Source organism: Eschrichtius robustus, chromosome 18 (genome assembly GCF_028021215.1).
Source record: "Eschrichtius robustus isolate mEscRob2 chromosome 18, mEscRob2.pri, whole genome shotgun sequence".
NCBI classification, from domain to species: domain Eukaryota; kingdom Metazoa; phylum Chordata; class Mammalia; order Artiodactyla; family Eschrichtiidae; genus Eschrichtius; species Eschrichtius robustus.
Window position 1 is genome coordinate 1763330 of NC_090841.1, and position 255616 is coordinate 2018945.

Genomic DNA, 255616 nt, shown 5'->3' on the forward strand with positions numbered 1-255616 from the left:
AGTCGTGTAACACTCCGTTTCCGTGGGTGCCCTGTTGACTATGGCGGGACAGGACTGCGTGGCAGCCGGTAGTGTCCGCTGAGCACTTCTGTGCCAAGGGCTCGAACGGAATGAACACAAAGGACTGATGGAGGGACACCCCCCCCACCCACGTGGAAGAGGAATCGTAACGGAGCGCTATTTACAGAGCAGCATCAGGACAGGAGTTCAAAGTAATAGACTAACAGAGCAAGGGCTGAATGCTCACGGGGTATCACAGCTGGAATCTGAAGTTCAAATGCGGGCAGCTGTGGAAAACACAAATGAGGTGCTAGGGGGCCCGCCCTGGTGAGAGGCCTGGGGTCTTGGCAACATGATTTTAAGATAGTTCCCGAGAATTAGGCTCAGAGACCTATCATTTCACCCCCCTGGTCTAGAAGGAAGAATTAAATATTTTTTCTTATTGTATTCTAAAAAAAGTATCTGCTACTATTGAACTGTTATTTCCATGTAAAAGACAAAAAATTGGTTTGTGTGACTTTGCACAGTTGACTGACATTTGGTTTGAAGACAATTTATTCTTAAACACGTGGTACATGATAGGACAAAAGGCATGAACAGGTGGAATATTGGTTTAAAAACGGGCTCAGCCATTTATGCTTGGCTTCACAGCCTTTTTTTTGGTGGAAGTGGTGTAGTTGAGTGGAAATCAGTGAAATTTAACATGCTCAAGCAACCAAAATATCCACTGGTAAACTGCATTTCACAGAGACGAAAAGGAGGCTCAAAGACTTTAATTTGCCCCAAATCTAGTTAGCAAGTGGCTAACCGAGGTTTCAAATCCAGATCTGGTGCCCTGCGTGCTATAACCAGAGCCTGCCGGCCGGCCAGTGCCCGTCTTCTCAGCGTCTCTAAGAGAGTTGACAGGGCTCTCTCCTGCTTCCGCTCCTCCTCCTCCTCTTTATTAAACAACCGTCTTCCTCCTGAGCTTGGAACAGCTTCCAGTTGGGTTTTATAGCCAGCAAAGCAGGGGCCGTTTCATGCGTTTCTGTACAACGGGCCAAGGTTGAGCTTCACTGAAAACTATGCAGTACATTTGCAGTAAATCTACTTTTGTTTTGGAGCCACTGAAAATACTGAGGCTCACACCAAAACTGAGGAATTTGAAGATTATTATCTTTAAGAGCAAAGGCTGTCACCGTGATGATGAAATACCAGCAAATCCCCAGGCCCAGATGGGAGGGCTGGTCCCTAAGCAAGTGTTGTTTCCACTGCCCTGCCCTTGGCCACCTCCCCTCCCTTCAGCTCCTTTGAATTCGGAGCAATTGTTGAAGTCGGGCTGGCAGTGCCCTGAGAGCCATGGTGGGGGTGGGTTTCCAACCCTTACATGTTTCAGAAATAAATTTCAGAAATAAATAACATCTCTCAATCTGGCTAAGCAGGATTTTTTCATCTTTTTTGAGCCAGGAACTTTTTAACAGTCTGGGGAAGCCAGTGGACTCTTTCTCAGAATATTTTCTAAGGCATAAAATAAAATACATATGATTCCAAAGGAAACCAGTTTTATTGAAATACAGTGATCAAATATTTTAGAAATCTGGTGATATAGTAATACATGTGTCTCTTCGTTCATGCATTAAGATCGGTTGGCAGATCTAACAACTTCCCTAGTTTTAAGGCAGTGATGACCAGAAATGGTCTTTCAAGAATAACTACAAAATTGTCATGTGATGTGAAAATATCTATGACTTCTACTGGAGACAAAGGCACAGGTTCTGCTAGCCTGCCTGTATCGTGCTGCCCACATTCGTAATTCGAAGGAAATGCTAAGTAAGTTTCAGTTCAAAGTTGGAGAAGATAAAGACGTAACTTTTCCCCGTCCAAGTTCACAAGCCTCTTGAGTTCGATCCACAGACTTTTGGGATCTGTCACCCTCAGGTGAAGAGCCCTGGACGAGGGTCCCCTGCACGAAGGGCCAGCCTGGAAGGAGGCTCAATGCAGAATGAAATGTTAGCGGTGATCACAATACGTCTCACGTCATTAGACTTCCTTCCATGTGGAATGAGCTTTCTGGAGTAATCAGTAACTATTTTGCAAAATTTGGGGAAAAAGGACAAGTCCCGCTAACAAAAGAAGGCTGTAATGAAGGCTAACCAGGAATCAAAGAAAGTCTAGAAGCCATAGATGCCTGCAATGACTAATTAAGAAGGAATTCTTAAAGTACTGACGGCAAATGGCTGAACTTGTGGTCAGGCAACCACATGACATTTCCTAAACTATCCAGCTATCAAGTGATCTGTCCCCTGCTGCTACACCTGGTCTGAGTTCATGTGGTCACACACAGCCCCTCTGTTCCTTTGGGGGGTGACGGCTGCCACAGAATTTTTTTTTTTGGCTGCGTTGGGTCTTCGTTGCTGCGAGCGGGGGCTGCTCTTCGTTGCAGTGCGCGGGCTTCTCACTGCGGTGGCTTCTCTTGTTGCGGAGCACGGGCTCTAGGCGCGCGGGCTTCAGTAGTTGTGGCACGCGGGCTCAGTAGTTGTGGCTCGCGGGCTCTAGAGCGCAGGCTCAGTAGTTGTGGCGCACGGGCTTGGTTGCTCCGTGGCGTGTGGGATCTTCCCGAGCCAGGGCTCGACCCCGTGTCCCCTGCACTGGCAGGCGGGTTCTCAACCTCTGCGCCCCCAGGGGAGCCCCGGACACAGAATTTTGAAGTGGTTGGAGTGAGGTCCACCCACATCTCACCCCTGGGTCAAAATGAAAGTGAGTCTCGGACTGAATTCAGATACAAACAGGCATTTACGAGACATTGGTTAGAACACAGGCACAGAATAGTTCCTACAACCTGCTCTGGAGGCTCAAAGAAGTGCCAGCTCTCAGTCCTCTGCCCGTGAGTCCGTCAGCCCCACACCCGCAGATGCAACATTCCTGAGATGCAAAGGCTGAGCCCCCATGAGGCCCCGCCCCAGGCCCAGCCTGAGGGGCACAGGCCACGGGCCTCCACACTCCCATGCCTGCTCTGGCAGTTTGACCGATCCCTACTTAAATACCTTTAATTTCACCAACACGAGCCCATTTTTGGCATTTATCGTGCTAAGTAACAAGACACCACTTCTACCCACAAAACCCCGTTTTGGACGGCCAGGATGCTGATGAGAGAAGCCCAGGCTGTTGATGGAGTCCGGAGAGCGGAGGGCTGGTGAGAGCCCCGCCCCGAGGGTGTCCCTTCCTGAGTCAGTGCGTTGGGGGGGGGGGCCAGCTCCCAGGCGTACACAGTCTCTGCCCCAACACTTCGTCATGAAGATTTTCAACCATGCAGAAAACTCGGAAGAACTGTACAATGAACACCAACACACCAGCCTCTAATCAACGGTTCTCAGGCTGCAGCCTGCGTCGGAATCACCTCCCAGGCTTGTGAAAACACACAGGGCGGGGCCTCCCTCCACTTCTGATTCAGCAGCGGCTCTGGGCTGAAAATGTGCATTTCTAACAAGTTTCCAGGTGAGGCTACGCTGCCGGTCTGGCACAGCGCTTAGGCAACCACAGACCTTGGTGCTACCTGAAAGTTTTGCCACATTTACTTTGTTGCACGTCTGTGCACATCTGTGTCTGACCTTCCCGCCCTCCCTCTCACTTCTGCTACATTTCGGGGCAGGTGGCAGGCCTCAGCCCAGCACCCCTAAACGTGCCAACAGGACATCAACTAGACCCCAATATTCCAAAATGGATTTTTTGAAGTAAAATTTACAGTGAAATGTGGACTGTGCGGTCTTTTTAAGTTTACTGAAATATAATTTACATATAGCAAAAAAACCCCTTTTCAGTATAGGGTTCTATGAGTTTGTTTGTTTTAATTTTTTGGCCGTGCAGCTTGCGGGATCTCAGTTCCCTGACCAGGGATTGAACCCGGGCCCTCGGCAGTGAAGGCACCAAGTCCTAACCTCTAGGCCACCAGGGAACTTCCCTCTATCAGTTTAGACAAATGTCTAAGCTGGGCACCACAGTCAAGATATAGAACTTTTCCTATGATATAAAACGTTCGTTAAGCCCCTTCATAGTAACTTCGAGCCCCGGGTGGCCACTGATCTGTTTTTTGTTTTGTTTTTTAAATTTTATTGAAGTATAGTTTGATTTACAATGTTGTGTTAATTTCTGCTGTACAGCAAAGTGACTCAGTTATACATATATACATTCTTTTTGTTTGTTTTTGGGTATTTTTTGTTTTTTCGGTTGTGTTTTTGGCTGCGCCGTGCAGCATGTAGGATCTTAGTTCCCTGACTGGAAATCAAACCTGTGCCCCCTGCAGTGGAAGCGCGGCATCGTAACCACTGGACCTCCAGGGAAGTCCCTATATATGTTCTTTTTTATATTCTTTTCCATGATGGTTTATCACAGAATATTGAATATAGTTCCCTGTGCTGTACAGTGGGACCTTGTTGTTTATCCATCCTGTATATACCAGTTTGCATCTGCTGACCCCAACTTTCCAGTCCGTCCCTCCCTCCACCCCCTCCCCCTTGGCGACCACAGGTCTGTTCTCTGTGTGATTCTGTTTCTGTTTGGTAGATAAGTCCATTTGTGCCCTGATCTACCTGAGAATCGCCTTTTCCGGAAGGCCCTAGGTGCTGTACAGCCGTCTCCCCGAGCACACAGAATGGAGACTGAGCTGCCTTGTGGGTGGCTCACTCCGGTGATGGCTGAGCTGTGTTTTAGTGCTGGTAGCAGGCGGTTGGCTGCACATTCTCAGAATTAGATGTGAAGCTGATTGGCACACACGTGATATCACGCTGGCTGCACTGGAGTATTTTAAGGTGAACAATGGGGCTTCCCTGGTGGCGCAGTGGTTAAGAATCCGCCTGCCAATGCAGAGGGGGACACGGGTTCGAGCCCTGGTCCGGGAAGATCCCACATGCCACGGAGCAACTAAGCCCGCGCGCCACAACTACTGAGCCTGTGCTCTAGAGCCCGCAAGCCACAACTATGGAGCCCGTGTGCCACAACTACTGAGCCTGCATGCTACAACTACTGAAGCCCGTGCGCCTAGAGCCTGTGCTCCGCAACACGAGAAGCCACCGCAATGAGAAGCCTGTGTACCGCAATGAAGAGTAGCCCCCGCTCGCTGCAACTAGAGAAAGCCCGCATACAGCAATGCAGACACAACGCAGCCAAAAGTTAATTAATTAATTAATAATTAAAAAATCTCCTAACAGCCGCCCTCGAGAGAATGCTGTGCGCTGGACTCTGGCCTTAGCAGCGACCGGCACCTCACCTTCCCTGGGCCTTAGTCATGTTTTCTACTCTGTAGCTATCACTTCCTTAAAATGACTTCATGAAGCCTGGGTCTCTGTCCCCTCCCTCGGCCTCCTCCTAGTAACGCTTAGGACAGAGTGCGCTGTGACTCCACGGGTGGCCGGCAGGGCTGAGAATGTGAAATTATAACGTTACCCTACTCTTCGGCCAATTTCTCCTTCAGGCCAACACATTCTTCTTTTCCTTTAAAGACTTTTTTAAAATTTATTTTTTCCATTTAATTGTGTAAAATACAAATGCTGACTTGTCACACACTCACGTGGAACTCTTTCCCTCACGTTTACGACTCAACAGCTTGGTGAATCCAGAGGGACGACTATAATCACTATACAGAGCACGCTGTGTTAGTAGTTCAAGTTTATTCCAACCCATTTTTAAATACTCTGAAACATCTTCATTATGTTATCTGATGAGACAGAGCCACAAGAAAACGGAGGTGCCCCCAGTCAGTCCAGCTTCCAGCCAATCAGGCCTGTCGTGTGGAGGTTCCTGAATGTGGTGCTTTGACCACCACTCGGGAGCCGGGCCGGGCCAGCAGCTTCGAGGAGGGGCGCACAAACCGTCTTCCAAAGGGGCTGCACCATCCTGCGTTCCGCCACCAGGGACGAGAGCACCTGCTGCCCCACATGCTCGCCAGCATTGGGTGTTGTCGGTGTTCTGGATTTTGGCCCTTCTCGTAGGGGTGTAGTGCTATCTCATTGCTTTAATTTGCATTTCCCTGATGACATGATGTGGACCATCTCTTCATAGGCTTATTTGCCATCTGTATGTCTTCTTTGATGAGATGTCTGTTAAGGTCTTTGGCCCATTTTTAAAATTGGGTTGTTTGTTTTCCTACTTATTGACATCCTTTTTTACTTGTGAATTTTACTTCACGTATTTTATTGAAAAGGTCTCTAGAAAAGCACTACCCACAAAAATACAGTGCAAATCACATATGCAGTTAAAGGTTTTCTAGTTAGCCACGTTAGAAAAAATGAAAAAAAGTGAAATAGATTTTAATTATATATTTTTCTTAACCCCAAATACTATTTCAACATGTAGTCAATATTAAACATTTATTGAGATATTTACTTTCTGTTTTTTTGCACTGAGCCTTCAAAGTCTGGTGTGTATTTTAACTTACAGTATATCTATTATAATATTCAGACCAAAGGAAACCATAAACAAAACAAAAAGACAACATATGGAACGGGAGCAAATATTTGCGAATGATGCAGCCAACAAGGGATTAATTGCCAAAATATACAAACAGCTCATACATCTCAATAACCCAAAAAACAAACAATCCAATCAAAAAATGGACAAAAGATCTAAACAGACATTTCTCCAAAGAAGACATACAGATGGCCAACAGGCACGTGAAAAAATGCTCAACACTGCTAATCATTAGAGAAATGCAAATCAAAACCACAATGAGGTATCACCTCACACCAGTCAGAATGATCATCATCAAAAAGTCTACAAATAACAGATGCTGGAGAGGGTGTGGTGAAAAGGGGACCCTTCTACACTGTTGGTGTGGATGTAAGCTGGTGCAGCCACTATGGAGAACAGTATGGAGGTTCCTTAAAAAACGAAAAATAGAACTACCATATGATACAGCAATCCCACTCCTGGGCATATATCTGGAGAAAACTATAATTCGAAAAGATAGGGCTTCCCTGGTGGCGCAGAGGTTAAGAATCCGCCTGCCAATGCAGGGGACGTGGGTTTGAGCCCTGGTCCGGGAAGATCCCACATGCCACGGAGCAACTAAGCCCATGCACCACAACTACTGAGCCTGCGCTCTAGAGCCCACGAGCCACAACTACTGAAGCCTGCTCGCCTGGAGCCCGTGCTCCGCAACAAGAGAGGCCACTGCAGTGAGAGGCCTGTGCACTGCAACGAGGAGTGGCCCCCACTCGCCACAACTAGAGAAAGCCCGTGGGTAGCAGCGAAGACCCACCGTAGCCAAAAATAAATTAAAAAAAAAAAAAATGTACACCAATGTTCGTAGCAGCACTATGTCCAACAGCCAAGACATGTAAGCAACCTAAATGTCCATTGACAGATGAATGGATAAAGAAGATGTGGTACATATATATAATGGAATACTACTCAGCCATAAAAAAGAATGAAATAATGCCATTTGCAGCAACAGATGAACCTAAAGATTATCATACTATGTGAAGTCAGAGGAAGACAAGTATCATATGATATCGCTTATATGCGGAATCTAAAAAAATGATACAAATGAACTTATTTATGAAAAAGAAATAAACTCATAGACATAGAAAACAAACTTATGGTTACCAGAGGGGAAAGCGGGGAAGGGATAAATTATGAGTTTGGGATTAAAAGATACACACTACTATATATAAAACAGATAACCAACAAGGATCTACTATATAATACAGGGAACTATATTCAATATCTTATAATAACCTATAATGGAAAAGAATCTAAAAAAGAACATATATATATATATAGGTATAACTGAATCACTTTGCTGTACACCTGAAACTAATGCAACTTTGTAAATCAACTATTTCAATAAATATAAAAAAAAAAAACTAACAATATTCAGACTAGCCACTTTTTTTTCTTTTGGCCACACTGCACGGCATGTGGGATCTTAGTTCTCCGACCAGGGATCGAACCCAGGCTCCCTGCAGTGGAAGCGTGGAGTCCTAACCACTGGAGTGCCAGGGAATTCCCCAGACTATCCACATTTTAAATGTTCAAGTCACATGTGGCTAGTGGCTACCGTATAAAGGCATCCCACGTGTAGGAGCAATGGTTAACCAAGACCCCCCATGGCTGAGAGGGAAATGTGTTGAGCTGTGGATAACAACAATAATATTGTAGAGCAGATTTTGGTTTGCAGAGACTTTCCCAAACATTATCTCATGCAGTCCCTGGAGCAACCCCATGAGATAATTATTTTCACCACCGTTTTGCAGTGAGAAAATCCAGGCTCCAAGAGGTGAAAGTGGTTGAGTAGGTAATGCAGCCAGCTCGTCTCCCCCGCCACCAAGGCATCTCATCTCCACACAACCTCCTGTTAAGCAGAGACCCTACAATCTAGGCGTCACTGAGGAACACAAAGCCCCTTTCATGAAGAATGCGAGGGCTATACCTCCTCAACCATTCTGGAAAACAACACCCCAAGAAGAAATGCTCACATTAAAGTGGTCAGAGGCCAGGGTCACTCAGACTTTAATGCTCATAAGAATTTCTTGATGGGCTTATTTAAAATGAATATTCCTGGGCCCCAAACCCAGACATTCTTATTCAGCAAAGCTGAGGTGGGAACTCAAGAATCTGCATTTTAATCAAGAGCCCCAGGGTCCTGATACAGGTGGTCCTAAGGCCCATGGGTTTCCATAGATGACCTGGGAGAGTGTGCAGGACCTTGAAATAAGAGTCCTACTGGAGAATTCCCTGGCAGTCCAGTGGTTAGGACACCGTGCTTTCACCGCCGAGGTGCTGAGGTCACAGGTTCAATCCCTGGTGGGGGAACCAAGATCCTGCAAGCCGCGTGGCAAGGCCAAAAAAAAAAAAGAAAAAAAAGAGTCGTACTGAAGAACTGAAATTCTTATCAGAAGGTTGTTTGACCTCAGGCAATTCCGGAATCCCGGAGAGGCAGCAGGTTCACAAAGGAAATCTGCAGTTATCAAACACTCTGCTATAGAAGAGGATTTAATGCTAGGTTAAGATGATTGTCATGTATTGCATATAAAAGGAGGTTGTGCATTTTTCTCTAGTATATATTGATGAAATGTTTAGAAAAAGATTATCAAATAAATGTTACCACGTCATTCCACACTGGCACGTATTTATTTATATATATGTGTATCCACACAAAATGAATGAAAAACACCAAAATATTCATAGTTGTTATCACTCTACCTGACAGGGTTATGGATAATTTAAAAAATTTCTTCTTTCACTTTGATATTTTCTTCTGAATTTTGTGCAACACATGTTATTTTAATAAAAAATAAAACATTTCAGGAAATAAGTAATCATAAAGAAAGGTCTTGAAAGATCAGTCCAACTAGTAGTTACTTCTTTGTATAGGAAAAGTTTACATTTGGTAGGTTTTTAAAAGATCCATGTTTTCTCACTTGGGTGAGAAATGAATACGATTCATGTTCAGTATACTTGCACATTGAGTGTAAATGGAAAAAGGTGGATCTCTCGGGTCCTCCAAGGCCAGGAGCTGCTTAAAGGAGTTTCTGTCCGTTGGCGCCGAGCCGCTGCGGGCACTCTGCATCTCGCGCCAGGTAAGCAGAGATGGAGGAGCTGAGGCTCCAGGCTGCGGGGACCCAAGCGAGGGACAGGGCACCTCAAGTTCTTCTGACATCAAAGCCCAGGGGAGCCTGGTGCATCACAGGGCCAGGCAGATCTGAAAGCTAAGGGGCAAGACAACCCACAGCTGCCGACTTGGCACACAGGTAGCTCTACCCGCAAGCCAAGTGCTCTCTGTGTAAGATGAGAATGTCAGCGTGCGGGCATCACAGCTTCAAGGGAGACATCTGAATATGTGTGTATATTTATATTTTTACATATAAAAAAAAATATATAATGTATATTTTCTAGGAAGTGCAAGCACGTTTCTAAAGGCAGGAAAGAAGGTGCTTCCAGGCAGCCTCTCCAGTTCTGGCAAGCATGGCACAGCCTTCCGGGGGGGCACACGCTCCTCGCGGAGGGCCTGTGGGTGCCCCGCGGGGTGCGTCCTGCATTAGGTCCGGGTTTGGACCCACTTTGTGTGCTCTTGGGCAGTTCCTGAGCTGCACTGACAAGGATGCCAAGGGAAGGCGTCTTGAGCCGCCCTCGCTGGGACCCTGCCTGCGTCCTTGGGCTCCCAGCCGGGCCTCAGGGTCTCCACACCTGAAAGAAAAAGGAAGAAGAGTCATATTTACTTCGCAAGGTTTTTGTGAGCCTTCCATGCACTCATTCATGAGAAGTGCAGAGCCCTCACAGATGAGTAAAATGGAGAAAACTTTGCCAGAAATCCCAGCCCTGTGGCTGCCTAACCGCCAGTTGCTAAGAGCCGGGAGGGCCAAGCACCCGGCGCTCACACCTCCGGGCTTGTCCCCGCCGTGTCCCAGCCCACATCTCTCCTCGAAGCTCACCTGCAGGTCCTAGCATTTACTCCAGTTCCAGCTTTTCTCCCTCTTCTTGGTGTCACCCCCTCCTCCTGGGCAGGTTTCATGGGAAGGTCAGGATCTAAGATGATGGAAAGGGCTTTGATGGTCCCACGTGGCCTTCACTCCACCCGGCAGGCAGCGCAGCAGACGGAGCTGGGGGGAGACAGCAGGAGCCCCCTCTTCTTCCACAGCCAGGGGAGCAGGCCAAGTGCATGGACCTCGGGGACCACAGAAGCCTAAGGACTCAGGACAAAACAGGCGTAGAAAGAATGGGGAGGAATTGTGTGAAAATGGCTAAGCCACATCAATCACTGCAAAACTGCCAGAAAAATTCTCATTTGATGAAAAAGGAGAGTAACTATTCCTTCTGTTCCGTACAGTGGGAAGGTGCATTTCGCTCAACGGGACACAAAAATAAACTTTAAAGAAGGAAAAAGACACTGCACAGCATGAGCGAGCTGCTTCTGAAGGAGGCCCCTCCCGCCGCATCACACACGGGACCCAGAGCACTTGCGCTTGTGTAAAGTTCCATTCAGGGTGCTCGTCCTGACTGGACTCCCACGGCACCCCAGCCTCTACCACCTCCCCACCCCCTTTCCAGCACTGAGCTCCAGGCCCGGCTTCACCAGTCACGCTCCCACTGGCACCAGTCAGTGAGTGTGCTTTAGGAAGGAGGTCTGAGGGCCCTCTGCAGAGAGCGTTTGTCTGGCTTTGGGATCAGAGCAATGCCAGCCTCATAACATGAGTTGGGAAGTGTTCTACTTTCTGGAAACATTTGTGTAGAGTTGGTCTAATTTCTTCCTTAAATGGATGGAAGAATACAGCAGTGGAACCATGTAGGCCTAGAGTTTTCTATATGTAATAAGACATTCCTTCTCTTTTAAGAGGCTTTTATATCCTTCTGAGTGAGTATTCATCCACCTACTTAAACAGTGATTGAACTAGAACTGCTACATGCTTTGGGCCACATTGAAGGTCTCCAACCCAACAGTGTTAGAACCCAACTGAGTGACATGGGCTCAACTTCTGAGGCACCTTAAAAAGCTCATTGGTCTCTAGATTGTTTGTGAGCTATTTTTGTTATGTAGTCTTAACAAAAGACACAAGGATTGGCTGAAAACAGCTACAATTCAGCACTCTATAACAGTTTAAAACCCAGATACCTGGCCAAGAAGCACATGAAAAGATGCTCAACATCACTAATCACTAGGTAAATGAAAATCTAAGCCATAATAAGATATCACTTTAATAGTGGGTGACCACTATTATAACAAAACAAAATGAAATGAACGTGGGCTGTGGATCATTTGGGCATGCTCCCTCTACCTTTCTCTAGCTCACTGGCATCTCCCAGAAAAGAGCTTATACACTTGTCTGGAGCCCCAGTTTTTGCAACTGCTGCCCAGGGGACACCTCCAGATAGCCTGGCTCTGGTGGCCAGTGGGGCTCACACTTGCAGTCCCACAGGGCTGTATACATTGCATTCTTTTAAAAGCTGCTGCCTGAGGGTCTGGCTTCCAGTCAGCCTGAATCCAGGTGCTGAGACCCTCCCCTTTGGGACACTGACAGGTCTTGGCACACACCTTTTACTGGGAGCAAGTAAAAATATCATAGGCTGTTTGAGGTGCATGTAAATCAATGAACTGAGAACACACCCTCACGCCCTATACAAAAATAAACTCAACATAGCTTAAAGACTTAAATATAAGACATGACACCATAAAACTCCTAGAAGAAAACATAGGCAAAACATTCTCTTACATAAGTTGTACCAATGTTTTCTTAGGTCAGTCTGCCAACCCAATAGAAATAAAAGCAAAAATGGGACCTAATCAAACTTACAAGCTTTTGTACAGCAAAGGAAACCATAAACAAAATGAAAAGACAACCTACAGACTGGGAGAAAATATTTGCAAATGATGCGACTGACAAAGTATTAATTTCCAAGATACACAAACAGCTCATACAATTCAACAACAACAACAAAAACAAAAACAAACAACCCAGTCAAAAAATGGGCAGAAGGGCTTCTCTGGTGGCACAGTGGTTGAGAATCCTCCTGCCAATGCAGGGGACACGGGTTCGAGCCCTGGTCCGGGAAGATCACACATGCCGTGGAGCAACCAAGCCCATGTGCCACAACTACTGAGCCTGCGTGCTAGAGCCCGTGAGCCACAACTACTGAGCCCACTTGCCACAACTACTGAAGCCTGCACGCCTAGAGTCCATGCTCCACAACAAGAGAAGCCACCACAATGAGAAGCCCGTGCACCGCAAGGAAGAGTAGCCCTGCTCGCCACAACTAGAAAAAGCTCGTGTGCAGCAACAAAGACTCAACGCAGCCAAAAATAAATAAATAAATAAATAAAAAGAAAAGAAAAGAAAACCCTGCTTCATTAAAAAACAAAAACAAAAAATTTCATCTACTCAGTTTTTGCCTGTGCATTTTCTAGGCAGGCATTTAAAAAGAAAAAAAAAAAAACAATGGGCAGAAGACCTAAATAGACATTTCTCCAAAGAAGACATACAAATGGCCAACAGGCACACGAAAAGGTACTCAACATTGCTAATTATTAGAGAAATGTAAATCAAAACTACAATGAGCTGCCATCTCACACCGGTCAGAATGGCCATCATTAAAAAATCTACAGGGGCTTCCCTGGTGGCACAGTGGCTAAGAATCCGCCTGCCAATGCAGGGGACACGGGTTCAAGCCCTGGCCTGGGAAGATCCCACATGCTGCAGAGCAACTAAGCCTGTGCACCACAACTATTGAGCCTGTGCTCTAGAGCCTGCGAGCCACAACTACTGAGCCCATGTGCCACAACTACTGAAGCCTGTGCGCCTAGAGTCCATGCTCTGCAACAAGAGAAGCCACCATGAGAAGCCCGCGCACTGCAACAAAGAGCAGTCCCCTCTCACCACAACTAGAGAAAGCCTGCGCATAGCAATGAAGACCCAATGCAGCCAAAAGTAAAAATAAATAAATAAGTTAAAGAAAAATCTACAAATAACAAACGCTGGAGAGGCTGTGGAGAAAAGGGAACACTCCTGCACTGTTGGTGGGAATGTATATTGGTGTAGGCACTGTGGAAAACAGTATGGAGAACAGTATGGAGATTCCTCAAAAAGCTAAAAATAGAGTTGCCATATGATCCAGCAATCCCACTTCTGGACAAATATCTGGACAAAACTGTAATTCAAAAAGATACATGCACCGCAAGGTTCATAGCGGCACTATTTACAATAGGCAAGACACGGAAACAACCTAAATGTCCATTGACAGATGAATGGATAAAGAAGATGTGGTACATACATACAATGGAATATTACTCAGCCATAAAAAAGAATGAAATAATGCTATTTGCAGCAACATGGATAGACCTAGAGATTATCATACTAGGTGAAGTAGGTCAGAAAGAGAAAGACAAATACCATATGATATCACTTATATGTGGTATGACACATACAATGACACAAATGAACTTATCTACGAAACAGAAACAGACACACAGACATAGAGAACAGACTTGTGGTTGCCAAGGGGGAGGGGTGTGGGGGGAGGGATTGTTTGGGAGTTTGGGATTAGCAGATGCAAACTATTATATATAAAATGGATAAACAACAAGGTCCTACTGTAGAGCACAGGAAACTATATTCAATATCCTGTGATAAACCAAAATAGAAAAGAATATGAAAAAGAATGTATATATATGTATAACTGAATCACTTTGCTGTACAGCAGAAATTAATTTACACAACATTGTAAGTCAACTATGCTTGAATAAAAAAAATAATAAGCTGTTTGGACAAGCACAAGATTTGAGAGACAGCCAAGAGCTGGGGCAGGGTTGAATGACAAATTTCACCTCCAGCATCCACTGGCAGTGGCCTCATCCACTCCTTCAAGACTGGGAGAGGTAGTTGTTTTATCTACTGTACAGAAACCAACACAGAAAGTCAAGCAAAATGAAGAAACAGAGGAATATGTTCCAAATGAAAAAATAAGATAAAATCTCAGAAGGAAACTTAATGAAACAGAGATAAGTAATTTACCTGATAAAAAATTAAAACTAATGGTCATAAAGATGCTTACTGAACTGAAGAGAAGAATAGATGAACACACTGAGAATGTCAAGAGAGAGATGGAAAATATAAGAAAGTACGAAACAGAAGTAACAGAGCTGAAGAATATAATAACTGAAAAATACACTTAACGGTTCAACAGCAGACAAGATGAAGCAGTAGAAAGAATCAGTGAACATGAAGACAAGGCAGTGAAACTCAATCAGGGCAGCAAATAGAAGGAGAAAAATAACTTGTTACATACAAGGGAACCCCCATAAGACTATCAGCAGATTTTTCAGCAGAAAAAAACTTTTCAGGCCAGAAGGGAGTGTCATGATATATTCAAAGAGCTGAAAGGGGAAAAAACTTGCAACCAAGAATACTCCACCTGACAAAGTTATCATTCAGAATTGAAGGATAAAGAGTTTTCCAGAAAGCAAAAGCTCAAGGAGTTCATCACCATTAAACCAGCCTTAAAAGAAATGTTAAAGGGACTTCTTTAAGCTGGAAAGAAAGCTGTAAGACATTGAGGAAATTAAGAAAACAATCTCATTTACAATTGCATCAAAAAGAATAAAATACCTAGGAATAAATTCAACCAAGGAGGTCAAAGACCTACATACTGAAAACGATAAGACATTCAGAAAAGAAATTGAAGAAGACACAGCTAAATGGAAAAATATTCTATGCTCATGGATTAGAAGAATTAATATTGTTAAAATATCCATACTACCCAAAGCAATCCACAGATTAAAAGCAATCCCTATAAAAATTCCAATGGCATTTTTTACAGAAATAGAACAAACAATCCTAAAATTTGTATGGAACCACAAAAGAGCCTGAAGAACCAAGCAATCTTGAGAAAGAAGAATAAAGCTGGAGGCATCATGCTCCCTGATTTGCCTATCTGGGATAAATCCCACTTGGTCATACTGTATAACTTTTTATACACTGTTGGATTTGATTTGCTAACATTTGTTAAGGATTTTTGCATCTATGCTTATGAGAAATATTAGTCTGTTGTTCTTCTTTCTTGTAATGTCTTTGTCTGGTTTGGGTATTAGGGTAATGCTGGCCTTACAGAATGAGTTAAGAAGTGTTCTCTCTTCTTCTATTTTCTGGAAGAGACTGTAGAGAATTTATATACTTTCTTCCTTAAGTGTTTGGTAGAATTCACCAGTGAACCCATGTGGGCCTGGTGCTTTCTGTTTTAGAAGGTTATTAGTTACTGATCCAATTCATTATAATAGACAAAGGTCCATTCAGATCATCTATTTCTTCTTGTGAGTTTTCATAGAGATTTACTTTTTAAACATTACTTTTAATTTCTAAAAGTAAATATATACTCATAAAAAATGTGGAAAACAAAAAAAGATGGAAATCACAATTATGCATTACTTTCCAACTCAGAAGAATTTGTTAATATTTTTGAATATTTCCTCCCAGAATGTTTGTGTGTATGTGTGCATATATTTTAAAAACATAATTGAATTACTTTATTTATAACATTTTATCCTTCCTTTAAATGTAACATTCTATTACCAGCATAGTTTTAGTCATTAAGAACTCTTAATAAACATTTTCCAAATTAGAAATGTTAACTTACATCTCTGTGTTTCAGTTTTCTCATGTGTAAAATAGGTTCAATAATATACACATCTCATAGGACAGTTGTGAAAAATAAATGAGATAATGCATGCAAACATGTGTAAAGTGCCTAGCATGTAGATTGTTAAAAATGGCCATAAATTCCTCCATCCTATGTGCATGCCCTTTTGTAGTGTGTCTTAGCTATAACCGACCAGGAAGTAAACTCTACTCCACTTCCTTGATTCTTGGCATGGCTTTGTGACTTGCTTTGGCCAACAGAATGTGGCAAAAATGAAGTTGTGTAGCTAATGAGCCAAGTGCTTACTATACCTTGCAGCTTCTGGTCTGACTCTACTGGAACCCTGAGACCATGATGTGAAAGACACATGGCCCAGACAACAGCCATAGCCATCAGCTAGATAGGGAGGTGAAGTACCTTAGACCACCTAACCCCCTTCCTCCAACCTGAGCTCTCAGATAACCACAATTACATGAGGGAAACCAGGCGAGACTGGAACTGCCTAGCTGAGACCAGCCCAAATAAAATGGTTGTTACTTTAGCTTCTAGGTTTTCAGGTGGTTGTTACACAGCAATAAAAAGATAACTGATACAGTGATGATTAAATATTATTATTATTACTGCCATATAAATCTAAAAGGTGAGACTATGATACTGGGATACTTATCTAAGCACTTTAAAATGTCTTTAAGCATTTAACACATATTTTACTGTCTCATATACATAAAGCAGAGTCTTAATATTCAGGCCATGGTGGACATCAATACCACAAAGAAATCTATTCACATACATTTCCTAATCCCAAAGAACTAACAAATAAATTACTGGAGATCTTTCTTCACGTGTAACCTTTTTTTTTTTTTTTTAATATTTTTTTGGGACTTCCCTGGTGGTCCAGTGGTTAAGACTCCACGCTCCCAACGCAGGAGGCCCGGGTTTGATTCCTGGTCAGGGAACTAGATCCCGCATGCCACAACTAAAAGATCCTGCATGCCTCAATTAAGACCCAGCGTAGCCAAATAAATAAAAGAATAAATAAATATTTTTAAAAAACACCATTTCCCACATGAAAATAAAAAATAAAAATATTTTTAAAATTTTATTTTTCTTGGCTGTGCCGCTTCCCAGGCATGAAGATCCCAACCAGGGATAGATCACACGCCCTGTGCAGTGGAAGCGTGAAATCTTAACCACTGGACCATCTTAATCCCAAGATTAGTACATCTTTATTTGAATGTGCATGGTAGTGAATTGGCAGAAATGTATAATTAAGTAATTATGGCAGCAATGCTATTTTTTTCATGAAGTTTTCATGAAATCAGCTACCCTTGGGCAATAGAGGGAGTTGACGGGAAATTAGCCTCTTATTTTGTCCCCCTTGCCTCATTGCAAAATGAAACAGAATCTACAAGATGATGATGGTGATTACAATGGCTACATTTGTTGAGTGCTTAGTATATATAGCAGACACTATGCCAACTATTTTAGATGCATTTATTCCTCATAACAGGTTATTTGGTATTGTTATCCTAATATGGATCAGGAATCTGAGCTGGAGCAGTTAAGTGATTCAAGATTAACCAGCTAGCAACTGAGCTGAAGTTTAAACTTAAGATCTATCTAACTTCAAAGCCTAAGCTTTTTAACCATTAATTAAGCTTTTTAGTTGCCTTCCACAACTTGCTTCTGGTAAATACACTGTTGACACTCTGCAGGTTCTTGAAGAATAGGCTATCTGTTTAAAAATCACTTTCAGGGGGCTTCCCTGGTGGCGCAGTGGTTAAGAATCCGCCTGCCAATGCCAGGAACAAGGGTTCGAGCCCTGGTCCTGGAAGATCCCACATGCTGTGGAGCAACTAAGCCTGTGCGCCACAACTACTGAGCCTGCGCTCTAGAGCCTGCGAGCCACAACTACTGAAGCCCGCGCGCCTAGAGCCTGTGCTCCGCAACAAGAGAAGCCACCGCGATGAGAGGCCCACGTACCGCAATGAAGAGTAGCCAGCCCCTGCTCGCCACAACTAGAGAAAACCCACGTGCAGCAATGAAGACCCAACACAGCCAGAAATAAATAAAATAAAATAAATAAATTTTTATAAAAAATAATTTTCAATCTAATCATTTAAATGCTTAAAACAGGGGGTCACTTAAAAAAGTGAGAGATATTTCAACTCTCTGAAAAGCAAATGTGACCCCACATTCTGTTTCATTGGCTTAAAATGTCCTGTAAATGAGATAGTTCTGAGAACCAGGGAAGGGGTTAAAAAATGGACTCCCAAATCCCATACCTCAGAGTGTGTTGTAGTGGGAGTAGCCTTTAAAAAACGCTACCGGGGCTTCCCTGGTGGCGCAGTGGTTAAGAATCTGCCTGCCAATGCAGGGCACATGGGTTCGAGCCCTGGTCCGGGAAGATCCCACATGCCGCGGAGCAACTAAGCCCGTGCGCCACAACTACTGAGCCTGCGCTCTAGAGCCTGCGAGCTACAACTGCTGAAGCCCGTGCACCTAGAGCCCATGCTCTGCAACAAGAGAAGCCACCGCAATGAGAAACCTGCGCACTGCAACGAAGAGTAGCCCCCGCTCGCCGCAACTAGAGAAAGCCTGCGCGCAGCAACAAAGACCCAACGCAGCCAAAAATAAATAAATGAATAAATAAATAAACAAAACAAAACAAAACAAAACAAAAAAACCGCTACCAACCACCCCGAGCTGTAATGCGAAGAATGACTAGAGATGACACAGCAAGACCACTTAGGAACATCAGGACTGGTTCATGGCAGCATTGCTTGCAGTGCTAATGCCAAGCAGGCACGTATGCTCATTTGTAAAAAATACACTTTTTAGGGTAATATAAAACAACCTATCTTCTAAGTAATAATTATACTGCCTCTAGGCTTAATTCTTGTAGGAATGGTTATGGAAATGCATATATTTTTTTCTACTCTTGGTAACAAGCAGATGCTTTACTGAGAGTGTTTACATACACCTTTTTCTGAAATAGAAACCCATAAATAAATATTGTGCTTATAAATGCCATACACCTGGTCTCCCACAGATGCACATGAAGGAAAAATTTGAAAAGTTTAATAACGTCCCCAGAGAGGTTCAAATTTACAATCCACAACTTTTATCAAGAGTCAGAAAATTCTATAAAAAATATATTCTATTAAATCTTTTCCAGAAACATGTTTTGTACATATTCATGAATGCCTATTTTCCTGCCACCAGAAGCTGTCCTTAATCTCAGCATCAGAAATTGCCATGGAGCTATAGTCACTGACTAAGGAGTATTCTGTAAAACTTCACATTACATATTTCTGATTTTAATTAGGATAATTTACCTTTCTCTCAATTCGAAATGCCGGAATATGTTAAAAGAAAGAGGGAGAAAAGGAAAAGTGAAGAAAGCTTGATGACCTATTTTCACATACCTCAAATGTTCACTCTTTAAAAAAGTTTTCCGGTAAAACATATATTACATAAAATGTATGATTTTAACTAGTTTTAGGTGTACAATTCAGTAACAGTAAGTATATTCATAATGTTGTGCAACTATCACCACTGTCCTTTTCCAGAAATTTTCATTGTCCCAAACAGAAACTCTGTACCCACTAAATAATAACTCCTCAGTCCCATCTCCTGCCAGGCCCAGGTAACCTCTATTCTACTTTTTGTACCTATGAAGTTGCCAATTATAGGTGCCTCATATAAGTGGAATCATACAATATTTGCTCCTTTGTGTCTGGATTATTTCACTTGGCATAATGTTTTCAAGGTTCATCACTATGGTGGCAAGTACCAGTACTTCCTTCCTTTTTAAAAAAAAATTTATTTATTTATTTATTTTTTGCTGCCTTGGGTCTTCGTTGCTGCGCACAGGCTTTCTCTAGTTGTGGAGAATGGGGGCTACTCTTCATTTTGGTGTGCAGGCTTCTCATTGCAGTGGCTTCTCTTGTTGCAAAGCACAGGCTCTAGGCACACGGGCTTCGGTAGTTGTGGCGTGCGGGCTCAGTAGTTGTGGCACACAGTCTTAGTTACTCTGAGGCATGTGGGATCTTCCCGGACCAGGGATCGAACCTGTGTCCCCTGCATTGGCAGGCAGATTGTTAACCACTGTGCCACCAGGGAAGTCCACTTCATTCCTTTTTGAGGCTGCATAATATTCCATAGTATTTATATCCATTCATCTGTTGACACTTAGTTATTTCCACTTTTTGACTATTGTGAACAATGCTGCTATGAACATTGGTGTTCAAATAGCTGTTTCAGTCCCTGCTTTCAATTCTATTCAGTATATACCTGGAAGTGTAATACTCACTTCAGTAAATTCTGAAGAAAAAGAGAACGGATGCATACACTTAAATATTAAAACGTATGTTCAGAGCTGGACCTAGAAGGCCAAGTTGGGTGGATTGAGGGATGCCTGAAAAGCTACCTTAACTGTTCTATAATAAAACTATAGTTCCACTGACTCAAGGTATTGGGAAATTCTGTTTTGATGAGAGCTTATTATTTGGAAAGGTTCAAAATGAGAGCTTATATCTAAGAAACTAAACCTCCCCAATATCACCAATAAAAGGTTGTGAGCTTCTTCATTTCCACAGTTTCAATGTTTTCCCTTAAACTGATTGACTAGAGTGCCCTCATGTGTCTGTATTTTTATACTACAGTGGTTTTGAAAAAGATTTAATATTGGAATCAGAACTGGGGAGGAAATTTAAGTATCATCGTTTAAAAAGTTGACTGCATGCAAGGTCCCACCCCTAAGCATCTTAAAAAAAAATTTTTTTTAGTGATGTAAATCACATGCATAAAAGACAATCTAAAATGTATAGCTACAATGTAAAGAATGAGAAACCACACCCCTTTTAGTGAGAAAGAGTACATTACTAGTGCCTTAGAAACTCCCTGGATGCCCTTCATAAATTGCATGAAGCTTACTCAGAGGTAACACTGTCCTGAATTTAGTGTTTTCATCCCCTTGCTTCTCGTTATAGTTTTAACACTTGTGTTTGCTTCCCTATATAGTATTTTTTGGGGGGGGGTACGTTCCTATTTTTGAACTTTTCATAGATTGAATCTTATTGTGTTTTCTGTGACTTGCTTTTTTTATTCTACCTTTTCCGAAAGAATGTTGATTCATTTGTTCACTTTCAAGTCTTCATGGTACTCCACTTTATAAATAGTCTTGATATTCAGATTGTTTCTAGTTATTATGAATAAAGATTTTAGAACATTATTCAACATGTTGCCTGGTGCTCATGTGTAGCAGTTCCCCTAGGGTATACTAATAGGAGTGCAATACATGAGTCTTAAGGGGTGTGCATATCTAGTCTTTCCAGGTAATGCCGGTTTTTCCAAAGTGGATGAGAGTAGCCCATAATAATTCCCTTTCCTCCAAATTCTTGCCAGCACTTGGTCATCAGACTTTTACATTCCCGCCAATCTAGTAGAGTGAAATGTTATCTCATTGTGGTTTAAATGTGCATTATGATTATTCATAAGGTTGGGCATCTTTTCCATGTTTCCAAGTAATTTGTGTTTTCTCTCCTATGAAATGCCTATCACGTCTTTTCCCACTTTTCTATTGGATTGTCTTTTCCTTACTGACTCATAGGCATTCGTTTTTTCTTTAAGGTGCTATTTTTTAAAAAGAGCAAGAAATAACATTCATGGAGAAGAGTATGCACAACATGAAAGCACTGTTTAAACAATAATTTAAAATCAAACAACTGTGCAACCACCACCTAGGTCAAAAAACAGAATGTTCTCAACGCTCCAGAAGCACGTCCTCTCCCTCCCTGGTCACAGTCCCCTTCTTTGCTCAGAGGTAACTACCATTCTGACTTTTGTAGTAATTACTTCATTGATTTTCTCTTTATAACTACATCACCTGGAAATGCATCCTGAACAACATAGTTTAGTACTGCCTACTTCTGGATGTTAAAATGGATTCCCACAGTAAATATTCCTTTGTCTTTGGCTTCTTACACCCAGAACTATGTTTGCGAATTTCATGCTGTTTCATGTAGCTACTGGTTGGCCAAAAAGTTCCTTCAGTTTTTAAGCAAAAATAAAAGACACATTTTTCATTTTCACCAAGAACTTTATTGAGCAACCTATTCACCCTTTTGTTCCACTACCTTCTGCCTTTTTTCAGGCAACTTCATAATTCCATCTTCCCAAAACTTTTTATCTTTTTGAGCAAAGAACTTTTCCGGGTGCCTTTCACAGCCTTCCAGGGAATTGAAATTTTTTCCATTAAGAGAATTTTGTAAAGACCGAAATAAATGGAAATCCGAAGGTGCAATCAATGTCTGGTGAAAACGGCGGATGAATCAGAACTTCCCAGCCAAGCTGTAACAGTTTTTGCCTGGTCATCAAAGATGCATGCAGCCTTGCATTATGCTGATGAAAGAGTATGCATTTTTTGTTGACTAATTCCAGACATTTTTCTTCGAGTGCTCCTTTCAGTTGGTCTAATTGGGAGCAGTAGTTGTTGAAATTGTTTGGTTTTTCTGGAAGGAGCTCACAGTAGAGGACTCCCTTCCAATCCCACCATATGCGCGACATAACCTTCTTTGGATGAAGGCTGGCCTTTGGTGTGGTTGGTGGTGGTTCATTTCGCTTGCCCCACGATCTCTTCCATTCCACATTATTGTACAGTATCCGCTTTTCATCGCCCGTCACAATTTGTTTTAAAAACAGAATGTTTTCGTTATCTTTAAGTAGAGAATCGCATGCGGAAATATGGTCAAGAACGTGTCTTTCGCTTAACTTACGTGGAACCCAGACATCAAAGCGATTCGCATAACCCAGCTGGTGCAAAGGATTTTCAACGCTTGATCTGGATATTTTGAGTATGCTGCCTATCTACCGCATGGTATAACGTTGATTGTCCTCCATTAATGTCTCGATTTGACTGCTATCAACTTCAACTGGTCTAACCCAAGCGATGAATTTTGCAAACCACTTTTTTTTTTTTGAGAAGTTTTCTTTCTTTTTTTTTTTTTTTTAATAGATTTATTTATTTTTATTTATTTATTTTTGGCTGCGTTGGGTCTTCATTTCTGCACATGGGCTTTCTCTAGTTGCGGCGAGCGGGGGCTACTCTTCATTGTGGTGCGCAGGCTTCTCATTGCAGTGGCTTCTCTTGTTGCGGAGCACAGGCTCTAGGTGCGCGGGCTTCAGTAGTTGTGGCACGCAGGCTCAGTAGTTGTGGCTCACGGGCTCTAAAGCGCAGGCTCAGTAGTTGTGGCGCACGAGCTTAGTTGCTTTGCAGCATGGGGGATCTTCCCGGACCAGGGCTCGAACCCGTGTTCCCTGCATTGGCAGGCGGATTCTTCACCACTGCGCCACCAGGGAAGCCCTGCAAACCACTTTTGACACGTTTGATCCGTCACAGCACTGTCTGCATATGCTGCACAAATCTTTTTGTGCGTTTCAGCTACATTTTTACCTTTCTTGAAATAATAAAGCATAACATGCCGAAAATATTGCCTTTTTTCCTTCCATCTTCAACATTAAGATGGCTACACAAAAATTCACCAATTTTTATGTCTTTTTTTAAATGCATGCTGATATGACAGCTGTCACATACAATCTAACAAAACTGTTTCCAATGAAGTGAAAGACAACCAGGCACTGCTAGAGACAGCTTACCGGAAAAAACGCTTGAACTTCTTTGCCACCTCAACCGTCTGTTCATCCTGGTTGCGTATGCCACCCACTGCTGTTGGGTGGTTGTGCTGCTGCACGGTCTACCACAATTCACTGAAGTATCGTCGCCTCGGACACTTGCAGGGGTTTCCAGAGTTCGTCCTTATTAACGACACAGCCAGGAATATTCCTGTAGCGTCTCCGGGTGTCCTTGAGCCAGGTTTTCTCTAGGGTAAATACCACAGAGCGGAATTGTTAGATCGGAAGTACACGCACCTTCACCTCTGCTTCCCAACCCTCAACCGCCCAGAGTGGGCACACGGCCTACGCCGCCGCCAGCGTCAGAGGATCCCCGCGGTCCACCCACGGCGGTCAGAGCGTCTCATTTCTGCCAAGCCAGCGGGTGCAGTGTGTCTAGAATACAACCAGCCTAAGCCGGTCCCTGTGGTTTTAGCGCGTCCCCGGGTTAGCACTGCGCCCGAACGCCTTCTGCGTTGACCGGCCACCTGGCTTCCTCTGTTTTAAAGCACTTGCCCAACTCTTCTGCCCACTTCCCACCGGGATGTCTGTGCTTTTCTCCAGGAGTCCTTGGGCCTCCCGGACACTAGCTTTCCAGCCACCACACGCCTGTCGGGCGTCTCCTCCGGGCCTGCCGCTTCTTTCTCTGAGAAGTTTTTTTTTCTTTTTTTTTCACTTTAGTCAGATTTGCCAGCCTTCCCCCGTTAGGGCTTGTAGTACCACGCAACCCACCCCTTGGCCGTGAAGGCAGCCCACGGTTATTCCGAGCGCGCCCTCACCCTTACCTTCCGTAACCCGTCGTCCGCCTCCTTCAGGCAGCCCCTCCGCGCGCGAGCCCGCCCCTCAGCGCCTCGCCCGCGACGCCGGCGCCCGCCCTTTCCCAGGACGCAGCGCGCAGGCGCGCCCGCCGGGCCCCCCGCACCGCCTAGTGCGCCTGCGCCGAGAGACGCCCCGCCCCCAAGCCGGTCGTCTATAAATTCTCGAGCGTCTCCTCGCGAGAGTCTTGGTTCCTATGCTCGCTGTTGGGGTCGGAGGTCAGGGCGAGGGTCTAGCGGGCAGCAGGAGGAAGATGGCGGTGGAGTCGCGCGTTACTCAGGAGGAGATTAAGAAGGAGCCCGAGAAGCCCATCGATCGGGAGAAGGTGCGGGTCTGGAGAGGTAGAGGGGGCCCCGGGGCGGAGGGGCGGCCGGGAGGGGGCGGCCGTGCGGGGGTGGAGAGGAAGGAAGGGGCCGCGCTCGCCGCCGCCTGACTCTCGCCTCTCCCGCCCCCAGACCTGCCCGCTGTTGCTGCGCGTCTTCACCACCAACAACGGCCGCCACCACCGCATGGACGAGTTCTCCCGCGGAAACGTGCCGTCCAGCGAGCTGCAGATCTACACCTGGTGAGTCAGGGCCTGGCGTCGGGGCGGGGGTCGCTGGGGGCCCGCCTGCCGCGTTTTCAGTTCCTCCAGCGCTCGGGGCCTCTGGGCGCAACTCGCGGGAAGTCGGGGTCTCAGCTGTTGGAGAAATGGGTATTTGCTTATCTTGTGGCGCTTTTACGTCTGAGGTTGAAACTTTTGGGTTGTAAAGAATTGAGCCAATGTTGCTGTCACTGTCGTGGCTGCTTGGTACGAAAGTGACACGTAGGTCGTTCAGTGCGGTAGCCGCCCCTAAACTTGGTCGAGTTTGTGGTGCTAGAATAACATGGGGAGGGGGAGTGGTGCTGTTGGGTGATATTTGTCGTCCTCGTAGAGCGTCTGCACATAATACTAAGCCTTAGGTGTCGTAACATGGAAAAAAACAGAACCGCGTGGTTTTTGTTGTGGTGCTTAATGGAGAAGCTTTTGATGTGTGTTTCCTGAAGACCTGCCCCTGAGCGTTTCCCCCTCAAGTGTACCTTTCCTACCCCGCGTCTGACTAGGAGCATCACATACAGCAAGCTGCATGCAGCTCCTTGGTTGGACATTATCGTGGCTTTTTAGTAGCAGTAAAAGGTGTATAATTTTTAAAAATACATCTAGTATGGTAAAATATATGTGATATTTGCCATTTTGTTTATGGGTACAATTTGATGGCATTAAATATATTCACATTGTGCAACCATTACCACTATTTCCAAAACTTTTAAATTCCCCCCAACAGAAATTCTGTACCCAGTAAGCAGTAACAATGGGAATTCCTCCCTTACCCCAGTCCCTGGTAGACAATCCTCTATGTCTATATGAATTTGCCTATTCTAAGTATTTCATATAAGTGCTCTCATATCGGATTTGTCCTGTTTTGTCTGGCTTATTTCACTTATGTTTACAAGGTTCATCATGGTTTAGTATATAACAAAAAGTCATTCTTTCTTAGGGTTGAATAATATTTCATTGGAAGGATGTGCTACATTTTGTCTGTCCACTTGTCTGTTGATGAACACTTCAGGGGTTGTTTCCACCTTTCAGCGAAATTTATGTAGTATGATTCTAGTTCAATATTATTCCAGGATAAAAGTTCAGGAAGGTTGATTTAACTTATAGGGAAGAACTGTTATCAATAGATTGATGAACACCTCTGTTCAGATGTTAAAGTCTATATTTACTCCAACAAATTAGAAGTTCCTATTTGCCAGGTGCTTTGCTTAGACCCAGAGGGTATAAAGGGGGTACTGCCCCTCTAGAGTAAACACAATCTCAGAGAGACAGCAGATGAAATAAATGCTAATTAAGACTTTAGGGTGGAGATGGCAGGGTGGGATTGTTCCACAGACTCTCTCAATCAAGAAAGAAATTACAAAAATTTCCCCTTCCTAAACTGTCCTGTCCATAAACTGCAACCAAACTAGGAAAGACAACCTTATGTTATACCTCAAAATGGTGGCCAAAGACAGGATGGTTGGTGAGGGGTAGCACAGAGCCCTGCTGCCACTCCCAGAAGCAGTAATGAGGGAAGATTGGGAATTCTCAGTTTGTAGAAGTAGACTGAGGGGCCAAAGTAGGAGGCCTCAAGACAAGTCAGGGAAAAGGAGTGAGGTCCAGAGGAGCCCAGCAGAGGCTGGTTGAGTTTGCTGAGGTCCAGGGCACCGTGTGGCGCTGCGGGAACACCCACACACCACAGGAGAGATGCGTCCTGTGCTTGGGTGGTCACTAAACAGGTTACTGGAGAATTATGTAGATCACTGTAACAGGGTTCAATCAGAAAACAGACCAATAGGAGATGTAGAGAGATTTATAGCAAAGAATTGGTTCACACAGCTGTGGGGACTGCTTAGGTACCCAAGTCCCTAGTCTGTGGTGCATAACCTGTGGTGCAGGTTATGATGAAGGGCAGGCTGGAACTCTCCAGCATAAGCTGCTGAATTTCTTCAGGGAAGTCGTAGCTCTGCTCTGAAGGCCTTTTCAATTGATTGCATGAGGCTCACTCATTGATTGAAAGAGGTTTACTCAGATTATCTAGGATAATCAGCCTTAAAGTCAACTGATTATAGACTTTAATCCCATCTAAAGAACACCTTACACAACACCTACCTTAGTGTTTGAATAACTAGGGGCTGTAGCTTCTCGAAATTGACACATGAAACTGACCCTCACAGTCACCTAGCAAAGGCTTCAACCCCTAGAGCGCTCTAGCATTTGTCACCTGTGTACTCACCCTTTAGACTGCTAGTCAGAAAGCAACACTTGGCACTCCAGCTGTTGGTCTGGGGATAGTCCTCAGCAGGTGGGAAGCTTGTGGAGGACTCACACTAAGGACTGACGAAAGGTGTGAACCGAATTCCCCACGTTCATTATGAGCAAGATGACAGTATGTGGGAAATGTTGTTGGAGAGGAAGAAAGAGTCCTTTCTGGTACATATCATAAGTATACACTGTACACACCAGAGAATAATTGACACAGAATAAACATCATTAGAATGTCAGGTAAAAAAAGTTGAGATGAGTTGGAAGCAACATACAGAGATTTGAATAATGAGAGGTTGAAATAAAGCTGTGGTGGTGGAGATAGAGAAAAAAATAGGTTTGATCTGTCTTTTGGCTGTGCCACGTGGCATGTGGGATCTTAGGTTCCCGACCAGGGATTGACCCTGCATCTACTGCAGTGGAAGCGTGGAGTCTTAACCACTGGACCGCCAGGGAAGTCCAGTTTGATCTGTCTTTAGGAGGTAGAAACAACAGGATAGAGATGGGAAGAACTGAACAGTGCTTAGGTTTGTGACCTGGGCATCTAAGTGGGTGATGGTAGTTTTGAGGGTAATATGAGAGGAAGGACATGTTTTGCGGGGGACACTGTTGAGTTCTGTTATGGGCATATTGAGGAGGACTCAGCAGCAGGAGAGAACAGAAGTTGATGTGGTCATCATGGATGTTTTTGTTCTCACTGCAGTTGAAGCCATGGTTCTACTTGAGGATGATGTGGTAGAGATGGTGTAAATAGGGTGCAGAGTTAAAACTAGATGATGTCTTGGGTGTTTGATTCCCTGCTCGATGCTGTCCGTTGGAGTTCGCATCTTAACAGGTGCCTTGTATCCACGGTCATCGTATAGCACTCTGCAGGCCGTGTTGCTTCAAGTTCCAAGTCCTCCGTTTCATGTTCCCAGTTGTCAGGGAAGAAAACAATTCAGAAACTTAGACTGTTGCTTATAATACAAGATGCTTATATTTTAAAAGGTTTTTCCAGATTGTGCCATATTAGCTCAAGGGACTATATTAAATTCTGAGTTCAAATAGAAGTTGGCAGGGCAAGAATATATATTGTGAAAGGAGCCTATGCTTAGTCTTGAAAATTCCATAGGTTTCATTGGCTTTAGGAGTCCATCTATTGTAAAACTCATCAGAACATTTAATCTTAGAAAGGAGATGCTAAAATGTAGAAAAGTATGTCTTTGAAATAATGCAAAACAATTATTTTAAGAATTTGGATTAATTTGGACTAGTTATCCTTAGGTGGGTAAATCACTAGGCCAGTGACATGTTACATAGCAACAAAAAGTAGCATATGTAATTCTGAAGTCCCTTTTAGCATATTACCAGTCTGACCTTAATTCATGAAAATTTCAAACACTGAGGCTGGTGAGGGGAATATTTGGGGGCAAATAGTATTAGTAGGTGCTTTAAAATTAACTCAGTTGTAAGACCCTGACAGTTTCTAAAAATTGTAAAGTTGCAATTGAGACACATGTAATTAACTCACTGTGTGTCAGTATCCTTGGTTACATCATTGCTGATTAATCAAATGTAATGTCTTTTTTTCTAAAAAAAAATTCAGGATGGATGCAACCTTGAAAGAACTGACTAGTTTAGTAAAAGAAGTCTACCCAGAAGCCAGAAAGAAGGGCACACACTTCAATTTTGCAATTGTTTTTACAGATCTTAAAAGGCCTGGCTATCGGTAGGTAACTTTTCATTCTTAATTCCTATAATCTCTTTGATTTCAGTATGTTTTAACTGATAGGGATAATCCCTTCAACGAATCTCTTTAGTGGAGGGGGAACTACAGATTTATACATCTTAATATCTGGTTTAGATTAATGTAGTACTTACATTTTAACTGTGCTGTAAGATAATGGAGCAAGTCCGGCCCCACGGTCACTTTGTAGCACACACTGGCATTGACCAGCCACCCTTTAACAGTTGGTCTCCTTCCCTGCAGAGTAAAGGAGATTGGCAGCACCATGTCTGGGAGAAAGGGGACTGACGACTCCATGACGCTGCAGTCGCAGAAGTTCCAAATCGGAGACTATCTGGACATAGCAATCACTCCTCCAAATCGGGCACCACCTCCTTCAGGGCGCATGAGGCCATACTGAATTTTATTTACTATTTCTTGAATTTATTTTCCATTCAGTTATGTAAAATAAACTTTTGCTTTTTCCTCCTCCCCTTATTGCCATTAAGCCTTTAAACGCTAAACAAATTGTAATGCATCTATTTAGGAGTTAGATTTGGCTTTGCTGTGGTATGAATATTAATAGAAGGTCCATGTTTCACATTCTTCTGTAAAATATGAAAAGTGCTCTTAGCATTATATGTAAAACTGTATTGTTAAATATATGTTGCAGTCACTTTGAGTGTGAAAGTTAACGGGGCATGGGTTCAGGGTTTAATTTAGTATTTGGGGTTTATGCTAAGTAGTGGAGTTGGTATGTTTAAGCCCAAATGGGGCAGAACAAGAAAGCCATGAGATTGTATTAAATAGAGCAGGAGTTTGTCGCCCAGAAGGTTGTATGGAGTTGGGAAGAAGACCTTTGGGAAGGTGGGAGAGGCAGCTGAGGCGTTTTGGAACAATCTGAGCTGAGGCAAGCTGAAGAAGCTGTCTGTTTGAAGGGAGCGGCCTGCCTGAATCAAGGTGTGATGACAAGTTAGAGAAAAGGAGAATGGGTGCCACAGTGAGGCCTTTTTATGTTTTAAAAATGGTGAGAATGGGGCATTCTGAGGGCAGGAAGTAGTATAGAGGAACAAGGGTTAGAACTTAGGATAAGGATGGGAAGGTTTACCTTGAAGATCTGAAAATACAGGGAGGAATGAAAGAAGAATCTTAAGATCAAGGGAGAAGGTCAGGGATGAGGTCAAGCAGGGGATGTTCACGCACGCTGTTCAGTGCTGGGGCTGACTCGTGTCTGATTTGAGAGGCGATATGCACAGTGGTTAAAACCAGTTGGGCTGAACATTTAAATCCTGGTCACACTAACAGCAACCTTGGACAAGTTACTTGAACCTGTTTTTTTGGTTTGTTTAAAATTTGTAAAATGGAGGTAACAGCCCATAGGATTGTGAAGACTAATTAAATGTTTGCAAAGGGCTTAGAATAGTGCCTGACATGTAAGAAACAAAGTTAGCTATAAAGTAGAGTTCAGTAAGAACGGGTGCCATCTCTACCACGGCACTGTTACAGTCTCATTTTGAAGTTTATAAACAGTGTGCAGTATGTGATAAGGCCAATTACCTTTCGTCTACTGCAGTAGAAAATTTTGAAAATGTGTATTCCAAAATTTGAAAAAATGTACTAGCAAAGTAAAATTGCAGTAATTTGATCTTGTACATACAAAAGCAGCCTTTTAAATCTAATGATTATAGGATTGGGGTCCCTGGTGCAGTCAACAGGTGACAGATGCAAGCCTGGAACCCAGATCTAGGGCCTCTTCTCCGCTGAAGTTTGCCCAAACCCTTAGATTCTTTATTCATTCACATTAGATAGGCTTGAGCTTCTTAAGTCACACAGTTAACTTAAACCTAATTTTTGGAGAAGAGAAGCCATGATTACCTTCCTGTTTATGGAGAAAATACGTACTATGCAGATCAAGAAGGCAGGAACTCATTAAAGGACTCTGAAAGCCAACTTTTCACAACGGTGTGAACTCCTACAATGGGGGCTTCACCTGTAATTCCAGGCGAGTTGAAAATAAAGCGGTTTATTTGCTTGGTTCCAACGTGGATTTTTTTTTTTTTTTAGGTAAAATTGGTACATAACAATATATTAGTCTCAGGTATACCACATAATTCATTATTTGTATGCACTACAAATTGATCACCACCACAAGTCTATAGTTGCCATCTGTTACCATACAGTTGACCCCCTTTACCCTTTTGCCCACCCCTACCCCCGTCACCACTGATAACCACCAGTCTGTTCTCTGTATCTGTGAGTTTGGTTCTGTTTTGTTGGTTGGTTTCGTGTTTTGGATTCTACATCTAAGTGAGATCATGTGGTACTTGATACCTTTCTCTAATTTCACTCAGTATAATGCCCTCTAGATCCAAGTTGTTGCTAATGGAAAGATTTCCTTCTTTTTTATGGCTGAGTAATATTTCATTGCATGTATATATGTGTATGTATGTGTCTGTATGTATCTCACAACTTTCTTATCCATTCATCCACCCACGGACCCTTAAGGTTGTTTGCATACCATGGCTATTATAAATAATTCTGTAGTAAACATGGGGGTGCAGATAGCTTTTCTCCACACCCTTGCCAGCACTTATCTCTCGTCTTTTTGACAGGTGTCAGGTGTTATTTTTGTGGTTTTGATTTGCATTTCCCTGATGATTAGTGATGTTGAGCACCTTTCCATGTGTCTGTAGGCCACCTCTATGTCCCAACATGGAATTTTTCCTTTAAAGATTGCAATCTTCCACCAGAAGTACAGTTAAAGAATCCCTAGTGAATTTATCATTGAATATAATGCTAAGAATGACGAGACTTGTACTTGGTCCTTATTCACCTCTGGCTGTGACAGTACGGCGTTGAGTGAGCAGCCGAGCTGTGTCATGGTCACCGTGACGGCACGTGCTCAGCCTTCGGCGTCCTGACTGCCTCACAGGCTCTTGCAGTGTTTTCCCTTCAGAGGGTGGTATCTACAGTTTTCTCACAGCGTACAGGAGCTTGGCATTTTCAGCTATTTACTGGATCCTCGGTAGGGAGTCGATGTTAAGTTTATACTTAAATTTTCATTACCATCCTGGGCGCTGGCTCGGGATGTTTCAGATGTCAACTCTGTGTGTGTGTGTGCATGTAGGGGCAGCTGTGAAGGGGAAAGAAAGCTGTTAAACTGTTAGGCAAACTCTTGTTACTCTTATATAGAGCAGAACTCAGCCTACCTGTTTCTGTTCTATCACAAACTCCAAACTTAGCTGTTGTGAAATTGAGCAGCTTATAATTTGAGTGCGGAGCTGTGCTGGGAGCTCGGGTGTGCCTGACCTCATGTAACCTTCAGCACTGAGGTGCAGGCAGCGGCTACCATGTTCACTTCAGCGGAAGTGGAGGCCCGCTTTAAGTAACAGCTCGCAAGTGGGCTGGGAAGCTAGGGAGCCAACGATAGGTGACTTGAAACATACGTTTCCAAAAACAGTGTTGTGCTGTCCTCAGCTCACTGCCAGCTGGCTTCCGCCCGCTGCACTGGTACTGCTCTCGTGGTGAAGCTGTCCTCTGCATTGCAGACTTCTGCCAGGGGACCGTCATCCAGAGTACGTGGACCTGCTTCAGTTTTGGTACAAACCAAAACACCTGTCTTTTAAAGAAATGATATGGTCATGGTTTCCAGGTGAGGTGTGAGTGTTCTGGTGTGTATTGTATTGCTTGGATATAGGTTGTTCTCACAAATTGCTACAGTTTCTTGGAACCTGTAACGGAACAAGCTTGAAGGAAGCATATTTATTCTGGTAGGATTAATCATGAACTAGGCAACTCTTCTATGAAGACAGTCATTGATCTCTCTCCCCCACCCCCGTAATCCCTAGGAGGAATAGGCTGAAACCTAAAAAGCAATTTTAGTACTAAATAAATACTAAGATAATTTTAATGAGCAAAACCCATCAGCCTGGGAATGTCGTGAGGAGTTTACTGTATAAAGGTGTTCTAATCACACGCCTACCTCAGAACATTGTTGAGAAGAGCCAAATGAAAGGGGGCTCAGAGGAGGGGCATGGTAGAGAGGGAACGTTCAATAAACAGCTGTTTTAAAAACAAAGAAGAAAAAAGGCATTTGTAGCCCCCTCACTTCATGCCTTCGGCTGTCAGAATTTCCTGCTCCTTCCCACGCCAGCAGGCCAGCCCAGCTGCAACCAACTCCTCAGAAAATGTCCCACAGAGGATGAAATTACGGCAGTTTAAACTATGACTGAGGTGAACCACCTGAGGCATTTTCAAAACCTGCATACATTATTGGAAACTGTCAGAATTTGTAGTATTACTAGCTCCTCCCGCACTTCCAGGGAATAAAATATGGGATGAATGCCGTGGGCCTGGGGGTGCAGACAAACCTGACACACAGACCCTTCCTCAGAAAGCCTCAGACTGGTAACAAAAGGTGTAAATGCCCGATGATCAAAGGCGGATAAGAAGGTGTCATGCGAAGTTGCTGCTGAGGATGGCACGTGACCTTGTTCAGCGCCCACAGGGCTTGGATTTAGGCTCCCAGTAGATAAAGGGTGTGGCGTGAACAAAGGCACTGAAGTGGAAACAGCAGGGACACCCGGAGCACTCACCAGGAGTTTGGCCAGAGATCTGGATGAAGAGGACCATAAGATGCTTCTGCCCTCAGGTGACAAGCGGGGGCGCAGCGGGGGACGGTGGGGAGGGGACACACCCCAGAGGTGGTCAGCAAGATCTGGGCTGGGAAATGGGACGTGGAAAGAGAAGTCCAGCATTAAAGCCTCAATTTCCTCATCTGAAAAGTCGAAATGCTAGCACCTATTTGCTAAGAGTTACTTTTTAAGAATGAAATGGGTTAATGAATGTACTTAGAACCATGCCTAGCATAGTAAGACCTCAGTAAGTGTTTGATGTTATCACTAACCAATAAATATTTTAAGTTGGCAGGTACCAGTGTCATAATGAACAAGGCAAGCAGATGAGGTCCTTGTCCACACTGACCTTATGGTCCAGTGGGGCAATGGACATTAAATAAAGGTACCCTCAAATATTCTGTTACAGATTCTACAAAGTTCTATAAAGGATGAGAATAGGGTGCTGACTGGGAAGGTGGGTAAAATCTTTGATAAAATGACATTTAATCTGAGTCCTGAAGCAGATGAGGCAGGACTGTTAAGAGCTTCACGTAACGAGAAAACAAGGAGTTTATGAATCGTGCCTGAAGAACAGGGGTTGGAGCTGGCCTCCAAGCTCTCACACGTCCCCTGCTGGAGCTTCTGCGGCAGCTCCGCCTTCGGCCTCTCCCTTCGTGGCTCTGGGTGCACATCTCTGCACGTCCAGAAAGACGTGCTGCTCTTCCTAATAGTTCCCCAAAGTCCCAGAATTGGCTCTCTTGGATATGACGTGGGTCACGTGCCCAATACCAACTGGTCAGGGACTGTGCCCTGCTTGGTTGGTCTTGGAACTGGGCTGAGTTCAGGGAAAATCGGAGCGTTTTCCTTTAAGGGGGTAGGAGTGGTGGGCAGACAAAAACGTCAAGTATCTCCAGCATAAGGATGTGAGGGACAGACAGCTGAGCAGAGTGGGTGGGAGAAGCCATTTGGGCAGAGAGAGCACATGTGGAGCCCAGGGCGTGTGAAGCCCAGGGCAGGAAAGCAGGGAAGGAGAGGAAAGGCCGGCTGCCGGCTGGAGCCCAGGTTTTGAGACCAGAGGGAGGAGCAGCTGAGGGTCGAGTCACACGGGGCGGCCCTGGAGGCCATGCTGGGACCCTGGATTCATCTTGAGAGCAGTGGGAAGACACTGAAGGGTAACGTTTGAAGGTTGATAAGCCGGAAGCATCCTAGTTCTAGGGAGCAGAAACTAAGATCACAGGAGGAGAGCGGTAAGGGCCAGGGAAAGAGAAATTCTGGACAGACTGAATTGAGGGGCCATCACGAGACAGGTGGACACACCCAGCAGGCCGTCAAAAATGATTAATGGAACGTTCTTTATTTCCCATCTTCAAAAACCTGGTTTCACTCACACCCCCTCTGGCTGCAGCACCATTTCTTCTCTCCCTTCTTGAGCAGAACTCATGAAAGGAGCGTCTCGGTCCATGACCTTTGCTTCCTCACCTCCGACCTTTCCAGTCCGCTCCAGGCGTCCGTCCTGAGCACGCTGTCGGAATTAATCAGTGCTGTCAGTGACAGCAATTTTGCCAAGTCCAGTGGTAATTCTGTCTTGTCTTGGATTCTCAGCAATATTGATAGAATCGATCACTCGGCTTGAAGTATTTCCTTCCTACGTCACCAGCTTCTTCTTCGTCTCCTTTGCTAGATTTTTCTGCCTCTTTCCATCTTCTAAAATGGAACTCCAGGACTCAGCCCTGCGTGCACTTTGAATATACTCCCTCCTTCAAGCAATCTGTCCACTCCGTGGACTTAGGTACACAGAGCCATGGTAAATAGCGTATAAAAGGCTGATATAATTTGGGAGTCACCATCGTATACAAGGCTGACCAGAGCTTACCTGGAAAAATAAAACTAAGTATCTTGAATTTTACATTGTATCAATATTTAGCAAAAAATTATTACACAGTAGTTCCTAGAACAAAGAATAAATTGTTTTGTTTTGGTGACAATTTTCTGACAAAACGAAGATTCACAATGTGACTTCACAATGTGACAAGTCTTCACATTTGACTTTCGAGGCCCAACCATAAAAGAGGATAATCTTTGCTGCATCAACTTTACTTAGACCGGAAGGATCTTGGGCTCCATGGACAGGGCAGCCTGGAGCTCTCAGACAGCTCTAGAGGCACAGCGGACAGCCCAGAGACGAGCACCTGGCCAGGAGGAGTCCTGGGACCCTCCACAGAGTGTGAGGCTCAGGCTGTGGGGCCGCCGAGCTGGACGGGGACCTGGAGAGGTTGCAGCCATGTGCTGGGAAGAGGTGATTTGAAAGGATGAAACTGACAAGTAAAAATAAAACATCCGTCCTGACAGCAGGCAAGTGTCTAATTCCAAATGTCCGAGACACCTACTTCAGTATAGTTACCTAGGCCTGTAAATTCCTCTCTTCCTAAATTAATTTAAGCTGTCATTTGTAAACAACAGTGCCTTAAAAGAGCATTGTCGAAATAAAAGGTGTAAAAGACTTGGGATAGTCATGAGAGGAGACAGAAGGGCAGAGCTAGACCCAAGGAAGCCCAGGTCTAGCAACAACTGTCTAGCCCAAGAAGACTGAAGGTGGCCTTATCTGAGTAAACAAACAGTAACGTTTAAATTTCAAAAATTATTTATCCTGCTTCCTAATGTTACTTAAACCATACTCTTCCATTAGGCAGGGTAAATTTGAAATCAGTGAAATAGTAATGATCTTTCAAAACTGAGTAACTGAACTACACGTCAACAAGCCTGAGGTTAGACTAAATCAAACTTAATAAAAAGCATTTTATGACATCAGTGTCCATGCTCATCTTTAATATGAGTTGGATTTTCAAAAGGGGAAAGATGTCGGGGCACGTGAAAAACAAAGCAAGAGCAGATTTGCTTTCATCTCATTCTGTTCAGTTTCTGTAATGGAAGGATGGATCCACTACCATTTCTGTAGAAAGATACAAATAGAAAATATCAATTAGGTATAACCAATAGCCTTCAACGAAACAAATGACACGACACTGAAGCCATCTACTTTTACACTCATAATATGGTTGGGAGTAGATTCCCAGTGACACTGTAAAACATGGTAGTGTGGGAGCCTGAGATGCAGGGATCACGAATTCTGGACCAAAAGAGAGATGGGCTGTTACCTAGCTGGCAGATGTCAAGTACAGATGTTTATTACCATTCCAGTGTTCTCCTCAGATAACACATCTAGTCCCTTTAGGATGGGAACATACTCACTTTCACCAGTTTTCTCTGTTGCCAGCGTTTCGGACGTCCTGTCCTTCACACCGAGGAAGGAACACTTTGCTGGGTGGCACTTCTCTAACTGCTACCAGAGTAGCTAGGTTTGAGTTGTATTTTGATAAAATCTAAAAGAAAAGCAAGCTCCTTTCACCAAGTCATACGAACAACATAATATAAATTTGGAAGCTGTTATAAAACATTCAAGAAAAAGCCAAGGAAAATTTGAAGATCTGGGTTATTTAAAACAGTCAGAATATTTAGCAGCACAGACGTTCAGCGGCACAGAGGTGGAGATATTAGAAGTTTAACTTGGGTGTAGTGGGGATTTCTAAAGCTTCTAAATGTACTGCTGGGTTAACGGGAAGCAAGCAGCAGTGCATCCCTGAGAGCAAATCAAGCCTTTACAAAGACGTTAGGGAAATCTATATAGGAAAGAGGTGAAATAAATGCTCAAAAGAAAGATCGTCAGCTATAAAGATGATAAAAACAAGAATCTGAAATACCAACTATAATTTTTTCACAAAGAGGTAATACATTAAATGCAAGGTTTCCCTCCTTTAACACAGAAATGGAGAGAGAAGGATCACTATGGCAAACTGGAAACTGTCTATAATGCCTATAGACAGAAGATGCTCCTTCCTCCCTCAGTTTCTTGTAGTGCCAGGAAAGCAGAAAAGACAGAGAAAGAAGGATAACAAATACTTTACTGGTATCTTAGGATGAGTCCCTTCCAATGGCATTTGGGTATTTTCCCAAGTAGCTTTACCCTTCTCCATAAGCTAGGAAGGTCTCTAGAATGGTTATTAAGAATTCCATTTGCTTAAGCAATAACTCCCCAACACTGTAACTTTTATCAAGAGGGGATGCTCAAAGAATCAGGCTGGTAGTTACTTAGTAGAGTCGGTAGTTGCTATAAACCAGTAACAGACTACTGGTAAATTATGTTGTACTAAAGAATCAAATATTCTACGGGAATTCCCTGACGTTCCAGTGGTTCGGACTCGGCGCTTTCAATGCTGGGGCCTTGGTTCAATCCCTCGCCAGGGAACTAAGATCCCATCAACCTCGCGGCGGCCAAAAAAAAAAAAAAAAAAAAAAAAAAATCAGATATTCTAATGTATTTAAACAAATGTTTCTCAAACTGAGGCCCAAGACATCTCAAGTTCAAGAAACACTGATACAAGTTATTCATGATACTCCAACTCTGGAGAACTGGAAGGTAAATGACATTTCTGACTTTGCTAGAAACACCAATGGAAACAATGGTCACCATGGTGATCACATTTGAACAATGATTAGAAAATATTATAAGAATACATTTCGGAACATGAAGTTAAAGAGAAAATGCCTCATGAGGGAACAAAGGCATGATGACATCACTAGCTTGTGCTCAGCTCTGAAGAGCCTTAGCCAGGTGGTCTTAGACAGGCTTAACAGCCCAGAATTTAGATTTAGATCCAAACCAGCACATTAGCCCGATGATAAGTAACACAGTTAAATATCATTTTCAGGTCATTTCGCAGAAAACAAACAATAGCCTAGAAAAATAACCTGGCGAATATCTTCTGGAATTGTAGTTACTTCTGGAGGTGTAGGTGTTCTGAGCAGATTCTCATAAGAAGAAATCGTAGGAGAAGAGGGATCCGCAAAATTCTCAAAGCACTCGTCTGAATTTAAAACTAACGATGTACTGTCTTTCATTTCCAAGTCATTTGATGAACTATTTGTTTTTGATAATGGATAATTTGTGGATACCTATAGCATAAAAAGAAATAATTAAATTATGGTGGTATAAAGTAATATAGTAAATAAACATTGTTAGTCAATTGTTAGTTCTGTTGTGATCTCTAAGTAGGCCCCAAAATGACCCCCTCTTCCCTGACCGAGAACTAAATAAAATCAAGGACACAAAGAAATGGCATATGGAGGAAAAAGTACCATCGTCATTACTGAAGGCTGAGCAAGAGCTTCATGTGAAATCTAAATAGGCCTGTTGGCTGAACCCCAGATTTAGACGGATTCACCACCCAGACTCAGGCAACACTATCCTGGGCCAGGTAAGAGTCGTAGGAGGATGAGCTACGCCCTCACTGCTGCCAGGGAGAAAGCCCATTCGTGCCAACCCGGCCCGTCCCCCTAGGGCAGCGTCAGCAATGAGGCCAGGAACATAAGCAGTGGATTACCACAAGTCGCATGGTGCTATTTAAATTTAATTATACATTAATAAAATTAAACTGAAAATTAGCTCCTCGGATGCACCAGCTACATTTTACGTGCTCAGCAGCTAGCTACCACACTGGATAGCACAGATGACAGAACACTTCCATCACTGCTGGAAGATCCACTGGACGGCCCAATCTACCATATTGGTTGTCTTAAGTGTTCATACCAACTTTAAACAGGGCTGAGGTTCTGATTACATAGTAAATTTGTTCAATGGGAAAAATTTGGAAAAAAAGGCATAAAAATCACCCATAGATAACCACTTTTTGGTGTGTTTCTATCCATTCTTATTCCTTAAAATAAAACATATGTGTATGTGTGTATTTATATACATACACATATATATCATTTTCCATATCATTAAATATTTCTTGAAGACATTCTTTCTGTATGTTCTTATCTGTTTTTCAAAACATCCTAGTCACATGACACTGGCTGGCTCTTATGGATTTACCGTAATATATTTTGCTTCCCATTTATCATTTGACATTTAGTTTGTTCCCATATTCTGCTCTTATAAATAACGCTATTCGTCCCTCTATAACTTCATTGTTATAAATCTTTGTCCCAATGTGCCTCAGAATAAATTCTGGTTAAAGGGTATGGAAAAATTTTAAAGCTCTTGATAATTGCTGCCGAATGACCCTCCGGAAAACACTGTAAATATACTCCCAAAGGCTACAACAGTCTACGTTTTTTAAACAGACTGTTAGAGTCTGGAAATAGTGTATCGAATTCACTGGGGAAAAGATTAGCACTTTCAATTTTATGGAAGTTTACCAAAGCTGTGCTGTTCTTTGTAGAAGGGATTTTCAAACCAGGAGTGCAGAATGTAGGTGCCACGGGAGAATGTGTATGCTTGGCATCTAGAAGACATACAATGGCATGAAATACGTATTTGAAAATAAGGCTGAAATAAAGATTTTAACTTTTATATTATAATCTTTGTCAGTTTAATCTGTGCACTTTATTTTTAATAACTTAAGAAATTATAACTCTATTGTGTACTTGACAAGAAAAAACAAAACTGTCATATTCACAATCTAATTATCATTAGCGCTAGTAAAAGTTCAGCAGGGTTGCAAGATGCAAATGCAATACACAAAAATGAATAGTTCTAGTATAAGATCAACAAACAATAAAAAATATATGTGAAAAAGAATATTTTTCACAAGAGCAACAAAAAAGATAAGATACCTACATATAAATCTGTTAAAAACTGTGTAAGACCTTTATGGGAAAATCAAATTTCTGAAGAAGAAAAAGGAGGAGGAAGAGGGCAAGGAAGGCCACTTGCCCTCCAAGATACAAGGACTTCCTCTATAGCTGTAGTAGCTAAAAGCAGTGTAACACTGGCCAAGGATGGAAGAACTGGCTACTGGAACGGATGAGAGAACCTAGAAACAAGAACATGTGTATATGGACATTTGCTATCTGTAATAAAGTATGCAAGCACCCTAAAAATACCAAAGAGAAAAAGTAAACATGTTAGCAAAATGATCAAACTGGCAAAAGTTTATTAAGTCTAAGCATCAAGTGCTGAAAAAGATGGAGAAACAGGAACTCAAACACTCTTGGTGAGAATAAACCACAATAGCCACTCTACAGTGACAATTTAGCATTTTCTAGAATAAGTAAAGATGTGCATCCCCTTTGATCTAGAAATTCTACTCCAAGATGTGAGAGACATGTGTCCAAAGGACAATTTAACTAGAGCACTGCCTGTAATAGTAAACAAAAAAAAACAAACAAAAAAACCAATTTAACTATCCCTTAAGAAACAAATGAATAGGGACTTCCCTGATGGTGCAGTGGTTAAGAATCTGCCTGCCAATGCAGGGGACACAGGTTCGAGCCCTGGTCCGGGAAGATCCCACGTGCCACGGAGCAACTAAGCCCATGTGCCAGAACTACTGAGCCTGCGCTCTAGAGCCCATGAGCCACAACTACTGAGCCCGCATGCCACAACTATTTAAGCCCATGCGCCTAGAGCCTGCGCTCCACAACAAGAGAAGCCACCGCAATGAGAAGCCCGCATACCGCAACGAAGAGCAGCCCCTGCTTGCTGCAACTAGAGAAAGCCCACGCACAGCAACGAAGACCCAATGCAACCAAAAATAAATAAAATTATAAAAACAAAAAAACAACACAAAACAGAAAACCAAGGAGGCTGAAGAATAACATTCTAAAATGTATCTTACAGGAATCTGAGGAAAAAAATCGAGGAATTAGGAAAGAAGTAATATTATTAAAGAGGTAATGTCAGAGAATTTTCCAGAATTAAGGACATGAGTCCTTAGCTTGAAAAATCATGGCTTCACAGGCGAATTCTATCAAACATTTAGAGAAGAGCTAACACCTATCCTTCTCAAACTCTTCCAAAATATAGCAGAGGGAGGAACACTCCCAAACTCATTCTATGAGGCCACCATCACCCTGATACCAAAACCAGACAAAGATGTCACAAAGAAAGAAAACTACAGGCCAATATCACTGATGAACATAGATGCAAAAATCCTCAACAAAATACTAGCAAACAGAATCCAACAGCACATTAAAAGGATCATACGCCATGATCAAGTGGGGTTTATCCCAGGAATGCAAGGATTCTTCAATATATGCAAATCAATCAATGTGATACATCCTATTAACAAATTGAAGGAGGAAAACCATATGATCATCTCAATAGATGCAAAGAAAGCTTTCGACAAAATTCAACACCCATTTATGATAGAAACCCTCCAGAAAGTAGGCCTAGAGGGAACTTACCTCAACATAATAAAGGCCATATATGACAAACCCACAACCAACATCGTCCCCAATGGTGAAAAACTGAAACCATTTCCACTAAGATCAGGAACAAGACAAGGTTGCCCACTCTCACCACTATTATTCAACATAGTTTTGGAAGTTTTAGCCACAGCAATCAGAGAAGGAAAAGAAATAAAAGGAATCCAAACTGGAAAAGAAGAAGTAAAGCTGTCACTGTTTGCAGATGACATGATACTATACGTAGAGAATCCTGAAGATGCTACCAGAAAACTCCTAGAGCTAATCAATGAATTTGGTAAAGTAGCAGGATACAAAATTAATGCACAGAAATCTCTTGCATTCCTATACACTAACGACGAAAAATCTGAAAGAGAAATTAAGGAAACACTTCCATTTACCATTGCAACAAAAAGAATAAAATACCTAGGAATAAACCTACCTAAGGAGACAAAAGACCTGTATGCAGAAAATTATAAGACACTGATGAAAGAAATTAAAGATGATACAAATAGATGGAGAGATATACCATGTTCTTGGATTGGAAGAATCAACATTGTGAAAATGACTCTACTACCCAAAGCAATCTACAGATTCAATGCAATCCCTATCAAACTATCAATGGCATTTTTCACAGAACTAGAACAAACGATTTCACAATTTGTATGGAAACACAAAAGACCCCGAATAGCCAAAGCAATCTTGAGAAAGAAAAACGGAGCTGGACGAATCAGGCTCCCTGGCTTCAGACTATACTACAAAGCTGCAGTAATCAAGACAGTATGGTACTGGCACAAAAACAGAAATACAGATCAAGGTAACAGGATAGAAAGCCCAGAGATAAACCCACGCACATATGGTCACCTTATCTTTGATAAAGGAGGCAAGAATATACAATGGAGAAAAGACAGCCTCTTCAGTAAGTGGTGCTGGGAAAACTGGACAGCTACATGTAAAAGAATGAAATTAGAACACTCCCTAACACCATACACAAAAATAAACTCAAAATGGATTGAAGACCTAAATGTAGGCCAGACACTATCAAACTCTTAGAGGAAAACATAGGCAGAACACTCTATGACATAAATCACAGCAAGATCCTTTTTGACCCACCTCCTAGAAAAATGGAAATAAAAACAAAAATAGACAAATGGGACCTAATGAAACTTAAAAGCTTTTGCACAGCAAAGGAAACCATAAACAAGACGAAAAGAAAACCCTCTGAATGGGAGAAAATATTTGCAAATGAAGCAACTGACAGAGGATTAATTTCCAAAATTTACAAGCAGCACATGCAGCTCAATATCAAAAAAACAAGCAACCCAATCCAAAAATGGGCAGAAGACCTAAACAGACATTTCTCCGAAGAAGATATACAGATTGCCGACAAACACATGAAAGAATGCTCAACATCATTAATCATTAGAGAAATGCAAATCAAAACTACAATGAGATATCATCTCACACTGGTCAGAATGGCCATCATCAAAAAATCTAGAAACAATAAATGCTGGAGAGGGTGTGGAGGAAAGGGAACACTCTTGCACTGTTGGTGGGAATGTAAATTGATACTGCCACTATGGAGAACAGTATGGAGGTTCCTTAAAAAACTAAACTCAGAACTACCATATGACCCAGCAATCTCACTACTGGGCATATATATACCCTGAGAAAACCATAATTCAAAAAGAGTCATGTACCACAATGTTCATTGCAGCTCTGTTTACAATAGCCAGGACATGGAAGAAACCTAAATGTCCACTGACAGATGAATGGATAAAGAAGATGTGGCACATATATACAATGGAATATTAGTCAGCCATAAAAAGAAACGAAACTGAGTTATTTGTAGTGAGGTGGATCGACCTAGAGTCTGTCATACAGAGTAAAGTAAGTCAGAAAGAGAAAAATACCGTATGCTAACACATATATATGGAATCTAAAAAAAAAAAAAAAGACCATGAAGAACCTAGGGGCAGGACGGGAATAAAGACGCAGACCTACTAGAGAATGGACTTGAGGACATGGGGAGGGGGAAGGGTAAGCTGGGACGAAGTGAGAGAGTGGCATGGACATATATACACTACCAAATGTAAAATAGATAGCTAGTGGGAAGCAGCCGCATAGCACAGGGAGATCAGCTCGGTGTTTTGTGACCACCTAGAGGGGTGGGATAGGGAGGGTGGGAGTGAGGGAGACAGAGGGAAGAGATATGGGGATATATGTGTATGTATAGCTGATTCACTTGTTATAAAGCAGAAACTAACACACATTGTAAAGCAATTATACTCCAATAAAGATGTTAAAAAAAAAAAGAAAAATCATACTAAATTCTAAACATAATAAATAAAAATCTTATAGACTACTAGGAAAAAAAAGACAGATTTTCCACAAAAGAAAGCTAATCAGACCAATAGCACTCTGCTCACCAGCAGCAATAGATACCAGGTCACAATGGAATACTTTCTTTAAAACGTTCAAGAAAAACAAGCTGTCAATCTAGTCGTCTATATCCAGCTAAATTATCATTCAAGAATGAGCGACGACATTGTAAATCTACTATACTTCAATAAAATTTTTAAAATAAGTAAATAACATAAATGATAGCACAGGAGGAAAAAAAAAAAAAAGAATGAGTGACACAAAAAAAGGGAAATCTAAACCCAGAAGGAATGAGTGGGATAAAAGAAGCAATGGTAAACAAATTACTAAATTTTAGTAAGTAGAGACTATAAAAACTAATAATGACACTTTCGTGGCATAAAAATAGGGTCAAACTAAATACAATAGAAACTCTATTAATAAGCCTCCACTTAACCAAATTACTAATGGGTAAACGTAAGCATTCTGTTCCTTCCGTGAAATATACTGCTGATGGTATTTATTAAAGGATTTCAGTTGGTAAGCTATTCTTTAGAAAATCCATCCCACTTCAGAAGACCTAAAGATATTCTCCTTTATCATTTTCTAAAAAGTTTATAGTCCATTGGGAATTGATTTCTGAGTATGATGTGAAGGAGGTAGTGGTTCATTCTTTCTCTTTGTTTTAAAAAAAAAAAAGGCCTCTATTCAATATAATCATGGTCTTATAAGTTGAGCTCAGCTTACTATGAGTCGGTTGTATTTTTTCAAACCTGTTTATACCAGCAATATTTGTTAATTTAATAACAAGTCAGTGCAATTAGCAGAAAAAGAGAATTTTTCTGAAAACATGTCCAAAACTTTGGAAAGACCTGATAGATAAGTTACTTTAAAAAAATTTCCAATAAATTTGGTATAGGCCAGATGATTATAAATAATTATTCAGAGAAATCATAAAACTCTAGGATTTTTCATTTTATATTATGTGAAAACCAGTGTTTTCATGTTTCCTGGGACAAATATGAAAACACTACATGAAAATGATTTTAAGTTTTTGTACTATTAAAAAAACCCAAAATTTGAAATGGTAGCTGATGTATTCTGGGTGTGGTTTACGTAAGGAAGATAATGTAGAACTCTAATCAATAGGCTGAAGCTAAAGTAAAACAAAAAAAGGTATTATTGGCTCTACATCAAAAGATTGGTGAATGAATATATATGTTTTAAGTTAAAATGTTAAAAACAAACAAACAAGCTGAAAAATACTGAATACAATCAGGAAGAGTATGAAAAACATACCAGAAAATTATATTTCTCTTGTATGAAATCATGCTGAACCTGAATGGAATGGCACTTCCTATAATTCAATATTATGAACCGAGAAGATGCAGAAGGCTGTTAGAATGTCTAAGGTGACAGAACCATATTTTGGTAAAAAGATAGTCTGAAAAGAGTACAGCTGAGCAGTAACTTGATTTTCACACTTACCATTTTTCTCCAATGGCTGGGTTATGGGGCCAGGAGTGGCAAAGAAATCATTGTTGGTCACTGGTTCTGTTTCTATGGCCTCCTCACTGGCGTGATTCATAAGGAAATAAATGTCAAAAAAAAAGTTAATATTAAACTTCTGGAAAAAAATTTAATCTTACTATATATCATCAAGTCTGGACAAATATTCAGTTATGTTTTATGGAACAGTAGTCCCATGGAACAAATTGTTTTTTTGTTTTTAAATGTATATCCATGGCTCAAAAAAAGGTTAAGAACCCTTTTGTATTGACAGTTTTGACTTAGAAGTGGGTTGAAAGTCTTTAACGTAGGGACTTCCCTGGTGGTCCAGTGGTTGGGGCTCTGGGCTTCCACTGCAGGGGGCACAGGTTCGATCCCTGGTCGGGGAATTAGGATCCCACGTGCCGTGCGCCCAAAAAAAACCAAAAAAAACTTTGACTTAAAGGAAAGCTATGAGTTCAACACATTAGTTCAAATATAGGAATTGTATAGCTCATGGCTTCAAAATCATAAAGTGGAATTTTATACCAGTATACAGATAGAGATTAAGAACATTTTTTTAGACTAAGAAGACTGATCCTGCCATCTTAAGGTAGTTCTAGCCAATTACCCAGATGTCTGAAATACAGTTATAAAGAAGAATATCACTGAATACTAGAAGATGGTTCAATTAACCAACTGTCCTAGTGTAATTTACTGGATAATCTTTACTTCAAAAACACCTTCAGTATATACTAAGTTCTTATGTAAATTAGAGGCTGTTTCTGGGCTATTCTGTTCCTGCAATCGGTCCATTCTGTCCCAATTTTATACTGCTTTACTTACTGTAGCTTTATATATTTTAATAACTAGTAGGTTAAGGACCCTCATTACTGTTATTTTTCATTATTTTCTTAGTTATCCTTACTTTTTATTCTTCCAAATAATTTTAGAATAATTCTGTCAAATATCCCTTTCTACCTTAAAAAAAAAAAACCCAAGGTTTTATTGTAATTGTATGATATCCATAAATTAACTTGATATGATTGAACATCTTAATAATAGTCATTCTATTCAGGAATATGGTATATTTTTCCATCCTAATTTTCCCTTTATATAACTCAGAAATATTTAATGGTTTTATTCATATAGGTCTTTCACATACAATTGGCATGAGCATCTTACCTTTCTGTTTCAAATTTGAATGATTTTCCCCCCTGTATTTACCAACTAGTTATTAATAAAATATAGGAAAGCATATTACTTTAAATAGTTATAACTATAAAAAATATATCATCAATATATCAGCTTTCTTGAACTTTTATTATTTCTAGAAATTTTAGATGTGACTTTCTCGAGTTGCCCAGGCACAAAACATGGCCTAGAAATACATCAGAGTAATACTTATTTCTGTTTCCTATCTCATTACATTGGCCAGAACATCAAGAATGACATTAAAAAAAAATGTTTAATAATGGTAACAGATAGCTTCACTATTAAGTTAGATATTCATATTGTTTATTATGTTAATGAAGTTATCTTTCCACTTAGAGTTTGACCAAACAATTTAAATGAAGAACAGGTGTCAAATTTCATAAAATTTCTTACTGAGGAATAATAGGATAATCTATTGAGATTATCCTAGTTTTTAATTAGTTAATTAATTTTATTTTTGGCTGCATTGGGTCTTTGTTGCTGCGCACGGGCCTTCTCTAGTTGCGGCGAGCAGGGGCTACTCTTTGTTGTGGTGCATGTGCTTCTCATTGTGGTGGCTTCTCTTGTTGCAGAGCATGGGCTCTGGCGTGCAGGTTTCAGTAGTTGTGGCTCACGGGCTCAGTAGTGGTGGTGCATGAGCTTAGTTGCTCTGCGGCATGTGGGATCTTCCCGGACCAGTGCTCGAACCTGTGTCCCCTGCACTGGCAGGCGGTTCCTTAACCACTGCACCACCAGGTTAAGTCCTCTACTTTTTTTTCTTGTTGAATCATAGAAATGGTGTATTTTATGAGTTCCCAAATATTAAACTATCTTTGCATTCCTGGGATAAGCTTAACGTGGAAGTTATGCATTATAGTTTTACTATTCTGTAGAATGCAATTTATGAGTATTTTAATTGGGATTTTAACGTCTATATTCACAATTAGATTGGGCCATAGCTTCCTTTAGTGTGCTCTTTCTGTGTTTGTATCAAGGGTATATCAATCTCAAACTGAACTGCAGAGTTTTCTGTCTTATTCTAGTTTTAGAAAAATAACTTTTTTTTGAGTGTGTGTTCCAATAAAATTTTATTTACAAAAAATAGGCAGTAGGCTGGGTTTGGTCTCTGGCTATAGTTTGAAGACCCCTGAGAATGACAGTTCTTTTTAAAAATCATTATTTTCATAGTATCTCATTCTTAAGGCAGTTTATAATTTTTTATCCATTATACCCCGCTAACTCTATGTAAGCAGGATGGGTATGGTTGTATCCATTTCACTAGCGTTTGTTGAGTCTGAAGGTCCCCAGGTTAGGTGTTGGCATCTGAACTAGAACATATGTCTCCTTCTCAGAAAAAGAACTTTTATGTAAGATGGAAGGTATATGTTCTCTGAAATTATGAAAGGATTCATCTAGGAAACCATCTGTGCCCAGAGCTTTTTGGAGCTACTTCTCTGATAACTTTTCTAGTTTTCTTCTCTGATTTTTGGTCTATACAGGTTTTCTAATTCAAGTCTGTTTTGATAATTTTGTGTTGTTTTCAAAACTTTTTCATTTATCTGAATTTTCTAAATTTCCCAGTATTATACCCTATAGTATTTCTAATAGCTTGAAAAATAAAAAAATATAGCCCATAGTTCCTAATTTTGCCATCTGCATTAATGTTTAAATAAGAACCAATTCTTCAACATATCAATTTTACCCTTCTGAAAATATTTTGTAATGACATTTTATCTTTAGTGTTTACTCCCTTCACTTTTCCCCACAACTGTGGGGTTTTTTTCTGACACTTTGAGTTGAATGTTTATTTTCTTTCTTTAATAACTACAGCTCTTAAAGGTATGGATTTATATGTGGTACTGTTGTGATATGCGGTATTTTCATTTTCATTGTAACTCATTAATTACCACTTCCATACTAATCACTCCCCATCTCTTTAAGTCTAGTATGGAATTCATCACTGTGCTTCAAATTCATATTAAAATACCTAAGCTTAAGAGCACCTCAAAACCGACATGTAAGGAAACGCATCACCTTTACTGCATCCCAAGCTGCAGGTGTTCCTATTTTAGTTCCCTAGCATCACTTCAGGCAACAAAACAGAAATCTGATTTACCCAAGATCCTCTTCTCTTCCCAAGTCTCCATACCAAATCAGTCGTAAGTTTTTAATAATTTTATTTTTATTTTATCCCTTCTTCTCTATCGTACCATATACCATCTGTTTTCAGGCTCTTACCATTCCTTCTATATCTTCTAACCTGAGGAAACTAATAGCTCACACTTTACTGATGGAATTGGTGATTCAGAGAAGTTTGAAATATGAAGTATCTGAAAAATCTTTGAAGGAAAGATATTGTCTGAGACGTATTTCTTCTAGGGAAAAAAACATCAATAAATGCAAAAGATTTAGAAAGTTAGATAAAATGCTCCTTTTAAGAAAGCTGCTTACCTGTTATTCTTCACATTTTTAAGTCCCATTGTGTAATCTTCATTTAAACACATAGTATATTCAGAGATACCAAAGTGTTCTAATTTAGGAGTCACACACTCAAAATCATCCATCTTTAGTGCACATTTGGGAGTTTTTACTAGTGGCCGTTTGGAAAATGGAGTTAAAATTTTTGGCTCTTCCTTCTCGTTGTTTACTGCCTGGGGAGGGTTTGGCAGAACTTGGGATATCATGTACCGCTCAAGTCCAAAATCGGAAAGTTGTGGACTACGCGGAGGCTTCTCAGAAACAGAACTGCTTGGAGGAGCAGAATCCGACAAATCACCCTTCGCATCAGGCTTCTCAGGATTGTCACGTTTATTGGACTCTGGTTTAGAGTCAATGACTTCTTGCTCATCCACTGGGAGGAAAAATCAAGGTCATATTCTGGTCAAACATCAGACTAGAAAATGTCATATACTAAAACCACGTAAGACAGCTCCATTTGAAATGTCCCAAATCAGCAAAGGTCCTGGCTCTCTCCTTATTTTCTAAGGTTTTATTTCAATTGTCCCTTTAAATTTCTGACATGTACCGCCTCGTCCACCCATATCTCATCTAGGTGACACATTTAGAGAAGGGGAGTAAACGAAAATGTTAAAAGATGAAAAAACAATACTCACAAATAGAAGTGTCATTTCCTTACTTTCTCAGTTAATGTGATTTACCAGTCTTAACATATTATGAAACTATCTTATCATGTAATGACATTTAATTACAGTGTGGAATTAACTACAATCTAGATTTAACACAAAGTAAAATATTATTTTAGATTTCTAACTTACAGATGGCCTAAGGTAAAAAGGAAAGACTGTTACACAAATATAAATTTTTAACCTAAGTCAGTCTGGAACACCTGTATCAAAAGCCTAGTTGAGAGAAATCAGAGGAGAAATTAGTGAGACAAGTAGTTTCTCAATCTTTAATAGGTTATATCTGACTCCAGACCCCCATATGCTTAACCACTACACTGTACATTTCAGACTAAATAACTTTACTAAGAACTATACTTTTCCCACAGTCCTCTGCCATTTCCTGGGTATACCAGTGGTTAATAAGTTTGGTGTGGAACTTAGGTTGGATCCAGGATAGCACTTACCATGCCAAGAAAGAGTTCAAGAAGGAGAAATACTAGTTTTTGGTGTGAGAGACAACAGAAAGTGAAAGAGGATACCTAGATAGAAGGTAAGTGGATTTGGTCAGGATTTGGGCAGAGATTAATTTAACAAATGATAGGGCTTCAGTGAGACAGTGAGACAGCAAGGTATAAAGGTATAAAGTAGAGAACGGAATGGTGGAAGAAAATGCAGAATGACAAATATAAAATGTGTATTAAAGAAATGTAGTATGAAGTAGAGAAGGAAAATTAACCAGTAATTGGAAAGGGCTGATAGAAAGAAGAGACAGAGGAGAGGGTAAGATGAAGGAAGAGAACTAAAATGTATTTAGAATCCCCGATGGGATAGGCATTTTTATATTTAATTTTTACTCCATTTAATTTTCATATTAACTGCTCCAAGCACAAAAAAACTTTGAATATTTTTTCCTCATTTAAAAAATTAAGGTACTTAACAACATTTTGGAGAACATTCAGCTGATAGAATTTAAAGAGCCAAGATCTGAACCCACATCTTTTGATTCTAAATGCTGCCATATGTTTAAGCATTCGGAGGGAGTTAATAAAGAGATTTGTTTTAGATGATTTTGAACAGATAACATTTGGTTGCTAAATGGGAAATATTAATTGTAACAATCATACATATTTATTGAAAGAAATGGGAAATAAAATTTTCTAAAGTTTCCTGTTTGTTGCATCTTTTTTAAGAAAATACCAGGAAGGGACTTCCCTGGTGGTCCAGTGGCTAAGACTCTGTGCTCCCAGTGCAGGGGGCCCGGGTTTCCTACCTGGTCAGGAAGCTAGATCCCACATGCTGCAACTAAGACCAACGCAGCCAAATAAATAAATAAATAAATAAATAAATAAATATTAAAAAGAAAATACTTATACTTTTTTTTTTTTTTTAGGAGTCATTACAGATTGAAGGAAGTGAAGGATTGAAGGAGGTGAAGAGGTACACACTTCTTCTACGAAGATATTACTTTCCTTGTTTTGATTGGCAACCGAAATGAACTAGGATAGGATACTGTTTTTTTGTGCATGATAAGCCACGACATGTTAAATGTGAAGGATGCACCATTTAAAAAAAAGTTATAAACTTTGATTTCGTGGCTTTTGGCCCTTGGAAGAGCTGCTGATTCAGAGCTGTTTTGGCATTGTGCTTTCTGTTAATTTTGAGAAATGTTACAAGAACTACCAAAAAACCCTATTGTTGAATTTATTATAAGGCTGTCACTGATGAGTTTAACAAAATAATCACCATTATTACTACCTCTTAGGGAAGTATTAGCATCTCTAGTTCACTAGTGAGGAAAAGCAATTTAGAGAAATTATCCGAGGTCACACATGTAGTAACTGGTGGAACCAGTTTCTGAGTAACCAAAGTCAACCTGTCCACACCAAAGTCAACTGAATTCTTTCCATTATACCATGCGGATTATTTAATATACCTTCATATATATCCTCGATATATACATATTTGTTGAAGCTAATTAATGTTTTATTTATGTACAAAGACTCTCATAACAGAAATGAAGACACTGAAGCATATTGAAATTAGTTACTCACAGTTATGGGTATAACAATAACAATAGTTAACAATGGGTGATTAGCATACGAGGTACTGTTCTAAGCAAATTTTATCTCATTTAATCCTTATACAGCCTCAGAGGTAGATACTATTAAACATATCTACTTTATAGGACTTCCCTGGTGGTCCAGTGGTTAGGACTCGGTGCTTTCACTGCCGTGGTCCTGGGCTCAGTTCCTGGTCGGGGAACTAAGATACTGCAAGCCATGCGGCGCAGCCAAAAAACAAAAAAAATTCTCTCATTTATAGATGAGAAAGTGAGGTACAAAGTTAAGTAACTGGTCAAAGATTCATATAGCTAGTAAGTGGTGAAGTTAGAGATGTGAACTCAGGCAGTTTGACTCTAACTTCTAAACCATCATGCTATCCTACCTTTCATTAGAATTTTAGAACTAAAAAGGACTTTATTAATTTATATAGCCAAAAATCTCTCATTCTATGGAAGAAGAAACTGAGAACGAGAATAGTGAAATAGCATGCCTTAAGGTTGGTCTCTCAGCTGTTTACTGGCAGAGCTGACCAGAAACCAACTATCCTCAAGTCACGTAGATTTATCTTGTACCCTTCTTTCATCTAGCATTGTGTTGGTTCTCATCTAGCATTTGCAAAGGAGAGCAAGGACTGTCTTTATATTGCACCACTGATCAGCACTGCATCCAGAACACAGTGATTGCTGAATAAATGATCAAAGGACTATCACATAATGGCAGAGTCAGAACTAGAAACAATGGCCAAGCCTATAGTAGTCTTAATCATGCTGCCTTCTTTCTTTAATACTAAAACAAATGCTATAAAATGCAAGTTATTCACACCTGAATTTTCCTTGGCACGTGGATTATATCCATACTTCTGGAAAAACTCTCTTATTTTCATGATATCCATTGAGTTTTTTTTCATCAGTACTTTTGTTGCCTTTATGAAACCAATGCTTTCTTGACTTTCCAAGCTTGCTTCATCAAGAAGAATATTGACATCATCCTTTTATGAGGAAAGAAAGTACATTTTAATTTAACTTTTTGACTAAGTCTATTTAGTTTTTTTAAATTACCACATAAAAATGATAAATTAATATTGTAGGATTGATACCTTTAGAGTCCGGACTTCTGAATGAAGGTCATGTAAAACTCTCATTGGATAATCTTCAAAGTCTTCAATATGAATATTGAAAGAAAAAAGTATAACAAGGAAAAGGAGGAAAAAGAAAGAAAATGTAATTTAGTATAGTTCTTTAGAATTATAAAATCCTTGTACTTATTTATAATTTATATCCTGTCATTTGCAAAGAAAAGTGTTAAGACTTTTCTTTAAAATTTTTATTAAACTATAACATACATACAGAAAAGTATAGAAATCATAAGTATATAGTTTGATGAACTTTCAAAGTGAACATACCTACGTAATCAGCACTCAGATCAGGGACTGGAGGAAGGAAGAGGGAATGCAGTCCTACTTAGCTGTTTTTCCTTTATGGTGAGCATGTTTTGGTTCCTATTTTTAAAATCTTTGCCAGTGACAATGCTTTTGTTTTCTTCTAAAAGCTTTATTGTTTGGCCTTTTGCATTAATTAAATTAAATTAATTAATTAATTTATTTTTTGCTGCATTGGGTCTTCGTTGCTGCACGTGGGCTTTCTCTAGTTGTGGCGAGCAGGGGCTACTCTTCATTGCAGTGTGCGGGCTTCTCATTGCAGTGGCTTCTCTTGTTGTAGAGCATGGGCTCTAGGCACACGGGCTTCAGTAGTTGCGGCACGTTGGCTCAGGAGTTGCGGTGCACGGGCTTAGTTGCTCCACAGCATGTAGGATCTTCCGGGACCAGGGCTCAAACCTGGGTCCCCCGCATTGGCAGGTGGATTCTTAACCACTGCATCACCAGGGAAGTCCTGGCCTTTTGCATTTAGAGCTACAATCCATCAGGAATTGATTTTTGTGTATGGCAAGAGGTAAGGATCAAGATGCATTCTTTTTTTTCCATATGAGTGTGCAACTGACCTGGCACTGAAAAGACATCCTTTACCCACTGTACCATCACCTTTCTTATTAATCAGTTGGTCATGTACCTAACATAGAAGCAGTTTTTAAAAAGATTTCTCTTTTCTAAAACATGACTCCTTTCAAGACCATCTCCTTCCACCTGTTAAAAGTTGACCAATTTTCACATTTGTAGAGATGTGGATGGACCTAGAGACTCTCATACAGAGTGAAGTAAGTCAGAAAGAGAAAAACAACTATCGTATATTAATGCATATATGTGTAATCTAGAAAAATGGTACAGATGAACCGGTTTGCAGGGCAGAAACAGACGCAGATGTAGAGAACAAATGTATGGACACCAAGGGGGGAAAGCAGGGGTGGGTGGTGGTGGTGGTGGGATGAACTGGGAGATTGGGATTGACATATATACACTAACAGGTATAAAATGGATAACTAATAAGAACCTGCTATATTAAAAAAAAGAGTTGACCAATTTTCATTAGGAAAATGCAAATCAACAACACAATGATATTGTATTTCATACCACTAGAATGCCTATAATTAAAAAGACAGACAATAACAAATGTTGATGAGGATGTGGAGAAATTGCAACCCTCATTCATTGCTGGTGGAAATGTACAGTGGTGCACTTTGGTAAACAATTTGGTCGTTCCTCAAAAAGCTAAACACAGATTTACCATATGACCCAGCAATTCCACTTCTAAATGCATACCAAAGAGAACTGAAAACATTACGTTCACATAAAGCGTTGGCACACGAAGTGTTTACAACAGCATTACTCATAATAGCCAAAGTAGAAACGACCCAAATGTTCATCAGCTGATGAACAGATAAACAAAATGTGGTAAATCCATACAATGAAATATTATTCAGCAATAAAATGTAATGAAATACTGATACGTGCTACCATGACAGGGATGAACCTTGCAACACTTCGCTAAGTGAAATGTCAGTCACAAAAGACTACAGATTGTACAATTCCATTTATAGGAGATGTCCAGAATAGGCAGATCTAGAGAGACAGAAAGTAGATTAGCGGCCGCATAAAGCAGTGCGGCAGGTGGGAGCAAGATTCCGGGGAGTGGCTGTTAACAGTTGCCGGGGTTTGTTTTGGGGGGTTATGAAAATCTAAACTCAGTGTGATGATGGTTGCACACCTCTGTGAAGATACTGAAAACCACTGAATTGTATCCTTTAACATGGTGAATTTTATGAGATTCATAACTGTGATCATAGAAGGCGATTTTGGGGGATGTTCATTTTCTCTAATTATCACAATTCCATATTTTCCGTAATACATGCGGGCCAGGAATTGAAAAAATTATTCCAACTTTTTCTTGTAAAACGAAAAGGAAAAAAAGAATGTGTGTAACCAGGCAATAGATTGGCAAGGAGATAAATTAGCACAAGCTTTATGGAAAACTATTCAGCTATGTCTAAAAAATCCAAAACCATTAATACAGTTTTGTGTCTTCTAGCGTTATCTCAACTACGTAAACAAAGTCAAGCCAAACAAGCAACGCTAAAAGTAAGGATGGTAGAAAAGCTACTGAACTATTAATAGCTGTGTCTTCTGACAGTTAAGTTATAGCAAAGAACTACTTCTGCGTTACCTCAAATTTTTTGCCGTGCACATATATTGCTTTCACAGGCACAAGCATAAACATTTTTAAATGGCTGGAAAACTATTCATAATATAGTTAAAGGAAAATGAGTCTGCGTCTACAGGGTGCGAAATTTTAAGGCGGATTACAGTTATGACGCACAAAATAATCTCAAAATCTGCACTACTCTTGCAACAACTTCAGAAAGTCTCTAATACAAACGTTAGTGGCGGAGGATTTTGCTTTACCTATATTTTTAAAAGCAGTACTGCGTATTAGCTTTCGTTTTGGCAGTACGGTTTGTTGGGGAAAATACACGGCAACTGTTGGACCATCTGGGTGAGACCAAAGTCACTCTACATGTCAAGAACAGGGCTGAGCGGCTGCTGTTAGAAGAAACGTTTCATCTTCTCTTGGTCGTATTTTTCGTGATAAGCCCCCACTATGTGCACTTGAAAGCTCGTCGTGTGTAAACGAGCGCGTGCATCGCGAGCCCAGCCTTCCGGCTCGATTAGGGCTTTGGTTCCTAAGTGCGGCTGTTTCTCCGCCCCGCGTCCCTGGCGGGGCAGAGGCTGCGCGCAGCGCTGGGCGGGCCCGGGGGTGCCTGGGGCGAAGGGCGCCGCCGCCTCCCCCGGGAGGGCTCCTCACAGTCAGCCGCCTGTCGGTCGGCCAGCGCGCGCGCCAGCGTCCCTCACGCGGCTCACTCACCGCTGTCCTCTCCGTCCAGCGCTCGCTGCAGCCGGGCCGTCTCGCCGTCCAGGGTGACGGCCAGAGACCGCAGCTTCCCGCAGAAGCACCGGATCAGATCCATGGACGAGCCCGGCGCTCGTCCTCAGTGCCCGCGCACGTTTGAATCCCGGCGCCGGAAACGCCATTGGTTCCGCGACTCGCGCAAGGCCCTTCTCGCGAGAGCTGAAGCTTCGCGCGAGGAGACGGGTGGCGCGTCGGGAAAGCGCGCTTCCGGCTTCCAGCTTCCTGCTTCCGGCGTCGTGTGCCGGCGTGCGGAGGGTGGCTCTGACGTGCGGCTGGTGAGTGTTGGGGCGCGGGTCGGGTTGGCCTACGGGCGACGGCGGGGCTCCCCTCTCACTTCTCCCCGCGGCCGGCGCGCCGCCGACTCCCGCTTCTGTGCTCTCGGCAGGCGCCATGTTCCTGACCGCGCTCCTGCGCCGCGGCCGCATCCCCGGCCGGCAGTGGATCGGGAAGCACCGGCGGCCGCGGCCCGTGTCGGCGCAGGCGAAGCAGAACATGGTCCGCCGCCTGGAGGTCGAGGCGGAGAACCACTACTGGCTGAGCCGGCCCTTCCTCACGGTCGAGCAGGAGCGCGGCCACGCGGCGGCCCGCCGGGCGGCCGCCTTCCAGGCGCTCAAGGCGGCGCAGGTGGCCAGGTTCCCCGCGCACCGACGGCTGGAGGACCAGCTCGGCCACCTCAAGGTCACCGGGAAGTGGTCCTGACCCGCGCCACGCCGCCTGCGTCTTGCGGCGACGAGCGGGAGCATCTGGCCAGAGCCCCACGGAGCCCCGGCCAAGCCGAGCGAGTGTCTGCGACGGGGGCCCCGGGCCCGCGCTCCCCACCGCCCGCAGTGTGTCTCGGTCGGATCGCGTCTCGCTTTTCTGCCCTGAGGACGGAACCGGGCGGCGTCCGCGTCACACGGCATGCGGAACGCAACCTGCGCGCAGCCGCGATAAAGCTGCCGACCGCGCTCTGGCATCTGGGCCTCGGTGCGAGATTCCGCCGGGGGCTTTGCCGTGCATGCTCGCTGACCTTCTGCCGACAGGTCTTGCCTAAGCGGACATGAAAAAAATCTACTTTTCCAGTTAAACGCGCTCCTAAAAATAGCGGTTTCTGGTGAGATTTGCTCCTAAAGGTGGACAATTGGACAGCGTCTATTTTGGGGGACTTACCTCGGAACTAAGACCCTTTAAGCCAGGCGGCGCAGCCAAACAACAAACCAAACAGAATAGTCTCTTTAAAAAAAATCAGGTTGTCACCTCAGTATTGAAATTTAAGGATGATTTATGTATTTTGGATATGAGTCCTTTTTCAGGTATTCTTTTTCCAGTCTTCGACTTTTCATTCTTTTAACAGAATGTCTTCCAAAGAACGGAAGTTCTTAGGTTTGATGAAGGGGACAATTGAAAATTGTTTAATAAAAGCTAAATTAAAACCTGTTTGATAAAGCCGCGTGTGCTCTGGCGTAGGTAGACCACAGTGTCGTCGCACTCGGGTCGTCCCTGTGGTTGCCCGAAGGATCAGCCCCATCGCTTTCCCAAGGCAGCACTGTACCTTGCCACACCTGCCAGGTGACTAAAGTAACAGTCATCCCCTAACAACAACAGCAGCTGTTCAAATACAGGACTTTATTTATTTATTAATAAAGTAATCGTTATGATTTTTGGAAAAACAAGTTTTAAAATGTTCAGCCTTCGTGTTAATGTAGGTTAGGCCACCCAAAAGACAAAGCAAAGATAACATTAAGTCATGGTCCAGGGTTACACTTATGAGAAACAAATACAAGATTTACGGGACATGATATGTAAAAACAACCAAAGTAAACTGTATTTCAAATTTGTTTATATAAAAACATATTAAAGATCACTTTAAAATAGTGCCCACCTTTTCTGTAAATGGGCATAGACTAACCTGCAATCATGTACAAATGTGATAAACTCAACAGCTTTCTGAAGCTTTTAATACAAATACAATTCCTTGCTTCTTTATGCAACTCAGCAAAATAATAAAGTGAAGTCGTTAGAAAAATATGGACCTTGCTGAATCTATCTTGCATTTTTAATTTAAGTTGGAAAATATAGTTCAGATCGTAAGAAACTTCACATGAATTTCAGATTTACATATTAGCTGTATCTTACAGAATATGAGATATGGCCTTTATTTTGGCTGAAATGCAAAAATATGGTTAATTTCTCTTAATAGATTAGTTAAAAATACTTTTCATTGATAGCAGTGCTAGTCCTAGAACAAAATGTAAGCAAAACATATTTGTAAGTCACTTGTGTTTTCAGCGCCCCAAATATGCAGATCCTAACAGCCCTTAATATGCATCTGCTTTAAAGATGACTGAAGGGAAATCTCACATGACTGAAAAATCTGCAAATCCTACAAACAGTCAAAATCTGCTATTAATAGAAATAAATTCAAGTAAACATTGCATATTTGATTTAAACTAAGTTAAATTAACTTACGACACATTGGATCATACCCACTAAATATGTAAAAGGATCTTAAAAAATCATCCATATGCAAAGATGAAACTCTACTATGTAAGCGGTGCAAGTTCAGTGACCACTAAGCTGTAGCTGCTCTTTGGTTTGGCACAGTGACAGTGGTCAGATGCCTCAGGTACTGAATATTCAAGTAAGTTTGTACCCACGTCAAACCAAGTTTCCTGTCTCATTTGTTTTTAATGGCAATGGCAAGACCTGAAATTCAACTTTATTTTCCTTAAATATCACAACTGTTCCAAGTGTCTGAAGGAACAGAGACAGTACTAATAAATTTTGACAGGGCTTCATTTTGACCATTTCTCTGCAAAGGTTGGCAGCACTAATCAATCCCAGAGAAATACCAAAGAGGCAGCCTTTCCCTGATTCCCATACCACTGGTAGGCCCTTGCTGAACAGTCATTAATATGTACAACTAAACGAAGCCAAATATTTAGAACGTGGCAAATGTTGGCCATAAATTAATTAAACCAAAGGTAACTAAATTAAAAGGCTTTAGCTGAAAATTCCTGAAAAGGTGTTTACTATGCTATTAAGATGATGTTAACAGATACTGAAAGAACTGAAAAAGAGAGAAACACCACAAAAGCACCCAAATAGGTTAAAGGGAAAATTAAGTTTCCTCAGTTGTTGATCAGGTGCATGCAAATCCTCTGACCTAAATGTAAAAATACCCACAAGAAGTACCAGGACATTTCTGAAAGCAGTCACTTACGTTTAAACATTTACTGTTTCCTTATAATACTCAAACTGCCAAACTGATGTTTCTGGTTGGTAAATCGATATCCCTTAACTCTCATAAGTTTTCTAGAATCAAGATTATTAAGACTACAGTGTTGAAATAAAGGTAGAAGCTGTATTATAGTATTCCAAACTATATTTTCAAAGCTAACTCATTCCTCTAGTTCAAAGGGGAAAAAAATTACTTCCTTTTAACATCTAATATTAATATAGCCCATGGAATTAGACAAATCCTATAAATTATAAACCTGGAATAGTAGGCTATAAAATTTATGCTACATTAGGAGATTATAGAGCTATCCCTAGTATATGGTTTGGCGTCCAGAAGGAACTCCAAAAATATCTGTTGGACGAATGTTAAGTAAGGTATTGTGCAAAATTAGAAATTGAAGAATGTTAAAGGTCGTCCAGTCGAAATCATTCGTAATACCCCTCTCCCCAACCCTGTTTTATAGACAAGGAAACTATAACATGTTTTTACAGACGCTGGTTAAAACTGATCTCCACCCACTACTGGAAGCAATCATTTTAGCTTGTGTGTGGCTAACTAAGCAAAGTATAAAGCAGGAGTAACATCTGTATATTGTTTCTCCGCTATAGGACACTGTATTTTTCTTTAGAATTAATGCAACGATCCCTGTCACTTAGATTGGATTTCAAAAGGAAAAGGGGGATAAGTGTCTAGGCAGAAAGGGGTTGCTGTTAGGAAGTCAGATTTAAAATCCTGCATGTAAGAGTGGAATCCACCTCTCAGAGAATGGAAGTTCTGAATGACTACTCAAGTGAGAATTTCCTTCTTGAGAGCAGTGTTATGCTGAACAGTTTTACCCTAGTTCACATTGTATTTTATGTTGCTGTTTAAGCTATTATAGGATTACTGTACAAAGTTTCAAAGCAAATTTGTCATTACCTAAACTGAAATTTGAAAGTCAACTCAGCAGCAGGCAGCACTCTGAAAACATACTTAAGCAGCTTTCTGTAGCTTGTCTTTCGCTTTACTTTTCTTTTAGCCACTTCTACCCAATCCTACTGTGTCCAATATATCTATAGCACACGTAACCTTTGTTTCCCTACCTGTATAAATACCCATGAAAGTTCAACAAAAGAGTATATTAAAAGCAGAGAGAAACAAAATAATTTCTTATACTGCCACATTTTCTTTAAGCCTTGGGCACAACACTGCACATGGTTTAATTAATGCTTAGAACTAAGCCTTCAATGAATTATACAAATATGCTCCATGTTTTAAATGATTAGGTATCTAAATCCTTCTGAGTGTTATTTTATAGCCAACAATAAAAAAAAATCTTTAGTAAAAATGTTGAAAAGTATAAAACAGTAACTATAAATTAGCAAACACCAAGTTGTTTTTAAAGCAATTATTTTCTTTTTCTTACCCAGTACAAGCACTTTCAGCCACCATACTGACCTAGATGTACTTCACTTAAGACAAGTTTTCACCTTGTGTTTCTGGAGTGAAAATTTACATGGATACTAAGAAACAACTCTAATAATGTAACTCAGGTATCAAAAGAATACATACGCCATGTTAACGTGTGACCTGACAGCTCATATTATAGCATATCATAATACGTTATTATGAGTAAATGTTATTTCCAAAGTAAAATTAAGTCACTTTTGTAGCTGTAAGTCAGTGTTGAACAAATGGGCTATTTTAAGATTAAGGCATCTTCCAGCTCTGGAGTAGTGCTTCTGTGGAGCCAACAATCTGTACAAAGGTTTCCTTTTTTAAAAAATATATCTTCATTTATACTTCAATTATTTAATTCCATTGATCATCTTCTTGCATATAAAACTGAAAATATTCCGTCCATAATGTTTTTATAAACCTATAAAACCAGAAACAATTATTGTTAAAACTTGATTTTGTATTTCTGAAAACAAGATTTATTAAATAGTTCTTTGGGCTAAGGTATAAAGCTGCTAATACAACACAAAAGGAAAGAAGTACTTTAATGTTACTAATATTCTAATAATAATAAAGGTTTTTAGACGCTGTAAATAAGGGACAGATCACTGACTTTCCCTGAAGCCATTAAGTGAGCATTTTAATACAGGCAGATCCTTACACTTTTCCCTTAGTGTTAACGGGCATAATCTGAGAAGACTGCTATCAGATGTTTATGGGAATTTCAGTGAGTATTCTCAACCACCACGAGCATCAGCCATTATTCCGCCTACACGGAGAGAAGACGCCCAGAGCCAGAACCCGGGAGCCCCGTCTGAGGACCAGCTCTGGGTGGGGCTGCCAATGACACGTGATCACCGCCTGCAGCTCCTGCTGCCCTCTGCCTGCCGGGAGCCCCACCGGGGGCTGTTTCTGATACTCTCTGAGTCTTAGGCTCTGGCTGTGACTTGGACATGGCCTCCAGGTCCTTGTAAGGAACTGAATGCTAACGACAAACACCAGGCAAGGAAGCAGATGTCCCCTAGATGAGACTACAGATGAGAACAAAGCAACTGAGGTAATAAAGGTGTGTTGTCTTAAGCTGCTAAGTGTGTGATAATTTGTTAGGTAGCAATAGGTAGCCAGGAAACACTACACGTAGGTTTTCAAAAATCTAATAGCTGCGTGTGATGCTGCTGAGCCAGTGAGCTTAGCTTCTGACTTGAACGTGTACAGCTGTCTTCTCTGTTTTTAAGCAGCAGGAGAGTTCACTCCATCCCTGCGGTTCAGTGTCAGTGTTTTAGCACTGCCCTCACTGCTCCTACTGGTCCTTCGGGAAGGGCTTCTATTCCTACTTCAATCAGCCTCCTCTGGCTACTGCCTCTGGGCACACAGATAAGGCGTCACTGACCCATGTACTTGGCTACAGTAAACTGCTCTTCTGCTATATCTTCTACCCAGTGAAGAACATCAATGAACCTCTTAAGTCTTTTTTTCAGTCTCTAATCTTAGTCACTCTTCTCTGGATCAAATTTCTTCAGTAGTGGGCAAAAGTCACCTTTTTTCCTTAAACTAATTAATAAGGTACCATTCAGTGAAAAGGTTAGTTGTCCATATACCAATCCTAACAATTTTTATTAGTTTCTTCATTAATCTATCAACAGATATCCAGTAAGATCATGCTAGGAGTGGTAAGAAAAATGGGAGTTAGGCAGATGTTACCTTCCAATCTCTCCTGAACGACCTGATTTTGCTGATATAATGGAAAGAGTAAAAAAGACTGAATTGCAAATTGTTTTGAGATTATGACATGCAAATAAACTAATTTTTGGAGAAATTACCTTTATACTGTCTTACCTTGCTCTTATTCAACTGGTTAGTTATGAACAAGTGGTACTCAATTTTCTATTGCCACTGTTACATGGTTATTTGTCCCTGTAAGCACATAATTATATATGACATGACAAAAAAAGAAATATTAAGTTTCTGGCTAAATGGTAAAATTGATGATTACAGTAAAAGCAAGTATTATGTAAGCACTAAATAGGCTTCTGGTGCCAACCATTTGCCTTCTGTTAGAACCCAGAAGGAAGGAAAGCAGTGCTAAAATCTGAAAGTCTGGTTTTATGCTTATCTTTGTAAAAACGTCCATTGGCTCTAAAGATGTTCAGGAGGAATAATTTCAAGTCCACAAATGGATTTTTCCCTTGATTTTATACTGAGGGTGTAATGACCTGAATGAAGGTCTTTTTTAAAAAATTTATTTTACTTTATTTATTTTTGGCTGTGTTGGGTCTTCGTTGTGTTGCACGGGCTTCTCACTGCAGTGGCCTCTCTTGTTGCGGAGCACGGGCTCCAGGCACGTGGGCTTCAGTAGTTGTGGCATGCGGGCTCAGTAGTTGTGGCTCGCGGGCTACAGAGCACAGGCCCAGCAGCTGCAGCACATGGGCTCAGTTGCTCCACGGCATGTGGGATCCTCCCGGACCAGGGCTCGAACCCGTGTCCCCTGCACTGGCAGGCGGATTCCTAACCCCTGGGCCACCAGGGAAGTCACCTGAATGAAGGTCTTAATGAAACTAATTTAAGAGAATTTAAATGCTGCTGAAAGCCAAAATGACAATAACAGCAAACCAGAAATTGTGACAGCAAGCTTTCAAGTTTTAGGGTGTTTCCTAGAGTTAGTACCAAACCATTTTCCTACAGTGCAAGGAGAATGTTATTACTAGTATTATTAAGAACCACAGATATGTTTTAAGCTATAATGCTAGTGAGTGGCCAGACTATATTATAAACCGAGGCCTGATTCAAAGGCCCACTTCTGTCTTATCAACTGTTGTATAATGTACCACAATTCATGAAATGATTAAGAGTCATCATGGTTCAAATACATTCAGTGCACTCTTTTTATACTAAGACAAGACAGCCAAACAGGACAAGGCATTTCAAAATTATTTTGAAATAAGCAAAAGCTATGACCCCAAAGAAAAACCTTGTTTAAGCATTATCCAGAATATTAGGCCAAAAGAATTTTCTACATCTGAGGTGACAAAATACGTGGCTGGGTAACAACAAGGAAAAACAAAATTATGAACAGAAAAAAACACAGCAGCAGCCACTACACTTCCTCACTCAACCTTCGCCTCCGTGAAAGCTACCAGTAAACACTAACGGCCCACGTATAAGATATTTTATTAAATAGTTTCAAATATTTTCGTATTTTAAAATAGCACATAATGTACTTTAATTTTTCCACATTTATTAAATCTGGTGATTTTCATTTTAACCAGACAAAGCAGTGTTTTCAGATGACGAGCATTACCTGATCTGATGACACCTTCTTCAGATCCATTCTCTAGCCACTGAGGTTCACTGTCCAACAAGCGGTTTTTTGATTCACTAAGCGGTTTGATAGGAAAGGGTGGATTTGAGCCAATACTGAAAGAGAAGCAAATAATTTAGTAAATAGTCTAACGCTCAATTAATGATACTTAGTTAATAAGCAGCAAATTAGTATTCCTTCTCCTAAACATGTGAGGGCAACTCATGAGATCTCAGCACTCTGAAAAGACTCCATCTTCAAGAGAAAATGTGCCCCCAACCCCCCGCATTAAATGGCTCCTAGACCCAAGAATCTGTACTCAGCACTGCCAATGAAAACAATTAGATAAAAGAAAAACAGCTTCAGAGGCCAATCTGAAACATTTTTAACATGTTAATCAAGAGCCATAAGGTAGCACAAGGACAGGTGAGGATCTATGTCTGTGGCCAGGACAAAAAGATTACCTGTCATTTCCCAAGTTTTCTGCTTTCTACCTCTGCAGTATAGATCTAAGGGGAAAAAATGATTTAGTGATTTAGCGTAGACTTAGTTTTCTAGCTAAGAGATCCAGGGAGGGAGGGAATGGAGGAAAAAAAGCAGGAGGAAAAGGGAACTAGTATTGTCGGGGACCCCACTATGGGCAGACGCTGTGCTGGGTGCTTTCTACACACCATCGCAATCTTCACAATAACCCCCGAAGGGAGTACAAATCCTCCTCTCATAGAGCTGGCAGCTGAGGCTCAGACAGTTTAAGTAACTTATTCGAGCTCTGAGGTCCTAGGTTCTAAGGCCTATGTTCTTCCAAAATTAATCCGCTAGCTTGGAATTTATAATCCCTCCTCCCCCACAACTTATTTCTGGAGTAAGTTTCAAGTGTTTCACTTTGACAGAAGCATCTCTATCTCCTTTAAGATATCATTAAAAATGAACTATTTCTCTGAATTTATGAATCAGTGTGCTCGCCATACAAACTCTGAGAAAATATCCTCTAAGATGAAGAAGAAAAATTTTGTATTTGTATTTTTGAATCCTCATTATTTTCACGCTGCAGTTAAAATCTGTTTATCAAAATAAAATGGTGAATAGTACAATGACTAACATCTTTGAAAATATAACTGATATAAACCAACATAATCAAATCTTGAAAAAGAGTCTTCGTTTCTAGGAAGACGCAGCACAGGTAGGGTAGCTGTGCTTCCTACCCTGCCAGACGCGTCCAGTGACATGAGACTGTCCTGTTTCAACTACTAACAGCAAGCGTGCACTTTCTTACTCTCAAAAGTGTTCTGGTTTGAATGATAAAAAATATGGTTATCCTGAGCATATCAGCTATATCCACATTTTAACCCTCAGTTAAAAAAACTGAATAGAATTTCTCTTTATCTATGCTGGCTTGCTACATTACTACTGTATTTATCTATGTATAACACACACACACACACAGTTTGCTCTATAATGAATTCTGAAAAACTTAATGACAAGAAGCACACCTTCTGGTATTTTCACTGTGGTTTGAAACAGAAGCTTGTTCTGGATCCGTCCCCACAAGACGAGTCGGAAAACTGCAGCCATCACCCTGACTGCATAATGAAAAATATCAGTAATAATTTAATCATGTTCAGTTAAATCAAAGTGGTCAAGTTTAACACCTATTTTCCAGAGGCATGGTTTAAAATTATCACAACTTGTCATTTCAGAGAATGATTTCTAAGATTTCTAATTTAGAGGGATATTAGACTCCACTGAGGAAATAAGTCTTCTCCTTTTATAATTTACATATAGTTAAAAACAGTATCTTCCATAACTATTAAAATGATCATGTCTATTAAAGTTATGATAAACATACATATTCAAATATTTGGTTAACTGACCTGCTTATCACAATCATTTAAGATATCATAAACGCTCAAACTGAAATTCAAGATGTAAGTTCCACATATTTATTTATTCAACAATATTCATTAAGCGAAAATATACTGGATGTTCCGAGTACCATTTGAAGTGCTAGGGATATACCACTCAACAAAAGAAAAGAAAATCTCTGCCTTCAAGAGTTCACAACTTAAAAAAAAGTACAGCTATGCCTTCCACAGTCTAAAAACATCAAAACTGTGTACCGCAGGGAATTCCACTTCCAGCCAAGATGGATTAACCAGTACATTTGACCTCCTGTTGAACAGTATATACAACAACTCTTTTCAAAACAGGCAGCACAGAACTGTGGTGTCTGAAAGAAGAGAAACCAACCAAGGAGTTGCAGCTTCTGCCAGAACTTGAGCACCAACAGGGGGATGTGCAGAGCAAGGTGGTCTCACTGAATTAAGGTGACAGAGATGGGAGTTTCGAGAAGATGAGGAGGCTTCCTTCTATCGGACAGAGCTGAGGAAGAGGGATATGTGCAGAGAAAGGGCTACAGAAATCTGCACAGGGTTTTACTTGAGTCTTCTGATGAATACTAAGCCACACATGTGAATCTGGGAAAAGAACAACTGGGGAGTGTACGCTGAACAATTCAGAGCCTGCACAGCACTGAAAGCCATTTGCATTCGACCTGCCAGAGTAGAGAGACCTCACTAAACATGTGGATATGGCAGAGACCGCAGCAGGCTCTCACCTTTGCTGTAGGATTAAACTTGCCCTAGAGAAAGTGCTACTTTACACCCAACCAACCAAAGGTTTAAACAAGCGTCAGGAGGACTAAGCTGAAACAGAAGTCTGCCAAAACAAAATTCAGCATCTTTAAAGGGAGACAAAATTTAAACATTCAGAATTCAAAATGTCCACCATCCAATCAAAAATTACTAGCATAAAAAGCAGTAAAATGTGATCACAACTGAGAGAAAAAAAAGTCAACAGAAAAGATTTAGAAATGACCATGAACACTTGAAACAAAGACGTTAAAACAGTGATTATAAATATGTCCATGAATTAACCGGAAAAAGTAGATATAAAGAAAAAAGAAATGTAAGATATAAAAAAAGAACCAAATTGAACTTCTGGAGCTGAAAAATGTAATATCTGAAATAAGAAATTCACTGGATGAGCCTAACAGTAGACATTACAGAAGAAAAGATAAGTGAACTCACAGACATAACAATAGAAATGATCCAATTTGAAGCAAAGAGAGAAAAAAGATGGAGGGGGAGAAGGGAGGGACAACAGCAATGACCGGTGGGTTACGACATATATTTAAGAGAACCTGAAAAGCTAGTGGGGGAAGGGCACAGGAAGAGGGAAGCAGGCAGAAAAAACAATTGAAAATTATTTCAAAATTATTCAGATTGGACTTCCCTGGTGGCACAGTGGTTAAGAATCCTCCCGCCAATGCAGGGGACACAGGTTCGAGCCCTGGTCCGGGAAGATCCCACATGCCATTGAGCAACTAAGCCCGTGCGCCACAACTACTGAGCCTGCGCTCTGGAGCCTGCGAGCCACAACTACTGAGCCCATGTGCCACAACTACTGCAGCCCGTGTGCCTAGAGCCTGTGCTCCGCAACAAACAGAAGCCACTAAATGAGAAGCCCGCGCACAGCAACAAAGAGTAGCCCCTGCTCACTGCAACTAGAGAAAGCCTGCGCACAGCAACGAAGACCCAACGCAGCCAAATAAATAAATAAATGAATAAATAAATAATTCAGATCTGATGAAAACTACAAATTCATAGATCCAAGAAGCCTAATGAACTCCAAAGAGGATAAACACAAGGCAAACCATACTAAGGAACATCATCATCAGACTACTTAAAACCAGTGATAAAGATAAAATCTTAAAAGTAGCCACAGGGGAAAAAAGACATAGTAATTCACAAGCATACCTCGTTTTATTGTGTTTCATTTTACTGTGCTTTGCAGATACTGTGATTTTTATAAATTAAAGGTTTCAGGCAACCCTACATTGAGCAAGTCTATCGGTGCCGTTTTTCCAACGGCATCTGCTCACTTTGCGTCTCTGGGTCACGTATTGGCAATTCTCACGATATTTCAAACCCTCCACCAGCAAAAAGATTACGACTTGCTGAAGGCTCAGATAACGATTAGCAGTTTTTAGCAATAAAGTATTTTTAAATCAAGGTATGTACATTTTTTTTTTTTTTTTTAGACATAATGCTATTATTGAACACTTAACAGTCTATGGTTATAGACTGTTATATGCACTGGGAAACCAAAAAATTCGTATGACTCACTTTACTATGATATTTGCTTTATTGCGGTGGTCTGGAACCAAACCTGCAATAATCTCCGAGGTGTGCCTGTACAAACAGTGGAATAAAGATAAGAGAGAGGCTGATTTATTGACACAAACAACACAAGCCAGATGATAATGGAACAACATCTTTAAAGAAGGGGAAAGAAAAAACAAAGACAAAAAACCCAACTGCCAACATTGAAATTTCTGTTTAGGGAAAATAACCTTAACAAATAATAGGCTATGTTGCAACCAGTCGGAGTGGAAACACCTGAATATAAGGGACAACAGATAAAGCACACGGAAGGGACTGGCGCCCTTGAAGATGAAGCTCAGGAAAAAGGCCGCACGGAAAGTGAGCAGCCACCAGGGCGCCGCGGCGGAGCCTCCCAAGGAGCCACAGACGTGTAGCTGGGGCCCCTGCAGGGACAAGGGGAGGGAGGCGACAGAAGAAGTACTTGAAGAGACAGTGGTTAAAAGTACTTTCCAAATCTGATGAAAGTTTAAAAATTACAGATCCAAGAAGCTCAATAATCCTAAGCATGAGAATCGTGAAGAAAACGACACCAGGCACGTCATAATCAAATTGCAAGAAACTAGTGATAAACAAAATCTTAAAAGCAGCCAGAGAAAAATGTCATATTACACAAATAGTAATAAACATAATATCCACAAACTTCTCATCAGAAAAAAATGCAAGCAGCATCTACAATTCTATACCAAGCAAAATGTCTTTCAAAAATGAAGGCAATTGGGAATTCCCTGGCCGTCCAGTGGTCAGGACTCTGAACTTTCACTGCTGGGGCCTGGGTTCAAGCTCTGGTCAGGGAACTAAGATGCCATGTGGCGTGGCAAAAAAAAAAAAAAAAAAAGAAAGAATGCAAATATGTCATTTTCAGACAAAATAACAAGCAACACAGTTCCTTGTTAAGGGAAAAAAGGAAAAAAACCCACAACACTTACAAATATGGTACTTGAATTTCAAATACTTTTTCCTTCTCTATAATGACTTTTGGTATATAGATGGCCTAGGATGGCTAAGAATTTGGGAGAAAAGGAAATTATGAATCATCTTGAGCATATATTCTCATTTAAATTTAAATGCAGGTAAAAACTGCATTCTGTGTTGGGTCTTCTTTGATTTAAGACACAACAGAATACATAACCTGTCTGTACTGGAAATCTTTGAAGATACGGCTAATAAATATAAATTCTTATGATTCTGTACTTCACAAACTTATTTTCATTTTGAAAGAAAAAGAGTGATTCTTTTCTATGAATCACCTTTTTTTCTCATTCAAATATAGGCCCAAACTCTCCTTCACCCTTATAAAAAACATGAAAAATAAAATACTTCATGTAATCAAGATATTCTGAGTTTTCATTCTTAAGGCTCATAATGTCATAATATACTATATTCTCTGAATCATTTAATCAGAGAGACAGAGACTATCACAGGTTCCATAATTTCTGAGACGTGCATTTTATAAACTACCTTGAAAATATTGGAAGTAGCCAATATTTCTTTTCATCGCCAAAGACTTGTCTCCAATTTTTACTGCATCCAAGCGAGAAACCGTTTCCATCAGGTCCGTATGAAAATGTGGGTGCACGGAATGATTCTGTTACAGATATATATTACAAAAAAGAAGAGTTAACCTATTCGAAAATTATAGGAGGGAAGGAAAATACCAATTTTTTTTCCTTTTCTTTTTTTAAACTTTTTTGGGAAAAAATATAACCTCTTGAATATTTCATCACCCTTATAAAATGAAAATGTCAAAATAATTATGTGATATTAAGGAAAATCGACTGAAGAATGTTCAATACACCTTAGCCTTTTTCTTTTTCTTTTTTTTTAAAGATATTCTATCTCTTGCAACTTCACTCATTCATTATTTATCAATTTCCTACTACGTGCCTTATGGCAAAGCACCAGGTTTTGGGATCCCAAGGTAAAGTAGATGAAATTCTGACCAAAGAACCCACAGTCTAACAAAAGTCTGTCAGAATGACAGTGTGATAGAGATACATGCGAGTGTTGGGGGTGGTGGCCAAGGAAGGTGAGATATGCAGGAGGTGACGCCTGAGCTCGATCCTGAGCTATGAATAATAACAAGTGAGGAAGCTGATGGCGGCCAGAGCCTAGGATCTCTGTTTAAAGAGGGAATGCATTTCAGAATGTTTTATAAGCTATGGATAAGAAGGAGCCAGGGAGAGACGGATTGGGAAAGGTTGATGACACAGAAAAGTGAAGTAAAAACTGATGGAAGAAAGTTCTAGAAGAAATGGGATGGCCTTTAGAAAAGTTCTAAAGATTAACCATAGATACCAGAAAAGACATCGTGTCCGTAGAAGTTAGAAAGAGGGTGACAGTGATGGGTTTGAAAGTAGAAATGTTTGTGTGAGGTTATAAAGGTGAGACGATAAGAATTTACTTGTGGAGACTTCTAATTTTTCTATGAAGCATTCACAAAATAGGTAAAGGAAATTAGGGAGAATGATGAAAGTCTGGAATACCTATTGTGGGTAATAAGGTGGCAAACCTGATCAGAAACACGTGACATTACTGCCAAGTAGAGCTGAGGGCCTAAGTGAGGTCTGAGACTTTGAATCTGTAGTTGTGACCACCTCTGTGGGACTGAGACGGCCTTCACCAGCTCTCTCCAGCCCCATCGCACTGGGAGAAGAACGCATCGCTGGAATGACCTGGGTCAGGGACTGGCAAAGGCGTTATGGAAGAAGAGGCACCTAGGGGCATGTGTAATGCGAGGGTGCTGCTGGGAGCTTGAGGCCATTTATTATAGGATCTAGAACGGAAAAGGGTGAGAGACGAAACCAGAGGGAAAGAAACGTGAGAGAAAAGTGGTGGAGTGTGGAGGACTCAGTAAGCTAAAAAGGGCGTGCACTGGAGCACGGAAAGGGAGAGCTGGACGGATAAAGACTGTGGTCAGAGAATGGAAACTTCAAGGTGAAAACGTGAGGCCTCTTCAGTTTCAAGTGATGAAAGGTTCAGTGTTTGGGTACAGGAGTGACTGGCTATCAGGATCAAAGAGACCAACCAGCCTGTCTGGGGTGACAGCAGCAGTTTGAATGTATTAATAGCAACTCTGTAACATGAGAAATGATTCAAGGTAGGGAGGTGACAGCTATGAGGAAGGTGCAAGTGATGCCCCAAAGGACACCTGGAAGCAGCAGTGCAGAGCTGGGTAACACCAGGGTGTGCGGGGAGTGCTGTGTTAGGGGAAGGTTTTTCAAAGTGTGGGTTTAAACATCTTAATAGGCTGTAAAATCAATTCAGTGCTTTGAAACCAGCATTTCTTTTTAAAGAACTAGAACAGAAAATATTAGAGTCCATTGGACATAGTAGACATTAATGATGTTTTACGAAGATTTTGCTTATTCTAATTACATAATTTTATAAATGTGTGTGCATGCACTAGGTAGTGATATAAAATGATGCATTTCTTACTGTAGTCACTGGTAAAAACGTTTGAAAAAGGTTGTTTTTAAGAGAACAATGTGTTTCCCAGGAAGCACTCACCTCTCAGACACCTAGAGGGTTTGGGCGGGAAACAAGTGAAGCAGGGTGGGAACCGTGGCCAATTAAATGCTCGTGGCCACTGGAAGCAGTCAGCCACTACTGAGCTCCTACCGAATGACGCCAGGTGGGAAAATAGGGCCACCAGAGTCATCAGTTTTGAAAAGAAGAAATCTCCTTTTTCTGTGTGAAATCTCTCAGTGTCCAGCTGCTTGGGAGGTCTGAAGAGCTAGGCTTTGCATGTGGGCTGCCTTCTGTAACCTCGGGTTAAAGGTGAAGAGATGACAGGATATTCTGTGACGATGATAAATTAATTGACATAAGGAAGCTTATTCACACGGAAAAGGGATGAAGGCGTGGGAACTGGAGGAGAGCAACAGCAGAGTGAGCTGGGAAAGGCGGGGCACCGAACCCTTTACCCTGGAGGCCCATCACGTCTTACAGGACTCCACAAGACACGAGATTAAAGGGGTCCGAATGTAAGAGCACCTGAGAATCTCCCTGCAATGTCTGCATCTTTCTATGTTAAAATACGTCCACCTCTCCTTTAGACAGCAGGGAGTGTTTAACTTTCTTTCAAAACACTGCGACAGATCCCTGTTTTGTTAGCCAATACCTCAATATTCCAGTTATGGCTGGTGTTGCTGCTTACATGCCAATGGTGTAGTCTGAGCAATGCCACACCACTGTTGTTTAAGAAGCATGTGTCCAATTGCTGGAATACCTTACTGAATTCTTCCCCAATATTTTCATTTTAAAAAAATGAGCAAAAACGGGACGTAAGTGCTAACATTAGTGATACAACAAAGGCAGGAAACAGCTTTTATTAAAATTTATAAAATATAGTCAGTTCTCTACTTTTATATACAACACACTACTGAAAAAATATACAAAAGTCAATCTTACTTCCTCAACCTTCTCAAAATTATGAACCTTTAGATTTATCAAACAGCCATTGTTCCTATCCAGTCCAAGTTAATTTTAATACAGAATTATTTTATCTTTATCATCTTTTGTCCTTCTCTAGACTTCATGTTCATTTGTGGCCATTTTCCTAAATAATTATGCTTTATTTTAACCTACTTACCTATGGTTGTTCTGTTTTTTCCAACTAGCCAGCAGTGGTAGCTGAGAAGTGACAACACGCTGATGAAGAACATCGTCGACACAAAGAAAAGAAAAAGTATGTGGAATTTTGCACGTGTATCTGAGAGCTCATTCTGAGGAAAGAAGAAATAGTCAGAATAGTCAACCTCCAAAATATACTCTCACAAATTTGGTTCTTCCTGAAGATTGTTGAATTTGCCAAAAAATTGCCAGACATGAGAAGTAATAAAATAAATTAGATAATATATCCAAAAGCAACATTTCCCAAAGCAGAGAACTGGTATTATCAGAGGGGCTTGCTTACATAACATGTCAGAAAGAGTCACTTTAAAAACCGCTCTTAAATTTTAGCAATAGTTTCAGTAATAAAATAAAAAGATGGACGTTTTTCTTTTGTACTTTATACGTATATTCAAGCTTTCCCCAACATCCAGGATACACGAGGGTTTTCTCCATCTACGCTACTATTTGCTTGTTTTAATTATATAACCAGAAACTAATTGTGATAAATTTATTTTTGGACTTCCCTAGTCTCTATCTTCGGAACACTGCACACAGCCATCCCTTCAGCTGCTTCCATTCCTACCTTTTTAATCCTTGCTCCTTTCCTACAGAGCCTGTTTTGGTAATTACCGATTTTGGTATGTCAATTTGCCACAAGGCATTAGTGAACGAAAACAGCTTCTGTTACCCATTCTAATGGCTAGATTCATTTCAACAGAAGCAAAGCGTTAACCCAGAAGAAGTCAGTCTCTAGCAAGAGGATTAGAAGGAAGCCTTTAAGCATTCGCTCTCACGACAAAGCCGCACAGCCAACCACAGCCTCACAGAACAAGAGCTGCTCCTGCTTGATTGAAACACTGTTTACAGGCTAAGAGGAAGGTTTTTAGCATTAGGTGATTCTGACATCTATCTTCTCCTCTTCCAGAGTAACCGCAATACCTTTTAAATACATCAAGTGATTCTTCTATCTCCCCATCTTGTGTAACAAATGAGTACTATACATACTCACTATCAATGTCACAAAAAAGATGGCAAGACTGTCATGGCAATGATGTATTTTACCTTTGGACAACTCTCTGTAAATTTCCTGCGGCAAAGCTTGTACAAATAGAGACAATGCATTAAGAAACCACTTTTTATACAAAATTATCCTGCGCACTATTGTCATAAACCTTTCACGTTTGGAAGGACCACTAAGACGTGGCTCTCTAAAGGTCATCAACGACGTTTTCTCAAAAACCGCAAAAGACAAGAACATTCTGCCCTCCAAGCACGTTTAGGGTACACTTTACACACCTTTCCACAAAGTTTTTAAAACAGAGATTTGTATCTAGGAAAGCATAAAATTGATTTTTTTACCAAACAGCTTTTTAAAAACTTCTGATGACTAGTTTCTAAAAACTAGATCTAATAATTTCTCACCTGCCTCACTGGTACTGCAGTAGCCTTCCAAGGGGTGCCATCTCCTCCCCTCCAGTCTACTTTCCACACAGCAGCCAGAGGGACCCTTTATAAGGCCGATGGCGCTACCCCCTGCTCCCCACTCCACGGCCCTTGCAATGCCCGCAGAGACCCTGCATCCCCGGCCGCCTCCTGGACCCCCTGTTCCCCTGCTCATCTACTCCAGCCTTGCCAGCTGCCTGGCATGGTGCCGCTCCTTCTGGGCCTTTACTCTAGAGGTCAGATGTCTCCTCTGTTTGAAACACTCTTCTCTCAGGTATCCACTAAGTCCCGTCAAGTCTTCGCTCAGCTTTACCTTCTTACTGAGGCCTACAACGATCACTCTTAAAAAAAATTCAGATGTAATTGACATATAATGTTATTTTAGTTTCAGGAGATCAGCATAATGATTCCATACATGTCTATACGGCAAAATGATCACAAGAAGTCTAGTTCACATCCACCACCACACAGACTCACAAAAACTTTTTTCTTGTGAGGAGATCTTTCAAGACCTAACTCTTAGACACTTTCAAATATACTTATTAGCCATAGTCACCATGTTGTACATTACAGCCCCAGGCTTATTCTGCCACCTTCTCCCACTTCACCCATCCCCCACCCCACACCTCTGACAACCACCAAAATGTTCTTTGTATCTATGGGTTTTTTTTTATTCCACATAAAAGTTAGATAATATGGTATTTGTCTTTCTCTGTCTGACTTTATTCCCTTATTATAATGCCCTCAAGGTCCATCTGAGTTGTCAAAAACGGCAAGATTTCCTTCTTGTTCTATGGCAGAATTTATACCATTTATGCAACGGTATAAATTCCGTTGCATATTTATACCACAATTTCTTCATCCGCCAATGTAAACTTAAGAGTGTTTTCATGTCTTGGCCGTTATAAACAATGCTGCAATGAACATAGGGATGCAGATATCTTTTTGAGTTAGTGTTTTCCTTTCCTTTGGATATACTCCCAGCAGTGGAATTTCTGGATTGTATAATAGTTCTAATTTTAATTTTTTGAGGACTCTCCGTACCATTCTCCATAATGGCCGCGCTAATTTACACTCCCACCAGCAGCACACAAGGGCTCCCTTTTCTCCACATCCTTGCCAAAACTTGTTATTTCTTGTCTTTTTGGTAATAGCCATTCTAAAAGGTGTGAGGTGGTATCTTGCTGTGGTTTTGAGTTGCATTTCCCTGATGATCAGTGATGTTGAGTATCTTTTCATGTTTCTGTTGGCCATCTGCATGTCTTCATTGGAAAAATGTCTATTCAGATCTTCTGACCATTTTTTAATCTGATTGTTTTGTTTTTGCTATTAAGTTGTATGAGTTCTTTATATATTTTGAATATTACTCCTTATCAGATACATAATCTGCAAATATTTTCTTCCATTCAGTAGGCTGCCTTTTCATTTTGTTAATGATTTCCTTTTCTGTGCAGAAGCTTCTAGTGTGACATGGTCCCACTTGTTTAGTTTTGCTTTTGTGGCTTTTGCATTTGATGTCAAATCCAAAAAATCATTGCCAAGGCTGAAGTCAAGGAGCTTACCACCTGTATTTTCTTCAAGGAGATTTTATGATTTCAGGTCTCATGTTCAAGTCTTTAATCCATTTGGAATTGATTTTTGCCTGTGATGTAGGACTGAGGTTCAGTTCCATTCTTTTGCATGTGGCTACCCAGGTTTCCCAACACCATTTACTGAAGAGGCTGTCCTTTCCCCATTGTATCTTCTTGGCTCCTTGTCATAAATTAACTGACCGTATGTGCATGGCTTGATTTCTGTGCTCTCTTATTCTATTCCACTGATCTATGTGTCTGTTTTTATGCCAATAACATACTGTTTTGATTACTACAGATGTGTAATATAATTTGAAATCAGGAAGTGAGATGTCTCTAGCTTTGTTCTTTTTCTTCAAGACTGTTTTGGTTATTTGGCTCTTTTGTGGTTCTATACACATTTTAGGATTGTTCTATTTCTGTGAAAAATGGCATTGGAATTTTGATGGGGATTGCACTGACTCTGTAAATTGCTTTGGGTAGTATGGACGTTTTAAACAATATGCATTCTTCCAACCCATAATCACAGATTATTTTTCCATTTATTTGTGTCTTCTTCATTTGCTGTCATCAATGTCTCATACTTTCCAGTGTAGAGATCTTTCATATCCTTGTTTAGAGTTATTCCTAGGTATTTTATTCTTTTTGATGCAATTGTAAATAGGACTGTTTTCTTAACTTCCCTTTCTGACACTTTGTTATTAGTGTATAGAGATGCAACAGATTTTTGTATATTGATTTCGTAACCTGCAACTTCACTGAATTTATTAGTTCTAACAGTTTTTTTGTAGACTCTATGATTTTCTAATATGTCACTTGAAAATAGAGACAGTTTAACTTCTTCCTTTCCTATCTGGATGCATTTTATTTCTTTTACTTGCCTAACTGTCCCGGCTGGCTAAGACTTTCGATACTATGTTGAATAAAAGTGGCGAGAATAGGCAACCTTGTCTTGTTCCCTGATATTAGAGGAAAAGCTTTCAGCTTTTCACCACTGAGTATGATGTTAGCTGTAGGCTTGTCAATATATGGCCTTTATTAAGCTGAGGTGCGTTCCCTCTATACCCATTTTGTTGACAGTTTTTATCATAAATGGATGCTGAATTTTGACAAATGCTTTTTCTGCATCTATTCAGATGATCATGTAATTTTTATCCTTCATTCTGTTTGTGTGGTGTATCACATTGACTGATATGCAGATGTTGAACCATCCTTGTTGCATCCCTGGAATAAATCCCACTTGATCATAGTGTATGGTCCTTTTAATGTATTGTTGAATTTGGTTTGCTAGTATTTTGTTGAGGATTTTTAAATCTATGTTCATCAGGGATACCGGCTTGTAATTTTCTTGTGGTGACCTTGTCTGGTTTTACTATTGGGGTAACACTGACCTCATAAAATGAGTCTGGAAGTGTTCCCTCTTCCATTTTTGGGAAGTCTGAGAAGGACAGATGTTAACTCTTCACCTGTGAAGCCACCTGGTCTGGGACTTTTGTTTGTTGGGAGGTTTTTGATTACTTATTCAATCTCCTTACTATTAATCAGTCTGTTCAGATTTTCTATTTCTTCATGATTCAGTCTTGGTAGGTTGTATGTTTCTAGGAATTTATCCATTTTTTCTAGGTTATCCAATTATTTGGCATATAATTGTTCATAGAAATCTCTTTGATCCTTTGTATTTATCAGTTGTAATGTCTCCTCTTTTTTTTTTTTTTTTTTAATATTTATTTTTGGCTGTGTTGGATCTTTGTTGCTGTGCACGGGCTTTCTCTAGGTTCTCTAGTTGCACCACCAGGGAAGCCCTAAGAGCTGGTTTCTTGTAAAGATAAACAGAATAGACAGGCCTTTCCCTTGTCTCACCAAGAAAAAAATAGAGGACTCAAAATCAGAAATGAAAGAGGAGGACTTCCCTGGTGGCACAGTGGTTAAGAATCTGCCTGCCAATGCAGGGCACATGGGTTCGATCCCTGGTCCGTGAAGATCCCACATACCGTGGAGCAACTAAGCCCGTGCGCTGCAACTACTGAGCCTATGCTCTAGAGCCCACAAGCCACAACTACTGAGCCCGTGAGCCACAACTACTGAGCCCGCGTGCCACAACTACTGAAGTCCGCGTGCCACAACTACTGAAGCCCGCACACCTAGAGCCCATGCTCCACACAAGAGAAGCCACCACAATGAGAAGCCTGTGCACCACAAGGAGGAGTAGCCCCCATTCACCACAACTAGAGAAAGCCCGCGTGCAGCAACAAAGGCCCAACTCAGCCAAAAATAAACAAAACAAAAAACCAAAAACACAGCTCTTAGTTTCACTCATCTTTTCTACTATCTTTTTAGTTTCTGTTCCATTTATTTTCACTCTGATCTTTACTTCCTTCCTTTTAGGGCTTTTTCTTAAATTTTATTTTTGGCCGCTCTGCACGGCATGTGGGATCTGAGTTCCCCAGTCAGGGATCGAACTCAAGCCCCCTGCAGTGGAAGCACGGAGTCTTAACCACTGGACCACCAGGGAAGTCCCTAACTTCAGGCTTTGTTCTTTTTCTAGTTCCTTGAAGTGTAAAGTTAGGTTACTTGAGATCTTTCTTACTTCCTGTTAACACAGGTTTATCTCTATGAACTTCCCTCTTAGAACTGCTTCTGCTGCATCCCATACGTTTTGTTATGTTGTATTTCCATTTTCATTTGTCTCAAGATATTTTTTGATTCCTTCTTTCATCCATTGGTTGTTCAGTTGCATGTTTAATCTAAACATATTTGTGAATTTTCGTTTTTTTTCTTGGAATTGATTTCTAGTTTCATATCACTGTAATTAGAAAAGATGCTTGCTATGATTTCAATATTCTTAAATTTGCAAGACTTGTTTTGTGACCTAACACGTAACCTATCATGGAGGACGTTCCATGTGCACTTGAGAAAAACGTGTATGCTGTTGCTTTTCGATGAAGTGTTCTGTATAAATTTGTTAAGTCCATTTGGACTAAAGTGTCATTTAAGTCCAATGTTTCTTTATTTCATTTCTGTCTAGATGATTCATCCATTGATGAAAGTGGGGTATTAAAGTCCCTTACTATTATTGTCTTGCTGTCTATTTCTCCCTTTACTTCTGTTAATATCTGCTTTATATATTTAGGTGCTCCTTTGTTGGGTGCATAAATGTTCTTTTTTTTTTTTTTCTTCCCCTGTGCCGTGTGGCATGTGGGATCTTGGTTTCCTGACCAGGGATCGAACCCACATCCCCTGCATTGGAAGCGTGGAGTCTTAACCACTGGAACGCCAGAGAAATCCCGCATAAATATTCTTATCTCAGATATCCACTAACTTCCTTCAAGTCTTGTTCAAATTTAATCTTCTTATGGAGGTCTGCCATTATCACTCTCTCTTTTTTTTATAAATTCACGTTCTTTTATTTATTTATTTATTTATTTATTTATGACTGTGTTGGGTCTTCGTTTCTGTGCGAGGGCTTTCTCTAGTTGTGGCAAGTGGGGACCACTCTTCATCGCGGTGCGCAGGCCTCTCACCATCGCGGCCTCTCTTGTTGCGGAGCACAGGCTCCAGACGCACAGGCTCAGTAATTGTGGCTCACGGGCCCAGTTGCTCCGTGGCATGTGGGATCTTCCCAGACCAGGGCTCGAACCCATGTCCCCTGCATTGGCAGGCAGATTCTCAACCACTGCGCCACCCCCTGGGAAGCCCAATTATCACTCTCTTTAGTGCTATAACCTGCGCCCGTCACACCTCCCTCCCCACACACTTGCGAAATCCCTTACTCTGCTCTACTTGTTGTTCACAGCATTTACTTTCTAATATACAATATAATTTACTTATTTATTATGTTTATTATTTGTTTCCCCTTTCTCAAAAGTACATTCTACAAAGACGGATCCTCTTTGCCTCTTCTGTATATTGATATATCCCAAGTGCCTAGAACATAGGTGCCTGGCACATAGTAATTGTTGAAGAACAGAGAAAAAAGTAGACTTAAGTTTATTAGTCTTTCCTTACTCATGATGAATCTCAAAAAAATTTTTTTTTAATTTATTTATTATTATTTTTGGCTGCGTTGGGTCTTTGTTGCTGCGCGCGGGCTTTCTCTAGTTGCGGCGAGCAGGGGCTACTCTTTGTTGTGGTGCGCAGGCTTCTCAATGCAGTGACTTCTCTTATTGCGGAGCACGGGCTCTAGGCACGCGGGCTTCAGTAGTTGTGGCTTGGGGGCTCTAGAGCGCAGGCTCAGTAGTTGTGGCACACGGGCTTAGTTGCTCTGCAGCATGTGGGATCTTCCCAGACCAGGGCTCGAACCTGTGTCCCCTGCATTGGCAGGTGGATGCTTAACCAATGCGCCACCAGGGAAGCCCTCAAAAAGTTTTAAAATATTTATTTTTTAATTAATAAATCATTACATGCAAACATAAGTTTCTGATAAAGAAATGGGAAATTCTAAAATTTGGACTTCCTTCATCTGGCACAGATTCATCTTCATTTGTTATTTAAAAAAAATTTTTGGCCATGCTGCACAGCTTGCAGGATCTTAGTTCCCAAACCAGGGATTGAACCCTGGGCCACAGCAGTGAAAGCAGCGGTCCTAACCACTGGACCACCAGGGAATTCCCTCATCTTCATTTAAATAGGACCACTGAGTATGGTGAAGTAGGTTGTAAACTGAACAAAGCTGCCCAACTAGGGGAACAACAGAGGCTAAAATTCATTAGGCTGATTGACTCAAGTATCTGGATGTTGGAAGAGAAAGATCTAAATTAAAATTTTGGCTTCCTATACTATTAAGTATGTGACCTTGTTAGTTACCTAACTTTTCCAACCTCAGTTTCCAACTCTGAAAACTGGAATAATAATAGCTCCTTCTGCATTCATTATATTTTCTTCCTTTCTGTATTCTTGATGCTCTGGCATCTGAAGCCTTGCTGACTGGGGAGAGAGTGCCTCTCCCAGGGCCATCCAATTCTTACAGAGATAGCAAGGAATGTACCTCTCATATACAAACTAATCAATCCAGAGCCCATACTCCAAAACACCTCCTTTCTCTGGCTCTCACACTCCAGGGGGCAATACTACCCTGCCCTAATCACACCAGACAACCAGGAACAGCCTGTATCCTCAGAGAGCACTGAAATTATTCAAACTAGCTAACCCTAAGTGCATTTACACCCTGCCTCACCATGCTTTCCCATGGGCCCTGTGCCTTCTGCTTCCTGAGCAACTCTGGTGCTTCCCTGTGTGGCCCTGCACGGGGTGGCATGAACCCTCCCTTGGAACTGTGAGTAACACACTATCTTTTCAATGGTTATCATCTCCTCATCTGTCAGCTTCACCATACCTGAAGAATAATAAAACCTACATTTTACAGTACCTTCATAGGGACTTCCCTGGTGGCGCAGTGGTTACGAATCGGCCTACCAATGCAGGGGACACGGGTTCGAGCCCTGGTCCGGGAAGATCCCACATGCCACGGAGCAACTAAACCTGTGCGCCACAACTACTGAGCCTGCGCTCTAGAGCCCGCGAGCCACAACTACTGAGCCCGCGAGCCACAACTACTGAGCCCACATGCCTAGAGCCCATGCTGTGCAACAAAGAGAAGCCACCGCAATGAGAAACCCGCACGCCGCAACAAAGACCCAATGCAGCCAAAAATAAATAAATAAAATAAAATAAAATAAAATACCTTCATAGGGTTTTTAGGAAGAGTAAATACAAAAGTACCTTTAACCACAATAACCCCCACCTTCAAAATCAAAGATTTAAATGGAGGGAGGAAAAAAAAACCACAATAAGAATGCCAGAAGAAAAGCTGGGTAAATATCTGTATAAATTTACAGTGAACAGAATAAAGCCAGAAATCATAATTTTAAAGTACTGCTTTAAAAATATAAAATTTTGATTTAGTAAAAACAAAAGCAAACAGGGTTACAAGACATCGATCAAAATTGTGGAAAAACATTTGCAACCCACAACAGAAAAAGGATTAATATCTCCAGAGACAGGAAACAGATTAGTGGTTACCTGGGGCTGGGGATTTCACTTTTATTACTGTAAAACTGCAGTAAGTCTCATCATCTGAAGTAAAAGTAATTACTTCCCTAAAACTGACAGTATGGTTGGAAACAGTTTGGATTACTAAAAGAAGCTCACTATATCCTATTTAATATTCATTTATTTACAAACGTGTATATATGAAGGTAAATTTTAACTCCATCTGTCTTCTGAGCCATTATAAACTCTAACTAGTAAAATTAAGTATGTCTACTTATAATAAAGAATGAAGGAATTATTTATGAAACAGCATCTTAAAAAGTCCTTAATACATGTTTTAAGATAGAAAAAAAGACTTACCGTCCAAAATTTTATAAAGTACTGTAAAACTGTTGTAGCCACGAAAAGGCAATATAATAGAGAGTACAATAAAAATAGCAGGAAGAATTTGTAATTAGAAAATCCCACACAGTTATTCACCCTAGAAGAATAAAGAAAATCACACTGTAAAAATAAGACAAACTCACAGAAACAAAAACTAGAATGGTGTTTGCCAGGGGCTGAGGGGAGGGGAGTGGGGAGTGTTTAATGGGTACAGAGTTTCAGTTTTGCAAGATGAAAAAGTTCTGGACACTGGTTGCAAAACAGTGTGAACGTACTTAACACTGCTGAACTGTACACTTAAAAGTGGCTAAGATGGCAAATTTAATGTTTTTTTTACCATAATAATAACAAATAGGACAGATGAAAAAACTTAAAATCACTATAACTAGAAAATGGGTCATTTGGGAAGTAGGGAGCAGTGTCTTAATTATGGATGTGTGTTTTAAATAAATTCTGTAAGGAATTTGGGATTTCAATGTTAATTCTTAGTAGACAATTACTTGGGTTAATAACATCAGAATATATTTTTAAAGGAAAACATGTAGCAGAAACATAAAACTAGGTCAATCTTGATATCTATGAGTAATTAAACTGACCTTCAACGTTTAGGAATGCTGAGGTAACCACTCCAAATGCTCCCCTCCCACCTCTCCCCCCCACGTCATTTCCTCTGGGTTTTATACGTACCAAGGACAGTGATGGTCCATCTTAAGGATACACCTAAGAAAACAAATGAACATAAGAAAATCCATGTAGAAAAATCTCCCTGATTCTAATTTCTGATATACATATATATATATTTTTTGTTTACTTAAAATTTTCCCTTTAGCAATACATCTTAGAAAAACCAACCCAGTAGACATTAGGTTAGAGACAATTTCTGTTACTTCCACAAATACTTTTGTAGGTAAGAAGTAATGACTTTTCACACTGAGAATTCAGCTGACTTGGATGGACCACATCAAATAACACTTTAATATACAGATATGGTGCATATAGCACCTGGTACATTAGCTAGATCTAGTTCACAAAGTCAGCTGAGGAAAGTAAAATGAAAGTTATTTTACACATGTGCAAGTGATAAAACTTTAGAAGCAAATATTGTTAAAATATTAACACTGATGGGCTTGTAGGTGGTTATTTTTTTCCGCAGATCTTATACAACTCTATCCCATGTATAAGAACCACTGTAGTTTTATAATCAGAAAAAAAAAACCCCAAATTTGCCTCCCCACCAGTATACGTAATGTATATTTGCACAAAGTTAGACAATGGATCATTTCAAGTAATACAACAAATGAGTAAACTGATACCCAAAAGGTTAAATGACTTGTCTCACTCAAGTTCAAGGACTCACTGGAATTCCCATACTAGGGGTCCTTCTTTCAACACACTACCTTCTCACAAGAGCATAAGGGATAAAATCTTTGAAATTTTGGGGGGAACAACTTCAGAGGTGGTAACTGAAAGTAATAATGGGACTTCTCTGGTGGTCCAGTGGTTAAGACTCCATGCTCCCAATGCAGGGGACCAGGGTTCGATCCCTAGTCAGGGAACTAGATCCTGCATGCCATTACCAAAGATGCTGCGTGCTGCAACTAAGAGCAGGTGCAGCCAAATAAATACATAAATAAATATTAAAAAAAGAAAGTAATATTTTTGTGGTTTGTTAGGCTTTAATACCAACATTAAGAATAAAAACAAGAAAAGTGTCATGATGGTCTTTTTAATCCAGGAATTAAAGTTATCTTCCTCAAGGGGGTGGGTATTACTTACTTGGTCATCAATATTACGTTAAGCATATGCACAAGAAGTACACATACTTAAAGAAAATTCTAACAACTGGTACAGGAATTGTTATCAAAGATTACTTCAAAGTATATTCTAGCTTATATACATACTTATGTTAGCTCTGCATACAGAGCAAATAATGGGAGAGGATGCAGTATTTTTGCTAAGTTCCTTCACTCTCTGTTCTCCCATCTCCAGTTCCAGTACTGGGGTTAAATGAAAGCCAAAGAGAAACACTTACATGTCACATGCTGAGCAGTGATGTGCACGGTCAGGCTTAATCAGCTGACATCTCTCACAATATCTGACGGCTACATTTAAGAATTAAAAGGAAGTTGTTGAAGAATGTATGTTTAGAGTTGAGTTAATTTGACTATAAAATTTGCTTTCATTTCTTACAAACAACTCTAGGAAACTGACAACTAATAATTTTAAAATAATACCAAAGTTCATTGGAGAGCTTATGAAATCCAAATGTCAAGAGGCAGAAGGGAACCTCAGAAATGTAGCTGGCCCAGCAATGTTCAGATGAATAAGGAGATCCAAGGAAATAAGGAACTGGTATAAAGTCAAACATGTAGCTTAGCGGCAAAAGTCAGATACACTAAGACCTAAATCAAGTATTGTCTCCTACTGTACCACGATGTCTGTAGTAAAATATCAAAACGTTCTCAATTATCTCCCACCCCATCCCAGATAAATAGCAAAACTGCAAACATACTATTGCAAAAGAACTCTAAACTTCTTCCCACTAAATTCTAATATATACAGTTTGTATCTTCATTCATTCAGAACATAATGAGCACCTACTAGGGGCCAGATGTTGCTCTCGGCATAAATCCCCGCCTTCACGGAACTTACACTCTAGTGGAAAAGACGGGGAGTAATAAGCAAGGCAAGGTAACAAAAGAAGTAGTATATTAGTGATAGGTGCTGACAGGAAAAATAAAGCAGGGAAGGGGAGTTGGGATACTGTAATTTTAGAGTCATTTGAGAAAACTGAAACTGAAAGAAGGGAGCCGGTCAGTCACACAGATCTGTGGGAAAAGAGGAATCTGAGGAGAGGGAACAGGCCTCGGGTGGGAGGGTGCTCAGCGTGCAGGAACAGTGAGGGGCCGCTGTGCCTGGAGCAGAGAGGAAAGGAGGAGGGCACGAGGCAGGGTCGGAGAGGCTGGGTCAGGCAAGGCTTGTTCTCCCCACTCCGCTCAAGTACTCTGAGAGAAGAGTAAAAAGCCAAGTGGAGGGGACTTCCTGGCGGTCCAGTGGTTAGGACTCTGTGCTCCCAACGCAGGGGTGCGGGTTCAATCCCCGGTCGGGGAACGAGGATCCTGCATGCCACACAGCACAGGCAAAAACAAAAAGCCAACTGAACGAAGAGCTCCACCAGAATCTGCAGAACATTCAGAACCTGAGGTTCTGGTTTTTGAAATCTAAGTAAGTGACAAAATAGTTCTTTGAGATTTATGAGGGAGATGTCCCACGACTTCACAAATCAATAATTCTTTAAAACCATTATTTTGGATGAATAGAGAAAAACAAAATTACAGTGAGATGCTAACCTTTCTCCGTATCACGGCCTCCAAAGCAAACAAATGCTTCTTGGCAACAAGACAAATTACTATGGGTCTTTCACTAGAGCTGAAACTTTCACAGATTTAGAGCATTTGACTAATAAGTACTCTACGGGATCTACTGTAAGTGCGGTGGACTTCTTTTGGGGGTATCCGCCTGGTCTGTAGGCCACTCTCTTTCCAGGAAATGATTTCAGACCCCTCTTCTACCTGGACTGTGTGAAGCCACCCACCTCCCCCTTCTGGTCCACGCTCTCGCCTACGAATCAGGGCTGAGGGGCAGTGAGCTGTATCTCAGGGGGTGGAAGTGAGTAACACGCGATGGCCACGCTTCGCCACGTGGATGGGGTAAGAAAGGGAAAATCACTTTAAGGGCAACAGTGTAGAAAGGGAGCAGATGCCAGGGGGCAGCAGGGACAGCTGCAGGAGCCCCTGTGGCTCCCGGTTCTCAGCTCCAGTTTCTTCCTTGCAGTCCTGCCCTCGGGGCACAGGAAACACCCACCACTTTCTTACACCATCCCGTGTGTTATGCTAGTTTCTTTTGCGGGGAAGGGGGAGTTAAAAAGCTTAAGCTGTTGTCCGTTACTTGTGATCATTAGGGCTAACAAACATAGTAACAGCACAGAAGACAGGTTCAAATAAAAATTTAAATTAAACATACCCTCTAAAAAGTAGATGGACCACGTCACGTGTTAGTGTTTTTGGAAAAGAATTTGGCCGTATCTATAAAAGCGTAAGGCATGCACACTCTCTGCCCGGGATCTCTGCCGCTAGAAAATTTATTCTATAGACACGCTCTCACCACAACATGGTTTCAATAACAAAACACTAGGAGTAACAAATTATGAAGATAGTTAAGCATTTTATGATACACTACGTAGACTTTAACAAGAATTCTCCATACAAAATAGACACATATCCTAAACTGGAAAAGTGCAAACATATTAAGTGGAAAAAAGCAAACTGCAGAATAGTTTGATATGCAGCATGTTTCATATCTCTGAGGGGGAGAAGAATATATGTATTTTTCTCTTTACACATCCCAATACAATGTATCCACCTTCAGACTTGAATTAACATATATAAGGGAGACACAAAGTGTTATTTTGAAGCAGTGTTAGAAGTTACACCTGCTAGAAGGCAGCTACCCAGGTAACCAAATCTGTACTGCTTAATACCTATCCACTCTCATTGTTAAAATGTTAATTGATTGTATATAAGTTTTGCAATATTCTGTTATATATAAAAAATTTCTGCAAGGATATACAAGAAGGGTGGCAACCTCTGCGGAGTAGTGCCAGGGTGAGGGGCAGACACTTCTCATTTGGTATCCTTAAAAAATTGTTTTTAAATCATGTTCCTGTATTACTTTTATAATTTAAACCAAACTTCAAGATGAAAGGAATTTATACAAATATCCACTTATTAAATGAATAAGCTATACCTTACTGAGGGCCTTCTGTAGTACCCTGGCTAGACTGGACACTAGGGAAGTGAAACCATGCAAGGTAGAAAAAGCAGAGCAGGTATAAAGGACCTGAGAGGTCTCCTAACTCAACCTCTCATTTTTTAGGTTAGAAACACCCCAAAACCTACAGAGAAAAGAAGTAGTTTGCCCAGATCATCTCCCTCTCTGTCTCTCTCTCTGAGTGGTCAGATCGGGGACCAGAAGCCCAGGGTCTTATTTTCCTTTCCCTCTACACTTCCTCCACTCAAAATTCTGCCACTGCTCTGAGATGAGCTGACACTAAACAGACTTCTCAAGAAGCCTTTTTAAGGGTCTTGATGACTGAGTAGATGGAAGAACTGAAGTAAAAGCAGCAGTCAAAGAAAACTGGTTTCTAGGAGGGATGGCGAGAAGTATGATGCTGCCAGTGACAGAAACAAGCTCGATGGGGGCGGGTGGAGGGAGGGGGGTTAGGTTGTTTTTCTTTCGTTCGTTCATTCATTCAACAAATATTCAGTCTCTACCCTGTGACAAACACTGCTTTGTGCTGAGAGTATAAAGTTGAACCAGACAGACTTCCCTCCTGCCCCCACGGTGTTAGGTTTTGCTTGACTTGAATTGGGGTAACAGGTCACTCAGGTACAGCTATCCTTCGGAAGGTGGAGATACGAGAATGGAGCTCTAGCGGGCGCACATGCCAAGGGGAGTGCCAAAGCCCCGACAAGGGTCTCCAAGGGCCCTGGGGGAGGGCAAGGCAGCCTCGTCCCTCTGAAGGCGCAGCCGCAGTCCACCCCCCTCTGCCTGACAACAGGGAAGGGTTTGGGCAGCAAGCGCAGGCTCGTGTGACAACATCCCTCAATCTGCTAGTTCACAGTGAGAAAAGGTAACTCAGTCTGAAAACTATTAAAGAAAACAAATCGTTTGAGACACAGTGAACCAACGATCATAATATCGTGGTGTCAGAATTCCATGGTTAAAAACAGCTGAAGGAACAGTACAAAAAGAATTGGGACGAGGCACGCTTGTAAAGTGGGGTTAAAAAAATGTAGGAGGAAGAATAAACATTCAAAGATGCAAGAACAACTAGAATGGAAAAGCACAAAGAAGAAAGTTTTTCAAGCAGTCAGAATGACAAGAAGCCACCGAACTTGGTTAGGAAGAATGAGAGCCAGCTGCCTGGAATCTGCTGGGAAGGAAAAGAGGCCCAGGGTACAGACGACTTACGAGGGGACCTACAGTCAAAGGGAAGAGAAAATAGAATGGTAGTTGGAACACGTCAGAACCAAATTTTTGTTGTTGTTTTTAAGAGGAGATACACTTTGAAGTACACCTGAAAGCAGAGGGAAGAAATGGGTTGGAAATTATTACGTGAAGAAGCAAGATTTTTAGGAGCAAACTGTGGGAGAAGGGAAGAAAAAGGTCAGCAATCTTTATGCAAGTTTAATAAAGGACAAGAATGCAGACCCCAAGAAGGAAGCGAGGTCCTGAGGGCCAGCCAAGTGTGTGCAGGTGCAGGGCAGCCCCCGAGCCTGGAAGCAGCTGGGACTCTGCCGCCATGTTTCATACGGGTTCTCTCCTACTTACTAGCTTGTGACCTTGGGTCAGTAACTCACTTTCTGAAAGCCTCAATTTCCTCTTTCGTAAATACAAATAATATCAAGCGTAAAGGACTATTGTGCAAATCAAAAAAAAAATCTGGAACATACCAAATTCCCAGTAAAGCAGTTATTATTGTTACAATAATATTATTATTTTTGATAAAACATAAAGTGAGCCTCTAGGATGGGAAAGATTAGCGAAGGGGAGAAAACTAGGGAGATCTTTCAAGTGTATAAGCAGCCATTACGGAGAACACCCAGGAACAGATTCACCCCACAAACGCCTCCTGGGGGCCTGGGGGTGACGCACTGCTGTGTTAGGGCCATGGACGGAGATCCCAGGGCCAGAGCCTCAGGCCAGAGTCAAGGCGTGAGGAGCACAGACAACCAGCAGACAGTGAACTGAGATCTACAAGGTAAGAATGTGAGAAGTTCAGAGAAGATTTTAAAAATCTCTTCTTGTTTAAGTGAACAGAAATGGTTGAAGAGAGTTGGACAGTGAATTAAAACTTTAAAGTAGATTTAGGGAGGAGAAAATAATCATTCTAGGAAGAGAAAAAGACATAAAAATAAAAGGTGGGGAAGGACAGAGTTTTAGCAGAGTTGACACAGGGAAATGGAGCAGGAGAAAGCTAAAGAGAGGCATTGGTTGTATCCAGACTGCGGAGGGCGGAGGTTTAGAAAGACTCATTTTGTTTCCTTAATAGATGAGATGTCCACGGGGTTCAAAAAAGCACAAAAGGAGCACAGTGACAGTCCCCATGCCCCTCCATGAAGGCAGCTCCACCACTTTCACTAATCTCTGCTCTAAGAAAGATCCACTTTCTATAACATGTGGTTCTGTAATTTCATTTTTTAAAAAATGCATGGTATTATTTCTGTAATAAGAAAAAAAGAAGAAAAACCCCCAATATTCTTTGGGATTCTAAGCAGTAGAAATGCAGTATAAAATGGTGCTCAAGGGCAGGGACTCTGTCTGCAGTCAGAAGATAAGGTGTAAATCCCAGACCTTGCCACTTGGGGACTTCAGGGCCCTCCCTGTGTCTCACTTCTTCATCTCTAATGTGGGGATAAGTGCTGCACTGTCTCAGAGGGGCATAAGTAATCACCATAAAGTGCTCAGCAAAATTCTGGTGCACTATTCAACAGACGAAGGGTATTTTTCAGAGTAGTGGAAAGCCATTAAAATTAATGAAAAGTAATAAAGCTTTAAGGGTAAAGATTTTACATTAGCAGCTTTTAACTCTTTGGGGCATAGGTACTGCTCTGAAAATCAAAAGAATAGGCTACTTCAAAAAGTACCCAAAATTTTGTGTTTAATCTCACGGTTTCATTAATTCTCTGAAATCCTGGGACTTTGGGTTAAAAACACCTAGGGAACTTCCTGGCGGTCCGGTGGTTAGGACTCTGCGCTTCCACTGCAGGGCACACGGGTTCACTCGCCTGTCAGGGAATTAAGATCCCGCATGCCCCGCAGTGCGGCCAAAAAAAAAAAAATCTCATCTACATAACTGCAGCTACTAACAACTGTTGTAAACTAGACATTTTATAATTGAATATAAAAAGGGATTACTTTAAATTAGCTCTCGGACTTCCCTGGTGGCGCAGTGGTTAAGAATCTGCCTGCCATTGCAGGGGACACAGCTTCGAGCCCTGGTCAGGGAAGATCCCACATACCACGGAGCAACTAAGCCTGTGTGCCACAACTACTGAGCCTGCGCTCTAAAGCCTGCAAGCCACAGTTACTGAGCCCACTCGCCACAACTACTGAAGCCCACATGCTGCAACTACTGAAGCCGGCGCGCGTAGAGCCCATGCTCCGCAACAAGAGAAGCCACCGTAATGAGAAGCCCGCACACGGCAACGAAGAGTAACCCCTGCTCGCCGCAACTAGAGAAAGCCCGTGGGCAGCAATGAAGACCCAACGCAGCCAAAAATAAATAAACGTTAAAAATAAATAAATAAATAAATAAGCTCTCATTTACTGAAAATTTATTATTGTACACTGAGAGCTATACTAAGTGCTTGTCTCATTTATGTATACTTCCAGAGATTTAGAGACTATTATTCTCATTTTAAAATGAGGAAACCAGGGCTTAGAAAGTTTAAGTGACTCTCATTGCACTAGCAATGGAAAAGCTGGGGTCTGATCTGAAATCCATGTTTTCATTCTATACGGTAATATATTGCGTTATGCAAAGGGATAGTATAGGCATACCTCGTTTTATTGTGCTTCACAGATACTGCGTTTTTTTTTTTTTTTTTTTTACAAATTGAAGGTCTGTGGCAACCCTGCATCGAGCAAGTCTACTGGTGCCATTTTCCCAGCAGCATTTGCTCACTTTGTGTCTCTGTGTCACATTCTGGTAATTCTCAAAATATTTCAAGCTTCATTATTATTTTATTTGTTATGATGATCTGTGATCAGTGATCTTTGATATTACTGCTATGATTTGTTGAAGGCTCAGATGATGGTTAGCATTTTTTAGCAATAAGGTATTTTTAAATTAAGGTATGTATGTGTTTTTCTGACGTAATGCTACTGCACACTCAACGGGCTACAGCACGGTGTAAACATAGCGGTTACATGCACCGGGAAACCAAAAAGTTCATGTGACTTGCTTTATTGTGATATTCACCTCATTGCACTGGTCTGGAACCGAACCTACAATATCTCCAAAGTGTGCCTATATGAAATGCATGAAAAATTTAAATGTCGGTCAAATATCCCCTCCTAAAATCTTGCACAAATTTTATATTTTCTTAAGTCAGAATGTGTACATAATTACACAAAGGTAAAGCTCCTTTTATTTCCCCTCAGAGTTGAGAAGCATAGGGGTTCTATAGGCAGAGCACCTTTTCACATACTACCTGTATGACTACCTGTATGACCTTCAACAAGTTACTTAACCTGTCTCCGTTCCCTCGTCTGTAAAATGGAGAGAGCAGTGTCTCCCTCACAGGCTGGTGTGAAGTTTAAATGAGTCTGTATGTGTAAAGAACTTGGGTCAGAATAACTGTTAGCTATCACCATTATCTGGTATTTGCATGAATTAGTGAGATGTATAATACATAATTTAAAACAATTTCCTGTACTTAAATGACCAGTCTGGCCGCTCACAGGTCCATCCCTATCAGTAAGGCTCTGCCCCTGAGAAAAGGAGGCTGCTGCAGTCACAAACGTCAAGAGGGCCAGTGGAACAGACACCGCTTCGGAACCAGACAAACCTGACTTCAAATTCAGGCTCTCTGAATACTAGCTTTATAACCTTGAACAAGCTTCTTCCCCTTGATGTCTTTTATTTCTCCCCATTCTAAGTTAGCACATTCTTGATTTTTTAAAAAATTACTCAGTGATGACACAAAATATTCAAATGTAAACCAGGATTTCCAAATGATGGTTTACTAAAAATTATACATGAAATTTTTACCCATGAAGATTGAGTTGGGAAAAAAAAAGAAATGCAGAAAAAAGAGATCCACATTAAAGTGAGCCCCTTAAAAAATCTATTATCAGGGGACTTCCCTGGTGGCGCAGTGGTTAAGAATCCACCTGCCAATGCAGGGGACAATGGTTTGAGCCCTGGTCCAGGAAGATCCCACATGCCGCGGAGCAGCTAAGCCCCGTGAGCCACCAACTACTGAGCCCACGTGCCTAGAGCCTATGCTCCACAACAAGAGAAGCCACCGCAATGAGAAGCCTGTGCACCGCAACAAAGAGTAGCCCCCGCGCGCATCAACGAAGACCCAATGCAGCCATGAATAAATAAATTCATTTAAAAAATCTGTATCGACATATGTACATACCTGTTATCTGAAATACCATGTAAGATACACAACACACGAAAATCCTGTTCCCACAGATGCTATTTGTGGCAACCACAATATCCACTTAATAGTCAAATCATGCAAATATATCTTGGCAAAAATTACCATATTTTAAAAATTCTTTGGGAAGAAAAGCTGAAGATTTGTTTTTCTTACTCTTTGAAGCTGATGTGGTATAGATAGGTAAGTCCCTTGCTGCTCTTCTCAAAATTTCTTGCTGTCTTTCTTGGCTGAATTCCTTTTCGTAACGTTCCTTTTCAGAATTGGACAAGCAGAACTATAAAAGGAGAAATAACTATTAATTCTTTTTAATCCCATGACTACTAACTACCAGGCTCAGAAAAACAAAGTTTTATCCAGAACAGAAAAAAACAAAAATATTTCCTTCTATAAAGGCAAAACCTGTCTTCAAATTTGTTTAGGAAGCTAAATCAAGCACATTTTAACAAAACCACATACCTCTGACAGATTGAGAAATATTTGCCCTCCATACTAATGATGGCAAAGAACATGAACTAAGTATTTTTTGCATTTTTGTTTTTTACAGAGAAGATTAACTTTCCCCATCAAAAAGGGCTTAATATATGTTTTCTGTTAGTAAAAATTCTGGTGTTTGAAAGTTAGTGTCAAGAGATATGGAAGGATGTCCAAAGAGTCACTTGCTTTGCGTAACAGGCTAAATCACAGGCATGGGGCCCTACTATTTTCTGGCCAAATTTCTCAATGAGGACAACAAGTCCTTCTTTTACTACTTAGTTTTTGCTTTTAAAAAGCTAATCAATCAGGGTGTGCCTTCTCCAGAATTATTAAGGATTGCCAAGGTAAGCACCATCTCCTTTTCTCAAGGAGAACCCTTCCTTTATAGAGTTGTTTCCAGTTTCCACTTCTGAAGTTCTAATTCCCGTGTGTGGGCGGCCTCCAGCCTATTTCTTTAAATAGCATTTTCCTACAAAGGACTTGTTCAGTTGCTCTTCTTTTCATGTCATCCCAGCATCTCAAGGACCTCAGTTTTATGCCTCTATTTTATGTAACCAGGAGTTTTTTTTCAGTTTCTATTGGTCTTTATTTCACAGATTTTTTTAAAAAACAAAAAAACGGCCCTAGACATGCCCTTGATCATAGTTCATACTATAACAATACTGTTCCTCAATTTTTATTTACTTACAGGGTTTTGCTTGAAAAGGTCTAAGGAGTCATAACTAAAACTTTATCTTTTAAAATTTGAGTATTTTGGTCTACCTGCGAACTCAAGTACCAAGCCTTCCACGCTCTCAATGCCTCATTGTCAATAACGGCACTGCCTTCTTGATGCAGCCTCTTCTGTTACAAACGGGGCGATAGTGCGGCACAGGCAGGATTAAGAGCTCTGGGGTGAGGAAACTGTGATCCCAAGCAGCTCAGGGAATTTTCTAAGGCTGCAGAGTTACTGGCAGAGCTGATATAAAAACACAAGTCTCTTGAGTTCTACGCTAGTATGTTTCCCTCTGTGTTGCTAATGTGAAATACGTGTTCTTTCTTTTTACAGACTTGTTACTCTAACCTGACCAAAACACGATGGCTTAAGAAGTAGAAGAGTCCATTTAGATTACCTAGCCTAGCTCCCACAACTAAATCTTGATGGCACACAAGAAATCCCCAATTTACTTATAAAGGACAAGAAGTAACATGGACATGTGAACAGGACAGAAAAAAATCAGAAAAAATTACACACAATCTTAAAGTTGAGACTCTGGAGGTCACTTATCTAAACTCCCAGGCAGGCTGGAATCTTCAGACATTTCTGAGATCCACCCCCTCGAATACTTTCAGGTACAAAAATACTTTCCTACTTTGTAAGACGGCCCATTCTCTTTTAAGAGAACTGTAACTTGCTAGAAAGTTCTTCCCTGACATGATACATCTCTGAAACATTCAAAACAGAGAATAAAAATCATATGGTATAACGTTAAATATATATTTGGAAAAAAAGATGCTCTAATCAAATTTTACAGTTTCCTTGTAAAATCTGAACAGAATTTTCCTGGGCTGAACTACTTCTAGCCAGGCCTCAAAATCATTACTTTTCCATGAGAACTATGGTTATAAATTATGAAAACCAAATGAAAATCTCAAGAGACACCAGGATTTTAGATAAGGAATGGAACAAAACTTAAAATGAACTAGAGTTCTGAAATTATTACTGTCTATTTTTCATTAAATACTACTGAACAGAATTCAAACTATGAAATGCCATTATCTTAAACTTAGTGTTCAAATGGTTCAATTTAAGTATCTGTTACACACCAATTAAGAGCTTGGCACTGTCCCAGGTACCAGGGCTCCAAAGATGAATAAAAAATACAGCCTTGGCATTCAAAAACACATTCTTATAGTTCAGTCCGAATGTTAACCATGTAAACAAAGAATTACAAATTACTAATCAGCAATTCTTTGCAAGGTGTGATCAAAGCTCCCTCGGGAGGGGTGGGGGCTGTCAATGAAAGTTTCTTGGAAGAAGTCGTACCTAAATGGGGTTTAGAAAGATAAACAGGAATCGTCCAGGAAGACAAAGCAGGAAAGAAAATTTTGGCAAACGAAGCGGCATATGGAAAACACAAAGAGGTGAAAATAGTATATTCAGGGCAACACACTACTTGAATACAGAGTTCCAGGAAGAAGCAATGGACATGAAGTAAGACTTCAGCTCGTGAACGGTCTGTGTACCAGGCAAATGACCAGCCCACTGGCAACCTCTGCAGGAATGCCAGAGAAGCGACGGAACCATATTTTCTTTTTAGAGAGATGACACTTAGCGATGGAAGATGCCTACCAGCTTTTCTTATGCTGTTTCCTCCTTACCATTCGTTCATTCAAGTATTTAGCAATCTATTATATACTAGGTCTGATTCTAGGCAATGAAGATACAGCAGTGAGTAACAAAGAGCCTTCCTTCAAAAAGCTTATCCTTTAGTGGAAGAGATAACTTATAAAGGTCTCAGCTTTAATACCACATCTTCAGAGATTTCTTTGATCACACTATCTAAAATAGCTTTTTTCCTAATAGCTTTTACTGTTATGCTCTGCCACATCATCGCTTTCTTTTTCTAAATGTATCACGATTTATAACATTTTATGTTTGTCTCGTTCTTTTTATTCCCAGAGCCCACCAGTCTGACAAAGAGCAGATGCTCAGTAAATACTTGCTGCCTGAAAGAATGAAAAAAAAAATGCCTACCTTTATAACTTAACTTCCCTAAAAATGTATAGTTTTTGCTTTTTAGACCCAACCAATCCCCCTAGATCCAAGCCCGAAGTGTTGCTCAAGCCTCTACATTTAGAGTCCTTTTAATGCGGTCATGAACACCTATCTCACAACTATGCAATTTCTTATCAAGAGCTACTCAGGCAGCCCAGAGTAAGCTTATTCAGAAAGATAATCTTACATTCCTGTTCCTGGTTGTCACTGCAGCCTAGCTTAGCTGGCCCTTCATGATTGAATAATCAATCCCTTCAATACTTACTGATGCCCACTATGTGCCAGATAGTGGGAGAGGGATATAGTGGAGAACATGATAGAAATGATCCCTGCCCTTAAACACCCGACGACTTAATAAGGTGATGCATACAGGTAAGCAGGCAATTACAATACTAGATGATGAGGTCCGTGACAGGGAAGGCAGATCGTGCCACAGAAGGGCCACTGGACACAGGCTGTCAGTCACACTTACAGTTACACTTACAGGAACAGGGGAGCACGAGGGATGGAGTGGACGTAAAGGCTTAGTCAAGCACTGGGCTAAATGCTAAATGGGTACAACACTGCAAATACAGCAACCAAAAAAGAAAAAAATAACTTAGATGGCACTTATGTGCTAGGCATTCTTTTAAGCACTTTCCCTATAGCATTAATTATATATTATTATAAATACCATCAATCACATGTACGTATGATTAATTTATTTAACCCATACAACAATCCAATAAGGTGCATACGACTACCAGCCTCACTTTACAGAGGACGTACCTGAGGTACAGACAGCTAAGGGGCGTGTCCAACGTCACGCGGCTAGAAACGCAGAGGCATGAGGCAGACGAGGCGGTCTGGAGCTGGGGGCTGAGTTCTGAACCTCTGTACTATCCTGCTTCTCAAAAGTATTACCAATTGTTTTTGTTATTATATTTTTTATTTCCTGTAACAAAAACTATTTACTTTCACACATGCTATGTTTCCAACAGCCATCACTACTAGTAATTGATTAGATAAAATTAGGTCCTTTTCAACTTAAGAGATTAAGATATGGGTGGCAATTTGTAATATAACTTTAAGGGCTGACTAATTATTAGCAAATGTTTGAAGAATATATTTGAAGAAACAGTAAGCGTGATGAGTGGTTTACATTATCCCTTAAAACAAAAGCCCCCAGTGGAAACAATGGGCAATGAGAGTTTGGCGTTACCCACTACTGCTGAATGTATGTGCAGCACCCAGCAATTCTCCTCCTGGGCATCTGCCCCTAAGAACTATGCATGTACGTACATGTGCTAGAATGTTGATGGCAGTCCTATGTGTAGCAGCCTGAGACTGCAAGCTGCCCAACGGCCCATGTCCATCAACAGTAGACCAGATAAGTAAACTGTGTTATATAACACAGCAGAGGAGGGAGCCACAAGTGTATACAACATGGATGAATGGCACACGAAGAGAACGTTAACGAAAGAAGCCAGACACGCAAGCACACGTCCTGTGTGACTCCATCCACGTGAAGTGCAGACCAGGCAGAGCCAGTGGACGCTACTGGGTGGGTAGGGGTCGGGGGAGCGGGAGAGCGGTGTCTCGTCAGCAGTGACTGGGGGGCATGTGAGGAGGCTCACGGGAAACCGGTCATGTTCTGCCTCTGGAACTGGGTGCTGGTTACTCACGTGTCCAGTTCATGAAAATTCGTCAAGTGTACATTTATGGCATGTAGAGTTTTCTGCATATATGTTCTATAAAAAGTTAAATGGAAGCTGGTATCTTTAAACATACATCTATAATTTTTAATGGCTTTTGATGAATTTAATACAAAGGGAAACAATAACATTATTACCATCATCTAATATTTGAGTGCTAACCATATGGCAGGTCCTGTGTTAAAAGCTTTACGTAAATGAATCTCACTTAATCCTCACAGGCACCCTACAGAGACGGGCATGACTGTTAGCTCCACTTTCCAAACAGAAAACTAAGCCTTGGATTCATTAAATAATGTGTTAGAGCAGAAAATCAAACTCAGGCAGTCCTAACTCTAGAGTATATATTCTTATCTATCTAGCTATTCTAAACTTTAGGTGAAGAGAATTCAGTCAGCTATATCAAGGCAAAAGAGACATAGTGGTCTTCGGCTTTACTCCACATAAATGTGCACTCATATTATTTCCAAGTGGAACCTCCAAGTAGAAAAAACACCAGCCACACTAGGTGTGACAAGCCACAGCATAGACAATTTGTTTCCCACAATCAAAACACTTTATTTAGTTGCAGCTTATTTGTTCAGGCCTGAGAAAAAATAAATGTTGAGAGTTTCTAAAAATAAACTCTACTTTCCTAACTCAATTCTGTCCCTTAAGATTATTCACTCCAGTGACATAAAGTACCTCTTTAATTTAAGAAAGCGTAGCAGGGCAGAAGAATATTAGCACAGCTAAACCTTAGCGCCATCACCCATCTTTTACGATGCTACGTCAGTGGGCTATATCTGAGGGATACGCTGATGACTCACACTCACAATGCAGAGTTACCAAGCAATTTATGAATGAAAACAGAACAAATGCATTATGTAATAAAGTTTTAACAAAGGCAACACAGGGAAAATAATTCCATAATTAGTGAAAGCATTTGGTAATTTACCAACATTAAATTTACCTCTTTGGAGGGGGAAGCGGGAGACGTGAAAATTGTCATCCAATAGGACCATACAAACATAACAATGAAAAGATGGAAAGCCACAAGGTAAACAACGGCCTTTCCTGGTAAATAAAAACAAATAACATTTCATTGAATCCAGGTGAAAACAGGAAAAAGCATTATATATTAAAACACAATATTTAGGGTCAGGAGGCTCGATCCAATAAAAAATTTAATTAAAATGTACTAAAAACATCAAATATATACACTCCTTCATCTGCATGACGTTAACATTACAGATATGAAAAAACATTCTATTCCTGCATTTAAGGGTTATTGGCCTGGTTTATAAGTAAAGACTGTATTCTGAGATGAGATTTGATTTCATTAAGTTGCTGAAGATTTAAGCTGAAATCTTATGAGCACCTCCTTCAAAAGCACTTCCTAAAAGTTAGATTTTAAATGACTTAAAAATTATTATTTAATGTTCACTATGAACATTAAATCCAAGAAACTATATACTGAAAATAAACAACTCACTTCCTGGACTGTCAGGAAAGGTATCCTAAATTCCATTGTCCTTTTCAACACAAGGTAATGAAAAAATTTTAGCCACTCTGAATTTCTGCCATAACTGTTTCCTAAGTGGATTAGTGTAACATTCCAACATCTTTATCTCCAAATATTCACTCACTGATATAACTAAAAACTTTCTGTTGTGTTCTGTGGTTTTTCTATCTGTAAGAAGTGGAACTGGTTTCCATTAAGAAGCCAGAACTAGTTACCAAGTGCTTAAACTCTTTTTCAGTTTGGAATGCAGCACCACAAACTCACTGAAGAAAACAAAGCACAGATGAGCATAAAAGTCTGAGATTCTACTCATTTTTAAAGTTCGGATCCAATATTACTTTTTCCAAAAGCCTCCTCCATTACTTTCAGAATTTATTATCCCTTCATACTATCTCCCCAAATAATTTACTCAGACTTCAGTTAAAGCACTTAATGTGTTTCCTTTAGGTTAGCTGCTTAATACTGATGAGTTAATAAATGCAAAACACTTAGAACAGTGTCTGACACATAATAAATCCTCAATAAATACTGGCTATTATTATCATTGCTGTCCAAGTATAGCAGTTCCTTCTTCTCAAAAACTGGTTCTTTTTGTGCATTCCCTATTTCAGTGTTACCCAAGTATATAGACTGATAGAAGTTTTCACTGGTCTGCAGTTAAATGAGAAACATTAAGAACAATGTGAAGTTTTTATAAAGCTAACATGTATTCAATTTGAGGTACTGTCCTTCTTTTGGTCTGAGGTTACTTTTCCTTATGTTTTTGGTTTTTAAAAAATGTTTTCACATAAAATAACGATACAAAATTGACAACTTGCTGGACCCCAGCATTTTCTTCTGCAATTATACTGGTCCATGCCTGGTCTAACAGAACAGAACCCTGAGACACACAGATGACTGATGCAGGAAGCCAGGGCTCGATGACCCTCACAACGCATGGCTGGCTAATCAGCACGGAGCGCGTACTTCAACTTCTAGCTCCTAAAATCTCCTTCAAAGTAAACTTCTCATTCTTTTCACTGCTAGTGCAACAGTTCTTAAATTGTTGCTCATGTCGTTTGGGTCACTGCACAAGCCAAGGGGCGCCCCTGCCTTCCAGTCTCTTGCTTCCAATCCATCTCAGTGGCCAGCGTAAAATATGTGGCTCACCGTTTCTTATCGCCGTTGGCTATGAAATTCCTGGGAAATAGCTCCATCTACATGACTAATGAATGCATTCTAAAACTCTGGAACTTCCTAGTAACCATATTTATTTTAACTATAGCTACTCAAATCAGCCCTTCTACCTACTGAAAGTCTACTAGAAGACATATAACGTTACCTTATTTCTAGCCCTCACAATGGTCTCGTAGGTATTCTTTCAGTTTACAAATGTGAAATCGAAGGCTCAGAGAATTTAATATTTTGCCCAGTGTTACTTACTTACTAAATGATAAAGCCAGAATTCAAACCCATATATGCTTGATAAAAACCCAAGGTCTTTCTCACTGTGTCATATCTAAACTAATTTTCCTCCGCTTTTTAAATTATTATCTTAGTGGTCACATCCTACTTCAGAGATAACATCTGGTGCCAAGATGAAGCCCTAACCACAACTTCCTTCTATTCTCAAATATGCTTTCTTTTCACTTTCACAAAAACCGATTGTCATCCTCATTGCAAATTGTGGTTTCGCAAAATCTGCATTCTCTATTATTCCAGCTCCCTCTAGGCTAAACCCCATGGTCTAACCAATGGATTCAATAGCATCCCTTCATTTGTTTCTCCTTTGGAAAAACAGGCTGGGGCTGAGTCTCCTGTTACACCAACACTGAAACCATTTATCAAGTCTGCAATTTTATCTTCACCTAGCTCATTTCACTTTTTTATATCATTGCCTTGCCCCCATATTCAATCAAGTTTGTCAATCCTCATCTACATATTATTGCATAGCTTGGTTACTTTAACTTTAAACTTCTTAATCATTGAGTTACTTACAACTAAGGCTAGAATATAGAACAATATACTTTAACATTTTTTAAACATTTAATATTTTTTTAGAATATTTTTGCTCTCCATAAGAACAAAAACACATGGTTTTTGCCTTAAAAAATCTTAACCTTCAGTTAAAGAAAGAAAAGATAAAATAAATCTCTTAGTATATTGCCTGGAATATAGTAAGCACTTAATAGATGGTAGTTATCAAATTATAAATAATAACAGGAAATATTGTTTTTAAATAAGTTCAAATTAGTGTGATTACTAATAATCCCATATATATGCTATAAACTATTGGTTAGAAGTAATACTTAAAGTAAAAGCTTAACTCATCAAATTGAATCAAAGTTCAAAGAAAAACTGAACCTATAAATCAGAAAGTCTGACTCAAAAATCACCTGTAACTGAATTAAGAAACAAGCAAATAAGCAAACAAAAAACTTTACTGAAAGACTCTCTGAAAGACATGGGGAAAATAGCCCCAAGACATAATGATCCAAGTTAAAAGTTCTTTTATAAGAACTTCAGAAATTCTCTGCTTTCTATATCTGTGCTTTCAACACACAGGAAACAGTTTTGATTTTAAGCAAGAAAAACAAGCCTACCAAGGTTGAGTCTATATTTATTCTGTTACTGAGAAATTAGATCCAAAGTCAACTTGAGATTTACATGCTTAATGCCTTCTATTTTCAACAATAAGAATATTTATTAATAATTTCTAGGGACTTCCCTTGCGGTCCAGTGGATAGGACTCAGCTCTTCCTCTGCAGGGGGCACGGGTTCGATCCCTGGTCTGGGAACTAAGATCCTGCAAACTACGCAGCTCGGTCAAAAAAACAACCACCACAAAAAAAAAGTTTCTAACTATTCAACTGTTTTAGAAACCCTCTGGATTTTCATATCTCAAATCAAATTTTATTTTTGAAATTTGATCTCAAAGGACTTAAAATTTTCTTTTATCTCAATAAAATTTTGAGTAATGATTTTTCTCTCTAGACACTGTCTCTTTGACTAGTCATTAAAACTTTAATTCCATTTCAAAATGAACTAGTAATACAATTTACAAATTCAGAGTCTGGTTACTTAATTAAATGACTATGAGTAGTAAAGTACTATTTGAAACAAACGCATAAACAAGAGAACCACCAATAAAATTTAGACATCATGAAACAACACCTCCTCCTCAAACTTAGCTAGAACTGAAATTAAAAATCTTTGAACTGCTACTATAAAGAGTTCTGAAGAATATACAAGGCAAAAATATGTATATAAATACATCAAAGAAGTTTGGGTACTAGATGCCTTACAAAATAACAGCAACTTCAATTTACATAAATAACACAAATGAGAATATACTGAATGTATAAAAATAAATCTAATAACACATCTCCTTTTAATCACTTAAGCTTTAAGAATATATATTTTCTTTCTGGAAACCAAAACACACACAGTCATCACTAAATAACAAGTATATGGGTTGTAATTAAGATACCATAAGTAGTCTACTTAACTTGAGAGTAAAAGTTAAAAGTGCCTTACCGTTCTCTCCATTTCCAGAAAGTGTAACTAGAATAGAAGAAAACACAGTGAATATATTTTAAACACTTGTATATAAACTTTATTTCAGGTTGACTATTCACCTTAATATCATTTTCATAAACATAAAATTTAGTTGTAAAATGTAAACAATAATGCAAATTCAGAACTGCACACTCAAAAACCATGGAAACACTAAAATTCAAATTATTCTTTATCATAAACTTTGCAATCAGATTAAAATTTTTCTTCAGACCTTTGTTAATTTTAAGCGTATCAATATGATTATAGTTATGATGTTTTCTTTAGCTCTTTTCTTAATGCTACCTACAGAATGAGTGGAACTCTCCTCTATGGCACTCATATGGCACTTAATTAAGTTGTCTGTGATGTAATTTACCAAACTTTTTGTAAAAGCTACACACAAAACACATTGTTATTTTTCTACAGAAAAAAAAAAAAAAAAAGAGGAACTTATCCTGTAATTTTTAGAGCACTTTTCTTCCTAGTTTGAAACCCTGGGAACTGCTCCTTATTCCTCCGCTCTGGATAGTCCAATAGCCTCTGGGTCCTGTTGATTCTACTACCTAAGTCTCTTCACATCCGCCTCCCCCTCCCATTTCTCCCATTGCCTTGTTTTAGGACCTTCTCAAATGCGATAGCTTAAAGCAACTCTACTTGCAGTTGAACAACATCCTCACCACCAGCAAATCGACACCCACCAGTCGCTTACAGAAAAAAGTCCACAATCTTCAGAGGAGCAAACACTATAGGCCCTCTGTGATCTACAATCTGTCCGCCTCTCCAGTCTCTTGTCATTTGCCCATACCCACGGTCTAATTATCCTGAAAAAAACTCCAGTTTCCTAAATACATCAGGCTGTTTCACACACTGTTGCTTCCCCTATTCATCCTTCAAGACCCGGTGTATACACTCCCTCCTTGGCAAAGCCTTCCTGAGTCCCACTCTAGGCAGAGCGGGTCACTCCTTTATTTCAACGCTGCTCACCCCTCCATCTCTACCATACCACCTCATTTTTCGCAATTACTTGTTGACATGTCTGTCTCACCCTGCTGGACTGCATTAGTGTGGGATCATGTCTTAGAACAATAACAACCCTAACAGTTATCATTAGTTCCCTCTTACAGATAAATAAACTAAGACTCAAAATAATTAAAGGACATCCCTGAGGTCACAGAGCTAGTACATGCAGTGTAGATAAGATGTGAACTCAAGGGCTTCCCTGGTGGTGCAGTGGTTAAGAATCCGCCTGCCAATGCAGGGGACACGGGTTCAAGCCCTGGTCCAGGAAGATCCCACATGCCGTGGAGCAGCTAAGCCTGGGCACCACAACTATTGAGCCCTCGCGCCACAACTACTGAAGCCCGCGCGCCTAGAGCCTGTGCTCTGCAACAAGAGAAGCCACCGCAATGAGAAGCCCGTGCACCGCAACGAAGAGTAGCCCCCGCTCGCCGCAACTAGAGAAAGCCCGCGCGCAGCAACGAAGACCCAACACAGCCAAAAATAAATAAATAAAATTAATTAAAAAAAAAAAATCTGAACTCAAGTGTATTTGGACTTGTATTCTTTCCTGGAGTGTGTTTCATTTTATTCAGTGTTTTAGTTCCAAAGCCTGGCATACAGCAACAATGCTTAAGAAATGTTTATTAATTCAATATCCATTTTTGACTAAAATCTCTTGATAAAATAGGAGTATCTGGATACTTCCTTAGTAAACTAAAATATATCTATCTCAATCCCCAAACCAACATAATTTAATGAGAAAACACAATGAAGTATTCCCACTAAAGTCAGGAACATAGCAAGCAGGTTCATGATCATTACTTTTTTTTTTTTTTTTTTTTCCAAACATTGTTTCAGAGAGGCATAGGGTTTTCCAGCCCATCTTAGGTCATTCAGGTATGGTCTGGGGTAGTTAAACCCTGGGCTGGTCCCCTCTGGCCTCACAAAGCATTTCCCCTTTATGCTAGTGTACGCTACTAAAAATATAATTTTCATTAGGTGCCATATATGAAATGATTGGGAAGCGCTACAGTAGCCACACAATTATAAAAGAGAAATAAATTAATTGTATAGAAATTGAAAAGAAGACATATGTATCACTACTTGTAGATTATATGACTACCTTCTTTTACAGTCAAAGAAAACCAACTGCAAAACTATTATAAGTAAGAGGTGATAGCGTACAAAAACTGATATACAGAAATCAGTAGATTCCCAATATACACGTAATCACTATGTAGAAGTTATAATAAAAGAAAGTTCTATTTACAAAGCCACCTAAAAAAATAATGTTCCTAGGAGTAAATGTAAGAATTGAGCAAGATCTATACAAAAAGAAACATTTTGATGTTTCTGAGGGACACCAATAAAATCTGAACAAGTGGAAAGGCTTATATTCTTACACAGAAGAGACATCATTAAAATGGCAATTCTCTTGAGGTTATTCTTATAAATTTAGTGTCATCTCAATAAAAGTGCTTTTATTTTTTAAGTAGTCAGATTCCAAAGTTCATTTGTGGAAAAATAAACTTACATGATGAAGTAGGAAAATTTTGAAAGAGATGAATAATGAAGTAGCACTAGTCAAGTCAAATCCTAGAGCACAGTATTTTAAAAATATTACAAATGCCCCAATTATTAAAACAGTTGTACTGGCTTATGAATAAATAGATCACTGGAACAGAACAGAAAGCTCCCAAATGGAACCAAATGCATATAAGAATTCACTATATGATAAACATGGGATTTCAAATCAGTGTGGACAGAGCCAATAAATAGCATCAGAACAAATGGGTAGCCATGTTGAAAAAAGATACCATTGAGATTCGCAACACAGGTCAGGATAAATCCCAAATGTATCAAAGATTTAAATGCAAAAAATAAAAACAAAATCATGCATGTACTACATGAAACAAGGGAAATTTTAAAATATATACACTTTTGGAGCTGAGTAGATATTTCAGAGTATGACACAGAACACAGAAGCCATAGGAAAATACTGATATATTTGACTGCATAAAAGTAAAAACAAATGCTCGAAAAAAATCACTACAAGACAACAAGAAACTAGGAAAAAATACTCACAATTCTTACTATGGACTAAAAACTAATTTCTCTGTTTAAAGAGTACCTACAAATCAGTAAGAGTTTCTTTTTAAACAACCCACTTTTTCACAGAAAAGGAAATACAAACATCTCAAACATAAAAAAGATGGTCAACCTCATTCATAACAGAAATCCAAAGTAAAACTACATGAAGATACCATTTTTAGTAATCACATTAGTAAAGATCAAAAGTTGATAACATACTGTGTGATCACACTTGTCAGAGCAGAGTTCTGATTTAAATTGCATCTGGCTAACAGTTTCTGGTGGCTGCCTCTTCCAACTTCCCACTAGGACAACACGCAACTACAGGAAACAACAAAACTGTTCCATACCAAAAACAAAGCTAGACAAACCAAGAATGACCAGAACTACTTCGTCAAGAGGACTTTCCTGACCACAGGAGTGGGGTAAATAAATCTCCTTAGCATACATTCCCACAGCACTATATAATTCCCTTATCATAACACTCCTGACACTGGTATGTAATTACTAGTTTCTAATCTGTAGTTCCTTCCAGATTTTTCTTGGAGGAAGGGACGCGACTGAGTCACCAACGCCTGGCACAGGGCGGAGTGGAACCAGCCCCCAGGATCTGTTAGCTGCCCCTCCGACTACACAGACAAAGGACAGTTAGGGACAACGAACGCTGAGCTGTCTGCAGAGCCTCTGGCCTCACAGAGGGATATTCCATTTTCTGAGGATCCCAATATAGTTTTAAAAGTTCTTTTGATGATAAAGCCAGAACTATAAAAAACATTACACATACTAATAGTTACATGTGCCTTGTAAAGGTATAATGAATGTCCTTTTTTCAATCATGTCAGTGACCATGTATAATCTCATTTGCAGATAATATTAATCTAAATTTAAGTTTCTATGTGAACCTGAGAGCTGGCCACATGCTCTTCTCCACTTAACTGCCCCCTTTTCTCACCTACTCCCCACTAATTGAGATTGAAAATCCCAGATACTCTCACTTTACCACCATCCTTTGCATCTACTGTGGCCATGTGATACAGTTCTGGCTAATGGATACATCTTCGGAAAAGGAAAAGTTATGGTGGAAAAAACTTTTTCTTCCTTGACAAGTGAGAAGCATGTGAGGAGAAAGCCATTATAACTGCCTTCATCCTGTTTTTGCTTTGCATACTTACAGTGTAAGGATGTGCTGACAATCTGTAATTGCCAACGTTCAACCTTGAGGGAAGAATATTTGCTGGATACAGGATTCTGGGTTGACAGTTCTTTTCATTTAACACTTGAAAAATGCCATAGCACTTCCTTTTGGCCTCCACAGTTTCTGATGAAAAACCTGCTGTTGTTCTAATTTTCCCCCATAGGTAAGGTAAACTTTTGTCCCTGTTTTCAAGATTTTATCTGTCTTTAGTTTTCACAAGTTTGGTTATGATGTGTCTTGGCATGGATTTCTTTATCTTGTTTAGCATTCACTCAGCTTCTAGAACCTGTAGGTTTACGTCTTTTGTCACATTTGCAAAAATTTAAGCTATTATTCCTTCAAGTACTTTTTCAGCCACACTCTCATTCTTCTCTCCTTCTGGAACTCTGATGACACACAGTTTAGATTTTTTTTTTTTTAATAGTTTCACAAGTCCCTGATGATCTATTCATCTTTATTTCTCAGTTTAATTTCTTCTGTTGTTCACCCTGGGTAATTTTTATTCCATCTTTAAGTTCACTGAATGTTTACTCTGCCCTCTCCATTCTGCTACTGAGCAGACTTTTATGAGTTTTTTAATTTGGCTATTGTATTTTTCAGTTCTAAAATTTCCAGTTCTAAAGATGGCTCTTCTCTATATCTTTGTCAACCGAAGGTCACACAGACTTTCTCATATGTTCACTTCTATAAGGTTTATAGGTTTTACATTTAGGTCTGTAATAGATTTTAAATGCTGATTTTAAAAATATATGGTATGAAGTGAGGATTGAGGTTAATTTTTTTGCCTAGAGATGGACAATAGTTCCAATATCGTTAGCCAACAAAACTATACTTTCTCTACTGAGTTACCTTGGATCGTCTTATGAAAATTAATCAGCTATATTTGTAAGGGTTTATTTCTGAAGTCTCTATTCTGCCCCATTGATCTATATAGTCCACTCCCACTCTAACACCACCCTGACTTGATTCCAAGCAGCTTTAGAAAATCCTGAAATCAGACAGTATGACTCCTCCAGCTTCTTTTTCAAAAGTGTTTTGGCTATTTTAGGTCCTTTGCATTTCCATATAAATTTTAAGCTCATCTTATTGATTAAAAAAAAAAAAAAAAGCCTGCTGGGATTTTTGGCTGGTATTGTATTGACTCTATAGATCACTTTAGAAAGAACTGATATCTTTATAATATTGTCTTCCATTCCATGATCACAGCATATCTCTTCACTTTAGATTTTACCTGATCAATACACAAACCTTGCACATATTTTGTTAGATTTATCCCTTTTATTTAATTTTTTGATCCAATTATAAATCAGCATTTTAAAAATTGAGGTATAGTTGATTTACAATATTGTATGTTTCAGGTGTACAACATAGTGATTCACAATTTTTAAAAATTATACTCCATTTATAGTTACTATAAAACATTGGCTATATTCCCTGTGCTGTACAATATATCCTTGTAGCTTATTTATTTTATACATAGTCATTTGTACCTCTTAATCCTCCATCAGTTGTTACCCCTCCTTCCTTCCCTCTCCCCACTGGTAACCTCTAGTTTGTTCTCCTATATCTCCGAGTCTGTTTCTTTTTTGTTATACTGACTAGTTTTTTTTTTTCTTTTAGATTCCCCATATAAGGGATAACATTTAGTATCTTCCTCTGACTTATTTCACTAAGCATAATATCTTCCAGTTCCATCCATGTCGTTGCAAATAGCAAAATTTCATTATTTTTCACGATGAAGTGGTATTCCATTGTAATATATATACCTCATCTTCTTTATCTATTCATCTGTTGATGGACACTTAAGTTGCTTCCATATCTTGGCTATTGTAAGTAATACTGCTATGAACACTGGGGTGCATGTATCTTTCCAAATTAGTGTTTTCATTTACTTAGAATATATACCCAGGAGTAGAACTGCTGGATCATATGGTAGCTCTATTTTTAATTTTTGAGGACCCTCCATACTGTTTTCCACAGTGTCTGCACCAATTTCCATTCCCACCAACAGTGTACAGGGGCTCCCTTTTCTCCACATCCTTGCCGACATTTGTCATTTGTGGTTTTTTTGATGATAGACATTCTGACAAGTGTGAGGTGATATCTCACTGTGGTTTTGATTTGCACTTCTCTGATGATTAGCAATGTTGAGAATCTTTTCATGTGCCAGATGTTGGCCATCTGTATGTCTTCTTTGGAAAATTGTCTATTCAGGTCTTCTGCCCATTTTTTAATCAGGTTTTTTTTTGATGTTGAGTTGTATGAGCTATTTATATATTTTAGATATTAACTCCTTTATTGGTCATATCATTTGCAAATATTTCCTGCCATGCAGTAGCTTGTCTCTTCATTTTATCGATGGTTTCCATTGCTGTGCAAAATCTTGTAAGTTTAATTAGTCCCCCTCCTTCCTTTTTTTTGGCCACACCTCGCAGCATGCAGGATCTTAGTTCCCTGACCAGGGATCTAACCTGTGCCCACTGCAGTGGAAGTGCAGAGTCTTAACCACTGGACCGCCAGGAAAGCCCCCTAATTAGGTCCCATTTGTTTACGTTTGCTTTTATTTTCTTTGCCTTAGGAGATAGATCCAAAAAAATACTGCCACAATTTATGTCAAAGAGTGTTCTGCCTATGTTTTCTTCTAGGAGTTTTATGGTTTGAGGTCTTACATTTAGGTCTTTCATCCATTTTGAGTTTATCTTTGTACATGGTGCAAGAAAATGTTTTAATTTCATTCTTTCGCATGTAGCTGTCCAGTTTTTATAGCACCACTTTTGAAGAGACTGTCTTTTCCCCATTATATATTCTTGCCTCATTTGTCATTGGTTAATTAACAATAAGTGAGTGGGTTTATTTCTGGGCTCTCTATCCTGTTCTGTTGATCTATGTGTCTGTTTTTGTGCCAGGACCATAGTTTTGGTTACCGTAGCTTTGTAGTATAGTCTGAAGTCAGGGAGCGTGATTCCTCCAGCTCTGTTCTTTCTCAAGATTGTTTTGGCTATTTGGGGTCTTTTGTGTCTCCACACAAATTTTAAACTTATTTGTTCCAGTCCTATGAAAAATGCCCTTGGTATTTTGATAGGGATTGCATTGAATCCGTAGATTGCCTTGGGTAGTATGGTCAGTTTAACAATACTAATTCTTTCAATCCATGAAAATAATACATCTTTCCATCTGTTTGTGTCATCTTCAATTTCTTTCATCAGTATCTCATAGTTTTCTGAGTACAGATCTTTTACCTTCTTAGGTAGGTTTATTCCTAGGTTTTTTGTGTTTTTTTTAATGCGATGGTAAATGCAAGTTTCCTTAATTTCTCTGTTAGTTTGTTGTTACTATATAGAAATGCAACATATTTCTGATATTTGTTTTGTATCCTGCAACTTTACCAGATTCATCGATGAGCTTTAGTAGTTTTTTTGCTGGGGTCTTTAGGATTTTCTATGTATAGTACCATGTAGTCTGAAAACAGTGACAGTTTTACTTTCCGGTTTGGGTGCCTTTTATTTCTTTTTCTTCTCTGACCGCTGTGGCTAGAACTTCCAATACGATGTTTAACAAAAATGGTGAGAGTGGCATTCTTGTCTTGTTCCTGACCTTAGAGGAATGATTTCAGCTTTTCATTGTTGCGTATGATATTAGCTGTGGGATTATCATATATGGCCTTTATTATGTTGAGGTATGTTCCCTCTGTACCCACTTTCTGGAGAGTTTTTATCATAAATGGATGTTGAATTTTGTCAAAAGCTTTTTTTGCATCTGTGGAGATGATCATATGGTTTTTATTCTTCAATTTGTTAATATCATGTATCACACTGATTGATTTGTGGATACTGATCTATCCTTGCATCCCTGGAATAAATCCCACTTGATCATGGTAAATGATCCTTTTAATGTATTGTTGAATTTGACTTGCTAATACTTTGTTGAGGATTTCTGCATCTATGTCCATCAGTGATACTGGCCTGTGATTTTCCTTTTTTGTGGTATCTTTGTCTGGTTTTGGTATCAGGGTGATACTGGCCCCACAGAATGAGTTCAGAAGCACTCCATCCTCTGCAGTTTTTTAGAATAGTCTGAGAAGGATAGGTGTTACGTCTTCTCAAATTTGGTAGAATTCACCTGTGAGGCCATCTGGTCATGGACATTTGTTTGTTGGGGATTTCTTTTATTACTGATTCAATTTCATTACTGGTAATTGGCCTGTTCATATTTTCTATTTCTTCTTGGTTCAGCCTTGGGAGACTGTACACGTCTAGTAATCTGTCTACTTCTTCTAGGTTATCCACTTTATTGGCATATTGTTGTTCGTAATAATCTGCTATGATCTCTTGTATTTCTGTGGTGTCAGTTTTAACTTCCTTTTAAATTTCTGATTTTATTTATTCAGGCCCTCTCTTTTTTTCTTATGAGTCTGACTAAAGGTTTATCAATTTTTAAAACGATTTTCAAAGAACCAGCTCTTTGTTTCATTGATCTGTTCTATTTTCTTAAGTCTCTATTTCATTTATTTCTGCTCTGATTTTTGACTTCTTTCCTTTTACTAACTTTGGGTTTTGTTCTTGTTTTTCTCATCCTTTCTCGTAAGGTTAAGTTGCTTATTTGAGATTTTTCTTGTTTCCTGAGGTAGGCTTTTATCACTATAAACTTCCCTCTTACAACTGCTGTTGCTGCATCCCATAGATTTTGGATCACTGTGTTCTTGTTTTCACTTGTCTCCATATTTCTTTTTATTTCTTCAGTGATCCATTGGTTGCTCAGTAGCATATTTTCTAGCCTCCACTTGTTTGTGTTTTTGCAGTTTTTTTCTTGTAGTTGACTTCTAGTCTCATAGTATTGTGGTCAGATAAGATGCCTGATATTATTTCAATCAATGAGACCATTAGTACTGCCAGTAATATGATTACTGAAAGGTTTAAATAATTTGTTGCATATATGCTCTACATTCTCTAATAGCTGTACCATATCTAATTTGTTAGAGCAAATAACCATTACAAATTATATTTTTCTCTTACTTATAACCCTCCTCACTTAGGTCTATAAGAACATACGTACATATTTATTGTTCATATCATAGTTTAAGTTGCTGTCTCTGTGGTCATTTGGGCTGTCTAAAGCTCATCCCCATTCTCTAGCAAACTGGTTTTGTTGTAGATACAATTCAAGTTGTTCTGTTTATATGCAGTGATTTGGGGGAGACTCAAAAATAATAAACCGTTACCATCATCTTCCCAGAATCCCAAATGACAGTGACTTTTTGAAGAGAAGAGGCCATATGTCTTGTGAAATGTGCTACATTCTGACTTTGTTTCTTTTTGGTGTCCTTCACTTCTTCATCTACCCCAACCTCTTCCTCCTCCTACCATTCCATTCAAAGTCTAATGGCTTGAGTATAATTTGAGGGAGCAGGTGGGAGAGGATGGACAAGAATACTCATCTGGGTACTGTATAGTATTTAAGGAGATACTCAGGAGACACATTATTTAAGTTTGTCACTATCAGTGATGCTACGTTTGGGCCATTTGGTAAGGCAGCGACCACCAAATGTCTCCTTTGTAAAGGTCCATTTTTCACTTTGACAATCATGGAATCTTCTGTGGAGTAAAACGTTAAGGGTATGTGAATATCTTCTTCCCCTAACAGTTTTAGCATCACTGATATGCCTTGCCTGAATCTATTATTTTGTAGAATTAGAAAATCACCATTAAAAGCCCTCTATTATTTACTTCCATAGTTTTAAGCTGGCATTCTTCTGTAAAGAGCTTTCCCTCACTGGAGATAAACTAGAATCATTCTAAAAAGGCAGTACAAAAATATAATTATTTCCCTTTAATTACCCATTTTCAGAATAAAAATTTGGTATAATATTTACCTCCAGGACTTCCCTGGTGGCACAGTGGTTAAGCACCCGCCTGCCAATGCAGAGGACATGGGTTCGGGCCCTGGTCCAGAAAGATCCCACATGCCACGGAGCAACTAAGCCCGTGCGCCACAACTACTGAGCCTGTGCTCTAGAGCCTGCGAGCCACAACCACTGAGCCCGTGTGCCACAACTACTGAAGCCTGCGCCTACAGCCCACGCTCCGCAACAAGAGAAGCCACCGCAACGAGAAGCCCGCGCTCTGCAACCAAGAGTAGCCCCAGCTTGCCGCAACTAGAGAAAGCCCATGCGCAGCAACAAAGACCCAATGCAGCCAAAAATAAATAAATTTTAAAAATTCACCTCCATTGTTAGCAAATACATTTAGTTTTTCTCTTCTTGAATATCAATACAGAAATTTACGGATTTTATTTACTAGATGTGTCATCAAGTACACTCGTTATTTTTATGTTCAAATTGCCCCACTTGGCTAATGCCTCTTCCAGCTGACTCCTGTAGCGTCCTGATCATCCCATTTGTCTCTGAGCACTTCCTTGCACAGCACAAGATGTCCCAGGCTCATTTTATATTTTCCTCCCCTGGACCTGACATTAGCCACTTCTTCAAGGGCCACTGGTTTCTTTTAATGATATTTAGAAACCAAGCTTTGAATTCTCAGGGTGCTCACAGCTACTGGAGTTTCATTGCTTTTAGGCCCTTTGGGTTACAAAAGGAGTATTATACATTTATATTTATATTCACACTGATATTTCCAATTCAAATAGAACATTACAGAGTTTTTTCTTAATTTCTTGGCATTGTATTTGTATCTCTTTACTTTCACAATGAAAATCTTAGTTCCTAAGTAATTTACTTATTTATTCAGTTTATCCTAAAATGTACATAAAACAGTTTAAAAACTACATACTAGTTTAAGATTTCTTTGCAGTTCTTTTATTTTATTCTGTTTTGGCTTTAAACTACATCCAACTAAGGAGTCCTGTGTTACTTTCAAAACTCACTAGAAAGAATTCTTTCCTCTGTGTAGTTATAGTACCAACTTCATAAAATTAAGTTCATTTGTTTCATGATTTCAAATTTTACAGTTTGCTTTTACCCTTGTTTTATTTTTATTTTGGATATGTAACAAATATAAATGTTTAAAAGTTTAAAAAAAAACTATGTAAAAAGGTACTCAGAAAGGCCTGGCTTTCATTCCTCACCCCCTCACCCCAGATAATCATTTTTATTAGTGTTTGTTTTATCCTTCCACTACTTCTTTTAGCAAAATAAGCAAGTAAGTATGTATTTCTAATTTCTTCCTTTAAATATCTTGGTCTACACCTTGCTTTTTTCACTTATACCCTAGAAATCACTACACATTAGTACACAGAGACAACCATTGTTTCCTTTTTAAAGCACTTCATGGTATTCCACTGTGTGGGTGTTCCAGTTATACAACCAGGCCTCTATTGATAGCCATCTGGGTTGTCTCCAATCTTCTGCTGTTGCAAACAGTGCAGCAATGAATAACCCTATGCATGTGTTGTTTACTTGTGGAAGTTTATCTTCAGTGTAGGTTTCTAACAGTGCGATTACTGGACTGAAAGTAAATCTGTCTGCTTTCCCCAAACTCAATTATAGGGGTTGTACCATTTTGATACTCCTACAAGCAATGCATGAGGCTGCTTATTTCTCTACAATAAAATATCTTCAGACTTTTGATACTACAGGGTAATTTTACTTTGCATTAAATAAATTACGGTAAGCATCTTCTCATATGTTTATAAGCCATTTTTGTTTTTTTTCCCTATGAACTGTCTATGTCACATCCATTTAAAAAATTTTTTTAATCAGGCTTTCCTCACTCCCTGGTTGTAAGATCATCCAGCCATGTTTTCTCTTAGTGTTGGAAGGTTCTTATTTTTTATATTCAGATTTGGTCCATTTTGAAATGGCAGATTCCAGGGGTAGGAGAAGTATCAGAGAAGCCTAAAAAAAATCTCCTGGCACCTGAAGATAAGGAAAGAAAAATGATGGCGACATGTCAAAAGGACACAGAAACCAAACTAAAAGGGCTCCTACTGGCTAAATCTGGGACAATTTGAGCAACAAAAATAAATGATACAGGGATTTCCCTGGTGGCGCAGTGGTTAAGAACTGGCCTGCCAATGCAGGGGACACGGGTTTGAGCCCTGGTCTGGGAAGATCCCACATGCCGCGGAGCAACTAACCCTGTGCGCCACAACTACTGAGCCTGTGCTCTAGAGCCCATGAGCCACAACTACAGAAGCCTGCGTGCCACAACTACTGAAGCCCGTGCACCTAGAGCCCGTGCTCCGCTACGAGAAGCCACCTCAGTGAGAAGCCTGCACACCGCAATGAAGAGTAGCCCCTGCTCACTGTAACTAGAGAAAGCCTGCACGCAGCAACAAAGACCCAATGCAGCCAAAAATAAATAAATAAATAAAAAATAAATTTATAAAAAATAAATGATACGTTATAACCCATAAAATAAGAATCCATGAGAGCACGACGATGTAAATGAATGAATAAATAAATAAATGGGCGGCTTCCCTGGTGGCGCAGTGGTTGAGAATCTGCCTGCCAATGCAGGGAACACGGGTTCGAGCCCTGGTCTGGGAAGATCCCACATGCTGCGGAGCAACTGGGCCCGTGAGCCACAATTACTGAGCCTGCGCGTCTGGAGCCTGTGCTCCGCAACAAGAGACTGCAGAAACGAAGACCCAACACAATCAAAAAATAAATAAATAAATAAATAAATAAATAAATGGGGAGGAGGGAAAGCTCTTCCTTTCGGTTTAATTCTAATTATTAAATGTAGAAGAAATCATAGAATTTAAAAAATCACCATTTGGCAACCAGCACAGTAATTGTTTCAAGCAAGAGTCCTCAACAGATGCTAAAAAAGAGTAAGTGCAAGTAATCATGAACAGATTTTCCCACAAAGATACTTGTCTTAGGTTGGGTTCTCTGGAATCAGGTGCTGAGACAGAGTTTGGGGTGCAAGATACTCACTAGGGATCAACACATGTGAAAGGAAGTGGGGGAAGCAGAATTGGGCAGAGGTAGACATCTCACTATAGTGCAGGCCTATTCAAGCTTTGGCCACAGGCAGGGAGCTCTGAAGAAGTCCACCCCTTCTCACTCAGCACTGCATGCCACTGCCCAGGAAGGGTGTGACCTTGGGTGAGTTGAGTCACACTGAACGAGCTGAGAGCTGACTGCTGGAAGCTGTCTGCTGACTGCACATGCCACAACTGAGCAAGTCCTTCCTCAAAGACGGGTATGTGTGGGTTGTCTGGGTCTACCAGAATACTTATTAATTACAAGGAAAACTGTACCTTTACAGAATGGAGAAACTTGGCAGATACCAGCTTACGTGGTGACCAAAGTAAACAGTTCCCAAGACAGTACAATCAATGACACAGTATTACTTTTGCGGTATTCACGCTAGAAATGTATACATGAGGAAACATCAGACATACCTAATTCGACGGACATTCTACACAAGAAGCCTATACTCTTCAAAAATGTCACGGTCATGAAACACAAAACAAGACTGAGGAGCTCTTCCAGATCAAAGGACACTAGAGAGACCTGATACCTAACTGCAATGTGTGAGCCTGGCCTGGTCTGTGGAGCAGAACAACGGTTTAGTGGGACAACTGGAGAAGTCCCAGTAAGGCTTACAGATTAGAGAGTAGCATTTTATCATGCTAATTTCCTGATCTTGATATCTGTACTCTGATTATATAAGAGAATGTTCTCTGCTATAGACTGAATGTTTGTGTTCCCCCAAAATTCATGTTAAATCCTAATGCCCAGTGTAATAGTATTTGAAGGTGGGGCCTTTGGGATTACATCATGAGAGTGAGGCTCTCATGAATGGGATTAGTGCCCTAATAAGAAAGAGATCCCTCACTCCTTCCGTCATGTGACAATACAGTGAAAAGATGGCCATCTATGAACCAAGAAGTGAGCCCTCACCAGACCCCTGCTGGCACCTTGATCTTAAGACTTCCAGTCTCCCGAAGTGTGAGAAATAAATTTCTACTGTTTATAAGCCACCACCATAAGTCTATGGTATTCTGTTAAAGAACCTAAACAGACTAAGTAAGACACTCTTGCTTTTAGAACACTGATGTATTTACAGGTAAAGGGACATAAGGTCTGCAACTTACTCTCAAATATTTCAGAGACAGAAATGAATAAATGATAAAGCATGTAGCAAATAATAACCTTTAGGGAATCTGGGTGAAGGATATATGAAAATTCTTTGTACTATTTTTCACAAGTCCAAAATTATTTTAAAATAAAAAGTGTAAAATATAAGAAAAAAATTTTTTATCCATTTGTAGTTTATCTTGGAATACAGTGTGAGATATGGACCCAATTTTATCTCTTATCAAATAAGTATCCAGTTGTCCCACCTTCTCCTCTGTGATTTGAGGTGCTACTTTATTCTAAATTTCTATATTTACTGTCTATTTCTGGACATTCTATTCTGTTCCATTGGCCAATATGTCTGTCCACACAATTGGTACACAATTTTTATAACAGATTTTATTTTATTTTTTAAATTATTTATTTATTTATTTATTTATTTATGGCTGTGTTGGGTCTTCGTTTCTGTGTGAGGGCTTTCTCTAGTTGCGGCAAGTGGGGGCCACTCTTCATCGCGGTGTGCGGGTCTCTCACTATTGCGGCCTCTCTTGTTGCGGAGCACAGGCTCCAGACGCGCAGGCTCAGCAATTGTGGCTCACGGGCCTAGTCACTCCGCGGCATGTGGGATCTTCCCAGACCAGGGCTCGAACCCGTGTCCCCTGCGTTGGCAGGCAGATTCTCAACCACTGCACCACCAGGGAAGCCCCACAGACTTTACTTTTTAGAGCAGTTTAGGTTCATAGCAAAACTGAACAGAAAGTAGAGAGAGTTCTTATTTACACCCCCTGCTCTCACAATTTAAATTATAGAGATTTGTGGTTTAAAATCAGGTGGAGTTTTGTGCTCTTTATCATTCTTTCAGGGATTTCTTGGTTGCTCTTTCTTGTTTATTTTTCCATGTGACCCTTAGGATCAACTTGTCTAGTGCCAGAAAAAAACAAAACAAAACAAGAAACCATTTACTGGGACTGGATTTATGCATTAACTTGGGGAGAACTGAAGTCTTTGTAATGCCGAGTTTTTCTATTCATGAACATGATATACGTAATGTCTTTCCATTTGTTCAAGTCTACTTCTATGTTTTTCAGAAATGTTTTCCTCCTATAGATGGCATTTTTCTTGAGTTTATTAAGTATTTTATCTTTTTGACGTTATTGGAAATGGAAACTTGACTTCTACCATATTTTCAATTATTCATTATTTTCTTTATTGTGTACATATAGAAAGTATTCAGTTTTGTTTGCTAATTTATATCCTGCCATTTTACTCAATTCCTTTTGTTTAGGTGTTCTGCTGTTATTGACTCTCTTGGCTTTTCAACATATACTATCACGTTATCTGCATGTAGAAATAGCTTTCCCTCTTCCTTTCCAACGTCTTACGCTTCTAATTATTCTCTCTTGATTGAATGTGGTAACTGGTTTTGTCAATACAATGTTATTCAAAACATAGCAATGGACATAGTGATACGTATTTACTGCTGGTTTTAGTGGAAATTAAGTATTTTGTGTGTGTGCAATTTAGAAAAATTTAGAATTTAGAAAAATACTGGATTAAACAAAGTTACATACTTAGTTACAGCAGGGCTTCTTAAAATGTGTAATGTGCAAATGAGCACTGTGAAAATAATGATAGAGACTATTATATAAAGTCCAAATGAATCTGACAATGTGCATTTATACATTTTTGAGTTCACAATGTCAAATACAGTACCCGGAACACTGTAAACATTCTATGTTTGTTACATTACTAAAATAACATAGAGATTTTTTTTTTCTTAAACAAAATTCACATTTTATTTAGGTTGAAATAAACACAGAGATGTTTTTAAGGTCAGGAGAGTATCTGTATTTGAAATTGTGGGTTATCTACTATGTGAATATATTCCAATTCTCCCTCTTGTGCTAGGACGGGAAGTGGCAGAAACACAATTAATTCACTCATTCAATGAATCTATTGAGTACATATTACACAGGACCTGTTTTAGGTTATGGAAATAAAGCAGTGAACACACTTATCAGGAGAGAAACACAAACAACTGCATGTCAAGAATTAATAAGTGCTATGAGGAACCACAAAGCAGGGTAAGGAGAAAGTGAAAGAGGAAGTACTTATTTTATATAGGGTAGTCAGGAAAGCCTCTTTGATGGGGGAATATCTCAACAGAAATCTAGATGAAGTGAGAGAGCTAGGCTTGTGGAAATCTGGGAGGAAAGCATTCCAGGCAGAAGGAACAGTAAGTACAAAGGTTCTCAGGTGGGACCATGCAAGGCCTGAGAGATGCAAAGAGGGCTGGCTGGCTGAAGCAGAATGAGTGAAGGAAGAGATGAGTCAGAAGCAGGGGCGGGCCAAGGCACTTAGGGCCTCACAGGCTACGGAAAGAGCTCTGGATTTCATTAAGAGCAAAGGAGGAAGCCACTGGAGCATGCAGAGGACTAAGGATCTTGACTTGGGCTTTGAAAGATTCACTCTGGCTTTCTGGAGGGTGGGGGAAGAGCGGACTGTTAGGAGGCCAGGGCACATGTGTCCATGATGTGTGCCACAGCCACGACGCCACACCTCCTTTCTTAACGCTTACACCAATGACACACACTGCTAACATTTTGGTGTGTTGGTATTATTTCCTTCAGGTGCTGATGATATCCTTTCCAAGCACTTAGTTTAAAAAGCTTCCCTGAAGACTTCACATTTAATAAGCTCATGTTTGTTCAATTAGTATGTTAATAATAACTGTTCCTCCTATGATTCCAACTGGGTGGGCCAAAGTTCACGTTAGTGTGTATAATGCAGCACCAAGAAGAGTGGAAGAACAGAGAGAATAGAAATGTTTTAAGAACAATTTAAAAAAATCTTTATCATCAAGACTTATGGATCTCTGTCTTAGAGAAATCTATTCTTCATAAAACCATAATCCCCATTATTTGTGACTATTTCAGTTATTTAAGTGTAGGTGCCCATCTGCTCAAGAAGATGTGCTGCATGTTTCAGCAGTATGTAAATCTGTGTAGCTTATCTGCTCCCAGGAATAGTACCAGGTACTAATCTTCTTAAAGTCCCACGTGATGATGGTGTGGTGGGCTCCCCTCCTTTGACAACAGTTCTCCCACATGCACACTACTGACACTACCACAAGCTCATAGCAAAACAGGAACCCACTTTTACAATATGATCTTCAAATGCAGCCAGTTTTTTAAACAGTGTGAGAATGTGCTCCTTCACTCACTTAAGACTGTGTGTGGGCATGGGGGGAACACAACTCTAAGAATTAAAAAACAAAAACACTTCCTGCCGAAAAAGGGAAGGCAAGAAAAAGTATGCTCGCGGCTATTTACATTTCTCCCCACCCCCAGTAACATTTGAAAGCCTACTCTGCTAAGAACGTTACATGATTCTGTAAGACAGGCGTTACCCCATTTTATACCATAGGGACAAATTCAGAGAGGATAAATAAGTTATTAAGATCATTCAACAAGTAAAAAGGTACAGCAAGGAGGCCAGTGTGGCAGCTGCAGAACAACTAAAAGAGTGGAAAGGAAATTATGTCAGAGAAGTAATGAGGGGAAGAGGCCATGGTAAGGACGTTAGGAGCTCCACTGAACAAGAGAGGAGGCCAGCCAAGGTTTTCATTAGAGGAGTGACAATCTGCTATTAGTTTTAAAGGGATCATTCTGGCTGCTTTGTGGAAGACAGGGTACAGGTGGGAAGATCGGGGTGAAATGAGGAGGAAGAAACAAGATATAAGGGTGCTACAATAATATAAGTGATAATGTGGCATAACAAACCACCTCAAACTTCGTGACTTTATTATCATTTTTTCTCTGGCTGCACAGCACAGCATGCAGGATCGTAGCTCCCCAACCAGGGGCTGAACCCGCGCCCCCTGCAGTAGAAGTGTGGAGTCTTAACCACTGGACGACCAGGGAAATCCCCCAACCTTAGTGACTTTAAACAACCACCACTTATTATTTCCTACAATCGTGCGGATCGGCAGTTCAGGCTGTGATCAGCTGGGCTGTTTTTCTACCAGCTGCTGTCAACAGGCAGCTAGACCAGGGCAGGAGCTCATCCACGCATCAGGGGCTTTGGTGCTTAACTCATCTTGCCTTGGCCTCTCTCTCCACATGGTCTAGCCTGAACGGCGACCGGAATGTTCCAGAAGAGTTAACATGGACGATGCATGCTGTTTTGAGCCTAGGCTCCGGATCTCACACATCACTCCCACCACGTTCTACTAGTCAAAGCAGGTACAAAGCCAGCCCAGATTCACTGGGTGGGCAAAAGACTCCACCTCTGGGGAGGAAGTACAAATTATTGTGGCCATGTTTTTCAATCTACTACACACGACAGAGATCATGGTGGCTTGAAGAAATATAGCTGCAGTGGTGGTGGTGAGAAGCAACTGGATTTTGGTACACTTGATGACAGGATTTGCTGATCAATGGGATGTAAAATGACTTTATAACCAGGGAACTGAAAGGATGAAACTGCCATTTACCGAGCTAAGATAGGAGGAGCAGTTCAGCAGAGAGAAAAAAACTCACAAGAGTTCTGTTTTGGACAATAAGTCTGAAATGCCTCTAAGATATCTGAGCAGAGATGTCAAGAAAACAGACATCAGAGCCTGGAGTTCAGCATGCGATGTCTTCTTTGCCACAAAGTGGAAGTGACCAGCAGAGAAAAAAAGTTTTATCCATGTGACTAGGGCATAATGTTGTTCTTCCAAATAGTCTAACCTGGTTTCTAAGTTGTCCAGCACCTCTTCCATGTTCCTTGACTTATAAGAAAGCAGTAAAGGCCCAAAGAAGGTTCAGTTTATATGGAAGAAAATATAAAAGCTCTTTTTGTTCGTTTGGGCTTGGGTTTTTTGGGGTATTATCTACAGAGTTCTCTCAGACCAATCTGCTTTCTAGCATCAACAGAAAATGCTACCAGGACAGATTAAATCACTAGCAGTCATAAGGAAAAAAAAACTGTTCTTCAAAGATAGAAAAGAAAAAGGCCAAGATAATGAAGAATGCAAATAATGAAGTCTGCAGAACACTGTATCTAAAAACAGATATGAAATAACAAAATTAAAACGTTTTAAAAAATACTCTAATTCATGTCATTCCTATAATTATGTCCTCTATTGAGGATGAGATTTAGGGAGCCAGAGTTTTTCAAAACAGTATCATCATAATTTCAAAGAATCACTGTTTCAAAATCCAAAACAGAGACTGCAGAACCGATAAGCAATATCATGTAGCCTTTAACCCCAAAGAATGTTGAAATATATGTTGGTAATTATAATTTAATTGTTATGGTGGATGTCTGTTCAACACATTCAAACATGATTCAAGTGAGTTTATAGGAGTATGATTCCAATTCGATTCACCACATATTTATTGAAAGTCTACTAGTAACTAGATTCTCTAGTGGATACAAAGATGAATAGGACCCAACCATACTATAAACCTTAAAAGCAGGATTTTTAAAATACTTAAACGTAATAAAGTGTATGGTTTTTATTTATATTCTAATTCAATGCACAAGTGATCTGTGGAGGCTTACTAGAAATATATTCTTAAATAAAACTGCATTTTAGAAACAGAAAAATACAAATTAGAATGTGAAGTAGAGAATAAAGGGAGAAATACTGATATATGCTACAATACAGATGAACCTTAAAAACATGTGAAAGACGCCAGGCACAAAAGACCACTTACTGTTTGACTTCATTTATATGAGATGTCCAGAAAAGGCATGCAGAGACACAGTGTTGATTAGCGTTGCCTGCGACTGGGGATGGGAACAGGAATTAACCACAAATGGTCACAAGGGATCTGACTGGGGTGATAAAAAATGTTCCAAAAATGGATGGTCGTAATGACTGCATAACTTGGTTTTCTAAAAATCACTACAAATGAATAAATTTTATGGTATGTAAATTATACCTCGATAAAGTTGCTTTTTGAAAAAAAAGGCAAAATAAAAACTTTTACAGACATACACAAGCAGAAATAACTTATCACCAACTGACTTGCATTACAATAAATGTTAAAGAAAGCCCTCAGGCAGAAGGAAATGACACCAGTTGGAAATACGGATTTATAAAAAAGAATGAAGTATACCAGAAATGATAACTACATAGGTAAACATATAAGATTTGTTTACTTATTTAAATATTTTTAAAAGATAATAAACTGTCTAAACAAAATAATGGCAATATAGTGTTAGTTTCATAGCATATAAAATGCTGGCAACAGCAGCATAAAGGCTACGAGGGAAGAAATAGAACAACGCTTTTATAGGGTACTGTATGTGCACTGGTATATCAGTGGAAGGTAGATTATGATAAATTAAATATGTATGCTGTAAACCTTAAAGCAACCACTAAAATAACAGAGATACAGCTAATAAGCCAACAAAGGAGAGAAAACAGAATCATACAAAATAATTTAAAATCTTTTGAAAATTGATTAATTCAAAAGAAGGCAGGACGAGGAGGAAAAGGGAAAAAAGGACAGGACAGATTTTTTAAAAAGCAAATGATAAGACTTAAAGTTACCCACATCAACAATCACGTTAAATGCAAATGGTCAAAACAGGCCAATTAAAAGGCAGAGATGGTACAGCACGGTGACTATCGTCGTATTTGAGAGTTGCTAAGAGAGCAAATTTTAAAAGTTCGCATCACAAGGAAAGAACTTTGCAACTATGTGTGGTGACGGGTGCTAACTGATCTTCCTGTGGTGATCATTTTGCAACACATACATATACTGACTCATCATGCTGGACACCTGAAATGAATGTTGTATGTCAATTAAAGCTCAATTTAAAAAAAGAAAAGAAAGGGCAGATATTTTCAGACTGGATTAAAAAAGCAAGACCCGACTATATGCTGCTCACAAGAAATGCATTTTAAATATGACGATTAAACAGGTGAAGGTAAAAGGACATTATCATGCTAATACTAACCAAAAGAAAGATTAGTGGACACGTTAATATCTGCCAAAGTAGATTTCAAAGCAAACAATATCACCAGGGATAAGAAAGTCACTTCATAATGATAGAGGGTCAATTCATGAAGAGGACACAACAATCCGAAACATTTCCTGTACCTCATTACGGAGCTGCAAAATACATGAAGCAAAAACTGAGAGAACTACTAGGAGAAAGAGACAAATCCAATTATTGTTATACCTCTCTGAGTAATTAACTGATAAAACAAATAGAAAATCAGCAGGAACACAGAAGATTCGAACACTATCAACCGACCTGCCTTAACTGACATTTATGGACCATTATGACATAACAGAATACCCAGCAACAAACAACAAAATACACTGCTGAATACAGAATACATTTTCCTCAAATGCACATGGAATGCTTCAAAGACAGACCACATTCTGGGCCATAAAACAAGGCTGAATACATTGTAAAGGACAAGCCATAAAGGTATGTTCTCTGACCACATGGAATTACATTTGAAATCAGTAACAAAAAGAGATCTGAAAAATCCCCAAGTAACTGCAAACTAAATAGCACACTTATAAAATAACCTATGGGTCAAAAGTGAAATGAAAAATGAAATTAGAAAATAATTTTAATTGAATTTAAATGAAAATACAATATATCAACATTCACGGGATGTGAATAAAGCAGTATTTGGGGTAGATAAATAGGAGTAAACACTTAAAAAAGGGCTCAAATCAATTAGTTCAATTTGCATATTGAGAAACTAGAAAAAGAGCAAGTTAATCCCAAAGTGAAAGAGAAAGGGAAATAATATCAGACAAGAAATCAGTGAAATAGAAAACAGAAAAACAATAGAGAAAAATAAGTGAAATCAAAAGCTGCTTCTTTTGAAATCAATAAAATACACTGGAGTCAACTGTGTCAAGACAGAGTGCTCAAGGTTGATGTTTAAGCTATTCATCTTGTCTCTTTCCAAATCTGAAGAAACTATCAGGAGACATAGGAATTATTAGATACATAGATTCAGAGGTTACCGTTCTATCGTACGTATCCTCTCTGAGAAAAGATAAAAGGCATATCCATCCTTGGACAAACCATACAGCTCTTCCAAGTAATAGTTTTCTCAGAAGTAAAATAAAGGGATTGAATTAGATCATCTCTAAAATCTCTTTAAGGTCTCAGATCAGCTAAATGCCAAATAAGAGGCACACATCTACTACTAACAGCTCCAAACGACCTGAGAAAATCCTAGGAAACTGTATTAGCACTTTCCCCAACAATAACCAGCTTCACCAAGCTGGAAAAGTTGGTCAATCCACCCATAACTAAACTCATATGTCTGAATATTAGCCTTGAGGAAAAAAACGAAGAATTTCAGTTTAATTTAAAATCAAGGACCAATATTACCAATTACTCCATCGTTACTTCTCCGCTTTTCACCCCTGTGAGATGGCCATCTCAGATGCATTACTTCTTACTCAACTTTATCCTCAATATTACTCCTACCAGTAATAGGAATTGCTGATTATATATATTTCTACGTGTATGTGTATATGTGTGTGTATGTGTATGGAATTGCAGAATTAAGAAGTTATAGAGGCTAGGCTGAAACAAGGGCCTCTCATAAACAATTTATTTTTTCAAATGTCCTGCAGTGGGCCATGCATTTTTACCATCTGAGATATTTAGGAACCTTCAGCTACTATCTTTCAGGAAAAAATTACCTTATATAAATAACTATAGATAAGACTGAAATCTGCCCTGAGTGTCTAGATCTGGATAATCAAGTACACTACTCTTGCACAGTAGTTAAATATAAAAGCATGGACCCTGGAGCCAAACCACTTGAGTTCCAATTCTGGTTATGCCATTTACTAGTTGTATGACCCTGCACAAATCACTTAACTTTTGTTATTATGAGAATTAAATAAATTACCACAACTAAAGATACAATTATCATTCTCTCCCATCTAATTTGATAAAGAACACCAGAAACTGAGAAAATTCTGTAAAAATTATTGAAACAGCACTTTAAATAAAACTCACACTTCACTCAGTTTAAAGCTCCTATAAAGTTATACATTGATATATCTCGGTAGGATGATCTGTGCTTATGCAAACATAAATTATACGTAAGTAGTATAAAGGATAGTTTTAATATGAGAGTGAATGAGCTTTTATGCTCCACCATGTAGGCCAGTGACACTGCAGAGCTCCCAAACGCTCCCTAGTTAATGTCTGATAACTTAGAAGCAGTAAACGCAGTCCCTACGTAAGACCTGTCACCACTGAGTATTTTAAAATTCTGCCAAGCATTTGGGCCTTAACTGTTGCAGAATGTTTTAACTTAATGAAATCCTGGGGGTGTAATCTCTAAATGACGGGCCTAAAGCCGAACTGATCTCCTAAGAGGGCAACCACTTAGCTCCGCCCCAATTCCCCATTGTGGACGGAACAATTACAGTTCCAGTGACCCTCTTGGCTCACGAGAAGTTATATGCAGAGTGGAAAGATGTGGGTCACACCCCTGTAGCCACTCAACAGCTGTGTGACCGACCAAAGGACCAGTCTCATTCCCTTCATCTGTAGCGACACCTATGCTCAGAGGCATGAAAGGGGTAAAGGGGAGAGCGATGGAATGTTCCCCCCTACTAGCACATGCACGTTCCTTTCCCTTCATGTTTTTTTTTTTTTTAAGATTTTTTTTTTTGATGTGGACCATTTTTTTTTTTAAATACATTTATTTATTTATTATTTATTTTTGGCAGCGTTGGGTCTTCATTGCTGCGCACGGGCTTTCTCTAGTTGTGGCGAGCGGGGTTGCTCTTCGTTGCGACGCGTGGGCTTCTCATTGTGGTGGCTTCTCCTGTTGCGGAGCACGGGCTCTAGGTGCACAGTCTTCAGGACTTGTGGCACATGGCTCAGTAGTTGTGGCTCGTGGGCTCTAGAGCGCAGGCTCAGCAGTTGCGGGCACAGGCTTAGCTGCTCCGCAGCATGTGGGATCTTCCTGGACCAGGGCTCGAACCTGTGTCTCCTGCATTGGTAGGCAGATTCCTAACCACTGCGCCACCAGGGAAGTCCTAATGTGGACCATTTTTAAAGTCTTTATTGAATTTGTTACAATATTGCTTCTGTTTTGGTTTTTTGGCTGCAAGGCATGTGGGATCCCAATCCCAGCTCCCCGACCAGGGATGGAACCCGCACCCCCTGTATTGGAAGGTGAAGTCTTAACCACTGGACCGCCAAGGAAGTCCCTCCCTTTGTGTTTGATGTCACCTTTTGATATGTATGATAACCATCTACAGGTTAAATGTGCAGTTTCAACATAAACACACATTTTCAAGTAAAGCTTCAGAACCTTTACTTTAAAACCACTATGGAATTAGAAGAGGGAGAGAATAATCTTCTGATAGAATTAAATAAGATTGGTGGAATAAATCTTATTCCCACTTCGGAGTAAATAAGGTATGGGACTTCCCTGGCAGTCCAATGGTTAGGACTCTGGGCTTCCACTTCAGGGGGCACGGCGTCCATCCCTGTTGGAGGAACTAAGATCCCGCAAGCCAGAGGGGTGCAGTCGAATAAAGAAGGTAAAAGTATCATCACAAGCTGTTGAGAGTCCCATGACCATGACCACTTTCTGGAAGTAGCTTTAAGAAATACCTAAATCTGGTCAATTTTAATTGATGCAAACATTTTCGGCAAACATTTTGGTATCCGAAAGGATGAAACTAAACAATCATATGCAACAGATGAACTCCATTATTATTTGGAAATGTATTCCACAACTAATTTATTCTGGACCTACTTGCAGGGATAGTTTCCCTGAAAATTAAATGTTTTATAGGTACAAAATAACTTTCTCAAAGGTGGATATTTTCATTTAAAAACCTACCCTCAAAACTTCTGAGCCAAAGCAGTCTCTTCCACGTGCAGAACTCGGTTTTAACCAAGTACTTATTCGCGAGCTGTACCAGCGCAGGGCCCTGACCCGAGGGTCCCGATTCTGCCCTTCCAAGTAGAGTGGGTGGTGCCACTTCTTCCCATTCAGACAATTAGCATCTACCTCCTGTGCCTTTTCTCCACTTAAGGTATACACTTCTGGGCCCTTTAGAAAACTGCGGACTCAGCGTAGACCCAGACGAGATCATTCTGGGGGACCAAGGGACCGGGTTTACCGACAGCACGGAGCCTCTGGTCCTGAGCTCCCAGCAAGGACCGACAGGAGCGGCAGACACGCCGAGCGACGCGGAGGAGCCCGGCGGGTCCGGGGAGCGGCGGCTGGACCACGGGCCCCGCGTGGGCTCCCCGCGACGACCCTCCGCCTGCGCTCAGGGCCCAGGGCCGAGGAGAACGCCCTCGGAACCCAGGCGGAGGGAACGTCAACTCCACAAACAGCCGGGACACGGAGGCCGGGCCCGGCGGCCGCCGCTCCCTCGCCTCACAAGCACATTGTGTCTAAGAAGCTGGACGCCGACCCGAAACACACGGGCTGAACCGGGCCCCGCGGCCGGGCTCGGGCGGACACACGGCGGGCGCGGGGGAGCGCCCTGCCCACCGAGCGCGCCTGCCCGGCGCCGGAGGCCGCGCCGAGGGGCCTCCCCCCGCCCCGCCCGGTACTCACACACGCACAGCTCCACCACGTACGCGTAGTAGGACCACACGACCACGAAGGTGATGAAGAGCACCGGCACCCAGCCCACGGTGCGCTGGCAGCAGCGCCAGAACGTGCAGGGCGCCATGTTCCGCCGGCGGCCTCGGCACCCAGCGGCCCGGGGTGGCGGGGCACGCCAGACCCCCGGCGGCGGCGGCGGCGGCGACGACGGCGGCGGCAGCAGCAGCGGCAGCAGCAGCGTCTACTCCGGCACTCCCCGCGGCTCGGCGCCCCGCCCCCGCCTCCGCCCCGACCCCTCCCCGCCCCGCGTCGCGCCCGGCCCCGCCCCGCCCCGCATTGCGTCCGCGTCGACCGCCGCCGGGGGCGGGGGTCTCCGCGCCGTGGGGGCGGGGCATGAACGGGCGTGGCCTGCTGGGCGGGCGGCGGAAGGGGCGGGGTAGCGGGCGGCGGAAGTGAGCGGAGGGAGCGCGCAGGCGCGGTGCGCAGCGCCTCCTGGCGGCCGGCTCGGGCGTGGCGCGGCTCGGGCGGACTGAGGCTCTCGGGGGGAGGCTCCCTGCGGGGCGACCGCGCCCACCCGAGCTGTGGCCTCAGGGGCCCCACGTGCCTCTCCTCTTGGGACCCCCGCGCTTTGAAATAATTTGCTCGTGTTTCGGGCGGAAGCCCTCCGTTTTCGGAGATGGAAACCGTAGGTGCGTGTGATTTAGGATGGAAGCCGTGTAGTGTGTCAGTTTGATTTGAAACCCAAATTTAGGGTTGAGTCGTGAACGGGTAACAACCTTCTCCGTGCCCGGCAAAAACTACTGAAATTTCCAGGATTTGTTTATACCTGGCGAATCTAAACAACGGCTGTAACAACGGCTGTAGTCATTGACGCCTGTAATCATTAAAGAACCTTCAAGTTTCGCTGCTTGCAGATTTCAAGGGAGACAGATGACCCTGTTGAGTGAGTCCGCGACCTTGGCCTCTGGTATGGACCTTACCGCGGAGGGAGCACAGGAAGGGCAGGCACTCATCCCTGCCCAGGGCGTGGACGTTCACCTCCCCGTACCGCGTTCTCCTCTTTAGTGACGAAAGCAGATGGACAACGCCTGTTTGCCAGGCCCTAAGCCAGGTGTTCTAGTTCATGTAAAGGGGACAAATCATGTCCCAGCCAAGGCGGCTCCCCCATACCGCCTTGTAGGACAGCTTCTTCCTTCAGGACCGTGGCTTTCAACAGAGCCTGGAGGGCACAGGGCAGCTCCCCGTCCCGGAAGTGTGCCGCTGCCCTGAGGACTGCGTCTGCAGAGTCCCCACTGTCACCGCCACCCAGGAACTCCAAAATGCCATTTTAAGTTCCGGTTCTGAGCTGAGGGCTGGGGAAGAATAAGGGCAACTAGAGGTAGCCGTGAAACCATTAGACACGGTTTACGGAAGCCATGTAGCTGTAAATATGGAGAGTGAAGAAGAAAAAAACCCACAAACTCATAAATTTAGAATTAAACCACAATTCCAAAACACACATACAAATCTAATACTATGAGAGAACGCAAAAAAAAAAAAAAAATAAATTAACAATAAGAACTTGAATTTGGGACTTCCCTGGTGGTCCAGTGGTAAAGATTGCACTTCCGATGCAGGAGGGCTGGTCGGGGAACTATGATCCCACATGCCGCGTGGTGTGGCCAAAAAAAAAAAGAACTTGAATTCACTGAAAATAATTTTATGAAGCAGTCTTACAAAGGCTTTTAAAAACAGTGTATGGCACGAGTTCCCTAGTGGTCTAGTGATTAAGATCCAGCACTTTCACTGCCATGGCCTGGGTGTGTGGTGTGGCCAGAAAGTAAATAAAATAAAATAAAATAAAATAAAATAATAAAAACAGTATATGGCATGCCCAAAGAGGTAAGTGAAAAAATAATTTCCATCTGAAAATAACAAAAATTTTTGAAACAAAATATGAAAAATTGGGAAAAGAACAGGTGGATTTAAAAAGTAACCATTTAGAAATCTTCAGAATATTAAAATATTGTCAAAAACTCTGAATAGACAGATTCTAATCTGGACACTGGAGAAGAGGGACTTAGCAAGTTGGAAGATGGTTCTAATTCATCCAGAACACAGCACAGAGAATAATTTTTAAATATGAAAAGCATGGAAGATATACCGGCAGAATTAAACATACATTTATGATAAGCGTTCCAGAAGAAGAGGATGAGAGGAATGTCAAAGAAATGAGTTTTGAAAAGATTAAGTATGAGAATATTCCAGAACTGAAGAAAGACATAAGTCCTTAAAACCTAGACAGAGAGTAGTGAAACTATAAACATTTACAATAAAGAGAAAAATCTTTAGGATTTTTCAGATTCCAGAGATAGAAATCAAATTTCCTTTGGTAACCAAAGGAACACTAACTAGACTGGCAACTGACTTCCTCTCAGCGATAACGGATGCCAGAAGACAACAAAGTGGTATTTTCAGTGCTGAGAGAAAGTAATTAATACCCCTAAATTTTATAGCCAGAGAAATGATCACTTAAGAGCAAAGGCAAAGTGAAAAGGCAACCAATGGAATGGGAGAAACATTTGCAAATCATATATCTGATAAGGGATTGCTATGCAGAAAATGTAAAGAACCGGCCCTTCCCCTCACCCTGGCATCTCCCACCCCTCCGTCAGACCTGGCCCATCTCTGCCTCAGGGAAGCCTTCCCTTAATCCCTGTCCTTGCCTGGCTGCTAAGGAGTTGGTCCCAATCTCACAGGACCAACTTATCCCCAGACCTTGACTTTACTGAATGTAAAAGTAACATTTCCACTACCCGTCCCTTAAACATCAGAAACGCTCCATCCATCCGCAGAGATGAGTTCCAGTTTATGGTGGCTTTTCCGCCCTTTTCTTTTTTAATCTTTTTATTTTGAAACAATTTTAAGTTTGCAGAAGAGTTTTTAAGATAGTAGAGTTCCTATAGAGCCTTCACTCAGCCTCCCTAATGTTAACATCTTATAAAACCGTGATGTATTTATCAAAACTAAGAAATTAACATGGATACAACACTTTAAACTACAGACTGATTTTTACCAGTTTTCCCACGAATATCCTTTTCTGCCCCAGAATCCCGCTTTGCATTTAGTCGCCACATCTTCTTAGTCTCCTCCAGTCTGTCTTCCTTGCTTTGCATGGAAAAACACTTTCAAAAAGTACTTACTGGTCAGGTATTTTTCAGAATGTCCTTCAATCTGGGTTTGTCTGATGTTTTCGCATGACTAGACTGCGGTTATGGATTTGGGGAAGAAAAGCACAGAGATGTGTGCCTTTCTCATCATTGCAGGTGGGTGTGATGTCGACAAGCTTACTGTTGACATTAGCCTTCATCACTTGCTTAAGGTACTGTGTCCACTGTAAAGTCACAATTTCCCTTTCCCTGCACTATGCATTAGAAAACAGTCGTCAAGTCCAGCCACATTCAAAGGGAAAGCAATTAAATTCTACCTCCTGCAGGGAGGAATGTCAAGGACTTTGTGGCCATCTGTTCAATTTTGGGGGAGGTACTTTGAGGCTATGCAAATATCCTGCTTCTCTGCAAAGTTTCTCCCACTAATTTGAACATCCATCGGTGGACCTTGGCTGCACCAGGCCTTTTTCTTTTTTGCTGTGTAGTTGACTAATGATCTGTTTGTTGACTAATGAAATGCAGCCAAAAAGTGTGTCCAGAGACTTAGCTGTCACGGTGGGATGACAAATAGATTCCTGACCCTGATGACTGCAAGAGTTTCTGGTTTGGTTAGATCTGTGTTTGCTCATCTGGAATCTGTCCCCAGAAAGCTTCCGGGCCACTGGTTCACTGATCGGTCCAGGCACGTGTTACTGACGGCATTTAGGCTACAGGGAAAGCCTGGGCTTGGCTGCTGCCTCAGGAAACATTGACTCCCTACCAGAAAAGAACAGGTTTTTAGGAAACATTACGCAGCTCTACTGTCTGCATTGCTGTGATCTCTCTATGATCGCTCTGGATTGAGAACTGACAAGTTTCTGGCAAACAAAGGCAGAGTGGACACGCCATTCCAGACAGGAGAGGGGCACAGGCCAAGCTCTTGAGTGTGTGTCTATGCGTGTGTAGGTGGGTGTGTGTGTGAGGGGGTGTCAGTATTTGGAACTGCCCTGTAGTCATTCAGCCTCTCTATGTTAAACCCCTGTATGATACACTCAGCTACCTCGCCTATGTATGATTATTTAATTAAAGATAGTTTCCCCAGACTGTGAGCTTTCTGAAGAGGGACTAGGTCTGTTTTGCTTCCATGGTGAGCCCAGCACATAGTCAGGCACAGAAGAGGCACTGAATCATATTAATTGACATAACCTGGAATTAGGGCTGTCCATGCTTTCCCCCCAGTTTTCTCAAACTCCCCACAACTTTGATCACAGAAGCAGTCTTGTATATGGTGGTGAAATTCTTAGTATTATTAGAAAAGCGTTAAAGCTTATTTATATTATGAGGTGAAGAAACATTTGTGGACCAGCCTAGGAAGGAACCATGATGTGGAACACTAGTAAGGATAAATTGACTTGGGCATAGTGGAAAAAAGATGGGTTGTGGTGTCAGTGATATTTGGATTCAAGCCCCAGCTTCCTCACTTGTTAGCTATATAATATCGTGGAATTTATCTAAGTTCCCTGAGACTCAGTTTCTTCTGCCTATCAGGGATAATAGCATCAATCTCACGGTGGGAGGGCTAGATGAAATTTTATATACAATGTATGGATATACAGGTATATATGTAGTATATGTAAAAATATGTATGTATGTACTTGTATGTATACATGAACCTATACATCTACTGTGTATATATATACTAGTATGAATATACGTATGCTCGTCTACCTATCTTGTGTATCTGTAGTTCCTGACATATGGTCATTTTATCAGTTAGGATTCACATTAAGTATTTCGACAGAGAAAATTTACTACAAGGACGTGGTTAAACAGGTGTTAGAGAAGCAAACAGCAAAGGGGACTGAGGTCCCACAGAGGAAGCACCTGCAGGAAGAGCCCCCCACCCCTGAGGCTGGGGCACAAAGGGAAGAGGGGCAGCGTGTTAGGACCCAGAGCTTGCAGGAAAGGCCCCGGGCTGCTTAGTGAGGGACGCCTGCCAGTGGTCCTGGTTCTCCGGGAGAACACAGTGATCTGGTTCTGGGAGTGCCGGGACGTTCACAGCAACCAGAACAGTGGGAGACTGGTACCAAGGGCTGCTAGGGTGCCGGCTGGGGCTCTGGGGACATTGGCAGGACAGCAGCAGATGGGAGCATGGCCCAACCCAGCATCACAAGGCTGACTGTGTACGGGAGGGAGGGAGGGCTGGGAACAGAGACAACAGCTTAGCAACTAGCAAAATCACGGAACTTAATTTGACCCGTTCATCACGTTGACCGCTGCCTGGAATTCCATTGTACAACTCTAGCACAATTTATTTACCACTCTCATGGTGCTGGACATTCAAGCTAGTTCAAATGAATACAAATTAAATTTGTATTAATTGAAATGATGCTGCAATGAAAATTCCTTCAATTCACTTTGGATTGTAACATTTTGTCACTGGGGAGAGCTTGTATGACATGCTGTAAACCATAAAGGAGTTATTAATTAATACTATTTTCTCCCAAGATTGAATGTCTAAATATTATGTAAATCCACGTGTTATAAACGTTATAAGCAAAATATTTTCTCCCGTTTCATCCTCTTGGAAAGAAAGCTTCCATACAAGGAAGACTAGCACCTCGCAGAGTACACTGGATAGAGCAGGTTCAATAGAGATTTGATACTGATGCTGCTGAAGAAATAACCTACTCCAAATACAATGCGTCACCTAGAGACTCCAAAGATTAATTTCCTTCCTCACTGAACATAACCAAACACAAATTTCATGTGAATGGGCACCATGGTAGCGCCCTGTGTTCATTTCTCTACGAGCTGGTGGATATTTAACCAAGGCTCATCCGGCCAAAGTCTCCTACGGGGCTCCTTCAGTAAGTAAGTCATTTTTGAAATACTCTGTAATTTTCTGGGTATTTGCTTGGTTTTTCTGTTAAAGGTCACGCTTGGTGCTGAAGGAAGGTAAACTATTTTGGAAAAGCAAGAGTGCCATCTTGTGGAACATTTGTGTTGCAGTTCTTTTATTTTAAAGGAGCTGCGGGGCTACTTCACCGGACGGGCAGGGTTCTCCTCATTTTCTCCCTGAATCTCATCTTTCTGTCTCATTTATTCTACGGCACCGAGATGCTATTGGTGTCAGTTTGCCCCCAGCTTTTGAGGACGTGCCGTTTCCCTTAGACACACCTTAGCTCCTCGTCTGCCCTGTGCTGCCTTTATCTACTTCTCTGTTTCCTTCTTAGCATCAAACTCTGATTTTGCTGTTTGCTCTGTTACCTCCCTAGGGAAGATCGGGGAAATCTCTTTAAAAATCCACGTAAGCGTTACCATTTAGAGGGAAATACCTGCCGCTTAGGAGGAGAGCGGGGAGACCGTGGAGTTGAACAGCCCTCCAGAGGTCAGGTCCCCTCCGCTGAGCTCCAGCCTCTGTCCCGGGCTGACCGAGGTCCCGGAGGTCGGCTCAGCTGCTCACCTTGTGCTTTCCTTCGGTACGAGGTCGGCAGAGAGGGCGGCGTCTGGAGAAAGGCCTCACGGGTCACTGAGAGGAGATTCAGGCGCCCGCACCGCAGGGCAGGTGCTGCCTTTTCTCCCTTCTCCTTCCCCCCCGCTCGTCAGCACCCGGGCGGAGGTGAGGGGGTGGCAGGATACGGGACACTCGGAGGCTTAGCAAAGGGAAAAGGCAAGGGGCTACAGGGCCTGGCCGGCTCCTCTCTGCTTACCCAAGTCTCACGAAAGTCCACAACGTGCCCCAGTAAAAGGAGGAGAAAATAAAATATACAAATCAAATGAGAATCTTTTCCGTAGCTGTTAATTTAGGGAACACTTTCAAATATACTGGTGACAAAGGGTTACATATGGAGAATTCTTGGAGCAAGTCCTCAGTGGGCAGCCGACTTCTTGAATATCGCCCCTGATCTCTGGCGCTGAGTCATAGCCCTGCGTGCCCCCGGAGACCCCCAAACTGGTCTCAGCCGTTAGACTCTCCACGTGGGGAGGAAGCAGCACCCCCCTTTTCATAAGCATCCTCCTCTGCCCCCTCCAGCCCTGGGGGGTCAAGGAAGCTGCGCGTTCGTACAGACAGCCACCCTTCGGGGCACACGTGATTGGCCAGGGGTGGACCTTGATCCCGGTGGCAGCCAAGCAGCACTTCCCTGGTCCTGCGCTGGGCCTGGCGCAGCCAGAGAGGATGGAAGCGACGCACAGACAGAGCAAACGGTGGTGTGGGCCCCGGTGGTTCTTTTAGTAAAGTAGTGTCTGAACATGTGCATATTGATTATATGCTATTTTATTGTAAATTAAAAAATATAGGTTAGTGCTTTATGTTACTAAAAATATGTAAGGTTATGTTACGTATAAATTTCATTTCAGGATAGTATAAGGGCATTACAAAAAAAATTTTTTTTTAAATGATGGTGGTGGGGAAAGGATATTAGGTCTCACTTGGTGGAGAACCAAGATGTAGTAGATATGAATCCCTTCTTGGCTTTTGTCATTTCCACGTACTTTTTCTCAACTATTCACCCCCTGGTTAACCTTGTCCATATCATACATTGTTTTTAAAATATAGCTTCTTTAAGGGGCTTCCCTGGTGGCGCAGTGGTTAAGAATCCGCCTGCCAATGCAGGGGACAAGGGTTTGAGCCCTGGTCCAGGAAGATCCCACATGCCATGGAGCAACTAAGCCCGTGCGCCACAACTACTGAGCCCACAAGCCACAACTATTGAGCCTATGTGCTGCAACTACTGAGCCTGCACTCTAGGGCCTGTGCTCCGCAACGAGAAGCCACCACAATGAGAAGCCCACGCACTGCCATGAAGAGTAGCCCCTGCTTGCCGCAACAAGAGAAAGCCCGCGCGCAGCAATGAACACCCAACGCAGCCAAAAATAAATAAATATTAAAAAAAAAAAAGCTTAAGATATAATTCACATACCGTATAGTTTACCCACATAAACAATTCAGCATCTATTGGTGTACTACAATACTTATTTTTAAAAATTACGTTAAAAAGGATACATATATGTATATACACACAAAACATAAAGACTGCCATTTTAACCATTTTAAGTGCACAATTCAGTGGCATTAATTAAATGTGCAAACATCACCATTATGCATTTCCATAATTTTCCATCACCTTAAACCAAAATTCTGTAACCATTAAGCAGCAATCCCCCATCCCTCGTCCTTCCCAGCCCCCGGCCACCTCTAGGCCACTTTCTGTCTCTATGAAGTTGCCTATGCTAGGGACCTACGTTAAGTGGAATCATACTAGTCCTTTTGTGTCTGGCTTATTTTACTTAGCATAATGTTTCCAAGGTTTGCCTGCACCTGTCTTGGAATCAGCTGTTTATCCAGAGAGTGGAACATGTTTTAAATATTTGCACTATTCTTGAGAAGCATATTAAAAAATAATTATTTGCCATATTTAAAATATGCCATCTTATACTTAATGCCAATTAATGTCTAGTACCATTTTAAAGATGCACCCATAAACCCTCATCATGTGATCAAGCTTCTCCCGATCACACTATTTTTTTAAAATTATTTGTTTTATTTATTTATTTTTGGCCGCAATGGATCTTTGCTGCGGTGCACAGGCTTCTCATTGCAGTGGCTTCTCTTGTTGCGGAGCACGGGCTCTAGGCGCCCGGGCTTCAGTAGTTGTGGCACACGGGCTCTAGAGCGCAGGCTCAGTAGTTGTGGCACACGGGCTTAGTTGCTCCGCAGCATGTGGGATCTTCCCAGACCAGGGCTCAAACCTGTGTCTCCTGCATTGGCAGGCGGATTCTTAACCACTGTGCCACCAGGGAAGCCCCCCAAAATGTAGTTTTAAACAGTACATATAAAACAAAATGCACCTCAGTAATTTTTTTATCTTTATAAATACTTTATTCTGTTTCCAGAATACTCCAGAATCCTGAAATTTACATATTATTTTAAAGACAACTAACATACAGCTCACTGAAATAAAATGTACAAGAAGTCTATGAGATGTAAGGTACAGATAAGAAAACCTGAAATGTTTTAACTTAATTTGCCCTACTAGGAGCATCAGGACTGCAGAATTGATCCTGGCCTCACGTCAGTGACTCATCCTGTGCACCTGTTGACTGCTCCAGAGAACGTGCTGTGCTGCTGTTGTTGACACCGGTGAATGACCAGGTTTCCCATCTTATCAAAGTCAAAGCGTTACTTCAATCCTAGGCTTTGGACAGAGTCCACTGTCTGTTTTCGTAAAAGAATACTTTCTTTTTACGAAGTTCTGTAATGAAATCTTACTAAGAAATTATTGAATCAGAAAGCAAATACAAGGCACCTTTATATTACAAAGGAGATCAATGAAGACTTAAGAAGATAACCATCTAGTACGTTAAGACATCCTAAGTTCCGACCCTTGGAGCAATGTAATTCCCACGTTGTTTTTCTATAAAAGACCTCTTCCTGCTTGTTTCCAGACTTCTTTCACTCCTTTAATGCTTTCTTTTTTCACACATTTCCAGTATTCTTGTATACTGAGCTGTTGCGGCACCTGTTAACCAAAAATGAAAACTAAGGGTCACGGTCTGCGAGTTAAACCCGGTTCGCACGCGCTTGTCGCTGCACAAGCCCCACGTTCCTCCAGAAAGGGCTGGAGGTGATGACACTGTGACGGTGACTGCAGGAGGCTGTAAACTCAAGGTAAAGGATGAGAGGTGAACGTGAGTACGGGTCCCCCAGGGTCCCGAGAGAACGGAGGCTCCTCCCCAACAAGGTAACAAAGACTTCGTGTGGCTTTCTTTCATATGTTGGTTGTAAAATGTAATTATTTCATAATGTTTTCCTTTTATAATATTTTATAATGCTTCTGGTTTTCTGGTGAACTTCAGTTAGCTATGTGGAACAAAAATTATAAGCCTAAAACTTTGACCTAACCTTGGCTAAAATTAAAAAGAAAGAAACCATAAGTCACAATATACTTGATGAGAAGCCTTAAGAAGAAACAGTGGGCTGGCCAAAGAGTTCGTCTGGGGAAACACGAATGAACTCTTTGGCCAACCCAATAATATAGTGATATATAATATAATTCACACAAGTACTGTGTGGCTATCATTTTTCTCTCAGTTAAAGGAGAAAGCAAAGGTTAGAAAACATTTGGCTCCTGGTGACCACATGCACAGCATTGCTGGAAATCCACCAAGTGGAAGCAAAAGTCGATTTCAGATTATATTTATGTCCTTTTCCTATCATTGATGTGAAGCTCTTCTCTTTAATACGTTTTTGAGAAACGGCAAAGAGGCTGCCGGATATGTGAAACTCTTAACTGGAAAGGCTGGTTTAATTTCCAGGAATATGATCATTAACTATGAGGTGCTGGATAACCACAAGCTTGTAAATCACGTCTGCTGGTGGAAATCATATTTGTTCATTTTCCGTAAATAATGTCCGCAGCAGGAAAATGAATGTGCTCTTCTAAGCTGTAAGTGAACAGCTCTGTTTACATGAACCCACCGCAGTCTCTCTCCTGTTCTCCCTCCTGCCTTTCTTCTGGACTCACTACCTACTTATCATCTCCTGGAACCTTGTTTTCAACCTGCGGACGGCTTTCATGAGTGTTTCTAGCAGATTCTAAGCTAAACAAAATTTTGAGTTTGATTTGTCCCTCAGTTATAGACCAATATGTGAATTTGAGTGAATAATGATAAGAGCTAACATTTACTTCAAGTGTCTCAGCCACTACATTAACTATTTTATGCTTAACTCTCATAATAATTCTTTCTGGTAGATTCTGTTAGTTTCTCACCGTTACCGATGAGGAATCTGAGGCTCAGAAAAATTAAGTGGCTTTGCAAGATTTGGCAGTTAATACGTGACAGGGCTGGGGTTTGAGTCTAGGTGTCTAACTGCAAAGCCCAAAGTAAAATTCTAGGCTCTGACTTCTGAGTAGTGCTTCCTGATTCAGACTATTTTAAAAAGAAGCAAAGAAAAACGGGGGATCCCATCTGTAGGAGATACTTCAGTGTTGTAACTATAGCTTATAATCTCTTTAAAAATTATGAAAACTCCATTTAAGACTATACATTTGCTCAAATTCTAGGTTTACTTCCATTCATTTAACTACATATAAACATGTAACTATTTAAAAACTCAAAATCTGTTACCCATAGACCTCGATGCATCCTGTTTTTTAACACCCCAAGAAACTCTTCATGACTGAGACACTCATCACCATCCACATCAAAGATCTTGAAGACGGCGTCCAAAATATTGTTGGAGAGTTCTTGTCCTGTTGCTACCTTCACAGCTCTCTTAAACTCCGCTACAAGGAGAAAATATAAAAACTCATCAACAATGTAAAATAGTCTAAGTGTTTATTGTTTGAGAAGTAAACACAAATCTATATATTTATCATTTGGGAAGTAAAACAAGAACAAAAACACTCATCAAGAATGTGTTCAAATGATAAACTTGGCTGAGAAATGTCAGCAGGCTATTTTAATGTAACCAGAGTTTTGAATACAGATATTTAAATATTTCCTTCTACTTCTCAGGGGAAAGGTAAAAGTAAAAGCAAAAAAGTAATTGTTAATAAATTGTTAAACAAATTGTTGAAAATCTGGAATAACCACACTGAATTCATTGAAAGGCCAATCAACTGTTTTTTCTGGTAAGTGGTCCCTTGATTGGTATCAACCAGGTGAAGAACAGAGTGATACTGTTTACAGATGATAAAAGTTAAGTGATTCATATAACTTACCTAGTCTGACGGGGCGATGAGCTAAACTAAACATCTGCATGGCAATAGCGAAGTCTTCCAAGTGGGTCGCAAAGTGACAAAATGACTTGAACTCATCCAAACTAATGCTCTAATAACATAACAAAGTGAGTTTTTATTACAATCTTGTAAACACATTAAATAATTTTATGAATACACCCGTGAGTCCTCTTTTCTGTCATAAAGCCTGTGCACTTACATCTTTCTAAGCAAGTCTATTGAAAAATCTGAGATGCAGAATAACAATACAACTATAGATTCTAGAGATTAGGAGGAACCCCAAGAGGTTAAGTGCAGGGCCCCTGGGTGTGACCGTGCAGACTGAGCACTGTGTGAGCGGGAGCGCACGGCTGGGGGCCCCGGGGCTGCGAGCGTGGGGCTGGGGGCGTGTGTTACAGCCCCGCTGTATCTCCTCAAAGGTCCTACGTGAAGCCTTAACCCCCAGCGTGGCCGTGCGTGGAGGGGGCCTTGACAGGGGTCATTAGGGCTGAGCGAGGTCTCAGGGGTGGGCCCTGTTCTGAGAGGGCTGGGGTCCTGATGAGAAGAGGGAGAGACACCAGGGCCTCTGGTCTGAGCGTGAGCGGAGGAAAGGCTGCGTCTGCAGCAAACCAGACACTGACCACGCTGACACCCAACCGCCTTGAACTGCTGTTAAGCCCCCGGTCTGTGGCAGCCCGAGGAGACGAATGCATCCTGTCGTGTGGCCGCCTCCTTGCTCTTGCGCCCGGGGAGCTCGGGGCTCTGGGGTGAGAGGGACCTGCCCTCTCCTCTGTGCACAGTCGGGGCCTCGCTAAGCCGCCAGGGGCCTCTCGGGGAGACGTTCATCCTCTAAGGCTACTGAACACAACGGTCAGGCCTTGACCCTTGGCCCATCTGATTTTAAAACCTATGCACTTAAACAAGAAATAAGTTAAAGAACCTAGTTTTTCCACTGAAAAAAAAAGAAAAGTATGAAAATTCTTATTTTGAAAGTAGATTCTTCCCTGCCTGAAAAACTTTCTCTTTGTGGAGACCTTCGGGACCATGCCCTCTGCACATGTGAGGCTGATTCAAGTTTCACTGCTTTCAGATTTTGTGAATTTGTCGAATTTTTATTTTTTAAATTTAATTTTTTGAAGAGGTAATATGCATACATGGTAAAAAAAAAAATCCAACAATTCAGTAAGTAAAAAAACGAAAAGCCTCCTTTCCTCTGTCACCCCTGTGACACACCCCTTCTGTGTCCTTCCAGAGACGCGCTCCTCGTGCCAAACACGCACAGGCGCCCATTGTCCGCGGCGGGCGCCCCCTCCACGTCTCCTGCCCGCCGTACTCTCTCAGCAGCACACGTCGGAGGGTGGCTGTTTCTCTACGTCGTGGTCTCAAAGCAGGCACCGGGGCCACCTTTCTGATTTTGGCTTCACTGCTGGTGAGAAATGGTTTGTCGTCAATGCTGCAACCTGCATGTCTGTAATTGTGAGTGAAGGTAAGCACTCTGCACTTCTATGCGCATCCGTCATCTGTGGATTTCTGCTCCGGGGCTTGAGGGGCTGGCGGGTGACCTGTTACTAGGAGGCAACTCTCCAGGGTCTCTGGCGTTTCTGCGCATCTTGTGAACAGAGGCCCAGCCACCCTTCCGCTCCAGACGGCCTTTGCAGGACGTCTGTAGAGTGAACAGCCTTGAACAGAGACGGCGTCTCCCTCGGAGCAGAGGGCAGCCGTGCCTACTGTCCGTCATGAAAGACCCAGGCTCCTTGGCTGCAGCGTGAACCCACTTCGTGAGCCTTGGGGGCAGGGGGCGGACGCAGACGTGGTGCTTGAGCTGCCTCTAAGCTGCAAACGATAAGCTTCTCTGGCTCTGAGCCAACGGGCTTGTGTCTTCTGCTGGCACCCGTCAAGTGGCACAGGCTAACTTGCAAATGACAAAATCTCAGAAACTTTAGTAATTAACGCATTGATATCTGAGATCCCATCTTCTATATTAGGTAGGGTAGAATGTCAGACCCTTCAACGTTCTTGATTTTTTAAGATCTCATTGTAAGTTAAAGAAATTGGTCTATTACATGTGATGCCAGTATTTCCCCCCATTTTGTTAACTTTCTTCTTTTGACTTTGATTATAATTTTGGGGGGATGAGGGAGGCAACAGACGTCTACATTTTAGGTAGTAATTTAATCAATTTCATTGAAAGCTTCTAGGTTTTCTCTTAGTATATATACCTCACTCTAAGACATTGTTTACAAGTTTTCTTCTATACTCAGTTTCAGTTTTCTCTTTAACATTTAATTCTTTGATCCATCTAGAATTTATTTTAGAGTAGTGAGTGAGGTAGAGGTTACCTTCATTTTCTCTCTCAGAGGACCAGTGAATTGCTACCCCAGTGCCATTTACTCATAGTTCTTCTTTTACCCAACCAACTTGCAATCTGAGGTTACACATACTCAATTTCTGTATTTGTAATCTATTTCTGACTTAATATTCCATTCAACTGATTTGTCAAATTCATTGTCAGTAACACTGTTTTAGTTCCAATGTTTGGTGACGCATTTTAATATCTCAGCTTTCTTTTTTTTAAAGATTTCATTTTTTTAGAGCAGTTTTAGGTTCACAGCAAAAGTACGGGGAAGGTGCAGAGATTTCCATGTACCCCCTGCCCCCTTATCAGCAGTTTCACACAGACTTGTGGCTTGTCTGGCTCCCTCTCAAGAATCCAAGGCCTTTTTATGGATGCCTGTTGGTGGTCACCAGTATCTGGTGCTCTCCTGAGACCTGCACATGTCAGGACCACGCTGCTTGGCTTCCTTGCAGTAATGTGCGGTCATGCGATCAGTCTGGCCAGTGGCCGAGTGTGATGCTTCCAGGCCTAAAGATTTAATTGCTGGAATGTGACTCACTCCTTTCTTTTCCTGCCTCTGAGACTGGTGTTTCTAGCAGATGGGGGAGCTCCAAAGGGGCGGAGCCTCGGAGAGTGTGGGTCCCCCAGCAACTGCGTGGGCAGGGTCTCCCACCAGCCCACAAGGGATGTGCAGCATGACTGAGAAGGAAGCTCTCCCGTGTCAGCCTTGGGCTTCCAGGGCTAATGTGAAACTGCAGCAAACCTAGGCTGTTCAGACTGTACAACATTACATTTACAGACTGATGTAAGGGACAACTGCTATGTTTATAATACTAAGACATTCTAGTCAACACCAGGGGATGTCTCTACAGTTAGATAAGTTTTCTTTTCTATCCGTCAAGGCTTTCAAGTTTTTTCTATATATTTCTTGTTAAATTTATTTCTAATTGTTATATATCTCTATTGCAATTATAAATGAGATCTTCATTACATTTTATTATCTTTTTCCTCATTATAGAGATAGCTTTAAAAAAATTATATAAAAACACATGCCCACTAAGAGGTAAAATAAGGTCTGGGTTTTTAAAAAAAAAATAAATTTATTTATTTATTTATTTATTTATGGCTGCATTGGGTCTTCATTGCTGCGCAGGCTTTCTCTAGTTGTGGTGAGCGGGGGCTACTCTTTGTTGCGGAGCGCGGGCTTCTCATTGTGGTGGCTTCTCTTGTTGTGGAGCACGGGCTCCAGGCGAGCGGGCTTCAGTAGTTGTGGCACGTGGACTCAGTAGTTGTGGCACATGGGCTTAGTTGCTCCGCAGCATGTGGGACCTTCCCGGACCAGGGCTCGAACCCATGTCCCCTGCATTGGCAGGCAGATTCTTAACCACTGCGCCACCAGGGTAGTCCCGAGGTCTGGGTTTTAATTTGGGGTAGTGGGACACATAATGAGGGAAATTAAAAAACAAAGAAAAAAAACACATGCCTATTTCAAAAAAAATTGTTTTGGAATAAAGTAAAAAAATCACTCAAAATCTCACCACTGTCCATTAATCATTATTAACAGTTTGGCAATCATCATTTCATGCATCACACAATATAACAGAGAGTAGGTTAGTCTTGATTAATTTGGAAGTTACTTTATTGAATTATATAAACACGTCTAACTTGTTGTTTCATTTTCATCATGAGCATAATAAAAAGGCGCACCAACCTCTCCTGCAGACAGCTTCTCGCTCACATTTTTCCAATAAACGTCTTTATTTTCAGTGTTGGTGAAAAAAAGGAGCCATTCTGCAAAGTCTTCTTTTCTCATGAAACTCAAACCTTTAGAGAACTGAAGGAACTCCATTTCTTGGACCTCCGTCTGTAAGTTCTCCATAAATCTAAATGTTAAAGTTTGAGATGGATGTCAGGAACTCATGGCTTCACCTTAGTGCTGTAAATGGATTGAAGGCACCCTACGCAGCACCTCCATGAGGTTCAATACGTTGCAGATCCCCTTACGTACCTTCCACGTGTTAAAAGATCTGTCCTACATGTCATGTCACAATTTAACAGAAATATACATGGGGAGCAAAAGAGGGGTATTCTCGTTCAATGGGAGAAGTACTGTCACTGTGAAAAATTTACTTGCTTTAGAGCCTGCATTTATTCCGCAGACCTTAAAAGTATGAAGGGGGAGTTTGATTTCAGGCTTCTACCTATGTGATAGGTAAGAATCGGTTTCCTACAACATTTTCTGAATGTACTGGATACATGAATTTATTTATCAATGCCGTGTGTCTTTGGGTCAAAGCAGAATGTTATCTAAAATTTGAAGCATTTCAAGTTTGGGCTGATCAACTAACTCTTTTACTGATACGCTTTGTCCTCCGTTTTACTGAGTTTTACTCTACTGGGTACTGTGATGGCATCAATTGATTCTTATAAGGATTGTTAAAAGGGTGTTTTACTTGCAAATGAGTGTACAGTGATAAGGGAAGTAGAAAATATGGTATAAAAACATTACTAACTGTTCCTTTCCTTTTTCTTTTTCTTTGGGCTCTACCTGAGGCTGAAATATTATAAACTTAATTGTTGTTAAACTATCCATTGTCTGGTTTAAGCTCTTTCATCTTAACTAATTATACTACTTTTGAAGAACATTAAATATGCTTAATGATAAAATCTTGTCTCAAATTACACGTCTTGTCATGACATGAAAGTCTGGGACATGATACTGGACATAAATACCTGAATTGAATAATTTACAGTACAAAAGGCCACCAAATGCATCCTGAACAAATTAAATAGTTTATAAATTAGTGTCTTAATTGGAAGACAGTGTCATAATTGGAAACAACGGGAAAAATCTGTTTTGCTTATCTGGGTTTTTTAGGCCACGGTGTCTTGTAGAGTATTTACTACTAATTTGCAAGTTTACCAATCAAGAGTTAGTGTTGTGGTAGCTAACTATGGTATTTGCCTAGAGATATTAGTTTTCTCATTTAGAGAAACAATATTATATTTTGAAAAAAACACATATTTATGATTTAGACAAACCTGGGTTCCAGTGCAGAACTTGACAGTTTGCTAAGTGTGATTTGATGGACAAGCGATTGGACCTGAGTGTCGGGTCTGTTCCTTCACCAGTGAGATGGTGATGATGAGACCCACTCCGTGAGGCTGTTCACAAGCTTATAGGAGATGCAGGTATTAACTATTATAATAGATCATGTAACTAGACATTGGAGAGGTGAAATTCAGAGCCAGGTTTGTCTTTAAGTTTCGAGCAGTCACAGAGTTTCTGAAAGAGGTGGTCCTGCAGTTGCCTGCTAGGTGGCTGGGGGCATTGGGTGGGCTTTCAAGGAAGTAGTCCCCCCAGGTGACCAGAGGGACAGACGGACTTAGTAGATGCCATCTGGTGTCAAGAGAAACTTACCAGTGACTGAGGGAACATGTGGATAAATTGGTTGCTTGTTTGGGTTTTTCTGTTGTTTTTTTTTTTTTTTTTTACTTCTACAGCTAGTCAGATTCTCCAGCTGAAATACCACTTAGCCATTTCAGTAAAAGCTAAAGTATAATTTAAGTTCTATCTCCTGGAATTTTGGTGTCTATTCATTGTTATGAAATCAACAGGTAATTTAATTGTGAAAATTCAGTTCTTTATCAGCATATGTATAGTTCAGGGGAAAAAATACTGATGCTCAGACTACCCAGGCAGCTGGCGATGGTGTCTACCCGCTCTGTGCCGGTGCCTGTTCGTCTGGTTCGACACACTAACTCTGTGCCACCTTCCCTGCCTTTCCTTGAGACTTATAAGCTGTACTTTATAAAACAATATCCTTTATCAGACAAGCTGTAAAGAGGATGCTAAGACAAAGGTCAGAAGAGAAAAGGCAAACATCTTTTTATAAGGAAGGATTATACGTTATACTCCCATAAAAACAAAACTATAAGCTCCACATAACACATACTGAAAGAACTTCTTGTGCAATTTCAATGATTAATTTGGCCACTATAATGGTGACCAGTTAAAAATTATATATATAATTTTATATTATATTATATTATATATTCATAATATAATATATGGAAGCTATTTTCTGTTACTTTACAACTTACGCAAAATGTTAGACACACGTTGTGATTACCGAATTCTAGCCCAGTAACGCTAACTTTAGGGGCGGCCTGCTCCATCCAAGAGACAAGTCCCTGAAAATCTGCATTTAAAGCATTCTTTGTTAATTGGATCTTTTTTTAAATTGCATAATGGTATTACAAATTTTACAGGGCCCATTAATTACAGAAACTTTAAGAAAAACTTTAAAGTAAGAATTCTAAATGAAATTATTCCCTTTAAGGAAAATTAAAGTTAGAAGCAACTTTAAACAATCACTAAGCCCTACAATTTTATCTCCTAAATGTGTCTTGAAAATGCCCAGTCCAAAGTCTTTATCGCCACCCCACTGGTTCAGGGCTCCTGTCACTCCTCATCTGCAGTAGCCCAGCGGCCTCGTGTCGCATCGGATCCCCCTTGTCGTTGCCCACCATCCCGCCAGAGTGACGCCCATCTGACCAGGCACCCAGCGCGGGCCCCCTGCGGGGCCTCCCTCACGGCGTAACTCAGGCTGGACCTTCTGGCGCGTGAGCCCTCGCGCAGGACGCGTACGCCTCCCAGGCCTCCACCCTCACCTCGGCCCACCCCTTACGCTTGTTTATTTCTCTACCATGCCTGCCCTCTCTGATTCCTGGACGAGCCATACGTTCTCCCGCGTGTCCTTCCTCGTGCTGTTCTCCGCGCCTCCCTCCCCGACCCTCTCTCCCTGGCTGATTCCTGCTCATCTGTCAAGGTCGGCGCAGGGCTGTTTCCTCCAGAAAGCTTCCTGACCTCCCACTCCAGAGGCGACCTTCTGTGCCGCCCAAAGCCCTGCCCACCTGTGACAGCACTGACCGAATGCGTTCAAATGTTCTCTGCACGTTTACTGGATGGTTCCCAGGAGGGACCAGCCCTGCGTCTGAGGCACAGCCCGGCACACAGCAGCACATGGAATGCACTCAGGCAGTCTTTAGTTAGCGGCACTGAGTTGACAAGAGGCGTCTCCTTCCTCCCAAATCGGTGCTTTTCCACCATTCTGAGCTGCTTTCTGGTATTTGTTCTAAGACTCTGGTTAGCGGGGAGGCCCGCGAGCACAGGGTCTGGTTCCGCATGGAGTTGTTCTTGCCAGGGAGGAGGTGAACAGGACACAACACTGCGGTGCTTACAATGCCAGACTGTAAGTGCGATTCCCTCCCTGCAGATGAAGACGTGAGCGCGGCGACGTCCGCAAGCTGGACTGGACCACAGACACGCCCACCACATGCCAACGCATCCACACGCCCGCACTGTTCACAGCCGCTTTCACGCTGTGACGGCTGAGCTGCGCAGCCAGGACAGAGACCGTACTCACTGCCTGGCCCTTTACAAAGAAGGGCTGCCGACCCCTGGGCTGGGGGCGGGGGCAGAGCTGGGCTGTCCCGGCTGTGCCGTCTCAGCAGAGCCGGCCCCAGCTCCAGCTCCAGCCAACCATCAGCAGACGGCAACAGCAGGGGCCTGTCCAGTCTAGAAGGCCTGATTCTGGCCCCCGCTGGAGAAGCACCCAGCTGACCCAAAGACTCACGGCAATAACGAATGGTCACTGTTTTAAGTTGGGCTGGTTTGTCGTGAATTAAGAACTAACTGATACGAGGGGCATCTCTCTCTTCTAGCTGCAAACAGTAAGTTACTAAGAATAATTATTGTAGTCTGTAAAATGAATACTACTTTTCATAATAGGTTAGAGGTATTTTTGAGCATAGTAACTTTACTTTTTTACATTTCATAGGTTTTTCCTCTCAGAGATACTGTATCTGGTTTTATGGCCTGCAGTTCTGGGACATAAATAAATGTATTCAGTTGTTTCTTTATCTCTTACCTATAAAATTTCCCTAAATGAATATAAATATTTGCATTTACCTTCGAAATTCTTTATAGTGAAGTTTTCTTTCTCCTCTTTTTCCAAAGAAATGTATCTGAAGGGTTGTGTTAATTTCAGGTTCTTTCACTGTTGGTTCCTATAAAAAAATGATACAATAATTTCAAGTAATTATATAACCAAGAACAAAAAATGGATCCTGTAGCCTGGAATTCTTAGGACAATACCCACAAAGGATTCTTGTAACAACAACAAGAGGGCGAGAACAGATGTAGCCATTCTGTCTGTTGCTCTGCATAACACTATTCTACATCCTGGCTCAAGCAGGAGGAAAACAATGAGGGCTAAAATACTCAAAGGACCCAAGGTGGACTTCAGCAGTGAATGACATTTTGGATCAGGCCAGAAAGAGAGCTTAGAATAGTGAGATGAGTTATTTTAAAATGTGACCCTTAGGCATTTTCTAATAAAGTAGGACTGAGAGAATTAAAGCAGGGAAGTCTTGGACCTTTTGTTGAACGCTAGAAATCTGAGAAGCACTAGCTTTTCCTAATTATAAAGTTACCAGGTGAGGATTCCATTCAAGGTTATGAGAGAAGCAGATTCATAGACTCTTCCTCCTTCAAATCTCCAATAAAATAAACAAAAATAATAACAAAACAGAACTGCTAAAAAGACTATCAGCAGCAACTAAACAACAAATGGGGGTACAAACGTAAACCAAGTAATTTGAAGAAGAGCATCTGGAGAGAGAAATTCAGGCACTGGACGGTCCGGCCTGCTCCCCAGTCCTGCCCCCACTTCCCGGACACAGCAGCAGGTGGGCTGGCTGTCACATGGTGAGAACTCATGAAAGCCTGGGTGTAGTGGGCGAGAAGGTGGCTGGGACCGGCGAGGCTCCGAGACAGCGTGTGGGCTCAGGCAGAGGGCTTAGACTCAGGCTTCCGGACTTAGAACCTTCTGGGCACTGTTCAACTGAAGGATGATCGGGAGCCCAGAGAGGGGAATGCCCCTTGGAGGGTGGAGGGGGCTGTGGTCTAGGGTCTTTATGGGAGCACAGGAAAGGGAGCACAGTTTAGTCCTCCAGCAAGGGCTGCAGGGCAGGGCATCAAAACGTGACCACCTGCAGCTCAGAACCAGAGCTGGCCCGGGGAAGGCAGCGACAGACTTGAAAAGAGCCTGAGGTGGGACGGGGGCCCAGCCTCCCAGCCCGTAAGCAGGGCTGCATCCGCAAGCGGACTCCCTGCTCAGTCTCTGCTCGACACTGGCCGTGCGGACACGGGCACAGCTCCTGGGAGGCCAGGCAGAGACGAGTGCAGCCTCAGGTTCTGGAGGGGACAGACTGCAGACACTCAGCGCAGGCAAGTCACCCAACCCATCCAGCAACCAGCCGGCCACGACCCTGGGGCCGCAGCGGGCTTGCCCGCACCTCACCCCCCCCCCCCCCCCCCCGCCACGGGGTCGGCTCATGGGGAGGAAGCGGTGGTCCCAGCGGGGCTGACTGACACAGAGCCTTCCACAGTACTGACTCTTAAAGACTTGGCTTTGTGTCTACTAATTTTATAAAATAGCCACTATAAATACAAATGTGGATTTTAACTGGACTTCCACACAAGTGTGGGCAGGAAGTCATGCCTGGAGTTTTTTCTTAATTCCCATATAAATGCCCAGGAGATACACACTAAAACACAAAACCGGATGTATTCTCGTTAAGGTTAGAATACGATCAGGATGTCTACCAAGAACACTATTACTAAACATTTCGGGGGGTAATTTTGTCCAATACATAAAGGAATAAACTAAGATTAATATTATTGAGAGATAATTTTATACTTAGAACCACCAGGAAAATCAACAGAAAAAATAAGAAAATTCAGTAAGACAGACTGGTACAAAAACATTAAAAATTAAATAAATTTCCTGCTTAACAGCAATAATTTTTCCCTTGAGGGTGAAGAGTCCATTTATAATAGTAAAAAAGTTAAGTAATGAAATATCCCTAGGGATGCCCGTAAGAAACAAATTTCAGATGAATGAAAAAATTATATGTAAGAAAATAAAACCACAACTAAATCAGAGGATAATATAGGTTAGTATTTAACAACTGATTTTGATGTGGGGAAGGCATTTTAAAGAATGAAAGTAACTGAATAAATAAAAAGACAGCTAAACATGACTACATTAAAAATAAAAACATCTATAACCAAAACATCATAAACAAAAACAAATCTGAAAAATATTTCAATAATTTTGACAGACACTAGCTTAATATTCTTAAGTATATGAAGAAAAACCCTAAAGAAATTCCCAAAGAACAGAAACAGAAGATTTGGATGTGAGGGAGACACAAGAGGGAGGGGATATGGGGATATATGTATAGGTATAGCTGATTCACTTTGTTATAAAGCAGAAACTAACACACCATTGTAAAGCAATTATACTCCAATAAAGATGTTAAAAAAAAGAAACAGAAAATTTATAAAATAAGAAACATGAATGGTGTACATTACTATCTTAAAAAACAATCTGCCATACCTTTTCCCCTGTCACACTGACACAGATTAAGAAGCGAAACAAAAAAGATACCAACCCTGGAGAGACTGCCAGGCAGGCCCGTAAACTGTTACTACCTTTGTGGAAGGCAGCCAGACAATATGGGTCAAAGCCTTACAAGTAGTCATGTCTTTACCTGACAACCTGACTCTTACAGCTCTATCTTAAATTTACACGTGTAGCTATTTACTGTATCGTGTCTTCTAACAGCAAAGATTTGGAAACAGTCTTAACGACCAAGAACAGGTCAATGGTTAAAAGTGTTATATCCGGGGCTTCCCTGGTGGCGCAGTGGTTAAGAATCCACCTGCCAATGCAGGGGACACGGGATCGAACCCTGGTCCGGGAAGATCCCACATGCTGCGGAGCAACTAAACCCGTGCCCACAACTGCTGAGCCTGCCCTCTAGAGCCCGTGAGCCACAACTACTGAGCCCGCCTGCCACAACTACTGAAGCCCACGCGCCTAGAGCCTGTGCTCTGCAACGAGAAGCCACAGCAATGAGAAGCCCGCGCACGGCAACGAAGAGTAGCCCCCGCTCGCCGCAACTAGAGAAAGCCTGCGTGCAGCAACGAAGACCCAATGCAGCCAAAAATAAATAAATAAAATAAATCTATTAAAAAAAAAAGTTAAAAGAAGTGTTATATCCATAAGATTAGATATTTGTTCATTCACTAAAAATTATTTACAGAGTATACAGGGTATGCCTGGTGCTTTAGCAGGCTATGTAGATACAACTTGTGTAGGAAGGAATTAACCTTACCCAGGTGTCTGGCCTTTGCCCTGGGCTGCTAGGAGGTGGTCCCTAAGAGAAGGTGTCTTTGTTTACCTAGGGGCCTTGGGCCGCAACAGGTAGTCCAACAATGAGATCTGGGGCGGAGGCTTTGGGCCATGGGCTATCAGCTTGACCTCCGGAAGGGCTAGAGTCTGAGGCTGGCCACGAGGACAGCCAACCAGGTTTCCATGGCTGACCCCAACAGTCTCTGGACACCAAGGCCCTGGCTGGCACTACTCCGTGTGCGCTGCCACAGTCACTGCCGGGAAAGTCAGCGCTTTCCACACTCCCCTGGGAGAGGATGACCAGAACCTCTGGATTCTGCCTACAAGTCTCTCCCCTTGGCTGATTTCAACGTGCATCCTCTCACTGTAATAAACCGTACCCGCGGACCTAACAACTTTCGGGGAGTACTATGAGTCCTTCCAATGAACTATCAGACCCAAGGTGATACTGGGGGCCCCCTGAACCGCCAGCTGGCACCAGAGGTTAAGGGTGGTCGTGTGGCCTGCTCCCTACCCTCACATGACCTCAGAAAGAGGAAGGATGCTCTTGCTCCAGAGGACACAGACGATGAAGCAGTTACCCTAAGGAGGGGCAGGTGGTGTGACAGGACACGCAGGGAGCTGAGGACACGGCGGAGGTGCACACCCGGGGGACGGGGCACCGTTAGAGGACACGGACACAGGTGAAACAAGTCCGGCACAGGGCTGCTCGAAGGGAATGAAATAAAAAAAAAATGGTGATTTTGATAATGTGCAAAATCTGAAGCAGACGGGCTCTAAAAGATGAAATGATTTGGAAATTTAAGAAAATCTCACAGAAAGCAAATTGTGGAATTACAACTGATTAAAAAGCTTATCAATGGAAAACTTAAGGATATACGTTACTGGTGGGAATGAAAGTTGGTTCATTTTCTACAGAAGGTATTTGCCAATATTTATCAAAGTTTATCAGCAACCTTAGAAATGTTCATACCTTTTGACCCAGCAAGTGAATTTCTGGGAAGTTACACCTTGGATATATTCACATATATATAAAGTGATATGATTACAGGATTATTAACTGCGTTATTTGCAATATCAAAAGACTGGATACATGTTAAATATCTTTCAAAGGAGGAATGGTTACATCAACAGGTACATCCATCCATACAGCAAAGTACTACGGAGCCATTAAAAAGAATGAGATATTCGGATGTGGTAAGAAAAAATGGGAGGGTATGGAACAGCGTATAGTACGCTACTGCTTGTATAAAAATGGTAAAAAAAGAACACATGGAAATGTTTAGTTGCTTATTTACATACATGCTTATATACACATGGAATATCTCTGGAAGAATGCCCAGGACCTGGGTCATGGGGAGGAAAGTTCTGCCCTGCATACATCCTCTTGTGAGTCTTTTGAGGTCTGGATCATGTGAATGTAGAAAATCTATTTAAAATATTTAGAAAAATTAAGTTACTGTTAGTTTCCCCAACTATTTGGGAATACTTATTTGAGCAAACAGAATAGAGAAGCTACTGTAAATAACATCTGCCTGGAAATATTTAGTTTATTTGCACATACCTGGCATTCTCTTTCATTAGTTACTGTGGTCTTCAAGTCATCCTGTTTACTTATGATCTTCTGCAGCTAGAAAGAATGCAAACATGAATTTAGATGCATGTCTACTGGATTTTAAAAAACAACCTAAAAAACAGATGCTAAGTTTTTATTATAAAATGTTTACTAGTTATTTGTTAAATATTAAATTATTTTTGCATTGTAACTCCTGATATTAGTTTTTAACCCTTAGATCATGTAAGGATCAAAGGAGAAAACAGATATGCAAGTATTAACATTATTATGATTTGGATCATTTGTTCTCCTAAGAAAGCTGGCTTACTTTATATATATATATATATATATATATATATATATATATATATATATATATATATGTGTGTGTGTGTGTGTACATATATATATATATAAAATACACATACACACACACACACACACATATATATTCTAAAGGCATCACTGTATAAAAACTTCATGATTACCCTCATTCTTCAAGAGAATTTTTATTCCCTTCCTTTTTTTCTCTATCTCTTCTCTTCTTTTTCTATCTCTGGTGCTTTACGGCCACATTTCAAGTACCTAGCTCTTAAAAAGCTATTCGTATCATATAAATGTTCTTCCCTTTTCTCCTTATGCATTTACAAAGCATTAAAATAATTTAAAGGCCTACATTTCTACTAATTATAAACTGTCAATAGTACCTTCAAAAAAACCCAAAAAACCCAAAAAAACAGTACCTTCAGACTGAGTACATTAAAAAAACCTACCTACCTTTCAGAGTCATTTGTACCAATCCTCACATGGAAAGCAAATTTAAAAAAAAGTTTTTAAAAAAAATTAAATGTAGACAAAATCTCAAACTATGGATTCAAATCAATTAGGAGACAAACCTTCACCCATTTTTTTCTAGGCTACTTCTTTCTTAATAGTTTGAAAACTGCCACTAAATTCCAAATTAATAAAGTAGCTGCTTCTATTTTATTTATTTTAGGCATATGGTTTATCTCTAGTTCTCTAAAGCCCTCCAACTTTTCAACATTCTCCCACCCCCACTTATTTTAGGGAATAAAGTTGAAAAGCTTTCATTTGTTTTATCCTTTATTTTTTATTTATTTATTTTTAAAATTTATTTATTTATTTATTTTATTTTTGGCTGTCTTGGGTCTTCGTTTCTGTGCGAGGGCTCTCTCCAGTTGCGGCGAGCGGGGGCCACTCTTCATCGCGGTGCGCGGGCCTCTCACCATCGCGGCCTCTCCCATTGCGGAGCACAGGCTCCAGACGCGCAGGCTCAGTAGTTGTGGCTCACGGGCTTAGCTGCTCCACGGCATGTGGGATCTTCCCAGACCAGGGCTCGAACCCGTGTCCCCTGCATCGGCAGGCAGACTCCCAACCACTGCGCCACCAGGGAAGCCCTTATCCTTTATTTTTAAATTGACCATCAACATACTGCCAAGTTCAATACCCAAACATTTCTTGCTTTGCTTTCCACACCTCCTCTTAAAATTTTTAATATGGAAATTTCAGACATAGCAAAGAGACTCCTATAATAACCCACCATATATACATTATTCAGCTTCCACAGTTCACAGTATCCTGCCATTCTCTGTCCAGCTATACTTCTACTACCTATTCCCGGTTCCCTTCTCAATTATTATTATTTATATCTCTTCTGGAAAAATTTTTATACACTGAAACGTACACATCTTAGCCATACAGTTTTAACCTGAGTAACCAATCTCTGTCACAGAGCAGAACATTTCCATTCCTCAGGAAGCTTCTTGTGTCTATTCCCAGGCAATGCATTCTAGCTGCATCCCCACAAAGGCAGAATCAAATTAGTCTCACTTAGTTTACAAATTCAAGTAAATGGTATCAAGTAGTATGTGTTCCTTTGTGTTTCTTTTCACTCAGTATAATGATTTTGTGATTTATCCATGTTGTTTGCATATCAGTAGTTTGTTCTCATTTATTGCTGAGTTGTATCCCATTTGTATAAATACACCACTATTTATCCATTCACTCACTGATAGATGTTGCATTGCTGTCTCCAGTTTTTGGCTACTGTGAATCAAGCTGCCATAAACTTTCCATTTTCCCAGCTTTACTGAGGTATACTTAATATACAGAACATTGCACACAATAATGTATACGTTTTGATGAATTTGTACCTAGGCATACACCCATGATACATCACCACAATCGAGGTAATAAACATATCGATCACCTCTGTTTTTGTTTGTTTGGGTTTTGTTGGTGGTAAGAACACTTAGCATGAGACTCAGCCTCTTAACGGAGTTTCAAGCGCAGGGCACCGTACTGCTAACTGCACCCACTGTGTTGTACAGCACAGCTCTGCCATCAACTTTCCTGTGCAACTCTTTGTTTCTGACATGTTTTAATAGTTCTCTTGAGTAAATACCCAGGAGGGGAACAGTTAGGTCTGTGCAACTTTACAAGAAACCGCCAAACCCTTTTCCAAAGTGAATTCTCGTTCCTTCACATCCTCACCATTTGGTGTGATCAGTCTTTTTAATTTCAGCCATTCTGTTGGAAGTACTGTACTACTTCACTGTGGTTTTAACTTGCATTTCCCTGAGAACTCACGTGGAGCACTTTTTCAAGTGCTATCTCCCATTTGTACATTTTCTCTCGTGAAGTTTCTGTCGTAGTCTTTTGCTTCCTTAAAAAAATTTTTTTTAAACTATTAAGTTGTAAGCATTTGTTATATATTCTGGATACAAGTCTTTTGTTAGATATGTTTGGAAAATATTTTCTCTTATCCTGCAATTTGCCTATTCATTTTCTTAATAAACAGAAGTTATTAATTTTGATGATGACTACTTTATCAGTTTTTTCTTTTATGGTTACTGCTTTTAGTGCCCTAAGCAACTCTGCCTACCCTAGATTCTGAAGGTATTCTCTTATATTTTTTCCCAGAAGCTTAGTGGTTTTAGTTTTTATGTTTAGATATATAATATATCTCAAATACATTTTTTGTAGGTGGTGTGAGGCAGAGGTTATGACTAGTCTTTTTCATATACATATCCCATCCGTTTGTTCTAGTGCCATTTGTTGAGAAGACTTTTCCCATCAACTGATTTGGTGTCTTTAGTGAAAATTAAGTGACCACGTAAGTGTGGACTCTTCACTATCCCCCACTGTCTACTTGTCCATCCTGTGGGCGATATCACAGTGTCACTGTTACTACAGCTTTGTAGTGCCTTAAAGTCAGGTAGTGTTGAGAGTCAACCAGATTTGTTCTTGTTTCTCAAGGTCGATTTGAGTATTTTAGGTCCTTTGCTTTTATTTATTTATTTATTTGGGCCACGCCTCGTGGCTTGCTGGATCTCAGTTCCCCAACCAGGGGTCTTAGGCTCCCTGCAGTGGAAGTGCAGAGTCCTAACCACTGGACCGCCAGGCAAGTCCCAGGTCCTCTGCTTTTTTCTTTCGTTTTTTAAAAAATAAATTTATTTATTTATTTATTTTTTGGCTGCGTTGGGTCTTCGTTGCTGCGCACAGGCTTTCTCTAGTTGTGGCGAGCGGCAGCTACTCTTCCTTGCAGCGCGCAGGCTTCTCCTTGCAGAGGCTTCTCTTTGTTGCGGAGCACAGGCTCTAGGCACGTGGGCTGCAGTAGTTGTGGCACGAGGGCTCAGTAGTTGTGGCTCGTGGGCTCTAGCGCGCAGGCTCAGTAGTTGTGGCGCACGGGCTTAGCTGCTCCGCGACATGTGGGATCTTCCCGGACCTGGGCTCGACCCCTTGTCCCCTGCATTGGCAGGTGGATTCTTAACACTGTACCACCAGGCAAGTCCCAGGTCCTCTGCTTTTAAATATACACTTTAGGGGCTTCCCTGGTGGCGCAGTGGTTAAAAATCTCCCTGCCAATGCAGGGGACACGGGTTCGAGCCCTGGTCCAGGAAGATCCCACATGCCGTAGAGCAACTAAGCCCGTGTGCCACAACTACTGAAGCCTGCGCGCCTAGAGCCCGTGGTCCGCAACAAGAGAAGCCACTGCAAGGAGAAGCTCGCGCACTGCAACGAAGAGTAGCCCCCGCTCGCCTCAACTAGAGAAAGCCTGTGCACAGAAACAAAGAGCCAATGCAGCCAAAAATAAATTAACAAACGCTTTAAAATTGGCTTGTCAACTTCTATAAAAAAAGACTGCTGGGATTTTGCTTGGCAAAGTTGAATCTCTAGACCAATTTGGGAAGAACTAAATCTTCTAATGCATTAACATGGTATGTTCCTCCATTTACTGAGGCCTCCTTAAATTTCTACCAGCGATGTCTGAAGTTTTTGGTGTATGTTTTTTGTTAAATTTATTTCTACTTATTTTATACCATCCAAAAAAGAACTGATCTTAATTTCATTTTCCAAATGTTTGCTACTAATTACATGGAAATACAATTGATTTTTCCATACTGATCTTCTATGCTTTGATTTTGTTGTTGGTTCCCTAGTCATATTATCTGTGAATAAAGTCAAATTTACTTCTTCCTTTCTAATATTTTTATCTCTCTATTTTCTTTTCCTGTATTGCTGTTATCTCTAGAATCTCCAGTAAACTGTTAAACAGCAGAGGTAAGAAAAGACATCCTTTGCCTTGTTCCTGATTAAGGGGAAAGCATTCAATATTTTGTGTTGTAGCATGACGATATTTAAAAAAAAATTTTTGTAAATGCCCTTTATCAGTTTGAAGAAGTTCTCTCCTATTCCTACTCTGAGTTTTACCAAAAAAAGCCTTATTTTGTTAGATGCTCTGTCTGCATGTTCTGATATGATCATGTTGGTTTCTCCTTTATTCTGTTAATATGATGGACTGCACTGACTGATTTTCAGCCATGAAATGAATTTTGTATTCCTTGGATAAATCTCACTTGGTTGTGATGTATTATTTTATATGGTGCTTGCTGTGTTTTGTTCTATCTGGTTAAGTATTTTCATACCTCTGTTCATGGGGAAAGTTGGTCTATAATTTACTTCTCCTGTTAGGTTTTTGCCAAGTTTTAGTTATCAGGGATATGCTGGTCTCATAACATGAGGGAAATGTTCCTTTTTCTTGTATTTTCTGAAAGAAACTGTGCAAACTGGGCACAGTTTGACAGATTTCACCAGTGAAATGCTTGACAGATTTCACCAGTGAAACCATCTGAGCCTGGACATTTCTTTGTGGGAAAGTTTTTGATAACAAACCCAATCCTTTGATACAGGACTATTTAGATTTCTATCCCACCTCTTGTTTTGATAAGTTTTGCTTTTTTAAGGCACTTGTCCAGTCATCTGAGTTATCAGGTTAATAGTCACATATGAATCAGTTGTTCACAATATTCCATTTTTATCCTTCTGATACTTCTAGGATCTCTGGTGATTTCTCTCTTTTCATTGTTAATATTGGTAATATAGATCTCCTTTTGTTGTTTGTTTTTGCTAGGTCAAGTACTGAAAATTAGTCAAAATTTATCATATAATTAAAAAAACAACAGATGTTAGTCATAAAATGATAAATTTTTATAGAAAATTCAAAACATCTTTTTTTATTATAAGACACTTAATATTGTTATAATAATCTTCACAGTTATTATAAATAGTTAAAAACAAACAAACAAAACAAAAAAGCAAATAGGATTAGTTCATTGAAATAAGAATTTTTTAGGAGGCTTATTACAGTATTGGCTTATTCCAATTTTGTGTAATTTAGAACAAGGGTCTGTCCTAAAGTCTACCCATGTGGGTTTAGTGCCACATAAAGCTTGTCCTGGCAGAGTCGTATCTAGAACATTTTGGTCTGGACTCAGGGAGAGTGTTACCCAGGTTCTGGTGCATGTTGAAATTACAGTGCTGTATATTTAGTTCTGTATAATAGCCCCATTTGAAACTATTTTGTATCCAAGTACCCTCTTAGACCAAAAGGTCTCTCTGGTCTACCAAGATACTTTCTAAGATGGCTTGTGCATGATGCTGATTCATGATAGCAATGGACTAAGTGCCTCTCCTGTGACCATTCTAAGTGCTGGGATATAGTGGTTACGGAAAGATAACATCCTTGCTGTTGTTAACTTACATTCTAATGGGCCAGAGGTAACAAACGAGTGAACAAATAAATAAGAGAACTTCAGATAGTGTCAAGTGCTATGACTAGAAAAAATAAAGTAGGGTGACAGGATTCAGAGACTGCTGGGGAGGGGTTTCTGTTAGATAGGCTTATTCTGGGTAATTCTCTTTGAGGATGTGACATTTGGGTGGAGATCTGAATAACTAAAAGCTACCAAAGGAAAGGGGAAAGGGCATTCTAGGTGGGGGAAAGGGCATTCTAGGTGGAGGTAAGAGCAAGGTCTGGCAGAAACAGGGGTGCTTTCTTAGAGAAACAAAAAAAGGTAAAGCTTTTATACGTAAGTGGTAAAAGAAGCAGGAAGACACATTCAAATACAAATTCTGAATGTCTAAAAAACTACCAACAAATTGACTAACTTTATATTGATCCATATTTTCAATTTCAGGCTGAAAATGAAAAGTACATAGGGTCAATTTAACTTATTTTTGCTTTCAGGATGGATCATAATAGTTTAAATTCTGGAATAAGAACACTGTTCCAAAATCAAGAAGGATAAATTCTACTGAAGGCCTTTATATTTAATAATAACTCTAGCAGGTATATTTAGCATGATAAAATTATAACCTGACTGCATTAAGAGCAGTCCTTCCTACCAGTAGGGAAACAATGTGAAACCAGAGGACCACCTAAGGAGAAATTTATACTAGTAAACAGACTTGTCAGTCTATCTATTTATTGTTTAAAGAAGTTGCGCTAAAACCCTGGCACTTATCCCAATAAGCAGATGTACTAGCTATCAAGGTAAAAATTAAATGGATTTACTATTACTGGCTTTGATCATTGCTGGTGTTGTTTGTTATTATCTGACAGAGAATGGCTTATACACTTAGGTGCCATTTTACTTGTTCTTGGGATAAAGAAGTAAGCAATACACTTACCAACACAGTTTGTAGATCTGGATATTAATAAGACAGGAATGTACCACAAAACACAAAAGTAATAAACTAAGGCAATTTATATTTTAGGACATTTTTACAAGACTTTATATTAATACATTTCTTCATTACTTTTGCATTTGCTGTTCAAATCACTTTGTTATATCTATGTTTTGGGCATTAAAGTAACTCTCATTACTTTTCTGGCAACAAATAAAATGCACAGGGGAAACATTCAGATAAGCTGAAAAAAAGAACAAAACCCTCAAAACCCTGCCTTTTAAATATGCTTTTCTGATCTGAAAAGAACTGTTTGGTGCTTTCAATAAACTTTCAAATAGAAGATGCTACAAACTTAGATTTCCTAACACAATGACCATAGAAATGAAATAATTATTTAAATAATTAATGTAAGCATAGTTTTTTCTCCTGTATGCTGTTATTTTATTTTATTTAAAAAAATTTTTATTTATTTATTTTTGGCTGCATTGGGTCTTCATTGCTGTGCGCAGGCTTTCTCTAGTTGCGGCGAGCAGGGGCTACTCTTCGTTGCAGTGCTCGGGCCTCTCATTGCGGTGACTTCTGTGTTGTGGAGTACGGGCTCTAGGCGTGTGGGCTCAGTAGTTGTGGCTCGCGGGCTCTAGAGTGCAGGCTCAGTAGTTGTGACACGTGGGTTTAGTTGCTACGCAGCACGTGGGAACTTCCCAGACCAGGGATCGAACCCGTGTCCCCTGCCTTGGCAGGCGGATTCTTAACCACTGCGCCACCAGGGAAGTCCCTATGCTGTTATTTTAAATCGACAAACTGCATCATGCTCATGGGTTATCAAGTTTAGTGTTTTATTCCTAAGATCAGCACAAAGAACCCTTTATAGGCTTAGAAGGTTGAGCTTTATAAACTTAAACTTAAAAAAAAAATCAGTGATGTATCCCAACATTCCTTTTCTTGTTTCCTTAATTCATGGATTGGTCATCTAAGAATTTCCCAAACATTTAAGGAAAAAACTGTAGTATTTAGAAAGTGTTCTGTAAATTCAGAGTGTTCAACTATTACGTTAAAACAAGTACTTGAAAAGCTTTTGAGGCAGGTTTGCTCAACAGTTTCAGGAGCAGAGGCTGCCCACACAGAAAGCAGACTGCTGGGCGGCCCTGAGTCTCCCCGAGAAGAGGCCTGAAGAAGGAAAGGGGACGAGGACGTTCAGTGTCGGTCGGGGCCACCACGTGACTGCGCTGCAGAGCACCTGAGCCTTGGCGCTGCATGTGTGACAGCGAGGTCACCAGGGGCCCCACTGTGTCCACTTCATGATGCCACCTCAGCTTTCCCACTCTGGGGGGGCGGACAGTGGGGACAGCGCTTCTAAGACCTGGCCCCCTCTTGTGACTCCCAGGAAGGAACAGAGCAGAAAGTTCCCCCAGGGCTGAGGGGCTACGGTCTGCGTGAACTCACACCCTGACCTAGCCCAGCCTTTCATGGTTATTAACCTCTACTTGAATAATAACGACCATCTCAAACACATCCTTCTCCCGGACCTGAGGCAGACTGAGGTGCTGGAATGTGAGGGGCTCCGTGACTTCCGACACTGGTACTTCAGGTCCTGCTTGTGCAGACAGACACATTTTCACCCTGAAGCTAACCCCAAACCAATTTCCTTCCTTAATCATCAGACATCCCCGAAGAGCAATTTTCCTCTGCTGCCACCAACTCTGCCTTTCCCATTCACGCCTTCTGTTCCGCGGCCTCGGTCCCCAGTGACCTGCAAGTTTAAGGGGCTCCGCGCGGCCTCTGTGCCACCTGAAGACGCCTCAAAGAGCTGGATGTTGAGGGAGGGCTCCGCCCTGAGCCCAGCGCCCGCACTCTGCCGCGCTTCTCCTTCTTTCAGTCCCTGGCTTCTCACCCTCAGCTTCGTCCCTTACGTGAACCTGTTCGCTAGACTCTGGCTTACCCACCTCACTCTACATTCTCCCCCCTGAGGTCACATGCGCTCAGGACTTAACGGTCCCCTCTTCCAGGACGCTTCCTAATCCCAGCCCCGCTCCTGGTCTGCAGACAGCTGCCAGCAGGGATGTCCTACCAGTTTATCAGGCTCACATTTCCAAGCTCAGAGTTAAGCCCTTTCTCAGCCCAGTCCTCTCTGAGTTGTCCCTCACATGAGGCAGGGTAACCTGAAGAAAGAGCAAGCTCCAGAGCTGGACAGACTTAGAATCACATCATGTGCTGCACATCAATTTCCTCATCTTTAAGATGGGGATACTACTACTGACTTTGTAGGCTGCTGTGAAGATCTAATAATATAGCACAGATGCCATAACCAATCCGCAAGAGAATGAGTCCTCTGTGCCCTTTGGTCAGCTAGCACTGTCATGACTCCTGGTCAGGCTGGCCGGAAAAAGCAGTGACCACCGTTGATTCTTCCTCGCGCTGGAAGCCGGGCCCCACAGAGCCTGCGCGCAGCGCCTCTTGGGGGACTTCCCACTTCTCACTCCCAGCTGAAAACTGGACGATGACAACAGCCTAAGGGCCTCCCGGCCTCCAGTCGCTCCACTTCTGGTTTGCCTTTCACACTGCGGCCAGAGATGAATCTGGAACACTGACGAGCCGGCTGGTCTCCCCGACAGAGTGTGCAATTCACATCCTATGTGTCTGTGCACATTTCAGCTGCACAGCTTCAACCACGGTTTCAGACAGCGGCCTATAGGTATCATTTCCCCAAGGGAACACTAATGACAGTCACTTAATCACTGTTTGTGCCAAACAGAGCAATGTTGTTTCTGCTTTCCTTCACCTGAATGGAACTGATTTCAAAGATAAATTTATGATGACTATCTAGTATTTCCCTTCTTTCGTGCTTTTCGAGTATTTTTAACCCAAGGTCCTGTCTGAGTAAGAGCTATGTATGATACCTGGAAATTCTTGGTTCTTTCCATTTTGTCTGTTTACAAGTACCTTCAATTTCTTAGTGGAATTCCAGGTTGCTTTCATAAACCAGTTGGTAACTGGTTAACAGTGATAAACTTTACCCACACTGCTTCTTTGGAAACAAACAGATTTGGTAACGTTTGCTCACAATGACCTAATGAAACACATTTTTTTTTCAAATCCATATCTCTTACATATAACATATTTTGAATACATGAAACATTCCAAAGATTCTTTAAGCAGTTAAATGGTATGGTTTTCTCTATAGCTTTTTTGTTACATTTAAAAAAAAATTTTATTATTATTTATTTTATTTATTTATTTTTGGCTGCATTGGGTCTTCGTTGCTGTGCGCAGGCTTTCTCTAGTTGTGGCGAGCGGGGGCTACTCTTTGTTGCGGTGCGCGGGCTTCTCATTGCGGCGGCTTCTCTTGTTGCAGAGCACGGGCTCTAGGTGCCGGGCTTCAGGAGTTGTGGCTCGCGGGCTCTAGAGCGCCAGCTTAGTAGTTGTGGCACACGGGCTTAGTTGCTCCGCGACATGTGGGATCTTCCAGAACCAGGGCTCGAACCTGTGTCCCCTGCATTGGCAGGCGGATTCTTAAACCACTGCGCCACCAGGGAAGCCCCTCTATTACTTTTAACTTCTCCCACTTTGAGAAAATGAATTCCACAAGATCACGACCTGTTTCTCTGAACAGTACAGTGAAACCTCACGTATCTAGAGGAACACTTCAGGCAACTCCAATCCTTGGGAATCCTCCAGTTTTCTTACTTAAGCTGAAAACCCAGAAGTAAGAAAAACCTTTTCAGCATTTGAGACAACTGTCATAAAGAGCATGTAATAAAATATACTAAAAAGTTTCTCAAAATCTATAGCCTTGTATGTTCTAAAGCGGTGCTGACTGACCAACAGTAATACAATGGAGCCACACAGTGATTTAAAATTTTTTAGTAGGGCATTAAAAAAAGTAAAAAGACAAATCTATGTCATGGTGCTTAGCACATACTAACTACTTAGACAAATCACTGATGAATTAATGAGTACTCACATAAATGACTAATTTATGACTTTTGAAAAAAGCCTTTGAGATATGAAACAAATGGAACTCTCTTACATTGCTGGTGGGGATGTAAAATGGAACACAGATTTCGGAAAACAAAATTGGCAGCTTCTTACTTTATACTTAGCATATGACCCAGAAACTCCACTCCCACATATTTAGTCAAAGAAAACATATGTTCACCCAAGACCTATGTATGAATATTCACAGCAGCTTTATTTATAACAGCCCCAACATGAAAACAACCAAAATGTTCATCAAGTGACTAGATAAACAGATCACATCCACACAATAAAATACTACTCAGCAATAAAAAGGAGCAAACTACTGACAAATGCAACACACAGATGAATCTGAGTGGAAACAAAGAGCACATATCAATACTTTCTGATTCCATTTATACGAAACTCCAGGAAAGGAACATATCTATGCTGGAAGAAAGCAGACCACTGGCTGGTCTCCTGGGGCCAGGAGAGGGGAGGACCTGAATGTAAGGATACAGGAGCACTTTGTGGAGTGTGGAAATGTTTTAGATCTTGACTGGGATGGTGGTGACATGAGCAATGGACTCTTTAAACAGGTACATCTGATTGTATATAAAGGATCCCTCAGATCCCTTTGATAAGGATCCATCCACAGGCTTTGCAAATTTAATTACTAAAATATTTGGTTTTATATGTAGGAAACTATCTCAAAGATTAGAAACAAACAATATAGCAAAAAAGGTCTTAAGTAGGGAATACATTTATAAATCAGTGGGATCCTACAAAAATTAGGTTTATAAACATTTAACATCTTTAGAAATTATCTGGAAGAGGGTGTATAGTGTATAAATCTAAGCATAAAGTAAATGACAAGAACACATATGTGAGTGGGCAGTAAAGCAGCGGGTGAAATTCTCAGTGTTTCAGCTTGAAGTGTAGCAGAAACCATTTACTGCAGAAACCATTTACTGCAGCAGTGTCGGTAGTTGTTCAATTATTTTAAAAAGTTTGTTAGGGACTTCCCTGGTGGTGCAGTGGTTAAGAATCCGCCAGCCAATGCAGGGGACACGGGTTCGAGTCCTGGTACGGGAAGATCCCACATGCCGTGGAGCAACTAAGCCCGTGCGCCACAACTACTGAGCCTGCACTCTAGAGCCCGCGAGCCACAACTACTGAGCCCACGTGCCACAACTACTGAAGCCCGTGCGCCTAGAGCCCGTGCTCTGGAACAAGAGAAGCCACTGCAATGACAAGTCCACGTGCCGCAATGAAGAGTAGCCCCTGCTCGCCACAACTAGAGAAAGCCTGCGTGCAACAAGGAAGACCCAACGCAGCCAAAAAAAAAAAAAAAAAAAAGTCTGTTAATCCGGGGAGTCATTTGAAAAAATAAAGATACCTACATAACAAACATTTAAATTAACTTAAAGAAGTAACATCCATTTTAGAACCAAAGCCTTTTTTCTTTGGAGTGAAGCCACTGATTGAAATTACTGGTTATTTTTCTTGCCTAAGTATATAAAAGATAATTTATCATCTGTAGTTTCCAGTTTCATTTTTGTTAAAGTGCAGCAAAAAATATAAAGAAACAGGTGAAACTAATATCTCAAAATTATGACTTTATCACGTACTCAATACAAAAATCAAGATATTTTACATTCCTTTCTTTTTTCTTCAAAATCCAGTGCGTATTTTACATTACAAGACATTCAGATAATGTATTTCATTGGAAATACAGGCGCACATCGTTTTATTGTGCTCTGCAGATTTTGTGTTTTCTACAAACTGAAGGTTTGTGGCAACCCTGCATTGTCAGATGGTGGTTGGCATTTGTTAGCAATAAAATATTTTTAAATTAAGGCATAGACATTGTTTTTTAAAGATATAAATGCTATTCCCACACTTAATAGACTACAGGATAGTAAAAACATAACTTTTATCTGCCCTGAGAAAGTAAAACATTTGTGTGACTTGCTTTATTGCAGTGGTCTGGAACCAAACCCACAACTTCTCCAAGGTGTACCTGTACTTGATCCATATTTAAATTTCGTAAAATTTACAAAAGTAAATAAAAGTGAAAATTAAAAAGTAGATTCACATACTCAAGTTGTTTCAAATATACTTGAAAATCTGCCAATACCTGAAGTGAATGTCAGTTTTTAAATTTAAATTTAAAATTAATTAAAATTTGGAAACTCAAGCTTCTTAGTCACAAGTTATATTTAACAGACACATGTGGCTACTGGTTACTTGACCGAACAGTCCAAGTACTCGTTTTAAATATAATTTCAACAAGCCTTGTGGCCTGTATCCCCAGTACACTGGGGACTGGGAGAAAGACACAGAGGACAGAACGGACTTATCTTCTCCGTACAGCGCTCCTCGAGATCAGGAACAGTGAGCTCTGCCTGGCACACTCCCCGCTGTTTACATGCACTGACGTACTTTTAACAGTACCGTCGACTTCCTTGGAACGGAGTGAAATGTACTGCTGGCGTGTTACAGAGTTATGTCTTGGGAAATTATCATTTAAACATATTTCACCTTTTCAATTATGAGCCTTCACAAATTCCTAGAGAACTTGAACCAATTGATACCTTTTGTGGCTTTTTCATTTTCCCTCCCTATTCTTCCTGAAGGCTTAAGGTTTTATTTTCCTTATTCTTTTTTTGGTGGGGGTGTATCAATAATTTTTAACCCACCTATAAATCGCTTTCTGTTGTATTATCATTTGCTGAAATCATAAAAATAAAACTCTAAAACATGCAGATGCTTAAGCTCATTTCTCCTTTTGGAATCTCATGCTCTGTTCTGTAACTGTTTCCTCAAGGCTGTATTATAGAAAATTTAATATTTTTGAATGTATAAATGATTTCTTGACATTTCATATGTAAGCAGTAGATATAATTTTCATTTTAATGGAAATGTAAAATTATCACACAAACATCCAGGTGTTTTATAATAAACCAAAAATAACTAGAATCTACTTACCTTAAAAAATTCCTTTTTCTCAACCATCTCATCACCATCTGCATCCAACATTTTAAATGCAACATGAAACCCAGTATGGGGTTCTGCAAGTGAAAAATGAATAATTATGTAAATGTTGGTGGAATGCAAGTTACCTGAAGATCTATAGATCCTCAAACTTGAAATAAGCCACCAGAAACAACATGAGTAAGTGCCTAAAGTAGAGGAAAAACAATCTCTTCTCAGGATAACAATGTTCAAAGGCTGATATGTTTCCATGGTGTGCTGTTCTGTTATTAAGTGTTCTGCCCTTCAAAGCAAAATTCATGTGAGAACTTAACGTATTTCTTCCACTCTACTAGGGGCTTTCCTATATTCTTACAGTACGTTCTCTATTTTCACATTGATTACTACTCTTTATTTCCCTTTCCCAAGAGTAGGGTTTTGTAAAAATTATTTTGAAATAATTTTAGGCTTACAGAAATACTGCAAAGCTGGTACGGTGAGTTCCCACAGGCCCTTCACACAGCCTTCTCTCATGGCAGCATCTTATGTAACCACAGTACCTTTACAAAAACTAAGAAATTAGCACCTTTAACTAAACTACAGACTTTATTTGGATTCCATGGTTTTTCTATTCTAGGGTCAAACACAAGGAAGCCTGTTGCGTTTAATTGCTATGTCTCCTTATCTCCTCAGAGCTGTGAAAGTTTCTCAGTCTTTCCTTGATTCTCATGACCCGGACAGTTTGCAGAGAGTTACTGGTCAGGAATTTTGCAGAACGTCATGTGAGGGATTTTTAATATTCCTAAGTGAAGGCTGCGTCTGACTCCTCAGTTCAATAAGCCTTCAATTAAGGAGACAAAGTTGTGGGGAGCCCGAGTGCAGGGGAGGTGGTGAGACTTCAAGGATAATCTCACCCAAGAGAATCATTCTGTAGGTACAGAAAGCAAGGCACCAATAACATTCTTCATGATAAAGATATAAATACCAAACTTCCAACACCCTGTCTAGTAAAACGAGAGAATTCCACATGATCGATGAGAAAAACTGTGGAATACTTACTAGTGAGGATTGTAAGCAAGAAAAGATACTCGGTATATGAAACCAGCCCTGAAAGAGATAAAGACATCAGAAAGTAAGTTTTAGATGGTTTAGAAGTAATCATATACATACTATATGGAACCTTCACCTAATTAAAAACACACACATTTTTACTTTAAATTACCTCTCTGGTATAGCGGAAAATTTTCATAAGAGAGTTAAGTACAGTACTAATACTTCAAAAAAAAGGAGACTTTTATTAGGTCACTATTACTAGGAAGGAAGGGGAATGGTCATTGGTCAGCAAGTACAAGTGTCCACTAGAGGTTTTATCTGCATGGCATTTTGTGTAATTTCACCTCAAATTTTACTATTCATAAGATCTCAAGTGAAGCAAACTTATATATTCAGTAGAGTGACAGAGATTTGGATATACCAAAGGTCAAACCATGTTATTTAAAATGAAGTAATTAAATTTCTGTAGCAGTTACTTGATTTTAATCTATAGGTTCTCCCTGGTCTTTCTTCCCCTCAGTTTCAACTTAATTGTTGAAGAAGCCTGGTCATTTGTCCGGTAAAGTTTAAGAGTGTAGAAGACTTTGCTAACTGCATCTTTTTGGTGTCATTTCACATGTTCCTGTAACGTCTGTATTTTCTACAAACTGGTACTTACTTAGATCCAGAGCTGTGCTCAGATTCAAGTTTAGTTTTTGGCAAGAATTCTTTTTTTTTTTGGCCGTGCCGTGCGGCATGCGGGATCTTAGTTCTCCAACCAGGGATCAAACCTGTGCCCCCTGCATTGAGAGCGCAGAGTCTTAACCACTGGACCACCAGGGAAGTCCCAAGAATTCTTAATAGATGGTGCTGCATACTTTCACCAGGAGGTCAAAATGTAAATGTTTACAGAAAATGCTAAATACCACTGAGAGATACTGATAGTAAGAGTTCCAGGACTTAAAAAAAGGGGAAGTCTTCCAGAGTTTAGATGACCGAAGATGTCTCAGAGGAACTAGTTCTAAAAATGGTCTTTGTTCCTTTTTATGGTTGAGTAGCTATGCTCCAATAAAAATTAATTAAAAAATGGTCTTTGAATGATGGGTGAAAACCGCAATGAAGCAGGGGTGGTATAAGCGGGAAAGCCGTATGTATAGGAGAGACGAAGCTGCGTATGAACACTGAAAAGCGAGTGTTCGTCTGCACGGATGTTCCTGTGGAAGAGTCAGTGGGAAGCACAGCTACGTGGTGGCTCAGAGATGAGGAAGGAAGCCTGGCAGAGTGACGGCAGCGGACCTGCACCATCCTGCTGTGAAGGAGGACCTGTCCCTATGGGCCCCCGGTCAGATACAGCAGCGACGCACGGCCGAAAGCAGTGCAGAGCAAACAAGGCAGGGAAGGGTTTGACACCCAGGTAGTTCAGTGCTTCAGCTAACAGGCAACTTCAAGTATGTATTTAAATGCTCTTAATGACTTACAGTGTTTTACATCAGCAATTTTTCTGTCATTTTTATTTTGGAGCAGCTGTGCTTCCCTTTAATAAAAAGCCTAGAGTAAGTCTTCAGGTATTTTTTCCAAGAAATATTCAGTGTTTATATGAAGGGAGAATAAATTAAATGTGTTTTGTCATATCTCATACCTGAGAGAAACGCTCTAACGTTAGTTGAAGGATCAAAGTATTTCATATCTTGGCAGCCTCAAAAAAGTGAACAGTTTTTTTCTAATTTTCAAAGGAATACAGCAATGTGAAAAAATGGCCAAACTGCTGGACTGAACTGGGCTTGGTGCCAAAAGGAGACCTCACTTTTCTTTTCTCGAGACATAGGTACATGTCCTGTGCACAGGGGAACTTTCTGAAAAAGAAAATTCTTTGAAATACTGACTTAAATAAAATGCTTGAATAAACACAGTTGAGACAGTGTAAGGACAGCACCCTACACTCTCAAGATAGTTTATAGACAATACAGCTCTCCAACAGCATTCTAGGCACCTGTCTCTGAAAATGCTTTTTTTTTTTTTTAAATTAATAGCTACTCTATTTATTTATTTATTTATTTATTTTTAGCTGTGTTGGGTCTTTGTTTCATGCGCGGGCTTTCTCCAGTTGCGGCAAGCGGGGGCCACTCTTCATCGTGGTGCGGGGGCCACTCCTCATCGCGGTGCGCGGGCCTCTCACTATCGCGGCCCCTCCCGTTGCGGGGCACAGGCTCCAGACGCGCAGGCTCAGCAGTTGTGGCTCACGGGCCCAGGTGCTCCACGGCATGTGGGATCCTCCCATACCAGGGCTCGAACCCGTGTCCCCTGCATTAGCAGGCAGATTCTCAACCACTGCGCCACCAGGGAAGCCCTGAAAATGCTTTTAAAGGAAACTGACACTTCCGAATATTTATAGGAGAAACAGTTTAATACATATTTGTTGCACTGAATTGTAAAATAAATGCTGTTAAATGTCAGTGTTTCAAAACTGCATGTCAAATAGGAAAGTATTTTAAATAATTTATATTTAAAAAAAAAATTTTTTTTTTGGCTGCACCGCACGGCATGCAGAACTTCCCCGACCAGTGACTGAACCCCCTGCAGTGGAAGCGTGGAATCTTAACTACTGGACCACCAGAAAAGTCCCTATATTTAAAAATTTATTAAAGAATCCTTAAGGGCCGCTAGAAGAGATGATTAAATTCTGTTAGTTACTATGCTTCTCTAGAAATATTTTAAATTTGGAACTGTTGAAAAATATGACTTGCTACTAAATGCAGTTTTGAGGATTCCGTTCTCCAGAGAGAAATTACTACATGTGTCGTAAGAGCACATTCATACCTTACAGTATATGTCATGATTCATATCTTACAGTATATGTCATGATTTATATTCAGTGTATCCTTGAGGGTGGCATTATGTTGAGAACTCTGCTCAGTTTCAAAAAATACATAATAATTATGACTTATAATTTACTTCTCTTTATAATAATGCATGGAGGTGGATTATTTCCTTATTTCAAGAGTATACTACCCTTTTGTTAGTTATAATATACATTTTGATAGTTCTTTTAGGTGGTAAAGTAGAATATTTTAAATTGTTCCAAATGTAGCTAAATTTTACATTCTTTTTTTTCAAATGACTTCATTAATATCAACAAAGGAGTGTATCTGGAAAAAAGTCTATCTTCAATCTTCCCTATAAAATATTCAGTGTTTTTTCTTTAAGCTGGAATGTAGATTTCAACTCACGTATTTCAGAGAAAAACTAAAAAAATAAGTCTTGTTAAGTCCTTCCTCAAGATTTTTTCTTGTCCTGTAAGTTCTCTAGAGGTGGGAGAAGAGAGGATGAATTCAATAAATATTTAGGAGGCAAAATTAGAAAGATCTGTGTTTGGCTGCATATGAAGGATGGAGGGGCAAAGAGAAAGGGTTCAAAGCTCTTTCTGGGTTTCAGTGAGCCGGGTGAAAAGTACCACCACCCAGAAAGACACAAACAAAGCCTGGGTTAAGGGCAGGGGCGTCTGGGGAAGCGGCAGCACCTGGGGAGGCCGCAGTAGCTCTTCCTTGGCCTTTTCACTCTCTCCTTCTGATCCCCGCACCACCACGTGGCTCTGCTGTTCTCCTGCAGTTCCCTGTCAGTGGCTTAATTTCCTTGTCACCAGTAAGTTCTACCGTTAAGTCCCGAGTTCCTTACCAGTGCTAATTAGTGACGGCTGTTTTTAATACACCCCCGTGTGAATGGCAGGAAGTTAGGCTGAATTCTCCTCCTGCCGCTGCCCAGCGCACATTTTTATTCGTCCTCTCTGACTCTGAAGTGAATGCTATCATGGTCTCTCTCCCTGCAGTCACTTCTTCCTTCTAGTTCCCCTTAAAGCCTCTCTTTCCTCTATTTCTCCTACTAATATCCTTATAGATTTGCCTAAAGGGGGAAAAAAATCAACTTTCTGCTGTGGACTTCCATCTTCTGTTTATTTTTCAAACAGTCCGTCACTAAGGGCCTTCTCCCCCATCATCCAGAAATACTGACCTTTTATTCTTTAAGAAATCTGTGTGATGCCCCTGTTCATTTTGAGAATGTAAGTAGTCCTCCAGTTACATAAAGAACCGGGAACGAGAACTATCGAGTGAGAGAAGTGTGTGAGTAGGCTGATGGATTTGTCTCCTTATGGTTCGACAGTGGTACGTACAGATGGAGAGACAGAGCTAGATACAGAGACATATATGTGTCTGTTACTGAAAGTTAAAGACAGTGAATAGAAAAGAAGTTACTAACCATCTTTCGCAGTATCCTCTGTATCTCCTATGGTATGGAAGCAGCACAGCTGGTAACGACACAGATTCACAACCCTCCTTCCCGAGACCAGACCGTGACTGCGGACATGGCCCCGGCCCAGCAGAACCTCTAACTGAGCAGCTCCCGGGACAACCCCGCCCCCGCCCCCCCAGCCCCGTCTGAAGCGCTACGACTGTAACTGACACAGCTCTGGAAGCTGCACTAACTGTCTACTTCCCCTCAGGTCGAAGTGCTGCATTCAGGGCTCCACGAACCCGGAGCCCGGAAGCCTGGCCACTCCACGCTGTCAGCTCCGTGCCGAGGACACGACGGTCCGCTCGCTGCTCTGAAACCTCCACTCCCACGTCGTACAGGAGGCCTCAAAAACACTGCCCTGCACTTGCCAGGGAGCCTCCCACCTCCGTCAGAGTTCGTAAAATCTTGCTGTTAAACCTCGGTGTCTCCTGTGAGACCAGAGTGTCCCCCGGCTTTTCCGGGCTGACGAGTGGCGTGCGCTCTGCCTCTGTCCACCGCGCCGCCCAGTGCGCGGCCCCTGTAGTCCCTGCGGAACCGCCCGCCGTCTCCTCTTCTGCGCCCTCCTCGGGCGCCTCAGCCCCCTCTGCCCGGGGGGGAGGGGTTTCTCTCATCCGACCTGTCGCCTTCTCACAACCCTCCCACGGCAACCCGCCGCTCTCAGGACGCGGCCCGCGCTCCTGCACACGCCCTCCGCGCTGCGTGCGTACGGCTGAGGTTCTGCTCACCTCTCTGGCTTCCGTCCGGCCGCCCTCAGCGGCCACAGCCCGCTTTCCCAACGGCCTCTGTCCTCTCTGTTGACACGCCCGCAGCTGGTCTGCACTTCATCCTTCCGGAGCCAACCAACCTCCATGCCTCTGCTTCTCCCCACGCTCTGCGACGCTCTCCGGAATCCCCTTCCTCACTGGTCGCCGTGGGCCGAGCCCTGCCGCACCTGATGGCGGCTTCTCCGCTCGGGACGCCGGGACCCTTGCAGACGGCTCAGGTGGTGTCTCCTCTCCCCACGCCACGCTCACCCCAGACCTCTGCTCTCCCAACCTCTCGTAGAAACCTGTTACTCCGAGGCTGATGCCGTCGAGCTGACCCCCTCCGACTTTCTTCCCGGTCACCTACCTAGCTCCCTCTCTTTAGCCTTCCGTCGCTGGAGGCCTGAGCGCCTGGTCCATCGTCCAGCACACAGGGCCACACTCTACTCTCAGACCTGGGGTCACCTCTGGCACGTTCACGCTGCCACCCACTCGGCTCCAGCCGGCCGACTCCACGACGGCACCCGAGGCTGAGCTCACCTGCAGCGGCTTCCGCTCCGAACCGGAGCGCGGACCCGGCTCTGAGCGCACGGTGGGCCCCGCTCCTGGGTTCCCAGCTCGCCTGCCCCCACCCTCACTGGCCGCTCCCTCCTGACATCCCACTTTCTTTCCATCGCTCTTCCCATCTTACTTTCTTCTCGCCAAGGCTTGTTACTTAAAGTCTCTCGTGTTTTTCAGTAAAACCGCTGCCCTCGACACCGTTAACCCCCTAGCGCACGACTTTTCTTCCCTGCGTTTGCCTAGTAACACCCTAACCGCAAGCCTCTGTGCGCTTCCCGGCCTGCCCGCGGCCCGGGGAGAAGCAGCTGCTGGCCGTTCCCTCGCCACCCACATTCTCTTCTGAGCTCTGGCCTTCCCAGAAATCTTCCTGCGTTTCTCTGTCGGCTCTCTTCACTGGTCACAGACGCCACTTCACACCTCCTCCTTCCTCCACACCCTCCACTTTACGACGGAATCAGAGCCACCCCTCAAACCCGCCTCAACTTCTCAGCCCTCCTCTGCAAACATGTGCGGTGAACCCCCACACGTCACCCCTCCCCACGGTACCACGCAAAGCTCCCCGCTGAGGGGCGCGCCCCCCCCGCCCCCTCACACCCACACGCGCGCTCAAACCCCTCGTGCAACACAGACCGACAGGACCGGCCTCCAGCTCACACCCGCCCCGCCCTGCACCGCACCTGACCGTGCTGACGCGCGAGCACCCCCTCACCGCCAGTCCTGTAGCCACGTTCGGACCCCCTCCTTCTCGGGCCCTGCACACTGATGCTCCCTCCCTCCCTCCCTCAGGGCTCCCGCGACTCCCTCGCCTCCTCTGATGCCTCTGCCTCCCCTCCTCCACGGGCACCTCCTCCTCCTCCTCCTCCGCTCCTGTGAATGCTGGGGCCCTCTGCGTTATCTCTGAGGCTTTGTCTTCTTACTTTAGAATAATCACTTTACTTACTTACTTATTTGGCTGCACCCCTCGGCATGCAGAACTTCCCTGACCAGGGATCAAACCCGCGCCTGCTGCAGTGGAAGCACAGAGTCTTAACCACCGGACCGCAAGGGAAGTCCTTTCTCTTCTTCTTCTTCTTTTTTTAATATTTATTTATTTGGCTGCGTCGGGTCTTAGTTGCGGCACTTGGGATCTTTTGTTGCAGCGTGCAGGCTCTTAGTTGTGGTGCATGGGCTTAGCTGCCCTGCAGCGTGTGGAATCTCAGTTCCACGACCAGGCATCGAACCCGAGTCCCTTGCATTGGAAGGCGGATTCTTAACCACTGGACCACCAAGGAAGTCCCAAGTCCTTTCTCTTCTCTTTTTTTTCTTTTATAAATAAATTTATTTATGGCTGCATTGGGTCTTCGTTGCTACGTGTGGGCTTTCTCTAGTTGTGGCGAGCGGGGGCTACGCTTTGTTGCGGTGTGCGGGCTTCTCACTGTGGTGGCTTCTTTTGTTGCAGAGCACGGCCTCTAGGTGTGCGGGCTTCAGTAGTTGCGGCACGCGGGCTCAGTAGTTGTGGCACACGGGCTTAGTTGCTCCGCAGCATGTGGGATCTTAGTTCCCGGACCAGGGATCGAACCCGTGCCCCCTGCACTGGCAGGCGGATTCCCAACCATTGCACCACCAAGGAAGCCCATCTCTCCTTATTCTAGACGCTCTGCCTCACCCTTCTCTCCAAGCTTACTGAAATCAATGTTTAAATAATTTTTCTGTGATTGCTCAAAGAGTTTAAGAAAAAGTTGCTTCAAATGTAATGAGTATTTTATTATGATTTAAAAACATCTATTAAATAACACACTGTTATAACATTCTCTCTGTAGATTCTCTAATGTATGTTCTTCAATATGCAGCTGCAAACCTCATAACTTAATTCCTTAATAATACTTTGGTTAAATAAAATACAAGTAAAACAAATAAAAATTACCTTTATCGCCAAGGTCTCTAAAAAAACTTGATCCACAACCAGCTCTTTTGATTCCTGCCAGTATGTCTTCAATATCCTTTGAATACACATATTAAAATCTTTCAATTTAACTTATAATAGTTGATTTTCTATCTTAAAAAAAAAGAAAAAGAAAAAAGACCTTCACCTCCATTGCTTACCTTATTTGTCAGCCTCTTGACTGAAGTTTTACCTATAGCAAAGAAGAAATATTATTTGGTACCCACATACCTTGGTAAAATTCAACTTCCATTAAGAAGAAAATCACTTAAAAGACAAAACAAATAACTAAATATTTATAAAAAATAGAAGTTGGGCAATTTTAGCTAATATCTTTAAACAAAAGTTATGAGCCAGAGAATTCTAAGTGTAAACACAAACACTGTAGTTCTTTGTAAGACCTATTTTCACTTTCACTCACTCCCTTTCAGAAATATGGAACCTTCTAACCATCTCTGACTCATCATAGCTGTCTAAGAGAAATAAATTTGTGCCAAACATTATTTCTTTCTTTACATTATTAAAATCTGTCTCCTTTTGCTTTCATTGACTAAAAAAATACACATTCATGTTTCAGAAAGCTACCTTTTTAACCCTGAGAAGTTCTTAAGGTCACAGCTCTGCAGTCAGATCTAAAAGGCTGGTCAGGGGCTTCCCTGGTGGCGCAGTGGTTAAGAATCCGCCTGCCAATGCAGGGGACACAGGTTCGAGCCCTGGTACAGGAAGATCCCACATGCCGCGGAGCAACTAAGCCCGTGCGCCACAACTACTGAGCTCGTATGCCACAACTACTGAAGCCCGGGCGCCTAGACCCCATGCTCCCCAACAAGAGAAGCCACCGCAATGAGAAGCCCGCGCACCGCAACGAAGAGTAGCCCCCGCTCGCCGCAACCAGAGAAAGCCCGTGCGCAGCAATGAAGACCCAATGCAGCCAAAAATAAATAAAATAAACAAATAAATAAATAAAAAAAATAAAAGTAAAGGCTGGCCAAGATGGCTGTTCATTCTAAAGTGATGTTACTTTTAACAATTTCCTACTGGATAACAGATTAAAATTCTTTCAGGCTTTCTGCCATCTTCTTTAGGCTGCCCTCATTTTCCTCTTATCCACTGTAATTCTAAAGCAATCACCTTGCTTCTTTTGTTGAGACTTTTTCTGAAGACAGCCTCAAGCCATTTACACATCTAGAACACTGAGAAATATTTTGTAAATTTTATTTCTTATGTAAGCCATATGCATCACAAACTTCCCTTCTTGCTTTCAAAATTATCCATAAAGTTCGTTCAGTGCAATTACATGGTGTGTGAACATTCAGGTGACAGGTTGAAAAAAAAGAATGCTTTTAGATGTGGCTTTTTGCAGTTTGGGATGCTTAAATTTGGATTATAAATCTACTGGGGACAAATTCTATTATTTACTGTTAATAAATTATCAAGATTTTATTTTTGCTTTAATAATTAAAACATTAATTGTGAACATGACTATATAATTTTTAGAAACATCTATGACCATGTTTGTAAGCTTAGGAGTTACTATTTTGGAAAAATTGTTTGTCACTGATAAACTATTAAGTGTTACCCAATGACAAATAACTCGATTCTAATGTTAGGTGCTATTATAACATGAGATCATCAAATAGATAGAAGTAACCCGGTTATTTCATGTTGACTACAAGTTCTGCCTGGCACCTGTATATGTATTTGATTATCAAAAAGGGAGAAACCATGTACTTAATGAACTTGTCTTGCAAAAAATTCTTTTCAAAATGGAATCAATAATTAGAAAATGATAAAGAAATTATCTTTGCTGATAAAAAGTCTGGGGTACCTCTGTTACAGAAAATTCATTTTTAGGTTTAAAAAAAAAAGACAAGGCAGAGCTCCTAGGAGAACACCTTGTCTTTCTTACTTCCTTTCTCTCAGTAAGAGAGGGGATTGTGGTGTTTCCAACCCAGAACGCTCTGCTGGGGTTTCCTAGTGCCTCTCACCCAGGCTGCCTGGTTTTAGACCGCTCGTTTATGGGCTCCCCAAGGAGAGAGACCAAGTATCAGATTTAAGAGGGGTGCGGTCTGGTCGGCTACACGAGGGGCATGACCTGTGTCCATCCCACAACAGTAACAACAAAAAGACACATTAAATATACTTAAATATATGTATTCATTTTTTGCCAGTCCTCTTACCCCCACTTTTTAAAAAACTGAGGTAGAGTTGATGTACAGTATTAGTCTCAGATACAAAACATAGTGATTAATAATTTTGATAGGTTATACTCCATTTATAGTTATTATAAGATATTGGCTACATTCCCTGTGCTGTAGCAGGGGTCCCCAAACCCCGGGCTGCGGACCGGTATCGGCCCGCGGCCTGTTAGGAACCGGGCCACAGGGCAGGACGTGAGCTGCGGGTGAGGGAGCGAAGCTTCATCTGCCGTCCCCCATCACTCGCATCACCGCCTGAACCATTCCCCCGCCTCCCCCGCTCCCGGTCCCGGTCCGTGGAAAAACTGTCTTCCTCGAAACCGGTTCCTGGTGCCAAAAGGGCTGGGGACCACTGCTGTAGAGTATATTCTTGTAGCTTATTTTACAAGAGTAGTTTTTATCTCTTAATCCCCTATCCCTATATTGCCCCTCCCCTTCTTCTCTTTCCCCACTGGTAACCACTAGTTTTTTCTCTGTATCTGTGAGTCTGTCCCTTTTTTGTTATATTCATTTGTGGTACTGTTTAGATTCCACATGTACGTGATAACATAGTGTTTGTCTTTCTCTGTCTGACTTACTTCACTTAGCATAATGCCCTCTGGGTCCATCTATATTGCTGCAAATGGCAAAAATTCATTCTCTTTCATGGCTGAGTACTATTCCACTGTATGTATACACCACATCTTCTTTATCCATTCATCTATCGATGGACACCTGGGTTGCTTCTGTATCTTGGCAACTGTAAATACTGCTGCTATGAACATCTGGATGCATGTATCTTTTCAAATGTTTTCTTTGGATACATACCCAGGAGTGGAATTGCTGGATCATATGGTAGTTCTATTTTTATTTTTTTGAGGAAACTCTATACTGTCTTCCACAGTGCATCAATTTACATTGCCACCAACAGTGTAGGAGGGTTCCCTTTTCTCCATATCCTTGCCAACATTTGTTATTTGTGTTCTTTTTGAGGATGGCCACTCTGATTGGTGTGAGGTGATACCTCATTGTAGTTTTGGTTTGCCTTTCTCTGGTGATTAGCAATGTTAAGCATCTTTTCATGTGCCTGTTGGCCATCTGTATGTCTTCTCTGGAAAAATGTCTATTCAGGTCTCCTGCCCATTTTTAAATTGTGTCTTTTGTTTTCTTGAGATTGAGTTGAATGAGCTGTTTATATATTTTGGATATTAACCCCTAATCAGCCATATTATTTGTAAATATTTTCACACACATAAGAAATGCATTCTTATTGTTTTCATAGCTATTTCATATACATTCATGCTGTCATATAAAAATAACAGAATGGGAAAAACTTAACAGCAAAAAAGGCAGATCTAGAGTTGAGGCTGCCTTGCTTCATTGTGCCAGTATGAAAGGATGGAAAATACACTGTAGCTTTTCTTGGTAGGGGAAGGGATAAATCTTCAACACTATGGTGGAATTTTGGCTCAAGAAGTAGAGTGTTTTAAAAGGTCTCCACCTACTCTGGAGATTCCACAACTTGGTTTTCACTGTTTACAAAGGATTTCTGAAGTTAAAAACCAGGAACAAGCACATCTTGTTACAGGCAAACAGCCATTTTAATACTTAAAGTAAGTAAAACTGCAACAATACATATTAAGTGTTGTTATAGGTCAAATAAATTTTTGCCTGTAGCCAAAATAAAGTTATTTGATAACCATAACTATAAAAACATTGCTAATAGTATCTAATTCAACTTCATTTTGCTAGAGATAAGTGGACTTTTGACACATAAAAATTAGACAATAGAGACATTTACATCATTTCACATCTTGCATAAATATATGGAACTTAGCATCAATATTAGAATTGGTATAAGAGCTGATTATACACTTGCTTGAATTCAGTCTCAGCTATGATGGAAATCAAGGCAGAAAATAGCACATTAGCAAAGCAACTAAGCTCCCGAATATCACTAATAAAAGTGATAACTGGAGGGAAAAAAGGAAGGCAAATTCAGTGGTGCTCTTTTCTTTCAACAAAGCATATGGCTTGTTTATTTTGCTGGAATATTTAAATAGTGAGAGCCAGAGATGACCTCTGGTTGGCATTTCTTCTAGAGGAAGACAAATGTGATGCCCTAAAATGCCTAAAACTGGCCTCCCTGCCAACTTTGCTAAGTCGCTTCTTGAAATACATTTACATCATTTTTGAATGGAAAAACGAGAAATGTGACTTTCTTTTTTGCAACCTTAAGCACTGTGAAATAATTAATAAGAACATTATACATAACAAATTATTTAATTACTTAATTAATTTAATCAGCTTGAAAACTGATATAAAGGGGGAAATAGAAAGCTAAGAAACTAAACAATGGGGAGCGGGGAAGGTGAGGAAAAGCTTCTCCAAATGAGAGCTGCTTAAGTTAAGACCTGACAGATTAGCAGGAATTAGCCCAGAAAAGTGGGGCTGAAAGCATTCCGGGTCTAGCAGGTGAATCGGGCCTGAGATGGAAGGGCTGGAACCCTCTGCCAACACAGCAGGCCCTGTGGTCCTCCCACCCCGCCACGAGGAGGAGGAAGAGCGCAATGGTTGTGGCGGGGGTATTACTATCTCACGACCTCTACTTTCTCTTCGAGCGGCGATCAGGTCCTTTGCTGGAGTGTGTAGGACAAAGTGTAAGGCCACAACACAGCAGAGATGCTGGTGTACAGAAATACAACTGATTTTCATACAGAGGTGCTGTGTCCTACGACCTTGACAACTCCCTTACTAGTTTAGTAGTCTTATGATTTGTGGACGCTTTGGGATTTTCTACATAATCATGTCTCTGAACAAAGACAACTTCCCTTTCCCTTTTAAATCTGTAGTTCTCATTTCTTTTACTTGCCTTTTTGCACCGGCCGCTACTTCCGGTAGCATGGTGAATACAAGCCGTGAGAGTGGACAGCCTTGCCTACTCCCTGATCTCAGAGGCAAAGCATCTAATCTTTTACTATTAAGAACGATACTAGCAACTGGCTGTAGGTCCACGTGGCCTTTTAGGACCTAGCATTCAAAGTGCCACACTGTCACATCCATGCATCTCTAGGAGTGGAGGTCGCAAAGGTCACGGAGAGGGGATACAGGTCCCACCTCTTGATGGGGGCTGACAAAGTTCTGGAAGAGCATATAGGACCAGAAATACCGTTGCAGCCATTTTTGGAAATACAACCTGCTGCAGCATCTTAACAGATTTATCCCCTCACAGGGAATATTCTCCCTTTTGTTTTTTGCTTAAGGAAATGTATCCATTTTTCTCACACCCTTTGTGAAGTCATGATGCCTCCAGCCCTCCCTGACCTCTCCGATGAAGCTACCACATCAGATAGTCTATTACCCCAACTCTACACTAGATTGTGAATTCTATTAATATCTGTTTTATTTACCACTATATCCCCAAGGCCTAACACAGGGCCTCTTACATGACGTGTAGCCAATAAAATTTTTAGTAAAGGTGTGGATTATAACTCATCATTTCATTATATAATAACTGTTGATATATTTACTTATTAATCTATTTAATAACTATTTGTGCCAGGCACTGTGCTAGTCAGGGAACACGGTCGAACACGAGACCGTGATGGTGCTGTTCATCAGCAGAGGGACGGCGGGTGGGGTGGGCTTGGGAGAGTGTGTGGGGAGGAGCAGAGCATCTGCAGCACGTTTACAGCTGCTGACTTGAGATGCCTCTGGCACTTCCTAGAGGAGAAGCTGGTCAGGTGAGAGGTCTGGTCTGGAGACACACACATGAAAGTCAGTGTTCAGGGAACAGCTAAGTCACTGATGGGGGCAAGGTCCTCGAGGAAGAAGGCAAGGAGGAGAGAAGACGACTTGAAGACGGAAGCTTAAGAAGAACTACTAAGGGGAGCATCAGTTTTGTCCCCACGACTAGACCGGGGACTCTCTGAGGGTGCATGTCACATTTATTGTTTACATCCTCCAGGATTTTCATTTTGGTGTGAAGTTAAACACCAGACTGATCTGATCTGGGCTGCTCCGTGTGTCAGGTTCCCCATGTCCCCAAACACCATGGAAACCAGCTGTCCTTACGAGGGATTAAAGTTGCTCCTCGTGCCACAGCCTCCACTTATCAAGACGCCACAGGACGAAGCTGGGACCAGAGCTCAGCGCTTCAGTGTGGACCACGGGCCTGGCACTGGGGAACAAGCCTTTCAGGCTGATGCTTCTTGACGCTACAGCCCAAACCGTACAAACTGCTGAAAAATGACCTTTGAAATACATACAGTGAACAGTTCTTCCAGTTTCTTATGACAACAATCACAAAAATAAGCCAGAAGTCATATGTATATGAAGGTTAGAAAACAGAATCCAAGTTTTAATTTTTTTCTCAGGATGTTGAATGAAAAGTTGAATCATTTTAGAATTAAATGTCTTAATTTATCTTGTTTTACTTTTTATTTGTTGTATACAAGCCCCGTAAAGTAGGCTTACATTGGATGTAATTCCAAAGACTCTCATATTTAGAATGATTTTATAGAGGCTATCAGAAGAGTAATAATGTGCTTTGGGCTTGGATCATGAAAAGAACCATGTTTTAATCATTTCATTTCATTATCTTATTTCATTTCTAACTCATCCCTTCTTTTTAATGATTCCTTTTTATATCATTCAGAGAACAACAATAAGTAAGCTGATTAAAAGCATAAGAATGTCTAAAGAATATAAGGATAGAGGGAAACTGACCCTCCTGAATATCCTTCCAAGGCGGAGAAATCTGTCTTTAAGAAATAAAAGCATGGCCCGTGGGCTTTAAACCTGTTCTTCTCACACAGGAAAATGCATCCTCCCCAGTCAGGGTGCGGGGTCACGAGCTAGGGGACAGACAAAGTATTTGCCACCCTGCAGTCTGACGACTATGGAAATGCTCACCACGCCCCATCTTAGGTACGTGTGTGCATGTGTGTGTTTACAAGAAGGCTGGGAGCGGAGAAAGTATTTACGTGTGGAGATGGTCAGCACTCAGATGCTGCCAGGGCAGAGTGTGCTCACGGCCCACTCTTACCCACGTACTGATTTTCTGTTTCACTGCAGGGATGGGAAGGAGACTGCTTAGTGAGTCCTTGGAAGCCTAAGCAGCTAATTTTTTTGGCAAATGAATTTATCAGCAACCTGTGCTTTTAAAACTTCTGAGTTGGCTCCTACAAATCAGTTCACTTTTCTGTTAGAATTGACCTAGATGAATATGTTTCGGTTTAGACCCACAATGAGTTCTCTGATATTGGAAATGCATATAATGCATTTATTTTTTGTAAAGTATAATAACTTTATTTTATTTATTTATTTATTTTTTTTTACTGTATTCATTTTTTTTCACACACACACACTGTATTTTATTTTTACAAGAGATAAACTGACACCAAGCATTGTAAATGGATGACCACAACAAAAGCAACAATGATTGCAACTACCAAGCACGAAACGCACTCATACTATGTCATAATATTGACATTCAGTCCAGTAATCCTCCACTGTAACAGCTCCTTTACTTTGCAGTGAAAATTGATTTGTGTATTTTTTGCCTCTGAGTCCTTGTGGGATTTTTTTTTTTTTTATTCAAACAGAAAGTCACAAAAATTATAATCATCCTCATCAGTTCACTCAGTCCCATGTAATTAATTATTTTCATCTTGATCTTTTGTTAGCACTTTTATGAATTCATCAGTTTTCCATTAGAGTTCTGAAAATGCTTATTCATTCAGTTCAGCAGTACAGTCAGTTACCAGAAACCTGTACTTGTCAGAGTCTTTTCCATGAAAATAATTTTAAAATTAATATTTTCAACTGGGAACAAGGATTGGTATTTTTACACGTTTTTATAGCTTTATTGCGATATACTTCATATATCACAAAATCCGTCCATTGAAACTGTATAGTTCAATGGTTTTTAGTATATTCAGAGTGGTACAACCATCACCACCATCTACTTTCAGAACATTTTCATCACCCGCCAAAAGAACGGAAAACCCATTAGCAGTCACTCCTCTTCCCCTACTTGTGGGCAACCACGAATCTACTTTCTGTCTCTACAGATCTGCCTATGATGGACACTTCATATAAATGGAATCACACTACCTTTTAGCTGCTCCCACTTACTCTCCCCAACTTGTAAATGCTGGGTCATCCCAGAGCTCATTCCTTCCCCCCGCCTTTCCCATCTAAACTCGCTTTTGCAACCTCATGAAGTCTCAGCTCTCATGAATCCACTGAAGAGTCCAGCCTGTCCATCGCAATAATCCGGGGAGAAGTGCTGAGGGCCTACCCTGAGCAAAAGACACAGAAGACACAGAGAAGGACAGAGAAGAGAAGTGGAGGAGGGAGAACAAGCTGCTCTTGGTGACGGAGCAGATACAAAACATGAGGCAGCTGGATATGTCCACAAAAACTCCCCACAGCCTGATGAGCTGGGGGAGCGCCACCGCAGGGAAAGAGAACACCGGAAAGGGTGTGATGGGGAGGAAGCGGGCTTCCGTTTCGGATGCGCTGAGCTCCAGATGCCTGTGGGGATAACACACGAGTGTAAGTGCCTGATGCACAGCGAGACCAGAGCTTCTAGGGGCCAGCGGAGAGCTTGAGAGAGCGCGAAAACGACCCTGAAGCGACACCACGAAGCCGGTGAAGCCGTGAGCAGCAATAAACCCCTGGGGGACTGTGTCTAACGGGAGCGGCGCTGAAGGGAGGGAGCATTTAGGCGCTGGTAGGAAGAGGAAGCACGAAGGAAACAGACGGCAGGAACACATCGGTGAGAACAAAACCACAGGCGCCCAGGGAGAGACGTCCACAGCAGCAAGTGCTGCTAGAGGCTCAGTCAAGAGTCAGGCGAACAGTAGCCGCCCGCCTTGGCCATCTGGGGGCCACCGCTGACGTTCAAGAGAGAACAGTCAGCAGAGAGGGGAGGCAGGAAGCCAGACTGTGGTGCACCTGAGAGCAGCATGTGGGCCGCGGGCGCAGGGGCTGCCCGCCGGGAAGCGGGCAGCTGGAGGGGCTGACTGTGCTGGGGTCGTCAAGGCAGTGAAGACACCAGAGGATGTGTAAGCTTCAGGGACCGAGACGGCAGAGGCAGAGAGAATGACGGAAGGAGATGCAGAGCAGGTGGTGGAGGAACGAGTCTTAGCGGGGCAGGGAGCCCCACTTGGCAGAAGGCTAGGCAGCGATGTGGAAATGCCTTGGGGAATCTAGGCCAAGGTGAAGAACGTGAATTTAGTGGCTCCCATCTGCATAATCATGGGATTTTCTCCAACAGTTCACAGCAGCCTAGGTTCAACAAGGACAAAGGGGAAAGATACTGGAAAGCAATTATTAAAGAGTGACAAAATGACAAACCATGTGGCTACAGGGAAGGAAGACGGTCCAGAAGGAGCTGAGAACTTGGGAAAAATGGGATAACTGAGAGCAGAAGCTTTTATGAGGTCAAGAATAGGTATGCCGGGTATGAGAAAGTGAGTAAAATGGAAAGATAAATTGTTGCCAGAGAGTGGGATTCTGTCATTGGGGATTTCAAAACTGGAGCAATTCTAGGTAATGGACATGGGAGGTGAATGATAAGAGCGAAGGTCACTAAAATTGAGAACTAAGGACTGTAAGGCTACCGACGTTTAGTAGAAAACAGCATCAAAGCTTGGAATTCAATAAAAAGAACTTAAATAAGGGAAGATGGTGTTTTAGCTAGATAACCTAATTCTGAAAGGAGCACGTTTTTATGGTTTTCTGAGTGTGCAATAAGGGATTAGGATGACACTGATCTCCCCCAAACCTAACAAATCATGAAGGAGAACAAGCAGCCAGCATCCACCTGAAAGAGGCGTGGGGAGACGGTTCAAATAAGCCCCATCAATTACTATTAATAAAGTATATTATTTGTAAAAAGTCCAGGAAGATAAATACCAGGTAAAAATGAGTTTAGGAGCTAATATATTTCAGACTGCTTTGTTTCTTTCTGTTTACACATGAGGATCACAGGTCATTGGGCTGGCTCCGTTCTTCCTTGTTTTGCTGTTCATCATGATCCGTAGGAATGCAACCAAGATTCTTCTTCTTCTTATCCATGATGAAAAATGAAGATGAAGGACATCATATGTATAAAGGATGTATTATTCAGCCTTCAAAATTACTCAATTCTTGATTTAGCTAAATGCCTTCTGATAGAGTTTAATTGCATTCCAATGAATAATAAAGTGGAAACATTATAAGAACCTAAATTGGTTGAATCAAGGGTTGCATAAAAACAACAACAATGAAAGAAAGAAAAAGCCATGTAAACTTTGAACTTCATTAGAAGAACCTGGGCCTATGGCTAAAACAAAGTAGAGCGAAGTAAAACTTAGATTCAATTGAAAGAACATAAAATGGGAGAAATTTTTTTTTTTTTTTTTTTTTTTTTGCTGTGCTGCACGGCTTGCGGGATCTCAGTTCCCCAATGAGGGACTGAACCTGGGCCACAGCAGTGAAAGCCCAGAATCCTAACCACTAGGTCACCAAGGAACTCCCAGGAAAATTCTTGAAAGAACATAAAACGGGGGAAAATTCTTCGATGACACTGAACACAAGAGTAAACAGCTCACGTTACATGAGGAAGAAAATACAAATGTTGGTGAGAGAAAGTCAAAGGAGTGAACCACTGAGTCAGGTAAAGAGAAAACAGACATTAACACATACTGTTTACAAGTATTTGATATGTTAATAGTCTGCTAATCAAGCTTTTACAACCTCCACTTGAAACCCTAAATGAAAAAATTAGAATAAATTACAATATAGGTCACAGCACAGACATTTCTGATAAACAAGAACTGTTTGGCTATTAAGTATTTCTAAAAAATTCTTTCATTATCCTTTGTTTTCTTTCATAATATCATCCTGTTTTGTACCTTTCAGATAAAAATTTTTAGAAAAAGCAATCTATCTGTCATTTTCATTTCTTTCTAATTCTTTCTTTAACTGTCCACCACTCTCTTGACACCGATCTACCAAAGGTCCTGGTGACCCATGCTGATGACCAAATCCAACAGCCTCTCCCCAATTCCCATCCTACTGGATCTTTCTGGACACCCACACTACTGACCAAACACTTCCTGCTCCCATGACACTGCACTCTCATCCGTGGCCAATGGTCTTATTTAAAAAATCTCTGTAACTGGCTCTTCTTGCTTCACTCACCTTCTAAATGTAGATTTCTTTAAGACGTATTTTTAACTTTTTCTTTTTAATGCAAATAATAAATATTGGTTGCTGATGAATTAGAAAATTACAAGACAAAAAGAAAATACAAAAACTGATAATTCCAAAAGTAAGAGTGAACTATTAGCAATGTGGCGAATATCCTTGCAGACTGTATTTTACTTATACATATATATAAACAAGGAAAAAATGGGATCTCACTCTTTATATGCTTTTAAAAAGCTGCCTAACTGACAGACTTGAAGGGAAAAAAGACAGTTCGACAATAATAGATTTCAATACTCTACTTTCAACAACGGACAGAACCACCACAGAGAAGATCAGTAAAGAACTAGAGAATGCGAACAACACTGTAAACAAACATGCTGAAACTTACGGAACACAGTAAGAAATAGGAAATGTGAATGTATCCAAACAAGTATGGAGTGTGAATCAGTAATCAAAAACTTCCCAACAAAGAAAAGCCCAGGGCCAATGGTCTCACTAGTGAATCCTACCAAACATTTAAAGAATTAACACCAATCCTCCTCAAACTCTTCCAAAATCTGAAGAGGAGGTAACATGTGAACTCATTCTAAGAGACCGGCACTACTCTGATACCAAAGCTAGACACAAACAAGGAAAGAAAACTACTACAGGCTACTATCTCTTATTAATCTTGGTGTAAAATTTCTCAAAAAAATACTAGCAAACAGAATCCAACAGCCCATTAAAAGCATTATACACCATGAGCAAATGGGATTTATCACTGGAATGCAAGGGTGGTCCAAGATATGAAAATCAATCCATGCAATAGACCACATTAATAGAATGAAAGAAAAACCCCACAAGACCATCTCAATGGACGCAAAAGAAGCATCTGACAAAATCTAACACCCTTTCGTGGTAAAAACACCCAATAAACTAGGAATAGAAGCGACCTTCCTTAACGTTATAAAGGACACACATATGTAATATGAGAGCTAACATCATACTCAATGATGAAGACTGAGAGCTTTAACAGAAACATTAGGAACAAGAAAAGGATGCTGCTTTCGCCACTTCTATTTAACATGTGACTAGAACTTCTAGCCAGAGTAATTAGGCAGGAAAAAGAAACACAAAGCCTCCAAATAGGAAAGGAACAAGTCCAGTTAAATCTGCTCGTAGAAAACATGATCTCATTATGCAGGAAATCTTAAGAAATTCACAAAAAGCTGTTAGAGCTAATGAGTGAATTTATCAAAGTTATAGCATACAAAATCAACACACATAAATCAGCTGTATTTCTATATACTAGCAATGAGTAATCCCAAAATGAAATTAAGAAAACAATTCCATTTGCAATAGCATCACAAAGAATTAAATATTGGGGAATAAATTTAACCAAAGAGGTGTAAAACTTGCACAGTGAAAACTATAAAACTTGATGGAAGAATGAAAGATTTAGATACATGGAAAGACATCTTGTGTTAATGGAGTGGAAGACCTAATATTGTTAGGATGACAATACCACAAAAAGCAATCTTTCTATTCATTGCAATCCCTATCACAATTCCAATGGTGTTTTTTGAAGAAACAGAAAAGGCCATCCTAAAATTCATACGGAATTTCAAGAAACCTTGAATAGCCAAAAGAATCTTGGAAAAGAAGAACAAAGTTGGAGGATTCAGACTTCCTGATTTCAAACCCTAATACAAAGCTACAGTAATCAGGCCTGTGTGGTACTAGCAAAGGATACACATACAGAACAACAAAACAGAATTGAGAGTTTGGAAATAAACCTATACATTTATACTCAGTTGGATATTGACAAGGAAGCCAGGACAATTCAATGGGGGAAACAACACTCTTTTCAACAAATGAATAATTAGATCATTAGATAGATAATTAGATAATAAATAGATAAAAATAATTAGATAATAAATAATAAACAGAGAGCCACATGCAAAAGAATGAAGTTGCACCCTTTTACTTTACACCATTTACAAAAATTAACTTAAAATGGATCAAAGACCTAACCTCAATAGTTAAAACTATAAAACAGGGGCAAATCTTTATGACTTCGTATTTGGCAATATTTTCTCAACTATGATACTAAAAATATAGGCAACAAAAGTAAAACAAATACATATGACTTCATCAAAATTAAAAACTTTTGTGCATCAAAGGACGCCATGAAGAGAGTGAAACGATAATCCATAGAATGAGAAAAATGGAATTTGCCCATTTCATCTAAGTTATTTGCATACAATTGTTCATTGTATTCCTGTATGATCCTTTATGATCTAAGTTATTTGCACACAATTGTTCACTGTGTTCCTTTATGATCTTTTAGGATCCTTATGATTCCTTTATGATCCTTTATGTATTCCTTTATGATCCTTTTGACTTCTGTTAATGTTGTTAGTAATGCTCCCTCTTTCACCGTTTTCTAATAGTTTGAATTTTTTCTTTTTTTTTCCTTGGTCAATTTAGCTAAAGTTTTTTCAACTTTTGACACCTCTTTTCAAAGAACCAGTTTTTAGTTTCATTGATTTTCCTCTACTTTTTCTAGCCTCTATTTTCTTTATCTATGATCTTTGTTATTTCCTTTCTTTTGCTTGCTTTAGGTTTAGTTTGCTCTTCTTTTTCCAGTGCCTTAAGATGACAGGTTAGGTTACTGATTTGAGACCTTTTTCTTTATTAATATAGGTATTTACACCTGTAAACTGCCCTCTAAGCACTCTTTTAGCTGCATTCTATAACTTTTGATGTATTATGTCTTCATTTTCATTCATCTCAAAGTATTTTCTTTTTCTTTCTTTTTTAAGAAATTTAAGTATAGTTGATTTACAATGTTGTGTTAGTTTCAGGTGCACAGCAAAGTGATTCGGTTATACATATATATATCTGCTCTTTTTCAGATTCTTTTCCCTTATAGGTTAATACAAAATACTGAGTATAGTTCCCTGTGCTATACAGTAGGTCCCTGTTGGTTATTTATTTTATATATGGTAGTGTGTATATGTTAATCTAAGACTCCTAATTTATCCCTCCCCTCCACTTTCCCCTCTGGTAAAGTTTGTTTTCTATGTCTGTGGGTCTATTTCTGTTTTGTATATAAGTTCATTTGTATTTTTTTTTTTTTGGTTCCATCTATAAGTGGTATATGATATTTGTCTTTGTCTGGCTTACTTCACTTAGTATGATAATCTCTAGGTCCATCCATGTTGCTGCAGATGGCATTATTTCCTTCTTTTTTATGGCTAAGACTCCATTGTATATATAGTCCACATCTTTATCCATTCATCTGTGGATGGACACTTGGGTTGCTGCCATGTCTTGGCTGTCATATATAGTGCTGCTATGAACATTGGAGTGCATGTATCTTTTCGAATTAGAGTTTTCTCCAGATGTATGCCCAGTAGTGGAATTGCTGGATCATATGGTAACTCTATTTTCAGTTTTCTGAGGAACCTCCCTACTGTTCTCCATAGTGGCTGCACCAATTTACATTCCCACCAACAGTGCAAGAGGCTTCCCTTTTCTCCACACCCTCTCCAGCATTTATTGTTTGTAGATTTTTTGATGATGGCCATTCTGACTGATGTGAGGTGATACCTCATTGTAGTTTTGATTTGCATTTCTCTAATGATTAGTGATGTTGAGCATCTTTTCATGTGTTTGTTGGCAATCTGTATATCTTCTTTGGAGAAATGTCTGTTTAGGTCTTCTGCCCATTTTTTGATTGGGTTGTTTGTTTTTTTGATATTGAGCTGCATGAGCTGCTTGTATATTTTGGAGATTAATTCCTTGTCGGTCATATTGTTTGCAAATATTTTCTCTCATTCTGTAGGTTGTCTTTTTGTTTATGGTTTCCTTTGCTGTGCAAAAGCTATTAAGTTTAATTATGTCCCATTTGTTTATTTTTGTTTTTATTTCCATTACTCTAGGAGACAAATCCAAAAAGATATTGCTGTGATTTATGTCAGAGAGTGTTCTGCCTACATTTTCCTCTAGGAATTTCATAGTATCAATCACACATTTAGGTCTTTTGAGTTTATTTTTGTATTCATCCTGCTTGGTATCCATTTTGAGTTTATTTTTATATTAATCCTGCTTGGTATTCTGTGAGTTTCTTGAATCTGTGGTTTGGTGTTTGTTAATAATTTTGGAAAATTCTCAGCTGTTAATACTGCAAATATTTCTTCTGTTCTTTCTTCTCTTTCTGGTATTGCCATTACGGGCATGTTACACTTTTTGAATTATCCCACAGTTTCTGAATATTGTTTTTTCCAGTCTTTTTTCTTTTCAGTTTGGGAAGTTTTGACTGACATATCTTCAAGATCACCAATTATTTCCTGGGCCCAGAGGATTATTCTGATGAGACCATCAAAGGCATTCTTCATCTCTGTTACAGAGTTTTTTATTTCTAACATTTCCTTTTGACTCTAAGAGTTCCCCTATCTCGGTTTACATTACCCATCTGTTATTATATGTTGTGAACCCTTTCTTTTAGAGTCCTCAGTATATTAATTATGGTTATTCAGAATTCCTGGTCTGACAATTCCAAAATATCTGCTATATTTGAATCAGGTTCTGATGTTTGCTTTTGCCTCTTCAGATGACGCTTTTTGCCGTTTAGCATGCCACTTGATTTTACTGTTGAGAGCCAGATATGATGTGCTGGGTAAACATTACTGCAGTAAATAGACCTTTGGTGTGAGGTTCTATGTTTACTTGGCTAGCATTAGGCTGTGTTCACTGTTTGCTGTAGTTGTAGATGTCAGCGGCTAAAATTTCCTAATGTCCTGGTTTGTCTCCTCTGCTGTGTTTTTGTCTCCCTAGAGCCTTCTTAAGTAAGGTCTGAGAGGCATAGTTCTTTCAGCTGTATCCACGTGCTATATAGGAGCCCTACGGATGGTGTGTGGTGACGTGTGGGGAGATCCTATGATGGGTCTCAGTCTGTTAGTGAGCCCGTGTCCCTAAGCTGTGATCTCCGCAAGTGCTTTCAGTTTTTTGCTTTTGTTTTTCCCCCTTAAGTGAGGCAGGAAGGGTATATGGGGCTGGAGTTGGGTTCTTCCATTTCCCCAGGTTGGTTAGGCTGTGGGTTAGACTTGGGTAACACAGCTTCCTTTTTGTGCAGGCCTTTGTTAAGGAGAACAGAATGCTCTGGGAATTTCAAAATGGTTACTTTTCTCCTCCCCTTGAGGGGAAGCAGGAGAGGATTTTTCTCAGACCTTCACTGTGAGGACTGGTGGGGCCCTCAGGGTGGATTTTCACAAATTTTTATCTCTGAAGGTAGCCCATGCTCAGGCTCTAGCAACTCCTGAAACACTCCTGCCAGATGGTGGCTCCAGCGGTGGCTTCCCTCTGTGTCTACCTTCTCCAGCTTTCGCTCTGTGTGCCCTGTGGTCTCAATTCTCTCATGGATCTGAGAAGAGCTGTTGATTTTCAATCTTTCAGCTTCTTTTGTGCTGTGAGAACAGGAGTGACAACGTCCAAGCTCTTCACATGTTGAAGAGGCTAAACTACTTTTTTTAAAAAATAAGTTTATTTATTTATTTATTTTTATTTTTGGCTGCATTGGGTCTTTGTTGCTGCGTGGGGGCTTTCTCTAATTGCTGAGAGCGGGGGCTACTCTTTGTTGCGGTGCACAGACTTCTCATTGCCGTGGCTTCTCTTGTTGCAGAGCACGGGCTCTAGGCACGTGGGCTTCAGTAGTTGTGGCACGTGGGCTCAGTAGCTGTGGCTCGCGGGCTCTAGAGCACAGGCTCAGTAGTTGTGGCGCATGGGTTTAGCTGCTCCACGGCATGTGGGATCTTCCCAGGCCTGGGATCGAACCCATATCCCCTGCATTGGCAGGCGGATTCTTTTTTTTCTAAATTTATTTATTTATTTATTTATTTATGGCTGTGTTGGGTCTTCGTTTCTGTGCAAGGGCTTTCTCTAGTTGCAGCGAGTGGGGGCCACTCTTCATCGCGGTGCGCGGGCCTCTCACTATTGTGGCCTCTCGTTGCGGAGCACGGGCTCCAGACGCGCAGGCTCAGTAGCTGTGGCTCACGGGCCTAGTTGCTCCGCGGCACGTGGGACCTTCCCAGACCAGGGCTCGAACCCGTGTCCCCTGCATTGGCAGGCAGATTCTCAACCACTGCGCCACCAGGGAAGCCCTAGCAGGTGGATTCTTAACCACTGCACCATCAGGGAAGCCCTAAACTACTTTTTAAAAGAAAATTTTTTGTATCTCTCCAATTATTTACTTAGACTAATTTTCTAGGAGGGAACTTATTGCATCAAAATAAGTAAATATTTTCAAGGTTTCTGATATATACTGTTAAGCTTCCCTCCAAAACAGTGTGAAAGCTAATAAAGGGAGACGTTACTGCAAGGGAGTTGGGAGGCCAGGAGGGCAGCGCTCGTGCACACACCTCCAGTGCTCAATGTGACCCCCAGGGAGACACACCCTGCATCTCCAGCAAGAGGGAGAAACATGTGCTCCTTGCCGGGCAATGAAAAGCCACTACTTCAAACTCCCACTTCCCTCCAGTGCACTTTTCATTTATAACAGCCCCTCCCAATTTCCCCTTCTCCTTTATGAAAGAGTTTTCTCTCCTCTGCTTTAAGGGACTTGCACGTGGTTTGTCACTGATGCACGTTCTGAACTGCAATTCTTTGCTCCTCCCAAATAAACCGTTTTGCTGGTAAAATAACTGGTTGTTTTAGCGTTTTAGATTAACAGAAGCTGTACCAAAATAATCTAAATATATTTTTACCACCTTATTTTCCTTCTCATAAACCTTCACTGATCCCTCACTGGTTCAAGATGACGTCCCCTTATCTCCACCAAATACACATTTCTCTGGTGGTTGCACAGGGTCACCGAAATCCTCTGTACATTTGTCCCTTATTGTTTTTCAATTTGATCTCTCACTACCCCGCAACGCCATGCTCTCGTGCTAGTGATTGGTGAACTTACTGTCCCTAGAACACATCATGATCATTCGTTTTTGCTCAAGCCATCCCTCAGTATCAATAATGTCTTCCCAAATTCAATCTACACTTCTTCCAGCTCACCTTGCCCTGTCCCATTCCACCTGTCCCATATGCAGCTACCACAGGTCAAGACTGTCGGCACACTTTGAAAGGTGTCAGGAAGCCAAGGACTTTTCAAAGAACAGTTCTGCAATATAGGGCACAGAGGACAAAGCCATATCTACTCTCTGCAAAGCGAAAGGGACTGATTTAGATAAATTAAACTAAGAATTTCTGACCATTTGGGAAAACTGGGAGTAGACAGTTTATGAAATAAAATTATTTAATTATAGCCTTTGGATTTTTGCTTCTCATTCTATTTTTTCAGGGTTTTTTTTAAACCAGTGGCATCATGACTCCATTGTATGACCCTTTTTTTTAGTTCTGAGCAAAACTTTAATATTGAGAAAACTAGGTGTTTTCAAGTAATCAAAGACCTGGTGATAAAGATAACACGAAGCACAGGAAATTATTTTGATAAAACACAAAATTGTTACTTTCTAGGCAGATTACTTAAAAACGGAAACCTTTCACAATAGCTTATTAAGAGCAGACCATTAGTCCAATGAAGCTTTCTCTTTTTAGCAGATGAAAGAAAATTAAGTTTTAGTTTTATATAAGTACAGTATAGGTATTAAAGCTTATTTTTAAAACTGTTATAATAATAATTCAATTTTTAGCCAGTTTGACCACGCAAGATTCCTGTTCTCTCTCCCTCTTTGTCTGTCTCCCTCTCTCTCTCCTCAACTTTTTTTTTTTTTTTTTTTTGGTATTCCAAGCATTGTTCCTTATAATATTTCAACTTTTTGCATTGATTAAAATACAATCTGAGACAGAGTAAAACCGTGTTCAACAATTTCCAGAAATACATATAGTATCCATACATATGAAAAGACCCACCTCAATAAAACAAAATAATATTTAATATTTCAAACATTCAGAAGCATATAAATGCATTAGAAAAGGTCTTTAAAAGCTACATAATAAACCAGTAGTTAACTCAGGAGAGGGATCTAGGTTTGAGTAAGGTCAAAGGTGAATTTTTAATTTCTGTTGATTTTTTTTTCAAAGATCAAATTATATATATATTTTTTTAGACAGTAAATATGGTCTATTTTTGCTTCTTTCCAATAGAACACATTTGATCACTTTTTTTTTTTATACAGCAGGTTCTTATTAGTCACCCATTTTATCCACATCAGTGTATACATGTCAATCCCAATCTCCCAGTTCATCCCACCACCACCCCACCCCCTGTGTGACCCTCCTAGTTGCTCTAACCTAGTTTCTTTTTTTGCCCAATTTAAAACATCAACACCACCAAAATGTGACATCTTGGATGAATTAGTTACCCTATTAAGAACTTATTTAGTGACATTTAAAAACTTACCTATTTTTTCCTTTCTTCAGAAAAACCCATGTACAAAGCAACTATTTCTTAGATAAATAAATAAATAAATAAAAGTTTAGTGTCACAAGGGTTGAAAATCTAAATAAGTAAACGCATGGTACAAAGAATGATAATTAAAATGAAGAAAAGCTGTTACGAATTCTAAAAAACAGAGGTTTTTCAGCCCTAATATTTGATTTTTTTTAACTTAAAAAACAAAAACACAACTTACGTTCGATTTGGTCAAACATTACTGAGAAGAGGAAGTCCCGTGGTGTCATGTAATACTCTCCCCCGTGTTCCAGTGAGGAAAACTGCATGAAGCGCTGTTTACGAGGAGACGGTTTCCCTTTCATCTCTCCAGAGTCCACACTTTTCTAAAAGAAAAAGAAATTGCAATTTCAGATTTTTTTCAGTATCATTCCCCAACTTAGCTACTTCTACAATAATCTTTAAAGAGTAATTTTAGTGTTTAGGTACAACCACCTCCAAACTTTGAAGTCATTTACTGAACAGATATTTACGGAGTGCACAGGCACTGAAGACAGAGCAGTGATGAGGCTAACCGGAGGAACCTGCACTCCCAAACAGGGGAATGACAATTAATGAATAAATGTATAAAATAACGTAAGACACTAAGAAGTGCCATGAAGAGATATAAAGCAGGATAAGAAAGTGATTAGTAACATTTCGGGGCTTCCCTGGTGGCGCAGTGGTTAAGAATCCGCCTGCCATTGCAGGGGACATGGGTTCAAGCCCTGGTCCGGGAAGATCCCACATGCCGCGAAGCAACTAAGCCCGTGCGCCACAACTACTGCACCTGCGCTCTAGAGCCCTCAAGCCACAACTACTGAACCCGTGTGCCACAACTACTGAAGCTCGCACGCCTAGAGCCCATGCTCCACAACAAGAGGAGCCACCACAACGAGAAGCCCGCACACCGCAACGAAGAGTAGCCCCCGCTCGCAGCAACTAGAGAAAGCCCGCGCGCAGCAACGAAGACCCAACGCAGCCAAAAATAAATAAATAAAATAAATAAATTTTTTTAAAAAGTAATATTTCAATGGGATGGACAAGGAGAGTCTTTCCGAACAGGTGACATTCAACGAGACTAAATGAGGCACGCCTTGTGGGCTTGGGCTCTGGAGGGAGAGCATTCCAAGGAGGAGGTAAAGAAAGAATACAGACCATGGTACAGGAACAAGCGTGGTGTGCTCAAGGGTGGTGTGGCAGAAGAGAAGCTCAGGGAGACAGGACGGCAGCAGATCATGTAAAGATGAAGTACATCCATTCTGATCAGTGGCCCTGCTTTTAGGAATATATTGACATCATGGGTGCACAGTGCTAAGAGAACAAGAACGGTTAAGATACTGTTACTGTCAGAGTCTGTACCTTAGACAATGAGACCTGGGCCTTGACCCAGATGCTGATAGAGACAATACTGAAATATTTACTGCTAACCTTTCACGGAGCACTTACTATGTGCTAGGCACTGTACTAGTTAAGTATTCTCCATGGATTATTTAGTTAATCCTCACAACAACTGAACAGTAGATACTACAGTAGATATGAAAACCGTAAAGTAAATGGCAGAGCCAGGATAAAAAACCAGGTGTGTCTGACTCAAAAGTGTTTCAATCTCTTAACCACCACAACTATCCTCCTACCCATGGCTGGGCACTGTGCCCTAGGCAGACTGGAAGAAGACGACATACCAGTCAGCACACATGCCAAGGTCAAAATAGGAACCTTGACTCAGAACGTGTCATCTGTGAAATCCAAGAGCACACTGGCACTCGGGATCGCTCTCCTGAAGGTAACGCGCTAACTCAGACCATGACATCCTTCCTGGACACATCGCTTCCTTTCCATGCTGACACACAAGTCATGTTCAGTAAGTGCTGAGTGGAATTGAAATGGGGAAAAACAGCAATTCCAGTTGCTTAAACCTCCAAATTCAAAGCCGTCAACAGCTCCTTTTAGCTGATCTCAGTTCTCTAACCAGTATTAATTCTCTCTCCCCAATTTGACAACCGGCTTCCTTGAGTGCCTACCAGAATACTGGCCGTATACAGAACACTCAATAATACTGCACTGATGGTGCCCTGTCTTCTCCAGATCTTGCCTGTTCATGTCTTTCCTTTTCTTTCCCCTTAAATTACTACTATAAAAATAACTCAAGGGCTTCCCTGGTGGCGCAGTGGTTGAGAATCTGCCTGCCAATGCAGGGGACATGGGTTCGAGCCCCGGGTCTGGGAAGATCCCACATGCCGCGGAGCAACTGGGCCCGTGAGCCACAACTACTGAGCCTGTGCGTCTGGAGCCTGTGCTCTGCAACAAGAGAGGCCGCAACAGTGAGAGGCCCGCGCACCGCGATGAAGAGTGGCCCCCGCTCACTGCAACTAGAGAAAGTCCTCGCACAGAAACGAAGACCCAACGCAGCCAAAAATAAATAAATAAATAAATAAATTTATTAAAAAAAAAAACCCAAAAAACTCAAGGGGCATGTCTTAATTATATGAGTCCATACTCTTATCTCAGTCATCAGAAAACTGAATTCTATTAATATTTTCTGAACATTTTATACATGGAGTAGATACATTATTATCATTTGATATATTATCAAATGGATAGTGAGTATTTGTAGGAAAACAGTGGTAAACAAGACAAACAGTAATTCCTACTAGAATGTACTAAGTGCCTTGGCAGTGAATTTACAGAAAGTGTACAGATGGGACAGGGAAGGGAGAGGGGTAGGAGTCTTCTCAGTAAATGTCACAGCACTGGCAGAGTCCTAGATACAAGAGTAGTACAGTGTATTGAAGAGCTAAAGAAGTTAAACACGGATATATACATTCTTAGTTTAAAGAATATTTATGTTTATTATACTAATGTTTATAGTCTATTCGATTTTAAAAAGTAAATAATCTATACAGAAATAGGTCTATGTATTTCCAAATCTTTAAATAAATGTCGGTTCTTAAAAAAAAAAAGAAAATTATTTATTTATTTATTGGCCATGCCACACAGCATCTGGGATCTTAGTTCCCCCACCAGGGACTGAACCCGTGCCCTCTGCAGTCGAAGTGCGGAGTCTTAACCACTGGAACGCCAGGAAGTCCCAATGTTGGCTATTTTATACTATCTTGTATCTAAGTTGTTCATGACTAGTTAAAAAAATACCTTTTACCAACCACTTAATCCCTTTTATGCAAACAAACATATTCTTCTTTCTAAACTTCAACCAACTAAAAGGGGCCAATTATTCATTTATCCTCCTCAAGTGCTCTCCTAACAGGATGGATCGTTATTCTATGTCTCTTTTGGTTTTCATGCTGTCCTCTATCTTGTGGCAATCTTCCTCTTTCCTGGCCCTGACCTATACTGAAAATGACCAAGAAGTAAAAACACAAACCTCCCACTCTCTTGCAGCAAGATACGAAAACTACTCCTCCACCTCATGGTTACCATATTCTATATACTTGTATGAGTCTATAACTTGCATAAGCGTAACATTTCTGAAGATTCTTGAAAAGAGTCAATTATTCTGGGAAGTGTCATTTTATTTTTATTTTAAAAATATTTTTAAAGTCTTTACTGAATTTGTTACAATATTGCTTCTGTTTTATGTTTTGGTTATTTGGCCGCAAGGCATGTGGGATCTTAGCTCCCCGACCAGGGACTGAACCCGCACCCCCTGCAATGGAAGGTGAAGTCCCAACCACTGGACCACCAGGGAAGTCCCCTGGGAAGTGCCATTTTAGATAATGGTTGATTGGGTTGTCATCCCTTCCAATTTTGGTTAAATATCCTCCCCAATGAACAAGAAAAGGTAGAGGAGGCGAAACTAAAGCTCCCTTCCCTGGGTTGACTTCTGAGCTTGAAACTGCCATATGAATTGTAGACCATGAATTTAGAAGGTCACTTACAAACAAATGACCTCCACATTTGCCCACCACCATGATTCTCTACCAGTAGGCGATGTGGCATAAAACTATCTAATGACCCCCTACTAACATCCTCACAACTCAACCTGGTGTCGTACCTTTAATTTCTGCTACTTCATGGTATAAATAAACCTATTCTACTACCCCCAAATCCTGCAACTCCCTTTGCCAGCACTAGCAATGTCTCTCCTTTTTCTACTCTTTTCCACCACCTCTCACACTGCTTACTGAGGACACAGCTATCGGTTGGAGGCCATCATCTGTGTAGATACTAATCCCACCATTTCCCTTATGCAATATACAGTGGAAGCCCCCAAGACACCACCTCTTACTACTAGAGTCTTTCCCTTCATCCTAACTCCTACCCGCTGACCTCCCAAGTAAATACGTAATCGAGCATCTACTAGTGTGAGGGCACTCCAGGAAGAGACAGGACACATACTAATCAAAGGGGCAACAGTACAGTAATAAACACTAACAATATAGCTAATGTGAATTAAACACATGCAACGTAGGGTGCTAAAATCTTTACATACATGGTCTCACTCAATCTTCACAATGACCCTAACAGGAGACTTCATTTTATCAGCTTCATTTTACAAAAGAAGAAACCAAAGCTTGTCAAGGTTAACCAGCTTGCCTGGGTTAACATGGCAAGTCAGCGGATAGCATAGAGGCAATATGACAACCTCAGCTCAACCACTATCCTCTGCCAGCTCCTCTAAGGATTACATAAACTAGGAAAATAGAGAAAGCAGTGTGGGTAATGACAGTTGAGAAAGTTTTCATAAAAAGAGTGGGATTTAAGTTAGGCTCTAGAGAATAACAAAGAATAGAACTAGAATTAGCCATCCTTAAGACCTGGGCTAAGAGTTGCCCATTTCCTAAACGACATGTATTACTTCCCTTGTTCGATAAAATTTAAAATAAGTAGGATGTTATGAACACATTTCTTCGCTACAGCAAAATTTACACAGAGGCAAGAAGAGTACTGTTCTGAAATTGCCAGAGCCTTTCTAATTCCAAGTTGACGAACCAACAAATCAATTTTCTTTAAGTCCCCTTTGTCATACAGTAGTTGAATTTTAAAGGACCACAAATTGATGTGTATTATATATTTATGCTTACTTCACAGAATCTGGAAGATCAATTTGGCATTTTGAATCTTTTGTTTATCTATAAAGTTTATTCTTGCCATACTTCACATGCACGACCACTATGATCAACGCTCCGATTTCCTGGATGGATTTAACATCAAGAATGAACAACGTCTCTCTGCCCCCAACGCTTCCACCCTCTCCCCTGGTGCTCTCCGGCTCCCGTGAGCACGCTCTCTCTGCCCACATCCTCCTGCCCCTCCCCTCCTTCCCGCGCACGTTTCAGGTGGCTTTTCTCTGTTGCTGCTGTTTGCGTACTCCTTGAACTGACCGTATGGTTTCGGGCACTCATTCTTCTCTCTCGTTTCTCCTGTCTCTCTCTCACAGATACGTGTACATGTGGCGTATCTGTGGTCAGCTGTGCTTGGTAAACTGAGTCTGGGCAAAGGCAACGGATTTTTGAGTTTGGTTAAGTGCAGTTAGAGGGTCAGTTTGGATGAAGAGGACGGGGAGGAGTAACGAAGGTCAAAGTATTACAATTCTGTCTGAGACAACACCGGGGCAGATGCCCAGCTTAGTACCGTTAGTACTGCTCCGTATCAGGCGGTGAAAAAGTTCACAAATTCATCTTCAAACATTTAAGAACCTGTTATGTGTCACTGTTCTGCAGATATACAGACGGACACTGTGAGGTCTCGGCCTTTAAGGAGATCACAAAAGGGAGTGCTGGAGAGCAAACAAACAATTCAGAGCACTGGCTCCAAGGGGATGCAAATTCCAGTTCTGTCACTCACTAGGTACGTGACCTTGGACCAGTTATCAGCTGACTCACGAACAGTGAGGAAACAGGAATCAAGCTGCCCGGACTTAAATCCCAGCTCTGTCACTTGGCCAAGCTTCTACTGTGACTTCTCCCTAACTAATCTGTAAAATGAAGAAGACAGTAGTATCTACTTAAAGGGTGTTTTATAAACTGTGTGTTCAATGAAATAATACACATACTACGTGCTCTGGAAGGTCAGCCATTACTATCATGATCGTCGTAATTTAAACAAATGTTCTAACAGAAATATGTAAAAAACTGTAGAAGGCAGAGAGAGGACCAATGAACTGCCTTGTTAATTGCAAGACTTAACAAAGGCATCCCAGGCCAGGAGAAATGGGACCTGGGTTGCAAACGGCGAGGAGTCGCCAAGACCGGGAGCAAGAGCAGAGCAAAGCACGCTACAGCGTCCTGAGGTCCGGGCAGCAGGTCTAGGGCGCAGAGGGTCTCTGGGGGACGCAACAAAAATGGACAGAAGGGGAGAAGGGCAGCCACAGTGCACCAGGAAGACCGTCTTGGATGTGGGCATTTTCTTTTAATTCACACAGAGCCAGCGTACATGGAAGACACTGGAATGTACACGGCTGACGGTGCAGGGTATCTCATACCGTGATTCAGCACTTAATCTATACATCCAGCTAATACACTTGGTTTTTCAGTTTCAAAATCCCAGCATATTAGAAACATTACATTACAAATGCTAGAGTCTAGTATACTAATGGCAGAAGGGAGATCTAACAGCCTGAAAGTGAGACAGGAGAGAAAAATTAAAGAAGCCAGACCTGGCCACAATAATCTGGATCAATCAATGTTATAACGACCAATAAATAGCCACTAGGTCTATTTATGTGATGATGATCTTCAGTCACTTAGAAATTGCTAATTATGTAGGGAATATTTTGTTAAAAATGTAGGAAAATGTGTAATGTAGCTTAACTGTTTTTAATGTAAATCTTGCATTAAAAAAAGACATTTTATTACTTACGAGGGTAATTTTAGTTGTCTGGAAGATTCACTTACAGGGCATAACTCACACCCCACTGATGCTGTATAAACTCAGCATTGCTCCCTAATCTACTATATATATCCAAAGCACTTTGCAGAATGTATGTTATATAAAGATACCAGGGCCACGTTTATATAAACTGAAAATGATTAGAACTGTGAGTAAAAGCACAGTGTCTCTCAAAAAAATACAAGTAGACGTAGTTTGGGCTCATCATAAATACTATTACATGTCAAATAAAATTAGACCACAGGATACAAATCTTTTCATCTTTCCAACACTGTTAACAGTCACTTTTAAAAAAACTTACTACTAGTGTATTCTTAGTCATGATGAGCTCTCACAGGAAAAGCATCTATACAAATAGCAATTCAGTATGCTGACACCTAGGTTTCAGGATGTCAAGAGAAATCTGAATGTCATCTCCTAGGGCTAAATCAATTCCTTTCAAAGATAAAAGGTATCATAAGGCAAACCATAATTTTAAGTAATTTATATAGGATATAAATAAACGTTGTTATTCACGTCTAAAAATCTGTTAAGTTCCAGGGGCCGTTTCAAGGGTATGGTGAGAATACCAGCACTGGAGGAACTCGGAACCTCCAGCTTTTATTATTTTTAAATTTAAAAAATATTTATTTATTTATTTAGGTTGCATTGGGTCTTAGTTGCAGCACGCGGGATCTTCGTTGCAGCACGTGGGATCTTTTTTTTTTTTTTTTTTTTTTTGGTTGTGTTGGGTCTTCGTTTCTGTGCAAGGGCTTTCTCTAGTTGTGGCAAGCGGGGGCCACTCTTCATCGCGGTGCGCGGGCCTCTCACTATCGTGGCCTCTCTTGTTGTGGAGCACAGGCTCCAGACGCGCAGGCTCAGTAGTTGTGGCTCACGGGCCTAGTTGCTCCGCGGCATGTGGGATCTTCCCAAACCAGGGCTCGCACCCGTGTCCCCTGCATTGGCAGGCAGATTCTCAACCTCTGCACCACCAGGGAAGCCCACGTGGGATCTTTAGTTGCGGCCTGTGGGATTTTTTTTTTTAATTGCAGAATGCGGACCCTTGGTTGCGGCATGCATGTGGGACCTCGTTCCCCGACCAGGGATTGAACACAGGCCCTGGCATTGGGAGCGTGGAGTCTTACCCACTGGACTACCAGAGAAGTCCCGGAACCTCCAGCTTTTATAGGCTCTGCTACAAAAAACAAGTTTTCTTTTTCCCTTTGGATTTTTGGTTTTCACTCTCAATCTATATGATAATTCACTTGCAAATAAAATTTGGGAAGGTCCTTTCTCTATGCTAAAAAAAAAAGGTATAATGTACCTTCCTGAGTTAACTCTTAATAAAAATCAAAGGGTCATTAAAAAAAACAAAAACAACAACAACGAAAAAAACCAAAACCATAAATTGATGAGAAAGCAGTAAGTAAAACTTCTTAAAATCTCCGTCCCAAAACCTGACAAAGAACCAGAATGAAAACCAGAAAGTAAGGACAGCCATGCTGATGCTAGCTCCCAACCTCCCACTCTAAACTTGTTCTAGAAAGATCTTCTACTGATAGAAACTGATAATGCTGACCCACCTGCACGACAATACTAGGAATGAAAACTAGTTTCCTCCCCCAGAGTGTGATGGAACGAGAGGAGGAGATTCTGGAATCCCTTGCAGATGGGGCAGCCGGGCCTGGGTGTGTGCACCGCACGCCTCCGGGGCCCCCTCACACTGGCATCGTCAGACAGCTGTGGAGCAGACGGCAGGAAGGTGCACTGCGGAAGGTGGCCTCCTCTAACCCGCAGGGGTAACGCTGTCACCGAGAGCTCCCAAGGGCAGGCACGTGCAGGCCAGAGAGGACCGTGGGGAGTCCCCCCGGAAACCCCCGTCACTCGCTGCCGTCACTCGAGGCCCAGCACGTGCCTCTTTCCCCTCCTGCGTCCCGTCAAAGGAGGGCTGGCATCGGCAGAGGATGCCGGGCACGGCCGGGCAGAGGAAAGTACTGCGTCCACAACCACGCTGACCACAAAGCCAGCAACCATGTCCGAGGGCATTTCTCCAAAGGGGCAGGCACCCCAAACAGGGGGACAGAGTGAATCGCAAAGGCCACCCCTGGGGATGCGCTAACCCCCAGCGTGGCAGGAAGGCAGACGCCCAGAGGAGAGCCAGGACATAGGACACAGCCTCGCTGCCCCTCCGGTCCCTCAGGCAGCAGACTGACCAACAGTCCATGGAAACTGCGAACAGCCTGCTCTGCAGCTAATGTTCTGATGTGAAGGTAAAGAGTGCTCCGTTCAAGATGGAAAGGGGTCAAGCTTATACATTCACACCGTCCTTGGCAAATAACATAGCTGGCTAGACCATCTGTTTAAAACCTGATGTTGGGCCTATCCAAATTCTCTGGGAAAATGAGGAGCAATAGGGAACAACAATGAAAATCAAATTCTGAAAGAAAGCAGAAAAAAAATCACAGAAAACAAAAGACGTGATCGATGGACCTTAAACATCAGAGACCAAAGATAAGATGCAAGATGACAGAGGCTTCTGAAAGGGAGCCAGCCCAGCTACACAAAAGGAGCAGAGACGAAAGACGCCAGTATGAAATGAAAAGCTTTAAGAAACAGGAAAGACTAGAACCAACACTGCAGAAAATACACAAACTACTGATAGGAAAAAAAAATCACACAGAAGGCAGAAGAAAAGCACAGAGAAAAGCATTTAGGGAAAAGAATATCCACATGTGTGACAGACATCAAGGGTTCAACATGAAAACTGCTGTACTTCAGGAAGACAGAGAACAAATCAGCAATCATTTCAAAAACAGAGTGGGAAAACCTCACTGAAACCCTCAAAGACCTGAATTTACTACCCGATCTGCCACTGCCCTATGTGAATATACTCAGGTTTGAATAATCCTAGAACACCTCGGGGGAGATTGGTCAGTTTTAGTTCTTTCAGAAAACCTAAATAAGGCAGATGGTAGAAAATCTAAGTAAGGTTAGAACTATGATGCCCTTATTGCTGGATTCAACCTCTTAAAAGCTGTTCTCAGAGAAGATAAAACAAAAAAATAACACAGTAAATGATTAAGCAAGATGTAGTTCTAAGATAATTCTTAAAAGACACACATCACCCTTGTATAGTGAGGAAATGAAAGCAGCGTGAGGGGGTAACATACTCAAGCTATTCAACCCGAAAGGCTGGGGAGAATTTTTTTTGCCCCTCTTCACTCCAACTTATTTATTGCAGTGCAGGAGAACTATTCCAGTAGGAATGGACTTAACGGTACCAATCTTAATGTCTACCTGAATGAGATATCCTAAGCTACTTGGACTCAACCCTGTCGGCCTCAGGAAGAAGAGGAGCCTACGGAATGTGCTTGTGGAGATCAAAGCGCTGCTGAGGGTCTGCTGGGGGCTCGGCCCCTAAACCCTAAACCTACCGGGACTGCGTGGAAAGTGATGGGAGCGGGGATGAGTCCCTCCCAGTACCACTCGATTTGCTTCTCAAACCTGCATCTAAAGCTAAATGTACGGGAAAGGAGGGGCGGAATAAAACCTGGGATTGGAGCTATCCTCAACATGTGAGAACCGTCCACATGGTTCTGGTTAAATGTAAAATGCTCCATGGCTTTCAAGGATTACTTGTAATGCAGTAAAAAATGTGACAAAGGAATTAAGAGCAATGAGTGATATGAACTGGATAAAAGAGATCGTTGAAAGCTGATGACTTCTGTTAAAACATTTCACTAGTTTATTGCCTTTAAAGCAACAGGTGCTTCACCATTCTGTCTCTACTTTTTATCCATGAAGTGACAAATTGGAAAAAGTGTTCTGTTCTTTGTTGAACATTCTTTGGTCTCTACATTTCTCATGAAAAAAGTGGGAAAAGAAAAGGCCTTCCTTACAATGCTTTCAGTATGTCCAATAGATACACATTGCATCAGGCAAAATGTAGTAAAACCTATTCATTTGGGGGTTTTATCTTGGAATTTGCAGTAATCTGGATAAAATGTAATTGTTTTGTTGTCTTTGAACTTTCTGTGGTGTAATTAAAGAATATCTTTTCTTCTTAAAGAGAACTTTACAACTGGAAATTTTCAGTCATTAGACAGAACTTTTCCATTTCACTCTGAATCAGGGAGTTTTTATTGTACATGAAACAAAATACTACCAGAGTAAATTAGAACTATTCACTGCATAAGCTATGCTTCATGATAAATTCTACAAAACAACAGAGTATTAGTGAGGGAGACAAAAGTCATTCCTGGGAAAACTGGGAGCTCTGGAAACTATTCTCTGTGGCTTCTGGATATCGATTCATCTAGTGATGTACTAGCCTAGACTTCCAGAGACGGGAAGAAAGCTAGTGTGGCTTTTCTTAGATGAGCACGGTAAAATGAAATGACATATGCCTCTCTCTATATGAATTTAAAAATAGCCCCTAGGACCACAGTAATCTGTCTGAAGAGGAGTGGCCACTGTCAGGGATGCTGATGAGTAAAGAAAGAAGCATCTTCTCTTCCGGTAACAGCTTTCTCTCTCCAGATGAGATGGCTGAGCAGAATACTCATTTCCCTTCCTCCATAACTACTTTCAGGAGGTACATCATAACTACAGACATTTTTGTTTATGTTCTAACCAGAAAGTTTAAATTAGGTTTCAAGCGATTAAAAAAAAGACTAGAGCCCTAACTTAAAATCTCAGTACCATCCTAAAGCTTCATCAGTATCACTCACTGCAATCACAAGTAAGTAAAGCTTTTCCTGAGAAATGACGGAGTTGCTTTAGCCTACTGCCCTACTCGCAAGGGAAATACTACTCTGTGAACTCCTCCTACAACCATTCAACATCAACTTATTTAATAAATATTACATGTCTCCTATGACCAAGCACTGTATGAAGTGACACATGAACAGACACCCCCTTTCTAGTGGGGGGAGGCATAACACAAGTGGGTGGATGCTAGACAGAAGTATGAAAGGAGCACTAAGCATTTAGCAAACGTGAAAAGTCCCACAACAATAAATTCCAATCTCTGATAGTTACTTTCCCAATGTTACTTATCAACCATGACATTTTGACTTCTTTCTTTTCAAAATGAGAGATATGTACATGTACCCCAATGTTCACAGAAGCACTATTCACAACAGTCAAGACATGGGAGCAACCCAAGTGTCCATCGACAGATGAATGGATAAAGAAGATGTGGTATATATACACAATGGAATATTATTCAGCCATAAAAAAGAATGAAATAATGCCATTTGCAGAAACATGGATGGACCTAGAGATTATCATACTAAGTGAAGTAAGCCAGACAGAGACAGACAAATATCATATGACACCATTTATATGTGGAATCTTAAAAAAATGACACAAATGAACTTGTTTACAAAACAGAAACGGACTTCCTTGGTGGCGCAGTGGTTAGGAATCCACCTGCCAATGCAGGGGACACGGATTTGAGCTCTGGTCTGGGAAGATCCCACATGCCGCGGAGCAACTAAGCCTGTATGCCACAACTACTGAAGCCTGCGCGCCTAGAACCCATGCACTGCAACAAGAGAAGCCACCGTAATGAGAAGCCCGCGCACCGCAAGGAAGAGTAGCCCCTGTTCACCGCAACTAGAGAAAGCCCACATGCAGCAACAAAGACCCAACGCAGCCAAAAATAAATAAAAAACAAAACAAAAAACAACAACAAAAAAACAGACTCACAGACATAAAAAACGAACTTACGGTTGCAAAAGTGGAAAGGGGGCAGGGATAAATTAGGAGTATGGGATTAACAGATACACACCACTATATATAAAATACATAAACAACAAGGGTTCACTGTATAGCACAGGGAACTAAAAAAAAAAAGAGACAGAGATGCACCAAACTAATATTTTTCATTATTATATAATTAAATTTAAATAGAAGACTCCTAACAGGTCTGGTATCAGCAAATTTATCTCGGTTGTGATCTTTCTTCTTTGGGCAACTGAGAAGTACAGCAGAGCATGACAAGGAGCCTTTTGTGATATAAGCTATGATCTAATTTCAGGACCCTTACAAACCCATGCAAAAAAGTCTCCTCAAAACTGAGAACTTCAAGTATGCCTGGGGAAAGTGCTGCTATCAAAGGGCTGAGTCATAAACAGAGGCTACCACGAGGGTTAACAACATTTAGGATATTATATCCTACAACACACACAGTGTGGAGCGAAGAGGGGATGGATTAAAGGATGCCTTCTCGCCTTTCTCCCATCCCGCCACGGGCAACAGCTGCAATCGGGAGCTGTATGTATTTTATAGTTTCGGATTCCAGAAGGAAAGTGATTCATCCATACAGTATCTTGCACTGCTTTCCCCCCATGCTCCCACATTCTCCATGATCCGCTCAGGCTTCCATACCCCCAGCCCCCAGCAAAAGACTGTCCCCGCTACAGGCTTCCTCGGTTTACAGGAAGCACATAGTGAGGATGGCTTTTCAAAGCTTGTGGCTGAATACTGATGGCAGTCTGCCTCTCTACCACCAAGTCCCTTAAGCCCCACACCCTAACCCTACACAAAATGTGGTCAAAGACTGGAATTAGTTAAAAAACAACAAGAACAAAAAACCCCAAACAGCAACATGTTGCTTGCATACTAATTTTATCCCAAAAATAGAACAAATTTTTTGAAAACCTTCAGATAAATGGAAAAATAATGAAAGCTTGAATGAAGGGGCAGATATGCAATTTCCTATTAAAAACAGAAATTACATTTCTATTTTAAAATTCCATTGTTACTATCATTTTTATGAATTGGTCTTGTACGAAACAAATACGGTACTAATTTTAAATGTCAACCTTAGTTTTGGTCTTTGCTAACATAATTTTCCTGAAACTGACTGGGTTTGCTGGTGCGTCCTTAGCTTCAGTTTTCACCTTGCTACCTCTGATGAGCTTTAATAAACCTTTGCTGTACATCTTTCCAGAAGACAGATTAAATAACCACTTACCGCTTCTGATGGTAATTAAACCTCACGAAGCTAAGCATGTGATAGTTAGCTGCTTCTGGCCCTTTCATTTGTTAGGGTTCCGGTACTCCCTCCTCTAAAAGCCCTCCCCCAGCGCCCATTCTGGGTTAGGGTGTCCTAGAGCGAGTGTACAGGACTCAGTGAACGCTTATCAGAGCCCTGGAGACTCTGCACTGCATCTGTCTGCCCCCGGCATGCCTTCCTTTGGTTAATATGTTAAATGGTTAAAAAAGTGTGCCAGGAATGAGTGAATCTTTATGAATGGGAACCAATTCCAAACTTCAAGTGTGATATTAAAAAAATAACAATTTAAAAATAGATTTCAGTCCTTAAACCAATATGCGAAAGGGTTTTGTGCTTATGTATTTTAAACCCTATTAATAATTTATTAAAATATCTTTAGGTAGCTAGGTACGTACAAGTGCACCCACGTGGGCACACAATTATTTCCTCTTATTACAACCACAAATTACTGCATACTGTTAATTTAGATTTTAAAAATGCCTTCATAACAGGAGCACAGAGGCAAAGCTGCGGACAGGGGGTGGCAGTGTTAACTGTACCAAAAGGATATTGCTTATCTTGCACCTATTGCACAAGCCATGGAATCTCAGGAACAGATGCTCTGAAACTGCACTGCACCAGCTGCTGCGCACTTTCTGTCTGTAAATCTGAATGATCTGATGGATTTCAGGCCTTATATCATGTTTGGTTTGGGCTGTAATGGATTTTTTCAGCTTCCGCTTGGAGTTCGTGGACATAACAATACAATATGTCTAAGATAAAGTTTTGATTAAAATGTATTTGTAGCAAATGAGCAGGGGATGAGCTGAACATTTTACCAAACATTGACAAAACACATAAAGATACTACTTTTACCAAAAAGGTACTAAGATGCATGTCATTTCTGTTGATGTTTATAAATTAAATCACCAGTAAATAAAGTAATACATAGATTACACGATACAAAAAGTAATGCACATATATGATTACATATTTTGGCAAACGAATTTATTGTTCAATAAAGCTCTGCTTTGTATCTATAAAACATGAACACAGAACAAATCATTTAAGACCTGGCAAGGACTTGCCAAAACCTCCCTTTTTGCTTTTTCCTGATTCTTTGGACATATTTCAAGCTCATAAGACATCTATGCTCTCATTTAGTAATTTCTGAAGATACTTTAACAGTGAAGATTTTAAAAGATTCTATAATAGAATTTGCTATATAATGGCTGAAAAACCAAACAGACTGTGTGTGCTTGTTTGTTTGCTTTAAGGTAGCACCAAACATAACTAAAGTAAACCACCGCTAAATAAACAAGCTGAAGAGAATCCCCACTTTCCCACTTCTACTGCCAGCACTGCTAGTGTTCAGCCCCTTTTCCCTTCAACTTCACCACCCTTCTCTGCCTTTAACGACAGGTGGCATCCAACGAGGATACACGAGTTTCCACATCTAGCCTTCACGTACAGGGCAGAAGCAGGATAAAACTGTGCCAGTGAATCATATACTAAGTGAGCAGAATTGTTAGCATTTGCCCAGGCAACAGTGAGGCCTGTACCAAATACGAAGTTTCTGGGTGCATGATTCAGAAAAATCCTTATCTTGACCCCTGAGAATTTTAGAATCTTATATGAGAAACAAAACCAGTGAAAACTTATGGTTTATGATAAGTTGTTACATACATATTTAAGGGTTGGCATGGACAGAACGAGCACTTGGGTAATCTTTCCCTTTTAAAATTTATTTGGTGGTGAATTTACTCCTGTGCTCTTTATAATCAAGAGAATAATCCTAGTTAAATCTTAACTAGGATTAGGGAAGAAAGTAGGGAAAAAGAAGGAACAGATATTTGTAGGCTAAAATAGAGCCTGAAGTTCTGAAATGATTCAGGCAACCCTCATCTCCAAACTTGAATTACTAGTGAAGTCCCAAAGAGTTACTCTGAATATTTAAAGACTTGGATGAACTTTGTTACTTTGTTTAGTGTAAAATTAGTTTCTAAATATTCATGGCTGTTGACTCTTTTAACTTATAATAAAAAAACTTTATATGGTTATTACCAATATTAAAAATGTTACTATGAAATCATAGTTTAGGCTCCGAGTTCCTGAATGACCCACCTCACTCGCATGCTAGAGGGTAAAGAAAATAAACATGAAGACACTTTCTTGGATAATGGATCTTTATGATTTAAAGGAGAGGGATATGGTAATAGACCAAGGCATCTGTGACATTTATAAAGGTGTAAACAGGATAAGCTAGTACAACAGGGCTAACAGAAGGCACAGTGGGCTAGAAAAGAGAATGTACAGTCAGAACAGAAGTGAAGTACTGGTAAAAGGGAAGAGTAAATACCATAAAGTAAAGGTAAATATTGTAAATGATCTGATCTGAGGGTAATATCCAAAACCGAAGAGTAACACAGTGACAGGATCAAGACAGTTTACTTGAAAATAATTTTAGATATAACACCTGAAACATTTTGTACTGTAAAGAAGGACAAATATTAAGAACCTAGAAGGGACAAGAATATAACCTAAAAATTAGAGCAGAGCCTCATAACCCCACACTACAATGCTTCCTGGTGCTTGTGACTCCTGGAAATTATAGGTGAAAACACTGTATGAGCTTTTTGGGAGAGAGTACATAACTTTTATCATATTCTCAACCTATTCAAAGAATAAATGACAGGGGACTTCCCTGGCGGTCCAGTGGTTAAGAATCCGCCTTCCAATGCAGGGGACATGGGTTCGATCCCTGGTCGGGGAACTAAGATCCCACATGCTGCGGGGCAACTAAGCCCACGCGCTGCAAACTATAGAGCCGTCACACTCTGGAACCCGTGCGCCACAACTAGAGAGAAGCCCACACGCTGCAATGAAGAGCCCACGCGCCACAACAAAAAGATCCCACATGCCACAACTAAGACCCAATGGAGCCAAAAATAAAAATAAATAAAATAAATACAAAAAAAGAATAAATGACAAAGATGAATCAGCAAACGTGAGTAATAATATGGTAAAATACAATAACAATTAGTAAAAAAAAAAAAAAAAAAAGCTCCAATTCTAAGCACTGCTCATGTTAGAACAGCGCAGAGTTAATTAACTCTAAATAACTGAGATGATCCGTTCTCAACACATGGCGGTAGAGGACTCTTAAAATTGAACAGAAAAAGTTTTCTCCAGCAGGACTAAATATAAAATGAGAAAACAATTAATTCCAAGTCCTTTAAAAATGTCTTACATTTTCCACCAGCTAAAGCATATTAATTAAAATAAAAAATACACAACTTCTGTGTAGCCAGAATAAAGCAAGTACTAAAGGACATCATCGTTGTATAAAAAATTCGAATAAAAGCTTGGTCTTAATAAAGTCTTATATGCGTATCTGCACAATTCTGATTTTCACATCACTTTCTCTTTTCGCTGATGTGGGCTAAAGCCATGTAGGCTGCCTTCCCCAAACCAGGCACTGCCCTATATAAGCAAGCATAATAAATACTCACAGCCTCTAACAGAGAAACAACTAAAGAGCCATACAGACGAAAAGAGCCTGGAGAGCGAGGAGACAGGGGCAAGAGGTGGTCTCCAAGACGGCAGCAACAGCTCACTGTCACTAGAACGACCTCTCTGGAACCACACTTCTTTCTTTTTTTAAAAAAATTTATTTACTTAATTTATTTTTTGGCTGCATTGGGTCTTCAGTGCTGTGCGCGGGCTTTCTCTAGTTGCGGCGAGCGGGGGCTACTCTTCGTTGCGGTGCCGCGGGCTTCTCATTGCGGTGGCTTTTCTTGTTGTGGAGCACGGGCTCTAGGCGTGAGGGCTTCAGTAGTTGTGGCACATGGGCTCAGTAGTTGTGGCTTGTGGGCTCTAGAGCGCAGGCCCAGTAGTTGTGGCTCACGGGCTTAGTTACTCCGCGGCACGTGGGATCTTCCCGGACCAGGGCTCGCACCTGTGTCCTCTGCATTGGCAGGCGGATTCTTTTTTTTTTTTAACATCTTTATTGGAGTATAATTGCTTTACAATGGTGTGTCAGTTTCTGCTTTATAACAAAGTGAATCAGTTATACATATACATATATCCCCATATCTCTTCCCTCTTGTATCTCCCTCCCACCCTCCCTATCCCACCCCTCTAGGTGGTCACAAAGCACCGAGCTGATCTCCCTGTGCTCTGCGGTTGCTTCCCACTAGCTAGCTATTTTACGTTTGGTAGTGTATATATGTCCATGCCACTCTCTCACTTTGTCACAGCTTACCCTTCCCCCTCCCCATATCCTCAAGTCCATTCTCTAGTAGGTCTGTGTCTTTATTCCCGTCTTGGCAGGCGGATTCTTAACCACTGCATCACCAGGGAAGTCCCCACACTTATTTCTTAACTTCACAGCCATTGGCTTTATTTCTATAACATGAGAGAACGATAGTTGTTAATACCTTAACATTGCCTTGCAAAGTTTTAAATAAGTTTTAATAAAAACCATCTCACTCAAGATACAACACCCAAAACTTTAACAGTGACTAGTCTCTTCAAGTCATGAAGAGGCAAAATGGTTCTTATGTGTTTCTTTTTGCCACTTTTCCTAAATTTTCTATAATATACACATATCTCAATACGAAAAAAGCCAACATAAGTAAGTAATCTTTAAGAATTAAGAAAGAGCCAACAGCTGGAACTCCCTTCCTAATATATTTCAAGAAATTTCAATAACCATAATAAAACAACATTTCTTTAGTGCTTTAAGGAGCAATCTTTTCATGACTGTAATTGAAGACAGATTTAATCACTGCCTAATGGCAGTACTAATAAAATACAAAGTCCTAATTTAAAAACAAAACAGTTGCAGTATTAAATAAAGTCAAGCTTCAGTTACAAATAAAATATGGTTAGTATTAAGTTTTTAAAAAAGAAAAGTGTGTCTGGCTCACAGGATAACCCTGTCGGCTCTCTGCTGCAGCAGTTCCTGGTTGAACGGCACTGTTCCCTTATCACCACTCCCTCCTGCTGCACACTACAGTAGCTCACTCGGGGAGTCGGAGAGAGAGAACCACGAGACAAGCTGAGCCCTTCGCATCATACCTCAGCGCCAGCGGGACTGTCACAGGAGGAGCGTTAGGAGGTGCTCAGCTGTTCACTGCGTCTCCTCGGCGGCTGCCGAAGCCACGCACTCAGAGCAGGATGTACCACAGGAGCAAGCTCCTGACCCTGACTTCAGCCCTGGAGCAAATCCAAGCATTCCAGAACTCCCCACCAATGTGGGTTTGAACACAGGCAGAAGCCCTACTAGGGATCTGCTTCTGATCTGAGCTGGCTCTTAATTGGTCAACTATGACCAACTTTAAACTGAAAAAGATTTTGTCTTTAAAATACCTAATAGTGTGATTTAATCTCTTGGTATTTATACATGGCACACACTCAAAAACATAGAAACTAACCCATTTATAATTTCTTATTATGTATAATCTTCTAATTGTGCATACTAGCAAATGAGAAAAATGACTGATATTCCCAAATAGCAGATCGACTAAGCCAATCATATTTTACTTTGGATTATCTACTGATAAAACAATTTGTGAAAAAACACTGTGCTTTCCTATTTAAGGTTCATTTTGTCTAATTTTAAAAATGGTTTGCATGTCTAGGGCACACAGCAGCCAAGTGATGAGGACAGAGGGGGGAGCCGCCTGGAACTATGCTTGTGTAGCAGGAAACACGGAAGCTGCACGACTGCTAGCACAGGCACATCAATCATACAGCACGCACGTGGATAAAGTGAAGATTTTATAAGGCTGTATTTCTTAATGGAGAGTAATCACAACTTTTATTCTGCATTCCACACATTCATGAAACTTTCACAGATGTCAGTGAAAAGTTTCTATATAGACCAGGCTGTGCTTAAACATAGGATCCATTAAGTATTATTTCTATATTGAAATTATTTATAATCTGAAACATTTAACAATCTTTTTTATGGAGAGCACATTAAGAGAAGGTATCTGCTATGGCTTACTTTACCAAATATTTACCACTTTTTAAACTGTAAATTTTAAGTTCATACTGCTACTATTGATGGCTTAGGATATGTTTATGCACTGTTATAATTCATAAAACTCCAAAACTCACAGTAACAAAACCATTAATTTGAATGCATTATCTACCAGAACATATGCTTTATAGAATAAGAGTAAAGAGTAATTTTTTACTCAGGTTTAGCTAAATAAATATAATTGCAAAAGGACAGATTAAAAAATGCTTCTGCTTTTACATTACAATTTGTTTTTCTTCCCTTCTTGGCCCCCTTGTCTCCCCTCCCCAAAAAGCACCTCCACAGATTTGCAGTAAGATATAGAAAGAGTGTCCTATCACACAAGGAAGGAAAGTAAGACAACCTCTCATTCATGCAGGACAAATAGCTATGCCAAAAGCACAAATTACATCTAATTAGAGGGTATAACTTTGTCATCTTTTTTTTCATAATCTGGCCATTTACACACTTTGATTTTTGACTTCCATTTGGGTTCATTAACATCAAAGCTTTGTCATCACTTATGTGTTTCTAGAGACATTTTTACCTGAGGCAATAAAGTATAAAAACTTCTTTGCATTCTTGCTTTACTGCTGCAAGAAAGCTTTAGTCTTCATTAGGCTTACAATGTTTCATGGTTATTAAACTTCTGTATGTTGCTATAAAGTTCATTGCCCGTGGCATACCAATTTTAAATGTACTATCATTAAACCCAATGCACTGCACACAAATACACTGCAACCAAGTAGACTCCAATATATTATTGTTTTACTCTTGCTAATGTCTTACTGATGTCCTTTCCTCCCCTTTTCACAAAAATAATGACCACAAATATACTCAGATAACTTGAAATAAAAGAAAGCAATGCCAACTTAATTTTATGAATTGTTTAGGGCTCTTATAGCAAATTAAAATAGTTCCATCTCATTAAATACATTATTTGAGCTTTTAAAATATTCATTGGTATGCAATAGAAAAAGAGAGTCCTGCATCTAATGACACTTGCAAAATCGCTTTCCCAGTTAACATATTTCTGTTTGACTATTTAAACATGATGATCCACATTCCTTGCTTTTATTTACTTAAAATTTGTGACCACCATTTGTTTTAGTCAGGTTGTACTCACAAAATATGAGTTCAAAATGTGAATTTAAATAATATCAAAGAAACACCATATTTGATGTTCTCTTACTATCTTAGAATTTTAAAATTTAATGCCACGATGCAATATATTCTTCTCATTAAACTCATAATACCAAGGCTTCTTTTGCTTTAGACATTAAAATAATTAATTAATTAATTAATTAATCTTTGGCTGCATTGGGTCTTTGTTGCTGTGCGCGGGCTTTCTCTAGTTGTGGCGAGCAGGGGCTACTCTTCGTTGTGGTGCGCGGGCTTCTCACTGTGGTGGCTTCTCTCGTTGCAGAGCATGGGCTCTAGGCGTGTGGGCTTCAGTAGTTGCAGTACGTGGGCTCAGTAGTTGTGGCTCGCGGGCTCTAGAGTGCAGGCTCAGTAGTTGTGGCACACGGGCTTAGCTGCTCCGCGGCACGTGGGATCTTCCCGGACCAGGGCTCGAACCCGTGTCCGCTGCATTGGAAGGCAGATTCTTAACCACTGCGCCACCAGGGAAGCCCAAGGCTTCTTAAAAATAATTCGTTAGGTAGTATTTTTTAGCTACGTTGGAAAAACTCACCAAAAGCAAGCCATGAGAAGTTTGTGGCCAGTGGTCCTACATTCATCCTAACTACTGTCTCGAAGCTCTCGTTCTTCATGAATGCGTTAACCCGTCGCCCCCTCCCTCTCTGGGTTTTCTCTCCGGCAGCAGTCATTACTGCTCTGACCCTTCTGACCCGCCCACGTTTCCCTGATTCTACCTCCTAGTTTTCCAGAGCAGCTCACCATCAGGGTCTCCTGTCTACAGCCAGCTGCTAGGGTTAACCATGCCCTCTGCTTTCACTCCTGTCAGGATGAAGGAGGAAAACTTGTTAGTCTCAAAGCCCAACCTTCTACCTGGGGTCTGACTCCAGGTAACCTCCTTCCTCAAAGACTTCCACCTATAATCACCCCCACAGAGCTGGACCAATTTTTGCCTCCTCATTATATCATTCTCCCAGCCAGTGTCTCTTTTAATACACTTTATAGCAACACTTCTAGAAAGAAGCATCTCTACTCGCTTTCTTTGCTTCCTTACTTCAGTCTCTCCTCAACACATTCCAATTAAATTTGCCCCCAGTATTTCACTGAAACGCCTTTTGTCAAGGTTACCAACAACTCCCCTACTGCCACACCCAAAGCGCAACTGTCTGTCCTCACCCTCTCAGTAGCAACAGACTTAAGTGAGTTACAGATTCAAAGCAATTCTTATCAAAATCCCAATGACATTTTTTTATGGAAATAGAAAAAAAATCCTAAAATTCATATGGAACCACAAAAGACCCTGAAGAGTCAAAGCAATCGTGAGTGAGAAGAACAAATCTGGAGGCATCACACTTCCTGATGTCAAAATCTATTACAAAGCTACAGTAATAAAACCAGAAGTAGCAGGTGCTGAAAAGTATGGTACTGGCATAAAAACAGATATACGGACCAATGGAACAGAAAAAGAGACCAGAAGTAAATTCATGCATTTACAGTCAACTGATCTTCAATAAGGGTGTCTAGAGCACGCAATGGGTAAAGGATAGTCTCTTCAAAAAATGGTGTTGGGAAAACTGGACAGCCACATGCAGAAGAATGAACTGGACCCTCATCTCACACCTTATACAAAAATTAACTCAAAATGGGTTAAAGACTTAAATGTAAGAACCAAAACAGTAAAACTATGAGATGAAAATATAGGGAAAGCTTCTTGACATTGGTCTGGGCAATGATCTTTTTTTTTTTTTTTTTTTTGGATATGACACCAAAAACACAGGGAACAAAAGCAAAAATTCTCAAGACTACATCAAACTAAAAAGCTTCTGCACAGCAAAGGAAACAATCAACAGAGTGAAAGACAACCTATGGAACGGGAGAAAATATTTACAAACCATACCTCTGATAAGAGGTTAATATCCAAAATATATAGGGAACTCAAGTTGATGGCAAAAAAACAAAAAACAAAACAAAAAGACCCTGATTAAAAAATGGGCAAAGGATCTGATTAGCATTTTTAAAAAGAAGACATACAAAAGACCACAGATATATGAAACAGTGTTGACAATCACGAACCATCAGGGAAATGCAAATCAGAACCACAGTGAGGTATCACCTCCCACCTGTCAGAATGGCTATTATCAAAAAGACAAGAGATAAGTGCTGCTGAGGATGTGGAGAAAAGGCAACCTTCATGCACTGCTGGTGGGAGTGGAAATTGGTGAAGCCACTGTGGAAAATCCCTCAAAAAATTAACACTACAACTACCGTATGATCCAGCACTCCTGCTTCTGGGTATGTACCTAAAGGAAGTGAAATCGCTATCTCTAGGAGACCTCTGCACTCCCAGGGCCACTGCAGCTTTATTCACAAGAGCCAAGCTATGGAAAGAACCTGTTTGCCATCAGCAGATAATGGATAAAGACAATATCGATACACACCCTTACCCACAAGGTGGAACACTATCCAGCCTTGAAAAAGGAAATTCTGCCGTTTATAACAACATGGATGAACCTGGAGGACATTATGCTCAGTGAAATAAGCCAGATACAGACAGACAGATACTACCTGGCTCACTCATCTGTGACATCTGAAGAGTCAAGCTCACAGAAGAACGAAGTGGAATGGTGGGTGCCAGAGGCTGGGGCATGGGGAGCTGCTGATCAAAGGGTCGAAGTGTCAGTTACACAGGATGACTAAGTCCTGGAGAGCTAATGGACAGCACGATGACTATACGTATACACCATACATACAATACTATATCATATGCTTGAGGCCTACTGGGAGGGTAGATCCTAGGTGTTCTCACCAACCACACACACACCCCCCACAACGGTAACGTCATGAGGTGACGGATGCTAATTAGCTTGACTGTGTTGATGATCTTTGTTACACAAAGAAAACATCAAGTTGTACACCTTGAATATATACAGTACACCTCAATAAAACTGAAGGATAAACAAAACAAAAACCCCTTCCAGGAGTGCTGCTAAAAACCTGGGAAGGGGAGGGGCTGCATTCTCCAGCCGCCTCTCTTGGGCATCGCTCCATCCGATGCCACCTCTGCTTAAACCACAGGAGCTGCGTGTAACTCTGCCCAAGCCCTGAGAATATACCAGACTTCAGACTGGGTGGGAGGAGGGGAGATCAACAGGCTGTAAGAGAACACACCCTTTCCAGTCCCACGCCCCTCTCTCCCTTCCGTTTCTACGCCCAGACTTGCCTGTGTGCTCCAAATTCTCCTGCCCTCAGGCAAGCAGCCGGCCCTCACCGGTGGAGCCAGAGCCACACTCACGTCCTTAGGGGGCTGACTCTTCAAGGCAAACACTGGCCATGCAAACCCAAACCATTCTCCCCCAAGAGGAATTCAGCCAGTTGTTAACAGACAGACCTTATTGTATTTAAATCTTTAGTCAGTGTAATCAACACTACACAAAGTGTGTGCCATGCATTTAACTACAACATCAAAACATAGTGTCTATTAATACAGTTGGTTTTAGCCGTATGTCAGGATTATTTTCCAAATTTAAAAATAATTTAATTGACTTGAGGCTTACAAGTTGAAGAATCTCAATAATTGGAATGAAAATGCAATTAATTTTATTCTAAAATTAATTTTGATATTTTAATGTGATAGCTCAGGACAAAAGTTTGCTGCATAAACACAGATATAAACATTAACAATATGAATTAAAAATTAAATCTCATACACAGTAATAGGTGAAATGGACCCACCTTTAAACTTCTGAGACAAAGGTATACCAATTATTGTTTCATTATAGATTTCATCAATTTATTTACCCATTCAATGAATACTTAGCACACCTACTATGCACAAGACTCTTTTCTAGGCTCTTGGGATATAGCAGAAAAGAGCAAGGTTTCTTATTTACTTAGGTTTCCTACTGGGAAAATGGCATGTCTCTATGACTCTAAGTGTGTAATCGAGTATACAAAGGACATTTAGTAACTGAGCTGATTCTGAACATTTCTAGAAACTGCCTGTCTATTATTTCTACAAAGACTAATCAAACCAAAGTTAGACAAGGTCACTTCATTACATAGTGCAGTTCATTAATTTACTCTTTGGATAAACATTTATTATGTGCCATTGTGTGACTGTGAATGTTTCAGGCACCAAGAATGAGATGAAAAAGAAGAGGCCATTCTTCAGGGGGAGACAAAACAAACAAGTAGATAAAATAATTTCAGGGAGTGATAAGTTCTACAAAAGAAAAGAAAAATGAATTAAATGTTTAGAAACGCTTCCAAGGATTTATAAATACAAATATAAATAAACATATCAAAGGGAATCTGATACTTATGAATCTACATAATAAAAAATTTGGATTTATGTAGAATAAAAAACATTTATACAGTATTATGGACTAGGTTATACAAAACAATTTTATCTTAAACATGGTGGACAAATTTTTCATTAAAAAGCAAACCAAAAAAATCCTATTATGAAGTCAGGGAAACATATATTCAATATCACATATAATTTGAAAATTAATATAAGGCCAAAAATTATAAAAATTTAGAGAATAAATGAAATACTCATTCAACAAATCAATAAGAACAAATAAAATATTATCACTGCTGTCACCTGCAAACTGTAATGCATTTAACTTTGGCTTTATGGTTTTCTCTTTACTTTTTCCCCCCCTCAGTTTTAGGCCTTATTTACAAGGATTTACAATATCAAAATGATTCAGAAAAGCTTTACTTTTAAGTCTGATCTTCCACGCCATTGAGGATTTACTTAGTAATATGGAGATGTTTGTTTTCATCAGTTTTTGGTTTACCAATATATTATTTCTAGCTTGCAATAACAAAATACAGTAATAGCAAAAAAACTGTTACACAGTATTGAAATTCCTGCAGGAGGAAAATTATTTTGCCATTGCAACTTGAAAACTCTAGAGCTCCTGTTTCTCCATGAAATAACTTTCTATATTTTTTAATATATCAAGGTTTATTAAGAATGCAGCTATCCTTTTAAAGCAGAATGGACTGGAATAATAGAATAATTTTGTCTTCTCCCTTCTATCATTTCTTATCTGATTTTACTATGCCAGAATCAAATATAATAATACTTCAAGAGAGTAATACTAAAATCTATAACAGTTTTCAAATATACTTAAGTGTTTCAGAGGAAGCAGCTTACATACAAGTAACTGACAGGCTGACATGCTCTAAAGCAAGTCACGCCCTAAAGGATATCTGTAGGAGCAATATGTTGTTGTCCAGATGTAATCACTTGTTCAGGACTCCTGCAGGGATCCCCCGCTTCAGGCCACTTCGCTTTCACCAAAGTTCACCAAAGACCTACACAGTACCCTCTTCCGCTAACCCAAAGAAACCTGAAGAAGATTTTCGCTTTTACGAAAACAGGCAAAAATCGACAGAAGTGCTCAGCCTTTGTTTTTCAGCGAGCCGTTACAGGGGCAGCGCACAGCCCAGGCAGCAAGGCGGCCCTGGGAACTACACTCAGCCGTCTCAGCATCAGATGCCAGAGCTCTGAACTGTGTCTGTGAGCATCTGGGCTGCATCTCCATTTACGCTGTGCTCCCCTTAGCAAGACGTGTCCTAAGGTAACTGCTCCTTTGATTTACCCATTTCGGCTTACAAAAGGTTTCATAGGAATGCTCTACTTTTGGATAGTGGGGGAGAACCTGTATATTTTCTGAAACAATACAATTACATTTTACACAAGACTCCTGCAACTTAGACTCTGCAAATTTATCTTCTAAACTTCTTTCAAATTCATCCACTAATTTAGCCATCACCAACTCTCTCCTGAATTATTTCAACAGCTCCCGACCTCACTTTCAATCCATTCCCTTCACTAAAGTCTCCATACTCTTTCCAAAGGTCCAAGTCAAATCTGCAATATAGTAATATGTGTAATTCTTGATTTATGCCTTAAATAACACGATATGGTGGCATGTTTAATAAGCACTGTAATTTCAAAGAAGTGATACTTTGAGATACCTGTAACAACTGTATCAGAATAGGAAAAGATCTGAGGTTGAGGTTGTTATACCATCGGTTACTGTTAATACTTCTGTAGCTAGTTGCCTACATTCACAATTGAGGAAAATGTTAAGTTATAGGTCAATGAAGACAAAAATGTAATCTTTTTCTATTTAAATTCAAAGACTCCCTGAGTTCTATGCCTGTATTCTTGGGGGACCATGAAGGTTATAAGAAGCCCTACGATGGCTCCCTGCTGTCCTCAGGATAAAAACTGCTTCATGACCCGATTCCCTGCCACCCCTCCCCGTTCTGAGCCTCATCTTGTACAGCTCTCATCCTACTGAGTCCAACTCCTCCCTCCAGACCTTTGCAACATTGTTGCCTGGCGTGCAGTATTCCTCCCCTTCTCTTTGCCCAGCAAACTCCATTCATCCCACAGGTGTCAGTTTACAGGTCATTGCTCAGGAACCCAAGCTTGTGGGAGGGGCTCTTCCAGGTGCCCCCAGAGCACCCAGCACTTACCATCCCTATCGCCCTGTATTAAAATTGCCCCCGCACTAAACTGTAAGCACTTGAACCGTGTCTTGAATTCCCCACTCCTTGCATACTGCCTGGCACAGAGGTAGCACTTCAATAATTGTGGAAAGAAGAAAGAAAGAAAGAAGGGAAATGCCAACATATCTGCTGATTCATGACCTTGAATTCTACCCTTAATTCCTGACTGACCCTCACAAACGCAAGCACTGGTCACAATGGAAATCTGAAAAGTGTATGAGTCAGTGAGTATAAATTCACTATTTTTATTGGAAAAATCACTTACTGTAATGACTAAAAATGAAGGACATTATCACTATTATTAAGTCCGTGTCAGGAAGACTGTACCACCTTGCAATGTTAAGTAAAATAACTATATAATACATAAAAGTGTATCAAGAGCACATCTATCTCAGTAGTTCTCGACCATGCACACATGACTCCAAAGCGGCGGTGGTGCTGACGGCCGGGGCGGCAGTGGAATTGACAGGCCCCCTCTTAGGGAAATGTTACCCCAGTCAGTGAGGTGGAGGGAGTTTTCAAACTACAGGCCCCTCAATTCCTGCTGGATTCAGCCACTGCTGCTGAGAGGAAGGTGAGGTCATCTTCAAGTCCACTGGGGTGGCAAAAGGACGAAAACCACTGTTTTAATAAAAGTGGTCCAACAGCAGATCAAGCAAATGCTGTGTCAACAGACTTTGTAAACCCATTGATAATACAATGGTTTCTGTATTACTTTAGCTAGTCTGAAAGTACCAAAGGTTGCAGGGAGGGAAGGGAGCTGGCAACACCACACTGGTGTAAAGTTTTAGTGTCCTGTCAGGAATTGAAAACACAAACAGGCTAGCAGTGGGCCACAAAACCACAGTGACACAGACAGACTGAACCCGGAATCTACAAATTGCTGAGGGGGTAAAACCGAAGCCATTTCTGGGCACACGGAGTGAACCCCTTTGAAAGAAGGTGTGTCTGAGTAGCGCTAGGTCAGAGCGTGACTCCAGATGGCTCTGCATGACAAAATTTAAAAATGTGGATTTTATCCTAGGAGCACGAGGCACTAATGGCTTCTGAAGAAGCATACGTTATGTGGTTAAAGCGATACTCTTGGGAAGACTAACTAAACAGGATGAATTAAGCGGTTTAGAACAGAGGCAGAGAAACCAAAGATGGATAATAAACTGAACTGCTTCACACAAAATGAACAAAAATACTATGAAACACCGTTAGATAGATCCTTCCACCTGTAATCAGAAATGGTATGAGAATGAGGGGAGAGTTGTTGCCTGTTTTAACTTTGTGGCATCTTAATTTAACACAAGTAAAAATACTGTATGTCAACACTTAACTTTAATTCACAAGGCCTGCTTTCCTCTCTTTTGTTGTATCTGACCGTTGAGTTTTTCAGAACTCAAGGCACTTAGAAAAGCATAATGTAAATCTACCCAACAGAAAAAGAATACTGCTTTTAATTTTCAAAAATATTCACACACAAACTTAAAAGAATTAAAATGTCCTCTGAATATTTAAAAAGTAGTACTCTTTTTCCAATGTTCAAATGTTTTACGTGACAATTTGATACTGAACCAGGGAACATGACCTTTACTTTCAAACACGATAGTTTTAAAACAAACGTCTTTTGCGTGGTACTGAGTCCGCGGAAGCATGAAGGTTTACGACATGTGATACTGTTCCTGACAGTTGACCATCAAACCTGGCAAGCATCGACCAGCCGATTGCCTCTTTTATTATTAAAAAGGTCAACCTGTTAGGACAGCTGGACCACGGGGCGCAGCTGCGGGCCCGGGCGCACGGGACACGCCCCCACCGTCCCCGCGGGTCCGCGGCGCAGGCTGCCGGGGGCCGCCCCAGCCCCCCACTCCTCACCCGCACCCTCCACCCGCCGGGCGTCCGAGGACTGAGGGGCACGGCGGGGCTGCCTAACGGGGCCCGTCCCGTACCTGGGCTACCACGGTGAGCCCGCCCTGGGGCGCCGCCACGTTCACGCGGCCGTGGTACCACGTTGCTCCTGCTCCCGCCAGGGCCACGCCGACCACTGCCGCCGCCACGGGCCCGGAGCTTGGCCAGGCCCGCCGGCCGGCAGCCAACCCACGCCGCAGCCTTCCGCCCCAGGCCGCCAACCGCGCACCGCCCGCCGCCGCCGCCATTTTTGCGGAAGCGCTCAGTCGCCGCGTCCGCGTCGCTTCCCACGGCGGCCCGAGAACTCGCGCGCGGCCGCGGTGTCGCGAGACCCGGGCGGTCTCCGCCCCGCCCCCGAGCCCGCGCGCCGTGCTGCGGGCGGGGACGGGGCGGGGGCCACGGGGCGGGGAGGGGGCGGGGCCTGGTCGGGGGCGGGGCGCAGTGGCCGGGAGAGAGTGGGCACGCCGCCGGGGATGACACCAGGATCGCCGTGCCATGTGAGGGGGGCGTGTCCTGTGGGGCCAGGGCCGGGCGGGGGTCGAGGGCCTGGGGCCGGGGTCGTGCGAGGCGGCTGGCTGGCTGGCGCCGGGCGGCGGTCGCGGTGAGCCGGGAGCCACTTTCCCGGGGGGCGTGATCAAGGCGGTGCGACCGGGTCCCTGGTGCTGGGCGCTGACGGACACGCCCTGCGGGTCCTAGGAACCGGGTCGGCTCTGCATCCTACGGGCTGCGTTCCGAATCACTTAACCTGAGTCAGAAAGGTGCTCAAGCTCTACAGTCTTCCGCACAGGCCTCGAGGACACAACCTGGTTTAAAAAAATTGTATTCTATTGTCTCACTGTGGCAGCTAAGCAAACTTTTTAAAAAATGTGTTTTTCAATTGTGGTGAAATATACATAACACTATCATCTTAACCATTTTTTAGCTCACAGTTCGGTGGCATCAAGTACATTCACGTTGTTGTGCGACTATCACCACCATCATCTCCAGGACGTTTTTTGTCTCGCAAAACTGGCGAACTTAAAAAAAAAGCGTCTTCGCCGTCTTTTAAATCCTTCCAGTCCTTACATTCTCGTCTGCTCTTTGGTTTTTGCTGAATCACGTTCTCTCCCAGCCGTCTAACTTTGACGAAGTAGTTCGGTTTTTTTTAAATAAGATTTTCTGTTTTTTAAAAATTTATTCTATTTATTTTTTATTTTTTTAAATTTTTGGCTGCATTGGGTCCTCGTTGCTGTGCACGTGCTTTCTCTAGTTGCAGCAAGCGGGGGCTACTCTTCGCTGCAGTGCGTGGGCTTCTCACTACGGAGCTTCTCTTGTTGCGGAGCACGGGCTCTAGGCGTGCGGGCTTCAGTAGTTGTGGCTCGCGGGCTCTAGGGCACAGGCTCAGTAGTTGTGGTGCATGGGCTTAGTTGCTCTGTGGCATGTGGGATCTTCCAGGACCAGGGATTGAACCTGTGAAGTAGTTTTTAATGAACTCAGCGAGTCAGTCTCTTTACTTCAGGCAATCACTATTTGCTGAGTGTTGGCTTTAAACTCTTCTAATAAAGTGTTTGATGGTGTCTATTATCCCACCTGGCCCCGAGTCAGATGCAGCAGCACACCTTCCCCATGTCTCTAGCATCAGGGACCCAGCTGTTTTCCCCAGCTCAGGCTTGGGCAACACCTCAGTCCTGGCCGTTCCACTGATTATAAGAAATGATTTAGCTGAGGCAGATGGCTTGGCTTTGTTTTGTAGTCTCTGATCCTCCATTCGCTGGTCTTTACTTTTCAGAGTAAATTTACTTAATAAACTTGGTTCAGCCTCTGAAATGTCCCTAAGGCATCAGAAGCTTTACTGGGGCATGCAGTAACTTACAGCCCATGTCAAAGGTGCCAAGAGTCCTCATCACATAATCACTGCCATCTTGAAGTTATGCAAAACAAACTAAAAACCGAAAACAAAGAACAAGTGCCACACTAAATCTGCTTTGACCACTTAAGCCCTTGGATCCTCTTGTCATGATCCGCCCTTCGTTCTTGCTCCCTTTCCTTAGCCAGCTTGTCTAAACTGATCTGCAGTTGGAGCTTCCTCACTTTTCCCAGCTGCTGGAACCACTTTCTGTGTCCTTCCCAGGCAGGAAGTAGAGGGACTCAGTGCACAGCTGTCTGATCCAGACCACAAGGTTTGCATCCTGCCTCTACTGAGATGATCACTCTGATTAGGGGCAAATTACCTAAACTCTCCGAGTCTGAATTTTCCCAACTGTAAACACTGTCTCAGGGTTTGGGGTTGGGGGATTACATGAGATGTCCCACAGGAAGTGACTAGTCAAGTGCCCTGTAGACTCACCGCAGATGTCAGCTTACCCTCTTCAAGATTTGGCTCACTGCTACCTTCTGATCACAGATGAGCTTGACCGAATGCCAGTGAGTCCAGAGGGCTGGCCTGTCTAACCCGAGATCTTCCTGCTCTTTCCTACCTGACTTGACCCCGTAGACCTCTGGTCCGTTTTCCACCTCTGCTGACTCTGGTAGCTCTCGGCATATGTCCTGCTTTTCTGGGTTAATGACATCTAGCTCGTTTCTGTCCCTGGGAATTATAGGGTTTCTAGGACATGTTTGTACATCCTGGATGTCTCACCTTAAAGCTTATTCTTTTTTTTTTTTTTTGGCATGCGGGATCTTGGTTCCCCGACCAGGGATCGAACCCATGCTCCCTGCATTAGGAGCACAGAGTCTTAGCCACTGGACCACCTGGAAAGTCCCAAAGCTTATTCTTGATTTCCAGGAACCACAGTTACAAAATGTAGTTGTGTGGTTGTGTGTATACCTGCTGCCTAATTCACAGTTCCTCTACGCATTTAATGAAAGCTGGCATCTATCATGTAGTCATGGTTCCAAGCCCCAAATAGGGGCATATTCCTATTAGAGCATTTGGTGTCTTTAAAAACATTGTATTTCTCCCACAGTTTGACATCCTCGTGGGTGAGGCTATCTTATTTTTCTGAGCACATTGCCCCGCACATATTAGACATTCAGTGAAGGAGTGAATATGTCACCAAGTGAGGACAGCACAAATGAAGCACTGCTGTGCCGATTTCCATTCTTTGGGCATCAAACATACAGAAATATTACTATTGTGTAATTTATTTTCCAAGACAAAAGCCTCATTTTTAATTATTTTCTTTTGCTGAAAATCTTTGAACCTACTTGAAAAACTGTGCTTTGTAATTATTATTATTATTATTTTTTGCGTTATGTGCCCAGGCCTCTAGAACTCTCATTAAGACTTAATGCATTCCAACTTTTCTTTTGCAGAGGAAACACATTCTTATAATAGAGCCAATCTCTAGCCGACTAACCATTCTAAGTATGAAATCTTCCCTGGCAGCTGCTGACATTTGTCTGAACACATTGAATGTATTGGTCTTTTTAGGCTCCGGCTTTGTTCATTTCTTCCTCACCAGCTGTAGAGAAAGTCCCTGGCTGGGATGTATTTTCAACCATGTAGTTTATAAACCAATCTCCAAATAAGGAACGGCTTCTAAAGCGATCAGATTTATGCTGTTTTAAATGGTGATTGGAGAAAGACAGAATATAAACACCGATCATTTCAAAGTATCATTCTTAATTCACTTACTCTGTGCTCATTTTCTGTAGGAGGGACAAAAGTTATATGGAAGAAAAACTGTGCTCAAGGGGCGTTACCTTCACTGGAGAGACCAAGCCTGAATTTCAAAACAACGCAGGATGGCATTGAACTATCGTACTGAACAGAGGAGGAAGAGTGTGGTGAGCTTGAATAGAGAGGAAGGCATCTAGGAAAGCAGGGAGACTTGATCTAGAACTTGGGAAGCCAGAAAGGTTTCTACAGGTAGAATCCTCCACGACTGGAGGAACACTAGGGTTGACAGCCTGGGCGCGAGGTAGATATGGTGGGTGTTTCCATGGCTTGGAGCAGAAGGGCTGGTTCAGGGCTGCCCTGGAGTAGCTTGAGGGCCACTAGAGGGTCATGCAATGATCTCCACCAATATATGGACCGGTTGTCAGCTCTCTTGACCCCTCTACACGTTTGTCTTTGGGGTATTCACGCCTCCTTTCTGGCATCCCCACCCACCTCGTGCCTGGTCTCCTCTGCAGCTCAGACCCTCTCTGCCCGGTGATTGTCTTCTACCTGTCCAGATTTTATCCTGGCCTTTCTCGCCCACTGTCCCATGGGCTTCTCTAAATTATCTTCCTTCCTGCCTACAACCTGACTTTGATTTTCTCTGGGTTGCTGGTCTTGAACAAAAGAGATCACCTCGCTTTTCTTATTGAAGGCATTTATTCTATCGTATCTCCATTTAAAAAGATGAAGTTATTAACTCAAATGCATCTTTAATCCTAGCATGAGTGGGGAAGATAAAAAAAATTGCTATCCTGATTCTGAAAGGCTGTTTACTGTTATATTACAGATTAATGGGTGTTAAGATTGATTATCTTAGGTGGAGGAGAAAAAAATATGGAGGGTCTCAAAAGATAAATTAAAGATGTTGGACTCAGTCCTGTAGTAATAAACAGTATTTGAATGGACATTATAAAGAACTATTGCTTGGAATAGACAGAGGTTAATTTATATTTATGGTGGATAATTGTGTAGCAGAGGGTAGGAATCATCCTCAGAGGCCCTAGATGAGTCAAAAGAATTGCTAATTATGTCTTTTTTGTGCAGTTTGGGGCCATGGGTAAAAATATCTGGGTATCGTGATTGATACCAGCATGTGTAGAAATAGGTCAAGATGAAATCTTCCTGACAGTGAAAAAGCAGTGCCAAGAGTTGCATTTTCAACGTCTTTCAGATCCTCCTCTGCTTCTCATTCCCTCCCCATCACCCAGCTCACGCGCTCGTCACTGCAGGCTTTGATGATCGCCGTCGTCTCTTACCACGGACTGTTGCTTCTACTCTTTTTCTCCTCTGAAGCAGCCCATAGATCTATGTCAGATCAATCTTCCTAAAACATTTCTTTCACCATACTTCCATTAGCTGTGCGATTTAACCTTCCTAAACCTCCGTCTCCTGGTTGGAAAATGAGGAGATTGCTTTCAGTTTATTTTTCCAGTTCTAAAATTCTCACTCTATGCCACTCCAGAGTGGCTTTTTTTTTTCGTTTGGCAAATAATACTGAGTGTGGAATCCATGCCATGCAGAGTGCCACCCCTTAGAGATGCAGACACAGCCCCCCGCCACGGTGCCCTGTCATGGGCAGGGGTCTCCACACATTGGATTGTGCCCCTACGCTTAGAACTTGTGATAGTGTGTTACCCCCATTTGTGTATGTTTTTTCCCAAATCTACACATTTACAACTAAATGTTAAAAATCACATAATAAAAACTTAAATGGTGAGATAAAAGATGAAATAGTATTTATAAAATTTAAATTTTATTATTTAAGGTGCAATGAATGTTTTGCTCTCTCTAAAACTGTTAATATTATTTTAGTGAGATCGGTGTGATTAAATTGGCTTCATTAACTTAGAAAATCTTTTTTTAAAATAATTTTTTAAACAATTTATTTTGTTTATTTATTTTTGGCTGCGTTGGGTCTTTGCTGTTGCGCGCAGGCTTTCTCTAGTTGCAGCGAGTGGGGACTACTCTTTGTTGCGGTGCATGGGTTTCTCATTGCGGTAGCTTCTCTCGTCGTGGAGCACGGGCTCTAGGCACGCAGGCTTCAGTAGTTGTGGCACGTGGGCTCTAGAGCGCAGGCTCAGTAGTCGTGGTGCACAGGCTTAGTTACTCTGCGGCATGTGGGATCTTCCCGGACCAGGGCTCAAACCTGTGTCCCCTGCATTGGCAGGTGGATTCTTAACCACTGCGCCACCAGGGAAGTCCCTGTTTTGTATTTCTTAATAATGTTTGTAATCCAATGAACACACAAAACTTCACCGAGAAAAAAATGCTAGGAAGTTAGGGGACACCAAGGAGTGGAGAGAAGAGTGAGTGAAAAGTCTTGTTGTACAAGCATGTGTCACACTTCCACATCCCTGGGAGAGGTGTCTGTGTGTGATGAAGTGCACTAACAAAAGCGTGATTGCACAACGTTTGAAGTTGCAAGCAGGATTTTCTCCAGAGAGCAGATTTATGAAACAGACTGTGCATGTCCGGGATATTTGATTGTTTTCAAATCACTTATAATGTCTCCAAAGTTCTGTATATTCCACCAAGAAAGAAAATCAACACTTTTTTTCCTCTGCCCTTTTTCAACTGTAAACCATACATCTCAAGAAAATCAAAGATGGTGACTGAAGAAGAGTTAAGGAAGATGGCATGTCTGTCCAGATGAGCAAGGGAAGACAGGGACAGGAATGAAAAACCTAATGAGATGTTCTTTGATCGCAAGATTTCAGCAGAAATTTCCAAGTCCATGATATGTGTTTATGTGATCAAGACACCCAGAATACCATAGATGTCTTCAACTGTGTAAAAAACTAAGGCGTTAAGTTAGTGCAAAAGCTTTACTACTTTCATTGTTTCACAATAAAAAAAATTTCAATTTCATTATGCTTTCCCTTCCCCCAAGGGTAGATCTGTTCTTTTTCTGTCTTCAGGCTACCACGCTATGTGACCATGTGGCCTAAGGTGACTTGTCCAGTGGAGGCCGGCAGGGTGCAGGACGGTCATCTGACAACGGAATCTCAGGTCCCTCCAGAAGCTTCTCTCTCTAACTGTCTTGGTTTCCCGAGTTTCTTTTGTGCTCCAGGGACTCAGAAAGACACACGGAGATGGTCACCATTCAGTGGTTCCCCCGAGATGACGCTGATCCCAAGGTGCTGAGACTTGTTGCGGATCTGGCAGGGAGGGTGGGGTCTGGGGGACCCCTCCAGTAAATCACCGTGAGACAGCAGACTGATGGCTGGGCATGTTGCGGACCTGCTTGGCAGGCAGGGAGGTGACTCTGGTGGCCTTGAGGGATTCGATCTGGCTATGTCCTCCTGGCCGTGACCACAGTGACCTCTGCCAGTTGTGAGGCCTTCAGCTGCAACCTTTGGGTGCTGGGGGGAGGGTAGGGCCAGGACGCTGTTGACAGAGGCTAAGAGGAGCTGGGCGGAAGCCGGGTGGCTCTGAGAGCCAGCAGCCCTGGCCACGCCGGGGGACAGCTTCAGAACTTGAGCCGATAACCCGAGTGTGTGAAGAGAAGTGCAGGGCAGCACCCCGTTTGGGCGTGGGCTTCAGGACGGGGACGTCGGTTTGTGGAAGAGCTGGCACAGGGGGAGGGTGGGGCTGCTTCTGGGCTCCTTGGGGGAAGGGGTGACCGCGGAGGCCCGTCTTCAGGGAGACAACCACGGGGTGGGGGGCAGGCCTGCCGGTTCCCCCGGGCCCTCTGACCTTGCACACCAGCTCAAGTGGCTGATTTGCCGTTACTCTTTGGGGGTCCCCTGGGCCTCCTGGGGCGCCTGAGATGTTTTTCAGGGCTGGGCTGGCAGGGTCACTTGCCCCCAGTAGGAGGGCTGGGGTGGGAGACCCGTCCAGAGCCAGGGGGGCAAGTGAGAAGAGGCAGCAGGAAACAGAGGGTGTGAATGCTGAGCCCGGGCGGGGAGGCTCGGAGGCTGCCGTGTTTGCTCTGATTGCTGGGGTGGCGGCGAGGATGGCGGACTCTTGGCTGGGCTGCTGACTGGTGGCGTCTCTGTGGGCCAGTGGCTGCCCTCGGCTGCTTACACGCGGTCCCGCGTGGATGAGCTGTGAGCCCACGGCTGGGGTGGCGTGAAGACAGCGGGGAGCTCGCACGATCGGCGCTTCCGACCGCGTGGCCCGGACTCCCACCGTGACATTTACGTAGAATCCCACCTGTCACCGAGCCAGCCCGGTTCCGCGCCCCCGTGCCCAGAAAGCCAGCCCACCGCCGCCGGGGGATGGGAAGGGCAGCTTTTATCGCAGAGCCAAGCAGGAGCAGGGGGGACACGGAACCACGTTCACAGGGACTGTGGGACTTTCCACCTTTTTGTTGGACTGAAATAAAACGACGCGTGGGAGCTTTAACATCTCGCTCCTGCGTCATCCGTGGTGTATACCCTCTCCTTTGAGAACAGCAGGTCTGGTGCATCTTGGAGCAAGTCCAGCCTCCCAGCTTAGCGTTCCCAGTGGTGGGAAAGACAACCTCATAGATCCGCCAGACCCCAGTGTTTCCCTCTGTGGGGGGCACGCAGGCAGCTGCGGTGCGATGGCGTTGGGCCACCAGGTCCGGCCGCGCTCCATCAGGGCAGCTGGTTCGCGTCTACTCTGGGCTGAGGAGTTGAGAGCCAGTGAGCCGTACTTTCTCGCTAAAAAAAATAAAAATAAATCACTCTTTTTGTGTTTCTTTAAATACCTCAAATACTTGTTGGTAAAGAAGTTGATATGAACACATCAAGAAATACGGAGACTTTTACTGTTATCTGTCCTATTTTTCAGTTAGAATATAGACTAGTTTGTAACAGGTTTTCTAGGTTTTTGGTAGCTTTCCTAATAACATATAATAGATATTTCTTGGTTGATTGATTACTAAAGATGTTGTTAGTATATGTGTTGATTTAAAAATGTTAAATTTAAAATGGAATCAGATGGGATAAATGGAACAGAAGTTAGGAAAAGGGATATTATAATATTAAATGATTAAAGACCAGACAAACTGTAGGTATATTTATATGGTGCACATGTATTTTGTGACATATATGCTTTTCTATATTTCAGTTCAAATGATCTCAGTGTGTATTGCAATCTTTTTGTAAGAAACATTTTGTTTCTCACTCCAATGTAGATATTGAGAAGCATAATAACTTATTCAGGCAGAAATGTAGTGTTTACAAATTTCATTAAATATCTTTTTATGAAGTAAAAGGAGAAAAGTAGTGAGATAGTACGTGGGACATTTTTTATTAATGTAAGAATTGTTTAAGTATATTTTCCCCTAGTGCAAATATCAAGAGCACAACGGCTGCAGAGAAACAGATACTGAAACGCTGCATTGTGATTTTTTTCAAAAAAGAGGACGGCAATGATGAGTTTCATAGTGAGTGAAGACGAGGTCTGACAATAGCCGTATCTACCTGCCAATGTCAGGCAGAACAGCAGCTATGCTCAGCTGGGGTAACGGCCGCCAGGACACAAAGGAGGTGCTGCAGACACTTCCTTCATTCCTTGGACGGCGGTGATGTCCCCTGGGGTAGGCACTGAAAAATCGCCAAGGCTCTGGGTCCCTGTTAACGGTAACTCCTTAAAGAGCTGCCTGCAGCATCAAAAAGATACACGATGTTTGAAAGCATGGTTTTCATGGGTGAATTGCCAGAAGACAAATATATATGACTATGTAGTCTGTGTGTGTGTGTGTGCGTGTGTGTGTGTTACATTTGCTTATTTGTGAACAAACAAGTGTTTGAATTTGTTTGTGTGAAGTATCTTTTTGTATATGATAATATAATGCGTCCAGAGGGTGTCAGATTCAGGAATGAAGGATTACTTATCCATATATAATACAGTATATAAAGTAGTAAACTGTATAGTATAGATCTGAAGCATTCCTGGTAAAATAAAAAAGGTGCCCTTTGTTAAAATTTCACAGTGCTTCTTTCTTTGTGAAGCCTTATCAAAGTTCTAAGTCCTTTTTCTAGCATGTGTGAGATTCTTCAAAAATACTTTCCTCAGAGATCAAAATTCTAAATTTCAGATTGGGTTAAATACATTTTATAATTCATCCTGCAGCTGTCGGAGCTATAATGGGGTAAAATGAGAATTGCTTTTTAGGGCGTATTTCTCAACAGAGCAGTTTTGAAAATGAAACCAAATCTTCACGCTCCACTTGACATTGGAATTTAAAGTTATTTTTACAGGCTCCACTGCAGTCACTATGTGAAACATTAAGAAAGTTATTAGAATATAGTAAGTTAATAGTTAAAACAATTTTCTTCCAGCATCTTATTCGGTAAATAAAAAACAGCAATACAAATTATATCTTGCTATCACCTTTAATGGGTTTTTGTTTTTATGCTTTAACCAAATAACACATTTTCTTGTGTTAAATGTTTCCTCCCTTTTAATTATAGCCAGATTCGCTGCCTCGGCAGGTAGAGCTTTTATTAACTTGAAAGTATGTTTGTTTTAAGTAAGGGCTGTGTGACAGACCCTTCAAGGGAAACCACATTTTCTCTGAAATGCAGAAATGCAGTGGTGTCTAAATATAGCCCCAAGTCCCTAGAACATTGAGGGACTGGAACATTTTCAGGTATCCCTACTGGGGACAGATCTGCTTTCGATTTTACAAAGTAGTGACTGTATGAAATCACTGAAGCTGGACCAAAAAAAAAAAAAAAAAAAAAGGCTTCCAATTCATGGTAAATCCCAGGGAAGACAGACAAGCCACAGAGCGGGAGCGAGAAGACCTGGGTCCAGCCTCCTTTTTGTCTTTGATTTGGAAGGCCTCTGACCTTGGGCACCCCCGTGAAGTGGGGCACCACGTTTTTGTCTTATTCTCTGTACTCCTTCTGTGACCTCTCGCCCCCCCCCCCAAGCGCCTGTCCCCGAAGGCTTGGCCCCCTGACGGCCAGCTAATCCGGGTAAGGGATCTGTGAAGGGCCCCGTTCAGAGAAAGGGACTTGCTGACCCTAATCCCCACGACTCTGAGAAATCAGGCTCAAACTACAGCTTAAGGATGGAAGGATTTAGGTTCTTTTACAGTGGAGACTGTTAAATATCAGTCCCGTAGTAATTCCGGAAGGCTTATAAAATGAGAGAATTTCTCCTATGTCTGAGACAGCTTAACTCTTGACATTAACCTGGGCGGCCATGAAGATGTTGTGGTGAAGAGTAAATTCTGGGTGACCCTACTGGGCTTAGATGTGTGACTTCAGCGTCAAGCTCTTTAGATACAAGAGACCATTTGAGGTCCGATCACTACTCTTGTGAACTTCCAAAGAGACTGTGGGTCCCAGTTTGAGAGCAACAAGTAGAAAACCCTAGTTTCATATATTTAGATGAAGAGTAATGAAACAACAAAAACAAAAGAACTGAAACCTAACAAAATGAATGGCTTGCCCAAAGTTCTAGCACAAAATAAGGATGGCATCAAGAATAAAAAATTCAGGTTTTCTAGTCTCAGTGGAACACTCTTTTCACAACAATACACTACTTCTCAAATTTAAATTACGACAAATGAACTAATTTACAAAACAGAAACAGACTCACGGACATAGAAAACAAACTGATGGTTACCAAAGGGGAAGGGGCTGGGAGAGCGGATAAATTCGGAGTTTGAGATTAACATACACACTACTATATATAAAATAGATAATCAACAAGGACCTACTGTATAGCACAGGGAACTCTATTCAATATCTTGTGATGACCTATATGGGAAAAGAATCTGAAAAATAATACATATATATGTATAGCTGAATCACCTTGCTGTACACCTGAAACTAACACAACATTGTAAATCAACTATACGTCAGTAAGAAAATAAAATAAAATTACGATTAATTAGTCAATTGATGAGCTTTTCACGAATGATTTAAATATCCCCCCAAATATAATACTGGCTGAAGACCAGCCAATTACCATTTTTCTTATAAGCACAAATATTTAGTGGCATCAGTGTGGACAATTCTAAATAGTTTAGATCAGTGCTTTTCAACTGTAATGTGTAAACAAATGACTGGGATGTCTTGTTAAAATGCAGGTCAATTTCTGCAGGAATGAGGTGGAACTTGCATTTCTAACAAGCTTCCTAGACATTCTGATGCAGCCTGACCAGCAGGGTTAAGACTGAGCACGGAAGACCCTACAACCCTCGGAAAGTTTCCTGCCTTTAGAGAACTCCCACTTATGGCAGTAGATGAGACAAATGAATAGAAGTAAGACAACAATAAATATAACTTGAATTCATCTGATTTTTTAAAAATGTGTATTATTTCTTTCTGAATGATAGATTTTTCCCAATTCGCTGAACGTCCCTCCTGGCCAGCTCCTTTTTTTACTTTTTATAGAGTGTCTAGAAAATCACTCTGTACATAGTAGCTGTTAAGAAATGCCAACTACCTGTCATCACAGGTCATTGCAAATTCCAGATGGAAATTCCAAGAGGAACCGGATCATTCAGTCTCATGATAAAATTCCTTTCAGTAATGGATTATCCGAATGGCTGGATGGTGGGTTTCTTTGCAACTTCATCAACTCCCCCCAAACTCGCCCCTTCACAGGCAGAGCAGGGGCAGGCCGCCTCTTCACTGCCTGGGGACATTCTGCAGATCACGAGGCCGGTAGGCAGAGTGTGTGCAGATGGATGGCTATTCACTGTCTCCTCGTTAGACCAGAGCTTCAGGGTGAGGAAGCAGGAGATGAAAGGCATGAAAAAGCCTGGGATTCTCTCAAAAATAGTCCAGAGCTGTGCTGTCCTGTACAGGAGACACTGGCCACTTGCGGCTGTTTAATTAGCATTCAATGAAAAATGTAAATTCAGTTCTGCAGTTGCTCTGGGTACATTTCAGGCGCACACATGGTTAGTGCGTACCGTGTGGGGTAGCGGTGCAGATACAGGACATTTTCGTCACCCCAGAAAGTTCTGTTGGACACAAGGGGCAAAAAAGGAATGAAAAGCTTGATTCGTGTGGTGGCTGGAAGTTATCAAAGAAATGTTCAACTAGACAGAGATTGCTCAATGACAGCATTTCAGCTGGAGAGCAGGGTAGTGGAATGGGGCAGCTTTAGTTTGGGGGGAAGGGAGAAGAAGGATAAAATTAGTTGCTCACATCGTAACCAATTATTTTGACTTTCTACATTTTTTTCCTGAGCAGTGGGTATGCACTACAGAACCCACCCACTTAGGAAACATTTTCTTTCCCTGACCATATAACGCTTTCTGCAGTGCGGTCGTGTATTGCTTTACCCGTAGTTTATGCTGTGTAAACTGCTCTTGACTTTGGGGGTCCCCCCAGTCGTAAGCCCATGTTCCTGTGTAACTCCGATTAACTTGTGGAAGCTCTTTATGCTGGTGGGTCAGAGGTTTTGCCTTTATGTCTTACGACATTTTCTGATAATTCTCTCTCCATTCACTTCACTCATTCATTTGACGAGTGTTTATTAAATACCTCCTAGGTGCCAGGCATCTGTTAATTCTTCTTCTTTCTTCTCTTCTCTCAAGACAGCTTCTTTCTTCTGGTTGAGATTTTAAACAGTAATAAAATGAAATTTCCCAGCCAGAACTTAATATGACAAAATCTGTTCTAAGTGGAGCAAACCACACTCTTTAGCAATCTGGGCAAATGGATTAACTTTGATCTTAGGAGGAGAACTTTTATAGCGTCCTTCTCTGGTCTGAGATCCCCTCTGATGACTTAGCATCCTTAGGGCCTGTAGCAGGTTCCTAGGGCTGCCATAATAAATTACCACAAACTGGGGGGCTTCAAACATAAGAAACGCGTTCTCTCGTGCTTCTGGAGGCCAGAAGTCTGAAATCAAGGTGCCAGCAGGGCCGTGCTCCCTCTGAAGGCTCCAGGGAAGAATCCTTCTTGCCTCTTCCCACGTAGCGGCTGCTGGGAATCCTCAGCACTCCTGGGCTTACAGCTGCATCCTCCAACCTGTGCCTCCATCATCACACGCTGTCTTCCGTCTGTGTGTGTCTGTGTGTCCGTGTCCAAACCTCCTTCTCTTTTCTATTACAAAGGCACCAGTCCCTGGGTTAGGGTCCATTTTAGTCCACTATGACCTCATCTTAACTTGATTACATCTGCAAGGACTATTTCCAAATAAGGTCACGTTCGCCAGGACGAGCATCTTTTCGGAGGACACAATTCACCCACAACAGTCCGTTTAAATATAGACACAGAGATGTATATACATGCAGGTCGTTGATTTTAGCCCCAGTGAAAGCAGCAAGGAAGCAGGACTCCAGGGAGAGCCTGAAGTTCGACAAGAGAAGAAGTAACATTGCTCTGACCCTTGGTCCTTCCAGCTTCTCTAGGGAGCAGATGGGACGAGCCGTGAAGAAGATCAAAGACTGCTGGGGACCAGAGGGCAGAGTGCTGAGCACACCGGACACTAAGTGGATTGTAAATCACTTCTGCCCCTTTCATTCTCTCCTACTACTCTTCCCTCTGCCCTCCTCTGTCCTCCCCTCCTTCCCTTTTCCATTCAGTCTCTCTGTCATCCCTTTTCTTTGAGCCCAAAAGCAAAGAAGAAATATATTATGTGACCAAAGAACTTCTGAGGGACACTAGCATATTCCCCATTAGGTTATAAGTGTTTAATCCAGCATTCTGAGGACAAATCGTAGGGCAGGGTTTGTAAATTTCATTACATCTGCTGTCAAACAAGTTTTGGTGGAACTGATTTTCTCAACCAATTTTCTCTTTTCTCCTGTCTTACTAATTTCCATAGCACACAGTAGCAACATACAGTATCTTGTTAATCAATACATGGACATAAAACATTTATAAAACAGGGCGTCTTCTCTTAACATTTCCTAAAGAGCTGACTCATATTATAGCTTAATCTGCTCTGATTTTCATGAAACTTTTGTCCATTCCTATTACAAATATTTATAAAGCACCCACTATGAATAAAGGATTTTGCTAGAATTTGTGGATGATGCAGAAATAACTAGGACATAGTCCTGCTTTCAGGAAGTTTCCGGTTTGGTGGGAGAAAGACTCAGATATAAGTAACTATGATATAAGGTAAAATGTGATAAATGCTGCAATCCAGGTTCAAATGTTTGGGGACAGAGGGGTTGATAATGACTGGGAGGGCCTTGGAAGAGGTCAGGCGTTTGTACTGGGAATTCAGGAATGGAGAGCGTGTCAGCTAGCAGCTGTTCCTTGAAGGACGTTGCCCTCGGAATACGTGGGCAAAGGTGTTGATTTGCACAGAGCGGGCAGGTCCCGGGGGAAGGAGCAACAGGAGGGTGTGGTGAGAGGGACGTGAAGTGGAAATAAGGCTGGAAGGAGGCCGAACGATCCAGAAGACAAGGGTTTTTCTTTGAATTCCAGATTGAAGGATTTGGACTTCATTCCATATTTAACGGAGAATCATCAAAGTGTCTCACTGGAGGACCAGAAGTTCAGTTGGGAAGCTGTTGAAATGGTCCGCGAGTCAGGATGTAAAGATCTGACCTAGAAAAGGGGGGGAGGATGTGGAGAACAGGGGAAGTCGAGGCACAGGTGGAAGTAGAATCACGAGAACGTGGCAGCGGATGGGATGTTGACAAGGAGGGAAAACGGAGTGCCCAGGAGGAGCCCCTTGCAAGGACGTGGTGAGGGGCCGTGGAGAGTCTCTTGTGGGCTCCTGGTACTTTTGAACCATTGATGTAGGGAAGTCCAGCAGGGAGTGAAAAATGCATGTTTGGAGTTGTGAAGAGCAGTCAGAGTCAGGGATGAATATTATTAACTAAAGAAAGGATTTTAGAGAGAAAGGTGATGCCCAGCCTTTCTATACTGTAGAAATACTGTAGGCTTAAAGTAAATTTATCCTGTCGGAAAAACACTTAGAAACAAGAGCATTATTATTTACTAAACATAACTGTGTCTAGAGAGGGAAAAATATATAAAATGGAAAAACACCAAAGGGATAAGAAAAGACTTAGGATCCTAGGGAAATAAGGGTTAGTCCTCCCCAGGGCCTAGTTTAAAAAATTATTTGTTGATTGAAGGGAGCCTTGTTATTGATTTTATATATATATATATATATATATTTTTAATTAATTAATTAATTAATTAATTTATTTATTTATTTATGGCTGTGTTGGGTCTTTGTTTCTATGCGAGGGCTTTCTCTAGTTGTGGCAAGTGGGGGCCACTCTTCATCGCGGTGCGCGGGCCTCTCACTGTAGCGGCCTCTCTTGTTGCGGAGCACAGGCTCCAGACGCGCAGGCTCAGTAATTGTGGCTCACGGGCCCAGTTGCTCCGCGGCATGTGGGATCTTCCCAGACCAGGGCTCGAACCCGTGTCCCCTGCATTGGCAAGCAGACTCTCAACCACTGCGCCACCAGGGAAGCCCTGATTTTATATTTTTGATTATGTAATTGGTTATTGAGTTTATGTTTTATGATGGGTCCCTCAAAGGTTGTAGAATACGTACACGTAAAAGTATCACAACCTTAGTGTTTGGATGGGGCCGTCAGAGAGAAAGCCGTGCGGGCAGCCCATGACCTGGAAAGTATTCTGCCTGCAATTCTTAAGTCCTTCTAGTCAATTAGAAAGCATTTCTAGTTTTATGTAATTTGAAGATGAATTTCCCAACAGTTATGAATGCCCAACGATGGAAGTGGCTTCTTCAGGAGGCCTTAAACTTCCCACTCCGGAAGTGTTTCGGGAAAACAGGATTGGCCCTCTGTTGAGGTTATTTCTAAAAGCGTTTTATTTGGATGGGAAGTTGGCCCTAATGACGGTCACCCTGAGACTGAGCTCTTGGCACTCCCCGCAGGGTCAGGGGTTGAAGGTCGAGTTGGGTGCTGCACTGTTAGGGACTGGGTCCTGCCCTCGGCCCAAGGACATTTCTGTTCAAAGGCTCACAGGAGACTAGAAATAACCTTGGTGCCTTTCATCTTTCCTCACAACTCTTATTTTCTAACCTTTTAACATTTTCAGTTCCTGGGTGTGGAGAATAAGACTGGAAACATGTTTTAACGGATGCTTTGTTTTGTTTGAATTTTGAAGGCAGCCACAAAGAGAAGCTTTATTTTTAAATTATATCTTTAACATTTTATCCCAAGCCAACTCTTGGAGTTTAAATGGAAAAATTAACAAAGTATGTCTATGTTATGATATTTGAAGACATGGTATCAGTACAAAATACCTTAAATTTCTGAATTGACTGTAACACTGACCATTTTGTCTATACATAAGTGGTACAGTTCATCACTTAACTTATTTGCTTTTTCACTTGAATTGTAATCTCTTTTCTGTACTTAGAATATATGCTTTGCTTACCATTATTACAAAATTAGTCAACCGAATATGGCAAATCTCAAATAAAAAATGGTAAATCTCAAATAAAAACAGACATAAAATACAACTACTTAGTATCTTCTCCCACTGCAGTAGTCTTTTTCTAAAATAAATAAATAATTAATTAATTAATTTTTGGCTGCATTGGGTCTTCGTTGCTGCACGCGGGCTTTCTCTAGTTGCAACGAGCTGGGGCTACTCTTTTTTGTGGTGCGCGGGCTTCTCATTGCGGTGGCTTCTCTTGTTGCGGAGCGTGGGCTCTAGGTGCGCGGGCTTCAGTAGTTGTGGCGCACTGGCTTGGTTGCTCCGCGGCATGTGGGGTCTTCCCGGACCAGGGCTCGAACCCGTGTCCCCTGCATTGGCAGGTGGATTCTTAACCACTGCGTTACCAGGGAATTCCTGCAGTAGTCTCTTTGCAATAGATTAAAGATTAGATTGTGGTCTGTCACTCGGTAATCTTAAAGCCAAGATGAATCCAATTTCTAGGCTCACCAGCAAAAGTCATTTTCAAGTGTATTTTTCAACAACAGGTAGCACCAGCACTAAAACATCTCATCTATATTTAACCCAATAGAACTATTAATAGGTGGGAGGGAGATATAAGATATTCAAAATGCCTGAAGACCAGGAACCCAATTCTGATGAACCACGTTGGGTAGGAGCAGTTCTCGAGCTGGACGGCGGCACTGCAAAGCATGAATACGTGTGCCACAATGTGTGAGGTCGTCTGGTCTCCTGGTGAGGAGACCAACAACAAAAGCCAGCTCTCTTGGAGAACGTCTGACCAGAAAATCTATTTGATTTCTCAAAACACATTCTAAATAATGGAGGAATCCAAGGATTGTATTTGCACATCCCACGGCAACACTGGCTGAGGCAGAAAATGTAGAAGAGTTCTGGGAAGGAAAAAAGAGGGAAGCTTAGGAACACAATGATCATTGAAACCCTAAGTATCCGAGACTTCAAAAAAAGATGCTGTGTACTTTCTGCCTAATTTCTTCCTAAAAAGTATTCAAAAGTGTAATGACCCCTAGATGTCCAAGAAAATGTCCTCTGGGGGGAAAAAACACCCCAATGAAGATGAAGAATTGACTGTACTTACCGTAAGATGTTTGTAGTCACTTTATAGCTTTCCATTTGCAAAGCTAGCACTCATGAAGCTTTACTTATTAAATGTCACTTAAAAAGCATTGCAATTTGGGTGTTTGTCACCAGATTGGTGCCAACCACCGTCAAACAAAGGCTTCTCTCTAAATAAGCTAAGTTCAATTTCATACCACCACATAAAAATCTAACTGCTGTTAAGGTTTTTCTTTAAACTAAAATCTTGATTAAAATAAGAGAACAACAATTAATGGACTCATTTAATACCTTTGAGTCTCCTTTTACTTATAGAAAATGTAAGGTAACATGTAAGGGCTCAATTATTTTTAATATTCCTCTTCTGTTCTATGATATTGCACATAAGAATGATACGTGATTTAGAGCAATATTTAAAGAAATAGGAACACCCAAGGTACAACTAAGTATTTGTTATTGAAGTTTTAAAGTTAATCCTTTACATTTTTTCCTTCTACTTATAAGTTCACAAATTCATATTGAATCTTTCCTAATGTCAAACACCTAAGGTGTATAGTGTACTTTAGATGTTCCTGGATTTCCGTGGTCTTTGGAATAGAAATATATTGCTTTGAGTATATTCATATTATTTGAAGACCTTTTGCTCATAAAATATTTCTATTATCTACTTTTCCTGCTTGCCTTCTGAAGCTATGAATACGTCTAACATTCTAATTTGTATCAGATACTTTAGCAATTCGCCTTAATAATTTGATAAATTTTGTAACCTACCTGGACACCCATCAATGATACAAACAACTTTAGAAGATGAAGCATTAAAAAAGAACTTTAAAAAAGCAACAAAAAACCTCTTGCGACCCATGTAGCATAAGGCAGTTTAGAACTAGGTCAAGCACTACTTCTTTTCTAAAATCTTTCCTTACGTTACTTGTTACCCAGCTTGACTGTTTGATAATCATCATCTTCACTTGTATCTGTATCTCTCCAAGCACATCGTAAGGCACTTGAAGCCAGATTATATTCTTGTGTATCTCACTGATGACTTTTCCCTCTATTTTCTCTCTCCTTTTCCCCCTTAAGTTCCTATTCGTCTGACGTCACACATCCTACATTGACCCTGATCCCGTCCAGCATTCTAGTGGGGAGTAATTCAGTGCCTTCTCGTCTTCAAGGAAGTTGTGACTTTCTTCACTGTGGGCTTTGCCACCACTACATCACTTGCTTTCTTCCAGAACTTTATTTTACTTTCTTACCTGCTGATGGTTACTTGGGTTTACCTTTTAGCAGAGTCTCAGAAGGGAGAGAAGATAAATGCGTATGTGTAATCTGTCTTCAATAACTGGAATTAAAAGTACTGTTATGGTTATTTTGGTTAGGATTAAAGACATTAACTTAGATCGTGGTTCTTAAAGTTTGGTCCTTGGACCAACATCACCACCACCACCTGGGAATTTGTTAGAAATGCAGAATCTTGGGCCCATCACGGACCTACTGACTCCGAAGCTTTGGGGGTGGTTCTGAACAATCCATGTTTTAACAAGCTCTCCGCTTGATCTCTTGCAAGGTGAAGTTTGAGAGCCACTGATTTAGATAATCAGACTCGTCTTAGGGCATCATTTCTTTGTTATCCTCTTTTGTTTTCATAGTAAGTTAATTTGTGTTTTTCTCTTTTTTGTTTCCTGCTTTCTACTTTCTTCCCTTCTTTTTTTTTCCTTTTTACTAACTTCTTAAGTGTACACTTAAATTTTAGTCTTTATTCTTTTCTAAAATAAGCGTCTTAAGTCTTTGAATTTTCATGAACTACTGCTTTTGCTATATCCCAGCAGGCTTTCAAATATGGTGTATCTATTACTTATTTATAAACATTTAAAAATTTCCACTATGATGTCTTCTTTGATCCATTTTCAGAAGTTTTTATTTAATTTCCAAATACAGGGACTTTTGTTTTTCTTTTCGTTACTGTCTTGTGTTTAGCGAATGTGACCTGTATGGTATTTCTGTAAAACGTAGAGACTTGCTTTATATTACTTTCTGTAAATATTCCATTTGTGCTTGAGGAGAATGTATATTTTCTAATTATTAAATCTATGCTACATATGTCCAATAAGTCAAGCTTGTTTGTTGTGTTCATATTCTTCTATAGCTATAGTTGCTATTGTTTTCTGTTTGTTTGTTTGCTTGACTTGTCTTGTTTGAGAAGGATATGTTGAACTCTCCCTACTCTGCATATACATCTTGTGATGGTAATTTGTCACTTTCTTCCTGTAGTTCTAGCAATATTTGCTTTTTATTTATTTATTTTTAAATTGCCCAGTTCATTTTTATTTTTTAATTTTAAAAATATCTTTATTGGAATATAATTGCTTTACATTGTTGTGTTAGTTTCTGCTGTACAACAAAGTGAATCAGCTATATGTATACATAACACAGTATCCCCTCCCTCTTGCGTCTCCCTCCCACCCTCCCTATCCCACCCCTCTAGGTGGTCACAAAGCACCAAGCTGATCTCCCTGTGCTATGCGACTGCTTCCCACTAGCTATCTATTTTACATTTGGTAGTGTATGTATGTCCATGCCACTCTCTCACTTCGTCCCAGCTTACCATTTCCCACTCCCCGTGTCCTCAAATCCATTCTCTGTCTGTGTCTTTATTCCTATCCTGCCACTAGGTTCATCAGTACCGTTTTTTTAGATTCCATATATGTCTATTAGCATACGGTATTTGTTTTTCTCTTTCTGACTTACTTCACTCCGTATGACAGACTCTAGGTCCATCCACCTCACTACAAATAACTCAAATTCGTTTCTTTTTATGGCTGAGTAATATTCCATTGTATATATGTGCCACATCTTTTTATCCATTCATCTGTCAATGGACATTTAATATTTGCTTTTAAAATTTTGAGCCATATAAGTTTTTAAAATTGTAGTAATTTGTTGGTACACTGAACCTTTTTATCATCATGAAGTGATGTATCCTTAACAAGCCTTGTGGTCAGAGAAGCTCTTCTGTCTGTAATGAATACAGCTACTCCACCTGTCTTTTGTTTATTAGTTTCCTGGAAGTCTTTTTCAGTATTCAAGGGTAAACTAACATGTCCATATGTTTTGATTTTTGTGAACAGCATTTGGCTGGGTTTTGCCTGTCTTTTATCTGGCAAGGTTAGTCTACTAAGTTTTATTATACTTATGGACATATTTCAATTTGTTTCAATAATCTTGGTGCTATTTATTTGTCTAGATTTTCCTATGCTGTTTTTCTTCTTTCTTTCCTTTTAAATATTAATTTTAATTTTTTAATTAAAAATTTTTTTAAATTTTTATAAATTTATTTATTTATTTATTTTTGGCTGCGTTGGGTCTTCGTTGCTGCACATCGGCTTTCTCTAGTTGTGGTGAGCGGGGGCTACTCTTTGTTGTGGTGCACGGGCTTCTCACTACAGTGGCTTCTCTCGTTGCAGAGCACGGACTCTAGGTGCATGGGCTTCAGTAGTTGCAGCACACAGGCTCAGCAGTTGTGGCTCGCAGGCTCTAGAGCGCAGGCTCAGTAGTTGTGGCACACGAGCTTAGTTGCTCCACGGCATGTGGGAATCTTCCAGGACCAGGGCTCGAACCCGTGTCCCCTGCATTGGTAGGCGGATTCTTAACCACTGAGCCACCAGGGGAGACCTTAAATATTAATTTTTAAAAAGATTTGTCATTTAATTCACTTTTTCTCTGTCTACTGGCTGGAAATTACACATTCTATTTTCACATTTGAAATCTTACTATGCATACTTACTTTATCAACATTTAAAGTTAATATTTTAACCCCTTGTGAACAATTCAGGTCCTCAGAACACTTTAGCTTTGATCATTTTCTCCTAGTTTACATGTTATGTTCATCATCCTATCCTTTTCTTTACAAACCAGACATTATTATTGATTCAAAAAGCAAATATTTACTTAGATTTTCCTAAAGAAGGAAAAGAAGTTATTCTAAAGCATTCTAAAGAAGTTATTTGTGCACCATTCCTTCCTGCGCCTCGGTCCCTCCTGAGACCATTTTCCTTTTTCCTGAATACATCTTTCAGAAATTCCTCTAGTGTAGTTTATTACTGGTTAGCACTCATTTTTTAATTTATCATAACATGTCTTAATTTTTAACTTTTTCTTGAAATTTAATTTTTCTGGGCATACAATTCAATACATTTGAAGATATTTTGCTGCTTTCCTGCTTTGGTTATTGCTTCTGAGGCATCCACTCACAATCCAATTGTGGGTTCTTGGTGATGTGTCATTTTGTTCTGAAGAGTCTCATTATCTGTTGTGAACAGTAGTTGACTAAAATGTGTGTAGCTGTGGATTAAAATTTTTTTTCTTGTTCAATACATGTTGTACTTCTAATACCTGTGAATTCATGTCTTTCTTTAGTTCTGGAAAGTTCTCAGTCATTATCTTTCCAACTACTGTCTCTTCTCCATTCTGACTAGTTTCTCCTTCTGTGAGACTTTTACTTTCCATTCTCCTGTATCTATTAGTGCTTCTTTCAGATTTTCTACTTTCCTGTCCCTCTATGCTGCCTCCAAGTAGTTTTTTCAGATCAATCTTCCGGTTCATGATTTTCTCTTCAGCTATATTTTCTGCTATTTAATCCATCGAGGTTTAAACATTTCAACAATTATTATTTATTCATTAAATTTAAAAAAATTGTGGTAAAATACATTTCAATAAAATTTAGCACCTTCACCATTTTTAAGTGTACAGTTCAGTGGTATTAAACACAGTCAGTGTTGTACAGCCAACACCACCACCTGATACTAAAGCCAGACAAAGACACAATCAAAAAAGGAAAACTACAGACCAATATACCTTATGAACATTAATGCAAAAATCCTCAACAAAATACTAGCAAACAGAATTCAGCAGCACATTAAAAGAATTACACATCAAGGTCAAGTAGGATTTATTCATGAAATGCAAGGATGGTTCAACATATGAAAGCTAATCAATGTAGTTTGCCACATCAACAGAATGAAGGGGAAAAAAAACCACATTATGATCTCAATTGATGCGAAAAAAATCATATGACAAAATTCAACACCTTTTCACGGTAAAAACACTGAATAAACTAGGAATAGAAGGAAACTATCTCAACATAATTAAAGCCATATATGAAAATCCCATAGCAAACTTCATACTCAACAGTAAAAGATGGAAAGTGTTTCCTGTAAGATTAGGAACAAGGCAAGGATGTCATCTCACCCTTTCTACTCAGCAAAGTACTGGAAGCTCTAGCCAGAGCAATTAGATAAGAAAAAGAAAGAAAAGGCATCCAAATGAGAAAGGAAGAAGTAAAATTAAGTCCATTTGCAGATGATATTATCTTATATGTAGAAAACCCTAAAGATTTCACAGAAACCTGTTAGAACTAACAAATGAATTCAGTAGCAGGATATAAAGTCAACACACAAAAATCAGTTGCATTTCTGTGCATGAACAATGAACAGTAGCACCAAAAGAATAAAATACTTAGGAATTAACCTAAGCAAAGAAGTGAAAGGCTATCTCCATGGGAGGCCTCTGCCTTTATGATGTAAAGGGAAGAGTGAGCATAGAGCATTATACACAAAACTCTGCTCCGTAAACTCTCCAGTGACACTTGTCATCCAGCTCACATTTACTGGGGGAGAGACCTGGGAATACAGTCTTCCATACGCCCGGGGAGGGGGGGAAGGAGGACCAGAGACTAGTTAGCCTTAGTGATGACTAACCATGCCTAGTCCCATAAGCCCAGCACTGAAGCAAAAGTGGTGTTTTATGCAAAATTCATTTGTTCCGCAGTGAGTTGTCCTTTCAGACTCTCTAGCCTGTGATTCCACCGGGTTGGGAGGCCCCAGCACATTCTCAAGTGCACTAAGACTTGAGAGCCACGCGATGTCACAAATCCTACTTTGAGTTTCCAAAAACTCAATTGACTAATTTTGATGAGGTGTATGGAATATGAGATAGTTCCTAATGTTATTTACTCAAGAGCAAATGCTTGAATTATTTAAATTTGATGAAATAGATTATAGTGGATATCAATTTAGGTAGAGAAAGCACAGAGTAGTATATATAAATATAAAGGAAGATATTGGGAAAAATACAGGTCAAACAGGACTGAGAAAGGTAAATGATTTTTGGAAAAAATTATAAGGCACACATGCTATCACTCACACTGCTCCTTTGAAGCAATTGAATATTCCAGATTCCTCTCTGATAAGTATTGATAATGGTACTTGGGTGAAATGATTATTTCTAGAAAGTTTAGGATGTGTAACAGTAGTGGAATTAGTTCTTGTTAATTCTTATTAGAATTGTTAATTTTGTTACTTCTTTCATTGACTGTTTTCTTTGTAACGTGTGTTAGAATATGAAATTTTATATATATGTAAATCATATATATATATATATATATATATTTGTCTCTAGGCTCTAAAATAAGCTGAATTAAGAAGCATGATAAATCATGTCAAGATTAACAATGTTAATTGATATATTTTACTCCAAACTCCAGTAAGATTTAATAGGGTCTCTGTATCTAAGTCTAATATGAATTACAGAGTTTTGGATAATTGCTATTAAGTAGAAGAAACAATTTAAGTAGGAAAGAAATCTATTAGGTCACAACACTATTAAGGACACAAGTATAGAATTACTAGTGTTTAAATCTATTTTCAGTATTTCAAAATTATATGTTGCATGAAAATGCTAAACTCGGAGAAGCTTATTGAGCCTCTAGTTTCTCCGTGTGAGCAGCTGCCAAAGGCTAATGATTATAATTAATATGATTATTGTTAATAATAATAATTAATAGTAAAGTCTATCTTAAAATGTGATGCTTTTAAAAATAATATTGGAGATAACAAGTGTATGTAATTTTTTCCTCAATAAAGCTTAAGATTGTAAAACTACATCACAATTATTGTTTCCTATAAAACACATTGTATTTTAACGGGGATTATTTCCTGTAGTCAAGATATTTAAAGAAAATACTTCTGAAAAACACATGAAACCCCTTGGGAAAAGAGGTGCCATCTGAATAGAGGAAAAGTTATTATTATTCTAATATTTGTACTAATGACAAGGGAAAAAGACCCATTTGACCTTTGTATGTAATGATAGGAATGTTTGAATTCTCTGGAAGTTAATTTTATTGTTGAATGACTATTTAATTGAGCATAAAATTAAAACCACTCTTTTTTCATGATAAATTTTGTTATGGGATTCTGCAAATTTCTTATATACTAACAACAAAAAAAGTTTTTTCTTAGAACTTAAGTGTGGTTAGTAATGGCCACATGGCTGGCAGGATGCCCTGGGTGTGAGACCGTTCACTCTTCCCAGCAGCCGGAAGGGTGAGTCACCAAACTGGGTGCAAAGGGCCTAGCTTGGGGGAGTCTGATTTCCACTCATCCTCCCTGACTCTGGGGCTGTGCTCCCCCGCAGCGACGAAGTCAAGGAACCACACTACAGATTTACTGCTCTTTTTAGAGTTGACCCTCCTGCAACTGACTAATTTTCAGTGGGGTCATAGCTGACTCATGTACATACAATAAAAACAAGGCAAAATATTGGATACACAGATCTAGAGTTAAGAAAAGAAAAAGGTGAAATTTGAAATTTCTTGTTCAATTGTTAAAGGCATCATATAATTTTAGATTTGGGAGAAACATTTGAAATTTTTTATTAACTCTCTAATTTTACAAAGGAAGTAAATGAACACAGAGACTGGATGGTTTTTGTGCTGATCTTGCAATAACCCAGGCCTACCGACTCCTAGTTAGCGACTTTCCTCTAGATAAAGATTTTACTTTTTTTTAAAAAACACCATCTTGTTACTAGGCTTTAATAATTTTGCATTCTACAAACAGACTAGCAAACCTGAAGCCTATGGCGTCGGGTTGTGAATGACCAAACTCTTGTTTACTTCTTTCGTACCTTCAGCTTTCTCTTTTATCTTATGTGTCTTTATGGATGTATTCGTGTGTAATGTGCATCCAGCTTCTCTAAATGGATGGTGACCGGAAGATGTGTTTCCTTCTTTTGACTGACAATAAAAAATCGCGATATGAAATTAATGCTCTACATGTCCATGACAGTGTCTTTGGAACATGTTTTGTCCCACGGGTGCCCCATTGGAAGGCAGAGGGAGGTCAGCTCCGTAGCTCGTGGTCACCAGCCTGATGGCTCGGGTAGCACTATTTTGGGGCGGGTCTACACCTCACATCTGGTCAGCCGTGGTGTCACTCTTCTGGGCTGTGTGGTAGGCAGGTTCTCCCACTGCCCGTGCTCTGTCCTCAGCTCGGACTCACGGACAGGAGGGAGAGGCCAAGCGTGTCTCACCCCTCCTCTGCCCGCTGAGCCACTGTGGGCCCATCAGCCACCGAGGGACCCTGGGTCCCTTTCGCTTCAGGTGTCACTGCTAATATCCGTCACCTCCTAACACCTCCATCCCAAGTGCATTTGACTCTGGAGTTGACTTTTTAAAAGACCAGTCCTCCAAGTCAAGTCCAAGAGCTGCCACTTATAACCTGACTGCTCTTCTCTCGGGTTGAGTTAAAACTTTTCCTTCCTTTCTCCCGGGATTGCCTGTGGCTCCAGTGAGATAATGTCAGGGGAGCCTTTGTAGTAAAGAGACGCATTGTTATTGTGTGTTTCTGTCATCAAAACCGATAGCTTATCTGGGTTTCAGCCTCTGGCACAGAGATTCTGATTTCAGTTGTCCTGGGGGTGGTCTGGGCACCACATTTTCAGAAGTTTCCAGGAGGTTCTAACAGTGAGACTCACACTGCATTTCCCATCAGTGGTTCTCCAAATGCAGTTCTCAGACCAACATCATCACCTCGAAACTTGTTAGAGGGGCACATTCTCTGGCCCCAGCCAGACCTGCTCCCTGGGGCTCTGGGGAGCCTGCCGCCCTCTCAAAGGGGCCGGCAGGGGGTGGACGCTGCCCGACCTCCACTCATCCCCCCTGCTCCCCTGTGGCCGGAGGAAGGGAGCTTTGCCCTCGCAGGCCTGACCAGTCCTTCGTGCAGGTCCCACCTTCTAGCAGGCCAAATTCGGACATCGGAACGGGGTTTATTTGTGTGACACCCAGTTTCCAAGCACCCAGCATGTGCCAGCAAGGCCTCCGAGTGCTAGAGTCAAAAGGGGAGAAGGCCGCTGCCCCCGCGGCACTGACGGGCTGAGGACGGAGCACCCACAGCTAATGCTCGCGAGCAGCTCTGGCCCTGCCGTGCCCTCCAAACGTAAGGACAGCACTGTTACGTCTCTGAGGACAAGGATCCCGAGATTTACTCAGGTCAGGTTTTCTTTTCCACATAATGAAGGTTCCGTGAACGCACAGTGTTCGACAAGGGGGGCCCTGTTTCTTCGATGTGCAGCAATAAGGCCAGGGCGGCTCCGGGGTGTCCCGAAAGGGTGGGCGCCTCTCCCAGCACAGGGGCCGCCAGCCCCTGGGGCTCTGGAGATGCACAGTGGGTCCGCTAAGGAGACTTTGGGAGGCAAGGCGCCTGATTACACAGCACATGAAGCTCCGATGTCCTTGCTTAGCAGGACGCGTGTTCATCTGAGCAGTAATTAGGAAGGTGAACGTCTTGGAAAACTTACCTGTGATTTGGGCCGTAGTCTGATGTGGACGAGCCATCCTGACGTGCAGTGTCGGCTCCGTCCACAAGGGGACGCCTCTATTCTTTGGTTTTATTTTCCACCTGGAAACCACCATTTATATTTTCACCCCGGCACAGGATAAACAGAAGAGTGACTTAGGTTTTGCTGTTTGCACAGCTGATTGCGTGTCACTTTTGACAGTTCTGTTACATTCCAAACAGTTGTGATTTTTTTCCATCGGGACTTTGGGATGTTAGTTTAGGACATCAGGAAATATGCATCCCTATAAACAAACAGCATCCCTATAAAATATGAGCTCTGTACTATTTGGATTATCTGTGAAAATATCTCCTTCATTAGTGCCCATGAACAAGATCTGTCAGTAAAATAATAGTCTCCAAAGTGTGCTGCTGCATATTGGAAAGAATACTGACATAACAGAGAAAGCTAGTTGATTCATTTAAGATAGTGAAACAATGGAATGATACATTTCCTCATGATTAGACAGTTACAGCTCTGGAGACATTCCATTAATAGGGTCAGATGTGAGTCACACGACACTTTTCAGATGGCACCCAGGTATAAGGAAGGGGCTGCAGGTGAGGACACAGGTGGACAAACACAAACTCCTTGACGTGGCCAGAAAGCTGGAAATTCAAAATTGTGGCTTTCGAACTCAGTGTGAAATTGCAACACAGATAGAGAACTAAGCAGCTCAGCGATGGAGGAAACAAGTTAAACTTGATGACACCGGACAAAAGCATGTGTACAGCAGTGCCTGAGGCCCAGGGGTCTCTGTCCAGTGGTCCAACACGCGGTACCTGGTGAAGATGCTGTTTTTAGAGCAGATGCATGCCATTTTCTGCTTTCCTGAGAAGTGTTTCCCTCTCTCTCTCTTGGCTTCCCTGCCTCACCTTTTACTCCTAAATTAATATGACACAGGGAGGGGTTCGGGTTGGCTTTTTGTTTTGTACAGTTTTCTGCAAAGAGAAGAGACATTAAAAGCTCTGCGACTCATCGCTTGCCCCCCTTGCTCTGAAGATGAGGAGCTGGGGGAAACTTCCTACCCTCCTCTGCATGCCCCGCACTTTCCCTGCAAGCGCTGGATGGCGACCAGCGCTCTGGGCCCCCGTTCCCAGTTGGTTAGGGGGAGACCGGCGTCTGGGGCTGAGCTCTGAGGATGTGCTGACGAGATCATGGGTGAGGGGAGAGCTGTGGGCTCTGGGCGTCTGCGGCGGGACCCGGTCCATCATTATCTGGGGGTAATTGGAGTTGAGAGGGTAGGACCTCTAATGAGCTGCTTCGCTCCCTAATGGCCGGGGGCCTGGGAATTAGCGCGGCCGCTCTTCCACATGAGTGAGCCCCGGCCCCTGGCCACCAGCGAGCCCCTCTGGGAAGTTCTCAGCAACTGCCTGATGGCAGCCCCGCTGATGGCGACAATGACCGCGGGGCCTTTGCAATGAGGCCGTGGGCACCAGTTAGAGACGAGCCTCATGGAGTGACAGTGGCCCTTCAGCCACGAGTGCCCCAGCGCCAGTGGCTGGGGGTCCAGGGGTGCCTTTCCAGCCCCCGAGAGAGCCCAGACAGACAGACGGACTCTAGCGTGTCTGCCCCCTCGTGCACTGACGGACCCCCGAGCTCTGCCTGCGGAGCCCTGCCCCTCCCCCAAAGGCATCGCTGCATCCCCACAAGCACAGAGCCTGTGCCCCCGGGCCTACTCCTCCATTTCCCTGCAACATTTCGTCAGGGGCAGTGGAGACAGGAGACGGGGATCCCACTTAAAGGACTTGCCCAGCTCAGCATCACGGGTTTAACGCCACAAGGGGACCGGACGGGGGCTTCCAGACCTGGCAGTGAGGGCCACTGTCCTTTAAGGGACTGTTAGAGGGACCAGCCCCGCCCGGTCCCATCATCCTTGCCGACCCCAGCGTGACCTAGACTCGGGGAAGGGAGGAAGCAGGCCTCCCTCTCGGGGCCCCTCCAGGGCAGGGTCAGCTCGCCAGAGCCTCCTAAACCTCGCATCCTGGGCGCCTCACTTGCCCACCCCAGTCTCTCCCGGGAAGAGACCTTCAGTTCTAGTCATGGGCACTCTTTCTCGAAGTGAGTTCACTCATTTATCTTTACTGCACTTAACATCTTGATAAATTTGCCGTAACATGGACACATATACTACTTCCTCTGTGTAGAAAGACAGGAGTTGCATGAATTGCAAACTATTTTTAAATAGAGCAACTAAGAAAAAAAATTAGGACAGTATTTTTACTGGGTGGATTTGGAGATAAGCTGGGTTTTTTTTGTTATAGGAGTTTTTCTTGAGCGTAACTATTGACTCAAATCCAGGGTTTTTTAGGGGGGGAAAATGAAACATGGGAAGCTTTGAATTTATGTTAGTTTTTTTGAATTTGCATGTGTGT

At 41.3% G+C, this 255616-nt stretch overlaps 5 protein-coding genes across 10 annotated transcripts; 2 read left to right on the forward strand and 3 right to left on the reverse strand.

Annotated features, from left to right (window-relative positions):
• The first annotated feature begins 24782 nt into the window (after positions 1-24782).
• SAP18 (Sin3A associated protein 18) lies at positions 24783-31158 on the forward strand. Its single transcript, XM_068526668.1, has 4 exons — positions 24783-24913; positions 25044-25153; positions 28998-29120; positions 29382-31158. The coding sequence occupies exons 1-4, from the start codon at positions 24785-24787 to the stop codon at positions 29536-29538; spliced, it is 519 nt and encodes a 172-aa protein (XP_068382769.1). The 5' UTR covers positions 24783-24784; the 3' UTR covers positions 29539-31158.
• Positions 31159-35066: 3908 nt separating this feature from the next.
• SKA3 (spindle and kinetochore associated complex subunit 3) lies at positions 35067-56770 on the reverse strand. 2 transcript variants are annotated; one of them, XM_068526748.1, is made up of 9 exons: positions 56525-56770; positions 53308-53369; positions 53034-53199; positions 49475-49874; positions 45830-45915; positions 39992-40077; positions 38540-38743; positions 36983-37113; positions 35067-36683 (listed from the first exon to the last, which is right to left on the reverse strand). In XM_068526748.1, the coding sequence occupies exons 1-8, from the start codon at positions 56625-56627 to the stop codon at positions 36985-36987; spliced, it is 1236 nt and encodes a 411-aa protein (XP_068382849.1). In that variant the 5' UTR covers positions 56628-56770; the 3' UTR covers positions 35067-36683; positions 36983-36984. The 2 variants fall into 2 exon arrangements, with proteins under 2 accessions (XP_068382849.1, XP_068382850.1); XM_068526749.1 differs by lacking the exon at positions 56525-56770 and adding an exon at positions 53614-53704.
• On the forward strand, positions 56740-57981 carry MRPL57 (mitochondrial ribosomal protein L57). The gene is made up of 2 exons (XM_068526752.1): positions 56740-56844; positions 56955-57981. Exon 2 carries the CDS (start codon positions 56960-56962, stop codon positions 57266-57268), a length of 309 nt encoding a protein of 102 aa, XP_068382853.1. The 5' UTR covers positions 56740-56844; positions 56955-56959; the 3' UTR covers positions 57269-57981.
• A 173-nt stretch (positions 57982-58154) lies between these two features.
• ZDHHC20 (zinc finger DHHC-type palmitoyltransferase 20) lies at positions 58155-129077 on the reverse strand. Of its 4 annotated transcripts, XR_011071032.1 has the most exons (14): positions 128864-129077; positions 102932-102958; positions 98864-98967; positions 93139-93259; positions 84780-84849; positions 83435-83467; positions 82724-82844; positions 73339-73471; positions 70206-70332; positions 66015-66104; positions 64989-65033; positions 64525-64640; positions 63063-63140; positions 58155-61647 (listed from the first exon to the last, which is right to left on the reverse strand). XR_011071032.1 is itself a non-coding variant. In XM_068526750.1 (13 exons), the coding sequence occupies exons 1-12, from the start codon at positions 128979-128981 to the stop codon at positions 63103-63105; spliced, it is 1098 nt and encodes a 365-aa protein (XP_068382851.1). In that variant the 5' UTR covers positions 128982-129075; the 3' UTR covers positions 58155-61647; positions 63063-63102. The 4 variants fall into 4 exon arrangements, 2 of the variants coding, with proteins under 2 accessions (XP_068382851.1, XP_068382852.1); XR_011071033.1 differs by lacking the exon at positions 63063-63140; XM_068526750.1 differs by lacking the exon at positions 64989-65033 and having other exon boundaries at positions 128864-129075.
• Positions 129078-137868: 8791 nt separating this feature from the next.
• On the reverse strand, positions 137869-225851 carry MICU2 (mitochondrial calcium uptake 2). 2 transcript variants are annotated; one of them, XM_068526746.1, is made up of 12 exons: positions 225608-225851; positions 196340-196484; positions 176493-176524; positions 176314-176389; positions 168847-168894; positions 167803-167885; positions 153874-153939; positions 149018-149115; positions 144755-144926; positions 140712-140820; positions 140116-140273; positions 137869-138506 (listed from the first exon to the last, which is right to left on the reverse strand). In XM_068526746.1, exons 1-12 carry the CDS (start codon positions 225812-225814, stop codon positions 138402-138404), a joined length of 1299 nt encoding a protein of 432 aa, XP_068382847.1. In that variant the 5' UTR covers positions 225815-225851; the 3' UTR covers positions 137869-138401. The 2 variants fall into 2 exon arrangements, with proteins under 2 accessions (XP_068382847.1, XP_068382848.1); XM_068526747.1 differs by lacking the exons at positions 176314-176389; positions 176493-176524.
• Between the last annotated feature and the right edge of the window lie 29765 nt (positions 225852-255616).

Excerpts from the sequence above, each read along its gene's own strand:
- MICU2 (XM_068526746.1), bottom strand. The coding sequence starts at position 225,814 with ATGGCGGCGGCGGCGGGCGGTGCGCGGTTGGCGGCCTGGGGCGGAAGG. Across the intron at positions 176,390-176,492 it reads TCAAGAGGCTGACAAATAAG|GATATTGAAGACATACTGGC; the intron begins GTAAGCAATGGA and ends GTGTATTCAAAG. Across the intron at positions 167,886-168,846 it reads CTTGCTTACAATCCTCACTA|AACCCCATACTGGGTTTCAT; the intron begins GTAAGTATTCCA and ends TTTCACTTGCAG.
- SKA3 (XM_068526748.1), bottom strand. The coding sequence starts at position 56,627 with ATGGATCTGATCCGGTGCTTCTGCGGGAAGCTGCGGTCTCTGGCCGTC. Across the intron at positions 45,916-49,474 it reads AAAAATGTGAAGAATAACAG|TGAGGAGGCCATAGAAACAG; the intron begins GTAAGCAGCTTT and ends GAATCACGCCAG. Across the intron at positions 38,744-39,991 it reads CAAAGAACAGCACAGCTTTG|GTATCCACAAATTATCCATT; the intron begins GTAAACTTCCAT and ends TTTATGCTATAG.
- ZDHHC20 (XM_068526750.1), bottom strand. The coding sequence starts at position 128,981 with ATGGCGCCCTGCACGTTCTGGCGCTGCTGCCAGCGCACCGTGGGCTGG. Across the intron at positions 73,472-82,723 it reads ACTTTATAAAATTTTGGACG|AATGAGCTCTCAGATACACG; the intron begins GTAAGTCTTTTT and ends TTCTTTCCTCAG. Across the intron at positions 66,105-70,205 it reads CTACTTCCAATATTTTCAAG|TCAGGGTGATGGCTGCAGTT; the intron begins GTAGTTTATAAA and ends TTCATTATGCAG.
- SAP18 (XM_068526668.1), top strand. The coding sequence starts at position 24,785 with ATGCTCGCTGTTGGGGTCGGAGGTCAGGGCGAGGGTCTAGCGGGCAGC. Across the intron at positions 25,154-28,997 it reads GAGCTGCAGATCTACACCTG|GATGGATGCAACCTTGAAAG; the intron begins GTGAGTCAGGGC and ends AAAAAAATTCAG. Across the intron at positions 29,121-29,381 it reads CTTAAAAGGCCTGGCTATCG|AGTAAAGGAGATTGGCAGCA; the intron begins GTAGGTAACTTT and ends CCTTCCCTGCAG.
- MRPL57 (XM_068526752.1), top strand. The coding sequence starts at position 56,960 with ATGTTCCTGACCGCGCTCCTGCGCCGCGGCCGCATCCCCGGCCGGCAG.